The 214,915-nt window shown below is 41.8% G+C and overlaps 7 protein-coding genes across 28 annotated transcripts; 3 read left to right on the top strand and 4 right to left on the bottom strand.

Annotated features, from left to right (window-relative positions):
• Positions 1–1,958: 1,958 nt before the first annotated feature.
• On the bottom strand, positions 1,959–8,591 carry unc93a (unc-93 homolog A). Its single transcript, XM_072656491.1, has 8 exons — positions 8,502–8,591; positions 7,111–7,292; positions 5,561–5,790; positions 5,263–5,388; positions 4,833–5,050; positions 3,881–4,016; positions 2,646–2,777; positions 1,959–2,257 (listed from the first exon to the last, which is right to left on the bottom strand). The coding sequence occupies exons 1-8, from the start codon at positions 8,589–8,591 to the stop codon at positions 1,959–1,961; spliced, it is 1,413 nt and encodes a 470-aa protein (XP_072512592.1).
• A 28,890-nt stretch (positions 8,592–37,481) lies between these two features.
• Positions 37,482–147,561, top strand: afdna (afadin, adherens junction formation factor a). Of its 21 annotated transcripts, none has more exons than XM_072685930.1 (35): positions 37,482–37,737; positions 83,655–83,850; positions 84,278–84,387; positions 86,341–86,501; positions 86,723–86,883; positions 88,831–88,988; positions 90,585–90,678; positions 90,922–91,059; positions 92,571–92,615; positions 93,216–93,310; positions 94,437–94,690; positions 103,561–103,630; positions 103,722–103,828; positions 105,001–105,056; positions 108,037–108,242; positions 111,601–111,621; positions 113,835–113,980; positions 114,813–114,907; positions 115,836–116,101; positions 116,268–116,411; positions 116,750–116,948; positions 117,310–117,413; positions 119,455–119,535; positions 131,320–131,385; positions 131,592–131,665; positions 132,477–132,595; positions 132,787–132,978; positions 133,375–133,463; positions 134,031–134,222; positions 134,881–136,053; positions 137,807–137,842; positions 139,783–139,917; positions 141,858–142,416; positions 145,622–145,709; positions 145,919–147,561. In XM_072685930.1, the coding sequence occupies exons 1-35, from the start codon at positions 37,636–37,638 to the stop codon at positions 146,070–146,072; spliced, it is 5,886 nt and encodes a 1,961-aa protein (XP_072542031.1). In that variant the 5' UTR covers positions 37,482–37,635; the 3' UTR covers positions 146,073–147,561. The 21 variants fall into 21 exon arrangements, with proteins under 21 accessions (XP_072542031.1, XP_072542039.1, XP_072542131.1 ...); XM_072685938.1 differs by having other exon boundaries at positions 84,275–84,387; positions 137,810–137,842; XM_072686030.1 differs by having other exon boundaries at positions 84,275–84,387; positions 141,858–141,954.
• dusp23a (dual specificity phosphatase 23a) lies at positions 147,493–149,688 on the bottom strand. The gene is made up of 2 exons (XM_072686151.1): positions 149,263–149,688; positions 147,493–148,698 (listed from the first exon to the last, which is right to left on the bottom strand). The coding sequence occupies exons 1-2, from the start codon at positions 149,536–149,538 to the stop codon at positions 148,492–148,494; spliced, it is 483 nt and encodes a 160-aa protein (XP_072542252.1). The 5' UTR covers positions 149,539–149,688; the 3' UTR covers positions 147,493–148,491.
• A 586-nt stretch (positions 149,689–150,274) lies between these two features.
• moxd1l (monooxygenase, DBH-like 1, like) lies at positions 150,275–162,469 on the bottom strand. The gene is made up of 13 exons (XM_072686141.1): positions 162,197–162,469; positions 160,931–161,077; positions 157,779–157,931; positions 155,888–155,971; positions 155,595–155,750; positions 154,661–154,763; positions 154,207–154,373; positions 153,662–153,753; positions 152,919–153,015; positions 152,139–152,198; positions 151,895–152,025; positions 151,484–151,592; positions 150,275–150,424 (listed from the first exon to the last, which is right to left on the bottom strand). Exons 1-13 carry the CDS (start codon positions 162,467–162,469, stop codon positions 150,275–150,277), a joined length of 1,722 nt encoding a protein of 573 aa, XP_072542242.1.
• Positions 162,470–167,103: 4,634 nt separating this feature from the next.
• On the top strand, positions 167,104–193,610 carry snx9b (sorting nexin 9b). Of its 2 annotated transcripts, XM_072686121.1 has the most exons (19): positions 167,104–167,443; positions 170,095–170,181; positions 171,083–171,157; positions 175,329–175,433; positions 180,526–180,594; positions 182,640–182,802; positions 184,634–184,772; positions 184,913–184,994; positions 185,463–185,588; positions 185,673–185,790; positions 186,074–186,204; positions 186,300–186,406; positions 186,596–186,699; positions 186,900–186,977; positions 187,129–187,205; positions 190,628–190,717; positions 190,980–191,094; positions 191,890–191,981; positions 192,224–193,610. In XM_072686121.1, the coding sequence occupies exons 1-19, from the start codon at positions 167,432–167,434 to the stop codon at positions 192,269–192,271; spliced, it is 1,818 nt and encodes a 605-aa protein (XP_072542222.1). In that variant the 5' UTR covers positions 167,104–167,431; the 3' UTR covers positions 192,272–193,610. The 2 variants fall into 2 exon arrangements, with proteins under 2 accessions (XP_072542222.1, XP_072542230.1); XM_072686129.1 differs by lacking the exon at positions 180,526–180,594.
• A 578-nt stretch (positions 193,611–194,188) lies between these two features.
• Positions 194,189–201,669, bottom strand: LOC140534891 (angiopoietin-related protein 7). Its single transcript, XM_072656478.1, has 6 exons — positions 201,313–201,669; positions 199,906–200,140; positions 198,452–198,589; positions 197,391–197,607; positions 195,357–195,552; positions 194,189–194,335 (listed from the first exon to the last, which is right to left on the bottom strand). The coding sequence occupies exons 1-6, from the start codon at positions 201,667–201,669 to the stop codon at positions 194,189–194,191; spliced, it is 1,290 nt and encodes a 429-aa protein (XP_072512579.1).
• An 8,845-nt stretch (positions 201,670–210,514) lies between these two features.
• pomcb (proopiomelanocortin b) lies at positions 210,515–211,800 on the top strand. The gene is made up of 2 exons (XM_072656464.1): positions 210,515–210,634; positions 211,092–211,800. Exons 1-2 carry the CDS (start codon positions 210,515–210,517, stop codon positions 211,590–211,592), a joined length of 621 nt encoding a protein of 206 aa, XP_072512565.1. The 3' UTR covers positions 211,593–211,800.
• Positions 211,801–214,915: the final 3,115 nt, after the last annotated feature.

The raw sequence follows: 214,915 nt of genomic DNA, 5'->3' as shown, positions 1-214,915 counted from the left end.
CTGTGCAAATTTCACAATAGGCTAAACAGCGCCACCTGCCGGTTTAGAAATTCAGTTCCCCTGCAGAGCTGGTCTACTGATAAACCTGTGCACTGTGACTACACTTCATACGTTTCTGTGGGAGCTTCTAGAGGTTCCTCACATGGTTGATCACCCAGGTGTCCTCCGAGTGTACTTAGCAGCTGAAGAACACATGGCTCTGTCAGCTCCTCACAGTGGGAGAACAGCACAATGGGAAGCTCATCGCCACCAAAACATCAGACATGCTAAAAAGCACTGCAATCATATATATATATATATGAAGTAGCATATATATAAGTATTGGGACAGTAGCATATATATAAGTATTGGGACAGTAGCATATATATAAGTATTGGGACACGCCTCCTAATCATTTAATTCAGGTGTGTCATTCAGTCCCTTTGCCACAAGTGTATAAAATCAAGCACCCAGGAATGCAGTCTGCCTTTACACACATTAGTGAAATGAAAGGGGATTATAAAGAGTTCACTGAGTTCCAGCATGGTACTGTAACAAGACACCACCGTAGCAACAAGTCAGGTGCTGACATTTCTTCCCTCTTAGATATTCCACCATCAACTGTGAGTGCTATTATTGACAAGTAGAAGTGCTTAGGAACCACAGCAACGACATGTCAGACCATATACAGTTGCAGCACTGCATTGTTGATAAAGCACAAAAGTCACCAACTCAGTTCCTGCAGAGTTCCAAACCTCCTCTATCATTACCATTAGCACAAAGACTGCTCCAGGAGGCATGGGTTTCCATGGCCAAGCAAGTGCATTCAAGCCTTACATCATCAAGGACAATGCTACGCTTCTCTATCTAGGAGTCTGATGGACCAGTTTGGGTTTGGCGAATGCCAGGAGAGCGTTACCTGCATTGTTCCAACTGTAAAGTTTGGTGGAGGAGGGATAATGCTGTGGGGCTTTTTAAGGGGTTGGCTCATAGTTCCAGTGAAGGGAAATCATACAGTTGGAAATGTCCACTTTGTGGAAACAATTAAGGGGAGGACCTTTTCTGTTCCAGTATGACTGCATCCAGTGCACAAAGTAAAGTCCATAAAGAGATAGGTGGGTGAGTTTGGTGTGGAAGAACTTCACTGGCCTGCACAGAGCCCTGACCTCAAGCCCATCTGACACATTTGGGATAAACTAGAAAGCCCTCTCATCCGACGACAGTGTCTGATGTCACTTCCCACAGCCATACTCCAAAATCTTGTAGAAAGCCCTCCTAGAAGAGTGGAAGCTGCTCTAGCTGCAATGAAGGACCAACTCCATATGAATGTTTATGGATTCAGAATGGGATGTCATGTGTGTTTTACAGATTACAAATGAACAGTTTACAAAGCAGCATAACAGTTTCATTCATTTAACTACGCTTTAAATGAAAGTACAAACATGTAATATGTGCTTCACAAATTTCTGTACAGATACATCATATTTTGAATTATATAAACATTTCTTTACAAAAACAGGTTACAGATGGACACGACTACAAAAATAACATCAGTTAAAAAAAAAGCTAACAATTTTATGTAAAACAGGTCTGTCCAACCATGATATCCCTGCTAAAAAAATCCAGCTGACACGCTTTTATTGGTCTCAGATGGTGGTCTTTGATGGTATTGATGGTTGACTAGTTAGCCCTCCATCTGGACTAGACGAAGCCCACAACCCCTATGCAGGTCAGCTGGTTAAACTGGTCATGCTGTATGTTGGCAAGCTTTCTCAAAGATGATTTTGGAAAACCAGCAAAACCATCCAACTTTCTTTTCCAAAGAGCTGAGTTTTAATCTGAACACTAAACCTTTCTTGTGCTTTATATATATATATATATATATATATATATATATATATATATATATATATATATATATATATATATATATATATATATATATATATATATTTAGTCTTCTATTTAAGCTTTCTGGCTTACAAATTTGTCTGAGCAATAATCATATTCCCAAAATCAGGTATCTTATTGAGTCCTTTCTCCTCTGGGATGTCGTTGGTTAATTTCACTGCTGCAGTCGGATACTTGTACTCATTGTATTCAACCCAAAGGTAAGTTACCATGGTCAGTGCCAGCACTGCCATAAGAATGTAGAGTTTGGTGGACAGACAGATGAATGTGCTGTATGCAAAAGCTATCACAAAGCCCAGAGACTCCCACATGCGATAGTTGGCGAATGCTGCCTCCTTGTGGTGAGCAAAGAGAGTGCCATAGAGTGCTGCATGGAAACAAGTGGGTTTTTAGCTTGTCCCTTAACAACTCATTAATTTGTATGTAATACACAAAACATATGAAACAGCAGAGCCCTTTCAGCTCCAGGCCAACACATCCACAGTGTCGTAAATCCCATCTTTATACTTCCACGTTTATTACAGTGCCATTAGCCCCTTATAATGCTCCTTCATTTACTGGTCAGTGATTCATCTTATTCAAGCCGTCCAAGCTTTTAGTGCCTGACATCTCATTAACTGTATGCCTGTAAGTGTTCTTGTAATGTGTGTCGTATGTGCTGCTGCAGCAAAGGAGTTTCCTTCTAGGATCAGTACAGTGCAATCTAATCTGATCTTATCTAAAGGACAGGATTAGTTGGTAGTATATAGACTTACCATTGGTTTGAGTCTGCCATACAGCATCAGCCATGCCCCAAAGTGCAGGGAACACAAAGAAGACAGGCAGCTGGTCTGGATGAGGACTCCAGAACAGCAGGGCAATAGCACAGCTCAAATTGATCACCGCAGCTGTGAGGAGAAGAGGAGGTTTTGCTTTTCACCTGAACATTTCTTGCTTCAACCATGATTTGTCAGGTTTTTTGAATCCAGTCCTTGGGTGTCCCTGCCTGTCCACATTTTTTTTTTGTCTGTTCCACAGAGCCAATTAATGAAGGTCTGTAAAATGCTGACTGCCTGGCCTACGTGTGTGTGTGAGAGGTGCTACAGAATGTAATAAATGTCACGTTTTTATCTTTAAGGGATAAACAGTAAGCATGTAACTAACTTCAGATAGATTGAAAAATGCTCAGATGCCGTTTGACAAGCCTATCTATCTACAACCCCGATATTTGACCTCAGAATGAAACCCAAGAATTCTCCTGTTATGGAGCACTGCACAGTTTTAACACCGTAACACAAACCCTGTGTTATTCTTTGTCATAGAATTCCTGAGTCTTGCTGGAGACTGTTGCTATCCTCTCTGTCCTTGTAGTATGCAGCAAGCCAACTAGTCGAGTTTGCTTTTAGCAACCGCTTCACCAGGCTTCCCAGCATACCAGAAAAAAGTATGTGTTTAGCTCCAGTTTGGTAGTCAGCTGAGGTTTGTTTTTGAGGGAGTGAATGATGGAGAAAAGATTAAAGCTTAGCATGGATACTCACTCGCTACCCTGGCTTTTGCTTTGCTGCATGGTGAGTTTGTGCACACTGACATAAGGCAAGCTGTGGCGCATTTCAGATGTTCCAATCTGCAGTAACACCAAATTCTCCAAAAGTGGCTGTTGCTTTTAACTGCACTGCAGCTTTACCTGTGGAAAGGCCTTCGATAGTGGGATGAGTGTATGTAAATTTTGAGGGTATTCATATAATGAGTCAAAACTGTCACAGTTTTGTGACTTTGGAATTGGCTTGTTTAACAGCCCTGGTTTGGTTGTGTGGGATTTATTCTAGAAAAGGGCTCAACATGAGCCATACTCTCATTATTTAACTATGGGTATGGTTAAGAGTTTTATATTCAGGACATTTTTAAGATATGAAACACAACAAAAATGTGGACTGGCCGGGACTGAAACCCAGACCACTCAAGTCTAGACCATTCATTTATAGCCACTATGTCGAACCAGAGATGGCCTTACCCAGGCAAAAGAGGGCTATTCTTCCAGTGTATTGAGCTAGCCTCCCGAAGACATAGGAGCTCAGGGAATTCACAGCACCAAAGCAGATCATCGAGAATCCGACAAAATGGATTCCCAATGCACAGGTGACATAATTCTGCAGGGTAAGACAGTACAGTATTAGCACTTTCATGAGTTTTCAAGGTTTTTGGAAAGGCACTGATCGCTAGTAGTCTATGTTCTAATGAGGTCACTTCTTTAATAGTGACCCTTGCATAATAAAGGCATTGGCTGATAACAAGCTGACCTTTAGAATACATTCTGATGAGTTGTCAATTGATGTAAATTGAGACAGATTATATATATATATATATATATATATATATATATATATATATATATATATATATATATATATTCTAAAAGATGCTTGAGGAACTTGAGGTTCTTAAATGGTGTCTAAAAATGAGCACTGTTTTGAAGCTGATATCTGTCTTTCTGTGTATTTTTTTTCTCCGAATGACACAAATGCACAGCTTGTCTAGTCCCTGTATGGAAATACTGCTAATAGAAAAGGACTCTGGAGCAGATTAACATGAACCTATTGCCACCATGCATAATGCCAGGTGTGGGCTAGAGGGGTAAAAAGCCCCCAACATTGAGCTGTGGAGCAGTGGAAGAACTGTGTTCTCTGGAATGATGATACTTAATTGAATAATGTTGGGATGAACTGGGGAGCTGGGGTAGTGATCATCTAACATCTGACTAATGCTCTAGTCCTTAGAGTAGTGCTCCAAAATCTAGTAGAAAGCTTTCTCTGGACAGTGGAGACAGATACTCCAACAAAATTAGATGTATATTATATATGTATAATCCCAGATTGTCCCTTATATGGTAACATGCGTATTCACTCACAACTTCTTCTTAAAAAGTTTGTCTTTTACATGGTTAATTATGTCTCAGATGTACTTACCTTAGTGTATTCACCAGCAAGGAAGCTTTGTTCGAATCCACTGTACATGGTTAAAGGGATGAGCATTAACTGCCTTTTATCTCCTAAAAGCCTAAACGTGGCCAGAAAGGTACTGCAGAAGGACTGATTTCCCTTGGTCTTTCGAAACTCCCGGGCCACTTGTCCGTCAATGTTATCCAGGAAGATTGCAACAAGGAGCATGGCCAAAACCCCCACACCTACAGAGGTAAGATCAATTTAATCACTTTTACTTAAGCTAACATGGTCATGGAGGGCCCTTACCCTGCATATTTGTTTGTTTTCCCTCATTACCCAAACTAAAAATGTATAAAAATTTCAGTTAATTTCATTTAGAATTAATTCTGTGATTGTTGTGTGGACCCAGTAATGCAGAGCCATAGCTGGTGTGATGGCAGTTGTAACTACCTACCAATATAGCAGCCCATCAGTATGTTGCGCAGGTTTTGCTCTGGCTGGGTTACATTTCCTGTGCTTGTGAAGTTTTCGACACAGAGGGCTGCACCACAGTACTGTAGATTCTCCTCAGGGATTTCAGCTAGGAACAGAGAAAAACACACACATAACTAATTCTATCTAATTAAGTGCTTTGAACTAATTGAAGAACTAATGAACTAATCGATTAACTGTAGATGCAAGGTTAGTGTACCTAATAAAAGGTACATATACTCACAACTGGACAAAGAGCTCAAGCACTGAATGTGTTGTACCTATTTTGGAGTCCTGTCCAAATATAAGGGAGGACATGAGGTTTCCCCACACAGCAGAGGACTGGAAGATGAGGAAGAAGATGCCAAAGTACTGGTTTATGATGTCCTGGCCTTTCTTGTTGTCTTTTGCTGCCTGTGCGTTTCCACTTATGGTGAGGTAGGTGCATTTTGCAGACCAAAGTGGGGAGCCTCCTAAACCCAGAACAGCGGAGGTGGCGATCAGACTCGCCCTGTAAGTCAATAGAACACAGTAAGATACATGGTTTATAGTAATGCTTATTATATAAGATCAAAATATGAGACCAAAGATGCAAACCTACAACTGCAAACACACATGTGCTTATTTTTCACTCGTATAACTACATATCTTTCACCAATCTAATAATACTTTAGTAAAAGGACCTGTACACCAGCTCATTCATGCTGTTGTGTTATCAGCCGATCATGTGCAGAAAGTCAGGCAGATAGATACAAGACAGCAGCTTCAGGTAGTGTTCACATCCAACATTAGAATTAGGGAAAAACGTGATCAGTAATTTTGAGTATGGCCTGATTGTTGGTGCCAGACTGGATCCAGCCTTTCTAGATCTGCTGTACTTTGAATTCACCAAAAACACCCAGTGAGTGGCGGTTATGTGTGTGAAAACACATACAGAGCTTACTGGAGAATGACCAGACTGGTTTGAGCTACAATAACCACAGGTTTCACTTGTGTCAGTCAAGAACAGAAAGCTGAGCCTGCAGTTCCACAGGCTCGCCAAAACCTCTGGTCTGGTCTGATAAATCTTGATTTCTGCTAAGGCACATCGGTCACAGCTTGGCACCAACAACATGAATCCATAGATCCAACCTGCCTTGTGTCGACAGCCCAGGCTGATTGAGGTGGCGTAATGATGTAAGGAAGGTTTTCTTGGTAGACTTTTGGGCCTGATAAAACCAATCAGTCATCGCTTGAGGCCATAGACTGTTTGAGGATTGTTGCTGACCATGTGCATTCCTTCATGGCCAAACTTTACCCATCTTCTAACTGCTAACTACAACCAGCATGATAATGCACCAGGTCACAAAGCAAAAGCTGTCTCCAACTGGTTTCATGACCATTGTAGTGAGTTCAGTGTTCCCAGTCACCAGATCTGAATTCAGAAGGACATCATAGGGATGTGGTAGAAAGGAAGATGAGGAGTGCGTCTGAAAAATCTCAGGAATTGCAGGATGTAATAATTAGTATTAGTACTGTGCTACTAATAAAGTGCTCAATGTATGTATATTGTAATTGTTGTTAAATTACTTGTACTGGTTACTAAAAATGCTGTAAGAATGTAGGGATGTTCATTTACGTGAGTAGGGTTTATTATTGGGCTTCAATGTCTATAACAGTTACTGAATAATTAGTTAATAATGAATAATTACTCAAGTCCAAGAGGTTAACATGGGAAGTAACAATTACACATCACACACAAATTACAACTCATTTGTTCATGCAGCACTGATTTCAGTCCATTTGGCTTTGTAACATGAACATTTTCAGGAGCAGATCTGGTTATACTCACCATCCGGGGAAGAGATTGCCAAAAGAATAGGATATATAGCAGGCCATGGAGAGAAAGATGGTCCATTTGCAGCCCAGATTTTTGATCATAATGGGCGGCAGAAACATGGAAGATAGAATAATGGTTCCATAGATGACGCTCAGCGATATCACGCCCATTCCTTCTTCAACATTTAGACTGCTCTGTGATACATCATACACAACAGGTTTTCAACACCAAGGCACATACATTATTAAACATATTGGTTTCTTCATAACTGGTTTTATTTACATTATCTGTTTAATTTGTAGATCATCATAGTATTATATTTATTATAATAGTAGAATTATGCTCTTAATTTGGTGATTAAAAGTTCTGTCATTAAAATATCTAAAGAATAAATAATTTCTTTCTATATCTATACGCTGGCATTTAAAACACTTTATATGAAGGCAACCTATACTGGGATTTCCTAACACATGCAGAAGCACTGAACCTAAGTAAGTAAAAACAATTAAGGAAATTAAAAGTTTAGCTATTATTATTATTATTATTATTATTATTATTATTATTCATTTTTAAACTTTTATTATTACATTGCATTATTACACATTGTATTGACATAAAGGGCCTTAAAATTAACCAACTAATGGACCCTGTTTGGGTATATTTCAGTTGTAATGACTGTATTTCTTGTGTACAAAAGTGCACTTTCTGTTTAGGAGACTTGTAGTAATGAACAGCTAACTGTTCTGAACAGCTAAATGTCTGCAGTTACATAGTATCTCCTTATACCTTAAACTGTTCGTGGGAATATTCTAACAATGACTGTAATAACCCACAATATATTACTGAATAGCTTGAGTTGTTCAGGTTTTCACATATGTCTTTATAAATATGTTATTCAATGCTTACACATGTTTTGTGAAGCTCAAATGAACCGCTACCATTGATTTCAACTAATTTGTAGGAAGTCATAAAATTAATCAAGAATCAAGAAAAACACAGATCTGTATAGGATTCCATAATAATTCAGAAACAACAAATAACATTAAGAATGAAGCTTCCTTTCATGTGATTACAATAAACAGATCATTACATTTGTAATTAAAATTATTCTATTAAAATAATGTAATGATCTTTGTATTATTATTATTTTTTAATATTTTAAACAATATCTTCAAATATTTTCTGGTTTCTAGCTTACAGCACTTCAGTCTATACCATATATGTTATTACTGGATACAATATCCACAACCGCTTGTACAGTGGTGTATACACACACATACACACTGCATCTTATGCATCTGCATTTTTATGACCTGAGTTTTTATTTTCTTTTGCTTTGTATTTCTTTTTCAGATACATTGAACTGTCTAAGAGTTTAGAAACTGTGTGACTGGGTTTATTACCTGTAGACTCTGCAGTCCTCCATAGGCGGTGAACAAGAACAAAAATCCAAAAGACACCACAAGAACATTTTTGGTGTTTCGGCTTATCATGCTTGCAGATTAAAAGTCCTGTGGCACAGACAGAGGAAGGCTGCAATTATTGTACCTTCAGCTGGAGTGCCGGTGGCGTTACACTCCTGACAGGCTTCATATAGTTCCCTCAGGCACGCTGGAGGGCAAAGTTAAAATGGAGGCCATAAAAGTGTCAATAGAAAAAGTTTGCGTCTTATCAGTCCAGCTCATCTTTTAACAGCCGTGTGCCTCAGTCAGGGAGCAGGTTGTGACAATTTGCTTTATGGCAACAGTTATATTTCTGTATAATTATGTATGATTTTTATACAGCAAAAGACCAAGGTTCAATAAAACAGCAGTGTGATTGCTTTAGAGTATTGTTTAGAGTAACTGTGTGATTGCTGCACTTGTGTGTTTAACGTACCTCACATGCACTATACCATGTTTGAAATACAGGCCAAGTAGTGTTTGAGTAACTTTTCCAAGTGGAGAATATAAGAGTGTATTCAGTCTCTACGTTGCTCTGCACATATCATCCCTAGAGCACAGTGCAAAGGTTGGATGACGCACACTGGCAAATTTAACTAGGCAGTTGCCATTCACTTGGCTAGAGGACTAAAGGCAGAGGTTAATATGGGTTTTTGAGAATCGTATTGATTAACTGGTATTTTGTTTTGGCTTCTGAATGAACTGAAGTCAGATGTAACAGTTTACTAGAACACTGGGACAAAGATAAAATATCTTATTTAATCAGTGAAATTACATATTCCACAAAAATCTGATATTCTATGTAATTGGATTTATATAATAGAGCAAATCCAAAAAAAAAAAATTAGGTGAAGAAGGTAAATACTGAATGTAGTGGGAGAGCAGGTGCAGAGGTAAAATGTCCTTTACAGAAGCCAGAGGAATTCTGAACAACGCAGCAGTTCAGAACAGGGAGGACACCCGTCTTCAATGAGTTACTGTAGCTCCAGTCCCTCAACAAATGTAAACAACCCAGCCAACACACGCATATGTGGGGCTCACATGGGTGGAACGTGGGCAAGGTGGGTTCCAAGTGGTAATAGGCTCTGAACGGGATTGTCCAAGTGATTTTACTATGATCTAGTTGGGCTTCCAAAAATGGGCCCAATCGTTACACCTTAATCTCACATGGGTCCTATTTATGCTCCATGTTCCAGAGTACAACCCAAAAGGGGACCATGTTTACCCCCCTCCTGGTTCCTGGTAAATGTGTAATATTATATTTTAAACCTTTAGACCCCAGAACACTGTTATGGATCCCTAACCATGTTAGAGGCTAATTTTATCAAAGCTTTAAAAAATGTTTAATAATAAAAGCAGGCAAAAAGGTGCTAGTCCATGGTTGATTTGATCATTCAGAGTTAAAAGTTATATTGTAAAGAGGAATCTTAACCATATAAACTTTGTTTCAGAATGCAGTTTTAGGCAATGCCCTTTTCCATTGAAAATTAATTTTTGATAGCAGCATTTTTAAAAACTAGCAAAATTCTTAGATAGGCCCAAATTGGTCATTACTATATTTGTCAATATATTCAAACCACCGTTAATTAAAAAACAGCAGAAGGCCTGTAAATCTGAGCAGTATACAAAGCCTCATTGTCCCTGACTTTATTTGTAAAGGTCTATACGGATACATACACAAATACATTTTATACAAATGCATTTAATTGGAACGCATGAATTAAGTTCATTAAAATAAAACAACAATGTTGTGAAAAATTATCAATATCTAAACTAAAAAAGGCTTATATAAATATAATAGTTAGGAAAGTAAAATACAAAAAAATAATTTTCATTTTTTCCCCAATTTGGATTGCTAAGACTGACACACGCCACCTCCAACACTTGTGCAGCCAGCCAGTACCTCTTTTTCCCAAGTGCTGCCAATGCAACTTCATTGGACAACCAGCACACTCGAATGAAAGCGCCAGGACCCAGGTCTGATGCATCGACTAGCAGACGCCAGTGACGGCCATCACTGGAGTGATGAGGGAGAAAGTGGCATCTACCCACTCTGATGGGAGCAAGGCCAATTGTGCTCACCCGGGGGCCTGGCTGCCGATGGCTAAGACTAGCTAACTAGCGATCCTCTGGTCATGGTAACAGCTCCTTATTCTGCTGGACCACTCAGGTCCCCACAGAACACATTATTTCTAAAATAAACTCTTACCAGATGTAAATAAATATGAACTTTTCTCACAGCAAACTTAATGCCTCTAGCATTGTCCAAACTGATAATCTTCCAACAAAGTAGTGTCATTCAGGCACCAAGATAAACAAACCCAGATCTGCTTCAGTCAGCATTGGATGTCCAATATCTGGAATGCTTCTTCTGCCTCCTTATTGTCGACATATGTAGAATCAGAGGTGATGCAAAGTCGCCACAAAAAAAATTGTTGTCATTGCATCATCGGTGGGCTTCCAAACTGTCACAGAGTAATAATAATCAGTGGTCCTAGAATTTATGTAAAAAAACAACACAAAACAAAACACATTCTAGAGGTCTGTAAAGCAGTACCAGCTGCTTTCCTAAAGAAGATGATAATTCAGGGGTTCCACAGCGAAGACAATTGTTTTTAGAACTGTCAACACTCAAAGTGCTGCAGAGGTGAAGAGTGCAAGCGCTGAGGAGCTTGAGCTGTGCAGAGAGCATGAGCTGTGCTAAATGGAGGGGTTGCACTTGGTCAGTGGCCAGCTGAGCAAATGATGAGTCTCTGAAGCACTGTGAGGGCGAGCGGGGTGACCGAGTTACATCTTTCGGTGTGAGCAGAGCAAGTCTACGTTGCGCTGTGAGTGTTATCAATGTGGCTGAGACAGGCGGCATGGTTGTAAGCCCTGATATGATCTTCATTTGTTCACCTGATACTTCTGGGGAGACCAGAGAGGCGGCGCAATGGTCCACTGAAGACACGTAAATCAGTCCTAGGCAGGCAGCATCCTCCCTCTTATTCACGGCTCGCACACCTGAATTAAGACCTGATATCTCCCCAGCACCTCTTTCAGACCATGCCACCACTGATTTCATCATATCTAAAGAAAAATATATTTTTGCCCAAAACTAGTTTATTGGAAACAAATTACTTCTCTTTTACAACAATACTTTTATTGCTGAGGTATGAGAGATATAATTGATCAATTAAACTAGGAACTAATGGCTCTGCGATCTCCTTATGGAAACTGGTTGAGTAAATGTCAAAATAAATAATTTGGTGGAATTAAAGCTGCCCAAAATGTCAACATATTGAAAGAAAGTCAGATTCTGGCAATCCAACACCCAAGTGAAGAAGAGGCTTACAACAGTAAAACACAAAAGGATAAAAGGATAAAGGTAAAGGATAAAGGTGCACGTATTCGTCACTGTACAGTGTGGACTGTACAGCGAAATGTGTCCTCCGCATTTAACCCATCTGGTAGTGAACACACTCACACACACACACACGTGTTAGGGGCAGTGAGTACACACACCCAGAGCGGTGGGCAGCCAACTCCAGCGCCCGGGGAGCAGAGAGGGTAAAGGGCCTTGCTCAAGGGCCCAACAGTGGCAGCTTGCCGAGCCCGGGAATCGAACCCACAACCCTGTTATCGATATCCCGGCGCTCTAACCGCTCTAACCGCTGAGCCACCACTGCCCCAAATAAAAGTATGAGCTGTGTGTCAGTTTGGTTTTGGTGATGGATTTCTAAAGGTGTATGAGCTTTATGTGATATTTATAAAAATATCAACAGCAATGTTTCCTTGGCCACAGACGCTTCAAAAGAGCCGAGACGCGGCCACATTTTGCCCAATTGTTCCCAGCTAGCTGCTGAAACTCTAAATTTTTACATAGTTCCTAATCCAACATTAAAGGTGTTCAGACTGCAGAGCACATGATACTACATTGTTTTTGAAAGACAGATCAGACAAATCAGGTCACAGTAGTCCTGGATGCATTATTTTCAAGTGTATCTGTTTTCTCAGTGAATTAACATAAGAGTGACTTTAAATAATATATATGTGGCATAAAGGTCAAACAGACAGTCCGATGCCTTGGCATTCTGATATGCAAAACACCCTCTGAGAGGTTAACTGCTAATTTCTCTGATAAAATGCACAAATCTAAAAATATCTAATAATTGTTGGTCGATTTGCCAATTCAAGGGCATATCTTGCTTTTAAAGACTGAAGGCATTTCCAGGTTAGTGTATCCAGCCTTTGTGCTCTATATTTATAAAAGGGCATGTTTTGCCATATATAACATACATATAGTTTTGTTTTATTTTAACCAGGTTACATACTCATTTGTTGAGCTACTACATTCAGATATGATAGGGATACAAATTAACATTGGATTGATATCAGTAACTGCAGATAATTGCATAAAATAGTAGACATCGGACAGATGTTTAGATTTGGCAGATAATTCGATGTGATATTTGATGATGTGTTTATCGAATTCCAGAGGAGCAGAATGTCCTGGAGACACTGGATTACTGCACTACTGGACTATTCTCCAACATACGAGAGCAGTTCACTTGTTACCGTTAGGAAAACGATGAAGCTCACTGATAAAAGCAATCTGTTGATATGTCAACAATCATAGGGTTTGCACAGTAACTCTCTTATCTTAGTTAATGTCATTTACTGTCAATATGATTTCAAGAGAGTAGTTATTGCTTGTGGCCCCTAAAACAAAAGAAATGTAGAGCAGAACTGATATTTAACCCCATATGCATGCAGTTTTTTATCAGTGTCTTTACATAATGAACCCACAGTGTCTGTTTGCAGCTAGCTGAGCATCAGTAAAGACACGGAGACTAGGGGCACATTTTAAATAGCTTAACAGGTGTGTAGTAATTAATGACAAGTAAGAGCTACAAAGACTGAAGTGACAGTGAGGCACAGAATTTATTTGATTATTTAATATGAATTTCATCCACACAAAAGTATCATTTAGTCTTAAATATGCTGCATGCCTGATATATTTCATTATTGTGGGAAATAAATCTATACATTTAATTAAAGCAAATTCAGTACATTTAATACAGCAGAACCAATGTTTACTGAGTTACTCAAACACACTTGCTTAAACTCTACTGTTAACCAGGTTTATTAACCTATAGGTGTAAATAAGCAGGAAAACACAAATTTGAGAACGTTGGGTATAACACTCCAGTAAATGCCAACGTGATTTACCTGGGCTCAACAAGATTAGAGCTCTCATATAACTTTTACATAGAACTTTAGGTAGATTGTCAGGGCTATGGCTTATACATAGTTTTCATTAGGAAAGGCCAAGTGAGGTAAAACTTTGCAAGATAGAAGAAGCTCCCAGAACTAGATGAAGCTCACAGAATTAAAAGAAGCTCCCAGAACTAGATGAAGCTCACAAATTAGAAGAAGCTCCCAGAACTAGAAGAAGCTCACAAACTAGAAGAATCTCACAAACTAGAAAAAGCTCCCAGAACTGGAAGCTCACAGAACTAGAAGAAGCTCCCAGAACTGGAAGCTCACAGAACTAGAAGAAGCTCCCAGAACTGGAAGCTCACAGAACTAGAAGAAGCTCCCAGAACTAGAAGCTCACAAACTAGAAGAAGCTCCCAGAACTGGAAGCTCACAAACTAGAAGAAGCTCCCAGAACTAGAAGCTCACAAACTAGAAGAAGCTCCCAGAACTGGAAGCTCACAAACTAGAAGAAGCTCCCAGAACTGGAAGCTCACAAACTAGAAGAAGCTCCAAGAACTGGACTCACTACAAAAATGTTCCAAAAAAGCTGTAATACTTGGCAGCAAGGCTGTTACTAAGCATTGGCCACCCAGAGTACTTTGTATTTGGTCCATTTTCCTTTTGTTTTTATTTGGGGGAATTTTTAGGAATAGTTTAAGAAAATTAGCTTTAAATAATCTAATATTTAAATTCCAAATACTTTATATCTTTTGGACATCAGGTATTTTCTACTCACCTAACTATTCACAGTAAGAGAAATTTTAACCGGGGGTGCCCAACATTTTGTGTGACATTGTATCTGTATACACACACTTTGCCCTTTTAACCCTTAGTGAATCCTTAGTAACCGTTCTATACTGTAGTAAACTGGAGTTTTACATGCTTTGGTGATTTATATTTAGGGCTAATACGGTGCGTACACTCTCAGTAACAGGTATATTGTTGCTGTCATGCAAAAACATAATCTCTCCATTTTTGCCTTTTTGGGTGCAATCTGGCTGTTGTTCTTTATACTGTGTCTAAATTTAACAGTGAATGGAGTAATTAAAATGCTCCAAAATGAGCTGAAATCAACCCTATTTACATTGATGTCCACAGATTTTTTTCCTTCTCCTGTAAAGTTGTCCTCTTGGACATAAAAGGTTTTTGCATGACAGTGAGGGTATGCTCTGTGCAGGGATAGAGTGTAATAGATCTTTCAGGATGCACTCCTTACTGTAAACCCCCTCAAGCAATTTTCAGAGTACACCATAGTAGCAAGGTCCAGTCGTCCAAGACACCTTGATAAGATAAACGCTGTGGCTGCTGATTGTGAAAGTAGTTTATTGCTTTTACATCATCTGAACATTATGCACTGCAGCCACAGAGTAAACAGCTGCATCTCCACCCATCAATAAAGAGCTTATAAACATGACAGTCATCATGTCTATTTGTATGTGATGGCCCTGCTTTGACAACTTGGAAGTTCCATCGACTAGAAGAAACTAATTAGCTGCATTATGAACATGATAAGGTATGCTCACTGGCCACTTTTAGAAACTTATTAGAAACTAACATATTGAACTTCCTTAATCCCTGTAGTGAGTACACACACATATAGAGTATGATTTTTGCTGTTAGGGACTAGAACACCACCAAAACACCATTACCATTGAGCCATGAACGTAAGGAGGGCAGGTTGTTTACAAGACCTTTTATTGCCCCAAATGTCTAACTGATAGGACACAGGCGATAATGCCTTGAGCCGCATAGCAACCACATTCCTCATTTAAAAGCGGTCATAAAGCCCTCTTCTTGATTACTCAGTAATGGGAACAGTCCACATGGAGGAAATACTCATTTGCTTCAGTCCACCTGGAGGAAATGCACAATCACGGATGAGAAAGGGCAGCAGGCTCTTGTCCCAGACATCACTTAACCATGTATACCACAGCTGTACCTCAAGTAGGCCTATAATACCTGAATACCTAACTGTGTAAAGAACTCAGCATGGCTAACTTTCTGTATCCATACGATCTGTATATGGCAACTTAGTGGCAAAACAGCCTGTTTATGTTAAACAATTACACTGGTCTGTTTGCTACTAGGCTCCTAGGATTTTCTGGGATTTTCAGAACTTTCACTTGATAATTTACTAAGATAATTTGAAGACAATTTACCAATTCTTACATATTTATAACACCTTTAACACCAGAAATTGCCACCAAGCAGCTTTACAGAGATCAGGGTCTGAGTCTCTTTGTCTGAGCAAACCAGTTGAGACACTGGCAAAGAAACACTCCTTCAAAACAAGAGGAAGAAACTATTTGAGAAACCAAGATTTAAAGTGAAGTGAAGCCACCTTCATCTGGTCGACTCCACTCTGTCTCATTTATCTTTACCATACTAATTTCAGTGACTGAATTTTGATGCTTTCACAGCTATAACTATAACTCCAGTTTCTTAGAAGTTACTGTATAATCTACAATAGTAACTAAATCATTTAGTGTAGTTACTAATTACCTTATATTAGTTACTGAATCATTTGCAGTAGCTCTTAATTTGCAGTAGTTACGGGATCATTTATAGCAGTTACTAAATGATTTGGAGTAGGTAGGCCTCAGGTAGACCTATAATCCCTCAATACCTAAATGTGTAATAAACTCAGCATGGCAAACTTTCTGTATCCATACAGTCTGTATATGGCAACTAAGTTTTGAACATTTTGTGTGACATCAAAAAAAAAGAAAACTGTACATTAAAGCAGCATTAGGAATTGGTATGTTACTAACTTGACTCCCCCTAGAGTTATGGACTGTAATTTGTGTTTACACCACCGCTGTAAATACATATCTCGGTTTTCTCACTTTTGTTTCTTAGTGGTTGGTGTGGCACAACAGATAACACCACTGCCAGTATGCTACCACACCACGTGGAATACTGGGGTTCGATTCCCGGTCTGGGTGACTATCCTGCGCTACACCAATAAGAGTCCTTGGGCAAGACTCCTAACACTACACTGACCCACCTCTGTGATACGAGGAACCTTGTAAGTCGCTCTGGATAAGAGCGTCAGCTAAATGCCATAAATGTAAATGTTTAAACCCCCCCCCCTTTATAGACAGCTACAAATGTGCAGAACAACAAGCTAAAGCATGGTACACGCTCCACCACAATGATAAAGAACTGTGGCAGTATTTTTTTTTCCCTTTGATTTCTGATCCACCATTGTTGCTATAAGCTCAATCCAGCAATCATAAAAAATACTAAATGCTCTGCTGATCATGATTACATAATGAAAGAATTCTAATAAATGAAGATTATTAAACTCCCATTTAATACTGTTGAAATCTTCATCTGGGCGCATCCAAAGCTGCTTGATGTTGCTGTCGAGTTTCTAACTTTAGAAGTGAGCCGATTATCATAAGTCTGTGCAGAAAGTAATGAGGCACGTGTAGCAGTTTAATAGTGAGAGAAGGTAGGCGTTAAACCCTGCACTGTCTGATAGCGAGTGTAAAGGGGATTTAAATAATGGAGCTGTATCTCGTTCTATTCTGTGCTTCTTCGTTAAACAGCCGCAACACTGCAAGGCCCTGCAGGATCCTCCTGAGACCTTCCGACAGGACATTAAAGAAGAGCAGAAACTGAAGCTGCTTTTCAAATGCTGACACTAATGCAATCATGTACACGCAAGCATGTTTCCCAGGTGAACAGCAAGGGATTTCTGGGTAGAAGCCCTCAAGGCTAAATCCTCAGCAATGTTTCCACAGAACAATAACAGTCCTGTGACGCGATAAAAAGGATGAAGTCTGACTTGTTTTCTGTTTACCTCGAAATTCATGCTTGTGGAAGGAAAACAGCCCCTGGAGATCATCATGAACATTTAGATGAAGCCTCAACAGTTTTGTCCTCAGTTTTATTTTTTTTAACTGTTGAACTCAAAATTTCCTCATGTGAAATGTTCAATTTTCTTTGGAAGTGCACCAGAGAACAAATGTTTGTGTGAGTGTGAAGAAGTGGGAAGAGATCACCAGTTCAGGCACTGTCGCAAAGCAGCTTTACAGAGATCTATGTCTGAGTGTCTTTTGGGAACACCAGGGAAGACACTGCTGGTAAGGAAACACTCCTTCAAAACAAGAGGAAGAAACCATGAGAGAAACCATGACTCAAAAAAAGTGAATCCTGTCGATTCCATTCTGTCTCATTTTTCCTTATCATACTAAATTCAGTGGCTGGATTTTGATGCTTTCACAGGTATAACTATAACTCCAGTTTCTCTGAAGGTACTGTATAATCTACAATAGTCTAACTAAATCATTTAGTGTAGAGTAGTTACTGGATGATTGAATAAGTTAATAAATGAGTAGTTGTTGAATAATTATTTGTAAATTAATTTCTAAATGATTCATAATAGATATTGAATAATTGCTGAGTAATATATAGTAGTTACTGACTATTTTGTAGTAGATCTAGTTGCTGAATAAGTAATAGCAATTACTTTTACCGTTAAATTAGTTACTAAAGCAGTGGGCAGTGGTGGCTCAGTGGTTAAAGTGCTGGACTGTATATCACAGGGTTGAGGGTTTTAAGGCCTGGGTCTGCTTAAAAGATTGGTGTTAGGTCCTTGAACAAGGCAAACATGGTTGATGTGGCAAAACAGATAAAACCACTACCTGCCAGTGAGCTACCACACCATGCGAGAGACTAGGGATTGATTCTCTATTTAGATGACTGTGCTGCACTACCCCAGTAAGAGTTCTCGGGCTAGATTCCTAACATTACACTGGCCCACCTTTGTAATGTAATTAGCTATTGAATATTTTATAAGTTGCAGCACTGAATACTAAAAGCACCTGAAATATTACTGGTAGTATAGTTAATTAACTTTGTAGTAGTAACTGGGTAATTAGCTTTAACAGTAAAAGCTTAATAATACACCTGGTCACTCACAATTCTTTAACCATTACCATGTCTTTACAAATAACACTTTTTTATGTCTTATATATGTAAGGCAAGTGTAACAGCTACCTTATATATTAAAAGTTATATAAAAAACCTAGGAACATGGAACAAAGACTGATCACAGTCCACTTTCCTACTAAGACATTTTGAGAAGCTTTTGGAATTATTACAAGTATAAAACATTCATATGTCCCAATGTTTGTATTTTTCTACCTGGAGCTATGGCCATTATCCACATAAACAATTCTGAGACTTTACCACTCTGAGAAGAGGTTGTTAGAATATATAGGATGCAAGTGTGTCAAAAAGCCATTCAGAAATAGTGTTGATGTAACTTTTATTTTGTGTGCAACCACAGAACATTTGAATCCTGAATCATTTTTTCAGTGCACTCACTGACCCCTGGACTAGCGTGGGCTGCTGCTACTGTTTGCTCTGTGGCTGGTTGGGGCCCAAGAGCGTGGTGTCCAGCGTTTGTCTGGGGACTGAGTGTGTCTCTCTACACAGCGCAGCCTGCCAGTAAAAACACAGAGTGTCAGGCCTGGGGTCATCAGCCTCCAGCGTCTTCCAGCACTTCCTGTCGCTGTACGCCCCTTCTGAGGCCTGTTTATGTACACTGTTTACCCAGTGGCCTGAAGCCCAAGGGCCACTTGGTTCTAGAGACTCAAACACTTCATCAAAGTGGCCTCCAGGGGAACCTGTCTCAGAGACTTGTTTAAGAACGTGTTGTGACCAGGGCTGGGTGGAACGCTTTGATAAAGTATTAAAGTAGGACTAAGTAGCCCTATGTGTATTCAGTAATTCAGTGGGTTAAAGAACCTGGAAAGAAAACAAATTTAGAATACATTCTGAAAGCTTCTTAGAAAGGGCTGTCTCATCTCTGCTCAATGTTCCTTAAGTCAGTTTTTGTGTGTAATGCTTCTAGATGGTACACGTGTTGGTTCCTTTGTGTATAGCATGGTCAAGCATCAACATACCATCAATCAAGCCTATTCAAGTTGTTTAAATGACCTCTCTTTATACTGTACTACATTTACATTACATGTATGGCATTTAACAGATGTGACTTTTAGAAGCATTCACTCAGTAAATGAAAACCTACTGTTGATAAACCCCTAATACAAGATATGTTTAAGCCATGACCCTGCCAGAAATGAGTACCCAATAACCCTAATGCAACAGTTTGTAAGCAATACACAATTCCTAGGACCTCATGGAAAGAGGTACTATTATCATTTTATCATTTTTTCGTTATAAATTATGGGTGTGTTTATGGTTGGGTGTTGTGGGAAGCTTTAACACATATTTCCTCATATTACATAAGCCCAAGAGGCTACAAACTGAACTGCATTATATGACAGATTTGCACATATTGACATATGACATGTTGCCACAGGTAACCCTATATATGGCCATGCGGTGGATTGAGGGCCTAAAAATAAAGGAATGAATAAAGGTAGGTATTTGCACTTTACACTATACTTTACACTATACATGTGCTTTGTTACAAAAGTGCAATTTGTTTAGTAAAATTAAATTTATAAAAATGTATGTATAAAATATGTAGTTTTTTGCCCTCTTTTAGCCTACTTAGGCCTAGAGGCCACCCTGGCCAGCACTCCCCAGCTGGTCTGACCTTACACCCCTTACTCTAAACTTAAGAATAACTAAGTTTTGCGCTGCTTTCTGTGCAGTTACTAAAAGATCAGCCTTGGGATGTATTATTAGATTATATATGTAAATATTAGATTATGATCTCTTATTGTTTTATGCTAATGTATCTGAATACTGCTTTTTCAGAATATAGTGTGCACTAAATACTGACAGACATTACTTTGTTCTGAGTATGTGCTGCTGTTACACTAAAAAAATCTGCATTGGCTCAACTCTACCACTAGAGGTCCTTGTTGATCACAAAAAAAAACCCTGCAGAACCAGTACGATCATGTTTAAAGCAATGTGTGAAATTTGTTTTGAACTTGAGTTCAGGATTTAACCTTTGGACATTGACTCCGTCATCTCTCTATTTGGAGCTGTGTGTGTATGTGTGGGTGTGTGTTATATGGGTGGGTGTTGTGGGAAGCTTTATCACACATTTTCCTTATATTACATAAGCCCACACCCACAGGGTTAGAATAGAATAGAATAGAATAGAATTAAACAGAATAGAATGGAATAGAATAAAGTTGAATAAACTTTATTTTCCATCTAAGGTTGAATATTCAGTCGTACACAACCTAAACCCATGGTAATTTCACACGTAGGCCTCTAAAGTTCAATAATAAAAACAAGCAATCACACAAGCAGACATAATGAGACATCTGGTTTTGCACTCTTGTCTTCACAGAGGCTGCTACATTGTTCTTATTGTATGATCTACTTCATGATCATTTAAGCAGACTGGAACATGTAATTAAGTTGCCATTACCATGAATGAGTTTTTTTTTTTGGTTAATATACTCACTACATTCATGAAGCTGGCATGGGAACTAGTCTGGTTTCCTCCTGAAAGCCCCTGCTCTGCTCCTGCCCAAATCCTCTGTGGAATGCCAGGCACTCACGCACTGGAGCAGCAACCTAATCCTCTGGGAAGCAGAAACACTTTAAGAAAGATAACCAGCCAGAGTGACTTAAAACTTCTGAAACAGACCAAAATCCAGTGATTCAGGTCCTCTGCAAATCACTACGCCCATTATCTGACCTCAGTGGTGTCAGTTCTGGTTTTTCGGTGCTATTGCTAATGACTCATAGCCCAAGCACACAGTGAAGGCTATTAAAGGCATTCGATTGGTGATTTCAGTGTGGTCGTTAAACCCGTTTTCCACTTCATATTTCATAAATACCCTGTCCCCACCCCACAGGCAGCTAGCAGATAGCAGTGTAGTCTCTTTTAGCTTAGCAGAATGAGTGGAGGCCCATGGCTAGCTTCTTCCAACAGATAAGCAGCCCTGCACGCTTTACAGTGGGAGTTATGCAACTACACGACTACTTGAATAAACATCCTCAGTGAGATAAAGTTCATGTGATTCAGAGACATGTTACATTGACACCATTTCAGATGGCTCAGATTATGTCTAAAGGTAAGTGAATAAGGCATATAATATTTAACATAATGTTTATGAACAAATAAATCTATCACTGTAACAAAAAATAAAGTCAATCTAAAGGCTTCATTCAATATAGTTTAAGCAATATTTTCTCCCAGACCTCAAGATCTGGACAGCGAGTGCTGTGGTACCACCAGGATTCAAACCCAAAGGATCACCTCAGGATCATGTAGATTGACTGTTGTGGCATTTCTGTGTCCAAGGAAAGAGCGCAAATGTAAATTTACTTAATACAGACGTTTTTATTCCATATGCAGTCATTTTACAGCTTTAGAGGGGCACAACTGTCTAACTACCTCCTTTACAGTAGACAGGAGATCAGAACCTTGAATCTCATTAATGCCTCAGTGCTCCTTGGTCAAGAGTCCATCATGTGATGAGGGTGATAAGAGTTCTAACCTGTATTAGCAAACTGTCGCCATCCAATAAAAACATCTCCAAAAGAGTGACTTTACAGGAGAAGGCAAAAACGCTCTAAACTTTGAATGTAAGCCTATGTAAAAGCATTTAGAGCATTTCTATTGTTCCATTCATCCAGATTTACTGATACACTGTAAAGAGCAGCTACAGCTACATGGTTCAAACCAATGAGAAAACTTGAAAGCAGACAAAAATGGAGATACATGTTATTTTTCATTGGACAGCTACAAAATGCAGGTTATAGAGGAAGAGAACACAGTGTATAAACCACAGAAAGGGTTTTAGCTTTTTGAGTAATCCCCCTCTTTAACTGTACTGTTAACTCAGATTCAGAGCTAAAACATGCGAGTTAGGAGAACTTTAGACTAAGCTAAGTTGAGTTAACTCAAAAACCACAGTGTAATCAGTTAACGTTGTTACCATGTTACCCTGTTTTAATGCAGTTACTCAGCGTGTGAAGTAATGGGGTTTCTGAAAAGACAGCTGTTTTTGTTCTATGTCTATTGTGTTTTGTCAATTCAATCATTTAACAGTGGGTAAGTAAAATTATAAAGAAACTATTCCTTCTGCAGCCTCTTTATGTAAAGTAGTAAAGGGTTTGAACTCTGAATTTTGTATTAATATTTTCATGTGTTGTTAGAAGTCACATACACTGTAAATACATTAGTCACACCAACTTTAAATGATAAAGTGATAACTGATTGCAGAGCATTTTCAGAGTTTGAACAAGCTCAAAAATGCCATCAATGAGCTGCAGCTTAAATATTCCACCCCCTACATCTGTTTACATTTAGAACTTCCCCATCACATGATGTTTCCAGCTTGGGAGGCTTTTGACAGTGGCGCGCTGAGCTGTTGCTGGGATTTGAACTAACCTGATCACCTCCTGCTTGATGAGCAGGTAGTTAGATCACTGTGCTACTCTAGTGCTTCACATGAAAACACAGTTCTAAGGTTCATTTAATTTTTTTATTATAAATATGCACATGGCTTCACGGCTCTGGAGAGGTGCAACTGTCTAACTGCCTGCTTATCAAGAGAAAGGAAACCGTTCAAATTGTGCCAGCACCACAGTCCTCCATGGTTTTAGAGTCTGGGAACAGGAAGCCCTCCCTCCATGTGATGGAGGAGCAGACGGGAATAAACAGTAAACAAACTGAGCAGGAAGGACACAGATGAAAAATCATACAAAAATATTCCAGCAATTTTAGCTGCAGCACATTCACTAATGTTTTTGAAGCTCAACTCAATCTGCATTGTTGAGATGCAGAATGAAAAATATGAGTTCGGTGATTAAAGAAGTCATTTTATGTAGGCCTGCTTTACAGTGTGTTACAGTGTGTTTCTCCTACTGTGGGTGTCAGAAGAAATAACCTCTGAGAAATATATATATAGCATATATGTAGCATTCCCCACCTGCCTTGTAAAATATATTGCTGTAAATATTACAGTAAGTTTTAATAGAAAATGACATTTTAAGAGACTGCCACAGGGTTGACTAGGCCGAAGTGAGATCATGTGTTTTCTTTGCTTGTTTGTGTGGGTGTGTGAATGAGTAGGAGTTCTGTGCTGTGTGTGTGTGTGTGTGTGTGTGAGAGAGAGAGAGAGAGAGAGAGAGAGAGAGTGGTGAGGCAGGCGAGACGGGTTTTTCCTGCCTGCTGATAGCTCTTACTGACAGGCGTGAGTCACTCGCTGCCTACCCATTGTTAACTGTTTGCTGATGTGCATGGGGATCTGCTGGGCATTTTCTGCTGCCGCTCTGCAGCACAATGCACAATGGCACAGGGATGCTGACACCCTACAAAAATGTCTTTATTTAGCAAAATCCAAACGACTCGCACTGACACAGTAGAGGACCACACCGGACCTCCCCGCAGCTCCCGGAAAGAGAAATAATGCATGAACTTTTATCCCCTATTTTGGTGTTTGACTTTTTATAAAGACTTGAGGTTGTGAACCTTTTCTCCTTGAATCTATTCAAACATGATCCTTAATCAGTCACAGCAGTTTTGGGATGGAAGCAACAGTTCCTAGATACGGCTTGTTGTTAATGACGTCTTAAAAAAAGGATTCTTCAAGACTTCAAGTAAAGACAAAGATTATATATACAACTATGACCACTTTAAGGACAGTCTGGATGATGAAATGGTTGTTTGCATGGTTACAGGGGTCTCTGCAAATACATATGCCTAATAAATGAGAAACACCTCACCCACAAACTTTGATTTGAGCACATACATAAATGTTTGACAAAAACTTACAGATAAGGAATATACAGATTGTATGTAAAGAATGTAAAGCTAGCAATAGTTGCCCATCAACCCTTAAAAAGTCTATGCCCTGCCAGTGGGCAGAAAGTGTTATTATAAACTTCTATTACCAAAGAATAGCCCCACCAATTTGTACAGACATCCCTGTAGTTACTAAATAACACACCTTAGTGTGTAATAAAAGCCATCAGGTTACTGAACAAGCTGTGAACCTTTCACCAACACCACTGCACTTGGACACTTTATTATTAATACTCTATATATCACTGCTATGGACAACATCACTAAGTCACTTCATACAACAGGAATAGACATAAACATACATATTCATATTTAGCTCCACTCTCCCTCTGACTATACCTGTCTCATAAATGTACACATCAGAGAATTTCTACAGATCCCTCCTGTCTTTGTATATTCTGTATTTTGTGTATATTTTGTTTGTATTTTGTATTTATTTAATATCATTTTAATGACTTTATTTTAATATGTTTAGTATGTATATAGTATATAGAGTATTAACCCGAGCCTCACCACAAGCATTTCAATGCATAAATGTCCTGACATGATGTGCAAATGACAAATAAACCTGAAACTTGAACTTGAAAACTAATATGCCTTGGAGTGTTAAGGGGTTTAAGAATACACTTGTGTACATCCTCACCAGATGTGCTAAGGAATGATGTGGAGCAGTAGGGGAGAATGAGGCCAAAATCTAATCTGAGGTCAAATGTGACATGAATATTATAAATGACGATAAGTCAGTTTTAATATGTGTATAATCACATAATTTGAATGATCCTCTTGGTGGCTGTAATGAAGCACTGCTATGAAGCATGACATACTTCACTCTTTTAATATTTACACTGTCTATAGGGTAACCTTTTTCCCTTTTTCTCCTCAATTTAGTCATTCGTCGTTTCCAGTTCCCAGTTTCCAGTTGCCTAATCACGTCACCAGTGCTGGGAGGGTAAAGATTAGCATGTGCCTCCTCTGAAACACATGAAGCACCCTCGCATGTTTTAGAACGGCTGCTAACACAACATCCCTTGACAGCTGAACACGCTTGGAGGAGAACACTGACTGGCAGTTCCGTTACATCTGCTAACAGATGTCTGCACTGGCCAGCATCACTCGCAGTGGGAAGAAGGCCATCCTACCCTCCCAGAGAGCGAGGCTATTTGTGCTCTCTAGGGTTCTCGATCGCGCATGGCTTTGGCATCACATGGGGTTGATTATCATGGGCATTTCTCTGTGATAGGGCCAACATGTAGCTGACTGTGGGAGCCTTCAAATACAAACATACAGTCTCAGAAACTGTTAGCTCCTATGCTGATAGTTGCTGAAAGTACTGAGCTCTGCTTCTGTTCTACAGCTTGGTTGCTTTAGCTCGGCTTCTACTACTGGAGAGGACCTGGAGTTAAAGCCAGTGTGTGGGTTCCAATGATGGCTATTGTTTGATATACTGTACAGGTTTGTGTGTCTGCAGTATGCACCAAAAGGCAGGAAGAGGAGAGTCCTTCACAGTGAGAGTGAAGGGGGAAGGCGATGGCAGCCGTGTCTGGTGTGTTAACGACAGGATCTACTGGTTGATGCGAGGCAGAATTAGAGATGTCAAGGTCAGTAAGAAGAAGAGGGAGAGCGTTTTCCTATGCAAAAACTAGCATGAATTATTCAGCTCCCCCTTTGTCTCCTTGTCCTCTTCACCGAGCAGTGGAAGCAGCTTCTCTGACAGGTTTATTCCAGTCCCGTCTGAGGAGGAAAGAGCGTCACTCTCTTCGTCTTCTCACCGCCAAAAATGGCCTTTTAATTAGTCTGGCAAATTGCAGGCCGTGTTCTCTGTTTCTGAGGAAGGGGCCTGTGGGAAACGTGCGTTCACCCAGCATTCCTTTGTCTTCCGACTGTAAGGAGGAGCAGCTGAGATGGGACCCTATTATTTAGGAAAGTTTTTTAGAACAACACATTAGCATTTTATACAGAGCTTAGCTTATCTTCATCCTGAATATCTCCTGAGCAGCTTTTATATCCACATCAGATGAGTGTAGAGGGGCCCAAAGCCCTACACAGCTAAAACTATTGTTTCTATTGTTCCACTACATCGGCTACATTGTAGCCAGCTAGAATGTAGCCCACAGGTGCCCACAAGCACAGTCTACAATGCAGCTGAAAGTGGCAGGAATGCAAATGTTACAACGGTTAACGGCATCTGTGTCCACGTATGTGCCATCACGGCTTGTATGTCTTAACAGTTAACGTACATTTAGCCAAAATTACTTTCCCTATCTTTTTACATTGACTTTCACTGAAATTGAGGAAGTTTTTGGTAAAGTTGTATTTTTTGGGATATGAGGTTGTAATTCACCAGCAAAGGTATGATATTTGATATGTAAAAGGAGGCAGCTCCAAAATATGTTTCATTTACACTGAAATCTATACCGATTACATCACATCTACATGAATCTGTGCATAAATCCTTCCAAACATTTACTCTGCACTCAAATGGTTATTTGAGTGATGTCATTGAAGAACCATTTTTGTTCCTAAAAGAATCCAGTTTTGAGTGTGGAGAACATTTTATAAGTTCCCTCAATGTAAAGATTCTCCTTTAATTCAAAGGTCTTCCAGAATCTCTATGAGTGACACAGCAAGCATAACAGGAGGTTCTTCAGATATGAAGGCAATGGTTCCTAATACAACCATGACGATTTACAAGTTTATATATTTTAAAGTACATTTTTTTGGTTATATGGTTCTTTAAATACACAAAAAAACAGTTGTATTTGGTTCTTTATATAGTAAAGAATAGACTGTATTTAATATAGTCTGTTTATACAGACTTCTACTATATTACGCTTGTAGGGACTCTGTAAGGCAAAGGGGGTGATTGGGAAAAAGACAAAAAAGGAGGGAAAGTTAAATTTTCTGTACATTTCTGTGTAAAATGTTTTTGATGACTCATTCCTTTGAGAGGGGATTATTATACGGTTCTGGATAAAGACAATGCAGAAACACTAAAACCCTTTGATTTTACACGCCAACTCAAAACCAACAAACAATTGAAACATCATACTAGCAGCTTCTCCTTCCTTAAAACCATGCAATTTACTAAGCTGAGAAAAAACAAACATTTGCTTGTAATTGTCGTGTACATTTCTTAGCAGTGAAGAAAGTTGACAGAAGCTGCTGTGTTAAGAGTGCAGCTGAATGAAGGGAAGGCTGTGGCTAAGCAACTGTGGCATATTAGGATGGAGAGCAGCGCCCGCCCAAGCACATCCAGCCAGCCAGCCGTGGCCGGTGGAGGGTGGAATACAATGACCATGCACCAAGGTCTTGTCTTTGCGGTCACTGGGTTGTGAGATTGTGAGATCTGGCACACATTCCAGCAACTAACAGGACCCACACAGGCCACTTTAATCAAGCCGTTTAGTTCATCAGGCAACTCTGCTCCATTTGGAAAAAGCAAACACAGCATGCGGTGCTGTGGTCTTGTTGGCTGTCGCAACCATGACTATACAAGTAGTGCTTTTCACTGAAGGTGGATTCTTATATTAGCTTCTGTCTTTTATGTGAGTTTTCCAATTATGCACTGTACACACAACACTGGAGAATACATCTGAGAAATGAAACTTTGTGTCTGGGCAGTAATGGTTTATTTGTTTAGAAATAGGAACATTAGAAGAAATGCAAGTATAGAAATAAGCATTTCATCCAATCATCAATCAGTCCTTTAATAACAGTGAATCAGTGTTCTTCTAAACAACCAATATATTTTACTGCCAAAACACCATGTTCTGACCATTGTATTTATGTGTATGTGTATTTATTCTAATGTTATGTCTTTAACATGTCTTCTAATGTCTTTTTCAGGTAGAAACTTTCACACTTTCAGCTGTGAATGCTTACGGTCCTGCCAAACAACTGTGGCAGATAGTAGAGCAAATCTGGCTTGAATGGTGAAGCACAGCTCTGTGTAAGACGCTGATTTCATTTCAAAGTAACAGTTTCTACATCAGCTAGTCAGTGTGTGCATTTGTATGTATGTTCATGTAAATGTGTATCACGGTCTTTGCCGTAGTCAGGGATGACAAACGCTTCAGTAATTGTACGTTGTATTGGTGCTTAAATAATTCTACAATTTCACTTTAAGTAAATTAATGCGATGAGATTTTATTTCATGTCATTTTCAGATCCTTTCTATGTGATCTTTTGAAAGAATAAATAAATGTAAATAATAAAACGAATAATAATGAAATGAAAAAATCGAATTACTTACAAATGCTTATTAGATGTATGACATGTACATGGCCAATAAAGTGATTCTGATTGTGATTTTTATGGGCAGAAATAAGAACAAATAGAGTTTTGACTCAAGACCATCCAAAGGGTCCAAGCCTTTATAACTTAAGAAGAGCTCAGTCCGTTCACATTGTAGTCTATGTGGTAAATGAATACAAGCCCTAAGGATGTACTGATGCTGGAATTGTATGGGAACAATCACATTTGAGTCTATGGAACAAGCAGGGGGTTAAACCTTGCAGAGAAAGTGTCCTTAAGTGAAAGTTTGGGTTGTATTGTATCAAAAACTTTAATTTAACCTGAAAGTGTGGAGAAATATATTTTCAGCTATATTTCTGGCAGCACTGGTCCTTGCAAGAAAAAGTAGCACTTAGAGGGATTCAAAATGTAAGAAAAAGAAAGCATGTTTTTGCAAAATCACAAGGATTCAATGCAAGTCTTGACCAACTTCAAAAGAAATACTTAAATACAGTAGCAAAGTATTTTTTCACTCAAGTAGTTTCCACCCCGGTAATGAGTGTGTAAATTACAGTAGTCTGCCTCCTGGATTCCTCTCAGCCCAGTGCTCTGTGCGCGTGGGTGGCAACTCTCCTTCATCTCTGTCGCAGATGCAGAAGTTGCACCAATTGGAGATGGTTGCCATGGCAAATGCAATTAACAGGTGCCTTCTTAAAGCCTTTCTATTTCTATGAAGGACCCTACATCCTCCCTCTGCATGTTTACTGGCCTGTTTTTCTGTAAATTCTTCAGACGACTCTCACTCCCCCTCCCCGGATAATACAAGAAACAGACACTTATCGTTCACCCCATATAACCTGAGTCATGTCAGTGAGGGGCAGCTCCCCATACAGAGCATAATAGAGGCCTTCTCTGTGTGTGTAGACACCTAATGAGATGCAGACAGGGCTGCACTTGATAGGCTCTAAGACTGAATGAGGTGAAGCTGTGCCCCCCCCTGCCAAAGCCATTGCCACGGAAACCACATTCCGTGCCAGTGCACATCTCTTTGCCATTGCTTGGTGCAGAACTGAAGAGGAGCTGAGGACACACTCTCCTACTTCATCCACCTCTTCAAGACTTCCTCTGAGGGGTGGATCTGCTGCATCAGTTTGAAATCACGCTGCTATCAAACACAGCTGTGTTGGCACCTGGCAGAAGGCAGGCCACGGCCAAAAGCAGCCAGTGTGTGGAGTTGAAGGGAGGCTGCAGTTTGGTGGCTATTTGTTGACTTGCTTTATATTCAGTCACGCAGAGGCGCTGCATCACTCGCAAACACAGCGTTCTGAGACGAAGAGCTGTCAGCTTGGTAAGTCAGTTAAACAGCGGAAAAGGAAAGTCTTGCCCACTGCGTTTTTATTTGGCCAATAAACTTTCTTCACCCTAGGCGCCAGTGAAGTCAACTCTCTGCCTTCTTTATGGGATGTTAACAGGAAACAAGCAAGCAATGAATGTAGTGTTGAAGGTAGAAGATGTTTGACCAGCGATACAACGTGACAAAGAGACTACTGGCTAAGGTAAAGGCATCTAAATACTGAAAGCTAAAGTATTTGATAGTTACAAAATCTACACTTACAAACTTACATTTACATAATTTAGCATTTAGCAGATGCTCTTACCCAGAGTGACTTACAGAAGTGCTTTGTCAACCACTCAGAAGATATCCCTGACTATGGTAGAGTCCAAACCTCCCTCTAAGCTGGTATTGGTACAGTAACTTAGAAAGAAAGAAGTACAATACCCAGCAGTGGGGTACATACACTGCACTATGCCTGATTCCTAAGAAACATATCAATGTCAATCAAGACAATCACATGACAAGCAAGTGCAGGGGTCCTCGTCGGCATTTGGAGACAGCGAGTAACTCAGCTTCCTTTGCTATTTGGACACCAAGGGAAGTGGAATCAGGGCAGAGAAAAGTCTAGAGGCTTGTCTTCTATGCATGGTAAAGAATGGTGGGTCAAGCCGAACCATACTTGAAACTGTAACCACTCCAGGTATGGATTGGGTTTTGACCATTGCTATGAGGTAGGAAAGGGCTTGTCCATGTATGAGTTTGTAGGCCAATTCCTACATCCTCACACAAAGCTACCACACTACTCCAATGTGCTACCTCGCATTACCATTACATTTTTCGGGCAAAAATAACTGGACACCTTAACAAGAAGAATAACTTGCAAGTTCTGTTATAACAGCTTACTGACATCTGCACTGGCTAGGATAACACATGGGACAGCCAGTCAATAGTAAGATGGTTGTGCTCTCTATGGCTCTGGCTGCTGAAGGGCCAGGATCCTCAGGCCATAGTGTCAATGTCCACTCAGAGACCCATGATGTTTTCTTTGCTTATCTTCATTACTAAATTAAAATAGAAGCTTTGGCCCAAAAGATCAGCCTTCGTTGCTCTCCTGTAGAATCTCTGAATATGGGACTGCTCTGCAATAAAGATGTTCATCACCATTATGACATGTTTTTTTGCCAAACTTCGTATAGCAGCTGTACAAATCTTTCCAGCTGACACTGCTGAGGACCACACCTACAAGGGTACAGGGTTGTGTTCATTTTTGAGATGGGAGGGATGCATTTGTCAAGAGGTTATTCATTCAGACTTCAGATTCCAATCTGAATTTGGCCAGATGCTTTACCGCGGATTCCAGCAGAATGGGTACGGCATAATGTGTTTATGAATACTCTCAGAGCAGTCCATATTGAATGTGTGGAATGTATGGCTCCGTCTGAGTGTGGTCAAGGACCCCTACAGTGAACTGTAGTCTGCACTCAGCACCAGCTGTGTCTTCACTTCACTGCCACTTACTCTGAAGCGAAGCTTTATTCCAGATGACAGTTCACCCCCGATGCCCCACATGGTGCAAGTTCTAGCGTACCATCTGTGAGATCCAGCCTCATTCTCCTCAAAGAGAATGTGGAAGGAGTAAGCTGAAGAGAACATGGTGAGGAAGGCTTGTGGCTAATTAGTCTCTCTGGGTTTGTATCTGATGGTTTACAGATGGCTGGGTGGTTTTGCAAGACAAAACATTGATGTTCCACTTTGTTTCGTATTTTGTTTTGCGCTCTGTGTCTCGGCTGTGGGCAAGTCATTCACAACTCCCAAGATTGAATGGAATTTCCAGTATGGCACTCGTGGTCTTCACGCTGTGACCTGTTTCACTGATCAGCATGTTCCTGCATGCTCTTATAACATCTGCTTAAACATTACACGTGAAGCCTCAGTTCTCTGTTAAAGTCAGCTCTTTTCAAAGAAGCTCTTTTTTGAGGATTTACCAGCAGAGATGTGTCAGACATGTTGGTAGGAAAGGAAAAGTGGCAGTTATGTTTTCTGCTGAGCTCCAGAAACACTCGGCTTAAGAAGATGTGCAGTCCAACACACACAAAACCAAAAAGGACTAAGCTGTTTATTTAACATCAAAACTGAAATATGCTGACATTGATTGGGCTTGAATTTTATTTCGAAGGACCAAAGCCCATTTACACTAAAGGTGGATAATAACTAGTTGTATTTACACAGTTCCATGTACTTAAGTTGATAGATTATTACCAGTGGTGAATGATCAGGGCCATTTAGGCCTTCAGGTAAGGCTTTATGCTATTTAGAAATAGTAGTAAGGAACAACACCACCCTCCTCATATCAGATGTACACTAGTAAGTACACAAGTCCTTGGGCAAGACTCCTAACATCACATTGTTTTGACTGTGTAACATGATTCAAATGTAAGTCGCTCTGGATAAGAGCATCAGCCACATGGCACTAATGTAAATGTTGTAATTAAACTCTGCATGTCTTAACTGTAATAGTCTCTTCTTTCACTGGTATATTGGCAGATGCAGCTAAACAAGTGCCAACTGCCATTGGTTAGGACTTTATTGGAGTAACTGAAGGCATGTTGTGTCAGATTATTCGCCAATAGAAATAGGAACTGAGAGAGGAATTACACAGTCACACTCTGACAAAAATGCTAATAGCATCCAGATAAACAGACTTTCTAACAGTTGTAGGCCTAATAGTCATGGTTCACCACAGATGTGTACTGCCCTGAGTATTTTCCAATGTGATAATACTGTCCCTTCTACTCAAGACTTAAATCAAAAAGAGAAAAACTTTTGAACTGCTACTTTGGTTCTCTCTAAGCTGCTCTGTAAAAGATTTGATCACTTCTGCTTCAGACAGTATTCTTATTACTGGAGTATGGGTTGAGCCTACACACTTCTGGTTGGCAATCATTGTGACTAACACTGATCTGAGTTGAGCACATCAGAAGCCTGTAAATGCAAAGCACCACTTTTTTTGTTCCAGTGTTTACAAACTGTACTCTATTTCAACAAATGGAAATGGTGTGGCGTAATTAAATTATGTATGTGTACACAGTGAGAGCACCTGACCAACAGAAACCTTTGGCCAATGCCTGCTGATGTTTGTTCATACCTGTACACTAGTGCCATTCATTTTTTCAGACATCATCTGTTTTGTAATGATATGTGTAATAGAAAATACTGTGTGTTATAATGCAGCTTGTTTCAAATGACATTTTGCTATTTTCGGTGGCCTCTAACTGACCACATACCTAATTAAAGTAAAGGCCATTTCTCTGTATAAGGCCTTCCTGAGCTTCATCAATATGCAACCTCCTATCTGTCTTAATTAGAGGCCTGGAAGTCAGGGTTCAATGCTGACTGTGAGAGCTGTCCAGTAGTTTGCATAGATTGCAAAGAGGTAACTTAAAGAGAATTAAGCAAAAAGCAAGAACATGCCTGTTGCCATCCCACACTCTCCACCCTCGCCATGTCTGTAACCTAACTAGGTTTGTCTTGTAATGGAAGATGCTGTAAGGAAGCTTCTCTCTTAAGATGCATATTAGTGCTGTAAAGTGTGGTGATTCAGAGGCATCAGTTTTGCAGTTTGTCAATAATGCAGTGTTTGTAGCTAAAATTAAACAAAATTCATTTAAAATTCTATCAAATATTTTTGTATCATTTTATTGCTCATATTTAACAGTGACATGTAAATGCAGTGTACGTCCAATGCTATTTAGACACCCTGTCCAATACCTTTGGGATAAGGTTGAACTGACATTGGTGATCCAGAGCAGATCATCCAACATCAGTACTTGACCTCACTAATGGTGATGGAGTGCAATCAAATCCTTACAGCAGTCTTCCAACATCTATCCTAAAGCCTTCCCAAAAAGGCAGAGGCTGTTACTGTTGCAGCAAAGGGGATAAACTACTCACTAATACTCTTGATTTCAGAAGAATTGTTGGACATGCAGGTGTCAACAAACCTTTGGATGCAGCAACCTTTGTTTATTAGGCATATTCAAAAATATTCAGCCCAAATTGAAGTGAATCGTGGTGAAATGTGAGATTTCATGAAGCCAGAGATATACAGCTCTGATGTTATGCAATGTTTGCAACTTCATGCTGGGGAAGTAGGTTGCAGCTTTTCATGATCTCTGCTTCACGTGTTTATGATTATGTCACTAGAAATACGTTTCTCCTTGGTTCAAGGCTCATGGTGAAGCCAGAGCTTTACAGCGAGTGTGAGTGCGGGAGGGAGATAACATGAAACTCCGTTTAAACAGCACAAGCTCAGACCACAGCAGGAAACCATATTACCCTCAGCACTCCGCCACTTCCTGTTTCACACTGCCGCAGATATGGCCCAACTGAAACACTCGGATTAAATCACTGTTTCACTTCACCTCATCTCGTACTGTTCACCACAGACCTACAAACCCAATCTGGAAAGCAAAAGGGAACATTCTTCAGTCTCTTATTGGTTACACGCACCCACAGGTTAAGAAAGGCCTTCATTCAAAGCAATTCATCCTGCACTCTTCTCTCTCTTAATCACACACCTCTACATTTCTCCTCTTATATAGACTATAGCATATTATTCCTCTGGCTCAGGGGAGCTCAATCCTGGTCCTGGAGATCTACCATCCAGGAGAGATCAGTTCTAACACACCTGGCTTTAATAATTAGATGCCCCTGAAGGCCTTTGTTGCCCGAATCAGATGTGTTAAATTAGGGTTGGAGCTACACTCTGCAGGGTGGATCCAACACCAGGACTGGGCTCCACTGCCATCCATATATCTAAGTTACAGCAACACTTTATGTGATCTGGATTAAGATTTTAGCCACATGCATTTACACTCGGCAGTCCAATGTGTCTTCGGTTAGACTGAAATATGCAAATTCTCTCATGGCACTGCAATTATTACTGGTGTTTCGGTTGTACTGAGAGGGGTTTTGGTTGTTGAATGCACCTTGGAGAGACGAATGAGTTTACACTGCTATGACAATGGGGGTGTTTAGGCCTGCATTTCTATGTGGCTTAGCCGTATCCATATGAAGTCCTGATACTCAAGATGTATAAAGTGTTTACAAACAGATCACCTTCAGATTTCATCTGACCTTAAGAAAAGCCAGGTGGAAACATAATTTGTGAACCACATTCAGAGGTTGAACCACACTCAGAGGTCGAGATGTCTTGACAAACATTCAGTATAAAGGGAACACAGCTGCTACTGTATGAATTTCCACTAGATGTTGGAACATTGCTGTGAAGATCTGGCTGAATTCAGCCACAGACACATTAGTGAGATCAGGTGGATGACTGCTTCTGGATGAAAATGGCTGCATCAGCAGTAGTTGCAACTTTACCAGTTAGAAAGAAATGTCTAAATTCATATTTGCATGCAGTGTACAGTACATGGGCCTGGTCAGTCCCAGATGTTTCTCTTGAAGCATGCTGGTGCTTGGTGTGACCTGCAACAGAATGGATGGCTCACGGTGGATGCTGACACCTAAAACATCACCAGAACACCAGGTTGATTTATGGATTACCATTCAGCTCTAACCTTGAATTTGTCCTCAAACCGGATGGCCTGTGACTGGCCTTACAGGCTACTGAAATGCTGAGCAAGACATACATGTCCTACTGTACAGTGTATCTGTTTTAATGCTCTGCACAAATATCGGCTTAATCCTTATTTATTGGGTGTGTATATACACATATTTGTAAAGTGCAAATGTCTTAAGTAAACTTGGCAGCAACTAATGTTGACAGTGGACATTTATTTACTCAGATTAAATATCAAATAACATTAATGCATGTACTGATACATGTAGGTACCGCACACTGATACACTACTGGTTAGAATACATTGAATAAACCATGAATCCACTATGATTTAGACATTTTTAAGCATTTCTAATTCTCTCTTAGAAGCCCTGATATGTTTATTATTATTATTATTATTATCTAACACATGCTTTGGTTCATGATTGCATCATTAAGATGAATCAGGTGCTGCAGCTGCTGTTGCTGGATTTGAACAAATGTATGCTAAACTGGCTGGTATTTATACCCAGAAGTGAAGCATACAAGCCATAATACTAATCAGTTCTCTAATTCCAGGCATTAGAGGCAGAACCTGCAGATCTTCTGCAATTTAAAGAACAGAAAACCTGCAGCTAGATGTGATGCTATCCAATACTAGACTGGTCTGATTTACCTTTTGTAGTCTGATAAGCTTAGTTGGCCTTTTGTAAACCAGGCACTGCTAAATGCTAACAATGCAGACAATTGCCAAATGCAGACAAATGGCAAATGTCGTTCTTCTAATCCGATTTATACTGTTTATAAAGTGTATCAGTGAATGCGCATTTTTGCTGGGCTCACATTGGTTGCCATGGTAATGGCTTGGGCGTGGCTACACTGCCTAGCAACGTTTTTATATACTGACTTGATGAGTCGAAGTGAGAATTGAGGCTTTCAGACTGCAGCCGTTTCCAAACACTACTACATATTTATAAGTATCTAATTTTATGTGTTTTCTGTTTAATAAAATGTGTAAATAAATTAGATTTGAGCTCCGTGAATAAATAGCCTACAGTCTAAAAGTCCAGTTTAATCCAGTCCAAAGTCTTTCTTCATCTATAAAGATTGATAAGATATTTTAGTAATCCAGAACCTTCCACCGAGCACATAAATATCGTCGCATTCGTAGCTATGAATTGTTTCAGTAGATTCGGCTTTGAGCTCAAGTATTTCACATAAACGTGCGCGTGCCCGAGAAAATGTCCCGCGCGCACTCCAGGGAGGTACGATTCCTTCAACCGAGCCGACTCTTACGAAAGTGAATCTCATGCAATGAGTCATTGTCGTTTCATCGTGATGACTCAATACTCGGTTCAACTAGCTAGCTACTTGAAATTCACACAGTCACGCCAGTTCCTCATGCGACGACGTTCAGTTCAGAGAGGGATGCTGATGTTTGCTTGTTTGCTGTTTTAATAAACTGGATTTTCGACATGCACAAAGAACACACACATAGCAGAAAGGGGAAGCCAACTACAATTAACAAAGAGAGATAACATATCTAAAAGGTTGATCTTAATATATTAAAAGCAGATTTTATACCTTAATATTCTTTTTGCGTTATAATGTTAAATAGTAAAATGTTACGCATATTCTAATTATATAAAATAGTAGTAGCATAACATTAGTGTAAAAAAAAAAATGCCGACGCTACAGAAACCTACTGACTTGTGAGTCGGCTCGACGATTTATGAAAAAGAACCGGTTCTAAAGAACCGACACGTTCACGAGTCTGACGAGTCACAGCGCTTCACTACCGGCGGCGAAAGCAGTGCGAGAGAGGAGGAGGAGGAGAGCTGCGTCAACGGAGACACAACGATCGCTCAGCCCGCCAGCCACGGGTTTAAAGTTGTGGGATAAGAAACGGCATTTTCTGTTCGACGGCGGACCAAAAAGGGATTTTTGTTCCTCTCGTTCGACAATGTCGGGGAGCCGAGAGGAGGAGCGGCGCAAGCTGGCCGACATCATCAACCACTGGAACGCCAACCGGCTCGACCTGTTTGAGATCAGCCAGCCGACCGAGGTGAGCTCACAGGCCGGGTTCAAAAATGAAGCTTTCGGGGAGAAACCTGGGAGCAAATCGGTGTAACATGCAGCTACTTAACCCCATTATAACATCAGAAAGTACGACGAATAATACGACTCCATAAATCCAATCCTGACAATAAAGTTGAATTGAATTAAAACGCGTAAGTAGTGATTTAGCTGGAAGGGTTACAATGCAATCGATATTTCATTCGATAAATAAAAAACATGCTTTAAAAATCTCCATTTCTTGGCATAAATAATAATGAACTATGGGTTAGAAACGTGAATTAAGGGCATCTAACGTAGCAACAATCAACGAAATGGTTACCAACCATGCAGCTAGCTAATAAACACAGACAGCGCTCACACCAGAATGTGCACAAGTCGTGAAAACACGGGGATATGGTGGTGTAACTCATACTTACACTGACACAGAACATGTAGTTGGGTAAATAAGTGGCTGTAGGTTCATGAAATAAAGCTTTTTTGACACTATCAGTAAGCGATGAAGTCGAGCGCCGGTAGGTAATACAGCGTTAACGTTAGCGGCTTTACCGTTAGCGGGCGCAGCATGTTGTTAGCCTGGCTTGCGCCCTCACCACACAGGACCTTGTGGAAGAGCTGGATTCTAGCTCCGGGACGAGGCTTTGAGGAAAGCACGGTTAAAACGCTGTCTCTGTCGCTGCCTTCGTGCGCTGGCGAGCTAAATGCGGTCCAGGGCGCCGTGCTAAGGAGCTAACTTGCTGTACAAACCCACTCCCGGTGTGTTGTGGAGTGTCACCATTGAGTGAGCCGGGGTGTTTTGCGAGTATACCGAGCTTTTGTCGACAATTTTCGGGGAAATGGTCGCAGGGCCGATTTGGAGGGAAAGGTGTAGCGTAAACGGGGGCCGTGTTTTGGTAAAAGAGGGTGTCCGCGTTTGTGATAACTGGCTAATAACAGTAGCTTAGCTGGCTAGCCCTCTTAGCCACCGTTCAGCTGTAGGTAAACGTCGCAGGGGCTTAGCCAGCTAAATGAGGGTTATAAACAACCGTGGTTATCTGAACTAACTAGGTTCATTTTTTGTTGTTGTGCTTGAATAACATATGTATGATTTGTGTCCGATAAAGCTTTATAACGTGTCATTCATTGTAATAAATAGCGCAAAACGGCTAAAATAACGCAGTCGTTGCTAGCTATACCTAGGTTAGGTTGGTCAGTGTTGTTGCTCCTGACCGGCTCGAAAACTTGGTCTGTAAAAAATAAATAAATAAATAAAAACCATACAGCTGAGATGGGCAAAAACTGCCGCCTCAGGTGAACGTCATATCAGTTAGCTTGACCTTCTGGAAGACATTACGGTCACAACGCCGTTGTCTGACTTGTAATGTAGGCCTGATGTGCTCCCATCTCAGCGTTTCTCCCTCATGGCGCATGTTTTCAGTGCCTGACACCTGCAGCTGCACTGAACGGCTAGGTTGGCCTCATACACTTTCTGAATTGAGGTGGACAAGGGTGGGCATACTTGTGGCTTCTCTAGAAGATAAACTACATATCCAAAAGTATCCAGACACCCCTTGTAATTTGTAAGCAATGCCAATAGAACAGGAAGCCCGCGAGCTGCCGCAAAGGTCACCATGCCCAATGCTGAGTGCTGGATGGAGGGTTATTAAGCCTCCCAGCGTTTGACTGTGGAGTAGAGTAACAGCTTTCTCTGCAGTGATGGACCTCCAACCAGTACCATTAGGAAGAGCTGGAGTGGGGTCTGTGATCCAGAACTAATCATCCGACATCAGTACCTGACCTCACCGATGCCCTTTGGCTGAATGCAATCAAATCATGCACTCACAACAGTGTTCCCTAAATCTAGTGTTAAGCCTTTTTGGTTTTTGTTGTGTGATAAATGCCGGCACGGTGTTCCTGTGCATCTCCGATTTGGTTTGGAGCTGAACAGTGGAGTGACGTAGCTGGTGAGCAAGTGCCTGGCACGTCCTGAAACCTCCGCCGCAGACCTCACTCTCGAAGTCCATGAATTCCGGAGCTCAGCAGAAGTTTCACAAGTGGATGAGGTCACTGCCATGTTTTCACTCCACAGCTGTGTCTGACAGAAGCATTAGCTCTCCCATCCTGGTACGGGAAAAGCGGCCTTTGCCGAGGCTTAACAAGAAGTACTGTGCTGTCGTTAAGGACACCCTTTTCGTTTTGAAAGTACAGTAAGACGTTAAAGGAATACTAAATCGAGATGGTGTGTGGCAGTATGTGTATCATGAAATGTAAATCCGTCGTCTTTAGAGATAACACTGAACCACAACACACTGACCATGTTTAATGAAAGGGTTATTGGAACTCATTATTGTTATCGTATGTATTCAGTAGGACAGTGGTTGTATGTACAGTGTATAGTACTCTGTACCTCTGCCCATCTTTGCTTCTGAGGACTAGGCTTTTCCTAAATGCTGCTGTCACAAGTCATTGTAGTCACCTGTTGACATCACTTGTTTCAAATCACATTTCCCAACGTCTTTCTGATTTGATGTTATAGAGGCCTAAGAAATGTTATCTACAAGCCCTGCATTGCACCCCGGCTCTGATAAGAATGCTATTTGTACTGTGTATCGTTGGCAGCTGAGAGCTGAAAAACCACTGGGCGACAGTCCACCAGCCTTTTGAAGGCACCGTGGAAAGCACTTTGGGGTGCTAGAGGTGGCTTTTAAATGCTCTTCTGAAGAAATAGTCTGTGGAGACATTGTTTTGTGCATTTAGCAAAAGCTTGCTTTATCAACCTGAATATCTGAGTAATGCAAGCCATGGGGATTAGAAGATAATACAGTCCGGCGATGCAGGAGATGCATTATTGACTTAAATAATGCTTTATATTTTGTAGAACAATATAACACTAAAGCGATTCCTAATGTTCCTATTGTGTAGCATTTTTCACAGTAGATGTTGACAAAGGGCCTCCTTACAGAAGCTCTGCGATTTGTCAACAAGACAGCTATAGTTTTATGATGCATTTGATTAGGTTTCATTGATCTATTGGTTGATGAGCTAAACTGCTTTGTTATATTCAGTTAAAATAAGCTCTATGTGAAGACACATGCAGTTGTCCTGACCTATTTCTGTGCAGTGCCCCCTTTTTTATTTTTAAATGGGTATTATTAAAGCCTTTACAAGTGATTAACCTTCACTCCGAGCACCTATTGTGTTACATTGCGTGAACAAGAGCTCTACAATGTATTCAAGCTCAGCTGCTTTATATTGGTTTGAGTTAGTTAATGCTGGTTTTGTGCGTTTACAGGTGAGCTGTTTCTTGAGCTTTAGTAAAGCTGTGAGCCGAGGTGGATTTTAAGATCTTCCAGCTTGAACATGTTTTCCTATATATATATATAATTTTTTTTTATTTTTTTTATAGCAATTGTTAGAAGTTTTGTCTGAAAACAGACGTCTGCTGCAGGCTGTCCCCACCCAGTTTGGAGCGCAGCAGTCCGATTGTTCTGTGCTCGGAGCTGGATACTCGCTGAAGTTTAGCTACATCCGCTTTGGCTGCTGGTGTGTATCCAGTCTCTGGCTGAAGGAAATGAGATTGTGGAAATGGTCACCTGGGAAACATCGGGTTGTGTGTTGTTTGGGAGAGGTTGTGAGTGATTGGAAAGAAAATGCTTTTGCATGAGTAGTCTGTAGCTTGTAGAGTGAAGTGAGAAAAGATGGGCGGTTTAGCAGGAGAACAGCGTGATCATGGCTTGATACGGCACAATGCTGCTCGTTCTTTTAAGAGACTGAAATCTTGATTGTTGGCCTGTGTGATACTTTACTTGCAGCAATATGGGTTGTGTGCCAAGGCCTATATTTGATTTATTTATTTTTTTTCTTCATGTACATACCTGCCAATGCTGATACATGCAGATTTATCAGATGTAGAAATTGGATCTAAAATAATTATTTCTGTAGGGTTACAAATGCAGTGATGTATAAGTGCATATAGTGATGCATCACTATATGCAACATCACTGTAATGGTCATGGTTTGTGGTGAGTGAGTGTTTATTTTGAATTAAATGGTTCTTAATTAGTTGTTTGGCATAATGTTTTTTTTTACTGAGAAATTTCATTTTAATACATTGATTTTATAATACCTGTTGCTCTTGTGTTTACTGCTAATCCTTAAGCCATGATTTAACACAGCTCTTGCCAGTAGAGGGGCTAGTGGATTAGATAATATTTTCCCGCCTCTCTAAAATGGAAATCAAGGTTATTTGCAGACTTGGAACATGTTCTGCTCTTGTTTGAAGTTTTTGCACAAGGATGCCGCAAATATCCCCTTATATGAACCAGACTCGCAAGTGCCCGGGGGCATCAGATACTGCCTTGATGTCAGTAGGGAGTACATACTTGCACAGCTTTTCTGAGATTGTGTTCCAGGACTTCTCAAAAGCTCTGGAGAGATCCACATATCTCAAGCAGTAGTAATGATACACAATCTGAAAAGTACAGATTTTCAAAACAAAAGAGAGTTTGCAAAGTACCATGAGACTGACTGAGACAATGCAGTTGCAGGCATTTTTATACATTTCTCTTCTCTCCACCATGAGAAAAGGCCTAGGAAGGTAGTGATTTTGTACTCCAGCAGGTCTACGGATGTCTGTCTGAACGATAATCTGAGCTGTCACCAGTGGACCACTCCCAGGCAAACTATCTTCGTAGTCTTCTAAATGTGCTCTGCATGCATGCACACTTTCCTGAAGCATTTCTGGGTGTTTTGCACTGTAATTGTATGCAAGATAAAATAGATGAGGTTGTCTACAGCGCCCAAACAGCAGTAAACTGAGAGTGTAATCCACAGTTCTAATCTGCAGGGAGTTGGGAATGGGCTGGGATTAGCCTTCTCTCACCGTGCTTTGTACAACTATTTCAGGATGGAACTGCTGTGTCTTTAAAGATGGAACAGGAACTACAGCTCATGTTAGGCAACAGAGACTAAGCATCCAAACATCAGCAGTTAAATGTTGCCACGTCAGGTCAGTATTAGGGGTGTAATGGTACGTCTATCGTACCGAACCGCCGCAGTTTGGTACTTGTGCCACAAGTATGAGCCCCCGCTCCCTCCTCTGCCGCATGCATGGAGTGCGAGTCCCCTACTATCGGCCTTTTCTTTTGTAACGGTAGATCGGACAAGGGCGATATGTCAGTGTTGGACAGTTGCGTCAATGTGGGAGACCAAATCTACACTATTTACAAGCTCTGTTGTTTGTTGTGTTTGTAAATATCTCCGTCATGAGATTTAATGTGTCAAATATAGATGTGGGGGAAAAAAACTGGTGAAAACTATACTGCTTACCACAAATGCTTGGCTGTGCCATGTGACAGAAGGCAAAACAACAGTAATTTGCATGTTAAATCTCGCATATAAAATAATTGCGATATTCAATGCTATGAATTATTGTCCCGTTTCTGTTCGGCGGAGGTGGTTGTTTTCGTGCAGCCGCTGGCTTAGTGCTGAAGGATGACCTCCTGAAACCGTTTAAGGGTTGGGTTCTCCTCCCCTTCACATTCTTGATTCTTTTTTCACCACAGACCTGCTTTCGGCTCCTCAGCACACGTCGCCTTGTCTTTTTTTTCCCTGCCTTTGGGCGGTGTTTGGTTTTTTTTTTTTTTTTGTTTGTTTTTTTCTTCTCATGTCAAAGTTTAAATTTCCCTCTGCTTGACAGAGTAACAAGCAAGTCCATTATGAGTGTGGTTTATCACCAAGGTGTGTGTGTGTGTGTGTGTGTGTTTTTTTTTTTTTTTTTATAAAGAGAGCTTTCACATGCATAATGTGTCTAGTGTTCAGACTGCTCTGTCTTTATTACATTGCCACAGGTCAGACGGTCTCACAAGGCCATACCTGAAACCAGAGCTTCAGAGTTCATGCCATATTTTTGATCTGCATAAAAATAATGCATAGATACTGATGATTTGTGCTGGGTCACAGTTTAAACATGAGCGCTCATGAGCAACAAATGGAAGTAGCTGCTGATCTTTGTATTAAAAGTAGGGAAAAAGACGTGTGTGAGTTTTAATTCAACTGGTTGTTGTACTGATTTGTCCTATATCTGGATTGTGCAGCTCTGCGTGTGATCTGACAGCAGTGATTGCAATTTCCACCATTTAGTTTCAAATCACAGTGACTGACTTGAAGCCCTGCCCCACACTATTTTCTTTTGGCTGACATGGGTACATTGGGCTAATTTTGATAAGCTGCTGTTCTTCTAGAAGAACTCCTCCAAAATACACTGCTGTGAATGGGGCCTTCATCATACGCTTAATGACTGAATTTGAAAGGCCTAGTCAAGCGCAACTGGCAGTTTTGCATTACTCTGGGCCATTCCTCTTTATGTGGTGACATCAGTGACTGATTTGGGCACTAGCTACCAGTCAGTACCTGGAGGCAGGAGAAAGGACATGACTGTGCTACAGGAGATGGACATTGAACTGACTGACTGACTGGCTCTGGATGAGCCTAGAGGTCAACAGACAAAGCTCTCCACTGTCTACAGATGAAAGCACCTGTGTTGTACTCTTCCTCCTAGTCAGCTTTGATCCTTTTATTGGTGGGCTGGAGCTGCTGTCTCCACACATACAACCTAAACGTACACTTTAAGTGGTTCTTTGGCAATTATATACACACAGATGTTACGATATACAATAGGTAGATGCAGCACTATTTCATATGGGAATCGTGATGATCCACCAGTACTGTTGTACTGTGCTGAATGTTGAAAGCCTGTAAATGTGCTTCACATTGGACTCTCCTCTGCACTAAAGAAAGAACGAGCCCACACTGCTAACATGAGCTTGCACTGTGTATTTGTTTATATATATATATATATATATATATATATATATATATATATATATATATATATATATATATATATATTTTTTTTTTTTTATTTATTTATTTTTTTTTATTTATTTATTTTTTTTTGATAGAATTGTTTAAAAAGGTAACAAGTCATGCAGCCTTTACAACCTTCTCTATAGAGCTCTATTTTGCATAGAGTGAGGAAGCTGTGGTGCTGGATGGATGCTGTGTTATGAGAGAGGCCTGAGCCTGTCCCTGGCCTTGGCCTGTCAGCCTTCATTAATCTCCTGGGAGGCACTGATGGTCAGTCAGCCTGTGGGCCTCACAGCGTGCCAACCACCCCGCCCGGCCCACTTACTGCGCAGGCGCCAGGTGTGACCTCACAGGATCAGGCAGCTTTCAGAGTGGTTGATTTTGTTGGCTCTGTCCATTTGTTTGTTTCCCCACTCATCAAAATCAATAGCCAGCAGCTCTGTGTGGACCCATTTGTGGAGTCCGTAGAATGTCCAGGTTGTAAATGCTTGGTGTCTGATATCAGTTGTTGTTGTTTGCGTGAGGTTCACTGATCATACTGTTGATGTAATGTAACCTGACCCTTTTTTTCAGCCCTTATGCTTCGGCCTTATGCTTCTGCGAAGGACTTGCTCCATGTCTGCAAATGTCTTCATAGCCTGCCAAGTGTTTGTGGTGTCTCACGTTTTGGAATGCATCTTTGTGTGTGGTGTTTTTTGGGTCTCCTCCTACAACGAGGCGAGGCGCTCTCATTCAGTGGGCGAGTGAGGAATGGCTCCTTAGTAGTGTGAGTGCTCTGAAGTACCCTGCTTAGTTAGATCTTTGTTACTTGAAATGGAGGAGCCTCCGATTGAACTTTTAGGGCTGTTTTAGTGGGTAACTTTACATATTTTCTAATCAGGCATGACTGGGATCAAAAATTACTATTATATTGTCACAGTCCCACAAAAAAAAAACATTATCTCCATTTTTGCCATTTTTTCACTTTGACATGATTTAAATCTGGCCATTGTCTTCTACATTGTGTCATTATGGGCCAATAGAAATGCTGCCAAATGACTTTTTACATTGACTTTCATTAAAAGATCAAGTTCTATTCTCCTGTCTTTCAGTCATATTTTCTTCTAGGGGCTTCCAGAGGCAATGAGAGGTGAACGTTGTGTTGAGAGTCAAGCCAAAGGACTCTTGGTAGTACAAAAGGGGTCTTTCTGTCTGGACGACAAACTGAACTCTTACTATAATCCGTAGCAGTTGAAAGGAGTGGAAATGCCTTAGCTACAAAGTAATTGTGTATATATCATGACAGCATTTTTGGCCTATTTCTCACACCTACCACTCGTGTAGTAGTATTAGTAGGTGCACAAGATAAGAATGGTTTGCTGAATTATCTGCTGTATTGGCCTGTTATCACATTTATCATGGAAGCATGTACATCAATGCCATCAGTATATAATGCACCTTCATTCTGACTTACCATACGTACTATTTGGAGCCTTTTTCTCCTCCTCTAATACGTAGGAACCCTTTTCTCAGGCGTCCGCCTCAGTTACTCCCTTTATCTCTGCATGTTCCAGACCTCCAGCGTCAGGTGGGCACTGACTCTTCTCACGTCCCTATTTAGCCTTGTGCTCACGGGACACAAATCTCAAAGCTGATATCGCTAAATGTAGCAGTTAAGTAGGTGGAGGGGAATAAAGCCCATGACTCTTTCTCACGACTAGGGAGACAAAGCAGGATGGAAAATCTGGGGACTGGAACTCCATGTGTTGGAGACCTACGTGCACACATTGGCCTCTTTGCATTGTTAGTAAATGCTTCTCACTTCTGTCTTCTCCAGCAGAGGAGGAGTGTTTATGTGCAGTGTGGTCCCGCTCATTAGGTTTCAGTGACCTCACTTGCTTTGTACCCGTGCATTAGTTCACTGGCTTTGAGTTCGCTCATTGCGTTTCCCCACTGTGAACACTGATCATACATCAGTGTTTGTTGGCCTTGGTTGGATTCTCTGGTTGGATTGCATAGATGCTGATAGTGCTGTGGTTGCTGTGTGTGTAATTGGTGCACTACTTTCGTGTGTATTGTGCTTCATTTGTCACTGCAAATGTCAGAGCAGTTGTGAAATGCTTCAGCGCTTTAAAGATTGACGATGGCATTTTTGTGCCCTCCTGACTGTTTGTTTTTAATTAGTAAAAGAAATAAACAAATAAGAAATGCATCCTGCTCAGGGATTTATCAATACAATCCATGACATTTTTTATGTAGTGTTCATGTGATCTGCATTGTGGCTAGTTTATCTTATGGCTAACATATTAGCTTGTGATTTGGGACAGCATGGCCAGTCCTGTGTGCAATGACTGAGCGGATGTCCATGCTGTAGGTTTTTTCTTTTTCAGTGTTTAGATTGGGGGAGGGGAAAAGGGCAGGCTCTGCCCCATGGGGGAGCAGAGCAGAAAGACCCCACCGGCAGCCCCCGTTTGTGCTGGACAGAGGAGATAAGCCGAGTCATTGTGTGTGTGTGTGTGGTGGGGGTGCAGGATGAGGGACTAGTGGACAGGGAGCAAGCCTTAAGATAACAGCGGAATGAGTCTCTGGCTACACCGGAAAAAGCCCAGTGCTCTGGGAGGAAAAGCCTTGTGACCTGAAAGTGGACATGGCTCTGTGTGCTCTTCAGAACAGGATAAGGCTTTGCTAAATCACAGCAAGTGCTAGATATCTGGTTTAAACCAAATCTCAGTGGGCTTCTTTATTCGAATAAGCAAATGTCTAGACAGTCTCTTGAAGAGTAGGAGAGAATTTTTACTGAAAATCTGTTCATACTTTCATCACTGATGAAGATCTCACCCATTGCGCTTTTGGTACAAATACGTCCATTGCATTGCTGACTGCTTACATATGCGTTGCATGATTTAAAGCTAGGGAGTTTTCCTCTTGTCTTTTCTGTGGGAGGCTTGGGCTTAAGATTTGAATGGTTAAATATAAAAGGCCAAAGTGATACAAATTGAAACATATTACTGCTTAACAACGACAGGCTGTACAGCTATTTAAGAGGGGAGGGCACACGAAACTAGGTGTAACTTGCCTGACTATCTGTTCAAATATAAAAAATAAATAAATAAGATAAACCTAGTGTTATACACTTGGAGTGTTTATTTGTACCCCCTATTGTACCTACCTCCATCCAAACTGTGAAACTGGGATTCTGTACTGTTATACCCCTACCAATTAGTCTAATAGTCGGTTTAATAGACCAACCAGACATGTTCAATTTTTGTGGCCAATAAAATGCCCAGTGTGTGCGTGTTACTAATGGATTGGGATCCTGTGTGAAGATTTTCTTTGCAGGAATCCAATCCAGGTAACTCTAATGATGACTTGATCATTTAATTGTGCTGCACATATGATGGTATGCTAAATCCTCTGACAGAACAATGCCTGGAAAAGTCAAGTGAATAATGTTCATATATAATGAGTCATAGATTCTGTTTTGGTGCTTTTAAGGAGGTCAGAAGTATGAGTAACATCCCAGGCATTGTATTTTCATATAATTGTGTTGACCGTATCGCATGTTCATTCATATTCATGTCAGTAATGGGTAATGAACCTTTATTGAACTTTCATTTCTTCTATTCTTCTATTTCGTTCATGACTGGATAGCTCATATAACGTCCTGAAATTTGAACAAGGTCGTCTAGTTATTCTCTACTAGTCACAAAATAGTTCCACCAATATCCTTTTGTAATAATCTTATATTCTCATCTGCATTCTTGAGGTGGAATTTATTCCCTGGAATGAAGCTGTGCTGGAGCGAGCCTCGCCCTCCTAGGCCAAATTCAGAACATGTGCTGTTTCTCATTTCACTCCCCTACTGTTCCCTTCTGCTGCTTTTTAATCGGTGTGCCTCGAACCAATGTTCGAGCCCATTCCTCACCTGTTAGAGCTGCACAGGAGGTTGTTTTTCCATTTCCTGTTCCATCCCTCACTTCTAGGTTGTCTGACTGGATGACTTGACAGGTTGAATTTGAACGTTTAATGCAGTTAGCCAGCAGTCGCCGAAACTACATAGGAGCTGTCCCTGTTCTCCACGACTTGCAGAGCAATCAGCCTCTACCTGACAACGCTGTGTTTGCGGCTTTGGCCTGCAGGCTTTTGGGAGCTTTTCTTTTGTGATCTCCCCCAGTTTTCCATGGTCGGTGATGTGGGACATCACCAGCTGAGAGCAATAATATTGTAAGAAGGAGAAAATGCATGTCTGAGAGATGACCTCTGCAGGGGAGAGCTTCCAAGTACAACACCGCCCCTCAGATGTTTGTTGAACTAAAGTGTGAATCCAGCCCCGGAGAATGTCTTCAGTATGAAAGTCTGCTCCACCCAGCACAGATGGTGTAAGTGTGTTGCAGTTCAAAAATGTAATCATTTGGTTTGATAGTCTCAAAACAATAGCTGGGCTTTACAGCTCAGTTCAGTACTGTACGACATGTTGATTTGTATTGTTGTATTCCTACAAACCTGTACAGTCAGTGCAAATTACTGGAAAGTACTTCAATAAATATTGTATTATGCATACACTGACGTGCAACATGCAGTCTGATGTTATGATATGATGCATTTCAGGCCAATCATATTTTAAAGTAAGTATCTGCTGTTTTAACAGCCATCTAAATAAAAGCTCATGCAACAAAACTTTCCTCATAAAAAGAGATGCATGTGGACCATGGATTAATCACCAAAGTTTAACCAGAACAGTGTGAACAGTTTTACTGCTGCTGTTCATTTTTATCAATCTGGACGCAGAGCTGCAGTGAAAACATGAGCTGTCTGTCACATGAACAGAGCATAGGGATGAAGCCGTTACAGAGCCATAAGCCAACATGGCCACGCATCCCCAGAGACATCAGTCAGGTATGTCAGTGGATTGTGAGGTGTGGGTTTTGTGAGGCATATTGGTGCGAGAAATAGCAGTCTTTTATAGACATGAGCATGAGTGTAACAATCTGCAGAAATCTCCAGGGAGGTCAACCTCAAATGCTGGTGAAAGTGTGAAATGGGAGTTTTCGTAATTCTCAACACTGCGTCTGTGTCAGGGTGCAGAAGCAGTCCTTGGTGTTAGACGTCCGAGCAGATGCGCAATTTGGGACAAGACTGTGGTTAGCCCTGTGGCTTTGTGTGTGTGGACTGTGGTGGATAGATGCTGTAGGCGGGAGGATGTGGTCTGCTCTCAGTCTGCCTGAGCTGTGAGGGGCTCCTGCGTGCTGTCTGGCTCTGGTGGGTGGCTTTGGACTTGGCACGAGCCTGGGGGAAACCCTGCGCAGAAAAAAATGTCTTCCATATGTGACGAGCGGTCTGCTCCTGTGTGCAAGCAAGGCATTGCGCCGTTTGCTTTTGGCAGCACTCGGGCGTTGTGCAATGCTTTTACGTCGTTGTCGGATGACGGAGCCAGACATTTTAGAGTCAATTCAAACGTGAATGTTTTTTATTATTATTAATATTTTTCTCCTCCTTCTTTTGGCTTTAATTTTTGTTGTCTTTTTGCCTAATTTGGTTCCTCATTGGACTAACAAAGTGCACTTTGAGTGTAGACTGTCATGATTCTGTTGCAGTCAGAAATGAAGGAAATCCCACTTTATTGTATAATAAATTATATGTAATAGATTAAAGAAATAAATAAATCATAACACTTTCATCCCTCCAGCGTTGTGAAGCACAAATAGGCTTCTAGCAGAGGAAGTTTTTCACCAGCGTGCAGTTAAGGTACGCTGGCTAGTTTAGAAAGCTTCTTTGTGTGCTCGGCCCGGCTCGTTTCTACAGTACGCTCAAAAGCGCGCTTGTCCGAGCTCACTGTCCCTGCTACAGCTATTAGAGAAGGCTGAATGATGTCCCATGAAGAACAATTGGGGACCTGTGTTAGGCTTGCTTTTCTCGCTAGGCTCCATTGAGACAGACTGCAACTTTTCTTGGCACGGATTATGCTATAGTAATTCGGAAGGTGGGGGAATGAGCTAATCGTAATGTTATGATCTGCAGCGCTATTATTGTACATATTGTGGCTGTCAAACTTTTTTTTTTTTCATCTACGTTTTTGCTGTTTATTTTACTTTTTCATCAGGCATATAGATGCAGCTTAACCCTCATCTATAACCCACATAACTGCTCATGCATTCCTACCATGTGACACAAGATCTGTTGCTCTGCCACCTAGGCAGCCACCACCAGAAACGCAGACTAAGCACTTGCACCTTTTTTTTTTTTATTGCTACCCCTTTTCAGTTACAGCGGAGAAGCCTGTGATTTTTGCTATGGATATCGGACATGTAAATTGCTCTTTCCTCGGTACAGTCATAATTGATAGAAAACACATTAATGGCAAGAATTATTTCCTCAAGAACAAATCAATTCCACTGCTTGCAGAGTATTGATTTCTAGTTTTGCCATTAAACAGCCAAGACTTGGTGACTTAGTGCTCCTCTGTGACTGGCGAAGGCACCTAAATCTTAGACCCCTTAACCGGCAGGTTCTGTTTAACTGCTGGGCCCGGCTGTTTCTACGATTTACCGATCCAGAGTGCCTCTTGGCCTTGTATGAGATCCAGAGTAAATTACTCTTTCTAAGGACACAGCGTAGCACCGCCGACAGCCCCTGGTTACAATGCCATTGGTGTAACCCCATCTCTGAACCTTGATCCTACAACTTATCAGTCCCCTCCGTGTAACCTCACTTTAATGTTTGCTGTGTTGGATTTGTGATGTTGGTGAGCTTTAGGTAATAAATAATTCACTTCTGCTTCTTTGCTACTGTATTCTCTTGTACTGTTTGAGTGGAGGAAGCTGTTTATTTTATCCGCACTCTACATAAAGAATGCCAATGTAGCTGCTCAACGGGATCGACCAGCATGTTTTGGCACTCCCCCCCACGTCACCATTTAGTATCAGTAAATGAGTAAGCAACGAACGGAGTGGGAGTGCAGAGCGATGTCATTTTAAAAGGCTGTGTTTAAGAACAGGTTATTCATAGGTTAGCTGGGTGGTGTTGTGGGTTCTGTAGTGTCTAAAGCGGGTGAAGAGGAAATCGTATCATGCTCACTGGGAATACTGTGACATCAACCACCCTCCTCCCCTTGCCTGTGCAGTCACTCATAGATCACCCTCTGCAAATATTGACACAGAAAAGAGACCCTCTCCCTTCCCTGCATTACTCCCACTGTGCAGTCACGCCTTAAGAAGTTTTTAATAATGCACAGCGAATACATGACACTAGTCTGTGGGAGATGACGACATGCATCTGGAATCCGTTATCAATTCTGGTGCGGATCTGCACTTAATCAGATCAGCTGTCATCAACTACAAAGAACCTTCAAAGGCGAACGAAAAGAAAGCTCTATTGCAGTAAATAATGAGCCAGTGCGTTTCATGCTAATCACTAATTCTAATGAATGATGAAATCCAGTCTGTGCTCAGTTTATACCCAGTCAAACCCAAGACGTATTGAAGAACTCCCCCAACAGTTGGTGGATAAGACTGCCTAAATCCTTCACCAGACGTTTTCTTCTGACATGCATTGTTAATGGTACCGCATATGTTTTAGGCAACTGTTCAAGCCATTATAATAAGCTGCAGTCTTCTTAATGTCATGGCTTGATGGTAGGACGGGGGGCGATATGGTAAAAATACTATATCACGATATTGAAAGACTTTTTTCACGATATATGATATTTATCATGATACATGAGTAGTGACAGATCCTTATAAACCACTATTCAAAACCTGTAGCTGATCCGTGTTTATTATGCACTAACAGTATCCTCGATATGCTTAGAAAAGCATGTTATCACAAAAACAAAATGTGTCATGGTACGATAAAATATCGTCATATTCTTAATTAACTGGGATTCAATGCTTGGATGCAAGTCCTTTACACTCAGTGATTGCCTGGAGTCTAGAAGTTTAGAACCCGTGAATCTCACCAAATGAACCTCATTTGAGATGCTTTATCTTTACTGCATTGTTAGTAGGTCTTTCTGACGTCAGTTGTCTTCAGTAAGTAAAATGCATGATCAGTTGGGTTGAGCTCAGGTGTCTGTTTTACCTGCCACAGCTGGTATTCTACCATTGTGGTGATACTTGTAGATCCATGCACTCTGCAGAGCAAAACACTTTCTTTGAGTAACGAATCAAGATCATGAAATGAATGGGATTTCTAGTACTGTCCTTCTTGGTAGTGCTGAATGTATTGCTCCTAACTCTGAGAGTCATTTTTTTACTGTTTCATTCAAAACATAGTGGGATAAAAGGCAATGACAGAGATTTGACCTTTTTTTTTCTGTTAGTGCGCTGATCAGAGCACTGAACGCTAAACCACAGTAAGCGACTGCCTTTCCTATTTGTTCTGGAGCTAGAAAATGCAGATTTGCAGCTTAGGCAGGTGTGCTTGCCTCTGAAATTGTTCTCTTTTTCCATCTATTGCAAATCAGGATTGCATTCCCTCATGCTCTCTGTGGAAGGATTTGGGTTTTGGGGAGCCTAATCTGGCAGCATCAGTGGAGGTTTGATACTGACGCTTTAGCTCACTAGCCTTATTCCTCTGCCTGCCCCAGCTGAATGTTCTGGCAGGCGCCTAGTCCCTTTTGTGCCTTTTGTGCCAGACCCATATTGAAAGCCACAGCCCAGCACAGCTGTGAATTTTGGCCTTTTTATTACCCAAGGTAGGTTGTGTCCTTATTTAACTAAGCACTGTGTCCTAATAGCGCTTTTTTTTTTGGTAGTGGGGTCTGTTCTAACGGGCTAACTGCCCTTCCTTCAAACATGTGTCAATGAGGTTGAAGGTTAAGGAGGGGTGCACTGTCCTCCAATGAGGCTGTGTGGAATTTCTCTGCTTGACTTGGCTTGCGTCAGTTGGGTCTTTTAAAAACTACCACTTTGGTTTTCCATGTGCAAACCACACCAGCTGCCTTGGGCATAATTGATTGTGATCTGCGTCTGTCCCTAAACACAAAGCGACAATTGATGCGTTTTTGTAACGAATAGCAGATGTGTTTGGCGTGGAGATCTGTAAACTCTGTTTTGCTGTGCAGTGCCTGCTGCTAAAGAAAGGCCAAGGAGTGCGACAGGTCCATATGTTTCTCCGTTAGGCCGCAAAATACATGACACTTTTTTTTTTTTTTTGCTTTCGTTGGCTTGGCTTAGAAGTGCTCTGGTTCTTGTCACAGGCTTTCTCGGCGCCTGATAAAACATGATAGCAAACCACTCTGAGGAGTCATTGGATGTCATGCTAATCTGCCATAGATAAGTGGAGTTCACAAAGGTTGGGACTTATGGAGATGTCTCCTCTGGCTTAGCATCTGCGCTTCTCTCGTGGTTCTACTTCTTGTGATGCTGGAGCAGCGTGTCCAGAGTTATCAGGGCGATCCTTGCATTTTAGCATTAGGCACGACCAGTGAAAATCATTAGTCTGCACCAGAAGGACCTGTAGGTGCGCTGGCTCAGGCATGCTGCACTTGTGCTGGCCTTTTCTAAGCATTGCTAGAAGTGAGTGTTTATGAGTGAGTGATGTTTATCTGAGCTGCTCAGTAGAACACAGACACCAAACTCCCTCATCTTCATGAGTCTTGTCCTCAGGTAACCCTGCCTGAAACCGTGCTGCTTCGCTATGTCTCGTTCAGCAGAAGCCATGATGAAGTGTGTGTGTGTGTGTGTGATGTCGGCCACAGAAGTGCTTCTCCTCAGCAAAAGGACACTGACCAAGCAATCACTTCTAGACATATCTTTCCCTTCTCCTTCTCGGTTGCTCTGTTTTTTCTGCTGAGCTCTGCTTGCCCATCTCTCCAGCAGTTATTTGTTTACTGTGGTGTGAGTGATATGATGGGCACATTCCTTTTGGTTCCCTGCTCCCGTTCAGCCTTCTATGAGAGCAAGTCTGTTGGCGCACAAGGCGTGGGGTACACCTGATCCACGGTGGAAACAGCTTGGAGGTTCATTAAGAGAGAGAGCGAGCTTCATTTCTCCTGTTTTCGGAGCGTTCTCTATTCCTTTTGAAGGCAGAGCGTCCATTTTAATGCTTTGGGGTTTGGGTAGTCTAATGATGGAGGAGTTTTCTGTTACTTTTGCATTGCATCACCCTTGGAACGGGATTCTTTTCCTCCAGACGGTGATGAGAGCCCGACCAAAATCCCCTCATTCATGGCCGAAAGCAGACACGTAAAAGCGAAAGCCTGTCTTTTTGTCTTGGATGATTATTGCTCTGGGGAGCGCTAATTGACGCTCTCCCGTTGTGGTGACAGTGCAGTGGGAGTTGCTAGATTTCTGTATTGCAGGGTTTGATTTGTGTGCTCATCTCTCTGCCACCCTAATTCAGGGTAATGACGTTGTGCTCTTTAAACATAGACCGTATGGAGGCGGCTTCTTAAAGGTGCAATAGAATGGATTTATTTTTGATTTTATTAATGTGATTTATTTGAGGTATGAATGATAAGAGACTATTGCATCCCTTTCCTTTATGTGGACGCTGGCACAAAGAAGCCAGTCGGTTAGCAATTTAGCCTAACACGGACACACCTTCCCTTTCCCGGCTTAAGGTTCGTAATGCCCTGCTTCTGAGCTCCCCTTACTAAGCTTAGGTCGCAGTGTAGCAGTGCGTTTTCCAATATCTAGCATAGTTGGGTGTTCGCTAGTGGACTAGATGTTTTGGGGGGGTTTGGAATTGTCCTATTTTACCCCGCTTCTTTACAAGGAAGAAGCAACAGTGTTTGAGGTGTATAGTATGTCGATTTCATGTCTCGAACTCATTACTACTACTACTCCAAAACTGCATTTTTCATTCTAGGGCAACTTTGAAGTGATATGCATAGGAGACTAGGCATGTTTAACACGAAGGTTAGCAACAGAATCCTGTGTGTGTGCTGTTTCGCTGCATCCAAGCGTGAGCTAATCTGGTTTAGCAGATGATGAACTGATGAACTCAAGCTCACCCCTTCTCCATTAATCGTGAGGGCTCATACCACTCAGTCCTTTCAATCGCATACTGAGAATTTTTGGTGTCCAGGACATTGAAAGCAATCAGTTATTAATTATTTACGGACACAGGCGTGGCCAAGTAAATGTACACTGTGTTTGGGTTGCCCTGCCTAGGCTTTTGACACCGACGTTTTCTGAAGACCCAGTGACTTTAGTGGCAGATCAAAAAGATGCCTTAAATTAACTGTGATTTCTGTGAATTCTATATGACTGCTGGAGTCGTCCGTCACCGCTCCCCTCCCGTGTGAGCAGGGTGTTTATTACTGCGTGACTTCAGCTTGCACAGGGAGTATCCGCTGTGCTGTGCACTACCTGTGTCAAGTCTTCCGGAACCGGAGTCTCATTCGGAACGAATGTTTTTCCCTTTGCTAGGCTAAAGTTCAGCTCCACCTGGCTCTCTCAGGCTGTGGTGTAAACATGCTCCTCCCATGAGTTAATGTTCAAATGCTACGTTTTCATATTACTACTGTACCTGGGCCAAAGTCTCTGTACTGCGTTTGACTGTAAGTGCTGTACATGGCAAGTAAACACGTGGTGCCCTTGGTGCTGCCTTTGTGTGGAGTTGACTGGAAGTCAGTGAGTGCTGACTGCTTACACACCAGCTTTTAGTTCTATTAAAGATATGTGGGCAAATGTTGACTTGACCCAGCCTGATCTGCTGTGTCTGTAGCTACAGTAACGCACTGCCTCATGTAACTAGACAATCTGTGGCGTCCGAGATTGAGCTCAGCATGCAGGCACTGGGTTTTTATTTGTAATGTTGTTGCAGCATGTTCGGTCTGCAGGGGATCTGATTCAAGGCCTGAGGTACCAAAAATGTTTACTATGGTCAAGTACACATCATTACTGGCTGACCTGCCATTATAAAAAATAAAAACCAAGAGAACCGAGAACTAAACTGGACGACTTTCAACCCCAGAAAGGCCTTATAGCATTATACCTACTATTTGCACACTTTACTCTCTTGTGTTTGTCCATCTTTTCTCATCGGTCACTTTACTGCTGCTTTGATTTCGCTGAAGAGCACTAGTCAGGGTAATTAGGTGTGCGCTCATAAACTGCTATGAGGACAGTGGAGGCAGTCAGGTTCCTTGTAAATAACTTCATTAATATTCAGTGTTTTCCAACAAGCAACAAACACTTATGTTGTCCAGTTTATTGTGGAAGTGTCCACCTGCTGAGGAGTTCTAGCTCATGGCAACCTTCGTAAGCATCCGAACATTTGAACCAAGTATGCTGGTGGAACTAAACTCTTCAAGGCGGTAGATGCCCAGGCCAGACGTTTGGACAGTCCGGTTCATTGTATCCATTGCATTTAATCCTGCGGAACCTAACGCAGCCTGTTTTGAATAGGCAGGACCACTCAGTTGCTATTGCTCTCATTTCTCCTCAGCAGTCTGCTCCAGCACCTACCTCCAGTCCTTCCTTCACCTCATGCCCCCTGCCGCTAGAAGCTAGGTTGTGAAAATGTGGCTGGTAGCGGGGGTGGGCAGTCTTGGCAGACTAGGCTCCCTGATCTCCGGAGGCTCTGGCTGATGCTGCCACCTCTCTAATTAAAGCCATTACGGCTCAAAGGATGTTCACACTGACAAGGAAAGTTACAATCACTGCAGACCCCCAGCTGCTCATGCTGCAAGGAGGTATTAATGTCAGCTTGTGAACACAACACACGCAAGCGGTTGGGGAGGCTGGACTTATTTATCCTACGTTTATTTATTTATTTATTTATCCCAGACAGGACTTTAGATCATCATATAGACCATTTACATCCAGAGTAGGGAGTGCATTTATTTCCCTAATTGCCCTTATTTCTGGAACTCTGTAACCGTTTTCAGATGATGCTCATTACTGGGTCCAAGTAGAGCAAGGTTTGACTTAAACTGAAATAGGCATTAAGTTGAGCTAATCTGTCTGAACTTTTGAGTGACCAGAGACTTGAGTTTTGCTTTAGTTTTGGATGCATGCTTATTATTATTTTTTTCACCTTGGAGCTAACTTTGGTGTGTAAGTGTAACTTGCTCTGCACCCATCCTTCACTCAATGCCCTGGAATGCAGAGAGAGAGAGTTATTAGCCTGTGTCATTATTTGTCTATGTCGGGCACATCTTTAGTCACAGGCTGACCCCTTCTTGTCATGGGCAATAATTCTTCTGTTTTTTTTTTTTCTTCTCTCAAATGCAGATGTTCTTTCTGCCCCTCTGAGTTAAGATCAGGGATCATCTGCCCAGATGTTGGTGCTTTGTCCTTTTTACAGGCCTAGCAAATGTTTGACCTTTACCTTGAAAATGAAAGAAAATCCTGAGAAGGGGCATCAGCAGTTCTTATGGGGCAAGGAATTGGATTTTAAAGTTCTGTAAGGTGCCATCTTGGGCCCCGTCCACGTGAACGTCCTCATGAAAATGCGTCATGTCATCAGCTAGCACAAGGTCTTTCTCTGTTGCTTCAGGTTTCGGGTCTCCTGTGGATTGGTTTGAGTTTTTGGAAGTCTGTGTGGATGAAGCCCAAGTTTTAATGGGAAAAGAAAAGTGTGGCACTTCTTTACAACGAAGGCCCAAAGTGTGGAGGCCTGGATGTTTTGTGTAACCCCCCTTTAGAGTGGTATCAGATCTCTCAGAACACACTCTCACAATACAGCGAAACCAGAGAGTTGCCGCCCACAACCACACGGTCACACCCCAGCTCCAGAGCAGAAAGAACTGGGCTGGGAGAGAGAGAGAGAGAGAGGGAGAGACAAGGCGAGGTCATGTGTGGTAATTATTTCCACACTATCAAAACTCCAGCCATTGTAGGCCCCCACGCCCTCGGAGATTCCACACGGGTTACTTTTTGGCAGGTCTTCAGGGTCATTCGTGTCTGCTCTTTAGCTCTGCTTTACCATATAAAAATATTGTCCTTGCTATCCTCCCCCGCACTCGCTGTGGCGTCTCCCTGCCTCAGCATGTGGTCCTCTCTGGGAAAGCAATTGCCCGTTTGGGTTTCGTCAGGTCCGGCTTGCCACATTCCATCACCGCTCCCCTCGCTGCCTGGTACGAGGAGAGGATTATGGCTGGCTCCCCTCACCGCACATAGCTCCACACTTTGAGAAGATGCAGATATGAAGACATAAGGAATTTTGTGTGTGAGGGGATGGGGGGGGTAGGTGCTGGGGTTTGTTGGAGGAGTTTTTAGTGGGTTGAACAATTCCTTTGGTTCATTGAGCCTGTGTTTTTTGTAGCGGTTCTGCTGCCTGGTATTCCATTTGTCCCACATTTGTCATTTGAGCCAGTTCTGATTGTAGCCAAGGAGAGCTGATGGTCATTTAATCCCTGTGTTTATCAAGGGACAAATTATACACCCAATAATCTCAATGCACATAAACAATGGCTAATTCTGCTAAGTGTTACTGCGGATGAAAATAATGGGTTAGCAGTTTCTGAACCTGGTTCTCAGCTGCATTCCACGGTCTGATATCTACAGACATGCTAAGTTTTTGGATGTTTTTAGTTTGCCACCTGTTTTTGATTCCGATATCGGAATCACACAAGTTAAAGAGACAAGGCCTGCTGTTCCTTCATCCTTAATTTCCTAGAATTGCTAAGGCACTGTGAGGGCTCACTTAAAATTTCTCTGTGTAGCATTAAATGTCTGAGCACAGCTGGTGTCGACTCCTATCAAACGCTGCCCCAGAGGGGGGCGAGTGTCAGCACAGCTGAGCCTGGCCACGGCTTTCTGTCCTCTGAGCCCTCTCAGATTAGCAGCCCTGCAGGCCCAGTGCCTGAGACGTTGCTTTCCTGTTGATACTGCTGCAGCTGGGCCTGCTCTCTCCCTTCTTTCTTTAGTTCTTTTTCTTGGTTCTCGTGGTTTTTCTTTCTGTCCCAGTCAGTGAATAAAATCGGCACTGGTAGGATGTCTACATGTCTAATAAACACAGTGTCTGGCAATGCCTAAGTTGTCTAAGAGTGTGCCGGAGCTGCAGATGCACACAGTGTTGTGATATGGCATGAATGTCATGGGCATGTTCACATGTTACTTTTAAAAGCCTTGTCCGATGAATAGCTAGGAAGCACATGCCATTTCCTGTTCCTCTGTCTTGCTCGCAACACAGCGCTTGCTTTTCTGTGCTTGCATGAGCGAATATGAAAGCCCAGCCAGCTTTAATCACATCAGGTTGATTCATTATTTTGATTGAGGGTTAACAAATGATTTTCTGCCGCGATTAGCGCTGAGCTGACATGAGTGGATCATGTGCTCACCTTCCCAACAGTGCGACTGCAGCAGGAGGGGCTGTCTTGCACTGTCTCACACCCCGGAATATGGCACTGGGCTTGCTTCTGCCACACTCCTAATTAATTCTTAGTTAATTCTGTAGTTTTCCAAAAGGATTTCAGAGATATTTCAGAAGGGGATGGGAAAGAGAATAGCTTCTCTACACTACTCTTCTTCTTCTGGCTTGAAGCCAAGTGCTCCCAGGTGCTTACAGTGCAAAGGCTGAGCTAGTCTCCATCTGAGCCTGTTGACGACAGTGAGGATAGACATGGATAAGTCCAGGGGAAATGAGGTTCAGGACTATTCGATTTCTCTCTCTCTCTCTCTCTCTCTCTCTCTCTCTCTCTCTCTCTCTCTCTCTCTCTCTCTCTCTCTCTCTCTCTCTCTCTCTCTCTCTCTCTGTGCGCGCGCATGTATGGTTAGGCAGTCCCAGATTGCTGAAAGCATTAACCTCCTTTAGCGTCATGACTGGATGTCTGTGATGCTCAACCAAATGCTAATTAAATTTGTTAGCTGGAAAGATAAGTGTTGACTCACTTTAGATGTTAACAAGCTGAGAGAGAGAGTGTGTGTGTGTGTGTTCCTCATGTGAACGAGACGAGGGGAGTCTGAGAAAATGAAGGGTTTTATTCTTTCTTCTCCCTACTCCTGACTCTGTGCCGCACAGCCCCAGTTCAATAAAACATCAGCGGCACTGACGTTCTGCTGACTCACTTGAAAGCCTTCATCTCTCTCTCTCCTCAAAGCACGGTGTGCAGCGCTTAACTCTACAGACAGCCAGACATGACACCGACTGAAGAGTCAGCAAAGTGATTGATGTGTTGAATTTAAAAAGCCGCAGTGTTTTTATTTTTTTTGAGTTACCTGAAAGTAAAGGGGCTTGCCCAATGCTTCCTGCTAACATATGGCTAGCAGTAAAGGCCCGCTGTGCGTCTGGAAAGAATGTGCCAGCGAGGTTTTAGAACCCTGTGGGTTGGTGAATTATTTAGTGGCTTGGCTGCCACACTCTGTTGATCAGGTAACAGACACCGGACCAACAGGTAATTGTATTATTTAAAGGCGGGTGGAACTACATTAGGGCTTACTCGTGCAAGAGGGACAGCTTTTGCCGTGAGCGTGGTGAAACTGTACATCCAGTCTTGATGATGATGATGATGATGATGATTATGATTATTCCTTTCAGCAGGGACTGAATGTTGGTATTGCTCCCATGTTGACAAACTGGCTTGTCTTGCAGGGTTGGTTCCCACAGGGCACATGGCCAAGCTCCACGTTCCTGCCCATGTTGTAGCACTGAGAATCCTGTTCTCAGTGATTCTCCTTCTCCTTTCCTGCGGAGTCTCGTCAGTGTGTGGAACTTATTCATCTTTGTTTGTATTATTATTATTTTTTTATAGCTTTTGTAGAGCTTTAGCTTTTCCCTACCCCACCGGGCCTTGAAGGTATAACATGACTCTTTTTCAGACTGTGGGGCCGATGAATACTCGTATGTACTCTAGGTGGCCTAACGGCTTGTGCAATCCTTGGAACTCCTCCTGCCCGAAAAACAGCAAAGTCTAGTTCAGCGACTACCAGGAAACCTGCACGACCGCACCTGCTTCCAGCCGGTCATCCCTGGTCCCTTTCGGTGACCTAAAACAGGGAAACAAAAGCAGATGTAGTCCCACACGCTCGGTGGGAATTCGGTCTCAGTCTGCCTTCGTCTTGCCTTTTTTTTTTTTTTTTTCTTTCTTTCTTTCAGTGGTGGGTTCAAACAAAGTCTGGCCTGGTTTCAGCGAACAATGGCACTGCCAGGTTATAGTAGGGCTCCACAGTGCCAAGGCCGCGAAGTACTGTACGGTATGATGAGTGGTGTGCAAAAAAAAAAACCCAATCAGAATAGGGTTAAAAGAAACTGGATACTGCATGTTGAGGAACATCCAGGTGCTGGTTGAAGCTCTAGTTTCAGCTCCGAGTGTAGTTTACACTCTGCTGCCAGTTGCTTCTGAACAGACTGTCTACAATGTCCATGCGATCCAGGCTCGTATCTGCTTTTCCGCTGTGGAGGTAGAGTTGCACTGTAGAACTTTCACACAGTTCAAACTGTTGTCAGAACTGTGGGGGGAGAAAGTCAGCTTAAATAGATCCTAATTGATCAGATCAGACCTCTCTCTATATGGTGTTCAATAAATCTGATATGTTTTCATTGGATTGCATGTTCTTGATTGTGCAGCCTTCGAGATTTCCTTCCCGTTTGATACGAGCATAGCTATGTCTTCATCAAGTAATTCATAGGATGTACATGATTTAGCTGTCCTGCATAATTATTGCCCTGTTATGCTGTCAGTACTGGTTGTATTGGTAGATGAGGTCTATTGGTAGATGAGAGCTGACCTAGGTTAAAGCCTGAGATGGTTGTTGTTGGGGCTGATGGGAGACTGCCCTGGAATGACAGACCTCGGTACACCCTTACGTGTAGAGAGTGGCAGGAATGCTTCTGATTTGGCTCACTAACAGCTGCTCACCACATAATGCTTCTCCCCCCCCACCCACCCCGTTCCTGCAGTAACCAGAACCACCATTCCCATCCTCCACCACCCCAGGTACGGTTACACTTGCTGTGCACACGATGCGCGTTTCAGCATGATGAACAGCTCGATAAACACACGTGCACACACTCATGCAGTTTCCCTGGCGCACACTGTTATTGCTGGCTTGTTAACACGAAATATGATGAAGGCGCTCTACGCCGGGACTGTAGACTTAGCATTGCAAAACACACATCTGTGTTGGAAATGAAACGTCTGAGCTGCTCCGTGCAACTCCTTGTGGTGGCGACTCGACTCTCGTCTGGGCAGTGTGGGTATTAGCCTTGGGTTCCTTAGACTCGCAGCGTCCTGGCTTTTAAGATGCAGCGCAGGATGTTGCCACATGCCCAGAGGCTGTTGGTGGGGGATGCTGAGTCAGGTTTGTGTTTGTACAGCCTGAGGAGAGAGGGTCCGGAGAGAAGTGACGGATGAGGTAGGCTTTAGGGTAGGAGAGGTGAAAGCTCTCTGATGTCCCCACACTCTATCCCTCCTGTGGCCTCAAAGGAGCACAGAGGAAATTGAGGTTTCCTTTGGGTAGTCAAAAGGTTAAGAGCAGTTTCCTCAGTCTGCCCCCCCTCAACACACCTGTACGTGTTCCTGCCTGCATTCCAGTGCATTGATGGAAGCCAAATGGTATTCTGTGGCTTCCCGCGGAGGCTCAGCAGTATGCGTAACTTTATCTGGAAAGGGCTTTTGGAAACAAAACACAGAAACCCTTGACCTAAAAATATATGAATCATTTGTATTCAATGCTGGCTCTGATTAGCTTCACAAACATCCTGATTAGATGTAAGAATGTTGTGGTCATGCATACGCCGCAGCAGGTGTGCTCTCCATTTCAGTCTGACCAAGGACACTGTGATCCTGATCGTATTGTTGTTCCTCTTCAGCCTGGAAGGATGAACCTTTGTTGGATAGATGTGTGAGGAATGGCATGTGGGCCCGAAAGCTCAGCTGCTGTTTCTACTGTAGCAACACTGATGCTAGCGTCTCTCTACCAATCACGCCTCCCTGAGATGAGGCGATGAGGCGATGGAGAAAGACCTGCCCTGCCTCTGTCAGCCTCGTCCTTGATGTATGAGGCCTGCAGAGAGGTGCTGTTTGACAGGTAGTCCTACATTGTGGCCTTCAAATGTACAGCCTGGAAGCAGGCGTTAAATCTTGGCCCTTCTTTATGCGATATAGGTACCTGGTATCAGGAGGCATCCTCTGATTTGACTTTTGGGAATAGAGTTGACGCTACAGGTAGCATTCAATGAAAGCCATCACTTGCAGTGTAAAGGCCATTGTCCTACAGGTTGGGACTTCACTAATGGAACTGAAGGCATATTGCGGCACATACACTGCTGGGAAGTGACTGTAAAATCGACCGGTAATGTGCTATTTTTCAGTGGGTGGGACCAATTTCATTTGGGGCCTTCTGGAAATTTTGTCAGTAGCTGTGAATTTAATTCAGTGTTTGGGTTCAGCTTTTGGACAGTTTTTGGACAGTCCTATTTAAGTCTCACCTGTCTGTGTTGTTGTGTCTAGAATAGCAATAAATGTGTTAATGGGCATTTTCAGTAGCTTATTACAGTAGCCAATAGAGGGGCTAGCAAAAAAATACATCATACAGGTAGTGCTGGGTGATGTGGGAAAAATACTGTCACAATAGTTTTTTTTTTCTTTTTTCCACGATACACAATATTTATCACGATTCATGTAATCACAGACTAAAAACCTCAGTAGGGACGGATTCTTAAAAACTGCTATTCAGATACTCTACTGTACTGAATAGTTAGTGATTTTTATTCAACATTTGCTGCACTTCATCGATTATTAAATGTCTAATGACATTGTATGTAATGAAACCTGCAGCTGATCAGTGTTTATTAAGCACTAACAGTATCCTCCATATGCTTTACATACAGGGCTTAGTCGCAGTTCGTCACTGATATTGCCAGTTCAGGCCACTTTTGTCCCAATGTCTACGTTTTATAAATATTTCATGTATCTACATTTGCCGATAGGTAATAAGTAAGGATATTAGCCTCAGCCTAGACGTCATGTGTTGATGCTTTCCTAATATAACAGTTAAGCTGTGGTAAACTATTTATTTATTTATTTTTTGTGTAAGATTTTTTTCTTTTTTTTTTTCCCAGTAATACTGTCTGCGTTTGGTTTCATTTCATGGTGGAGTCTTGGAGTTCTAGTCCGAGTATTTAGTATTTAACCCCCCTTTCTCTGATGCTATGATGCTACAATCATAGCTTTGTCTGTCCAGACTATTTTTGTCGTCTGGAAATCGAAGATGCTCTCCTCCTGGCCCAGCACCACCACTGAGCTCCTGCTCTCACACATGCTTACAAGATAATGACTGTACGCCAGTGAGCGTCCGCTAATGCAGTCCCAGCCTTCTGTTGATACCTTGGAAACATAAGACGGACACATTCTGGTTTAATAAGACTGTAAGACTGCAGAATGGCCATATGTTTGGTCTAGCTCAACGTTTACAAACATTTCAACTGAAAGACAGATGTTTAGTTCAGCAGCTTAGCAAGATATTTAAACCCTAGAAGCCTGCTTTCATATTTAGCTCAATACTGGGATTCTAAATGCATTTAAATTGGCATCTAAATAATTCTTTTTTTTATTATTATTTATTTTTTAATTTATTATTATTTTGTTTTTTTACACTTTTTTTTCCTCTCTATTTGCTCACCTAAGTATACCCAACATCATTATTGCTTGGCCCTAGATTTCTAAGTGTATTATGATCTAGCTCTTCCCCTGGGCCTCTGAGGAAAAAGGAGAATCAGAGTGTGTCTCTCACTGCAGGTCAGAGAGCAGGAGATGAAGGGAGGATGAAAAGCGGAAATGTGTACGGGATGGCTGGAAATAAGGAGAAGAGGAAATGACCACAAATGTTTGTGAGGCTGGGTATCCTGTGTGTATGTGTGTGTGCACATGTCTCCTCAGTGGCCCTCGCTCATCAGCACTGTGGTGGTTTGTGAGGGAGTGGGCAGCTCAGGATGTGGCCATTCTCTGAACTTTCCTCCCTGTTTCCTGCTCTCACAGGGTAGAGTTTTCCTCCCTCTCTTAGTCTCCTACTCTCTTACGCACACGTCAGTGTCTATAAGTACTATGGCCCGTATAAACTGATTAGCCATAAGTGAAGTGAAAAACGCTGATTATATTCATCTATAGTGGGATCTGTCCAGGAGTCGATATATAGGTGATGTGTTAAAGGCAGGGGGGAAAAAAAGCTTAAGACTTGGCTAGACGACTGGGTCAGAACATCTCCAAAACATCAGGAAGATCTTGTGGGTTTTTTTTTCTGGTATGGCAGCACAAAAGGCCAAAAGGGGGGCCTATTCAGTATGGGGTATCGATCTATAACGCCAATCCTGCTCTCATCTTCCAAACTCTCAGAAGAGGTTTAGCTTTAAAAACAAAAGTTTACAGTCAGCAACATTCTGTTCGTTTCTACAAAGTCAGGATTTCTTTGTGCAGAAATGTGCGTACACACACAGACAGACAGGACTGGGGAGCTGTCCCATGGCTGGTGTAGGGCCCCTCTCTCTGTATGGCCGTGTGCTAACCCACACATAGCTGTGCCTGGTCTCCTAGGAGACGGAGTTGGTGTGGACTAGTCTGAGGGACAGCTCTTTCTGACCCACATTCCTGCAGTAAATGACTAACCCTGTAGTTTCACTCTCACTCGGCCCTACTCGCTCTCTCGTTTCTGTCTGAGAGAGAGGATGGAGTGTGGATGTTGGGGATCCACCTCCCTGTGCTGTATATGGATGTTAACAGGTTTTGTGTTGCAAACATTTCTCTGTCGCGCTCTCTCTCTCTCTCTCTCTCTCTCTCTCTCTCTCTCTCTCTCTCTCTCTCCCCCCCCCCCTCCCGGTTTGTGTGTGTAAAGGAGAGACCGAAACCACTCTCCAGCTCAGTGAGCAAGTGCAGGGTGACATAGACAGGCAACAAGTGTGTGTGTGGTTGAAAGGGCTTCATTGTTCCTCTCTGTGGAGAGACTGTCCCAAGGTCAGCAGCCGTCACCATTCCGCTGTCGAACAGGAAGAACCGTAAGCCTTGCGCCGGCTCCATGTTAGCCACTAAAACCAGCTGCTGAGCCCAGGCTGTAAAGAGAGCTGGTGTGCGGGGGCGGCCGCATTCAACGTGTCACACACTGCTATCTGTGTCACTGGGGTGTTTGTCAATGCTTCACACTGACGGGGCACATGTATGTGGTCCAGTTTGAGAATTAGGAGTCAAGTATGTGTGCTCCCTGTCCAGCTGAACTGCACTGAGTGTGTGGTGTGTGTGTGTGTGTTGAGTCCTCAAGGAGTGGAGTGTGTGTTGTATTTGATGATCAGTCGGAGCTCCTTGTGTTCATTGACCAGTTTGTTTTTAGACTTGTCTAGAGATGAAAAAATGATAGGCTGGGTGTCGATTGGTGATCAGATTGTTGAGCCAATCCTGAAAGCAGATCAGATCGTATTCGCAAGTTGAGGGTTTCAGCAGCTCTGTGAGGCTTCTTGGTGAAAGGACACTAGATGGAACTATGGCGCTCGTTCACCAGTTACACCAGAAACCAGCTACAGCCAGTGTTGTACTCCGCTCTTTGTGCTTAAACACAGTAGAGCTAACAAAGCCCAGTAAACGCACAGAAAAGCCAGTGCAGACCACACTTAACCACGACCAAAAGTACAGGAGCAACGTGCCCCACCCGTAGTGCCCCACCCTCGATTGGTGTCAGCGATTGTCTGGTCGAGATCAGCCCCCAGAAACACAGTTTGATCCAGTCTGTCTAAACAATATATGATTATGGATGTGTTCAGTTTGTTGACTTGATTTGCACATTTTATTTGCTTCAGTCGATTGAGAGAAAAATTATTATTATTATTATTATTATTATTATAAAACAGTTTTGCAGGATTATACATGACTCAAAATATCAAAAATCAACAGAGAAACACCCAGAAGTCACATCACATCTATTGCTAAAGGTCAGCAAGCTAGCATGGTGAGTAAAGCGGAGTGAAAACCGCAGTCAAAAGTCAAGAACAGTGTTTCTTTGTTTTCCCCTGTTTTAGTTTGGTAAACCTTCCCAAAAAAGCAGGCCTGGCTGAAGATCACCACTGATAAGAGATCTGTTATCAGATGCTGATACTAATCATAGACTCGGTTGGATGCCTTTTGGTCTCCAGTCTCCACTGAAATGGAGGGAAGGGTTAGCAAAGGGTTCTGACCTCGCACGACTGGTGATTGCTCTTTCACGTGTGGTGAGCTGCTTTACATGGCTGGTGAGCGCCCGTTTCAACGTGGCTCACTAATATCCGGTGCCATTATGAAGAACGCACAAGCTGTTCAGTTTATTGAGGCTTGAGATACGATAGGAAAAGATGTGTGAATTTCTGTTATTAGCTTCCTTTGTGTTTAAAAAGATTTAAGGCAAGGATGTGTTCTGTAAATGTTTATTGCAACTGTACTGTGCCTCTCGTGCAGGAATGCTAATGGAGTGAATTTTTGTGTGTGTGTGTGTGTGTGTGTGTGTGTGTGTGTGTGTGTGTGTGTGTGTGTGTGTGTGTGTGTGTGTGTGTGCGTGCGCACGAATATCTTGCTCTGCCTGCCGCCGCAAGAGGAAACCAGTCTTCCGCTCTGGTCTCTGCTTTTCCTGCTGGACAAATGCAGCTGCTCATATTTCTGCTGTTGTTTCTGAGTAATGTGTGTTATTCCATTACAGGGTATGTTTTCACTGTTCTCACTGTTCAGGCAGTGCGTGTGTGAGAGGAGTTCAGCCCTTCATCCATTTCATTGTCAGCTATTTGCTGTTCACAGCAGAGAGTGCTTTGAGTGTGTGCTAATATATCAGTCTTGTGTGAGTTTAAAGCTCAGAGTGTGTTTCTCCTCATTGTAGTTCTGCTTGAACAAGGGCATAGTTCTGGCTTTAGCAGTCGGGGGTCCTCTTTGATGTTGGAACGTGGCTATGGAAATAGGGCGTAGCCCGGTGACCCATGTTGGAGCGGTGTAGTTATACTTCAGAGAGTTTAATCAACTGTTCCAGTATCAGAATTCTGTATCAGCTGGATTAAACGGCAGACCGCCTGTTTTTAGAGTACCCTCACCAGAAAGAAAAAAAAACAAAAAAAAACATGCATGCCCCAGCATCCAGCGAGATTTCTTACATACTTATATATCTTATATACTCATGGTTATGAAACAACTGCATGTTTTATTACAGAAGCATGTAAAGGTTCATTGTATTTATAGTTAAATAGAGTTGGTTAATTAAATAGGGATCATATTGGTATTGGCAGATAATTTGAAAAATATATATATAAAAGTAATATTTAGAACTAATATTTGATGATTGTTTAGTAAACTAATAAAGCAGACTGTATTTAAAGTGTTATTACATATATAAAAAAAATAAGTAAAAAAAAAAAGGACATTGGTTTTGGAGCCCAATGCTGTTGGTCTGCCTGACCAATCTTACCATCATTGCTGAGCAAGCAGTGTGATTTTGTATTAAACAGGAATGCTTGGGGCAGTTATTGCATTCTTGTCATGAGGGGGCTGGCGCCCATTACAAAAATTGACCCCCTCAAAGCTAATCCCCATCTCACATACCCACTCCCCCCACCCCCAAAGCCGCAGATTAAACGATTGTTGCCTTTGCGTTTGAACACTTCTCTTTAAAGTAATTTTTTTATGAATCTCACACATTAGGAAGAACAATAACACGTTTGTGCCGTTGGTCGGCGTCTTTTACACTCTGTTCATCACTACAAGTTTACAGATCCGTGTTGACTGTTGGTGACAGATGTAACTTGTAAGTAGTTGGTGATTGGGACCATTTTCAGTGCGTCTTTCTGTTCTGTTTTGTCTCGAGGAGGGATGCAGTGGTGCGTGAGTTTGCACTAACGAGGCGTTACATACCTCCTGTCTTTTGCCCTCCACCCCACACACATACAGACGCACACATTCTAGACTGATTCCTGGTCAGGGTAGAGGAGTTGAAGGGGTGGGGAGGGGGGGGGGATTGGGTCTGGTCAGCAGTGCATTAGTAATGTGGTTAACCAGTCTTTCCCTGTGTACATGTTTTACACAGCTTTGGCAGGTCCAGACTCTAGGAACTGGTAATCTGGGTACACAAACAAGCTGCTAATCAGATTTAGCTCAGGCCGTGGTGGGGGTGTGGCCCTGCCCCGCACCCACGCAGGCCAGACCTGAGCCGAGGTGACTGCAGGGCTCGAACTCCGCAGGCTGAGCAGAGTCTCAGCTGATTGCATTGTTTGGCCAGCTGTGTTTGTGCTCGTTCCTGAGAGGAGGCACACGATAGCAGCAAGGACAGCACACAGGGTGAAGCCGAAGGAGCGCAAGAAAGTGTCTGGGGCTGCAGTGATTAGTCCACAGCATCGGTTTTGAGGAGTTGGGGATTTGAGAGTGTTGGCGGATAGTTGTTGAAATAAAATAAGCAGCATCGGACAAATGGATTCAAACCTTGTTCTACAGAAGAACGTAATGATTGGGCAATATTGAGGTTGCTAGCCTTTTTTTCCTTTGACGGTATAATAAAATAATAAAATTGGAATTGACCACATTTACAATGCTGTCAAACTCTGAGCACCAGCTGAGAGAAGGCTGTGAATTGCCATACAGAGCTGCACTGTAGAGTGCTTTTCTGATACTCACTGTACTGGGCTTAGTTATGTACCCTCAGAGATATCTGGCTAGTGGTGTTTAGTCTTCACTCTGCTTGGCCCACAAAGAACACCAGAAACGATAAAAAACATATACACTTGAATGGTGACAATCAATCAGATCATATTTTTCCACACTGGATTTAATGGGTTGCTGAAACCGTGCATACCTGTATCAATACACAAGGTATGATGTAACCAGCTCTCAGGATGGGCTAAATTATCGGCCACGTCACACATTTGGTCTGACAATTGACTGAGACCATCAATCTTTCCATCTCTAATATTTATGTATTGATGTCTGTATTTGAAAGAACGCATTAGTATTGACCATTGGCTCCAGCCCGAATTCCCATATTGGTGCTTTTGAGCCAGGTATGGGATGTAGCCAGTTTGGGACCCAGATGTGAAAACCTGACAGCTGACTGCATCTGGCCAGACAGAGCCTGCTGCAAGCTGTACATCAACACAGGGAGGGTCAGTGTTGGTGAAAGGAGGTCAAGCAGAGGAACAGGTGGTCTCTGGTGCAGGGTCAGTTCTGCGTTTGGTCAGGACAGGGGGAGGGCTGCCATTGATGGAGTGATTTAATAGATTAAGAGATTTGTTAGTTAATTAGTTAGCAAAGCGTTTCCATGCCCCAAGGGAGTAAAACTAATTATCTCAAAGGAAGACTGATGATTGCACAGAACATTTGTTCCAGATGTCTCAGCATGTTTACGACATTCTGCCTCAGCTACTGAAGTGTGTGTGTGTGTGTGTGTGTGTGTGTGTGTGTGTGTGTGTGTGTGTGTGTGTGTGTGTGTGTGTGTGTGTGTGTGCGTGTGCGCGTGTGCGTGCGTGGAGAGGAGGGTAAATGTTCTGTAAAGGTACACGGGAGTGGTCATTTTGTCTTGTCATAATACTGGAGCATTCAGAGAAACCCCTAAAGCTATATTGCAGTGTGTGTGTGACTGTGTGTAGATTTTTCTTTTCTGTAAGGTTGTCCATGCCCCCTCCTGTAAACTACAGCTCAGACAGTGTTAGGATTAGCCACAGTGTGGAGAGCGGCCCCGCCTGCGTCCGGCACCATGACGCTGCGACTGCGAGTGTGTTCACTGAGGCTGCAGTCAGCTGTAAGGACTGTGATTGCCCAGGACCAGTGAAGGCTTGGAGTGAGAGAGTACACCAGGGCTTTCTTGAAGCAAACTTCTGACCACTGTTTTCAGGAGGACCTGGACTTGTTCCTTGTTCCTCCATTAACTCTTATGACAAAAGGACCAGGGTAAAGCTGGGCAGTTAATCAAACTCTAATCCAAACTGACGCTCAGAACCTCTAATCAATGTAATCTTGCATATGTATTTAAAAAAAACTGGACAGACCTTTTATTTATTTTTTATTATTTATTTATTGATTTTATTGCTTTGTCTTTTTGGTCACATACATTGCACTTCGATTTCCCCCAATGCAAAATGTTTGTGCACCCCAGGCTTACAATTTTCCTATTTCTTGTCCCCACATATACTGCAGTTTTGCATAACATGTTTTTTTTTGTTTGCCCCTTCCCCCGAACTAGCCATATTTGAGTATCTGATTAAGTAAATGAATACAAAAAAAATGTTATCCATACATTTGAATGTCCGTGGCCGCCTCTAGCCTACTTCTGATAAGAGACAGCCTGCTCTGTTTCCGGTCATGAGATGAGCTGTGTCTAAGCTGTGTCAGGTGTGTTTGAGCAAGGACAGCATAAACATGCAGGTTGAGAACCACTGCCCTGGGATATGATGTTGCATAATGTGTTTTTTGGCAGGTTATGATTTTAAAACTTGTAGAGTGATTGTGAACATGCCAGTGTTTTGCTATCCATACATGACATGACGGGTCTTGTCGCAAATGCCTGTATTACCTCATATATACGGAGCTGGATGTGCTCCTGACCTTATGGTTTTATGCAAGGGCTGTGTCCTTCTCACCTAGTCCACTACTGGTGTGGGCAGTGGTGACTGAACACCAGCCCAGCGAGATGTGAACGTGGCAGTAGCCCTGGGTGCCGGCACGGTCTTCCCAGCATGCTTCTGGTCTGCTCTGACAGCTGTCAGCAGGGGCAAGGGGTGCAGATGCTGGCTGGCCATGCTATTTTAGGCGGCGGGCTGGGGAAGGCTGTTTTGAAGCTGAGTTTGCGTCTGCTTCCATCATCAGTACCAAGTGCTGTGTCTCTCTCTCTCTCTCGCGCGCGCACACACACACACACGTGTCCTCCATATCTTTGCACACTTGTGTTTAGATGTTGATTAGGATTCAGGCAGCTTGTGTGAAGGAACAGCTCAGCAGATCCCATACTTTCAGTGTGATCTCAGACTTCTGGACCCCACTGTACGTAAACACTAGACAATACAGTCTATATCGGGCCAAACTCTTGTTGTGCCTCTAAAATTGTATTTTCCTAAGGTGGAATGATCTAAGAAACTAAAACCTGACTGTTCTGTGAGTCACGTTCATGAATGAATCGGCCCCTGACTGTACACAGACTCTGACCTGGTCATCTAGCCATCACAGTGGACTTGTTTGGTTGCTGCCTATTATATACATCCCTTGACAGGAGCCACTGTAGATGAAGATAATCAATGTTTTTCCACTTTACCTGGCTGATTGATCTATGTATTATTAGTAGCTAGCCATAAATGCTAAAATGGCTAGCTAAAATGTATTGATTGATTTTTTATTGATATAACACATACTTTAATCTTCTGACGGCAGTGTGCATGCCCACTATTAATCCCAGTGTGGCAAGCTTTTCTGCACCCGCCTGGTACATCAGCATGTCCTCGCAGTTCCACATGGCGCAGAACCCCTCTCTCCCCCCAGGAGCCGCCCCCGCAGTTCCAAACTGCAACCACCTGGCACCTGACGAAAGCCGTGACCTCACTTTCTCTGGTTGCGCGTGTCTTTGCGGTGTCCCTGCTGAATCACTAAATTTGTCAGTACTTGTCAGGTACAGGAGTTTGTTTTGACTTGTTTGCAACTGCTGTGCATTTCTCACAGGAACACAAACCGAGCAACATTGGGTAAATTAATATACACAACACTGCAGGAAAACACAGCACCACAGATCACAACTGCGTGAGAACACTGGTGATAAATATGCAGGCCCTTGGTGCAAACACAACACATTTCACAATCTGGTTTGTGGTTGTTCAGCAGCGCTGAGCGTTCCGGCCATGGTTCTGTAATTGCATTCTTGAACCAGTTCTTCCATTACTTTCATCTGACATTGCAGCAATAACCCAAATGCAATATATCTTTGTTTACGAGGGATAGTTCAGACTCTGATATTAAATATCTAAGAATTCATGAGCACTTGTTTGAGAAAAAAGACTGGAAATGGTGTATAGGGCTGGGCAATATGACTATTTTATTGCATTGTGATCAATGTAGTTATCGTGATATACAGTATGCTTTTCAAGCTTTATCAAGTTCTATTGAGGATATTGTCAGTGCTTAATAAACACGGATCAACTGCAGGTTTCATTACCAACAGTGTAATTTTTTGCTTTAATTAGGTGAAGAGCTCAGATGTTGAATCAAAATCACTGTACTCAGTACAGGAGAGTCTCTGAATAGTAGTTTATAACAATACTTAATATTGTTATAGTATTTTTTTTTACCATATCGCCCAGCCCTAGGTTATACTGATGTGTTTAGTCTGTGGTTACATTTATCGTAATAAATATTGTGTAGTGTAATAAATGTTAATTTATAAAATATAAATATTGCGATATTATTTTTACCATATCGCCCACCTCTAATGGAGTATAATAATTCTTATTTATAGCAGGCCATTATAAACACAGCCTATCATGCTAAGTGAAATTAGGTGGTGCACTGGTACTGCTAAGGAAAATTAAGAAGTAATATTCAAAAACAGTCGCAGCAAGTTAAATCTGTCATCTAATTGTGCAGTTTATTCAGCTGTAATATTAGATCATTGCAAATACAATCAACATTGTCACTTTTTAGGGCCCTAAAAACACTGAGCTGTTGACCTATTCAGTTTTGGCTCACGGTTTCTATGATGCAGTTCAATAACAACGATGTTAGCTCTGTGTATTAGAATGGAGATGGAAGGACTCTCTGCCTTTCCTGGCGAGCGCTCTGAAGGGAAAAGCCTCGAGTTGTGCAGAGCCAGGTTCACTGAGAGTTAATCAGAGCAGTCCCACAGGCCCAGTCATGGTGAAGTTCAAAGAGTATGTGGGGAGGGGGGTGTTGACTGTGTGCCATCCACTGAAGTTAACATGTAAAAGGGCTCTTTGCATCTCCCCTCCGCTCATACTCCCTTTGAGACTGAATTCTCCACTAACCAGTGTGACCCCTCAGCTACAACCATCTTATGTACCGAATAGCTGCTGTGAAGGCACAGCCAAGGCCAGCCGACCGACTTTCTCACGCAGCAGAGCAGCTCTGTCTCTGACTGGCTGGGTGATTAAATGATTTAATCAAATGTAGAGTTCTTTTGAGGTATTTCTGAGGATGAAATGACTTAATTCAGTTTGGTATCAAAAGCTTAATCAGGAGCTGCGGAATATGGATGTATTTACAGTGACTGTAGATGAAGGAACCTAATGTTGATTTATCTATATTTCCATCCCTGAAAGACAAGCCCTGAAGTCTCCTGACTCCTTAGTACTCTCCCCCGGACACATGTGACTCTCCAGACACTGGGAGGGTTAGGACTGACACATGCCTCCTCCCAATGTTTGCAGTGCTGCCACCGATGCAGTGTCACGGAGCAAGCAACCCATGCAAGGCCAATTGTGCTCTCTCAGGCTCCGGCTGCTGATGGCAGGCAGCATGACATGGGATTCGAACCAGCGATTCTTGGGTCATAGTGGCAGCACCTTATTCCACCGGACCAAGTGGAGTCTCATACTTTGTGTGTTTTTATGCAAACACAGCATTATTTAGATAGTTAAACACAATCCCCCAACAGCCTTTTAGTCTGTTTAGGCTAATAGAAAGAAATATATGTTCAATGCCTTTCAGACCACCTTACGGTGCTAGCAGTTTGTTGTGGTAGTAGGCCTTACTGCTTTACACATTTCTGACACAAATGTGGGAGCGAGGATGATGATCATGTTGAGCGCAAGGATGGAGAAATTGTGCACATGTATATTTTTGTAATTGGCTGTTTAGCAGAGTTTGTCCAGTCAGTGTAAATGACATCGTACTGTCACAGTGCATGTGAGTTTGATCTTTCTGTTATATCAGCCTTTAACCATGTGCTTATCACAGAACCTCATCTGAGCAATCAGTAGAGATGGCTTTATCCTGTATAAGGATATTTAACTATCAGAGAAGGCTCGATCGTTTGTGATGCTACTTATTTTATTATGTTGTGTCTTCATGATATGTATTTTAGACAGAAATATAGTTTTAAAGGGTTTTTAATTCTTCAGTCTTAAACTGGAACATGATCAATAATGTGCCTTGTGGTTTTTGGCCGTAAAAACAACGCTGTAAAATCTTGGTGTGGACAGAATTGTAGGCTCCTCTTTCTGTTCTCTGTGGGCCTCATGTTACCATTCACGCAGTCACTGCTTACTCATTAACCTTTCTTTAGCCTTTGGAGGTGATGTGCAGTTTAATTATTATACTCCTCCTGCCAGACAGAGTAGTGAGCATTTTGGAAAACCTGAGCGTTTATGCTTGCCAGTTTGTTAAAGACATTACTTAATAATTTGTCATGATTGGTGCCGTGGTCATATTTCCTACCCTGTGGCACCTGACATCTCTTCCTACATGAGGTCATGTGTTTTGCATGTCTCATGTGCATATCTCATCTGTGTTTTGAAGCCTTTTGTCTCTGCGCTTTGAGTAATTCTGTGTTCATGACTGCTTACGTTTTACAGTCAGAGCTTCTTACTTCCCTCACACTGATCTGTGTAGATCTGTTTGGTTTTTTTTTTGTTTGTTTTTTACATAGATATTGACTTATCCTTGCAATTATACAAGTGCCCTCCTGTCCTCCTAAAAAGCTGGAAACTCCTTAATAGTTACCGTTTCAAAAAATGCTGTTTAAATGGCTCGAACCCTGTTCCCACTTGATCATGAGCGCACCACGATCCCTCCCACAACCTGTTAGAACATCCGCCACGTTAATGAGGGCTGTGAGAGCGGCACAAGAATCCCAGCTATTTTAATGAGTTTCATTATCGATGAGACGGTGAAGCGTACCGGGCTGGGACAGTGCAGCAGTGCGTGTTGACAGAACGAGAGCCTGTTCCAGTCAGCCTGTGAAGATCTACAGTGTAGTGCTAGAGTGGCCGTGGTCAGTGAGGGCCTGGTGGAGGCTGGTCAGCTGGAACAAAGAGAGGAAGACACGATGGAGAACAAATGAAAGAATAGCTGGACAGAATGTACCTATATTGATCAAAGCTATGCTATTGGCGAGAAATAGCCATATTTGTTTTGAACGGTTTTGGGTCTTGAGTTGTATCGGTAAACTAGGTGTTATGAAGGCAGTGTATTTGATGCCTTTGTTTTATTTTAGTCACGACTGGTCCTCAGGATATTCATCTAATATGTGGAGCGGTGGAGATGCTCTGGAATGCTCTGCCGCCACACACGGCTCTTTCGCTTCTTAAGAGCGCTGTTTATCTGTGCTCCTCTGTTATGTAAACTCAGCCGTAATTAGATTTTCAACTCCTCTCTTTTGCTCTGCTCTCACATCTGATTAAGGACACCTCGGAAATGCCTAATCTGGAGGAGCTCCCAGCGCACAGCGGAGAGATTCCTCCGCCACGCAGCCAAGCGGCTTTTTTATTTTATTTTTTTTATTTATTTTTTTTTTTAAAGCCTACACTTTCACCCTTTCCAGCTCTTCCTTATCTTTCTCTCATGCTTTGCCTCACATGCTCTCGCTCGCTCGCTCTCTCTCCTGAAGAAAAAGCTGCTTTAAATCCTGATCAGATTCTTAGCTTCTCGTCATTCACTGCTTCAGCCGCACAAGGTGGCTGCTGGGAGATGACGTAATGCTTAGTATTGTGGGTGGCTGGGTGACTAGGGGTGTGTGAGAGATCTAATGGTGACCCATTCCTCAGCCAACCCTTGTTTTTCTCTAGACGTGCTGACACACACTCGTCAGCTCTGTAGAGGCAGGGCTTTGTTCAGAGCTGTGTTAGCGCAGCTTTGAGCGGTGGGTTCCCTGCTCCCTGCATTACTCTGTAGGAAGGCTGCGCTCCATGATGATTGTTAATGCAGTTGAGGTCACAGAGCGCTGAAATATAATAATAATAATAATAATAATAATAATAAGGCTTTTAACTGATCAGTCTTACTGTGTTCTAAGCCGTTGGACCAATCACAGTTGCAGTGCTTTCAGTGAGTCTACCTGTGTGCAGTTATTACAACAGGCTCAAACTTTCCCAGTTACAGAATGTAGTGTTTGTCAGGTGTTACACCTGTTACGTAACTTTTCAGGTTAACATCTGCAGATATGAACTTGGACTTTCCAGATCTGGATTTGCCCCTGGTTATTTGTCTACCATATACTTTCAAATGCTGCAGTGAAATCACCCATGTACTCATGTGTTCATTTATTTATTTATTTATTTATTATTATCATTATTATGGGTATAATGATGCACATAATGAAACGTTGTGCAGCACTGCTACCAATGGAAAAAAGGGGGTTCCCATATAGTTTTGTTTTAATACCAGCTATACTATAAAACATATGCCGTATTAGTATTGGAAGGACGGTCAAAAGGCTGTATGCGTCTGTGACTGCAGTATAGAATAGACTAGAATTATCCATTACTGAAAGCTGGATCATCAGGAGGTACACTGCCGATATTTAAACTGGTCTGTAACCTAAAAAACTACACAGAAAATGTGTGGTACTGCGAGAAATAAGAAACAACGGATCTGAACTGATTGGGGTTAAACTAGCCAATGTCCCATCCATCCAAAGCAATGCACGGTTCGACCCCAGTCCAGTGGATCAGGCCATCTTTAATTAAGTTTAATTAAATTCTTGGATCAGCGAGCAAAGCAGCTGGATGGGGATGTTACTTGCAAGTGTATGTATATGCAAGAACACTATGTCCCATGTTTGTTCTAATTTACTGCAGGCTTGGGCAAGGTTGTTATCTTTATTATGATGCCTGTTGTTTTGATTGACCATGCTTTTCTGTTCTGACCTTATTAATTCCTTTATAAAAAATAAATAAAAAATCTGTGTTCTCCAGGCTTTTGACTGCAATGCACATCTTGGATCATGAACGTGTTGACGTATAGTATTTTTGCCATATTGCCCACCTCTTGAAAAATATATAAGCACTTTCAGAGTACATTTTATAAATGTCAGTAAAGTCAGTAGCCGTTTAGTACTCCTTTAGTTTTCATGACAATGGAGACATGACACCTTTTGTCTTGTAAATGTATAAAAGACAAACGCGTGCACGTTCACACATTTAGCCAGGTCATAGTCCTGTTAGCGGCATTTATTCCTCCCTAGACCACACTGTGATGGAGGTGAAAGGTGCGTCAGCAGGAATTTGCTTTCCCTGCCAAACCAAGAGGCCTAATCGACCTCTCTTAAAGCGATAGTTCAGCACAAAATGAAATGTGTGTGTGCTTTCCCGTAACCCTAATGTAGTTGATCTGCCAAGGCATGTCGGGTGTCTGATGTTTCTTGAGTTTTGTGCTAGAGCTACGAGGCTAATGTAGCTAACTGCTTACAGGTGAATTGAAAAACATTTTATTTTCAATATGAATATCATGAAATGATTATCTTCATATTCAGTAGCATCAGTCAAGGGGTAGATACATTGGGCAGCAAGTGTATAGTTAGTAAGCAAGTATACGAATCTGAGCCGCGTTGACGAGGGTCAAACTGTGGTGGCCAGACGACTGAAACGAAGCTTATATATCAGACCAGTCTTGTGGGGGTTTTCCTGTTATGCAGTGGTCAGTACCTACCAAAAGTGCTCCAAGAAAGGACAACCGATGAAACGGCAACAGGGTCATGGACACCTAAGGCTTCCATAAAAAGCTACTGTAGCACTGACTGCAGATGTTATATAGTATGCTAGCTATATCTATGTAGTCCTTCCATTGAGGGGTCAGAGATATTTTGGCAGCAAAATAAAAAATGTGTACATGCTTTCTAACACTGTACAGAACACCATTATCTGTAAGCGTGGAGTCAAGTGCAGACTGTAACTCTGCCTGCAGGATGGAGATGGCTGATACCACTGTGAATTAATTGATGCTGCTGCTCTACACCAGGTGTCTTGGCTTGGCTCTTGGCCTGCATCAGCCCAACAGACGTTTAATTGAATTCATAAGAATGGTGCCCCTCCTTGCCTTGGTCACGTGATCTGGGTGGGTGGGGAGGGTGGGTAAGGGGGGGGTATCTTCTGGCCATGAGGATTGATTGGCCGGTGGGTGTTTGCACATCGGTCAGTGTGACTGCCAGGCCTGATCACAGATTGCAGCACTTGGCCTATTAGTATGCTAATTGTAGTGGAGGGGGGAGATGAGCAGTGACCCAATCATGTGTTATTCCTTGTTCTGTATGATGTTCTGCCCCTCCTTTCTGTGCTTTCACTCTCTCTCTCTTTCTCTCTCTCTCTCTCTCTCTCACACACATGCACGCACACACACTGTTTATTGGTTCCTTTTTCTGTCCTCTAATTGTCTGAGTTATCAGTCTGACTCAATACAGTGTTCAGTCATTTGCAGTGTGTGTGTGTGGTGAGTAGATTACAATGGCACTTTTATTACAAGTCTGAAAGCAACAACCAGCCTACGTCTTTGGAAGAGCTCCTGCTATGACCAGCTGAAAACACATGATGCTACAGGTCACTGCTGCCGCTGCTGTTGTTGTTAGAATTAAGGAGGGACCGTGATGAGCCTCCTTACCTCTGAGTTTGTGTGAAATTCCCCCCATGCTTGTTAACTCCACCAGTAATAATGGCAACTCCCTCTCAAGCACATATTGGAGATTTGAGTCAAATGACTGACATGCAGTCGCCCCCTGCTGGTAGCCCTTCTTCACAGTCTACCCAGTAGTATTGCATATTGTTCACCTCCCGCAATGGGGTACAGAAGGGGGCTGACACATGGGCTTCAGTCAGCAACTGTAAACATACAAAGTGCACTTCTATGGTAGGTGTTTATTAGGTGATGCAGAATTTCTGCAGTTTACTGAAGCTCAGGCTTCTACCGTGTCTTTCAGCAGTGTGGGAATTTCATCCGAACTGTGGAGCTCTGCTGCAGCTGGACCCTAACCACCCTCTTAGGGACACTATGTCAACAGTGTTTTCAGTGTTTTCATGTAGAATAACTCTAACTGTCAGTATGCTGCGCATGACAGCTGAAATGTTTATTAGCCTCTGTGGGTGCAGGGGTGATTCTGCAGGTGTTGGGGCCATTGAGCGTCCACTCCGGTGTTTCGGAATTTTGGAAATGAAAATGGAAAGGCAATGAATAGACAGCGTTCAACCCATAACAGATTTACGCACTCCAGGATTCCAGCCAGATCTCATATCTCCAAAACTGCATGTTACATTTAATTGCAGTATTCCAGAACAGGAATACTGGAGCAGATCCATGTGAACCTATTGGCACCATGCCTAATGCCAGGTGTGGGATAGAGGGGTATTAAGCCCATCCAGCATTGAGCTGTGGAGCTGTGTTCTGTGAAAGGATGGTGCTCCATCCAATACTTTTGAGATTAAATGGGGATTTGGGGAGGGTGTGTGGTGGTGGTGACAATCACACATCATGACCTCACTAATTTTCCTTTTGCTGAATGCAATCAAATCCTCATAGCAATGCTCCAGAATGTAGTAGAAAGCCTTCCCTGGAGAGTAGTTATGATGTGTATGGGACATATGTATGACCTAATGTCCCAACGTAGCATAAAAAACAACTGTATTTGATGACTAAGCGGGGCTAGGCCTCAGGGAAGTAGTCTTGGTCAAAGGTAGGTATGTGTCTGACCTGTGAGCAAGCACTCAAACACTGTGTGTTCATGTCTTTTCCTGTCTAATATTTCTCTGTGGGTGCATACCTGCAACCCCCGCTTAGCTCCAGAGATTTGATGTGGACGTGTGTACGGTGGTCATGTATTACTAATGAACATGAACAAACTGACATGTCTGTGACACAGCACTGCAGCTGGATTCAGCCATGTTCTCTGACATTTACTCTGTGATTAGAGCTGCTGCCATCAGTGTTTGAAAACTGTTTTGTTCATATAAATCCCACTGCTCTCTCTCTCACACACACACACACTATACAATATAATCAGTGCAGGCAGGAAACGTCTCCGTGCACAGGGAGGAAACAGACGTTGACCCTTCTGACCTCCATTGTTCTTGTTGCCATGGAGGCGTGATGATGGTCAAAGTGGAAGTCCACCAAAATGCCTTGTTTTGAAGTGATAGTAAGCAGAACAGTTAAATTTTCCCCACTTTCCTCTTTTAAAAGATGTTTGATGTCAGAAGTCTTGTGGGGCTAATATAGCGCACAGAGGTGGGCAATATGATTTAGATTTTAATATTGTGATTAATTTTATTAAATGCTGTGGGTCAAAATATTGTGATACTTATTGTGTATCATTAAAATGTACTTCAGACTTTTCAGTTTGGTCTGAACCAAAGTAGCACATGTGAAAGGTACCCGGGACCACGGTCACGGTGAGGCAGGCTATCGTTAACTCTCTAGTGTCTTGATTGTTGCATATATTCATAAATTCACCTTCAAATCACTTGCATAAAAGAGAATTACCAATGTTTTACTTTAAAATGTTTAGGCCCCAGCACTCGCTGTAATGAGTGTGACCTAGAGCACTGTGTGAAGAGATACTGACTCAAAACCTGGAAAGTTTAAGTCCGATTTTAGTCATTTTTCATATTCATATATAGGTGGTTCATAGACAAAGACAAGAGGCTTGGTCAAAAAAAAATCAGAGACGAATGGACAAATCCACCAATTACAGATTAGAGGCAGAGGACAAACATACAAATCACATCGGTCAGTGTGACTGCCAGGCCTGATCACAGATTGCAGCACTTGGCCTATTAGTATGCTAATTGTAGTGGAGGGGGAGATGAGCAGTGACCCCACCATGTGTTATTCCTTGTTCTATATGATGTTCTGAACCAACTATCTTGACTCGTTTTCACAGCCTCATAACTCTGAATTTGAGTCACATAGAAATGCAGATGCAATGGAAGGGTGGGCTCTACATATTCAGGAAATGTTTGAGCTGTATATCTGCGCTGTATTATCACAGTTTGGTCTGAACCAAAGTAGCACATGTGAAAGGTACCCGGGACCACGGTCACGGTGAGGCAGGCTATCGTTAACTCTCTAGTGTCTTGATTGTTGCATATATTCATAAATTCACCTTCAAATCACTTGCATAAAAGAGAATTACCAATGTTTTACTTTAAAATGTTTAGGCCCCAGCACTCGCTGTAATGAGTGTGACCTAGAGCACTGTGTGAAGAGATACTGACTCAAAACCTGGAAAGTTTAAGTCCGATTTTAGTCATTTTTCATATTCATATATAGGTGGTTCATAGACAAAGACAAGAGGCTTGGTCAAAAAAAAATCATAGACGAATGGACAAATCCACCAATTACAGATTAGAGGCAGAGGACAAACATACAAATCACATCGGTCAGTGTGACTGCCAGGCCTGATCACAGATTGCAGCACTTGGCCTATTAGTATGCTAATTGTAGTGGAGGGGGAGATGAGCAGTGACCCCACCATGTGTTATTCCTTGTTCTATATGATGTTCTGAACCAACTATCTTGACTCGTTTTCACAGCCTCATAACTCTGAATTTGAGTCACATAGAAATGCAGATGCAATGGAAGGGTGGGCTCTACATATTCAGGAAATGTTTGAGCTGTATATCTGCGCTGTATTATCACAGAATTCTTGATAAAACATCACATCGAAACATTGAGAAATACTCCAGTTGACATGGTGGGGCATTCTTAGACTCCCAAACTCATTGTATTCTCAAAAGTGTGTGTGTGTGTGTGTGTGTGTGTGTGTGTGTGTGTGTGTGTGTGTGTGTGTGTGTGTGTGTGTGTGTGTGTGTAAATTGGAACTGACTTGAGAAAGTTGCGTCAGGTTTCATTTGGTTTGCGTAAGACAAAAGCTAGCACACACTAGGATGTGTGGGCAGGTATGATCGCCCTATATAGTAGCCCTATATAGGCCATTACACCTCAGATGATCAGTTAAAAGCTTACATTGCTCAAATAATATCTGAAATTACACGCCTGTGTTGAGAATGAAGAAACACCTGCTTGGCTATTGTAGTAAGTCAAAAGGTGCTCTGGGTGCGCAGTAACTGCTGAGAGTGGAGACAATAGCCCATGCCCTCAGGCCACTCTTGACTCAACTCATCCCCGTAAAGAGCCTCCTGCATGCCCTGCTCAGATATCAGCCTCTGCTCTGGGTTATGTGCATGTGTTGGTGTGCCACGGTGCCTCTCTCACGTTTATCACATGATTGAGAAGTTAAGTTAGTTTGTCTTATAAGTATATATTTTTCCCCTCATTTCTTTCTCCAGGAGTTGGAGTTCCATGGCGTGATGCGGTTCTATTTCCAGGACAGGGTGGCCGGGAACTTTGCCACCAAATGCATCCGAGTGTCCAGCACGGCCACCACGCAGGACGTGATCGAGACGCTGGCTGAGAAGTTCCGGCCTGACATGAGGATGCTCTCCTCACCCAAATACTCCCTGTATGAGGTCCACGTCAGTGGGGGTGAGTGAGTTGGTGGTCACTCCACTTTGGTTAAAATGAGTTTTATTGCCTTTGTTTTGGATAATAAGTAGTGGACAGAAGTACAGCAGTGGTCATTACATATCAGAAGTGCCCCAAAGAAGGAGAAGCGGTAAACTAGTAACAGTCATGGGCACACAAAGCTTGTTGATTCGCGTGAGGAGTGAAGGCTAGGCTAAAACAGTCCAGTCCTGAAGAAGTAAATGGCTGATTGACTCAGGTGAAAGCAGTTTATGGATCACATCAGCACGATCAGAAAAAAATCTGCTGATGGTTTCAGGCATCAGTAATCATCTGTGGCCTCTGCTGTCTTCTGTGAGAAGTGCTTGTATGAGAGTGTACGTGTGAGGCAGTAGCAGGGTGTTTAAGGTTGAAATATGACCGGTGCACTCCCCCTCTCTGGCAGAAGAACGGAAGCTGGACCTGGACGAGAAGCCTCTGGTGGTGCAGCTTAACTGGAACAAAGATGACCGAGAGGGCCGCTTCGTCCTCAAGAACGAGAATGACATCATTCCAAAGGTGAGCTGGAGTGAGATTTGACCTGAGCAGCACATTCATATCAGTAACTCTCTCAGTATGTGTCCACTGTACGGTTCGTAAACACTTGGGATTCATGGGTCCGAACTAAGCTAATGAAATTGCTGCAGAACGTGTTGGTGTGAGAGATCTGTTATAACAGCTGTTATGCATTACATTGTGAGTGGCAGTCCTCAGGGTCCAGGCGCTAAGCACCAGAATGGCGCTAGTAGAATGTCATGATGCTTTTAGAGGATTTTCAGCCTGTTTAATAGCAGGTGGAGTCTTCACTTTGTGTTTCAGTAATTGAGGTCAAAATACCTTTTTATATAAAAAAGCGCAGCATACTTTCCTGCACTTGTTGAATTGGATGGGTTTAATTATTCTGCTGCAGTTAGTATCTGAGTGCAGCAGAATGCACCAGAAGTGCCATGTTAAAATGTTAACGTGTGAACAATGCTCTCTGCCACAGGGGAGTGAAAAATCACACATTTTCATGACTGATTGATTGTGCAGTTGAAATATTGCTCATTTCTTTCTCATATGTTGTCTGTTAAGAACAGCATCTGACACACGTTCCCTTTTTACGTAGTCTGTTTTCAATATATGCTCAGCCATAAATCCAGAGATTAAATGCTTTAAAGCTACACTGTGCATCCAGTAACGGCTTGTGGATAGAGGATTGTGTCAGCTGTAGGGAATCTGGGGAGTTCCATTGTTGAATTCCGGGTCTTTAGTCCAGGTGGAACTATGTAGGCCTCTCACAGATAAACACATTTCAATGATTTGTCTCCTCTCTCCAGAGTGTTCAGTCAGCCCTGAGAGATTATAGAGTTATAGATTATTCAGAGTGTGAGTAGAATCTTCTATTTGGGAAATTTCTCTCTCTCTCTCTCTCTCTCTTGCTGCTAGAGCAATCCTTGCAGAAATCAGGCAGCAGGATAGAGAAACACACACATCTCCAAACAAATGCATAGACATGCAAGTACACAGATACACACACACACACACACACACTATGCTTATATTCTTGGTGGAAAACACGGATGTCAGCAAATACTTTATTACCCCACATGTAGTAGCTGTTTGCTTTTACGCTTGTCTTTTTTTGGGGTGGGTTTAGGGGGGGTCTCTCTTTCACTTTCTCTTGCACCATTTCTCATTTCTCTTACTCTTTCTTTATCTGCTCTCTCCCTCTCTCTCCAATTCCGTCTGCCCTTCCATAAACAGCAACTTCGGCAGGCATCTACACCCTCTGCTTCAGAAACTCTGCACAGTGTGCCATATTGTTGTAAAAGTCAGTGGAGGAATTCCTCGGATCTTAAGTGTGTGTGTGTGTGTGTGTGTGTGTGTGTGTGTGTGTGTGTGTGTGTGTGTGTGTGTGTGTGTGTACGCACTGAGAACTGCTGCATTGAGGAGCCCAGTTGCTTCTTTATTGTAAGATGTAAAGAAACAAGTCAGAATTCCTCAGCCACCGGATCAGACAGCTGTGGAATAATAGCTGTGAAGTTCTACCGCCTTTTGAGCTCCACATTTTGACACGCTGTGGTGAAACTTAGGGGAACTTTTTCTTTTTTTTGTGTGTAATCCACTGTGGGCCCATGTGTAAAGCTCAGGAATCTTTTCCTTGGATCTGATTTTGAACTCCTCAGCCATTAGAATATTTTGAAATCCCTCTGTTTAAAGAGAAAGCTGTGGTGCATTGTGTGAGCCGTTGTGAAATTTCAGCAGCGCTGTGGGATAGAGATAACTGCAGCTTAAGGCTCTGAGCTCGCTCACCTTTCCTTCCAGCTCCCTCTCTCTATCTCTGATGGAGCTCAATAGCGTGCTGGCTCCTGGGCCCTCTGCCTAATGTCCAATCCAGCAATGTGAAGCATGCAAAGTCTGCCATTACCTTACCAAGCACCTTCCAGGGGAAATCCACCTAACGCTCACTTCTTGTGTTTTCTTCTCCAGAAAACGCAGAGCAACGGCCCCGAGAAGGAGAAAGAGGGGGTGATCCAGAACTTCAAAAGGACGCTCTCCAAGAAGGAGAAAAAGAAAGAGAAAAAGAGAGATAAAGAGGCCTTCGCACGGATCCCTGATGGTGACGACAATGCGCTGAACAGAGAGGATGGGTGAGAATCTTCAGCTTTGTAACTTTGTCTACATTGTAATGATAGTCATTTGACTACCAACTTTTTTTTAAATATAAATATAAATTGCTACTGATATTAAGCTTAAGGTGCAGAAAAAAAAAATATTTGAAAAGCAAACTCCTGCAGTAGTATCTTTTATTCTAATGCTTACACATAGCAAAGCTATAATAAGGGATATCTGCATGCTCTCCTGCCTGTAGAGAGAACTCAAGACTGGCAGCAGAAGTGTATAAAGACATGCCCGAGACCAGCTTCACCCGCACCATCTCCAACCCTGAGGTGGTCATGAAGAGGAGGCGGCAGCAGAAGCTGGAAAAGAGGATGCAGGAGTTCCGCAGCGGCGATGGCCGGCCAGACTCCGGTAACAACATACACTTTTGTGCACTTGTTTTACTGGGAAAGAGGTCAATCAATGTTCATCATTAGGCCCATTCATTAGAACCAGGTGTTAGTAGTAGGTGTTAAATAGAATGTAAGCATAGTTAAACCCTCTAGTAGAAGGTAGGCAGATGGACAAAGTGATTTAGGTGGACTGGTAGAGCTTGATCCTAAGAAACTTGTTTATTTTATTTGTTTTTTTCTTTCTACAACTATCTGTGCCAGCATTGCTGTCACCATGTGGGAGATGTGAGTGATTGATTGTCCGCCTGCTGTATAAAAAGCTGTGCTGCATTTTGGCCTTTTATTCAGGAAGTGGAGATTTACTACTTATATTCCTCAGATTTTTGATTGTGTTTGTGTTCATATGTCAGCTGCCATTGTTGATAGGTCACTTAGCTTTGTCGGCTAATTTAGCTGTTTGGTTCGTTTGGGCCAGGTCAGGCTGTGTTCAGGTTCAAACCAAGATTGATGGTCCCGATTAAAGCCCCTCACACACAGGCATTTTTTTTTTTTTTTTACTCAAGCCTGGTTATCTGTAGCTCACCCTGTTTTTCACAGATCTGATGATGCTTATTGATGAACTCTTTCTTTGTGTTGGCCTACATTTCTGCATGAGTAGTTAAGTGGTTATGCCAGTGCTTTTGTTTGTGTGTGTTTGAGAAAGAGACAGACTAAATATGCAAAAATCAATCGCTATGTCCCAGTTTGTGCCACACTTCATCCCCTCAGCTGTAGTCGACTATGCTGTGTCCACGGCAGTTTGATTTCGTAATGACTGGTTTGGTCTAAGGGCTTTTGCTGTGCTTTAGCCAGAGGCGTCCACTCTAGCCAGAGACTGGCATCAGCTTGGCGGACATTTTGTTCTGTGCGGCCTGGGACCTGCTGCCAAAAACGGATGCTGGGGCACCAAAAACAAGCTTCCTGGAAATAGGTTTGGTCGTGCAGACCTTGAGATAAACACTACTTTTGCAGGGCAGTCAAATAAATTGGTGAGTTTGTTCTTGTAGGGTGCCCTGGCCGAAACGGATCCAGATTTGACTAATTATGTAATCTGGGGGATGACTCTGTGTGCAGCACAGAAGATTTCATTCCAGAGTCAAATCCCAGATCGGGATTGGACACGGATGTAAATTAGGGTTCTAGTTGGGTCCGGCTCTGCTGCAGGAAGGGAGTTGCCATGTGAGGTACATGGGTTTGAAAATGCATTGCTGGGGTGTTGAGTATGGAACTGATAGTGACGAGACAACTGCATCAGTTCTGGAATGTTAGAATGTCGTAATTGGTTATGCAGTCTTTCAAGTGCACATTTTTTAAAATGGAAAAATATTGCAGAGGTGTTTTTGGTGTTTGTAGTACTTCTGTAATATTAGCTATTGGTGTGTGTCTATATATAAATACAAAATAGTCCATGAATGTAGGTTTAGCTGCAAAACGGCAGCTTTTATTTAATGGCTTCTGCAGCCTGAAGTTTCATCTGTGCAGCCCAATAAATACATTCACATCTTACCAAATTCATTTTGAGTTGATTCTTTGAATCGTTCACATAATCATAACCAAATCCAGTTGTTGAGGGGAGAGAGGTGAGAAAGTTACACCACTAGGCACAGATCTGTGTGAAGCCACTGTGCTCTGAAGCCACTGTTGTCTGATGGCTGAGGGTGAAGGTGCTGAGTACAGGGAAACGTTACCACAGCATAGTCATTATCATGCAGAGCAGATGTAGTCCCTTAATAGAGAGAGAGAGAGAGAGAGAGTATGTGTGTGTGTGTGTGTGTGTGTGTGTGTGTGTGTGTGTGAGACAGAGAGTGGGAAAGAGAAGGTGGGGGTGTTTGCCTTGTGATAATGAATGTGTACAGTACAGAGACAACATTCCACCAGTCCATCTGTTTCTTCTGACACTTCTAATGCTATTTTGTGTTTCTCACAGGGGGGACACTGAGGATCTATGCAGACAGCCTGAAGCCCAACATCCCCTATAAGACCATCCTGCTTTCCACTACTGACACGGCTGACTTTGCAGTGGCCGAGGCTCTAGAGAAATACGGCTTGGAGAAGGAGAACCCCAGAGAGTACTGCATCGCCCGGGTAAAAGCCTAGAGCCTAGGACCCTCACACTACCCTTATCGTTTACTAGACTAGTAATGTGCTGAAGTGGCCGAATTACCATTCTTTGCGGAAACTGCTTTTCAAGACAGAAGTGAAAACTCAAACTGATAAAATAGATACATACTTGGAGACATACTTTTCCATAGCATGTTTGGCTTGTGCTCGGTTTTATATATTTATTTATTATCTATCTAAATGCATAAATAATGCATAGTAAAGGGGTGCATTTTCTTTGCCTGTCTATCTGAAGTGCAGGTATGTCAGCCCTTAGAAGATTTAAGGACGTTTCCATGAACTGACATGCCTAGTCAAACACACTGAGCAGACGCATCATCAGCCTCTCTTGGATTTTGCCTTGCATTCCTGTCTATTTACTCTCAAGTTCATGCTTAAAAATGTTGGTACGGCATTAATAGGCAGAGGCTCATTTTCAACAGTTTGCTTTAGCGCTTCTACAGCTTCTCCTACCTACTCTGCTGCACTTCATATTCCAGTCCATCCTTTTTAAACACGCTGGAATGTGTATGTGCTAAACTAAAGACCTTGTGTGATTAAGCTTATTAGTTTGGTGACGGACCAAATATGATTTATCACTTACTCCAGATGAGTCGATCAAGCAAGGCGTGTTAGCTGATATGATGTCTGAGGTATGCTGCTTTAGTTTAGAACAGGAGATGCTAGGCTTAACATCATGCCGAACAAACACCAGGCTCGGACGGTCACCAATCTAACGTTCATAAATACATGACCAAAACCACCTCTAAGGATGTATTTCATGCAGACAGATGGATGCCTAGGACACTGTATGGCTTGCTTTTGTCTGTAAACACAAAAATAAAAAAATAAACAGACAAGCAGCTCTTTTAAGGGACCGTACCAATTTCCGCCTAAATGCGTAAACACTGTGTATCCATGCCTTTTTATTGAAGTGAATTATTAATAGTAGACGTCTGTAGCAAATTAAGATTTGGTGTGTGCTTTGTTGTTGCAACTGATGCTGAAGCGCCCTTGGACTATTCATAGTTTAGTAGGGAGCATATCTACCACTGTGATTGTCTGTAGTACTGGCCCCATGGCTTATTGCTCACTGACATTGACAGCTCAGTATGGCAGCCTATAGATTGTCGAGCATGCCAGAGGAGATTGTCATGTCTAGTATTGAAATACTTTAAATACTATATATATTAATATTTTGAGGCAAATATTTTCTTCAGTTGTTTACGCAGTAACCTTGAATAGAAGCAAAACAAACTGGATCATGTTCAAATCAGAGTCGTTTTCCTAGAAATTGCCATCTAATCATTTAAGGTTAGACATTTCCATTTCCATAAAAAGAGACTGTTAATGGATTGGGAGATGGAGGGTGTGTGCAGAGTGAGCTGCAGCCTTAATGCTAGGTCACGTAAGAGATAGGTTTGGCCTCACTGCTCCTGACTCAGCGTTTTCTCTTGTTTGTGCTCAGAATGTGGAGAATGTGACCTGATTATGGTGGTAGCAGAAACATGACTGAGTGTAGTCCATGCTGATCTAGGCATGCTCCTCCTTATTGGGTTTGGTGTGCTTTGTGTTGCTCAGGTTGTGCACTCTGATGATAAGCCTGTAAAGGAGACCATACTGGATGATGCAGAGTGTCCTCTGCAGATCTTCAGAGACTGGACCAGCGATAAAGGTCTCTCTCTTGTTTTTCTCACTCCCAAGAATCCTGCTGTGATTTTATTTTTTCACATTGAAATATATATATATATATATATATATATATATATATATATATATATATATATATATATATATATATATATATATATAAAAAATGTTCATATTAAACTACTCAGTAAGACCTTGCAGCTAAGAGGAGCGCACTCTGCTGGAAGGGTTAAATGAGTAACAATCTTGCTGGTTTTGACTGTTACAGAGGCTTTAGTGTTCCAGCTGAAGAAGCGACCCCCGGACTACGTCCCTAAGAAGGGCCGTAAGGCAGATGACAGGATGGGGCCATTGCATGGATCTCTCCCTCCAGAGAAACTGCCCTACCTGGTAGAGCTGAGCCCAGGTGTGAAAGACACACACATTTTTAAAGACACACATTTTCCATTGGACAGCGACAGCATCCGTGTTCTAAAGACGTTGTTTTACCATCCTTTAAATGATCTATTTAGAAGCATTAATGCCAGCAAGGTACACTCACACAATTATAGAGGGAAGAAATATTTTATTTATTTATACTTTTATATTGATTTCTTTTTTCATTTTTAATTAATTTATGTATTAATTAATTTATTTATTTTATTGGTGAAATTCCCTGGGTAAGGTAGGGCAAACAATGTAACGGGGAAGGATCATTTCAGAAACCAAACCTAGTGTTTGATTGACTAATACAGTTGTTGGTTTGGTGGTTTGTTAATTTTATTGATTGATTGATTTATTTTTATTTATTTATTTATGTAAGCTCAGTGCAAGGTGTGAGGAGAGAGTGTATGACTTCTCAGCCTCTGTGTTGGTGGCAGGAGCACTGCTCCTGTGACTCATTTGCTAACTGACATTTACAGCTCAGGAGAGCTGCTTAGTCTAGTTAATTGAGGATGCAGGAGTTGGTACGCTCAAGTCTCTAATGTAATGTAGGATTAGCTGGATGAACAGCTATGTCACTGACCCCCACTCTTGCCTTTAGAGACCATCTGAAGCCTCAGAATATGCCCTACACGCTAAAGCTCTGTTGTCAGGCATACAGACGTTTTGTTCTCACTCCAACTCCAGAAGCTCTCCATGGCTTTGTAACTGCTGCTTGCACACTCACCATCTTCCTGCTGGTTTGACTGGCTTTAATTATCCAAATGCTGCACTAACCCTGTCTCTCTCCAACTGTGTGTCTGTGTGTAACCAGCTCTTATTAATACTCATGCTCTAATAATAAAAAAGAAGAAGAACTAGTGAAGGTTTAAGAGAAGGGGGTTTAGGTATGGAGTTGGGCCAGACAGGTATACAGGTGGACCAATAAAATGTGTTCAGTGGATTTAGAGCTACCAGCAGAAATCCTGCTGATAAAGCATTAACTGGTAACAGGTTAACAGGTAAATTGAATCTGGTGCACTTAAGCAGGAAAAGCGCAAAACTGCGCAGGAGTGTTATATTATAGAATATCAAAGAACGTGATGCATAACATCAACAAGCGGCATATTTCTATGTGTTTTCAATGCATATCTATCAATTAAAGTTCTATAATTAAGTTTACAGTAATAAGCAAATACAGTAAGGTTAGGGTACACCTGGTCAAATGAGTAAACTGTCATTTGTAGTTGGGCCTTATTATAGGTGAAGGGTTTACAGAAGAGTGTAGGGTTCTAGACAGAGGCATATTAGTTGTGGGCTTAGATGTGGGTGTGTTTGGTAGCAAGGGGGGCAAATTGCTTATGGTATTTTTCTTTTTTTATTTCTCCCGCCACATCTCTCTTGCTTTCTCTCTCTCTCTCTCTCTCTCTCTCTCTCTCTTTTTTGCATGGTGTGTGTGTGTGTATGTCTATTGCTCTGCGTGCTCCTGGCTCCTCTGCATGTGTCCTCTCCTAGGGCGGGGAAATCACTATGCCTACTACGGCTATCGGCAACATGAAGGTAACGCACCTCTCCTCACCTGCTGTCTGCTCTCTGCATCTGTCTCTCTCTCCTCCTCATCTGTTGCTCTCCAACTCCAGGGTCAAACGTGTTAGAAACTTAGAACTGGTTTTGGGTTGTGGTTTTGGGGCACATTGTTAATTTACATATTTTTCAGGCTTTTTCCTGTTTGTTTCCTGCTTTGCCTTTGGAGAACAGACATACTCCATCACCAGATCATCTCACTAATCAAACCTTACACATTTTACACCTGCCATTCATCGCACTCTAACACCTCTGTTGTGTTCTTTTGCCATCAACTGTCCAGAGCATGGGTTACATGGACACGTTTCAGAACGTTGTCCTCCACTGTGGAATGTTGTTTGTGTGTGTGTGTGTGTATATACATAGATGTGGATTTGCTTGGTTGAAGTGTGTGAATTACTGTGTTTATGTTGGATTTTGTGGATAGAAATTGTGAGTGGTAACTGCTTGGCTAGCTTAGTGCAAGTAATAGCCTGTCAGACAGGTTGTAATTGTGTATCTGTTTGCATATGAATTATTAAATGTACATTGTAGGATGTGGGTGAGTGGTGTCTCACTCGCTGTGTTTGTGTGTAGATGGTTCAGACTCCAGGGATAAGCCCAAACTGTATCGGCTACAACACAGCATGACTGAGGTCGGCTCAGACCGAAGCGAAGACGGCAACATCCAGGTGAGCTTTAAGTACTCCTGCAGGAAAGACCTACTGTAATTTCTGTACATGTAACGTATTTCTCAGGGCACAATTATGCTGTTGTGTTTCTGCACAGCATTACCGGCAAAGCCTTGAACTTGAACATTAGCAACATTAGGACACTCTGTGGCAAAATTACTTGCTAAATAGGAGAGAAGTCTAGCTGTTCTCTCACAACAGCACAAACCAGTGGGACAGGTAGCAGAGTTAGCTAGCGAACCAGTTTCAGTATTGAAATGATGGAGCATGAAAGGAGGAGCTCTAAATCAGATGTTTTGAGTCCGCTTCAGACCCTTGTCTACAGACAGACTCCTACAATACCTCCATCCCCCACTTTGGAGGAGGGGGACAGAATTGTCGTAGTACATGAGAAACAGGAGAGAAGGGGTGAGGGTACACAGTGACGTGAGTGTCAGAAGGCGTTTAGAGACAGGTAAAAGTAACTTCAAAGATGACCATATAATGGTTTGTGCCAAATATAATGAAGGACGTTTTTTTATATGCATTTATATAGCTCTTTTCACTTTTCACAACAAATGTGGTCACAAATCAACTTTACAGAGATCTTGGTCCATGCATCATCCGACAGATCTAGAGGAAGAAAGCGTCAGAGGAACCAAGACTCATAAGGGGAACGCATCCTCTTCTGGTCATCACCAGATAGCAAAGCAAAAAATAAATAAATAAATAATTTTAAAAAATAGACCAATAAATAAGAAAAAAAAAAAACAATAATCATTGAAATAAATAAATTATATTATAAAGAATGTCACATACAGTCAGCTAATATTGCAGAAACAAAGAATTTGCATGGATTTCTGTTATACATCCTTTTCCTAAATGGTGTAAGTAGTTCCAAAGCTGGTCTACTTAATAATACTTCTGCTACACAACACCACCGGAGGGACATGGTGACTCAGTAGTTTGAGCACTGGGTGATTGATCACTGTTGACCCCTTGAGCAAGGCCTTTACTTTCTCTTCTCCTGGGCCGCCATAGCATGACTGACCCTTAACTTTCCAAAGCTGTGATCTGCAAAGTGAATAAAGGTACTTATTAGTCTTTTATCTCAGCCCTTCTTAATGGCCTACCCTTCGTCTTTCAGCTGTTTGGACCTGGCATCCTGCCTCACCACTGTAACCTGATGCATGCCGATGGCCTGGTAACGGTCACTCCAGTCAGCCTGGACTCTGAGACCTTCGTGGACGGACAGCGGATTTCGGACACCACTGTGCTGCGCAGCGGCATGACCCTGCAGTTCGGCGCTGCCCACGTCTTCAAGTTTGTGGACCCCAGCTATGACCATGTCATGGCCAAGAGAGACCCGGGGCCCATGGTGAAGGGCAGACACAAGTCAGGGTGAGTAGGTGCTGTCAGTGTATGCTCTCTGAAGCGTAAGAATGTAAACTGTGAACCGGTCTCTCCTGAGTGGCTTCATTCTAGCTCTGCATAAGCCAAGAGAACAGAAAGCATAAACGAGGAGTGTACTCTCCTATGTTGACAGATATCCGTCAGTAGCTCATGTTACGATGTGACCTGTTGCTGTCTTACTGCCGCGAGGACATAATCGGGATGTTTGCTGAACTGATTTCATTTGTTCTGTATGGCGACTTAACACTTTATGAACAAAGAATTGATCTAGGCCAGAATGTCTTCATGTCAAAAGGTAACAGAACAACAGTTTTCTTATACATGTTATCTGCAAATATTGTGCAAACATCTCATCTGAAATGCACATAGGCACACAGTTTCTGATTATTATCTGGGCAATGAGGTTTTTGTCTGGAATCACTGGAATGTTAGAAGTAATACAAATAAACATAAATACATTAAAATGTACTAAGAATTTCTTGGCCAAAGTGCCTTTGCCGATTAGAACAAAAAAACCCTATATAACTCTGTGGAGTTGTATATATTATATAGAATTAGTGCAAATTAATGTAAATGCAGTAAAATGAGTTTCAAAACTGAATTTAAAAAGGTAGCTTAAATTCCTCATAACTATGTAGAAAAGTACTGCTTTGGTTTTCCAGGTTTCCTTGCATGGATTTGTTATAGTCCAGCACCAACAGCTCATCTGATTTGAACTAAATTAATGAAGCAGTGATTAGCCAGGTATTGGGTGGTATAAAACAGCTACTTTTCAAGTTTTTTATTTTTTTGTGTATTATAAATGCATTCAGCATCATTAATCAGTGTTAAGTTGATTCATGATTCTTAGGGAATAAACTGTTCAAGTGGTATTAGGTCTTACTTTATATATCTCTCAGTCTGCTGCCCAGCAGAGAGACACTGTGAGATCCCAGAATGAGAGTGAATATATGCATGTATTTCATGCTCTCCTTACTTCTCGTGATTTATATAAGGCTGAGCTGAGTATCCAGTGGCGGGCTTCCAGTATTGTTATCATTAATTAAAGTGGCTTTGTTTAAGATGGATCTGCTTTGTGTTCCCCTTGAAATCATGAGGAAAAAGATTTGTTCTAATGTACAGTCCATCAATCTCCAGAGGAGGGAGTCTTAACTGACATCTGGGCTGTTGAAAAGGTCATCGGCAGTATTGATTTGCACCCTATGATGATGGCAACAGGGCAGCGAGCAGTTCCTCATGATGGATAAGACCATCCTTATTGGATATCAAACAAGGCCCAAGTAATATGCATGTTTTGTGTTTGACAGAGACTGATTTAAAGAGGCTAAATATTCTGATAACCAATATTACAGCTGAAATCATTTTAGGTCAATATTTAAAAGTTATTATCCAATTGTTGTATTTTAAAGGTTGGGGTTGTTTTAGTGTTTTTGGTTTCTTTTATTTAACTCGTATTTGTGATTTGTGAACATCCTTTGAGTTAAGGGGAAATGCAGTTCAGTCCTAGACTTATTACTGAACTCTTAGCTGTGTAAGTAAACCGCAAAGCATTTAGAAAGACTTGTGTAGTAGTTTTGACATGAAACAAAAGACGTTTTCGTAATAACAGAAGTCCTCAGGAATAAAGTCAATTATAGAGGTGCTCCAACAGGACTGTGTGCAACTCCAGTGCAACTGGAGACTGAATGAAAGGCAAACTCTGAAGGTAAACAAAGAGGTTTGTAATTAGTGATAACTTTCGTCTTCATCAAAACAACTGAGGAGTTATGTACTACTGTTGCATTGAATTTACACAAAAAGCAAACACTCCTGCTTTGCTTGATGTATAATTTAGTCTGAAGGCGTATCCATCACACTGAAAATTATGAAAATAACAACTTGAAGAAATGTTCTCTATAGGAGATGTCACTCAAGCTTTTAATTTTTTAAGCTCTGAGGCTCCGTATGTGGGTCCACCCTTCACATCATCACTCATAGAAGTTACTGAATAATTCATAGTAATGTATGGAGTTATTTATTTAAAGATGGAACAAATGTTATGATTAGGCCTTAACTTTTTTGTCATTCTTGATATTCTTAATATTACAGTGTTCAGCAGCTACTATAAAACTGAACAGTAAATGTTATATTGGAAAGGAACTGAAATGTTTGCATTTTGAAAGGTTAATATTGATTTATTATAGTTAAATCAGAGACTTTGAACAGGGTAATGCTATTTTTAAAGTTTTTCTGCATTGCAGTATAGATAGATCAGCAGTAACAAGTGTAAGGATGCGAGCGACTTTGTGAAGGGCCAAATTGTGACTTGGTGGCTGGGTTAGAGCAACTTCTAAACTGTAGCTTCTGTGGTATGTTCCTGGTCTGCAGTGGTCTGTGTTGTCCGATTTAATAGAACAGCTACTGTAGCTGAAATTGTTGAAAATTTGCTGATGTCAGCACACAGTTTGTTGCAAATAGGGCTACATAGCTGCAGACAGGTCAGAATGCCCATACTGACCCTTGTAAACTGTCAAAAGCATTCACAGTGGGCACATGAGCAACAGAACTGTGCAATGGGGCAATGTGAGAAGGTGGTTTGGTCTTTTTACATAAAATGCGTCGCTTATGTGGGGATAACGTGGCACCGGGTTGCACTATGAGAAGATGGCAAGCCGGCGGAGACAGTGTGTTGAGCTGGGTAATGTTGTTCTGGGAATCCCTGGGTCCTGGCGTTTATGTGGCTAATACTTTTGATGTGTACCATCTACCTAAACGTTGTTGCTGACCAAGTACACCCTTTCAATGGTTCAAGGATGCTTTGATGACCACAAGTTTGAGGTGTTGACTTGGACTGCACATTTTTTCGGATCACAGTCCAGACAAGCATATACAGTGGGGAGAACAAGTATTTGATACACTGCTGATTTTTCAGGTTTTCCCACTTGCAAAGCATGTAGAAGACTGTGAGTGATGGGATCTAAAACAAAAATCCAGAAAAATACATTGTATGATTTTTAAATAATTAATTTCCATTTTATTGTGGGAAATAAGTATTTGATCATCCATCAACCAGTAAGAATTATGGCTCTCACAGACATGTTACTTCTTCTTTAAGAAGCCCTCCTGTTCTCCACTCATTACCTGTATTAACTGCACCTGTTTGAACTCGTTACCTGTATAAAAGACACCTGTCCACACACTCAATCAGTCAGACTCCAGCATCTCCACAATGCCCAAGACCAGAGAGCTTTGTAAGGACATCAGGGATAAAATTGTAGACCTGCACAAGGCTGGGATGGGCTACAGGACAATAGGCAAGCAGCTTGGTGAGAAGGAAAATGGAAGAAATGCAAAATAACGGATAATCTCCCTCGGTCTGGGGCGCCATGCAAGATCTCACCTCGTGGAGCATCAATGATCTTTAGGAAGGTGAGGAATGAGCCCAGAATTACACGGCAGGACCTGGTCAATGACCTGAATAGAGCTGGGACCACAGTCTCAAAGAAAACAATCAGTAACACTCTACGCCATCAAGGATTAAAATCCTGCAGTGCACGCAAGGTGCCCTTCCTCAAGCCAACGCATGTCAAAGCCCGTCTGAAGTTTGCAAATGACCATCTGAATGATCCAGAGGAGGAATGGGAGAAGGTCATGTGGTCTGATGAGACAAAAATAGAACTTTTTGGTTTAAACTCCACTCGTCATGTTTGGAGGAAGAAGAATGATGAGTACAACCCCAAGAACACCATCCCAACCGTGAAGCATGGCGGTGGAAACATCATTCTTTGGGGATGCTTTTCTGCAAAGGGGACAGGACGACTGCACCGTATTGTGGGAAGGATGGATGGGGCCGTGTATCGTGAGATTTTGGCCAACAACCTCCTTCCCTCAGTAAGAGCACTGAAGATGGGTCGTGGCTGGGTCTTCCAGCATGATAACGACCCAAAACACACAGCCAGGGCAACTAAAGAGTGGCTACGTAGGAAACATCTTAAGGTCCTGGAGTGGCCTAGCCAGTCTCCAGACCTGAATCCAATAGAAAATCTTTGGAGGGAGCTTAAAGTCCGTGTGGCCCAGCGACAGCCACGAAACCTGAAGGCTCTGGAGGAGATCTGTATGGAGGAGTGGGCCAAAATCCCTGCTGCAGTGTGTGCAAACCTTGTCAAGAACTACAGGAAACGTCTCATCTCTGTAATTGCAAACAAAGGTTTCTGTACCAAATATTAAGTTTCTTTTTCTGGTGTATCAAATACTTATTTCCCACAATAAAATGGAAATTAATTATTTAAAAATCATACAATGTATTTTTCTGGATTTTTGTTTTAGATTCCATCACTCACAGTTGAAGAGTACCTATGATAAAAATTACAGTCTTCTACATGCTTTGCAAGTGGGAAAACCTGAAAAATCAGCAGTGTATCAAATACTTGTTCTCCCCACTGTATAAGAGGTGCTGGACGAACAAGTCCGATCCATCCAGCATACCATCAAAAGCCTGGTGGAGTCAGTGTCTCAGTGGCTCACTGCTGTGAGGGGGGGCCTACTCAATATTAGGCAGGTGGTCATAATGTTATGGCTGATCTGTGTACGCTTGACGACTTAAACCTCAATGCAGTGTGTTTGTAAGTCCTGTTTGGTGTAATTTTATTGGACCGACCATACAATGAAAGAAACATAGTGACATATTCCACAAAATGGCCCCACTATGGAAAAACTACTCATTAAAATAATTTCCTGAATGGATACATAATCACAGATTTGTGGTCTGGTCTATTGGAAGACACACATCACACATGGAGTGAGTTCTCCTAATCTGTGAGAAACATGAAAGATGTCATGTTGATGGCAGCGTGATCAACCTCAAAAAGAGTCAAGTCCCAGAACTTGTGGAGCTGTGGGTTTCGGCAGAGCCAGCTGAGCACAGCTCCAGAAAGCTGAACTTTACTTCAGAACGTTCCACTCCTTCCCCTAGTTGCCCATAAGAGGGAGTTGTGATGCTGCCAGGCGTAGCCTGTAATCACATTAGTCTATTGCACATTCACTGCTGAAACTTCATGCTTTAGTTCACAGAGCAGGCTATTTCTGGTAGCCATTTTTTTTAATTGGTAGAGATGCAGATGTGTTGTGACTCTCGTATACTAATAATATATAGAAGTGGGCAACTGCATAAAGTGCTCATTCGGTGTAGCTTTGATAGTTTGTGCATGTCTTTGTAACAGTTGAATCCAGTTTAAGGGTCGGTTGGATGTCACTGCTTGTTCGAGTACAGGCTCCTCAGTCAAAGCTTTAGAAATTGAGATAAAGTAAGATATTAAGTAGCACCACGATTAGCACTGCACTATTCTGTTCTGCATATACAGAGTTAGACCCGTGTGTGTGTGTGTGTGTGAGAGAGAGCACGTATTGAACTTGCTTGTTTGCACGGGTGCTCAGTGTTTACATTGTCAGCAGTTGCCCATGTAGTTCTGCTGCTGTCACTCTGGACAACCTTGGTGAGTTTTGCTATGCTGCCTTGACAACAGTAGTGTAATAGTGTATACAATAGTGTGTGTGTGTGTGGGGGGGGGGGGGGTTGTAGCAGCAGGTGTATCTCTCTCTCTCTCTCTCTCTCTCTATATATATATATATATATATATATATATATATATATATATATATATATATATATATTGTGTATGTGTGTATATATATGTTCATCTGGCTCCTCAGGGCCCCCAGTGAAGATGTCTTATGAGTATCTTTCTAAAGTCTAAGAAAGGTGGGCTGTATTTTACCAGTGGTGTTGCTCTCCTCTCTATGTAGAATGGACAGTCCTAACTCTTTTTGAGTCTTTGCTGTACACTGAATTTCTCTAAAATTAATACCTCAATGTGTTCCCAGGGGCTTTAAATATTGATTGGGAACTTCATAAAGGATATAAATATGATTTAAAATGTATTATTATTACTTAGAAATGTATGATAAGTGTTATTATGCATAGCAGAGTTCTTTGGATTCTTCAATTCTGGGCCTGGTGGAGGACAAGTACCTAATACCGGTCAACTTGGCTTAGAAATGAAAGAGCCTTTTTTCATTTTTGCTCATGGGCTCCCCCTGCAGTTGGAAAGTGTCATTCACTTTTAGCCCACTGCAGTAAATACAAATCATGCACTGAGCTCATCCTCATGGACAGCAGTGCATGTACATTTGTTGATGGGCAGAGAGCTGCAGAACTGACATCTGAACTGAAAGTAGAGTAATATTACAGGAAATTACAGAAATGACCCTTGGGCTGCTCTACTACCTGCAGCAAGCATGTGGACATATGTGAGAACCATCTCTGACATCTCTGACTGGTTTTAAAACAGGCTGCGTGTGTGTGGGTGAGAGGCGGGACATGGCCTCTTTGCTGAAGGCTAACCATTTTGCTGTGCCTGTCCAGACTCTGCCAAGCTGTCTGTAATCACTGTATCAGCCACTGTTCACTACAGCAGATGAGAAGTAAGGGGAAGGGAGGGAAGGAGGGAGGCGGTACAAGGACAGTGACCTGGTAGGGGTTGCAGGGTATGAGATGGAAGAGAAGGACAGAAAAAGGGGAAAAGAGGAAAAGGGAGGGTGAGGTTATGGCAGGCTTCAGGCACACACAGACCCTATAATCTGATCAGTGTGGGTTTGGCTGGCTGGCTGGCTGGCTGGCTGGCTGAGCGGCCAGCTAGAGTGGAGTATGGTGGGTGTGGCGCTGTATTACTGCAGAGGGACACACTAGCAGAGTGCGTTCTGGAGGCAGGGCTGTCACACACACATGCGCACACTCTTCTCTGTAGTTACACATCGTGTCCTGGTCAAACTGGTTGCAGTGTACATTAGCCACAAGCTGACAGGAGTAGAGCGCAACACTGGTAGGTGGGTGTGTTATTTGTCTTAAGTTAGGGTAAAGTGCGTTTACTGGTGTACTGTAAAAGTAGGAAATGTCAGAGGAAATGTCGCCCTCATAGTTTTTAAGATCTCAGCATTTAAGACTGTATTAGACTGGATGGATTGCTCCTGAAAGCTGTAACATGGGTTTATGCATGTGTGAATGCTTTACACTTTGCATGTAAGAGGTTTCTGTGAGGAGTTGTGTTGGCATCATGTGTTCCAGATGTTAGGTGTTAATATAAATAGCGTTTCGCTGGTTTCAACAATATGTCCGTCGCCCTGTACGCTTCTGTGTGAGAAAGTAAGTGTTTCCATATGTCCTGTCTGAACGCACGTGGCTCTGCTATAATAAGCTCTTTATTAATACCCAGTTTCTGGCGGATTTGGCCCTAATGGCCTGATCCTGCTGAAAAGCCTCTGATTAGGTTCATTGAGCAGCACGTTGGTGTGATGGGAAACATCAAGCCGCGTGGTTAATTTCTTCATGACTGTGGAGTTGAAATCTCTAATCCGATGTAAATGCCCCAGTCTGATGTTGCAGAGGATTACAGCTGTGGGCAGGACAGGAAAGGACAGGACATGGCGTAAGAGAGCGAAGAGGCACAGTGCTGTTCTGTGAGATTCATGTTTTCGCCTAGATGTTTTTAGGCTTCTTTTGGTCATTATTCCCTTTCAAAATACACTATATGGACAAAAGTACACTTCTCTACAGGGACTAGACAAGCTGTGTGTGTGCGCGCGCGCGCATCGGTACATCTGTGTCAGCAAGGGGTGTCAGCAACTTTAAGTAATTGGGGTGTCCAGAAATATTTGGACATTTAGTGCCTCAAGATGCCCTGATAAACCAATTTCATGTTTTCTCTCCTGATACAAGTTTCCATGTGAACAGAGACAGTTCCCTATACTCGTGCTGTAGACTTTTGAACAGCAGTGTAGCAGATGCAGTTTTACTTATAAAATTACATTATGAAAATACATTGAGTATTTCTGTTTTACATACAGTTGAATTGAAATGAAGGCTAAAGATGTTTCATTTGTCATTTTAGTATTTTTTAAATTCTGTTAGTATCTGTTAGTGTTAGATTTCCTCCACTGTGTGTTCATGTACAGTCCTCTAAAAACAAACTACCGGGTGTGAAGTCACATGACTCCACCCTGTGGATATGGAAGCCACACAGAGGAAGCACCTTATGTAATGTGCATTAATCGTAAACGAGGTAAAATGTTCAATTAATTGTGATATTGATTTGCTGTTATATCACCCAGCACTAATCTCATGTAGTGACTTCAACGAAGCCATATATTAAACGTGTGTACTGACTGTGAGTGGTCTAGGCATTCACCTTGATGCTGCGGCTTCTCAAAAAGGAATGCGAGCATAATATGCGAGAATATGAGCATAATTGGTTGTCTCATTAGGCCGTCCAAACTGTTGAGGCAGTTTTGCTGTAGCATAATGTTCAGAAGTGTCTTAGTAACTGCATAACTGCATGCTGAATTGTTTGAGGGGTTTCCTGTGAAGTGGTCCTGGGTGAGTTGGAGCCTGCTCAGTAGGGTCCTGCTGTGTGTGTTCTGGTTGCGGAACTGCATGAGTGGAGAGTGGATGAGTGAGTGTGGCGTCTCCTCATACAGAGCAGCTTTTAATCACTGCTGCTTCATGCTTTAGAGCCTCTTATGTGGTTTACGAGGGTGAAATCAGATGCTGTTTGGGTGTATATTTAGATGGCAGGATTCCCACTCATTCATTTAGTCTGATAAGGCAGCCAAAGAATTCTTGCCATGGTGCTGAATGAAATGCAGGACTCCCAAATTAGGCATGTGTAAGTGCTCAACTTCTGTCTGTTCCTGCTTATTCTCAGGAGTGTGTGTATGTGTGTGTATGTGTGTGTTGATTGCAATGTGTTTGGTGAATTGTCATCTTTTCCAATAATGTATGCTGTTCTGTTCCCATTTTCATGTGTTGTCATCTTTATCTGTCCTAGGAGTGTCCCGGAGACGACCTTTGACCTGCACGGGGACATTCACAGTGGCACCGCTCTGCCCACCAGCAAGGTTTGTATGTTGTACATGTGTAACGACCACCTGTGTTTGTGTGTGTAAACATTGTGCTGTGTATCATGACATTGTGTGCGTGTGACTGCAGAGCTCAGGGAAGCTGGACATGGATCGTTCTGGTAACGGCAGTGAGCGAGGCATGGTGAAACCCATGATCCGTGGGGAGCAGCAGGATTTCAGCAAGCATGATGGAAGGTGAGCCGTTCAGTAGCTGTCTGCTAATATATTACCATAGCAGGCACCACACTAGCCCTTTACTGTCATGTCTTTATCTTTAACCAGGCGCTGACATCTCTGTGAAGTGTAAAATGCAAACGCTCTTTGGATTGGCAGTGCAGGGGCAAGTGTGTATAGACACAGTGATGTCAGTATAGGGGACAGATGTATACAGACAGATGTAAGGTTGAGAGTGTCTCTGTGTAGACTCTGCAAGGTCAGCATGCAGGAACAACTGTCTATAGACTCTAAGGTCAGTATAGACTCTGCCAGTATAGGGAGGCAAGTGTGTATAGACTCTGTGAGACACTACCTCCCTCCCCCATACTGTGAGGTACAAACATGTGAGGTCAGTGTAGGCTATGTGACCTAAGTATAGACTCTGAAGTCAATATGAGAGGTTTCAACATGTAAACACTCAGTGAAGTCAATGAGGGACGGTATAGGGGGTGGGGCAAGTGTCTATAGACTATGTGAGGTCAGTGTAGAGACAGGTCATTGTAGACTCTAAGGTCAGTATGGGGTGACGAGTGTGTATGGACTTTAGTCATAGGCTGTGACATGTAGTATGAGTTCTGAAGTCAGTATGGGAGGTGGGCAAGCATGTATAGAGTCTGAAGGCAATATGTGTGGCCAGGCTATATAGGGGACAAGTGTATATAGACTCAGTGAAGTCAATATGGCATAGATGACAAGGCTGCATCCAATCCAGAGTTTTTTTTTTTTCTTTTCCCCCTAACCGTAACTCCTTAACTGTGTGTTCCCCATGGTACGAGTGAAGTGTTTACACATATGGAAAACCAAACAAGGAAAGTTGAAAGCACCCTCAATCAAGTCCGTGGGGAGCAGGAGTGTATTGGCTTAGTGAAAGAGTGTAGGAACGTACATATGAAACCTGATCCACACGCGTGCCATCTAAACCTGGGTCACCTGAGCCCATACAGTCATGCACCCAATTCGCTCATTAATAATCCAGCACTGCTGGACCCATGCACACACACACAGCTACACTACGAAGACAGCTAGAACTGCTGAACAATGCTGTACGGCAGGAGTGGAGCAGGCGGACTGGAGCGGTGGGCGTCAGTGGACAGTGGCGTGAACATGTTTTACCTGAGCTGGTTTAATGAGCGCCTCTCTTCTCCCCACAGGCCTCACGATGGCCCCGAGCTCACACTGCCAGCCAGCATCGAGTTCAGGGAGAACTGTAAGTATCGTCCGTCCATTCATTCAGCCGCCCACACACCTCTACACACAAGTTATCCTCTGCAATTTACAGCAGCTGGTTTATTGCTTGTTTGTCTTTCCTGAGCAATTTATAATTGTGTTTGACTGTTGTCTGGGTCTAAAAGCTATTCAGTGGGCGTTGGTTGTATACTACCCTTTTTAATTCTGGACTGTAAGTAAGTGTACTCGTGTAAATGTTTCCATGCTGGCTCTACCGCTGTGCCAGTTACGAATGGGCTGCTTGACCCATCTCTGGGACATTTTGCATTCATGCTTTAGGGGCTGTTGCTGTTAAAAGGCTAATTGCTAATCTATTTCTACAAGAGCAGGGCAGTCCGGACGTCTCGGGCATCAATGCATGGAAAGTATTGATGACCCATCTACACAGGGGTGGTGCTGTTGTCTGGGACATTTGTTGTGGGGTGATTTTTGGTTTTGTTTGGTTTTAGCTGTTTGACCTCACAGTAGGGGAGCAGCTGGTCTACAGTGTTTGAGATTAGATCAATAGCATCAGTAATAGACATAGTTGGGAATGAATCTTATTGCTCAGCTAGCTTAACCAGGCTTACACTTTATTGATAGAGGCGTTTCTGGTAAATGTTCTTCATTGTTTAAAATGTTAAAACTCGCTGTCTTGCTGTAGGCTTCAGCACTCTGAGTGTTACTGTGTGGTCAGTAATATCAGGTTCGATTATGGTGTTGCCAGCCACACACATTCAGTCAGCTTTTCTTTATCATTAGAGGGAACATGATTTGACTTAAAAAACAAACTTCCTGCAGAATCAGTCTGCCCACGCAGCAATACTTGGACTGAAATGTAAAATTTGTTAGCAGTTTGTTTGTGCACATTGCTTACTGATTAAAGGCTTTACAGTAGCAGTGCACATGATCAGTTTCTATGCTATTGATGTTGGTATAATGTTTAACATTTCATACTAAACCAAAAAGAGCTGGTAATTACATTATGTAAAGAACTTTTATTTGGATAGTTATCTTTAGAAAAAGCCTTGCCCTGGTCCTAATCCTATCCCTAACACTACTGAGACCCTGTTCACCCCTGGTCTTGAGTATTAGGGTTATATTTGGTTAAAGCAAAGCCACATAAAAATGCAGGTGTAAACACCCCCCAAAATCACTTCTGGGGGGGGGGGGGGGGTATATTCTGTTTCTGTCTACGATACATTCTACAACCAAGCCCCCTCTCAGACCCCAGTAATTGCAGTGTAGTGAGTGAATTAGCATATTTCTGTCACACACAGCAATGAGACTCTAGTAAAAGCTGGGTTGGAAGTTCTTATTAATAATTAACCTGATGGCAAAGAGGAATACACATTTTTGCATGTATCCTGCACAGAACCACAGGACAGTGTTGCAGGACCTGCAGCTACTGACTATTTTGTCAACTTCCAAACAAGTGGAAATACTCGTTACCCCTGTTAACCAACATATAGTCTTGGTGCCTGAATGACGGTTTCAGTGAACATTACTGTTGGCAAGACCTTCACTTACTGATTAGTCTAGAGCTGACTGCTGTTGTCTGTGTGGAGACTTTCTGAGGTTACACAGTTTATTTCTTTTTAAAATGACCTTAAGGGAATAGCGCAAGTTGGCTCCAGGCAGGTAATGTAAATGTTTATTCAAGGTCAGACTTTGCTGCCAGTGGTTAGCAGATGTATTTATTCTTTTCTGAGACATAATGCAAGTGCCCAGAGCCTGTACCCTAATAGAATAGGATTAATTGCTTCTTACCACTTTGACCACTTACCACTAGGTGGCGAGGCTGAGAGTGAATGCCTCACAACAGTGCAAATACTTGATTTGTGTTGATTGCATAATGTTGATTAGCCCAGTGTACCTCCTGTCACATGACAGTTACACACACTGTGAGCTCACTGTACCACCTGTGTGTGTGTTTAAACCATTCTGAGTGGGGCGTCTTATTGGCTGTGTTGGTGCCAATTCAGTGGGGGGTGTGTTTTTGTGTTGAGTTCAGATTCTTTGATGCTAAGTGGAGAGTTCTCTTCACAATGCTTCTCCCAGGACCCCGCTGAGACACAGGAACAGTGTGTGTGTGAGGGACAATGTTATCACCCAGACATTTAAAGTTGCTCCTATGTTTGTCAAACAGGGTTCATAAGGGTCATGGAAAACCTGGAAAGTCATGGAAAACCAACATGCTAAAATACTGAAAAGTACTTCAAATTCATTAATATTATTGTAATGGGCTCCTGTCGTCATTTTATATAATAATATAAAACTCAAATTTTTATAGTAGCATAATTTTTCACATGACCAATCGCTGCCCATATTTTATATGACCAGGCACAGTTTTGGCCGTGGGATCATGAACGTGCATTTTGTTGTTAACTAGCTAGCCTGGACAGTCTTTCAGCTACTAGCGTGGACTAAACGTTCCCGTAAACAAATGAAAGGGAAAATTTTTGGTAATGGAATGTTTAGTTTTTTGGTACTTGAAAAGTCATGGAAAGTCCTTGAATTTAAAATTAAAGTGTATGAACCCCGGTCAGAGAACTATAATCTGCTGTGCTGCCCCAAGCTGATATTTATGCCAGTTTTAATGGTTTTAAAACAGTTCTTTTGAAACTATTTTGTGATCATGGGCTTGCAGACCCTCTCCCCCCCTATATACACACACACACACACTTACTTTACACCTGGTCATTACTTGCATGTTAGATTTGGTAATCATATTTGGTGTAGAATTACATACTGTTAGATTGTCTTTGTGTTTGAATCATTCATAATTGTTCTTCTTCCACTTTTGGATATCTGCATATTCTGCAGATCATCTTCTGATAGCAATATCCTCGAAATGCTGTATCTCCTGTGTGTTAAATTCGTATAACTTTTGAAATCCAGGTATTTGTTCTGTAGTTTCCTTTATCAGTAAGGAATCTCAGCTAAATCACTGTTTCTCTTTCCTGTTTTTGAACCTGCAGCCGAAGATGCCTTTCTGTCGGCCATCATCAACTACACCAACAGCTCCACTGTGCACTTCAAGCTGTCACCCACCTATGTGCTCTATATGACCTGCCGCTATGTTATGTCCAGCCACTACCGGCCGGACATCAGTCCGTCTGAGCGGACACACAAAGTCATCGCCATCGTGAACAAGATGGTGAGCATGATGGAAGGAGTAATTCAGGTAAGGGTCAAGCATCTTTCTTTCTTTTTTTTTTTCCAGTAAAACCGTCTAGTTCAGGATAGTTTCATGTAATCCTTACTTAAAATAACAGGAAAAAAATTTTAGTATAGGAATTTTGTTGAGCTCTATTAAAGACGTTTGCCAGACATTCAGCTGGCAAAATCTTCTCCAGAAAAGTTTGCCACCGCCTCTCTTTTGAAACTGTTGCTAGCTTTGTTTACTTCTCGCATTGTGTTGTTTTAGCTCTAGTCTAACACACCTGATTCACTAAATGAAGGTCTTGAGGGGCATATGAATATTAGAGACAGGTGTGGAAGATTAGGAGTGCATTAGATCAACATAAGCTGGACTTGCACTGCTGCTTTCCCCTATTACTGCTGTAATCGCAGTAGATGCTCTGTAGGTGTAGTGCTGGGGTGTGCAGTCTTGTTTACAAAGATGCGGTGTGGCCTTAGGTTTTCATACCAAGCAAACTGGAAGTGCAGGACCAATTGGCATGCCATTAGTTCTTCAAAGGTACGGTTGTGAGCGTTACCAAACTATTGAACCTAATGAGAAACTGTAGCACATATATGCATGCATGCATGTATAACCGGGTTATGGGGTGAAATATTGTAGGTGAGGGGTTGCAAAAGTTTTCGAAAGAGATTTGGAGCCAGATGATGCAAATGACAAAGCTTTGTATCTACTGTCTTCAAGTCTTGTCCTCTAAGCAGCTGCCTAGCTCTATGAGGAAATAAAATAATCGATGCCCACAAAGCTGCAGAAGTCTGTGAGAAGCTAGCAATGCATTTGGAATTGAAAAAGCAGTAAATCCTAGGAGGTCTGGAAACCAAGAACTTTGAGATATTTGTTCACAGGATTGAGAGTCAATCAGAAAACCTTTCCTGCGTCCTCACCACAGAATTCAGTTGATGCAAGTTCAAATAGATCCTTTACGTCCTAACATTAATGATAATGTGGATAAGACCTCAGGAGAGTAGTTCATGCAAGATGGTTCAATACTTTCCCAAACCTAGACGCTTTTTAAGAAAGCAGTTTTGGAAATGAAGCCACCTTATACTTACTTATTCACAGTGAGAGCAGTGTTGACCCACCCATTGTGCACAAACACTTGCTTGCCACTGTAGGTTGAATAGGGAGTTTTATCTGTCATCTGTAAAGTTTCCCTAACCTTACAGCAGTGGCTGTAAATGAACACATTTGTGGGCTGAGCATTGATGGATGAGCTGTTGAGTGGGCAACAACTAGCAGGTGTGCTATTGCAGCTTTGGTATGAAAGCCCGAAGCCACACGGACGCTTTGCAGATTAGGACTGCGCATCCCTGCTGTAGTGTTGTAGGCATGGCCGACATCACACTACCCATAGGAGCCCACGTCATTGCCTATGCATTTGTGACAGTGCTGGTTAGTGTTCCTCTCTTTGCTCTCTCTCTTGTTCTCTCTCTCTCTCTCTCTCTCTCTCTCTCTCTCTCTCTCTCTGTGTGTGTGTCCCTTTTTTTTGTGTGTGCATTTCCTCTGCCCTCTGTTTTACCTGATTCGTGCACCAAGTTAGCATTAAGAAGCCTGTGATTGTGTGCCAGGAGAATGAAATACACACTGTGGGTTTATTTGCTCCACTGGTTGTGGCTGGTGCTCAGCAGCCGGTGCTGTGGGTGGCCCATCCAGCTGTGTGTGATTGGGGGAAAAAAAAAAGAAAAAAAGAAAAAGTGTAGCTGACAAGCTAACAAAGAATGAAACAAATACAGCAAGGTGGAACAGATCTCCTCTGCCTCATCATCTCATGTACATCATAGATAAAGAACTTTGCTCTGCGGCTGACCCCTTCAGCCCACAGACTCCACTTACACATATGGAGTTAATGCTAATGGATCGTCATGGCTCTGTAACAGTGCTTATGATGAATGAATAGCCGCACGTGCGTGCAGCGGCCACATACTTGTGGCATCAGTGAAGTTCTGTTCGCGTTACACTCATTCAGGGCTTGTCTGTCCAGAACCAGGATTAAGGTCTTCAAATCCTTTTAAAAGTGGATTTTCATCTTCTATCTTTTTTTTTTTTTTTTTTTTTTTTTTTTTCTTTCCAAATCTTAAGCCCCACATTGAAGCTTTAATCCGTGACCCTAAGCAGATGAAGTGTGGTCAGTGGCTCGGCAGAGAGGCAGAGATAAACCTGCAGTCTTTTCGCTCACTGTAATCAGAGGTATAGTGGTCAGAATGACGCCAACATTGGGTTAGTTAACCGAAAACCTGATTTCACTCCAATTTCACTCTAATGCGTTAAGTGTATCCTATATGCTCTTGATTGTGTAAGCAGCTCTTAAAGAGGAATCCCTTGTTTTTGCTAATGTTCAAATTTCTTTGCATTATTCACTACAGAAAGGTATTCATATTGGTTGGTTTGGATTGTGAATCCGTGAGTGTGTGAGTCAGAGTCTGAGTTTTTAAAAGATTTCTCTAAAAGATGCCTCACAGAAAGCTGCAGACACTGCCTGATACGTCCGTGGTCGTTTCACAGACACACTGTGGTATAAATAATATTTCCCATCCATTTATTCTTTGGTCTTTATTTACGTTCGGGTTACCTCAAGGGGAATCAGGATTTTCTACAAAATTAGATTTTATTTTGTTGAGCTATATTAAAGACATTTGCCAGAAGTTCTGCTGAGTTACGAGCCTATTTAAAGAGCACGTAAACATTTTCACTCCTAACTTTTTGTTAAAATAAGTGCGTTATCAGGCAGTAACCATTTTAATGACGATAAATGACACTTTTGTAGGGCCAAACCTGGAATGCTCGCTTCCTGGAGGATAAATAATAGATAAATCATTTTTCTTTATTACGTAGCGTGGGCCAGCGACCAACCAACTGGTTGGCACAGCTACTGTGACGCAGGAAATGAAGCCCCTTTCTTGCTCCTCCCTAAGCCCCGCCTCCACATGCTTGTTATCGAACACAGGCTAGAGAGGAGATCCTCAGATATGAAGGCTAGATGTACTCGTTAAACATGGTTGGCTGTGGGGTGGAGATGCGTGGGTTGTCAAAATCAAGCTCACCAACTGTCCTAGAGAGGACACATTTCTGCCGGAGACCCACTCACAGCTGGTGTGACCACATTTCTGACACTGAAGAGCTAGACAGAAATTGAACATGCATTTGTTGTGTGTGCATCAAGGCAAGTGATTTGCAAGTGTGTGTGTGTGTGTGTGTGTGTGTTTGTGTGCGTGTCTGTGTCCGAGTGTGTTTACATGCTTGTAAAATCTCTGTCCATGCCATGGCTGTTGTTGACAGTCTCTCTTTCTGTCCTGTCGGATGTCTGCCCCCCTCCCCCCTCTTCCCACTCCTCCTATCTCTGCAGGAGATTGCTGAAGGTGACCAGGTAGGAGATTGTACTGCCAGGGAGAGCTCTCTCTTTCTCTTTATCCATCTCTCTCACTCTCTCTCTCTCTCTCTTTACCTCTCTCCCTCCTCAGTCAGCTTGGCTCGGTCTTCCATGCCTTTTTTTCTCCCCATAACAGAAACCAAACAACCCAACCAAACCCGCCAAATAATCCCTCCTCCAGCAGCTGGACTCTCTAAAAACGAAACATAACCCTCATTCAGCTCCAACCTGGACCATGTGATACTAAAACTACAATTAAAGACTCTGGCAACATTTTTTTTAATTCTGGCATCTCCATGTTACCTCTGCTTCCTGCACTTCAGTATGGATGAGAGACAACCCTGCGTTCGTTTGCTTTTTTTTTTTTTAACTTTTTGTTCCGTTTCTTTTAATCTATTAATTTATTTATCGTTCTTGTCTGTGGTTAACGTCATTGTACTTCTGGATGCCTTCTATGGCTGAAACCACAAGGGGGAGGGAGGGAGGTTGTGGGTGGGCCGTCGTCGTCAAGGGGGGGATAGACGCGTGCGGTATACACACGGTTCCAGTTCAGAAAGTGTGTGTGCGTGTCTGGGCTGTGTGTATCCCTCTCTGTGTACCAGGGACTTTTTTTTTTTTTTTTAATAATAATACTCCACAGCAACCAGACACTGCTTCACTGTGCTGCTTTCAGCACCTCATCAGTCTCCTGATGATCTCTAGTCAGAAATATCCAGAGTTGTTCAGTCGTTTGGTCCGAATCTAACTAAAGGCTGCTTTACTTATGACTGATGGAGCACAGTGGTCTGCACTGACTGCGGAAGCTTTAAAGCGGGGATTTGCCCAGAAATCCAATTTAATCCATCGGCCAAGATATGTTTGGTGCTGCAGCTACAGAGCTGATGTAGCAGTGGAGGCTTATACCCAAACGTTGGGCTTAATGCATGTCTAAGTCATCACACACTTGTTGAGCTGTTAAAAGAGAGAGAGGAGCTGAACAGGTAACCCAAGTCTTTCAGAGAGGTTTGATGTGAAATGGTGTGTTAGGTAACATACTGTAACCTACTGATTTCTTTACAGTAGTGGAGACTGGAACCGGGGTCATTTTATTTCATATCCATTTTGACCATTGAACCTGATCTTCATGCCTATATAGATTACCTCATACAAATTTATTACATGAAATGGCTACAAATTTGTTGACTGTTGCTTGAGACCTTTTTTTGGTGTTGTTTTTTTTGTTTTTGTTTTTTTGGCAGTTGTCCAAATATTTGGTCTGAAATGTATTTTTAAAATTCGTTCATGTGCAACTAAACAAAGAGAACCTCAAATAAAAACACTACTTATTAAGTTTTAATCACCATTTCACCACAATCAGCATGACCTCTGAACACTCAGAAGACATGTGTCTGCAACCACAAAAAAGGTCTCAAGCAACAGCTACCGAATTTGTAGCCATCGCATCTAATAACTTTGTATGAGTTAACCTATAGAAGCAAGAATATCTGATATCTGCTTCCATTCACCACCTGCGTGAACTTGTCATGGTTCACTTTAGATTTAAACCATTTTCTTTTTAGGTTATCCAGTGCTTATGTGGTTCTGACATGCTGTTAGCTATTAAAAATGGACTTGAAGGTCATATGATTATACATAAATATAGACTATATATCTTTGTGACTCATATTTGTATATTTTTATAGGCAACAGTGTGTCTAACAGCATCAGAAAGCATGTCCATTAGAGATCCCATAATGCAGATGTAGGCATATGTATGAGGATTTAGACATGTAGTTGGCACAGTAACAATCTGATGGCTGTAAACTAAACTTCCGTAACTTTGTCAGCTACATTAGCCTCGCAGCTCCAGTGCAAACCCTAAAAGACCGCAAACATGCCTTGCCTGATTGACTACACTTACGGGGGGTGGGGTGTAAATTAGATTTTTGGCTAAACCATCGCTTTAATGCAACAGATGAAACTGGTGGTGTTCACCTCTGAGTCGCCCGCCTTGCAGAGCGCTGTGCTTCTTCTGTGCAGTTTGAGAGCATCAAGGTCCTGGCCCATGGGGCCTCGGTGTCTGGTTGTGAGGGGAGTTGGGGTGGGTTGGACAGGGGCACGAGTCTATCCTGGGACTGCTGCTGCTGCTGCTGCTTCTTTGTGGCTGTGAGAAACCCTTCTCCTCGTCCGTGTCCTCCTTTAGCACTCTGTAACTCTACGCTCTCTTACAGAAGCAGAAGAACATTGCAGGGGCTCTGGCCTTCTGGATGGCCAATGCCTCCGAGCTGCTCAACTTCATCAAGCAGGACAAAGACCTGAGCCGCATCACACTGGACGCACAAGATGTCCTCGCACACCTCGTCCAGATGGCCTTCAAGTGAGTATGCAGGCATGAAATGGATAACCACACACACCTTCATGCTTTGCGGAAAGCACCCAGATCAGCGTTCTTTCCAATTAAGCATAATAAGGTGATGTTTGGTCTGGAGATGCGCAGACATAAGCCTTGTCAGGGACAACGCCTTGTTGGTTTTATCTCCACTACCCTGAGCGAATATTAAAGGATAGAAGTTCAGGTAATACATACCACATGTGGGAAGTGATCTGACCGCATAGATGGATGTTGGATGATTAGAAAATGGTTTATAAAATTGCTGAGTGAAATCTGAGCTCAGCCTGCCTGCCTCTGCATGAACAGGAACACAGACACGCTCAGTGCTAAACCCAGCGCAGACCGCCTTCAGTCTTTCTCTTTTAATGCTTTATGGGGTTCGGCAGTACCAGCCCTTTCCCAAATTTACCAAAATGTGACATCACGGTTCATTTAAGGAATGTTGCGTAACTTAATTGCTTTGTTTTTATTCTTTATGGCCATACAGCACTGCTGTTAAACTCCCTGTGCCCTTCACCAGTGTATATATGTGTGGAAGCAGTGTGTGAGGAATGTTCTGGGCCTGGCTTGTATTGGCTTGGTTTTATTCTGAGCAGGGCCTGTCTGCTGTCTTTTGGTACCTCTGTGATGGCCAGCTGAAATAACCTGCTCTTTGTGCTGCTGTGTGGTTTGGGAAATAGCTAGGATCTTTGTTTTCTGAGTGATTCTAAAGGAGGTTCTCCCCTTCTCCATCCCTATCCCCTGTTTGCTTGACTGTGTTTGTTTGATTCTCGATTATCCATATGTTCACACACCACCTGTATTTGTTTTCCTTCAGATACTTGGTACACTGTTTGCAGTCAGATCTGAATAACTACATGCCGGCGTTCCTGGACGACCCTGAGGAACAGAACCCACAGAGGCCTAAGATAGGTGAGCCGAGAGCCTTCCTTGTAAACTCCATACAGAGCTGTTTAAAACTTCCAGAAAAGAGGCACAGATTGTTGTCATTCAGAGTATGCCCTGACATTGCACATCAGTAGGAGCCCTCTTGTGGAGGTTGTGAGTCACAGCATCTCTGGGACTTCATAGCCTACTTTCAAGGCCATGTACTTTGAGATGTTGTACCATTGTGTTAAAGGAGTGTGAATGCTTTCAGAAAACAATTGCCATACGATCCATTTACATCTACACAATGAGATGAAATTCTCTTTTCTCCAGGTTCTTTTTCTCAGTGCAGCATACGTCTGGGCTGTCAGTTAAAGAAATTAGACCACAGATTAAACCATTACATGCAAGTATTTAACAGTGCACAGCAAAGCCCTCAACAGTAAATCTAATATAGACTAGAGATGCAATATCTGAACTGATGGGTTTCAGTATTGGGCATATGTCAGCAGAAAATGCTGGGTGGGAGATCGGAGGGTGGTATTTATTACAAGGCTGTAGTAAATCTAGTCTGAAATTGCACACAGTCATACTGTGTCATACAGTTCACCTTAAGTGAAGCGCTTCAAATAAAAATTGTTGTCCGACGATGCTTCAATACGTTGCTATATTAAAAAGGAAAAATAATTTAGTGTAGATTATAATATTGATAGTATGGGACAATGTAATGTATAATTAACACAAGCAGTGCAATATAGTACAGACCTGAGTAAGTTTAAGGGACAGTTCACTCCGAATGCTAACAGTAAATGAAACTGAGCAGCCACCAATATCATCCTTATGAAAACAGCATATTAATATGTGCTAACTTTCTGTAGTTGCTAGCTATGTTGGTGCATAAGGTCTAGGTGTTGTCTTTTTAATATAAAGATTCTATGTAAACTGGATTGTGTATTCTCCTTGTGCCCCTTAGAGGATGTGCTGCACACCCTGACCGGTGCTATGTCGTTGCTGCGCCGTTGCCGTGTCAACGCAGCCCTCACCATCCAGCTGTTCTCTCAGCTCTTCCACTTCATCAACATGTGGCTCTTCAACAAGCTGGTCACCGAGTCAGACTCAGGCCTGTGCTCACACTACTGGGGCGCCATCCTGCGCCAGCAGCTCAGCCACATAGAAGCCTGGGCTGAGAAACAAGGGCTGGAGCTGGCCGCAGACTGCCACCTCAGCCGCATAGTACAGGTACACACGCACACCCGCGATACATTCACCTACATTCACACCTACGATGTGTGCATTGTGTGTATTTCTGCTTCATATAATGGCATCACTGAGCGCTCTGTTCTGGCATGGGCATTGATTCGTTGTTCCAGTGTGAGCTGTTCTTGACTGTTATCTCACTGTTTAGGCAACAACTCTCCTCACCATGGACAAGTACTCTGTGCAAGATGTGCAGAACATCAACAACACATGCTTCAAACTCAACTCTTTGCAGCTTAATGCCCTTATGAGCAACTATCACTGCGCCCCAGATGAGCCCTACATCCCTCCTGTGAGTGCTTCCCTCCTTCCTCTTTCATGAGACAGGGGGGGAAATAAAGTCGTCATAGGAAGCTCTTAGACTTGAACTAATCCTTTGTTCTTTGTTCTCGCCAATCATAGCAATGTTTATTTTATATTATGTAGCTTATCACCGTTTCCATGAGCTGTAATTACATTTTTTGGGCTTCTTTAGGTCATTTAAATTTGTGAACAAACAGAATAGGAGGGTTCTCTGTGGAAGCTGGGGAAGTCCTCGTCTATCCCCATCAATTTGTCAGTCTTGCTATAGTCCTTTTGCCATCATATGACACTATTTAGTTGGGTTGGGTTTATTGTGCTTGTGTGTAGGAGCTGATTGACCACGTGGTAGCTGTGGCAGAGAACACGGCGGACGAACTGGCTCGAAGTGATGGGCGAGAGGTCCAGCTAGAGGAGGATCCTGACCTGCAACTGCCCTTCCTTCTGCCTGAGGACGGCTACTCCTGCGACGTCGTCCGCAACATTCCCAACGGCTTCCAGGAGTTTTTGGAGCCGCTTTGTCAGAGAGGTAGGGAGGATGCGCGCACACAGCATAAAAAAATTTCAGTCTTTGTGCGTTCTTGCCGTGTTTTGGTGACGAGCCAGTTGTGGTTGGTACCGGGTAAGGGGAAATCAGGTTGGTCTTGTTTATTTAAAGCTGATGTGTAGCCAGTGGAATGCAGTTAGTTAAGGTTTCACAGAAAGAACTGTTCTGTTTGCGCTCTCACTTATCTGTGTTTGGTTTTCGCTCGAGAGAGACGGTGGGAGTGAGTAAGTGCATGCGTGTGTGTTTGTGAGTGAGTAAGTGTCCATACATGTGGGGGAAAGAGTAAAGCAGGTGCTCTTCTGTTTAAAGGTGTATGCTGACCTGCCGCTTTTTCTTTCTCCAGGCTTCTGTCGTCTGACCCCTCACCCTCGTTCTCCGGGCACCTGGACCATCTACTTCGAAGGAGCTGACTGTGACAGCCACTTCTCCGCTGACAACTCAGACCTGGTATGTCACATGAGCCAAGAAGGTCAAAGACAGCAAAAGAACAAACCCTTTGATAGCGTGGTAGTGCTTAGTCATGCTGGGCAGCTTAGTGCATGTTACGTATTCCTTGAAACGAACAGTAAACAAAGTACACGGCTTACAAGGTCTCTCCAGTAAGCACAAGGCACTCTGTTCTAGATGCAGTACCTACGTTTTGTCATTACATTATGTTTCTGATTAGGTCATGTTGTGGTTATATGAGGTGGTTAAACCCTTGTGATTTCCATTTGTGATTTGTAAAATGCACCAGCTGTCTCTTGCATTTTGGGATCATTTCTTGATAAATTGACCAATAGAAATGACCAGTAACTACTTCAGACTCATAAACTTAGCAAGTTATCTTGGCTCTTGATGTCAGATGTTAGTTTTGTGACCGCAGTGGCAACATCCAGGCCAACTTTCGAAGACGAGACCGGAAATGTCGCATCGACTTTGTGATACAAGAAAGCATCTGTAGCCGGTGTTGTAGCAGACCTACCTCGGTGTTAGATTTCAGTCAACACCGGTTACACCGCAGGGGCTAATTAGTGACTTGGGTGCTTTGGGGACTGGCTGTAAATGATAGCCTTCACCTCACCCTAATCACACAAAGCCCCCAAATTGTACTGCTTTCCCCTGTAATTGCCCTGTTTTTCCTGACTCGGTTTTCATGCGTCGTGCCTGGACGGCCCCAGACTGAGCCAGAGCGGGAGCCAGCATCGAGTGTTGGAGCGCCGTGCTGCCTTTGATTAATGCAGCCTGGTCTCGTGCCAAGCGGACCCACCCCCGCACCTCCGATTTTCCTCCCTCATCTTCTCCATCATCTCATCCGTTCTATGGCAGGGCTCACTGCTCTCTAGGTTTATCAAAGGGCTGAAATACTGCTCTACGAACTGCAGCGACTCCCTACTGACCAGGGGTTACATGTGGCTTCCCTCAAAACCACACACTCGCGGAGTTTCATAAAAGCGGGTCATCGTGAGGCGAAGTGTAGAAAATATGCCTGTTATTGGAAGACTGCTTTGTACGTAATTATGTTTTCTAGTTATTGAGCTGCTTAATCCTGTCAAGCACCACTCTGCTCTATTACAAGTGCAAAAAATGGGAATTTGGATGTACTAATGCAGGGTATAGTACTGTCCACAATACTCCTGAATGCGCTAATGCAGAGTGCAGTGCTGTCTATACTAGTGGTGAATGCACTAATGCAGAAGCAGTACTGTCTGCACGAATGCGGACTACGCTATGATGGATGCACTAGTACTGGATGCATTCATAAGTGCAGAGCTGTCCACACTAGTCCTGGATGCACTAATGCAGAAGCAGTTCTGACTACCCTAGTGTTGAATATGCACTAATGCTGGATGCACTAATACCAAATACAGTGCTGACTACACTAGTGCAGAGTGCAGTGCTGTCTACACCAGTGCTGATTGCAGATTTGAAGTGCAGTGTGTGGTTCTGAATGCTACTGCAGTGTTGCATAGTTTCCAAGCCTGGTAGCCTCGAGTAGACCCGATCCAGTTAATCACCTAATTAATAAGCCCTTCCTCAAGTGAAGTGGATACATTCGAGAAAACGCTAGAATCTCCAGGAACAGGGCTGGGAAGCATTGCTTCAGTGCACTGGGGCTGTGGGTGGGAGCGGCTGCGGCACTTTGCCTCTCTGTGGGAAGCTGCCCCTTCTCTCTCTCTCCCAGGCTGTCCCGTGTGGAAAGGAGCCCGCCGAGGCCTCGGCGCGCTCTCTGGAGCCGACAGCATGTGGCTTTCATTCTTGACTCCTCTCCAGCGCCCACTGTTTCTCCCTGCGGTCGGCCCCGCTCTGAGAAGCAGCAATAAACCACCACTCTACGTTTTCCTCTGCTCCCTCCTTCATTCAGCCAGTCTGCTGCAGGGACACACACAATACGCAGCTCAGAGACCAGCCTTAGAACCATACTGCCTCATTGTTCTTTTCCTGTCCCAACCTTTTTTGATTTTTTTCCCCCCACCTGCTCTAACTGGCCTGTTCGTTCTCTCCATAGCCAATGAGGAAGGAACCAGAAGTTGTGACCGTGACGTTGAAGAAGCACAATGGCATGGGCCTCAGCATTGTGGCAGCCAAGGTAAGAGCAGCTCAGTGTGGGTGTACTAGTGATGCTTGTGAACTGCAAGTTCATGATGGCGAAATTGAAATACTTGGAATTTCAGGGAGGGTTTCACACATTGCGTAAAAGCTGTACTTTGCTGGTGAGGCTGGTACTAAACAACAAAAAAGGGTTCCATGTAATGCTGGCAAGGGGTACTTTGATTATTATCAGTAGGGGTTCTTTGCATGGTCATACTGTGATGGTTCTATGTAGAATCATTGCCTTTACCTAAGGACCCCTAAAGAGCCATGGTACGAGTGTAGTAAAGAGCATTCAGGAATGGAGACAGCATTGGTTAGAGTCGCCTCCCCCCTTTGTCTAATCGCTCATTCATTATCTTTGATGGTTTGATGGAGTGTTGTGGAAGCACTAATGTGTGACATGATGAAGGTGTGGCATTTGACACTCTTGACTCTTAAATCAGAGCTTGTTGGGACACGTGTTGTGTTCTCCCTCTCCACTTGTCCATGAACTCATGTCTGCATGTCTGCCGAACGCCACCGCGTGTTTGATGTGGAACACACTGTTTGTTTGGCAGTACCACCTCTGTCTGGATGGGACACATTCAAATTAGAATTCAAAACTGAGCCTTTAAGCAAATCACTCTTCCGTGATGGTATAGATCCTTATCGGTGTAAATAATGCACTTTTTTTTTTTTTTTTAAAGAGTTGCTTTTCCAACTTTAGTTCATGTGTTGTAAAATGCTCTCAACACAAAGGAGGGCTAGTAATTTCAGATGCGTCATCTTGCGTTTAAAGCTTTTTAAAGCGTAATTTGTCTGGTTTGGTTTCCTAAATTGCCACCTCTGTCTTGCTGAAGTGTAAACACACGGTCTTCCTCATACTCAGCTATTGTTTGCAGCTGGCTGGACTCCGCCGGGACTGTTTTTGGTAGTGTTTTAAACTGCGAATGTGCCGGAGCGCCTCGCTCCTTCCCCACGTGGGATAGGTTGCCTGAGGGAGAGCAGCAAAGCCTTCTGTTCATTCTCCAAGCAAACACTCTGTTTTTCAGAGGTGGGGCAATATATGTTTTAAAGCGATATGTGTGTCCATGTGCAAAAAGAAGGTGGCAGACAGCGGGAGAGGGGTGGAGAAGGGAGGGAACGAAGGGAGGCGGGGAGGAAAGAAAGGGGGGGGCAAAGGCAGCCTGAGTGAGGGAGGGAGGGAGGGAGTGGAGAGTAGGATCTGGAGAAGAGAGGAGGAGAGCAATGATAGACTTTTGCCCCGGTGTGTGTGTGTGTGTGGCACACACAGCTGGGAGAAGCTCTGAAAGTTCACTCAAACTGTGGCTGGAGCCGTTACGCAAGAGTCGGGATATGGCATTTCCTACACTGGACGCTGCTCTTTACCAGATGGTGCTTTAGCATGTAGGAGCCTCACCGCACCCCAGCCTTTATTTGCTTTCACCTGGGATCTCACTCATCTGCTGCTTTTGGACGTAGCTCATCCAGCGACAAGGTCCTGCTAACACCGACAGTTCTTCCAGAAAAGCAGCACCATGTGGTTCTCTGTGGTCGGGAGGAAGGACCAGTCGGTGAGGCACTGCTTGGGTTGGCGCATGGGTGGGTGTGTGTTTTGTGTGTGTGTGTGTGTGTGTGTGTGTGTGTGTGTGTGTTTTGAGTTGAATGTATAAGGAAACTCTGGCAGATGTTTGGGTGCTGGTGAACTGAAGGGGAAATGGGAGCACAGACGCCTATTCATTCCATCAGTCTGGCCCGAGTTTACTTCACAATTAGAATCGCTGGCTACTTTTCCTCTCCAGGTGTCTGGTGCATTATTGCTCAAGGTTTCTTGCTTCTGAACGTCCCAATAAAGATTCTGGCTCTCTTGTGTTAGTGCTGCTGTACGACATTGAGAGAGACGGTGTTTGTGTAAGAATTCTTAGACTAAACATGCTGGGGTTTTTTGGGGGGGGGGGTGGGTGGGTGTATGTTTATCTCATGGTCAGGGACGCAAGGTTAATGATTGTTTTTTGTTTGGTTTTTTTTTTGTGTGGATTTCCACTTTGACTGGCCATGTTGTCCTAGTGTAGCATACGTCTCCTGTTTCCTTAAGGATTACTAACACAGTCTAACATTAGAATATTAAAAAGGAATGCTGTAAAGAGTTATTTTTATAGTTAGTAATTAGTATAATTACTAATTTTCACAACCTGTAACTTGATTTACCTTAATATACCATAGATTAGCCAAACCCAGCATTGAATGATTCCTATGTATTAAATTTGTAATGGTGCGTAATGCTGGCATTGCCTAAAACTGGACTAAATCCACCTGAATTAGCATTACTGGCAAGTATATTACAATACGTGCGTCAGTTCATTTGATTACTGATGTTTTCATCATTTTCTGATGCTGTTATGAATCCATTAGCATTATACATCACTTGATGTAGCTAAAGCTAAAGGTGATGGAATGATTCTCTGGATCATAGAAACACAACTTCTGGTTCCATAAACAGGCACAAAAGCAGAGGGAAATCCTGAGACCTCATGCTCCTCTCAGAAGCCTGGGGAAGTAAGTGTGTCTGTGTGTGTGTGTGTGTGTGTGTGGTCTCGTCCGATGTTTCAGCCACCTTGCCAGAACTCCAGCTTTAAGATCCTTTTTTTTGTTGTTTTTATTGTTATTATTTTTTCCCCTCCTCCTGTCAAGTTATCACTTTATCTATCCTGTTGTCTCTCCCAGGCCAGTGCAGCTTTCGGTTTTGCCTGTTTGTTTGTCCACAGTGGAGCACAATGGTGTCCTGACTTCCCTCTCAGTAGGCTTCTCCATCTCCTGTCCTCTCCTGTGTACTGGACTAACAATGGGAGGATATGGCTTCACTGCAAAGGCCTAGACTTCCTGTTCACTGTGAGAAGGACTGTAGCGCAGAGAACGGCCTGAACTCACTTTGTTTCTCCTGCCCTTATGGGTCTGTTGACAGGAGGAGCTTTGCTGGACCGTAATTATCAACCTCCAGATGCTTGGTGTGCATAGCTTCATGATGAAGCACCAAAGCGGAAGTTTATTTTAGCTTCTCGTTGCCAGGCAAATGCAAGCAAGATGCATCTGGGATTAGTATTGTCCATCTTCTAAAGGAGTGGATATGAGCAGATTTACATAGTTCTCCCTTTGCTCTGAGCATAGCCTGAAGTTTGCTTCTGTTGTTTTGCACTGGAGCGAATGCTGGACTAATGTAGCTTAAATGGTGTGGAAGGGTTCTACTATATTAACTTTATTGCTCCAGTGTAAACCCAAAGAAATCAAGACACTAGATAAGCTTTGGCTTAATTTCAGTGTTTGGCATAAAAGTGAAAATTGTGCAATTAGGGTGCCCCCTCCCCTTTAAACCATAACTTGAACATTTTATTCAATCTTCAATCTGAATTGGACGGCGGCCCCTTTTTGGCCGTTTTGCACTTTTTGCTGTTGGCTGAAGATGGGATCTTTTGACAGCTGCAAGTGCGCCACCTCAGAAGAGCCAGTTCGCTACAGTCCTACAGCAGAATCGAAGCTGACAGCCCCTTCAATTGTCCAAAAAGAGTAGTTTCAAACTGTCGGCTTGCGTTTGTCAAGACAGTCACGTGTTTGCCATTGTGTTGGTTCCATATTTGACATACATGCCAAAAAACTGCCGTGGGGAATTATAATAAGAGTTGTAGTGCATTACAAAGTTAAAAAAAACTACTCAATACTGAAATGACTGCACTGCTTTTGAGCGCGCTCTGCACTTACTGCCCCAAAACCATGTTGAGTTTGCGTGATGAAGTTGATTTCAGACATGCTTGATGTATATATATGTATGTAGTGGGTGAGTTTGAAGTAGACATGGATAACAGAATGGCACATGCTCAGCTGTCGGAGCAGACACTGTTCGGTCTCAAGCAGTCAGGGGTTGTTACAGCCTCTTAGACGTGATGAATGCTCCCGCCTCAAGCAGCTCATTACTGAAGGCCTCTTGTTTTGGTGATGACATTTTGTGCCCGGCTTCAGTAGCTCACAGAAACCACTCCAACACACGGCCTGTCCTCACTTCATGATCTAGTTTGAGCTGAAAGACTCAATCAGCAGACACTGAGGTGTGGGCTGCCTCCTGGCAACTAGATCAAAGAGCATTATGCTTTGTGTTGAGAGTTGTAGTTCAGTGGATCTGGTCATTGGCTTTGTATTTGGTTAATTACTGACTTACAAAGTCTTATGGCATTTACTGCATTCTCCTTTAGCTGAATAGCCAGGGATACATACAGCATTATACAAGTCATTAACATCATTATCAGTAAGTCTTTAACATCATTAAGAAAACAAAAATGATACAGATCAGATGTTTCAGTATTAACTATGTCCAACCATTACCTTTATTACAGCTTCCATTTTTTTAGGGGTCTCATTTTTAGTGCAGAAATCTGTGGGGAGATTTCTCCCACCAAAATTCTGTCTTGAAGGTCCGGGCATTATCTGTTTCTCACAATCCAGGTCATCCTAAACACATTCAGTGATGATGTCTGGTCTCTGGAATGGTCAGTCTAGAGCACAACACCGGTCAAAAATGTTCTTCTTTTTACTCTGTTTACTTTTCTTGGTAAGAGCTTCTGTTTTCTTTTCTCAGCTCAGTGTTCTTTCAGACCCACAGTGTGAAATTGTCCTCTCACGCTGGAAGGATGGGCACCGGTGGATGTTCCTTGGGATGTTCCCAAGTGCCGTTAATCTTATGGGGGCAGTTGTGATGGTCTACCATGTCTTACTTGGTTCTCCTCGTTCTCTGTATCTTTCTATTTGGCATTGTGCAACACTTTTGTTGTGTGGGTGGTGATGTAATCAGTAGTCTGGATTTTGTAAACAAGAGTTTGTTATAATTATATTTAGATGTAGTGTCTGCACAGTTCTACGCGGTCCACAGGCTCATACTCACTGCTTTATCTTTCAGGACCAATAGCAAAATGCAGGCACAGTCAGTATAAACATTATGGCTCAGCAGTGTAGGTCCCTAAGGACTCTGTGCGTAATTCACCATTATCCACACCCGCCATACATCTCTTACAGGAAGCCGGAGGTATGGCGTACGAGAGCCTTTGTGTGTGTATGAGGGTGTCCGTTGGGCAGGAGGAGAATGGAGCCTTAGCGAGGACGGAGCTGCCAGCTTCCAATTCAGGTTTCCTGTATTTGCAGTGGCAGGTTGCAGAGATCTTCCGCCAACAGGAAGTGTCAGGGTGGGGTGTGGATGGCTCTGGATTTTGTTTGGTTGCTGGATGGAGTGTTAAGACTAAGCTGTTTGTGGTGGGTGTGGTGCATGTGTGTTTGAAAGCCCAAGGTATTTTTTTTGTTCCAGGCGTCTAGTCTGCCTCGCATGGCAATCCGACTGGCTTCACGGCCACGTCGGGCCGCCGCAGGTAGGTGTGATATGTGAGATGTTTGTGTTGCTGACGACTAATGAGCAGACACTTCCCAGCACTCTGTGGATGTTGTCCGGCTCCAGCAGCTGAGGACTGGTCTCAACCATATGGTTATGTAGCCAGTCTTTAATTAAAGCACAGCCTCTGGCTCCCCATACACTTTGTTTGCTGACCAGCGCTGCTGACCTACTGAAACATTTGTGTACTTGCCTAAGGGGGGAAAAAGGCTCAAATTAGCCCTCGGGGGCTGGCGCTAATGCTTATAAATTGTTCGTAAAACCTCCCTCCAATTTGCTGTTTAGGCACCGCATCCCATTCTGCTGTGTAAAGAATGAATTTATAGATTTTTAAGTGCATCCGCACATTTCTACACGTTTGGACTTGCCACAGCATGCATTAGCTTTTGTGCACTCTGTAATTGTCTCCTTTTGTGCTGCACATTTGCAGCTCCTGGCAGTCTGTCAGTAATCATAGGTGTGAAATTGTGCACACACACACTCATAAACTGCGATTTCTGTTGGGTGCGGTTTTGCTTTGTCTCCCGCAGTACCTGCTGTTCATTTGATGAGTAAAATGAACTGATTTACAGCATCTGCTCATTCTACCAAAGTCTTTTTCACTGCCACATGATAAAGCCTTGTTTCTGTAGCTAAAGGGTAGGAGTGGGAGAAAATAGATACAACATGATTGCAGGTGGACTGAAATGGAAAATTAAGCATTCCAGAGAAATGTGTTATTGAAAAGATTAGAAATATTGTATATATGTAATAAATTGTAAATATTGTAATAATGTGCAACAGCTGTCTCATAAAGCACAAGGCTTAGAATGGCTTAGCAGACTAAGATGCTGACATTACGGCCAGAGGGTCGTGAGTTGGAATCCCAGGCCATGCTGCGTTGCCATCAGCCGGCAGAGCCAGAGAAAGCTCAACTGGTCAGGCACACTCTGGGTGTGTAGATGGTGCTCTCTTTTCTCATCACTCCCATTGTGATGCTGGCCAGCGCAACCGTCTGTTGGCTGATGCATCAGAGCTGGGGATCCGGTGCCTTCCTCAGAGTGTGTTATCTGCCTAGTGATGCTGCATTTGCAGCAGTTAGAAAAGATATAGGCGGATATATATGCAAGTGATAGGCAGAATGTGAATGAGTGGGTGGGTTAGTTTGCTTGAGTAAAATTAAGGAGAAAATCATATAGAGATGTGAAAAAATAATTATCAGTCAAATGTAAAAAAATTTTTAGTTTAATGCTTTTTTCAATACTGCAATTCAGATCAAATCATTCGAACTCTATTTGTTCTTTAATTGACATCGTTGCCATAACATGATTTGACGTCAATTAATGTGACTCTACACTTTGTATCCGTATCAAAATCAAAATTCCTGTTCTGTGAAGACCTCATTTTATGTTCTCCCTGTTCAGAGCATTGGTTTCCACCAGTGGTGGTGTTGGTGGAAGGAACTAAGCTAAGTAACATAGCTTAGTTAACACAGTTTTTTGTCTTCGCAACAGATACCCTACAGGAAAGCAGATCACAAATCTTGCAAAGATGTAGAACATGCAGTAGAATCATACAGTAGCTCAAGTGTCGTGGTTATATATCATCTGGACTTGATTCTGCTTGAGGGATGCAGGCAGACCCAGCATGCGTTTGCTTTGTGTAAGCTGAGAAGAAAGGTGCATTAACAGCATTACAGAAGACTGATGGGAAGATTTCAGAAGGTTTTATGAGATTTGTAGCTGCCAAAGATCAGGTAGTTTTCAAATCAAACCATGATGCTTGTGCTTTGTACTGTCCTCTTAGAAATCAGCAGTGAGCCCTTTTTTCTGTCTGACCCTCACCTTATTCTCCTTTGAATAACTGAAGCTTTTCTCTATGTTAACGTGCATCTGACTTTTATTGCGACTGTAGCCGCCCTACCTCCCTGTTTTGCGGGTGCTGTGCTTCTCAGTGGCGATGTTCTGCGGCTTGCCTGTTGACAGGAGCAGCAGAATGCTTTCTGGGCTATGTGAGGCTTCTACATCCCAGGTGCCAAAGTGCCGCAAGCTGAGAGCTACTTTGTGTTTCCCACGCTGTGACTTTTCTCTTTAGTGTGGAGAAATATGTTATTGAGGTGTACCTGCCTGCATGGAAAATGTATGTCTACCTGTCAGCAAATTAGGAAAATAATTAAATGAAAATTCAATGATTTTCCTATTAAAATGTATACAAATTTCCTTTTTGCCTAAATGTAGATGATTAGGCAGGTTTACTCCTCTTTTTTTGCACAGGGGCCAAGCTAAGTAAGCTAGAGAACACATAGTGGAAGCTTGTTCCAACTGTATGCCTAAATAGTCACATACCTGCCCCAAACTACGTTGAGTTTTTAAAACGGTCATAGCAGCCGTTTTGTAACCTGAATGTTTAATTCCTACTCTGTTACAATGATGCCTTAATTTCAGGGTTAAGCTGAGCATAGTTGTTATTTCTTCTGGTGTGTCTTTTGAACCCAGGCTCAGAGACCTGCCTGTTGTTTGGCCATAGGTCTCAATGTGTTCAGAGTAACAGGATGTCGGGGAATTTCTGGCTGTCTTGTGTTGGTGTCATTGTGTCCATGCGCCTCAGGGGATGCTAACTGGTCCTTTGAGACTCTCGGAATCCCCCTCCTGCCACACAACCCCCCCCCCCTCCACCCCTTGTTTTAAACCCCTCCTTTTAAGGAGGAGACAGTCATGAAACTGTGATAGAGGGAGTGTATTACAGCCATTGATTCCCGTATCCGCAGCCAGTGAGCCACTGTTTGTTTTATTTCAGGACCGAGAACAGTGTAGTGGTAGGTTCTGTTACTGTACTTATTTTCCATAATGTGCTGCTTAATTTCTTTGTAGTATTTTGATTAATTTCAGATGCACACAGGGGGCGCGTATTCCTTCAAAAACAAAGCTGTAAACCAATCAATAGTTGGATTGTGTCCATTGTATTTCCACTGATCATTATTGTGTGGCAGGCCAACAAATACTGAAGTTTTTGTGTGTAGTTCTGGTTCTGCAGTTCTGATGTCATTCTAGACCATTGGGGTGCACTGAAACGTTTTAGGCTGTTAAATGGATTGCAGTAAATTTCCTGTGGCTTCGCTTGCCTAGATGCCCAGCCAAGGAGCTACCATTGGCCTCCCGCTTAAGTGTGTGCGTATGCATTTTTATGGTGTGTGTTCCAGGCTTGCACATGGACTCAAGCCATATATTCATGCTTGACTACTTATACACATATATATATATATATATATATATTATTTTATTTTTTTTATTTTTTTTTTGTGGTTGAGTCATGGGTGCTTGGGCCTGTGGTATGTGTGTGGTGTTCATGTGAAGTCTGTAAGTGAAGTGTGTTGTGGTGCCACGAGTGTGTATTCCAGTAATAGCGAGTGGTGTGGGTGGGCTTGTTGAAAGACGTTGCGTGAGTTTTCCAGGCAAATTCTGTTACAGCTTATCCCGCAATGTGCCGCTCCTTACCAACACGACCCGTCTTCGCTCGCAAATAACACAAACAACTTCACTCCCTCAGCCTTCTCAGCAATTGATGGACATTTATCTCCCCCCCCACCCCCCGCCACATCAGTGCTGTTTCCTACTTTGAACACAAACAGTCATTTCCCACTAAATTGCCATCCACTCACCTATTAAAACAGCTCTAGCATTGAAGCCTCCAGGCAGAAACTTGTTGACTAACCAGTCAGGCCGAACTCTTTATGTCCCAAAGTGCTTTTGAAACATCTCCAGATGGAAAGCATGTCCTGAATTTACCTGCTTTCTCAAGCTCTTCTTTTGCATGACGTAGGCTCCGGGGGCAGCTCCACCTCCACTCACTCACAGCAGCTGCAGGTGGTGCTGGCAGTGTGTGCGAGTGCGAGCCTCTGAGACTCAGTGTAGAGCAGGCTTTATCAGGAGCCACTACAGGTGTTGTGGATCAGGGGCTCTAAGAATATAATTCCTCTACGCCCGATGGAGGAATGTGTCTAATACAGAAAAGTGAGGCAGGGGTGAGGGGAAAAAAAAAATCTGTATAATTTAGTATTAGTAATTCTGTGCTTGTTTTGTGCTTGTTAGTGTAGTAGGGATGTAATGAGTATTGAAAAGTTTTAATACAAAACACCCAAAAGAAATCCTGTAATTCACTGTAGATATGCTCATTAATGTTTCAGTGTTTCCAATATTATCTTAAGGAAATAAAGTTAGTTTATTTAGAGCACATACAACATGATAGTTGTATGTGTATTATATCTATGTATTTTAGCCAAGATTATGCCTCAGTATTTTTTTACCAACTATATTTGTTAGCTTTAAATATTCCCATTTTATTCCTGTTCATTCCAGTGGTAAATTTATTTGTATTTATTTATGCCTTCATGTCTGCTGTAGACAAAAAAAAAAAGATACATGATAGTGTATGTATGATCTAGTTCCTCTAAATTATTCAATATTTCCTGTTAATTCCAATACATTTCCCAAATTTTAATAGAATAGAATATAATTTACATTTAGGAATATTTCCAAAGTTCCAGAGCTAAAGTTCCCATGGTAATTTACTGGAAATTTATTTTTTAAATTTTTCCACCCCTTTTCAACCCTATTTGCAACGGCTACACCGCTACAGCTTGTCTGTGATGTCTATTATACCTTTTTATGTGATTAAGCGAAGAAGCTTCTAAGATTCTGTTCAGAAACCCGTCAGCAGGTGGTTGTAAATGACAGGTGTGTGCTGTAGGTTACTCAGACCCCTGCTCTGGTACCGATGTTCCTGGCTGTGGTTGTGTCCTCCAGCCCTCCTCTGACCACAGACCTCCATTCAGTCAGACTCCCAGAAGAGCCTGTGAGATCACACTGTCTGTGGTGGAGTAATGAAGGATGCAGTGTGCAGCGGACTAGGGTGGGGTGTGTGACTCGCAGAGTGAGGTTTTGTTTTGACACTGAGCTGGGAACTATAGTTTTATCATAATCTAGAAGGCCCTGCCTGTGAAGATGAAACTGAACACCAAACTAAACACGTTTCATCTTATTATTGGTCACGCAGGTGAAAGGAGACGTATTTCCAACAAAACTGTGTGAACTGCTGCTGTTCCGGGGCTGTGTTTGTTCAGGTGTCCAGTTGGTCTGTTTGCTGTTATTCATCCAGAGTTGTTGGTTGAGGGCCTAAGCAGGTTTCACCTGAGTGGAGATGAGAGGGCGCAGGACACAAAGCTTTTTTTACACTGTGTTTGACTGATGCTCACCGTGGTTATAATAATAATAATAATAATAATGTATAATAATGTGAATTAAATCCATTGGACTTTTTGTTTCCCCTGAAAGCAGACATGGGATTTTGAATGCCCTCTCGCAAATCCTTGAAATGACAAATCTAGCCCGGTAGATGAAACACATGCAATGAAAGGAAGCTGAAACCACTCTCATAAAAAGCAAACTCCTACAAAGCACAGAGCTCCTGCACAGGATGTTACTGGCATTTAGACAAGACAAAGCTCAGAACAGTGTATTTGATTTAGTAAGTTGTAGCATGCTTTACATCTCCTCTTTTGGGCATGTGATGGTGGTGAGTGGTCGACGCCTCCATCAGTATTACCCTACTGTAGGCACAGCAGGAAGCAGATGCTAATCTGAGCACATGACGCTTCTCAAAGAGCACTTTGTTAGAAATGTGGTTGTGAATTGATGTGAGGATGGAAAACCCCTTTGTTGAAAACCTTTTTTTTTTTTTATTTGTGTGAGGCTACAGTGTCTGAATGACTGACCAGTTTGATAGAGGATGACCCAGAGCTGATTAAGGAGTTCAAGGAGATTGTGATGAGGGGTTGGTCATGGTCAGTGCAGCACAAAGCGTGATTTCTTTGGGTGTAAATAAATTAATGAATGGGTCTTTTTCAGATTTGACTTCATTGTAGATGATTTCACTGGTATGCTCTTAGGAATTGTCCACTGTGCTCTAGAATAGTGATTCCAAAAAAAAATTGGTCCTGGAGGACCCCCTGCCCTGCACGTTATTGATGTTTATTCTGCTCCTAACACACCAGGTCCAGCTAATCAAATAATGAACAAGCTTCCTGCATTTAAGGTAGTTTGTTAGAGGAGGGGACCACTACAATGTGCAGGGCAGAGAGTCTTCCAGGACCAGGAACCACTGCTCTAGGCTACTTTGTACTTTTCCAATACCAATATTGAAATATTAAGTATTCTGTTCTTAGATAATTAGGGTCAGATTTATTCCTTTCTGCACTAGCATTTTCTGCTGATATTGACCAAGTGCTGAAACCCGTTCCAGCCCATGCCAAAACCCATCTCGTCACTGAATGGTATTGTGAGGAAATCCTTCATTTTTTGAGTCATCATCATAATTGTTTTCCTCTCTGTGTTTCATCAGGGTGCTGGCCAGGAAAAGCTTGGGATTTACATCAAGTCTGTTGTGAAGGGAGGAGCTGCAGACATGGTGAGTGTCATTTGAGGGAAAGTGTTTTTAGGACATGAATACAAGGCATGACCTCATCTGCAGTGAGTAAGAGCTGGAATGATTTCACTGCAGAGATAATAGTGGGTTTATGTCATGTTAAAGAAAAATACTAGTTTGACTGAGCTGTTGTTTTGGTGTCTGTCTGTGCGCCCGCATGGTGTGTGCATGTGTTTTCCGTTTTTCAGGACGGACGCCTGGCTGCTGGAGACCAGTTGCTCAGTGTGGACGGGAGAAGTCTGGTTGGACTTTCTCAGGAAAGGTAATTTAAGCTCCACAAGCACTTCCCTAAAAGGGCTTTTTTGAGTGAGATGTCTGATGAAGTGGATTTAAAGGCTAAGCATGTAATATCCTGCTGCTCCAAGGTGGAACAGAAACGTAACAAACAGCGAAGGATTTCGTACAATGAGCCGTTCCAGTTGTCTGAAAACTTAATGTGATCAGTGAGGCTAGACAAGAACAAAGGCATAATACAGTGTAACTGTAATACAGTGCCTTTCTGTGACCTCGCTGTGGTTTGTCCTGACGGTCAGCGAATATCTTTCCTGGATTAAATGGTTTCTTGTTCTTGCGTCAAACATCCGTATCCCGTGGGCTCTGCTCGGCTGTGCTGTTTTTGTACAAGGGCCAGCGTCTTTTCGAAGTCAAAACAATTCCGTTTATTACATGCATGTTTATCTGTCAGTAAAATCTAGTTGTGTCATGTCAGGGGTGTAATTAGAATATGCCACTGATTTGATTAAGCCTTTAAATCGAGGACTCCTACTGAATTAAAAGCATATGGGCTTTGCTGTAATTGAAATGAGGAGTCATTGCAAATTGCAATGCAAACAGTTTTGTTGGTCGCTTTGAGACATTTCTTAGATATGGCCAATGGCAAACTACACGTTCATTATTGCCAAACATAGATTACCGCTATAGTGTAGTGAGGTTTGTTTGTTTTGAAATTATTCACTCCTGGGTTTGTGGAGGCCAATCAAAAGCCGTTTTTTTGTCCTTAGTCTTAATTGAAAGCTTGGACTCAAATTTTTTTGTTCCTCTTCTAAGATGTGTCTGTTTGGTTTGTGCTGCAGGGCAGCGGAGTTGATGACTCGAACAGGCTCAGTGGTGACTCTGGAAGTGGCTAAGCAGGGGGCTATTTACCATGGCCTGGCCACACTGCTCAACCAGCCCTCGCCCATGATGCCCCGCGGTAAGAACGTCTCTTTGTGTCTCTTGCATGTCACTGAGATGTATTCTAGCCGCATATACCAGTGACTGCCATGCGGCATGCTATTGATCATTTAAGTACGCTGATAGACTAATTGGTTATTATATAATGCAGGTATTTCAAATTTCTAATACAGCAATATGCTAATGTGCATCTCTCTCTGCTCCCCACAGCATCAGACCGGGGCCGTGGGGACAAGGGTAAGGCCAGACCGAAGAGTGAGGGCTTTGAGCTCTACAACAACTCTGTTCAGAACGGGTCTCCAGAGAGCCCTCAGGGGAACTGGGACACTTACCCCGAACCAAAGAGGGAGGACAGGCTCCTGAAGAACCGGGCCGACCATCGCTCCAGCCCTAACGTGGCCAGTGAGTGTTTCTAAAAGCGCATGGGGTGAAGGATATGCTAATATGTTATCGCTATCACACACATCACGCAAGAATAAGCTTTTCTATTTAACAGTATTTAACAGCCATATTGCCCGTACATAAACAATACAGACCATTTACTTGCTTCAATCAAACAAAGTTTAGAAGAGACTCAAACTGGGAGTTGTCGTCTAAGGTCCATTTAATGCTAAGAGATTATTAACTTAGTCCAGTTTTAGGGTCTGTGAAGTTGATGCTAATTGTGGCAGTAATGTAGTTGTAAGAGTGACCTGAATGTGGGCCTACACACAAAGTTTAATTAGTTAAATGACCCTGCTTAAATGATTGTAGTACAGCAGAGGGTGCTTAAAAAAACATTGTACATTTTTTACACAGATCAAGCTCAGAGTCCTGGGGGAAAGTCTGCCTACCCTGGAGCACCAGGAAAGATCACATCTGTCTCCACTGGCAACCTCTGCCCTGATGTAAGTATCTTTTAAGATGTAAGATCTGAGCTAATCTATTGTGCTACTGTTAGATGTATTGTGTACATGTCAGCAAATGCAACCAGTGTTGAAAAAGTGTTTTTACAGATGTGTGCTGCATGTCTAGTTTAGTGTCTGGGTTGTCTTCTGTTTTGTATTAAAGTAGCATGGAGTTAAAGTGTTTGTATTTTTCCCTCTCTGATGACACATTGGTTTTTTGGTTGAAAGTGAAGTAATTGAAACATGTTATCTACACGCTGTTTTCACATTGCAATTAATTCTAATCATTTTGCTAACCGCCGTCTCTGATTAGATAATCAGCTCTGGCTTTGTAGGCTTCCACGAGTCCCATACACATGCACTGCTTTCTGTGACCGCAGTGACATTTTGACCGATGCAGCCATTAGTAACACTCTTAACTGAAACATTATGAGGAGCCCAGTGGAGCCTGTTTTGTTTCTTTTTAACGAGGCTTTGTCAGTGGCTGGCAAATGGAGCTCTCAGGTTTGGAACAGCATCGTCAAAGCACAGCTTGTCATCAGCTGTTTAATCTGCTTTGCTTTACAGGAGGAGCCGTCCCCGCCCCGTCCAGAAGCCTACCCGATCCCCACCCAGACTTACCCTAGGGAATACTTCACCTTCCCTGCCTCTAAATCTCAGGACAGGATGGGCCCTGGACCCGGCCAGCCGTGGCAGAGCAACGAACCAGAGCCACTTCCTCCTATGGATGACCATCACCACAATAGCATGGCTATGCAGGTTAGTGTATCTGCATATTCAAGCAATTTCATGTCTCCTCACCTGTAGATATATATATATAATATAATGTTGTTTCACTTCCAAAAACGTCTTAGACAGGTAGTCAAAGGCTGTGTAATGCTGACTTGTCTGGGCCAGATGTGTTAGGAAACTGGGTTAGCAATTGTTTTGATCCCTTTAGGACTGGGCAGTGGTACATTTGTGTATCAGCTAGAAAGCCCAACACTGGTTCTGCACTTGCAATTGGGACAGTTGGGTAAAACTTGGCGACCAGATCTTTTTTGGGGTATTGTGTAGTATATGAGCAGTAAATGCTGTATCAATTTGTATTGGTATCAAAAAAGAAAAAGTAGTATTGTGCCATCTATATTATTTGGCTTGCATGTAGCCTAATGTTTGCTTTTGGTTTTATGGTAGATAAACTTTTCATTGTCTCCACTGTGGATTTCCCAGATTGCGATTAGATTCTGATTAGAATTTCGCATGAGTGATGTAATTGTTTTGTGTTTTTTAAGATCTTGCCTAACCCTAAGTCTCCATTAGGTCTGGTCTTTATTTCCCTTTTCTATATTTGTTTCTCTTTTGGGCATTGTAATGTATTGGGTGAGGTTATGATTGTATTTAATGTGTTGCTATGTCTGTGTGTATTTCATGCCAGCGGGTGGCACGCTCTCAGGAAGAGCTTTGTGACACTCCAGTGGGGTACCCAGCAGACCGTCTGCCTGAGCGTCTGCGACAAGAAGACCTGCGGCTATTGCAGCAACAGCGCGAGGCAGAGTATCAGCGGGACCGTGCGGCTGGAGACCACTGGAATCACCAGGTGTCTTCCTCAGTGGAGTCCAGCACCTCCAGTCAGGAGCACCTCAACTACTCCTCATCCTCATCCGGCACCAAGCCCCAGAACAACCACAAGAGTGGCGCCGGCCGATGGAAGACTCCCCTAGGGCCCCACTCTGGCCCCGTGGGGGTGTCCCAGCCATCCCGCACAGACCTGCCTCCTCCCCCTCCACCCCCACCTCCAGCGCACTATGACTACGAGCCTCAGACTGACCTGCCCCTGCCACCCCCGCCTGCCATCTCCCAGCAGCAACAGCAGGCCATGGCGGACCGCAAGAAGCGTGAGGAGCAGCAGCGCTGGTATGAAAAGGAGAAGGCACGACTGGAGGAGGAGAGGGAGAGGAAGAGGAGGGAGCAGGAGAGGAAACTTGGTCAGATCCGCAACCCCTTGGGCCCACCCCCTGTCCTCCATAACAATCAGCATGGCCCCACCCTGCCCCCAGCTCCCCAGCACCAGCAGATGCCCCCTCCACAGCCTCCAGTGTCCATGCAGCTGCCCCAGCCCTACCTGCCACAGCCTCAACAGCCACCGCAGGCCCAGCCAACCCGACCGGAGAAGCTATCCACCCTTCCTCGTGCCCCGCCACCACCTCCACAGCCCCAGGACACTGTGATTCGGGACCTGCAGCCCCAGCAGCAGCCACGTACCATCGAGCGACGTGACCTGCAGTACATCACCATCAGCAAAGAAGAGTTGTCAGCCAGTGACAGCCTCTCACCGGACCCCTGGAAGAGAGATGCCCGTGAGAAACTCGAGAAGCAGCAGCAGATGCATATCGTGGACTTGCTGGACAAGGAGATCCAGGAGCTGCAGGCCAAGCCAGAACGCACAGCTGAGGAGAGCGACCGCCTGCGCAAGCTCATGCTGGAGTGGCAGTTCCAGAAGAGGCTGCAAGAGTCCAAGCAGAGCGAGGAGGACGAGGAGGAGGAAGACGACGAGGATGTGGACACCATGCTGATCATGCAAAGGTTGGAAGCTGAGAAGAGAGCACGGGTGAGTCGCAGCAGGGTAGAGACACACAACAGCTAGCTAGATACAAGACACAAACACATAGTCAGCACTAGCAGACGTAGTAGTGAATATTATATATTCACTATATTTTTATAAGTGTGTGTGTGTGTGTGTGTATGTGTGTGTGTGTGTGTGTGTATGTGTGTGTGTGTGTGTGTATATATATATATATATTATATAATTCTAACATTTTAAAGCAAGATTTCAACACATTCTGAAAGCTTATACCCTTATTATGCATGTCTTATACATATCAGGAGACATAAAATATCATGTAGTAGTGATATATCAAGTAGTAGGTAGTTTTTTATGTTTTTAGACTAGACTGAGCTAACCTTTAACCATGTGAAATGTAAGTGCTTTTAGTAAGAACAACTGGTTGTGCCTGCAGGTTTTTCTCCTTTTATGTCCACATAACATGGCACCTAATTCAATCCAGACCAATGCAAGCATCAGGGAACCGTAGGAATTTGAGTCATAACAAGCTCCAGAATTCCTCTAGTGGAGCTTTGCGTTCCACTGGTAGAATGAATGTTTTGCAGTGTGCACCTGCAACATGCTTATGTCATTGCTTTGCCATGCTGAGCTGCTGATACCTGCTGCAGTAGTGATTGGGAGGGGCAGGGCTTCAGGATGCCAAGCACAGACCTTGTCGCCAGTGCTTGATCCATCTCAGCTTACCACGTCCAAATCAGCACATCTCATGAGGGTCTGGGTCTGATAATAAAGTCGATCATTTAGACCTGTAGGATCAGTGTCCCGTTATCGGAACCATACTGAATCTAACCTGTTACCATACTTCACTCGAGGTTAAACCGTTCCACCAGTGCAAACTCATGACCACTAACCAAGCATAATCTTTCACCCCTGACTTGGAACAAAAGGCTGCTAATTGTTATGGCTGAACTGACTAACAATGTCTCATCACCAATGCAGCTTTCAAAGTGCTAAAATGACAGTGCCTGATTGTTTGTTTGACTATATATAAATATATTCCAGTAGTTTTAACTGTATATTAACTGGATATTCACCAGTAAATGCAGTCAGTCTGTTTTTTCTGAAAGCTGGGGTGTGTGAAAGCGTTCATGAATGATTTCCAGTCAGCCTTAAAGTTAAGTAAAATTCTCCAACATAGTGAAGTGCAGTTATCACAAATGTCAGTTTCTCTCAGCCTTCCATAGTAACATACCCTTATAGTAGTTGCTGAGATGCTAGAAGCTCTCGGCAGAGTAGTGACATGCCTCATAAAGCGAGGCTACTGTAGTGCGCAGCGGGGAAATTACCTTTTACCTTTTATAGTGTTGAAAAGCTGGCAGGCCGAGCGCTTGGAGTGGAGGGTCAGCTCCTGTGCTTGATAGAAGGGAAACATTGCCTGAGCTGCAGCAGGGGGTGGTGGAATGATGGGGGAATTCCTTGCCGGCTCTTTTGCGAGCCAACCTTTCTCCAGTTCCATGCATGTGTTTGCGGAGGGGAAGTGGGCCACTGGCGCTAATCAGTCCCATACTGCCCTGGAATGCTGCTGGCAGCGCAACGCTACGTCCCAGCCCACTGCGCCAGCGTTTTCACTTTTATCTTCTTTTTTTCCGCCTTCTGTTTCTTTATTCCTTCTTTCCTTAATTTTTTGATCTCTCGCTCTCTCTCTCTTGCTCTCTCTCTCTTTTCCTTGCTCTCTCGCTCTCCCTCTCTCTCTTTCCCCTTCTACCTCTCTTTATACGCTGCCCCCCCCTCCCTGCAGCAGACTGCTGTCCCAGCAATCTCTGTTCTAGACTTGGTACGTTCTTTATGCTGTTTATGCTCTCTTCCTGTTTTTGACTCCACCTGTGTTTCTTCTCGCTCATTCTCCCCCCCTGCTCCTTCCTCATCTGGTCGTGGGGAATCCATCCTGGGATGTTTATTGTTGTCGATCTCTTGCTTCACTCAAAAACTGCTGCTTTGGAACAATGGCCTGGAATCAACTAACAATTACTGGACAAGAGCCAATTCAGCCATCCAGAATTTCAGAGAGCATATGATTGACCTTAGCACCTACCTTGCTGGTCATTTAATCAGTTACACCTGCTTAATTTGTTGGTTTACGTCGCTGACTGTAGCCCATCTGTTGCTGCACAGTTTACCCTCCCCACACACACACGCACACACACACACAATGGGATCACCACTGGCCAGAGATTATTTGGGTGGTGGACCATTCTCAGCACAGCACTGACAACAACATGATGCTGCCTATATGTTGGTTCTGGGTATAGAGGAGCCCTTAAAAACATCCAGCCCGCAGTGGTCCTGCAGTCAAACACTGATTACGGGTAAAGGACTGCAGGATGACTAACACAAATTGTGCCTGGGAAAATATGAGCTGCCGTCTCTAACTGTACAGTTATAAGGTGTACCAACAAGGCAGGTGAGTCTGATGAAGTAAGCCCAATTATAATAATATAATAAATTAATAATAAGCCCAAGTGCTTGATTGCTTGGAACCAAATTGGAGATATGCGCCTGGAGCTGCAGAGAGCTGATGGAGCTCTGCTGATTTCTGAAGCTGTCATTTGAATATAGTGAAAGTGAGAAGGGATGTCTGCTTTGTGCATGTTCTTCTGGCCCTCTCGCTCTCTTGCTGCAAGGGCTTGGCTGCATGCTTAAGCCTAAGCCATCAGCTGCTTTCTCCCCCACTTTGCTCTGCTCATCACAATCATGCGGTGTGTCCATGCCACTGTGCTCGGTTGCCTTTCATCCTCTGTGCTGTGTTCTCTTCCCTCCGGTTTTTGTCATGTTGGGATGCGGCGGTCATGCGTTACGTTCATGTCTGTTACAGCTGTGAAAAACGTTTTGTGTGGTTGTTTGTGTTTGTTTTTGGGTTGGGTTGTTTTTTTGAGAGCGTAATTTTTGGTTCATGTGTTTGTGCTCTCGGGATGGAGTCTAACAGCTCCTCTTTCAGGTTTGGTTGCATGGTGTTCATCTGCATGAGAGGCTGTCGCCTGTGTGCCTGGCTGCAGTGCACAATGCTGTGCCACAGGGTCCTAGTAGTGACTGAGATCACCCTAAAATTCCCAGGAATTCCTTTCCTCCCCAAAAGAAATAAAGCCACGCAGTCATTATATCACTTTCAGCTTGTGGATAGAATAGGACTGTCTAGAGCAGATAAACATATAAACACTTATTGGCATCATGTCTAATGCCAGGTGTGGACTAGAGGGGTAACCCCCCCCCCCCCCCCCCAAAAAAAATATGCATTGAGCTGTGGAGTCAGAATCAGAATCTCTTTATTTCACCAAGAGTCTCTGGAATGATGGTGCTCCATCCAATATTTTTAGGATAAGGTAGGGTGGTGATCATCCAACATCCTGACCTCACTAATGCTATTGTTGCTAAATGCAGTCACATCACAGCAATGCTCCAAGATCTAGTAAAAAGCCCTCCATGGACAGTAGAGACAGTTACTTCAACAAAATGAGTATAAACCCTGTTTTAATGCTGGCTGAGCAGGTGTCCCAATACTTTTGTCCATATAACGCATATAATTTTCCCATCTCTGTCCTTTAAAATCTCACTATTGTGTTAAACCTGATTACTTAAAAGTACAACAACAGTGTCAAATAAGTGTCATTTAGACCTGGTTCTGCTTCAGCGTGGAACTGGAGGCTGAGGCAGCATCACTGAGCTCTGGGTTTCTAATGTTTCTCTTCTGTGTGTGTGTGTGTGCACGCACCTCCTCAGCTGCAGGACGAGGAGCGGCGGCGGAAGCAGCAGCTTGAGGAGATCCGTAAGCGTGAAGCTGAGGAACGGGCCAAGCAGGAGGAGGAGAGACGCTGGAGAGAAGAGGAACGGGCTAGGCGAGAAGCCGAGGAGAAGGTACACCAGGCTGACTGGCACAGGAGCGGCCAGCACCCCTGTTGAGCGGTTATACACTCTAGATTTTGTTGGTAACAAACTGTGCTTTGTAACAGAGGCATTTTAGAGTAAAGGAAAGGAAATGAATCTTCTTTTTTTCCTCCATAATAAAGGAGTGGAATGGGTATTCAGAGAGATTTCCCTTACTTAGTTCTTTTTGTAGTGGGCAGGCTACATACTTGAACAGACTATAACTATTGCACTTTAACATTTACTTTAGTTCCATGTGGGAGGTAAATGTTTTTTTTTTCTATATAATTGTTCCACTTATATCCTATAGAGGCCCTTGACAGCGTAAACGTTCAGGTCATAATATTTGTACGTGTTAATTTCTCGGGCCTATAATTGAAGTGGATGTGTTGGTATATGCCAAGCTAATTGTAGTTTACCCCAGGGACCCATACGCACTAGTGACTTTCATATGGACAGACCCTTCAGCCCCAAAGGATCGGTCACGTTTCATGTTTTCCCTAGGCCTGGAGTGTTTGGCTTTGTGTGTTTGTGTTAACACTGACCTTTTTCGAGGTTTCAACTGCGTTCCATATGGACAATTCCTCCAGAATCTGTAAGTGGTTGTGACTGGGCACCCAGGGCTGCGGAGAACCGTCCACGTGCTATTTAAATCGAGATAGGGTTTCATTAGTGAGCCAGTTACGCAGGCCTGTTAAAGGTTTAGAATCTAGATGTGTGTTGCTAGCTCTGCAGAAGGTTAATTTAAGGCTGTGTAACACCCATGTGTTGCATATTCCCAGTCTCAGTTGCTTATGAAATGTTTCACGGGGCCATTGAATTACCAGTGGTCTGAATTTACATCACTCATCACAAGTGCTCAGTCAGAACATTGTCCCAGTGTGTGTTGGCCATTCAGTTCAGCGTTTATTGTGTCTGTGCGTCATCTTCAGACCACTGGAAATTTAAAGCCCAGTTGTGATGTCCAATTGCATGTCTTCACAGTGCTCCCTCTTCTGTGTTTGTGATGTACCCTCTCCCACCCCTCAAAAAAAAAGCATGTGAATCATTTGTCAGGTTTTATACAGAGTCCAACATTTGTTGGAAAGCCATTGTCATTCCACTTGACATTTGCTTGGGACCGCAGTTGGGAATGTCCCAGCCTGGTTTGTGGAGGCCATTCCAGCCCCCCCCACACACCATTCTCTCTCATCAGTGACATCCCCACCACACAATAACTCTGGGGATCCATGTACAGAGACCAGAACAGCCATTCCACTGAAAAAACACCAAATGCCAGCCAGACCTAGGACGTCTTAAACATCTTCCCACGCCAGTTAGAATCAGCCCCAGGTGTCTGTGCACTGTCTTTTCTTGTCGCTCTGGCGACACCTAGTGGACCCAAAAGGATAGAGTCTGATTATGAAATAGTGTAGGACGCTTTAGCGTGCCTCTAAAAGCATGTGACCGATTACCTTCTATGCAGAAGTTCAGTAATCAGGTAAAAGATGGAAGATGTTCTCCATGAAGCATGCTTTATAGTAAGACACCCATGTTTACCGGTCTATAAATTAGTACTTTTATGACTGCATTGTCACTGTAGCCTATTGGGACATCAGTAATAGCAGCTCTACAACTTTAAGGGTTCCTCACTAGCAACTAGAAAAATACAGACCAGCTCTAAATAAAAGATGATGCCTAAATTATTTAATAATTGTTAGGCTGCAGTGTTACTGTACCACATCGGTACATGACAGTTTTACCTCACAGGAGCGCTTCATTGAGTTAAAACCATCTTTTAAAAAAAAATAGTCTATAAATCTGCTCCCAGTAGTGATCCCAGTAGTAGCCATAACACTTGAACAGGTATCAGGACCTCACCGCAGGTAGAGGAGCACGCAGACGCTCGTCTAAAGCAGCTCTAACTGGCTCTCCCTCTATTCCCCCCTCAGAGGAGACAGGAGGAGGAATACTACACCCGCCTGGAGGCGGAGCGGCGCCGGCAGCACGACGAGGCCGAGCGCAAGCTGCTGACGCCTGATGAGCCTGGTCTGTACAGACCTCCTCTGCCCCGGGACTACCAGCCCCCCCCTCCCGCACCCGCCCCCGCCACTAACAACAACAACAGCAGCATCACCAACAGCAGCAACCCTCCTCCGACCCCGCCTCAGAGAAACACCTCCTACCTCAAAACCCAGGTCGTCTCCCCCGACACCTTGTACACTGCCAAGTTTGTCTCGTACAATGACGAGGAGGAGGAGGACGCAGGCTTAGCAGGTCAGGTTAAGCTCTCGGCCACCCGGAAGTCATATGGCGACTTGCCGGCCGCCCCAAAGCCCCAGCCGCCTCCTCCAGCCGCGCGCAAGCCCCGTCCGCTATCAGACGGCATCTTTCTGTCCGGCTCATTCCAGCTGCCTCCGGCGGCCAATGCCAACAGTACCGCACCCAAGGCAGGGCAAGCCCCTCCCCCTCCCGCCAAACCCAGCTTCATTCCATCAACCGCCCCAAAAGGTAGAGACGCCGAGGAGAGAGAGGAGGCCCCCTGTCTGCCCCGCTCCTCAGTTTTGCCTCATTTTTTTCATTCCTGTTTGGTTTCATTTAAGTGTTTTTTGGGTTGTTTGTTTTTCTGTTTCCATTTCCCCAGTGAGAGACAATTCTCTCCATTTTTTTCCTCCTCTCTCTGTATAAACGCCGTAGGGCTTTTACTGAAGTCACCTTCGTGATTCGTCCTTCCTTGTCTCCCGTCACTGTTATCTTCCCTCTTTTTGTCAATCAGATTTGTTTTTGTTTTATCGTTCACCTGTCCAGATTTCCTCTGTCTTCCCCACATCCACCAATTCCTCTTCCTCCAATCATCCTGACGGTGTAAAAAGCAATCGATTAGAGCCCGTGATTCGCTGTGCGCTCCAAATTCAGTCCGAGTACTGTTGGTTTCGCCGGCCGTCCCATCTGTGTGTGGTTTGCTTTGGGGTAGGCTCAGGCCTCCGCAGACGCTCGCTCGCTCACTCGCTCGTCCAGTATCAGCTCAGGGAACGAGACACTGGCTTCTTGTCACTGGCAAAGGGGAAAAGATCTGTCACATGAGGCACACACTTTTTTGTGCATGGCTGTTTAAAGAGGCATCTGAATTTAAATTACAGGGTTGATATTTTTTTGTTGTTCTTGTCTTTTTAAAAAGCCCCATGGGTTACAATATAAATCCAGCCTCGCTGAAATGTTGGTCACGAAATTCCCAGGTTCTTTTTTTATTTATTTATTTATTTATGTATTTTTTTATGCTATTTGTTTTATTAATTGGTAGAATTGTCCAAGTTCAGTTTATCTATAACCTTGTATTTAACTTCATTTTCCATAATTATAGATCATATATTCATAGTTGTATATTTCACCTCAGGTCAATATTTGTATTTAGAATTTACATTTAGACCAGAACATTTCCACAGGTGTTTAAACAGTCGTGCACAAAAAAAGCCTGTAATGCAACCCAGTCTAACAAAGATGCCCAGTGTATCTGACCTTGCATGTAACCTGCACACAGCTAGCTACTCCCCGCATCTTAACTGTTAATGAGGCCTGCTATGATTTTCAGTTGCATTTGTTCTAATCGAGGGACAATTCACTAACCTTGCTTTCCCACCTCAGTATATTAAACCAGTCCCGCTGGCAGCATCCCTCCCTGCTCAGACTGTTGATATGTCTGATCTGGCCGTGTATCCATTGCTGTTTACTGCCTGCGTTTTGTTCTGCTCTCAGTCTCCCATTTTCAGTGTACTCATTCTTCTTTTTCTGCAGCACTGCTGAAACCTGGTATGGACACATCGAAATGGTTTTCAAGTATTAAAGGAAACCTTTGCCATTTTTTTAGCCAATGTCTGGCTACATCTGTAGCAAACTAGATTACCACAGATCATTTCAAACTCTATTTAGTGGAAGAACGGAAAACTCATTGATCTCAAAACACATTTTTACTAGCCGTTAACGGGCTGCTGCTGCAGCCAAATTGGTGTAATGTGCTAGCCATGAAAGGGTGCATTTCACTACCACAGACAAATTTCTCTAGTTTCTACATTTCTTTGGTGTCCAGCCACATGGCTACAAATGTGCTGCAGCCTGCTGTCCTGCTCTTTTCTACACTGTCTGGCTGTCTTTTTTGGTGTGTGTGTGTGTGTGTGTGTGTGTGTGTGTGTGTGTGTGTGTGTGTATGTATGTATGTATGTATGTGTGTATATATATATATATATATATATATATATATATATATATATATATATATATATATATATATATATATATATATATAATGTATGTGTGCGTGTGTGTGTATAGTGTTGTCATTGGCTTTTTTTTGCACACCCTACCTCTCAGCCCCTTCACTGAAGCTTCAGGTAACCCCACTGAGGCGGGTCCTAATCACCTCCTCTCTCCATGGAGGTCCATCTCCCTCCGCTGGTGGAGCCAGGGCCACTGAGCTAAAGAGCTTTCTGGGCTGCATGTCTATTTGTATGGCATATCAAAAGGAAAAACATTACCCATGGCCCTTAAATACAAATGGAGCCTCCCGTAGCTCTGTTTATTTATTCATTTAGTACTAAATAATACACAGTATATATATTTATGACCAGCTTTAATTCTAAACTTGAAAGGGCCTTTTCTGCTTGCACTGTTTTGTTGCAGTGGTTTCTCAATTTGTGGTTTTAACTTTAGCAACGCCTTCTTGAGAAGGCCAAGCCCAGTTTTATCCAAGCTTGCTAGCTGGAAAGTCCTGGTCCTCTGCCAGCGGAATGGCTTTTTCGGTTCACACAAGTCAATGTGTTTGTGTCTGCACCCCTCACCCCCACTCCATTCCCCAGTTCATTTCATTATCCAAGAAATTCAAACATGCATTTGGATTGGGGTTGTGCCGAAACCACAACCGCCGTATGGAATGAGGTTTAGTTCCCAGGTTGTAGGAGCAGAACCACGTGGTTCCTTCACCCTGACAGACAGACACACACGGACACGTGAGCCTACTAGATGATTCCTGCTGCAGGTCAGAGGTGGAGGTCACTGCAAAGGCCAGCAGTGTCGAGTCTCGTTTACGCTTGCACTTCACAAGCACTAGAATAACACCAGAGCAACAGAAGGAATGTCAGAGAAACGCCAGACTCCCTCTTCCTGCACTAGTAAGCTTTTTAGTCTACTTCTAGGTGAGCTTCTGTATCTAGAAACCACCGCCACCACCCCAAAGTTGCTTGTTGCTGTAACAGTGTCATGCACACTGGCTGTTTGACCTCCACCTTAGCCTACTGAGCCACAGACCCTGCTTCAGATGTGCTTTGGAATGCTTCAAGACTAACCCAGTGAGCTTCTAGCCGTTCAGCTTTTTGGTCTGTGGTAAATGAAGCTCAATGTTGAGATGTTGAACCAGAAGTTGCTGGGTTAAGGTTAAGATTGTCTGGGGTGATGTTATTCAAGTTGATTTTATTTAGGCATGACGACTTATGTGATTTTATCATTTGTGTTTTCCCTATGAATGAATATTCAGGGTATCTACAGTAAAATACAGTACCAAAAAAAATCCCACCCTCCCAGCCAAACCACATCCTTTACCAACTTGAACCCAGCAGCTCTGTAACGCATTAAAGTGTTGGAATTGCCATTCGCTCGAGACAAAGTCAGATTTGCTGTGAAATTCACTGTATGTTCTATTTCTCACCATCTGCCCAAAACAAAACAGGATTTAATTCATACACTGGAAACACAACAACAGGAGTTGTAGGATCAGGAGAAGTTTACAAGGACCCACGAGAGAAATGGACAAAAGGGTGAGTAGCTTTGCGTGAACTGAGTGGGGTTTAAGACTGAAGCTCTCTAGATTTCTAGAGTAACCTCCTCAAACACAGCCCGTTAGCTTCATCTATTCCACGAATGCTGAAGGTGCTGCTTCCGGAAGCGCCTGAACCTGTTGCGTCCCATTTTCACAGACAGGTGAAACATTTCAGCTTGGTTGATGAAAGCATTTGTCTTGTTTCAGTGGTCAAGAGCAGGAGAATTCCATAGGTGGAGCGCCTGAGAACCTCACATTCAAGGAGCGCCAGAGACTCTTCTCACAGGGAAAGGAAGTTTCAAACAAAGTGAAGGCCTCTCGGAAGTTAATGGAGCTGGAGAACGAACTGAACACAAAATAGTAGCCAATGGCCTTAGACGGACTGAACTCCAATCCCTGACCCAGCACTGGAAAGAAAAGGAAAAAAAAAAAGTGAGAGAAAGAGAGATCTGGGCGGAGCTTCCCAATGTTTTTCCAAATTCCTTTTGATTTATATTGAATAACTGGACCAGGAAGTATAATTTAGAAGCACCGTTGCAATAAGAGCGACAGTACTGCATAATTTCCCTCTAAAGTATCAAAGATATATTATAATAAAGCACTGTAAAAATGTTTTAATTATATTAATGATAAATTTGAATATTTTTGTTTGTGATATGTTATTCTGAAAAATGACACGTTCTCTTCACGTTTTATTTTTATTTTTTAAATATCACTCAGTAATGTGGGACATTTTTATGGTGATGTTTTATGCTCTGTCTGCATACTTCCACACATTTATTAACCTTCTGCAAACGAGTGCTGATTTAGAACAGACCTGTGTCCTCTGTTTGCGTCTCCCAGTAGAGATATGTACAACATGAAGTTGGTCACACTAGATTATGGACCTGTAGCTCTTGGGGAAACGTGCGCGTCCACTCCAAACATAGAGCTGCTGGTTTACTTATGTATGTTCACTTACACTGTCGGACTTTTGTCACCTCTGGTGTGTCTACGTAAACACATTTGTATTCATTGGGCGGAGTTCGCGCAACCTCGTCAGCATGACCTGCAGATGTTGGTCTTCCTCTGGCTTTAGAATCTTTATTTTGACTGCTGGCACATTTTTCTCATTCCTAGAGGAGCAAAAGTTTCAGTTTTATAATATTCAGAGTTTTCTATTTTCCCAATTTTAAGTTTTGTATTATTACTAAACAGACTGGATTGAACTGAATGGACGTTTGCATAGTTGAGTGAGACGCTGACCAGCTGATGTAGTAATGACCAGTTTGACAGTAGCATATGTTTAAAAAAAAAAAAAAAAAAAAAAAGTGGTTTGAGTAAAGAGGTAAAAAGGAACTAAGACACGAACGCCTCGCTTTTGCTTAGCAGGTATTTATTTGAACCTTCTGACACAGTAATGCATTCTTTTCTATTTATAAAAGTCTGGACCGTCTCTGTGGGAAGTGAAAGTCATGAAAACATGAGCATTATTTTTGTTTTTGTTTTTTTTCTGAAAGATCACCCCTGATTTTTGAAGGTTCCATTTGAATTTAGCTAGATTCCCCTCGACTACAGTATTGGAGATTTATATTTGCATTGAGGATGTGGTTGTACATCTCCATTGACAGTCTAGACTTACTGGTGTATGTGTAAATAATTTTTCAGACTACACAAACTTTGTACATTTAAAACAATGCTTAAGGCCGTAGTGTCAATATCCTCTTTTTTTCTGCTTCAAAAATGTAAACTGACATGTATACACAGTCATGTTTTCCATTTTAGGTTAAAGAAGACTTTATTTGATTCATTTTAATGGTTGTTACATGTTAGGCTTTTGTAAATCATAAATAAATGCAGATTTTACAAAACTACTGTGTTTTTTCTTGCATTGAGGTGTTAAGTATACAGACTTTTACATATCTTGCAAGCCTTACTCATAACCTGCAGCTCTATACCATTGATAATATCAATTGCAGGAAAGTGTAGGACCAGCAGATGAGGACCACAAAATCAATGATGTACAATTAATGGAAATGTTAAATTCTGCATGTAAGTAGAAACTGCTCTAATGTTTTCTGTAGACAACTATACGTGTGTGTATATAGTTTTTATATATATATATATATATATATATATATATATATAAAAAACATCTGGCATAAAAAGCTCCACGTAACATGCAGGTGAAGAAAACACTGGACCCTGTTGAAGGGTTAAAGGTTAATATGGTAATGTTATGCTCTAGCGGAAGAGGCTGAATCATGTTTGAGTGAAATGTCCTGTTAAACTTGCGGTTTAAAGCGTACAGTATTTGTATGGTTTGTCCAACTTATTTTTATAGTTCTGGGACCCATAGGTTAAAATCAGAAGCAGCACATTTCTTCAAACCCTCAAATCCCCTTCAGATTTTATGCAGCTGTATTGAAGAATGACATGACAAACCGATAGAACATGAAAGCTTTGTATTTCCTCTCATTCAGCCCCAACAGAAACCACACCTACACAGCGCTTCAGCTCTGACAGAAATGCCAGTGGCTTACAGCGACTGATGTGCAGAGGTACATTTGAACAGGAATACCAAGACATCCTATACAAACACAGCCTTCCTTGCTTTCAGGTGTGGCCCCAATGTAATATGGGTGTGCGTCTCTAAAAGCTGGTACTGCTTGACTGTGCTTGTTTGAATAAGCATGCATTAGGACAGTGTTTCCCAACTTCAGGCCAGGTTTGCTTTGTCCTAATCCAGCCACTGGGAAGATAGAAGATAGATATTTATATAAACCGCTTAAAATAGTCACCTAAACCTTGTTTGTCGCCGCTTCATGGAGGTATTGTTGAAACTTTATCACTGCTAGCTCTTGGTCCTTTGTCTCTATTGACCCTGGTCGACGTTTCCGGATCTCTTTTATTGCCTCTGCTCCGGAGATGTTCTTGGTTTTGACCAGGTAACAGGCCAGCATGGACCCTGTCCTGCCATGCCCATGCATACAGTGAACACCAACACCCTGTAAAGTCAGGAAAGCAAAATGAGAGAAAACCAATGGTACAAACCTGGTAGAAATCCTGCTTTTATTGAGTAAGCCGTCTAGACACAGGGGGACATAGAGGGCCATCCCACCCACCCAAATAGGGCAAGGCCAGGACTGCTCTCTGCCACTTCATGCCACGCATATTCCAATAACAGGGTTAAAGGTTAAGAGCTGTGCTGCTCTTTCAAAACATGCTATTTTCCATTTATATATTTTTTTACATTATTGAATTGTTAATAATTTAATTACTCAGTCAAAAAGCACTTAAGTAATGTTTAAAACTTTAAATAAATAAGTAATAAATTTGTATTCCTTACTATTACTTATGTTAGCTAGCTAGCTACATTAGCCACATAGCTACAGTACAAAAACCAGCAAGCTTCAGACACCAGAGACACACGGGCTGATGCACTGGACCTGAGCAGTGAGCCGGACTGCACTTCAGTCCTTTAAGCTCGGTCTGAGACACCTGCAGACTACACAGCTCTACCGGCTCCCTGAACTCCGCTGTACTGCAGCGGCCCGGTGTTTCCTCCTTACCTCTCCTTTAGTACTGGAGTCTTCAACGATGGACAGAAAGCTCTGGATCTGAGCCAGACTAGGAGGAGTGAAGTCCACTATGGGTATATGATGGAGGCTCAGCGCCGGACAGGACTCGTAACACGGGGGTTTAGACTCACACAGGCACACGAGATGCTGGACTCCGTTCTGGAGCAAAAAGCGATAATGCGCTGGACTGGACGGCCGGGCCAGGCCGGCCAGCTTCTCAGCCTCTACCCAGGAGAAGTTGGGCGGAGGAGCGGAGCTGAGCGCCATGTCTCCTTTGGACCGGATTGACTGCAGGGCTTGACCACGCCGACAGCGGGGAGAGCTCCTCACACCCACAGGAGCGCCCAGGCGCCTTAAAGTAGCTAACTCAGATGAGCCATTTCCGGGCTGGAGATGAGCCAGAGTGCGCAGATGCGAGTTTATGCGAGTTTTACAAACACGGGCTGTGTCCTAAATCACGGTGTCCTACAGTGTAGTGCACTAAGTATTTTCTAGTGAACGTATTGTATAGTGAACCGATTCACACGCCCAACCGAATCTTTGTTCATATGCGGTTCTGCAGAGCTCGTGTATGAAGGCCCTCTGAGGACCCCTCAGCGTGGACGGGCTGTTGGCATGTCTGATCGCCGTACCTGAGGACACTCAAGCTCTGGCTGTGACCTCTAATCTCAGACAGAGACAACAAGACAACACAAACAGCAAGACAGGGATTTTCTTTTTAATTTTAATATTCTTGTCAGTGATCTGAGAAATATTTGACAGTGGAAATGAGTGTAAAATCAGTGTAACTTTAGTCTTCATCATCTCTTACAAAAAAATAATGAATTATGAACCAAACTGGAAGTAACTTAAAGCCACATCACGCAACCAGCCATGGTCACTTAATCCAGTCCTTCACAGCACTACTGCAGGCTGAGTGTAGGGGTAGGACTAATCAAGGATTCACTGGACGATCACTGGTCTCGTGGCTGGGTTTCCTCTCTTGCAGTGGTTGTGAAGAGTGTTATGACAGAGCCAGCGATGCTGTGAGCCAGAGGAGCAGCACTAAACCCACAGCAGGACTCGTGATGTCAGAGCTGTTTTTATCATTGCAGCTGACAGATGGAGCAGCTCTGAGCTCAGGAATCAGCCCTGTGTGGTACGACACGTTGTTCTGGGGAGGGGGAGAGAATGCTATTAAACCTGTTATTGGACATTCAGCATGTATGAAAGCTCTCTGATGGCTATGCTGGACTTTGCTAACATAGACAGGCCTGAAAAGCCATCGTTCTTTAGCTGCTGTTTGCAGTAACTCATTTTTGGGAAATTACTGATGTGGGTGAATGTGTTGAAAACTGAGTGACAGAATGTTGTGCTCATACTCTCTCTACAGTGGGAAATACACAGGTTTAGTTAGACGGAGAAGGAGGATGAGCTTGCTAAGCATCTTTGTAATAGTGATGTGAGTGTGAAGAACCTAAATATCAAGTAAAGGTTCTTTAAAAATGGTCTAATAGGGTCTTCCTTTAAAATCCTTTCAAAGAACCATCTGAAGAACCTTTATTTTGAGTGTACACAGAGTGTGGGCTGTATATTTCAAAAGTTTCAAATCCAAGACCCTGTGTAGTCAGTAGAGGTGTAAGAAAATATTGATTTATCAAAGTGTTGCGATATTACATTTAGCAATACAGTACTGATTCTCAAACATTCATTTTGGAGCAATTTATTTTTAATTTAAAAGTTTATATGTAAAGATTGGTGGTATTGGTGGTTCATTCTGTGTTGTGTTTAAACCTTGACTGCATGATAGCACTGTTGTAGTATTTTTTTGTATGTTTGTTTTTTTACTATGGCAGTTTTCATAAAATGTTATTTTTAAAAGTGCAGTGCATTGAATCATACCCCTCTATCATTATATCTATCATCCCACCAGCTTCTTGCCAATACACAGCCCAACACTGTTGGGTTTTGACCCCTGCCCTTCATTTGCACCATGGATGTGTGCATTTTAATGGAGGACTATGTGTAGACCTTACTGTTTACCCCTCAGTAAAGATATTCCTGGTGCAAACCTCTGCATTTTATGTCAGGCGCTTATTTCATAGAGGAGAATCTGCTAAAGGGCACTGCTGGACAGATTGCAAATGTAGGTCATGCACTCATGATGTTGAATGTCAAAAAGCCACCAGGAATCTCCTCGGGTAGGTGAATTCTTCCCGTCCCCTGAACTTACCGCTATGTTTCCAACTATCAGGTACTGCTGAATCCTGTTCAGTGTTTGCTGATACTCTCTGATTGCCTTTTCATCCCAGTGCTTTAACAACATCATTTTGTACCACTCTCTGCAAAGTAAGGAAATACACTTGGATTAGCTGCTTAGGAGAGTGCTCATGTTGCTAATACAGCTGCAGTCCTTACTCCTAAACATCTGCAGCATACAGTTAGTTACCATGGACTTACATGAGGCTGTAAAGCATTGGCTATAAACGCACTTACAGTAGAAGACATTGGGCGGATGCTTTCTGAGCACAGGGAAGTGTCCGCCCAATGTCTTCTACTGTAATTGTCGGTGGTAACAAACTGCATGCTGCACTAGACAGAGGCTAGGATGTAACATGCTGAAATATTCCTTAAATAGCGTTACACTTCATTAGCTGCACCCATCTCACGACTGAGGGCCTGTGGGTCTGGGAAACTAACACAGCTGCTCAGGCTCACTGCTGGGTAATAGAAAAGGAAGGCCAGACACATCTCATTGGCAGTGGAGAGCCCCCCCTGTTGGTAGAGAATAAAGACATCTTATGTTTTTGTGAATGATAACAGATAGGATTCATTCATGGTTTTTACTGAATCTGTTTAAAGCTGTCTTTAGATCTATATTGACCAACCAAAGTGGGTGTTGTTCGGTTCTCAGTGTCGTATGTGCATTCCACCAGGAGCTTGTCACCCTGTGAGAGAAAAACATGAAAAACATGAGTTAAATAACATACAAGCATTTGGTCACTCTGCAGTCTTTAAAAAAATATGTTTCTATGTATTCTATTATTGATTATTCTAAATTGTGAGAAATTATTTGACTTTATTTGAGGTCCAGTAATGACATTTCTCTGGGTTTATGTATCAGAAACAGTGCTAGTGTTTTTCACATGACCATCCTGTCTCCATCCCCTAGAGTCAAAACAGGCTGTTTGTATGACTCAAATAAACGATCTCTGTTCTGATTGGCTACCCTGTGTTGAGTCTAATTCAAATGTCAGGGCTGAAACACTCCTTATAACTTCAGTATGAGTGGGCGGGGCAGGGTGGATATGTGTGGATATACGTACAAAACTGAATTCAAAACCGGTGGTTTTTACAGTTTAGTTTTTTCTACATACCAAATAGAAAAACACTGAGAAACACACAGTGTTTCTTACATTATTTCTTCTTTTTGTTTCTGTCTTTTATTAATTACTGATTATGTAAAGCTGCTTTGTGATGACAACAGTTGTAAAAATCGCTATACAAATAAATCTGACTTGACTTGAATTGACAGTTGTCCGAGATAAGCCTTTACATAGCATTAGTAATGAACCTGTAGTTAACTTTTATCTACGTCCGCCTGTGTGAATTACTCTGAATTTAAAGGGTGAGGGTACAGCTGAGATTTATTCCAGTGGGACACCAACCAGCTGAACAGTCTTCGTTCTTCCCAGGTTCACCGCTTGCTGAAATTCAAAGTTGTAATGTTCATCCATAGCCAGAAAATCAATCTGTTCTCCATCCCTGAACAAGAGAAGAGCAGATAGCACGAAAAAGACATGATCACAATAAGCTGAATAAAAGCTGCCTCTGTCTGCTTTTGGCTTTGTTCGGTCTTTTGACGTCTCAAGTGTCCCAGAACTCACCTGGAGAATGGGAATTTTCAGACAAGCCCTCTGAACAATGTCCTCAGGTTTCTGTACTTAAAGCTGTTCGTGTTGGCTGGTTTCGGGTAACTCTCGGGTCCCTGCTCTCATGTTTCCACATCTCTTCCCTTATTTTCCCAAGGGCTACTCAATTCTCTTCTAAATAAGGCTAATCACACAGCTGACTAACAGGCTTTCAGAAGCCAGTTGCTGGTACTCCTAACATTCTGCATACCCTCTTGAGTCACTTTTATCTGCCATATATGTGCTCTTTGTAGTAGTATCATCATTGATTTAGTATATGGTCTTATGCAAAGGTTTAGGCACCCTGGGCAAAATGATTTTTTTTTAATTAAGAAGTTTCAGAAAGTTTCAGAAAGTGATAATCCGCTGGGTCTAGCAAATCTATTTACTACGGTTATTTTATGTACAGCTATAATTTACTACAAAATAAATGTGTATTATAACAGCTATAAACCTATAATAACCTATAATAACTCTGATTATAATAACTTTGATTTTACCTGAAATGGCCCACTCTCACTTTCCTCCCTGCCAGATGTGTGTGCAAGATGACTGAGAATACCTGCAGGTCAGGTTTCGAGTCAGATATGACCTGAAGAGAAAAACACAGACTTAGCCAGCAGGCTCCCTCGCAACCTCTCAGGAGAGCTGTACGTCAGTTTAGTGACAATTCAGCATAAGCCAAAGCTTAATTAACCTAATTCTGATGCTTGAGCGGAAATCTACTACTACTGAAGTCATGCCAATACTAAGATCTTGGGGTCTTAGCTGATTTTCTCTGTGACATGGTGAACAAATACACTGAACAAACCCATCACGCTTTGTTCATCTGCTCCTCAAAACTGGAAGTTATTAATGATTAGAATTACTGTTTCATCCCTGTTACTCTTACACTCTTGTGTACTGAACTGATGTCATATAAAAAGTAAGTGTAGTACTAAGCTTGAACACTATTATTTAACAATTTAATAGTTTTTAATAGTAATTTAATTTAATAACAATATAATAATTGTATAATGTCAGGTTAGTGTTAGGTTAGGGTTACCTGTGGAATATGGCTAGTGTCACATAAGCCATAAGAGAGGAAGTCAGTGGCGTTGGGTGGGATTACATAACCCGGAGCCACTGCTAGTCCTGTCATGAGAACAGCGGCATCATACTGCCGCAGCTGACTGGTGTAATAAAACCGCAAGCCTGAGTTATCTACACGACCTGCATTCACACACACATACGCACACATCAAAATAGGCATGATCTCGTTCATTTTGTATAAAACTATGTAAAGGTCTGCAAACTTACATTAGTGACAGTTAAACAGCATGCACATTGGTTCTAGTACTGACTGTGTAGTGAGAGGTTTCTATAAGCCATTGCTAAAGCTATTGGAACTAGCAAAAGTATAAGCTATCATCCACAAATGGAGGAAAAGGAAAACACTTGGAAAAATGGTGAGTCTTCCCAGCAGTGGCCGGCCTACCACAATTCCACCAAGACATTACCTGGAGTTTTATCTTGGTTATTATAGTGCACCTCAAGCCTGTAGAGGATTTTCCCATCATCGCCGCCTACAGGAATCCCAGCAACCTCAGGAAGCTCAAAGGCCTGATGATGTGAGGAAGAAAAAAAAACAGTGAATTAGAAGTTCAGTCAAAAATAGTGTGGTGTCTGAAATAAGCTTTTATTTTGTTTTACTGCAGCTAAAGCAGCTAATTCAGGCTTCAATATAGCCGCTACTGCTGTTAGTTAGTGATGTAGCGTGCTTTTGTAAGGCATTTAATTAATGGCTGTAAGTGTCATGGCTGTTGAATGCTAAATATTGCTAAACATATTAAAAGTAACAAGGCCATCTCAATGAGTCAAACATCCCAGCCCTTTCTCAGTCTACATTTAACAAAACCCAGGATTCAGAATCCAGTTTGATATAATGCTGTGACGTCTTGATTTGATAGAGTAAAAATAATGCTATACTTGGACAGCACCAGTACGTAACTATTCAGCACCCTCCTAAAAACATGAATTCTATGCTGATCTAAGCTGATTAATGCTGGTCTGATTGTGGTTGACCTGCACACCAGTATTTAAAACACAACACATGCTGGTGTTTGCTAGGGACCAGTGATGCTGGTCTGAACTGTTTTCTAGGAAGGCTCTCACGATGAACAAACGTTATTGCTTTGCATGGTCAATTCATGTTTACCCACCCAGACATTTTAGCAAACCAACAACGAGGGTGGTGCTTGATGTAGTCATCTGACCAATTAGAGAGTAGAAAATAGTAGCTGTTTCTACTGTGCGAATATCCTAAATGTTTCAAATTATGGTTTAGAAAAAAGTGGGAGGGCTGCCCCTTTGCCCCCTTTTTTGCCCCCCTGTGTTGCTGTGCCTGAGATCTGAGGCTTGAAGTCCAACCATAAAAAGCTGAGTTTCACTCACCCCTCCTCCCACCCCCCATGCAGCCACAGTCTGGAAACACTGAGTTTGGGCTTCCCCTGTGTAGCATGCCTCCTCTGTGGGTGAGGTCACAGTCTGTGGACAGCGGTACAGCAGGAGATGATGCACCAGGTCCACATTCTCTATCAGTGGCTCTATCTGTAAACAAAAAGCACAACAGACTTTTGGAATAGCTTCAGTTTGATGTCTCCAAAAGCTCCACAGGAACCTCACTTCTGTAGACACGCTGTGAGCTAGTTGAAATGCAGCTGTATTTTATAAGTGCAGCTTCTTACCCGATAGATGTGGTATTTCTGATCAAGGAGGGGGATGTTCATAACCTTGCAGTGGTAGTAAGTGTTTTCAGCTGGTACAGTAAACTGAAACAGAAGCATAAAGAAGAGACTTCAGTGACCGAAGCTGAACCTATAGCGTGTCACCTTCAGTAGAGACAGTTACAGTAAAAAAAGGAGGATAACACCCTGATTTCAGAACATACACTGAATGATCAAGGGTGTGTCCCAGTACTTTTGTCCACGTAGTGGCGCTCTGTGTTACATCACAGCAGAAAACGTGATCTGCTTGTGTTCAGTAGCTAGTAGTTCAGTGTTAGACAGTCGCTGGCCAATGAAAAACGTGCATCTCCAAAATGCCCCCCCCCCCCCTCCAAGTCATTTAGAGCATTTCTATTGGTCCATTCATCCAGAATTATTTAAACAGTGTACATAGCAGCTACAGGGTTCAAACCATGGAGAGATACAGAGATACATGTTTTTTTATTGGGCAGCAGTGATATACCTGAGTGTGTTTAACACTTTTTTTTTTTACTGTCATTCAAGCATGTTGTCGCTTTCACACAATAACCTTGTATCTCCATTTTTGTCAAGTTTCACTCTTTAACATTGCTTGACAATGAATAACCTCACAGTTGTTCTATTGTGTCAAATAAATGTCTGCCCACTGAAAGTGACGAAGCTTTTTCCTTCTCCTCTAAAGCTGCTCTTTAGTTTTTCTCTTTTTTGTCTCCATGCTGAGACTTTTAACTGTAGAACAATGACTCTGTTCTTTTCCCTTGTTTCCCTCGTAATTCCTGATATTACTCATTATGAGATTACTGTAAAAGCATTATAACATTATTCGTCCTCTTACGAGACATCCTTTAAATCATAGTCTCTACTCAAATGATCAGTTTAAAGCTTGTTTTTGTCTCTACTGTACTTCTACTGTACTTCTAGTATTAGAATAAAGCACATTGAGGCATTTCCTGCAGTCCTTCTGAAAACAATGCATCCTTAAATGCAGATAAAGTAATATTTTGAAAGTAAGTTCTGTGTATATGTTTTTTTTCCTCTTATGGTGAATTCAAACACACTTCAGCATTTGCTCTTGGTGATTTTCCACTATGTTTCTTAGTATCAGGTAACTGGCCGAACCAGTGGAGGAAAATACAAGGAAAATACAATAGGCCAAACATTTCTGTCTAACAGACACCTGTCTATTATAAACACACCTGTTAGTAGACAGTAGACCTTGGATCTAATAACAAAATACTGTGTTAGACTACTACTACTGTACTACTGTACCATCAACAAGATACTGTATGACTGATGCTGCTGTACATATGTTGTTACATTTAAGGAGGAACGGAACATTCCCGCAAAAAGCTGGAGAATAACTCCAGCCTCGTGAGTGCAGCTCGTCACATAACGTTAGTATAACATTTAAAACATCAAATTCAGCCATTTATGCCACTGTGAACAAACACGGCTGCACTTGCAAACCTTTCTGTTCCATCTTAAATGGTGCAGCAGCTAAAGCTTTCTGGATGTAACTGCGGCACTGTTTTAAGGCGGAATATAGATTGAATGGGGAAAGAAGTGCACAGCAAGTTTTTTTTATATTTTTAAGCAAAAGATCTGCTATAATATTAACAAATCCCACAGGAAGATTAATCTGACAACTCCCACTCTGCTCATACCAAAGGGACTCACTCTGTACGGACCATCGCAGACAGCAAGAACTCACTTGCGAAAGGGTTAAATTGCACTGGGTGACATACATCCAGGCAAGACTTAAAGAGCTGCAGTCAGAATGAGTGTGATGATTTATCTGAAATGATAATGATGGTAGAAGGAAACTAAACAAAAAGGGTAAAGGGTCAGATGTGTAAGGATAAATCAGTCTTACATTGGTCATGGTCAGGTCAAAGTAACTGCTGTCCGGCAGCCTGGCCTTAGGCATGAACTTCAGCAGATTCACTTCCTTAGTGCCTCGCTGGCTCGCGTGGTAGCTGATGTTATCCGTCTTACCATAGGCGTAAATCAGCTTAACTGGCACTTCCTTACAAGAGAGCAGGAGAGATTTGACTCATTTAGATTTTCATAACAAAAATTTACAAAAAAAATAATGTGAAAGTAAAAACAGTCTTCTATTAGGTAAATTAAATTAAATATATACTGTAAAATAAGGGAATGGCCAAATTAAACAGAGGTATTGGTGCTCATATTCTCAAAAGAGTTCTGTCACTGGTAAATCAGTATTCCTGTCTACAAATACACCATGAAGAAAAACGGACACTCCATGCAACTCAGAGACAAGGTTCTTGAAGAGTATAAGTCAGGGGATGTGGCACATTAAATCTGGTGGTGTAAATCTGCTTAGAGCAATCCGTCCTCATAAAGTGACCATGCAGGAAGGAGACTAGTGAGTGAGGCCACCAAGACACCTACTAACTTTTCTGAAGGAGTTAAAAGCTTAGGAGAGCTAATGAGAGCTGATGAGACTCTACTTGTGAAGGTAGAGGTTAAAATGGAAGCAGCAGAATACAGGGTAATCCTGGAGGACAAGTCAGTCTGCAAGAGAACGACTTGGAAGAAGATACAGTGAAAGCTACACAGAAATGGTTTGAGAACAGTAAGGAGACCAGAGTGGCTGAGTCAAATCCCAGACCTCAATCCATTTAACAATTTGTGGTGGAACTTTTTACTTCGACTTTGACATTTGAGCTTTTTTGTCAAATCTTGTCAAAAAGTCAAATTGACTATTATTCCATTTCTAAATGCAATCAAAGTACTATATAAGTTATGTACTTATAAAAGTGAAGACCCTTCCACCCAAAAGAATGACTGAAGCTTAAGTCAGGGAAATACTAGCAAACAATTAGATGATGTGCAGTACATTTGCTACATTTTTAACGGCTAATTATCATGGGATTTTCGTGGCTAATTTGAATGGGATTATCATTAAACTCATAATATATGTAAACATATGTATTTAAATGGACTTAAGAAAGACAGCACATCTATACCACATATTTGATTACCACAGCTGAAAACTTCACAACACATAGATAAGGCTTTTTATCTAATAATGCAGAAAGGATCAAAAGTCAAGGCGTTCCCAAGTCTCAGGTGTCATAAATACTCAATACGTATGAGTCTGTCAATCATTGATAGCTTAAACACTAAACCAAGCCACAAATCTATGTTGCTTGGTAAACCTGACCATTTAAGGGGGTTCATCTTTTCCCAAAGTGTGACCTGCTGTAACCTCTGCCAAAGTACAGAGACTGCATGTGTATGTAAATGCACACAAAGTGTCTGTGGCTATTTCAAAGTGAAAAGTACAATTTTTCGTGATGTATAATGCACCACACTTCTCTTGTGTTAAATGAAATGTAAAAATCATTCTTTAAATGTTGGCCTGCTTTGCAGAGTCACATAATGCATGGAAGGCATGATTTGTATCTGAACATTAAGTCCAGTTAATGTCAGACACATCAGTGGAAGAGCTCAGATTGGAATGCCACTCCAAACACCTTCCATCTTTAAAGAGAACCTAGGCATTAAGAAACAGGAGTGACAGCAAATTAGACACTCCCAATGTCCAAACCTTATACATCACATGACTTGCTGATTTTCCTTAAGGCCCTGATTGGAGGTCTCCAGACCACTGATCATCAGCTTCAGAATTCAGTGTCTTTACTCTCTACCTGATCTCACTTCACTCTCAGCTAGACTTTCATCTCAGTGAGGGAAACTCCGATGCAGCATGAGTAGAATCCTTTTCAGTGCCACCATAAGGCAGATGAATCTTTTGTAATTCTTATTTTACTCTGTTTCAGCTTTGCTTTTTATGTATGTGGTAACAAACTGCATGCTCTACCAATGTGTGTACCATGTGTGTCACATGCAGTTCTATAGCTAGGAGAAGAACAGGTCAAAATTCATGGTAAGTAAGTTTAAGGTGAACTGAAAGGCATAAAGGTAAAGACAAAAGCCGTTTGTCTTCATGTTTTAAAGCAAATTTAACAACATGCAAGTTTTGGCACCCCATGAGATTAGGACTAACTTTCTTTAAGGTCTCACAATGTAATTACCTTGGCCTGTTCGTTAGCTATGGCCTGTTTACAGTCTTTATAAGGAAAGGCCAGCTGATACAAATTTCTAGACTTTATAAGCCTTGTCCCAACTATCAACAGCAATCTCCTCTAAGCAGCTGCCTAGCACTCTGAAAATTAAAACAACTGATGTCCACAAAGCAGAAGAAGGCTTTATGAAGATAGCAACGTGTTTTCTAATTAAAGTGAAGGTCAAGTTGAGGTCTGGAAGACCAAGAAAACTGAGAATTGCTCTAAGAATTGCCAGAATGGCAAAAGACCTTCAGGAAGATTTAGCAGGAAGATTTAGCAGACTTAAAAGATGACTTCTTTAACTTTAATTTCATCATTATGAAATTACAGCTATCACTGTAACAGAAATTTTGACAAATGGTGAATATTTGGGTGTCCAAACTTTTGCATGCCACTGAATATAGTTGCTTGAGTTCTCCTCGGTGTTGGCCATTGTTAGCCAAGTGTAACTCTTTCTGATACTACTTATATAAAAATAATAATAATAATAATAATAATAATAATAATAATAATAAAACATAATTTGTTCAGATTTCTTACATATGTGGAAAGGTTCCATACATGTATTTGTTGCCTGCGTGTGGTCCAATACACATTTAAAGGTCACACTCAGGTCAACCTATCTATCTAGTGATCTGAGTATTAAATATAAGGGGAAAGTACAGTAATAAAATGCATGTACAATAATGAGCTGCTCCACTGCACCACTGGCAATCCCTGCAGAGACTAGGTGAAAAACAGGAGGTCTCCTGCTGTATAGGACCATTCTGCAGGAGTGAAAAGCACCTGAAAGACGACACCAACAAGCCCAACAGGGCTTAAATTCCTACTTTTGTCCTTTACTTCCACAATACAGTCTTCTTTGTTGGCTTTGAAAGTGACAAATAGACATAACATGTATTCTAAATGAAAGCTTCAGTGTGCTCACAGTGATTGAGTAGTCATCTTCATCACAGGCACTAATAGACCGCTCAAACTTCATCACAGTTTTTCCGTCAGCTTCTGTCAGAGAGAGCAGTTTGTAGTCCTGCTGCTCATCCAGAAGGGGCAGGAAGTTTGCCACTGCATGCCTGTCCTTAACAAAACACACATCACTCAGTCAGAGACATCTGCAATCCTCAAATACTGTATATTCAAATTGTGCTTTTCTTTAGCTGCACATCTCTATCTGTATACATGGGTTTGCATGCCATTGGCCAGTTGTAATGTGACTGTACCTACCAATACACATCATATTTGTAAACCTGCACATATTATTTATAGCCATACAGAACAGCCTGAACCCTAACCCTAGTAAAGGTATTGTAACTTCCACAGTTTAAACTGAATGTGTGCAGCACAATCCGAGTGAAAAGTCTTCTATTAACAACTAAAAAGGATTCTCTCAGGTATATGTCTACTGTTCTTGCAGGTTTGAAACATGTGCTACCTATTCTGCACAGGAGACGTAGCCTAACAGTGTTTTATTGTACTGTACATCCTCATATATAATGACTATAATGACTATAAGCAATTGAATTTAATTGAATAGAATAAAGAACTACATCATTATTCATTTCGCATCATAGAGAATAACTCTAAAAGAAATGATGGCAAACCGGAGGACCATTAATGCATTTCTAATAAATGACCATTAATGCATTTATCAAATGGCTCTTTGAGAGATGTTTCTATATAGAATTTGCCATTAAAGGCTGTTTTGACAGCTATTTAAATGAAGGCTGTTCTCTGGCTTTTGCACAGTGCTGTAGTGAGGTTATTCTTGAGTAAACAGTGAAGCACTTTTGTAAGTCGCTCTGCATAAGAGCATCTTTTAAATGCTGTAAATGTAAATATACATGAAATTGTTACCAATTTCATCTGGGTTTTGCCAAAGAATCGAGAGAAATCATCTTAAAAAATAAAACAACACATGTTTATGGTTTTGGTCTTATTTGGTTCACACTTATTTTGACAACCCCAATAGATTTAGAGAATCTGCACAAGTTCAAATTGTTAAGAAACTATTGGATGAAACTACTACATTTTTAACACCATATTCACTTGCATCCAGTAGTTTGTAGCTGCTCATTAAATGCAAGGTGAACGTCATCAAAATGAAGTGCTACCATTATGTTATGTAAAAAAAAAAACATATTAATTCATTTTCTTTGATAGTCAGATGTATGTATCTGTTTAAAGATCATTTCTTTACTGTAAAATATATGCCGTTGGGTCCGACTCCTCCAATAACAACGTCAGCTCCTGCCATTCCTCCATTGGGGCTGAAACCAAAGCCAACCCAGCCAGTGGTCTTCACACTCAGCTCGAACATGATGGAGTCCTTCACCAGATCGAATCCCCACCGGAGCAAGATGCTGCTGCCTGGGTCCAGGTAGTCAGAGAAAGGGAGCGTGGGGTCCACATCAGCCCCCTTAACACGGGCCATAAACAAGATCAAGTACATGAGGAGAAATAAAACACCCATTATGTCACCTAACTAACTCTCTCAGAGCAGACTTCAAGCAGCGTCTCTTCAATCAGGGTATCTCTCTCTCTCTCTCTCTCTCTCTCTCTCTCTCTCTCTCTCTCTCTCTGGAAACACTGTCATGCAAAGTTACACATAATGTCCTTTTGTAAGCTCTTCTTCTGTTTGTCCCCGTACTGGAGTCAAGTCACCTCCCACCCTCCACCCTACTCTCCTCTTACTCTCGTCTTAATCAGGATCCAGTCCACCAGGTCTTTAGTAGATTGCTGGGAATCACTGCACTAGTAAGTAATCTGAGAGAGATGTTTTGTGGCTGAAATAATGACTGGCACGCTGGGGTGCACAAGGCTTACTGGATTTGAATGCATAACACTTCCCAACAGCAACGAAGAAGTGCGGCTCTGTAAATGCAATGACTCAGGAGCTTTATCAGAATCACAACCCCTTTGTTAGCTCTGCTAGAAATCAGTGATTACAGTAATAACCAATACAGACCACATTGACACATAGTAAACCAAAAAATGTGTTGTGTATCCACCTCTTCTCGGTCAGGGTCGCGGTGGGTCTGGAGCCTACCCAGAAGCATTGAGCACAAGACAATAATACCCCCTGGACAAAACTATCGCAGGGTACTGCACACACACTTTGGCAAATTAGCATGGCCAATTCACCTACCCCACTGTGTATCACCTGCCAGGTGGGAAAGATCCAGAGCAAATCAACGTGTTAATGAACTCAAGACTAAGTTAAAAACTTACTTACAACTCCCAAGGCCAATAAGAATTACATTTTATTTTAGGAGCGTGCATGTATACTGTCTGCAGCTAGCTGGCAAAGTTGAGGGAACTTTCAAAATCACAACTGTACAAAATGCATTTGCCACTTCATCACCATAAATAATGTATTTTACTGTGTTGCATGTATTAGTTCCAACTTCATATGAGTTGCTGTTTTCTTTGTAGAGCACACAGACCTATTTGAATAGTGGGAGGGGGGAGTGCTCCCCCTTTGTTCTATCCAGCTCCTAAGACCCTGTGGTGATTAAGCAGTAGTACCAGACCTTGCACAAAGACAAATTCGTGCAGTTGTGGGCAGCATCATTTTACACTGGTGTGAATTTGAATGAATGCTTTCATAAAATCAATAAATGAAAGTACATACTGGTTTTATATTCTACTGAAAGGGGTTCTTGGACTCAGAAGATTACTTTTTGATGCTATATAGAACCATCTAAAAGAGGTTTTTCATGTATCTAAGGAATCCTTATAACCAGGCAGGGTTCTAAATGTATTCTGCCTTGACTATAAAATCACTGAAGACCCATTTTTATTTAAAAGAGACTGACTCAGAGAATATGGGGGAATAAAACATGTTTCTTTTCTTTTAATTCATAATCAATAAACAATAAACAAACTATTCCTGAAGTACAGTACTAAAGTACAGTTGTGCTTGTACATATTTCTATTTAGATTTTTTTTAATGGCTTTTAGAGATGAAGGGTTAATGGTATGGATTATTGCAATAAGCAAGTTAAAAACATTGGGCATTTTTAAATGACAGCAGTACAGATGAAGTGGGATTTGACTGTTACTGGTACAAATATGTAAAACAGGACATTGCAAATATGCCAGTATACAAACACAAACTACAAACTACATCTGACTGCAGAGAACCTCACACTTAGAGCTGTATCAATCAATTCCCACACTCTCACCACAGGTTTATATGCATTGAGACCTGTTTGAGAAAATGAACTTGTGCACAGTATTGAATTACATTGTCCGAGTCAGGTGTACAGTGTAACGGGTTCAGATCTGCTGTATTTTGTCCTGGTTTACTGAAGGAAAGCTGATGTATATGAAGTGCCTCCCACTTGATCAAATCTTGCTTTGTTAGGGGACAAACTATATGGGGTGTTTTGTTTCAGGGTAGAACTATACAGAGTAAATTGGTATGCTTGTAGTCCTCACTTTTCATGTGCATGCGAGGACTACAAGGTTGTAGAATGTGTCTCATTACTCGTGTTAATTTCACAGCCTGTGTGTTGGCTGTGTCTCTCCCAAATACATATTTTAAAATTCTAGACAACCCTGGACAACTCTTGTCCCAGGAGGACTGTAGATATACAGTAGGCACACTCAAGACATGGCAATTGTAGGCTTTCAATTATTTCTTTGAACTGTTCTTATTCTGGGGTAGAATAAGTGTACAATATACATCTATCATCAAACTAAAGAGGAATGTGGTGTACAGATTAATATTTTTGGTTTACTAAATCAACACAGGGTCACAATTATACATACAGTACATCTAATATTTGGTGAAAAGTACCTTGACTAGATTCTTTTGGTAGTCATTAACAAGCAGAATTATTTTTTTGGTAGAATTAGTAGTAATGCAACAGTTTCCTGAAAAAGACCCAGCTTTTAAGCACAGTCCACATATTTTAAATGGGGTTGAAGTCAGAACTTTAGAAAGGTCAGACCAAAAGCTGAATGTTAGCCTGCTTCATCTGTTCTACAACCACCTCAGGTGTGTGTTTGGGGTCATTGTGTTGTTGAAACACCCAATTGCACCTAAGTTTCTACCATCCTGCAGATGGTTTGGAGAGGTTATGTTAAATAATTCTGAGGTAGCCCTTCTTCTTTGCAGAGAACCAACCAGCTGACCTACCAACCTATGAGGCCTTGGCAAGAAAAAGACACTTTCAGCACCAGTAACTGAATAATAAAAATATGTGTATGTATCATTTTGACCCTGTGTTGATTTCAGAAATGGATAAAGACAGATTCAAAGAAATGATTGAATAACATAACATTCATATCCATGATGAATGTAAACACAAGAGAAATCAGACCACAGTGAGGCTGTTAGTTATGGTTTGAAAATGTGGAAGGCCTGCAACACTACACACACAAACACATACATTTACTAAAACAAGAGAATTCCTAGCTAGGCTGATATAGAAAAAGCCCCGTCATCTGCAATCTGAAACTTTTAATAAGATTTTGAGAAGCTAATAAACTAATGAAAAGTAACTAAACCTTTTAATTTAGTCCATAGCAATTAAACCTGGACTTTTTCATGAGTAATCATCAGTTACAACCTATTCCCTGACGGGGTCAGTCTAAAGTCCAAGGTTCTTGCTCGGTTGCTTGTTGTTTGGGTAAGAAGGCAGGTCTCACTGTCCGACCAGCATGCTGCGGAGGCCATACAGTACAATCCATGACCACTAGAGGAGTCCATCACACTAAAAATGAGAAAGAAGAAAGAGCTGACCATAGCAGCCACACACAGACCCCCAACCTTCACCACCACCAACACCACTAGACCACATCAACGCTATCACCTGAACACATCACACTCCAAACTGCCAAGACCACTGCGAACATCAGCTAAACACCTGTACACAATAGCGAGAAAAGGTTAGATCCAGGACTTCTAATACATGAGGTAAGACAGAAAAGTGTGTAATAAATATGATAAAAACATTTTCTTTTGTTCAGTTTCCCACTAAAATATATTTTTCTTACTCAGTCATAAAGAGTACACCAATCAATAAGTATAAGGATTTACTGACTGAAGTGAACTCTCAAACAAAAGATATATACAATGTTCCGTATTAATGACTGCCAGTAAAACTGTGATAATATCAAACTATATAACACTTACATATATGAAAATGCAAATAAATGCAAGATAATAATAATAATAAGTATTATTATTATCAGTAGTAGTAGTAGTATTTCTGCCATCTATTATAAATGATTATAAAATATAATAATACATAGAAAATAAATATAGTGATAAAATTACAGATAAAAATAATAATAGAACTAGTATCAGAATCAGAATCGGACTTTATTGGCCAAGTATGTTTACACATACAGGGAATTTGTTTTTGGTTACAGTAGCTCACAGTGCACAATAACTGACATTACAGAAGTAACAAACACACCCAACCTACACACACACACACACACACACACACACAGTGACAAATGCGCACAGAAACACCTGTAAACTTAACATGTGCAGAGTTGTATATTTAAAGTAAAGTGCTAAGTGCAGCAGTAAAGAACAGTGCAGACTGGATTAAATAGATATAAATATGGAGAACAGAGGAGTCACTGGTTGAGACGGTAGTACAGGTTGTTCTGAGACACTATCAGATCAATAAAGTGCAGTACAGAGAAAGAAGAGTGAGAGAACATCTGGATAGGATGTATGTATGTAGTAGACTGTATTCAGAATGTAGTGATTGTAATGTTCAGCTGTTCATGAATGTGATGGAGTGTGGGCAGAAGAAGCTAAATATATAAATATATAAAATAAATAAATGATTATGAAATATAATAATACATAGAAAATAAATATAGCAATAAAATTACAGATAATAAAAATAATAATAGAACTAGTATTATAATTAGTACCTACAAAGTGTTAATAATGAAATGTGTATTATTATTATTATTAATAATAATAATAATAATAATAATAGTAATAACAGCCTGTGTGGTTTAATAGTTTATGTGGTTTATTATTAATAATGTTAACCTTAAAACTTGTGTGTGGTGCGGGGCAGCAGGTCTAGCAGGGCGCAGCTGTGGTTTCCGGTTTGGGAGTGAGTAGCTGGCCGGAGCTGGAGAGTGTGGAGGGGAACGCTGATCGGATCAGTTCGGGGGTCTCCGCAGTGTTCATATCAGTACGGTATCGGGGAAGTCGCGGAACTGGGCTGTGTGTGGTGGGGGGGCTGTGGAGGATCTCTGTGTTAGACTCGCTCTCTCTGAAATGCGTTGAAGCCGCAGCAGCAGCAGCAGCAGCAGCAGCTTCTCAGGACGGGCTGTTTTCACCGAGTTCAGAGACAGAGACCGAGAGAGAGAGAGAAATGTGTGGATGAAGAGTCGATATCTGCCCCTCAGCGAGACAGCACTTCCCTGATGACTGATTAATGAGATCGTAATGGCAACACAGGTGAGCAGTAGTTAGTCTTTGGCTGTGTGAAACTTTGTTTTTGTTGACTGTTTCTCCTGGAAAACTCGACTCGCCTCTCGCTGGTCTGGCCAGGGGCTCCACGCAGGCGCCAACGTTCACTATCGAGTGTTTTAAATGGTTCACAAGTTTTAGATCTGACGGGTTAAACTTTCTTAAATGTGCTCGGCACGACCGTGTGGGGTGCTGACATTTCAAAGTTTAAAAAACGAGCTTTAGTCGCTTTCTGTAAACATGGAAAAAATGCATCATTAAGAGTCTTGTGACATTTCACTGCCTTCCAGTACGGGTCACAGCTTGCGCAATGCACCATGGGAGCTGTAGTTTTTGGGTCAAACTATTCGCTATCAGTACGCAATACTTATCATAAGCTACCACGTTTAAAGAACGTGGACAGCAGATGTTTGGTTAGGTTTCTGCACTAGCTAACTCGTGGGGATTCAGGTGGCGTTCATCATTGTAGTTGATGAATGTTTACCTAGTATCGCTAAACTCATGTTAGCATACTATCTTATTGGCTGACTTGGCTAGCCGCAGGCCCTGCTCCTATCCTGTGCTCTCTTATCAATGTTGAGTCTTTACTTTAAAACCCAGTGTTTTCTCTGAAGCTGCCTTTGTTTCATAGTATGTTTGTAGAAGCTAGCTAATATTTCCCTGATTAGTCAGCAGTCCTTGACTTACTTTTCTTATCTGTAAAGTCCATGTCAACACAGCTTCACTGAGGCTGACAGTTCAGTTCATTCAGGCCTGGTTCGTTTGATAGTTGGCTAGCATTAGCTCTCATTACCAGAAGTACTGTGACACATTCAAAGCTGAAATGCAGCTGACTAGTGTGCTTAATTTATGATATTATTGATATTTCTGCATATTTCAGTCATAGTTTGATTGAAAATTAGAAGCTTACTGACATAGAACTTACTGATGAGAATATGGCAAGCTGTTGTAGCCTAAAGTGCCACCAAGGATTTCTGTAAGGCAACCTTTCCTAGTAGAAATGTCAAATTTCAGAGATCAACAGGATGTATAAAACTGACAGACACATGACATTCTCACTGGGTTTTATTGCCAGGATGACACATCCTTAAAAGTTATTTGGACTAGTCACATGTTACCATTGATTGACATTTTACTAGTAAAACTCTGCCATTAAAGCCAGCTGCATATATCAACACTCTAATTCTGATTAGTACAGGCCTATATATTTGTATATTCATTTAGACTTGCGTACAAATGCTAATTCAAGACCTCCAATGTAGTTTTGAGTAGTTGTAATTTGCGTTTCAAATCTTAAAAAAAATATTACTATTGAAAATATATTTTAAATGGTAAAAATGACATTTTGACTAGTTTTAAATTGAGTTACGACTTGTATGGCTCATCGCATTTTAGGCTAAAATGGTTTTCCACATAGGAACTATGTCTACAATGCAAATGTAGCAGTTTTATTTATTATTGAAAATCACCATGTGCTGTCTAAAAGGATGAATTAAAACTGTGGTAAATCTGAAGATATTACTTTTCTTTGTTTGCCTAATCATGCCCTGCGTGTACCTCCCCACTGTAAATGGTTTAAGAAATACATTCAAAACCTTCAAACCTTTAGAAAAACATTGTAAAATCTTTGTAGCTTCTGGAAGCATTAAACACTTTGGGTATCTACTTTCTATGCTCACCAGTAGGTTTCTGTAGAACTGGGCATTTCACATGAAACCTCTTAAAATACCACTCTTACGTTTTATTGACTGAATTATGCACAGATTTAAAAAACACACCTGGAATTTCACTTTAAGGCGCTGAGAGACAAACCGCGTCACTTCTGCTGAAATGGTTCTCTTAGAGAAATGCCTGATGTATTCAGATCAAATAAGTTAAACACACACATACACTTTCTCACACACTCTCTCCCTGTGTGTATAAAGACGGGCCTGTAGCCTGAGGAGGCCTCCAGAATAGAGGAACCCTTCACAACCCTGCTAATACTGCCTACACTGTGGTGTGTGTGTGTGTGTGTGTGTGTTGGCATAATAAGAGCTTTGTAGTAAAATGAAATTAACATTTCCTTTCCCTCTGAACACTTGAACAGTATCCGTGTCATATGTATATGTATATATGTGTATAATTGTTTTTAGAAGTAATAAACCCCACTTCTCTAGATAATTCAACAATGGAACATAATGCATTTTCACTAAATAATGCCCATTTTCCGTCTTTTATAACATCCAAAAACACAAGAAATGTGATAAGGGCCCATTAAATTCTCTATATATTATATTTAGTCCTGACCGGGAGCTTAAAACAGTTCTTTTATTTGTATTAAATCACGTTTGTCATATTAGACATGCCAGACCAGTTTTTAATATTTGCCAACTTCTAGGATTGTGTTATTTGTGTTGCATGAACAGGAGTGAGAATCTCTGTTTATGTGGACATGCTCACACATGCTCCAGTGTTTTTCATTGTAGTCTCTGTCAGCTGCAAGTGTAGCATGCAGACAGTTACTACAGGCAGTCGTTTTTCTTGCATAATGTGCACATTATTGTCCATGGTTAGGATGAGGCTTACAGAACCTTTAGTATTCCATTAACTTCTGCCTTTCCTGTTGTTTTTTTTTTTTTTTTTCTTTCCCCATGCAGGCGCAGGTTTTATATGACTTCACAGCAGAGCCGGGGAATAACGAGCTTACAGTGAGAGAGGGAGAGACGGTCACAATCACTAACCAGGTAAACTGAATACTTTCCACAGCACATTACAGTTTCCTTACTTCTTATTATTGTGTGTGTTTGTGTTCCAAAAACACCCCGCAGAGATAAAATGCGGGGAGAGGAAAGGCCCTATAATGAAACCTAAACCTAAAACATTATGACCACTCCCAGACGAAGTGTGTAACACTGATTATATCATAACAACTTTGCATGTCAAGGTCTGATGTTATGTCATATGGTAACTAATCAGTTGGTACTAGTAGTGGGTGTGTTCAGTGCTTATGGGGTGAGTAACTGCCCAATCTGGAATGAAATATTTGAAATATTTGCACCCGAGGCTTATCAGTACAAGAGAGCAATGAAGTCTCGGACAAAGGGTCTGCTGCGGTGCGACTTGCAGGACTGTTTAATGATGGACAGGATTGTGTCACAACATACAGTGCATCACAGCCTGCTGTGCCCATGCCAACTCCTGTTCACTATTAAAGATGTCTACAGTGGACATGAAAGCATTGAAAGATAAACAAAATAAATGTGTGCAGGAGCCCAATGACACCTAAACATTCTGCTATTCTGGAGCTTTTGTATGAAATCTCACTCGGATCTAAACATCTCTGCAAAGCTGATTGTTATTTAGCTATGATCTGCCTATACAGATATGAATCTTGTATAATTGTCCCTAATTACAGTATATTGATTTAATTTCAATACACTGATTTATTAACAGGTTCCATGGTAATTGTCTTACCTTAGCTGCAATTGTATGATGTTATGCCTTTTTAAGGGGGCTGTATTGATAAAACAAATAACAGAAAAACCTGGAGTGCACGTGCATTTGCATGTGTGTGCTTGTGAGTAAAATCTGAAAGCGGTAACCATCTTTCCTGAAAAGCTGAATCCGTTTCTCTTGATTTGTCAGAGCATTGGAGGCGGCTGGATCGAGGCAAAGAACTCCAGAGGAGAAGTTGGCCTGGTGCCAGAGGACTATGTTGAGGTATGGATGACTGAATGGCCTGGGGGCACACTGGGTCATAAAGCTACACATTATGCACACACAGCACACAAACAGGCTGTGTGTGTGAGATGTTTCCTGGAAAGAACGGAAACTGCCATGGGGGGTGTTTGCCAAGTTCAGCAGGAAGCCCTTGTGGTCTCCTTGTGGCCCAGCTGACGTATTGATACCGATACTGACACAGGCAGAATCAATCAGAACTCGCTGGCCTTCTGAAACTGCGATGCATTTCAGAGTGAAGGGTGGTAAGAGGAAGGGTCTCTGGATTAAGCACCTATGCCGTTACTAGCTTGTTTGTTCAGTGCTTTCACTAAAAAGGAAATGGCACATTCAGTGCGAATGTAGGCAAAGTGAAACTATGCACAATATTTTGAGGCTAGTGAAATGAAATGTCTCACTTTGCTTTTGGGTGATTTTATTTTAGGTTTGTTACAGAATCGAATCACAGTGTTCTTTTCTGATATCTGATCCAGCATTTTCTGACTGAATCAGACAGGTATTGATATTGGGCTTCAGATCTGCAGCTTTTACAGTTGGCATGTGTTCTCAGCCTGGCTTCATAAGATCTATGTGAAGAAAAACTCAGTTTGTTTTTGACTCTGCAAAACTACAGTGGACCAGAATCTCATTCTGCATATACCAATGGGAAAGGGTCTAAAAATGACTTGGAATCAAATATTTTTACATTGATGTCCATTGAAAGTTGAGAGTTTTTTTCTTCTCCTCTACGGTGGTTGTTTTAGAGATACAGGTTTTAGCGTAACAACGATGAAACACTCACTGAGCACTGATTTAGACAGACCTGTACACCTCCTCATTTATTTAAATTATCTAATGAGCCAGTCGTTTGGCAGCAGTGCATGCCTTTTTCAGGCCACAATATAATTGAATGCTTCATACTGAAACTATGCCAGTGTCACGCATTAGCCAGCATTGCTAACATTCGGTACGTACCATCATACAACTCAGGTGTCCTTAATCTAATATTCTTCTCTTCACCTCACACCGAGATCTAAACAGAAGATAAAGTCGCATTGAAACTTGTTCTGCAGGATCACCACAGTGATGAAGTAGCAACAGAGCTATGCTAGTGCAGTACAGTGAGGAAGGGAAAAGATTTAGGATGGTGTGTTTTTGAAAGCTTGTATGAAACGTTGTGTCAGACATGATTAAAGTACACATTTCAGAAAGGGCTGAACTTTAATTGAAAAATATTTGCATACATTTATATTTCATTGTTGAAATGACAACATAAATGTACAGATTTACACAGTCCCCAGCAATGCTTTGTGCAGCACAGCAGTCATGTTTAGTACTTTGTTGTGTATTTCTTGCGTGCAACGACTGCGTGAAGTCTGAGATTGATAGACATCAGCAGGTTCTGAATATCTTCTCTGGTAATGCTTTACCTCTACTGCAGCCATTTTCAGCTTTTGCTTGTTTTGGGGTCATGTCCCTTTAGTTGACTATAAATCGGATGACTGGTAAGACTTTGAAAAAGAAAAACCTACGTTTGTGATCATTATCTTTACGATGAAGCGCCGCCCAATGGGTTTGGAGATGTTTAACTGCAATTGGAGCTGATAAGATGTTTCTATACACCTCAGAATTCATTGTGCTGCTGCCTTCAGCTGTTACATCATCAATAAAGATAAGCTCACCAGTATCTGTGACAGCCATACGTGCCCAAGCCATGACACCTCACCACCATGTTTCACAGATGAGGTAGAATGCTCAGGATCGTGGGCTGTTCCTTTTACTTTTTTCTTTACACTGTTTTTGGTCTGCCATCACCAGGGGAGGTCTTCCTTGGCCTACCAGTCCCATTGAGATTAATGAGCTCACAAGCTCATTCTTTCCTACCAGTGATCTTCCACACAGTTGATTTTAGTAATCCAAAGACTTGACCGGCATCTCTGCAGGTTTTACTCGTTTTTCAGCCTCATAATAGCTTCTTTGACTCTAATTGGCACAGCTCTTTTCCTCCTGTTGAACAATGGCAACTACAGACTCCAAAAGTATTTGAAAGGTATCTTATGCCTGCACTAATGGAGCAATGGAACACACCCGCGCAATCATCATATGTCCCATGTGCCCTAAATTTCATACCGAATCTATTTTAACACTGCCAAAAAGTAGTTCCACAACTAATGGGTTATTCCTACTCTACGCTAGCAATTCCAAAACACCAGGACTGACTAAGTGGAGGTTGGTTGCAGTACCTGTTAAGCCCTGAAGACACTCCTAGAAGATAGCTGCTGATAATAGTATATAGATAGAGCCATAACTGTCAAAGGATGAAGTTCAGTCATAGACGTTATAAATGAGACCAGCAAGTGGTTGAGATATGAATGGGAGCTCTTGTAACGCTCAACATGGTGTCTGATTATGGATGAAGTCTCACCCTTCAACAAAAACATCAGCTGGGTGGTTACCTCACGAGCGGAGAAAGGCTTGACATGCTAGTGGGGATAACCCCCCTCCCCCCAGTGTGGAGATCTTCCTGTTTGATGAAGAACATAGCGAAAATAGCGTTTTTGTAAATCAGCAGAGATGTACGTTGAAAAATATTCATCCATAAATTCCCATACTGGTGCAGTCCTAATGACTAGTTTCAAAGGTAGAATAAAGTGAAGTCCTGCAGTGAAGGCTGAGGTCCGCATCTGCTCGTTCTCACTCAGATACACTTGATAAACAGCTCAGTCTCTGTGTAAACACACAGTGAAGCCATGAAGGCTGTTTGTACTCAATGCTAGCTGTGAAAGCTTGGCTTCTGCTTACTATGTCTCACAGCTGCACACGCATGCCCACAAACACACACACACACACACACACATACACACACACACACACACACACAAGCTTTCTTCACCACACTCTATGAGCCAAACAATGACTACATGTGTACACTGCTGTACAAATATGTTCTACGGTCAGCTGTTTTGCTGCAGTGTCCTTACATAAATCAGCTCTGTGGAAATGACTGGATTTGAGAAAACATCTGTAATAGGGTGCTACAGTTTTTCATGTGGTTATTCCATTTAAATAGAATTAAACACCGTGGGTTTAGTTTCAGACACTTTGTGTAAATTAGGACTTGACTTTTATGGATGTTTCACCACTAATGATTTTAAAGCACTAAAATGAGGAGAATCTATAATGAAAGCCAATCTATGTTAATGCAGTCTAAAAGTAAACAGCATATAGTAAACAATTCCTAACAGACTTTTAGGATACAAATAATTAATAATGTTATGATCTAATAAAATAAATATAATAGTGTGGGGTCAGGGCTGCTCTGTTTTTTTGGCTGTTTAGAAACTTGGAGTCTCTTTTAACACACTAACACTTTCTCCCTCATCAGTGTCCTGCACTGTATGTATGAGAAGATTGGGACACACCTCGTAATCTTTGAATTCAGGTGTTCCAGTCAGGCCCATTACTGCAAGTGTAAAAAAAAAAAATAAAAAAAAACTAGCCATGCAGTCTGCCTTTACACACATTTGTGAAAGGATTTGATTGTGGTACAATAATAGGACGTCACCGTTCTTTTTCCCCTCCTCGATATTTCACCATCAACTGTGAGCGCTATTATTGAAAAGTGGAAGCGTTCAGAACCCACAGCCACTCAGTCATAAAGTGACAGGCCACATAAAGTTACAGAACAGGGTCGCAAGACGCTGAGGAGCCTAGCGCATGCAAGTCTCCAACTCTGCTGACTCAATAACTGAGTTCCAAACCTGCGGTTAGAGCTGCAAAGGAGAAACCAACTCCATAGTAATGCCTATGAATTTGTAGGTGTCCCAATATTTTTTGACCATATAGTGTAACAGTAGTATCTGTCAAACTAGCGGTTATTTTTGGCAGCTTAGCTGACTGTAAAGATTGTTATAAGAACATTACTCTATTGTTCTTATACTCATTTCATAATTTTTATTTTGACATAATTTGAATCTGCTTGTTCTTTACATTGTTGTTTACTAAACCTGATGATTAACGGACCAATCTAAATAATCTAAAATGACTTGGAATAAACCTTTTTAGATTTAAGTTAAGATGTGTTATGTTTTTACATATTAAATACCTGCTCATGTATATTTGTATATAGAAAAGTCAGACTTTATTGAACATCTCACTATTTGTCTGTTCACAGCTTAATAAGCCTCAGCCTTTTGCAGCAGGAGGAAGTACGGCCCCACTTGACCTGTCCTTCTTTGACAGTCAAACCCCGGCCCCAGCCACTGCCACACAAAGTCAGGTAACCCCTCGCACGCCTCTTCCTTCCCTCTTTTTCCTCTGCTTTTCAAAAACAGCCCTCTGTGTTTTAACTCGGTTCTTCTCAAGCGGAAGATGAAACCAGAACTATCTTTCTGGGTAGGGTCTCAGAACAAGTTCATGTTCTGGTTTCTGCTCATTTTTCTCCGTGTCTGAGCAGCTCCAGGGCCATCTCTCTCCCACTCAGCCGCTGTTCACTGTTCAGCTTTCTGCAGGAAGTGAGTCAGCAGAAGAGGAAGGGAGATTCCAGATCCAGTCTGTAAAACTCCTGACTCTGAAACATGCAAAAATGTGCTAGCTGTGGGACTGCAGGCACTTTTTAAATTAAACAGCCTGTCCATGATAGAGCAGAGCTTTGCTTTGCCAGGTATACAGTATGCAGTGGGGGGAAAAAAGTATTTCGTCAGTCATCAATTGTGCAAGTTCTCCCACTTAAAAAGATGAGAGAGGCCTGTAATTGACATCATATATAGACCTCAACTATGAGAGACAAAATGAGAAAATCTGAAAATCACATTGTCTGATTTTTAAAGAATTTATTAGCAAATAATGATGGAAAATAAGTATTTGGTCAATAACAAAAGTTCATCTCAATACTTTGTTATATATCCTTTGTTGGCAATGACCGAGGTCAAACGTTTTCTGTAAGTCTTCACAAGGTTGGAACACACTGTTGCTGGTATGTTGGCCCATTCCTCCATGCAGATCTCCTCCAGAGCAGTGATGTTTTGGGGCTGTCGGCGGGCAACACAGACTTTCAACTCCCTCCGAAGGTTTTCTATGGGGTTGAGATCTGGAGCCTGGCTAGGCCACTCCAGGACCTTAAAATGCTTCTTACGAAGCCACTCCTTTGTTTCCCTGGCAGTGTGCTTGGGATCATTGTCATGCTGAAAGACCCAGCCACGTTTCATATTCAATGCCCTTGATGATGGAAGGAGGTTTGTACTCAAAATCTCACAATACATGGCCCCATTCATTCTTTCATGTACACGGACCAGTCGTCCTAGTCCCTTTGCAGAGAAACAGCCCCAAAGAATGATGTTGCCACCCCCATGCTTCACATTTTGACCCTACGGGCTGAGATCTTGCATGGAGCCCCTGATCGAGGGAGATTAGCAGTGGGAGAACTTGCACAATTGGTGATTGACTAAATACTTTTTTCCCCACTGTATATGTATAGGTGCTGTGTGCACCACAATAAAAGGGTTCCTATCATGGAAAAACAGCTTTATCTTTTCTGAGTTTTATTTTTATTTTATTATGTAGTATAACCAGTGTTCATTGTAAACATACTGTTCACTCTGTGGTCCATATAATCTATATTTGTTATGAATTTATTGTATTTACATATATCCACTTATTCAGCCTACTGCCATTTAGCCCCACCCAATTTGCACTGAAGTTATAAAGATAGTGCTTTTTGAATATGGCACAATACAGAGCAGCCAATCAGAACAACGCGGCCATTTACAAGCTTCAGTTTAAAACGTACAGTAACAAAAAGAGCCTGTTTAATTCTATCGGATAGTGAGGAAATTAGTTGTTGCGTTTTCTTTATAGTGAATCATGCATTTGGTCAGTATAGACAACATTCATGATCGGGCTGGGTGGTGTAATACATTGGTGTATTTACTGACCACAACGCAGTGCAGACTAAGCACTGGCTTTAGTACTTAACATGCAACAGTATGTCATTTAGACTAATCAGCTAATCAGCAGTCTAGATTTTTTGAAAAAAAGCCTGCCTATTGCCATATGAATGTTGTTTAGACTAGCATGGACATTTGATGTATGAAAATTCTTATCATTAAATAATTATTTGAACATTTTGTATAAATAAAATAATAAATGAATAAAATGATGATATAAATAAATAATATGGTTAAAATAAAATGGTTTTCTATTCCCAGACCTAATTCATGATCTGCTCAGGAAAGTACATTTATCATGATGGCAGTACAGTATTGTTGTAATGCCCATCCTTAGGTGTATTTTTTGCTCCCATTGCTTCTTACAGAGGATTAGACTGGGCTGTAATTGTTACACAGCTTTGAGTGAGTTGGAGTTGCCTTGCCCTTGGTCTAATATTGTGAGAGGCTTTTTTCAGTAGGCTGTCTGTTTTTCAGTAAACAAGGAGCTTGATTTGACTTGCAGAACTTGCTGGAAGAAGCAGTGTGTTGGCTTTGAAATGGGACATGCAGGATAGATCTGAATGACACATCAGTTGTCAGCATGTCGTCATTTCCAACAATGTCCTCGTTCTCTGTTGCAATCCATTTTCCTGAGATGTTCCTGACAGATGTTTCATAAGTGGGACTGGAAACGGGTCTTTCATCAACCGATCAGGCCATTTACTTTTATATTTACCATTATTAAAACTTTGACACACCGTAAACCTTAATATTGGAGCTTGAGGTTAGGTTTTAGGTTGGGGTTTACAAACACTCAAATTAAGTAGTTTTAATTACAGATAATAACTCACAAGCTGAAGTTTTCCTTACTCCAATTGGTCACTAAACTGTAAGAATTATGACTGACAACAGTGTTAGTACAGTGTCTAAGTGGGAGCTGGTGATGGAGGGCATTTTTTATTTTAGCTTAAGCTTCTCTGGTGATCATTTAGCTGCTCTGAAAATTTGCCCAACCAAATTCCAACCAAATATTTACATTTATATTTAATTCAGTTTAGCTTAGAATCCTTGTGAAGTAAAAATTCTTCAGCTAGATCCGCTCTGTTGGTACAAAAAAATTACAACACAGGCATTGACGTTTGGCTACAACACTTGTTTTATTATATATTTTTTTTATAACAAAGTGTTTGGCCCACAAGAAAAATACCTGTGGGTTCGTCTTTGTTGAATTCAACTCGCACCTTTCTCATTGGTTTCTGACCTTATGGCATGTCTCCTCTCCTACCCCCAACCATCAGTGTATTCCCATTCCCGCAAGGTTACCTTTCCTTGAGTGTCCACCTGTATTTTGAGTTTTAGTTACCTGTCTGACCTTTGTAGGCTGTAAAGAAAATAGTCTGGTTCTAAACTAGCTGGATTCTACAGTGGCCACTCATGCACAAGAGCAGGGTTATACCCTCAGCATTTGGCTAATGTTCTGTTAGTACTGTTACTTACTTTACTTACATATATGATCAATTTCATAGAATGCAGAGACTACAGCATTGTAACTTAACAAAATGCTTTGAGAGATGCCATCAAACATTGGGCAGCAAGTTACCTCCTATTTTTTGAGGTATTTGAACCTTTTAGTGCCCTAAAATGCATATAGTTGTGTCATAATACAAATGGCATATGAATGTGCTGCCTCATTAAATTCAGAAACATCTTGCTGGGAGGAGGTCTTCTAAAGAAACTATGCGTCAGTGCAAGGTTGTTTCCTCATTGACTGTTGAAATAGCTTAGAATTAAAGGGAATCAATCATGTTCTTCATTCCATTAGACTTAAAAGTCTCAGTCTAATGTCCCAGTTCCTACTGTTTATGAGGTTAGGTTCATAAAGGTTTGATTCTCACAGCGAATGTGTAAAAAAAAATACAGAACTGTTTTTGGCTTTTTACTGGAATAGTAGACTGTAGTTTTTTTTTTTTTTTAAATAAAAGTTAAAACAAGCTTTGAAACATCTCAAACTCCAACATCACAAGCTTGGCACATAATCAAGCTTGGCAATAAAATCCCCTGGCCAATATGTAACTGTTATAGCATTACAGTCATTTTCTTTCAAAGTTCAAACCAGAAAATCATACAGAAGAATGGCAGTGCAGACAGACTGTGGGCTACTCTTCCACATTTTTCAAAGACATATTTTAGTGCATGGTAGAAATGTTGCATTGGTTTTGAAACATATTTAATTAAATCATCACCTAGACATGAATTAGAATCCAAAGTATTCTTTTACAAAACCGTTAACTATTGTGTATGAATGTGCTGAAGAGGACTCTTCAATTTAATAGAGGAATTATTCATGTGAAGGACCCAAATTCCATGTTATTTTTGTATTATTTTTCCAGGCCCACTTGTGACATTTGTGTGAGTTTATGCACCAAAAACAGGCATAATTAATCTTACTTGACCATTTACAACCCCTCTGTATCCCTTAGAAATAAAAAGGCTGTTTCTATTACTGTGTCTTTTAGACTTTCTACAAAACGTCTGTTCCGGCTTCTCTGTATTGTGCCTCATTCAGACAGCGGTCCAAGCTAAAATCATTCTTATAGCTTTAATTTTTATAACTTGAATAAGAAGAGCTAAAAAAACACAGCTTCCATGAAATCACGTATTGACAATTTGTTTTTTTAAAAAGCAAGAAACAGAAATGGACACCCCTGGGGCTTAGTTTATGCTTCGTTGTTATAATAGGAAATAGTCTAGAGGTGAAGTTTGCATGGGTAAAAGGAGGGTGGAACTTGAGATCATAGCAGAAGTTGTTAACCATATCTTCTCTGAGGTTCTCTGTCTGATACAGAAGTGAAAGCAGTGTGTGTGTGACATTTTCACACAATGTGCAGGAGCTTCAGTTTAATGTAGCGGGCTTGAAATTTGTCTTGTATAGCTGCTTAAAGTGTCTTCAAACCAAGTGACCAAAACATGCATTGGTGTCTTAGCTTCTCACAGACTTTAAAAGAGGCTTTAAAGTCTGTGTAATATGAAGTGCCAAAGGAACGTTTCCCCAGCCCTTGTTCCCAGTCAAACCCAGGGGACATTTTGCAGCAAGCAACGGATGTAGTAAATCTGAGCAGTGCCTTCCATTTCAATCCCAAAATTGAGTCCCAAATGGTCACTAGAGGCACATTTTTGAGGCGTATAGAAATGCCAGGTGTAAACAGCTGTACAGTCGAAGGGCATGTGTCTAAATCTGTGTCTAAACCACAGTATCCTCACTCAAAACTAAACTTGATAGAGTCGATTGGATCACTTCTCACCATATTGGCCCTACAGAACTTCAGGGTGGACCACTGCTGAGCAGTACTGCCACTCTCTGGAAGACCATTCCTGTAGGCGGCTATTTAGGGTTAACTCTTTTCTTGCAGGCCCGTTATGATGATATTAACTCTTTCCTTTAAGGTGGATGTAGTTCAGGTGGAAAGCCCAGACACCCCCCTCACCCCTGTCTCCCCGACTTCCCCTGATGAGGTAACCAGAGAAGCCCTGCAGGACGGGCCCCGGGCCCATGCATGAAGGCCCAGTGTTCCGTCCCGCCATTGCTCCGTCCATAGCCCCCTTTTTTTTTCCTTTCCCTTTATCTTCTCTACCTGCACATACTGACACGAGAGCAGACTGAATGAAGTGCACACACCCCCATGCACACATCACCTGTAATCAAACTGATCGGCAATGTTTATGTAATGTGATACTATCACTGTTCACACCAATCTCTTGCTCATCTTTTTTTGTATGAAATAATGAACTATGGCCAGTTATTGTATGTTGATATGATTTAGACCAGCTTGTTCTGATTTATTGCAATAATGACTTATGATTTTTGTTTTGAATTTAAAGTGTGACCTGCTATGCTAAAATAACCTGCAACCATCACCCAACTGACTTCTCAGTGGTGCTGATCCAGTTAGATGTATCCCACTGTATCAGTTTTGTTACGTCTGTAAATGCCAAATATTTAATATCAGCTTCAGCCCACAATTCCAGTACACACACACACACACACACACACACACACACACACACACACACACACACACACACACACACATTCTGTACCAGCATGGTCAAGATCTGTTCCCAGTGCATGGCATGTAGTTTAACAAGAAGCACAGAAAAAGCAAGCAAGCTACTCTTGTATTTTGCATGCCATTTGTATTTACCTTTAACTTGCATTGTGTTGAAACTGGACTTTACCCATTGTGCTGTCGGGGCCAAAATCCACTGAGGTTTCCAGCCCATAGCAGTAGGTCATCACTCACACTAATACATAGACTAGAGGAAGTGTGTATCCATTCACAATCTAGATAATGGAAGGAATTAGCCTTGCTCTAATTAAAGTGCCATTGAGGTCATTTCTCTTTTATATGTTGAAGTGGATTCTATTCGACCTTTTTTTTTTTTTTTAAAGTCACATATTGATGTAAGTGGGACGTCTTCTGAATGCCTCACAGGAAGCTCAGCAATCACTTACTGAACTGAAGGCAATGTTGCAAACGTCAATTCTGCCCATTTGGAGAATCTCGCTTCAGCTCTATTTTCTATCAACCTCTTTCAGTGCGTTTCAGTGAAAGGCTGTGTGTAATCCCTGCCCCCAGATGCACTTAGTGATGCTGCTAGCTGCTACCCAAAGAACACACAAGGACAGATGTTTGAGATTATTGGAAAATTAAAACTACAGGTCTTTTTGGGATAACTCATGCTCATAACGGTTTCACTTAATTTGGCATGAAACTGCTCTGATTCAGTGTAATTATTCAGCATTTGCAACCATGGTCTGAACTCACACATCAGGCAAAAACACATTTGCAGAATTTCCACATTTTCAAATGTAGTTGATCAACATGTATAAGACATGTTTTATGTTTTTAAGACATGTCAGATTTGCACTGCTACAAGCTACGAGGCTAATGTAGCTAACAAGTAATTCAGCATCACTACGTGTGATGTTGGCTAAGGCCGGGGGGGGGGGTCTTTTGGCTGACAACTAGCATTCTCCTCCAAGCGTGCTGAGCTGTCCTACCAAGTTTTGTTTGCATCAGGAAAGAGACAGTTGGATGGTTTCAAGTGTCTTGAAAGAAGCATGTGCTAGCTGTCACCCTCCCAGCTCTGGTAGCATTATGTGATGGGTCATCGTAACTGGTGGGTTGGAATTGGTAATGATTGTTGGGAAAATTGAGTGAAGAAAATGAGTCATACTGTGTCATAAACCACGTAAGCAAATCTGCTTTACAACTGATTGGTTTGAGGCAAGTGTGTGACTTGCAGTTTGCACAGTCCTAGTGGGTGTTAAAAATTTGCATTACTTGTTAGCTTGTTCTCCTTGTGGCTTCCATGCAGAACTAAAAATACAAGCTTTAGTTACAGTTAGGCTAAGAGGGGAAAACTGTAACTTAGATTATTGTAAAAAAAACTTGTCTTTGACTGGTGAATTCCTGTTTGTTGGTTGAGTAACAGTTGGAAGAACTTTCTGATTTTCCCACTGCTGGTCCCTCAACATTTGCCGCTCTTTCTGACAGACAAGTAATGGTAACGACCCTTGGGCAGTGTTCGACTCTAATGCCTCCGGAGGCTTCTCCAACAACTGGGCGGCACAGCCAGAGGGCACAGAGACTGGCAAGAACAGCAATAATGCATGGGGTTCCTCCTCATATGGCCACCCTCAGGCCTACCAGGGCCCAGGTAACTATCCATGCTCTTTCCTCTGCAGTTCTTGAGTTCAATCACGTGTAAGCAAAATGACAGGAGAACAGTTGAAGCAGTCATTTGCTTAGATCAATTTGTACAATTTTTCAAAAAAAAGTTGATCAGCCATGATATGTTTAAACTCTACACTACAGTTGTTTTCATCACACTGTTGCTTTAGAACTGCAAAAAATATTATAGAATATTTAAGAATAGAATATATATATATATATATATATATATATATATATATCTCATTCAAATAACGTAATTTTATATTCAGCCAAATCCTAGTCAAGCCAAGTCATAACTGCATAGTACTGTGCAAAGCTTTTAGGTACCTAAGCACATTATTAATTTTAAAAAATTATCTCAGCAATAAGAAAGTTGTTGCCTCCAAAATGCCACATAATATTAGAACAGATGCAGGTAAACATAAAAGGCAGGAAAAAGAAAGAAGAAAGAATTTCTCATTTAAAAAAAAGTAGTTGATATCCTGTCAAGATTCCTCCTAATTTTTAAATGAATTGTATGTATATAAAATAAGATGCTTTTTTATTCTAATTATCATATCTTCCTAAAACCTTTGCATATAAAGTATACTGTATCCATTCTGTGTCAAAGATTCTATCAAACTCTGCCCTGGCCGATATTCTGTGTTCAATTTAGTAATAATATTCAGGATTAAGGTAAAAAAAGGTATTTTCATAGTGTCAGAAAAATGATGTGCACCTGTGACAGAATAACGTAAAAGGTTTAGTATCTTTGTTGAATAACGTCATGTGTGTACGATTTTGTCCTTAATTATTACATGTGGTTTTATAATGTGTCATTCGTGAGTAGGGAAACGCTCATTTGCGGAATGATGTCAACTTTAAACAACTGCCCTTTTCTGCTGTTTGAACAGATACATACTGTTCAGGCTTGTGAGGGTGTTAATATTATTAATGCTTATGTTTATATGTTAGGGATGCAAGGCAATACACACTGAGCTGAATACAGTTTAATTTATGCTGAAATAAATTATTTTTTTATATCAAACATACTGATGTAAATTGGAGTGGTTTTCACTGCTGTATTAAAAAACCCTCAGTGGTATTCCTTAAACAAGCAATCGTGAAAGTAACAAATCAGAAAGTAAGAATTTACACTTTGCGTTTCAATTTGTTGTGTGGAAACACAGTTCTAGGCAGTTTTTTTTTTGCTTCTGTATCCAGACTGTGTTGTGTAGTTGTGCAAAATCCACAGTGTCCATCTTTTCGCCCATTGTGGGTTGAATATTAAATTTGGTGTACATAGACAATCCTGTGGAGTTCTGTTAAATAATAAGTAACTTCTCTTCTCTCTTCTTAAAGACATTTATCCATATCCATACTTAATCGATTATACAGGTATACCGTTCCTCCTGGAGTGTACATAACATGTTGCATGGATTGATCTCTTGTACAAACTCACAAGCATGTGGTTTTCTAGACTCTTTGAGTAAATGACGTTTAACGGTTGCAGTCGTGTTGTGTTTTTAAGTGATATGATATTTGTAGATTAGCGTTGACTGAAGATTCAATAATTAATAAAATAATGAGCAAAGCACCACTGAGCATGCAAATTAAGCTCTCAAAGTTCAAAACTTGCGTGTTACTGGGCTTTTGTATCATAATATGCAAAGAAAAGGCTCTGTTTGTGATTTATCTTCAGTGTTCTTCACTAACATAGGCCCTGTTTAATAAAAGCCAGGTTTGTATATAGTTGTGTGTGTGTGTGTAATAAAGGTCTAATTGGTGTATATTCTGCATCTAATGAGTGTGTGTGTATGATGTGTTTGCGTAAGGTGCTGAAGATGATGAATGGGATGACGAGTGGGATGACAGGAAGTCGTCAGGTGGCTATGCTGAAGGAGACACTGGGGAGGGAGGGGCAATCAACAGAGGAGGAGTACATGGGTCCTCCATGAAAATCGCCCTCAACAAGTAAGGCAGCCATTTTAACCTATGATTCTTGCTCTGATCATGGAGTTTGGATTAGGTCCGATCAGTTATGAGCTTTCAAGCAGCTGGAGATGATCAACATTCACAGTCTTTTCTACCTTACCTTCATGTTCTGTTTGCAGATTCCCTGGCTTCTCCAAATCAGGCCCGGAGCTGTACCTCCTATCCAAACAGACTGCCAAAGGAAACAAATTATGTGTCTATGTAAGAGACTTGTCCACTTTACTTTAAGTGTTGGCATGTGGAAGTTAATAATAATAATAATAATTGCATGATTGAACTTGGATGATTTGCATGATTATGATGATGCATATTTAAAAAAAATTATTAAATCTGCCAATTATTCTTTACATATTGTCAATATTTCATGATGAATGAGACTGTAGAAATGCTCCAGAATTAGAAACAAAAATATATCTAAATACATTTGAAAGGTTTCATTCATCTTTGTTCAGTGGAAAAGCTAGGTGTACTTTCAGTGCACTGCCAAAATAATGCAAATAACTAATTACTAATTATAATCAGTAATATCTGTCTATTCAGTAATGCTAGCATATGTACAAATCTTCTGGATTTTGTAACTTAATTTCTTGCTTTATATGCATCTGTTAGGAATGTTGGAATGACAGTAATGTACACTGTGTATACCTATTGTGTGTTTTTCATCTTTAGACAGGGGAGGTTGGGCCAGTGTGGGAATATCCTGAGACCCAGCTGGACTGCGTTGTAGCAGACCCCAAAAAGGGCTCCAAAATGTATGGCCTCAAGAGCTACATTGAGTATCAAGTCACACCCAATGTAAGTATAGCAGCCTATACACACAAAAGATTAAATGCAACAAATCTGCCTAATTGCTAAACTTTATGTTGTTATTTTTTGCAGACCACCAACAAACCAGTCAACCATAGATACAAGCACTTTGACTGGCTGTATGAGAGACTTTTGGATAAATTTGGTTCCGCTATTCCAATCCCCTGCTTACCTGACAAGCAGGTGACTGGTAAGGATATTTCAGTAACAGGCTTGGGCTGTTTACATAAAAAATTTACAAATAGCGTGTTTAAGAAGCTTAAACACAAGACTTTACAAGCTATGCAACCTAAACAACTTTTTGAATAAAATGTAATCAATCTCAAATTCCCAAAGATCAGAATGATCCCAAAGAAATTTCACAACAGTACTCCCTAAAAATGACATCCGGAGCAAGTGGTAGTCCTAGAGGTATTTCTAGTCATGTGCTTGATGCTTTTCCTGCTCAAATACAATTACTGTTTTTGCATTAGGGCGCTTTGAAGAGGAGTTCATTAAGATGCGGATGGAGAGGCTCCAGGCCTGGATGACAAGAATGTGTCGGCACCCTGTCGTCTCCAACAGTGAAGTCTTCCAGCTCTTCCTTACCTACAAGGATGAGAAGGTATAGAGAATAAATGGCTGATGCTTCTTCCTTTTGAGTTTCTTTTTTATTTGTTTTTGTTGATACACACTCATGTTTTTTTATGTGATTTGCAGGACTGGAAAATGGGGAAGAGAAAAGCAGAGAAGGATGAAACGATCGGGGTAATGATCTTCTCCACGATCGAACCGGAGGGTCTGCCTGATCTGGACCTTCTTGAAGTGTGAGGAAAGATTGACTACTCAATCTTTATAATGTTTTAAAAATTGCTCAGTAATAATCTGTTGAATATATATATATATATATATATAATGTAAAAATCGAATGTGGTTGTTTTATAGAGACTTGCAGGAAGAGCGTTGCGGTGACTGTTGTAAAAAATTGCTTAGGTGAAATTTTTCTGTGTTTGTAGGGAACAGAAGTGTGAGCAGTTCAGTCGTTTCACCAAAGCAATGGATGATGGCGTGAAAGACCTGTTAACAGTAGGAAATGAGCACTGGAAACGCTGCACGGGCCGTGAGTGACCTCTCCAAGGCCTTCAAACTAACCGTCATGTCTTGCTAAGGATACACTGATGTGGACTGAATGAGCAGTTAATGAATACTGAGAATGAACGCCATTTAACCTAGTTAAATGTGTACTTCTGTAATTTTCTCAGACTCAAAGAAATCATTTCCAATCTGGTTAGAAAAGCGTGACCATATTTTATCTCACAGCTCTCCCGAAGGAGTACCAGCGGATCGGCAAAGCCTTCCAGAACCTGTCATCCGTGTTCAACAGCAGTGGATATGAAGGTACAAGACGCTGTCTGGTTATTCCCACTGAAAGTTATGTATGTTATGATAAACGTTTGATGTTTGGTCGACCATAATTAGAGGTATAGCTGTGCTTGTTTTTAGTATGTGGTTCCTGATTGTAAGTGTGTGGTTGTGGGGTTTCCTGCAGGAGAGGCCACACTAACTGATGCTCTGACAGCAGCTGGGAAGACCTATGAGGAAATCGCTCAGATGGTGGCAGAACAGGTACATTGAGAGGCATTGCCAAATGGCTTTTGGTTCCCTGTAGACCTCTTTAGTGCTTTTAGTGGCTGAATTGTTTTGCGAAGTCAGTACGCAAGAAAGATACACACAGTCCACACAATTGTTGATGAGTTGGTCACTGCACGCACAGCACTCTTTTCCCACACGATAGATGTTGCTGTTTGCTCATAGACTCGAGCTTGCCTCAGACAGAGGGCGGACAGGAGAACAGAATGGCGTTATTGGCTAAAATACATGCAACTATGGGCGAGATCAAGGTCAAAAGGTCAGCAAAAATGAGACTGATCACTGCTTGATTCTGAGAGGTCTGTACTTTATAGCATAATAGAGAGCCATTTTAGCTATACCTTAAGTCCTCTATGAACTGAATTTTTCCATTCTGTTGAACTCTGATCTTTTTGCAGCCCCTCTTTGTGTCTTATCATTCAAACTGTTGCCGGTTTCCGGCTTCTTTTTACAGCTTATACTTCCAGGAAGTGTCCTTGATCCTTTTGTTCTGTCCTGTTAAAAATGTGAGGCCGTTTATTAGGGCTGCGCAGTATATTGTTTGTTCATCGTTCAGCTGTCTTTCGCAATACTAATTTCACAGACTGTACTGCAGTGTACAATTAAGCCTTTTTAATTAACCGCAAACATGTTCATTTGTTGTGTGCTGTGAGCATCATCAGCAATGTCTGTTGTTCCAGATCTTTGTCTGTGGGTGTTTTGATTGCTTTGGGAATTCCTGTGATTCAATAGTGATGAATCATTTGGTCAGAATCGTGCAGGCATGTCTGTAACCTTGTTACATCATTGTATTTTCAGTACATTTCATGGTAGTATGCAGTTATATAAAACTGCACTATGACATCTTGCTCATATGGTGCAGCTCTATGGTACTATGAAAAAAGCATAAGCATTCATTTAAAGTCCAGTCAAAGCTGTCATTATGTTCAGGTTCTTCATTTTTCAGTAGATCTATTGAAAGAGATTAGATATAAGACTGAGGTTTCCTTAATAACCTCAGGCAAATAATAAATTAAAGATACGAGGGAAAAAAAACACATGTGCACCTGCCCCAACAGATAAACTGCACTTGAAGTTTTCATTTTTGTCTGTCCTTCCACTGTGAGAAGATGACTCAATAATGTGGGTCTGTGACTCAAAAGATGTGAGGCTGGTCTAGAAGCTCTTACTGAGGGAAAAATTAAAGAACATGCAATTAAATCGAACAAAGAAGCTGCTGCTTTCAGGACAATGGACTACCCCCATTGGGAAGACTGGAATTTCAATGAGCAGAAAGTACTTCCACTTCTAAGATTAAACTTTGGAGGTGTGGAAACATTTCCCTTCAGATTTCTTTCAAAACTGAAAGTAAGTCTTCTGACAAAAATGAAAGCTGTAATAAAGATAAAGGCTGACTCACTAAACAGTGAAGCATCTGATATTGGATTTAGTTGTTCAAGCATATTTAACTGAAAGGTCCCTCAGAAGCCTTAGCTGAAAACTCAGAACTCAGTGACTGTAATGAATAGTTATTTGACTGGAAATGAAATGAATAATGGGTGGTCTCTGACTTTTCCCATAGTACATCTTCTAAACCCATGCTTGTTTTCAGTACTATTACTCTGCTCATGTTGACGTACTTACAGACTGATGCTCAGGGCCAGGCCAGATCCTGCCTGGTAACAAGGGAACAGGCTTGGCTCTGTTTTTCCCCTCCTTCTCAGCCATCCTTTCCATTCATGCTTAGAAGAAACTCTCACTCAGTTGTTAGCCTTCTGCCTTGTTCATTAGCATCACATTCATTTAAGCTGTGATCGCTGTAACATGCACTTTACAGAAACTCGGTTGTTGTTTGATGTGTACGCAGCATCCACACGGAGGACTTGTCTGGTAAGCATCCATGGCTTCAGATGCCTCTTGCGGACCACACAGTTCTGGACCTCCTATACTTAGTAGTGTCTTCTTCTTTCCCTCTGTTATGTAGCGATGACTCATCTCTGTACATTGATTCAATCTAAAAATGCACAAAGCCGATATGAAGAACATACAAGGGGGGTTAGATGGTTTTAGTCATGGCTCTGTTGTGAGTTATAAAAGTGTTTCTCAGCATGGAGAGTTTCATTGATGGGGTTATGTAAGACTTTCAGGGACTCTCTTCCCATCACCCTCTCGGCCTTTCTTTCGGCTGCCAGGGTGAAGCCAAAATAGACTGAGGTTTTTTGTTGTTGTTTTGTTTGTTTGTTTTTTGGGGTTTTTTTGTTTTGTTTTTTGTTTTTGTTTTTTTAATAATTTAGGGAAGAACAGAGGCCTTGCGTTGACCTTGTCCTGTAACTGCACTTTTAGATTGAATCTATGGGCTAGGAATAAACTGCAGTCTGACTTTAAATAAACTTTCCATGCTCCATCCACAAATGCTTTCTTCTATAGCAATTGTTGCTAGGTTGGACAAGCTTTACAGTATGTTTAACATTATGAGACACTGGAGCCATCTTTGTTTAGAGTCGCTACCAGGGCTATTTTTATGTGGTTTCAGTAAATACATTTTTAAAAAACTTGTTTATGTCGAATTTGGAGTGAAACAGATTTTCAAGAAGCAGATTAATTAAGATTTTTGCTTGTATTTATGCAATTTGTGGCCGTGAAGCGTTTATTTGCATAGCTAACAGTGTTGGCCCAGTATCTCTGGTTTTGTGCTAAAGATATACCACTTATGTCTTGGCTGAAAAACATTCATTTTAATGCAATGAATTCTTTTATGCTTAATATTTTAGGTTCTAGGCAGTACTGTGGTGTTTTAGCTAATGTAAGCCAGCTAGCAAGTTAGAAGTTAAAACCGACTTGCCACCATGCTAACATTAGCTTGGCTACAGAAAATGTGTGACTTTTCTCACACACACATGCAAATGAATCAACACCTTTGAAATTTGGATAAAACAAACCGAATGTTAGGTTGAGTGAGGTCTTCATCAGCGTTCGGTAAAGCTTGTTCAGTAGCTACAAAGACTGCATTTGTGTGTGGAGCATAGAGAGGTCATTAAGGACCACAATAAGCATGTCCTTATTAAACACACTGTTAGTAAGGGCTTTTGCTTATTTAACGGTGCAGTCCGTAATCAGACACATTCATTAGTGAGGATTGTTCCTTTTGAAAGGTACGTGTTGGTCTTCAGTTGCCCACATAGATTGTAGCTAGTGAAGTTAGCATTTCATTTTCAAAGCTCTCCCTAAAATTCAGACTACTTTCACTCCCGAAATCCTCTTGCCGTTGTTTAAACCAGTGGTGTATTTAACTTCCCACAACAGTTTACTGTGGGGGAAGACAAAGGTGTGTGTAAGTGTGTATGTGAGTAATTGCATTAAAGTAAGGGGGTTTGCATGTGTGTATAATTATCCTGCATGTGTCTGCTTTCTCTCTTCAGCCCAGGAAGGATCTTCACTTTCTCATGGAGACCAACAACGAGTACAAAGGGCTTCTTGGATGCTTCCCTGACACCATCGGGGTTCACAAGGTGCTAAATATAGGAAAACGCTCCACAGACAGTACACAGTGTAGATTGGAGGAAACAGCTGTGAACCGTTGACGAAGCCACATAAGAAATGAAAACAGGAATCAAAATAAGCACTACAGAGTAGTCATTTGAATCACAGAGGTTAAGCGGCACCTCCTGGTGGAGTGTTAAAGTACATTACATTTAGAATACATACTGAATATTTGTATTTGGAAAAAAATATTGAAAACAGTTTTAACAAGTTTCATGTTGATCGTCCTAGGCTGCTATTGAGAAAGTGAAAGAGGCTGACAAACTGGTGGCCACCAGTAAGATAACCCCTGCAGATAAGGTCACCATGGGCAAGCGAGCCAGCTCTATGTCATATGCATTACAAGGTACTGTACAACACTCTGAACTCAGTCTAAAGTATTCTTTAGGTATAGTATTTCTAGTATTGCTAGGAATAAGTGTAAGGGATGAGTGTAATTTTCACACTTTACTCAATACTTGCTTGGTGTTCTAGGGTTGTTTATTGGATGAAAATGGACAATAGGGCACCATGTGGTTAAAAAATAAAAATTAAAAAAGTAGGAACAGTCATTTTGATGCTTGAAATATGCCTTACCTTTTGTTCATATTTATAGGTAACAGTGTGCAGAAAGCACATAAGCAAGTGCATTAGAGATTACTTATCAACAGTTTCAGGAAAGTGTGTGATTTGCATGATCGCAGTTGCTAAAATTAGCTTTCATTACATGCTAGCTATATTAGGCTCGCAGCTCCAGTGCTAAAGAACTAAAGAGCCAAACCAACCATGTCTTGGCTGAACAGTGGCAGCAGGGGTAAAGAGAAACTTGTGCAGATTTATTTTTTGCTTTACTCTTCTTTTAATATGTACATGTCACTCAAGTTCATATGAAACAGCACACACTTGCACTGTGAGATGTGATGATGTCAGCTGTGTGTTTCTTCCTGTGGGCTTGTTGAGGGTGGCTAGTTTAAGCATCATAGCCTAGTTTCAGATGCTCATCTTATATGAAGAGCTTCAATTATATCTTGTTCGGGTATCAGTCAAGAAAAAGTGTCCCTGTTGCATCTGTAATACAGCAGAAAAGTACTGTGTAGTTGATGGTTGGACCCCAGCCTATTGAGGACTGTAACCTCATACCTGCCTGATGATGTCCCTACAGCGGAGATGAACCACTTCCATAGCAACCGCATCTATGACTACAATAGAGTGATGCAGCAGTATCTGGAGGAGCAAGTGAAGTTCTATGAGACGGTGAGCTGTTTTTTGTTTGTTTTTTTTTATAACTTTTAGAAGTCCATCCATTTACAGAAACTTTGCAAGAACACACAGGCCTGCAAATACATTTATAGCTTCGGTACAGCATCGGATTGGTCCTTCAACTTTTTTTTTTTTTTTTTTTTTGAGATGAGTAATGCACAGGAATGAATGAATGAATGGAGGTGTGTATATATAACAGGAAGGTCGGGAAAGTGAATGCTGTTTTGTACCTACAGATTGCTGAGAAGCTGAGACACGCTCACAGTCAGTTCACAACCATGTAAAGAAGAGGACTGCACTGATCCGGGCACAGCTGCACATACGAGGCCCCCTCGAATTTCTGCCTTCTTTCTCTCGCTCTCTTTCTCACACACTTGCTCTTGTTTTCTTTTCAGTTCCTCTTTACTTTCCAGCTCTATGTTTGTCTATGACCTCACTGCCATTAAAAGCTTCTGTTGATCTCAGGCCAAAGGCAGATAAATACCACAAGACATCTTACACACACACGCTCTCAGCACCCCCAGCAGTTTCCATTTTTAATTAAAGAGGCACTACTGCTTTTTCAGCTTAATCTCCGTCTTTCACACCTGTAAGTCCAATTACTACGGACAGTCATTTCAGCATCTGATTCAGTCTCCCTGATTAGACTTAAAACAGAGTTGGAATACAAGTCAGTAGAAGTGAAAGCTCCCGTCCATTGGCTGGTATTGTAAGTGAGCTGTACGGCAATAGTTTTTCTTTTCTTTGCTAAGTTCAGAGAAGTCACTGGCCATGGTAAATGACTGCAATATAGATGCAGCAGAGACAGATGAGGTTGAATAACACCGCTGTATGTTCCTTCAAACAGAACAGCAGCCACAGCCAGTGACAAGGCTGCTAGAGGCTGGGTTGATAACACAGCACCGCTAAATGTATGTGTCCATCATTTGTTGTGTATTAGTTTGAATCGGTTTCACACAGAGCCACTTCTAGCCAATTCTAGCCAACCTCATTTGTGATATCCAGTTTCTTCACTGCGGGTCTCCAGTGGGACTTGGTGATGAAAGAAAAGGATGTGCTAGACAGGAAGAGGAGGGAGAAGTGAGTGTCTTACAATGCTAACTACTGTGCCATTTTTGTCTGTGCACTAATTTGCAATAGCAGAGGCATGGCCTCCCCCACTGTGCCTTTTTGTGTGTGCTGTGAGTTCAGCACACTCTGTACGCTGCGCACTTTAAATTCAGAAAATGCAGTGCTGCATCAGATACCTTTATGCATATCACTTAACAAATGTCTCTGGACTATATATAGGAGGGCTGGTCCTTTTTTCTTTTTTTTCTTTTTTTTTTTTTTTGCACCATTAATTGCATCCAAGTATCATTTCTTTGTTTGTTTTCTTTTCTCCAAAGCCGATCAGCTTTGCTTCTTTCGCCTGTCGCTAAGCAATGCTCTTCAATGCAATCTTCCTTTCTCACGCACTTCTTTCCCTTTCACATTGAGCATATATTCTTTATCCGATGCATGTGCTTCACTTCTTGATGTATCGTTTCATGTATAGCAATGTTTGCGAGTCATTTGCACCAAGAATGATGAAAACACAAAGGTAATTCTGATATGATTTAATAAACTCTGATTTGTACTCTCTCCTTTTGGGATTATTTTGTTCTGCTGTTTTATTTGGCATGTGAAGTCTGTGTTTGGGAGCACAGCGGTCCCCTCGGTTCTCCCGGGCAGCTGTGTGAGCTTTGAGGAGAATGTGAATGAGGGGGGGGGGGGGGGGAAACAGTGTGGTGTTTTTATAGGCGAACGAGCTTAAACCGTCAGAAGAACAAAATGTAATCTTCAAGTGTTTGACGTTGTGATCATTAGCTCTTCATTTTAGCTAAAGACCAAATCCCATAATATACATTTCAAATAGTTTTAACCAATAAAAGTCAACTAACAAAAAAAAAATACAGAAAATATAGGCATGGAACTTGATACAAGTATGGCTTACTCGATGGCAATGTTCTACTAGTCGACTGATTTCCCGATTCTGTTTTCAGCCTAAAAAAATAAATAAAAAATCCTTATTGAATGTAGGTATACAGTCACTATACCCCAGGAACCCCTCAGACGTCCACTTAGCAGAAAGTACCATCAGCATTCAGTTCTTTTGTGCTCCTCCAATCATCTCCTGCCACAGCGCTTCTGGGACTTCTGATTGGGCAATTACAGGTTGCTCAGGGGGACAGATGTGGGCGGAATGTTCGTGGGCGGATCATCATGCTCACTTTGCGTAAGGAGTAATAGTCTGAGTCCTTCCAGGTGAACCACACAATTCCATTGGGCCCTAGAGCACTTTTCCCTTTCGGAGAGTAGCGACCACCCTGTAGATCAGAAAAACTATGCTTAGTGACCGTTTGGGGACACCTGGTTTTCAAAACAGGCTTGTTTGGTCTGTCACTATGCAGCCAACTTACATATTCTACTGAAAGCTGTTTAGATCTTGCTAAAAAAAAAACTAAAGGCAAACACAGACAAAAGATCAACCTCCCTGGAGATCTAGCCAAAGCCCATACATTTTATCCTCTTGTTGGGATGTCATCACTCATTTGCTTCAAAATATGACAGGTAAAGCTGTTCATACCGTGAAAAACACAGATGAACATAAAGCATTAATGTACAGATGTTCCTTTTTTTCATTTGTTTTTAGAATCTTCCCTTTTCTCAGAATTCAGAACTGCAAATTAACCCAACTTTTCGTAGCTCACCCTAGCACTAGCAAAGCTCCCAACACTCAGTAAGGGTAAGTAATGGCTCCACCAGGCCGCCAGAAAAAGAGCCAGGTCCCCAGCTTTACCACACCAGGTAACACACCTGTGCAGGCCAACATCACTTCAAAAGTTATAAGGGGAGTGAGCATGGCATGGCTTGGGATTCGAGCTCATGACCTCTCAAGCCATAGTGGCAGAGTTTTGATGTTATTTTATTTTAACATTAATGGTCCAAACTGACAGGCTAGCTCTGATGGTCCCAGTTTACCCAGCATACTGGGTAACACCATCATCCTCCTCATGGCAGACTGGAGTTCAACACCCTACCTGAGCAAACATACATTACACTACACGCAGTAGTTTATTTGGGAAGAACTACCTACCTACCTGTGACAATTTTGAAAGAAGGCAGTGTCCCCAAACTTTTGATAATTTACGAGAGCACAGACTAGCAAGACTTCAGTCATATCTGATCGCTTATTCTTATCCAAAAAGAAAGATGCAATGTGTTTTCCTAAGAAATTAAAGGTCATAATCAATGATTTGGTAATTGGTCACTTTTTATGGTCATTGGTCACAAACAAAATCGACCCACTGCCTGCTATGCTACACTCGAATACATAAGGACATGTACCTTGTGGTAAATGCCATTTAAGTTGGCATAGAAGCACTGGTTGTACCACCAGCCAGCATGAGAGATTTCAGCACAGATGTTGCCCGTGTCCGGGGTGCTGAAGCTCTGTTTGTCATGATACCAGCTGAAAGAGTCCTCCACTGTTCCACTGAAGCCAGTGACATGAAGCCTGTACTGGGTCGCCTCATCTTCCACACTGCCAACACACAAAGACAGTACAACGTATATCAAAAAATAGACAAAACTCATACACCATATGTCCAAATGTTTGTGGACACCACTTCTAAAGCTTTCTAGTGTAAAAGTACTGGTTTCTAAACGACTTCAAGTATAAAAGTAAAAGTAATGTAAGGAAAACAAAGACCAAAAGCTAAGGCTGCACCACAGGGGTCAATATGGCACTACCCCACTGTAATAAACTGAGGACACACACAGATGCTTCTTTTAAAACTTTATGTAAGTTTCTCTCAAAGGGAAGACAACTGTCTGCTCTATCTCATGGGCTCTCAGGTTTTTCCCCCGCCCCCACTCACCTACGGCAACACAAACACCTAGTTCACAAAACACTTACAAGCTTTGTCTTAATAATACCTTCTATGACACCCATCTCCCCAAAAACACATTTTTCTAAAAGCCATAATGACAATAATGTTTCTATTAAAATGTAGGAATAATGACATAGAACATAGAAATAATGTTCTATTAAAATGTTCATGTTGAAAAATGTTGGGCTGCACTAGGCTGCCTGTTTCAGCTGCATATCTGCCCACTGAAAATGATATGAATTTTAGTAATATCAAATATATTAAAGGAGCATCTATATGCACTACTGAGCATTAACATGTGTTTCATGGAGCAGAAAATATGATGAGCAGTTGCCTATAAGTATTGTAACGGTGCAAAAAGTTAAACTTCAGAGGCATGTGATCAATAATTTTTACAGGAAGGTAAATGTGGGGCTTAGTTGGGACATTTCACTCGAGTTCTCTTGAGTCTCTGCCACAGACATCTTCATACTAGACTACACACGTCTGCTGTGTCCTTGCTGGAGTGTGACGCGACGTGTGCAGGTGCGATTGACCGCTTACAAACCAATAGGGTGTGAGAATGGTATGAATGGTAGGTTTTCGGTTGGCGTGGTTTATGTGATTTTTTTTTTCCAATGACGAGCCAGAATGAAAACAAACGGAAATGAAATAGGAGTAAAGAGGCTATTTTTTAAATGTGAGGAGTAGAAAGTACAGATAACTGTGTGAAAATGTAAGGAGTAGAAAGTCGGCTCAAAAAGAATTACTCCAGTAAAGTATAGATCACCAAAATGTCTACTTAAGTAAGGTACAAAATAATTGTACACCTGATCATGAACATATTGGCACCATGCCTAATGCCAGGTGTGGCCTACAAAGGTATAATGCCCCCATCATTGAGCTGTGGAGGAGATGGAGTTGGGGATGAGTTGGGGAGTTGGGGATAAGTTGGGGAGTTGGGGATAAGTTGGGGATAAGTTGGGGAGTTGGGCGTGAGGTGAGGATGAGTTGGGGAGTTGGGGGTAAGGTGGGGAGTTGGGGGTGAGTTGGGGGTAAGGTGGGGGTAAGTTGGGGAGTTGGGGGTAAGGTGGGGAGTTGGGGAGTTAGGGATGAGTTGGGGAGTTAGGGATGAGGTAGGGAGTTGGGGATGAGTTGGGGATTTGGGGGTGAGGTAGGGAGTTGGGGGTGAGTTGGGGATTTGGGGGTGAGGTAGGGTGGTGATCATCCAAAATCCTGACCTCACTAATTCTTTTTAATACCCCCTTAATTTTAGAAGAAACAATGAATGAAAAGGTGTCAAGACTATTTGAGATTGCAATTCAGTGTGATTTGAGGCAGGTGGAGAATAATAGGTGGAGAATAAGCTTTAGTTGTTACTAGTTGCAGTTACCCCAAAGCGCCAGTACAAAACAAAAGACAAACACTGCAGACACCAAACATCTTGGCCAATTTGTGTAAATTCACCAAGGCATTGCTTCAAAAGATGGTAAGAGATGGTAAGTGTCACCTGAAGCTCTGATAAAGAGCGTATTTGTGTTTGCCACTCCAGTCCTCCAGGTCTATGCGTAATACGTAGTCCCCCTGGCTGGACAGATCATGAATGTGCTCGTTTCCCAGCCAGTACTCAGTGTGCAGGTCTCCAAAGCCATCCTTATATTCTTTCCAGCTGCGGTCAAAGTTCACTGAGCCGTCCTGACGACGCTGAATCATGGTCCAACCACCACCTGCGAGAACCACCACACCATACTTCAGTACCAATTACACTTCTGTCCTTATATTCATGAAGCTGCAGAGAGTAGATCTGCTGATTTTGGATTTGCTCCTGTAAATAAGGTCATTTGAATCCTACACAACATAGACAAAAGTATTGGGACACCTGCTCTTTCGTTGTTTCTTCTGGAATCAAGGGTATTGAAGAGTTTATCCTGCTTTGGTTGGAGTAACTTCATCCACTGTCCAGGGTAGGCGTTTTACTAGATTTTGGAACATTGCTGTGAGGAGTTGATTGATTGCATTCAGCAACAACAGCATTACTGAGGTCAGGATGTTGGATGATCACCGCCCCACGTCATGCCCAACTCCCCAAAGCATCCCAAAAGTATTGGATGGAGCACCATCATTCCAGAGAACGCAGTTCCACTGCTCCACAGCTCAATGCTGGGGGGGCTTTATAGCTCATGCGTGGCATTAGGCATGATGCCAATAGGTTCATGTTTATCTGCTCCAGACAGTCATATTCTACTGGTAATTCTCTAGAGGCATTAGACAAACTCTATGTGTGCATTTGTGTCAGCAATGGGTCACTAACATCAGCCTGCTAATTTATGTTGTTTTCCAGCCTAGCCTACACATGTGGACATGTGTAATGAACGCTCAGAAAAGGATCACACTGTAAACGGTTAATGGATTAACTGTAATGGATTAACTTTTAAGTTCACCCTCTCCTAAGCATGGTGTTTCGCTCCAATGGCAATGAGTAGGCAAAGACCTTTTTGGAAAGCGTCCCTTAGAAAGTCGTGCTTACAACCCTGCAGACTCAGAGAAATCCTTCAGTAAGCCATTGCTTACCGTCAGTGTCCATGTCACAGTAGACCTCCACAGGCATGGCCCCCAAGGATGGCACCACAGTGTAAATCCCAGAGCGCCGCACACCGTTGTAGTAGATAGAGGCACAGTCAATGGGACAGTTTCGAACGTGCTGCACCTCTGGAATTACACAGACACATGTTTCTAATCGTTTCTTGTGATTGTCTAGTTTGATTTGTTGTTTTGGATTAGTAACTTTTACCCCACTGATTAGAACCGTCCATTTAGACCTGCATGTCTAATTCACCACACACTTTACTAAAAGAATTTATTATTTATTATTTTTATGAACGAGTATTTAAACAGCAGTATACTGATGGACTGTTTTTAGGGTAAGGGAACATTTGAGTATATAATTTTTTTTAAACTATTGCTTTAATATTAACCTTCATTTTCAACAAAGCTCGGAAGAAGGGGATTTAAGACTATGATGCTGTGTGGAATCACTGCTGGGTTTAAGTGGCTTTTTCCTGACAGAAGGCAGTACAAAAAAAAGAAGGACATGAGCATGGGAACCTGCAGTTCTTTGCTACTAAGCCAATGGGATTTGCGCCAGCAACCTTTTACACTGCTCTATTGTATCGATATGAAGAACTGCTGTAACTATTAACTATTGCTCACATTTTTGTGCATAAGAGAAATAATTATTGCATACAGATTACAGGAAATGTTGGGACCAGTGCCATATATGTTCATGTTAACATTTTGGCAGACAGTACTGTGTACAATTTAGAGACTGCTCTATACTTCTCAAATTGCAAATAAGGTATATTATTTTTCGTCTATTAGTTTTGACCACAAAAACAGCCCTTTCAGGCAGTATGTCAAGTAGACCGCTTAGGAGCTTTGAAAGAGAGAAGAAAATCTAGCTCTCCACTCACACTTCAGCTCTGAGACCGTAAACAGGTGTTCTACTGTGAAAAAGTAAATCAACACTGTAGGTTTGAAAAGCTCAAGATCAAGAAGCTCTTACTGAGAAAAACATTAGACCAAATCAAGCTGCTGCTTTTCTCAGAACAATGCACTGCCATGACAGAGTCTGCAGAAAAACGGATGGGGGAACAGACACACTAAACACTGACAATCTGATCTTATTTCCAGTTGTTTTCTGTTAAATACACGTTTTTTTCTATGCTGGATGAATTATGTACAGAATAGCTATTTTCACTAGAGACTAAATAAATGAAGGGTGGTCTCTAGCCTGCTATTGTATTCTACTGAGGTTCTAATTTATATACTTTTAGATACTGGATGTTTGAGCAGAGAATTTCATCACAGAATTGTTAGGTCTTTTTAGACCTTTTTCAGGTATCTTAGTAAAGTGGTTTAATAAGCATAAGATTCTAGTGTTTTAAAGTTTTGCAGTATGATGGCTAAACATGAGGAGGCAAAGGAGAATGTTTAAAAAAAAAAAGAAAAAGCCTGATGAAGTCTACCCGGGTGCAGGGCTTGCTGTGCGCTCAACAGGGGACTGGTGCGGACGATGTTGATCATGCAGCCAGGGTTGCGGCGGACCTTCTCCACCAGCATTGAGAGGTTCTGGATCTGAGCCTGAAGGTCATAAACAAGAGAGCCCTGGATGTGGAGCAAAGTGGTGGCCTCTGCATAGTGCTCCTCCAGTTCATGGAAGCGCTGCTCCAGAGACGAGTTTAGGCGCGATTTCTCTTCACTCTGAAACAAGAACAGCACATGCACAATCCCCTCGCATACATCATAGACTATGGGTGCCAACTCCAAAAGACATGATAAGCCTTATTATAATTACCATCTGGGTACAACAGCACATCTGTAATTATGTATCATGCACAATAGCATTTTACTGTGATTTCATTTTCTTTAAAAAGATAAAATCACAATCATTGCAGAGCCTCGGCCAACTCCTTGAGTCTTAAGTACAATCGTTCAGGGTTGGCAAGCCTTAAACAAAAGCAAGGATTACACCCCTAGTATAGGCAACAGGCTTAGACATTCAGCAGTGCTGCGGTGCTAAACTGTATACTTCTTGACAGAAAGAGAGACAGCTAAGTGATTTAGCCATGTGGCCGTGAGCTGTGATTCAGCTCCCTGCTCTAGCCATTATAGCGCAGTGTGAAGAGCTTACAAGCACACACACATACAGCCAAGCACGTGGAGAGGGGTCAGGGCCTCCATGCTAATCCTGTAATCGCTCAGGGTCAAGGAGACTTCAGGAAGAAAATTGCAGACCTGAGCTAGCCAAAGCAAAGAGGAACCTCCATGATAATGCAAATATGCAAGTGCAGTTTTTTACACATTTCAGCTGATGCACTCTGCCAGTGTGGTCAGTCTTAGGAAAATGTTGGTTATGTTTTAAATCACTTGCAATCATCTGCAGGCCATACTGAGCAAGGGAGAACTTTATATGAATTGTGTGGCTGTCAGCAATTTCAATTTAGTAACCAAAGCTTTTAAAATGGCTGAGGGTGAATTTCTTAAAAGAAATCCCACAGCTAACTAGCATGAGATTCAGAGCCTGGGTTTGTAGTTCCCACCAGTGTGTTTGTTCTCTGTGAATACTGAGCCATGCTGTTTTCCATTTAACCCTCTCTCTTTCTTTTACACACTTACATATACTATAGGTATCAGAGTGAGGAACTGATGTGAAGATACAGGCCCTTATGGTTCAGTGGGTTAGGGCTTCATTATAGATTAGCTGTCCCAAAAAGATAGGAGTCCAGTTTAGTGAGTTCCCTGCCTAAATACACAGATTCAACCTGGTAGTTGAATCAGGCCTACCAAACTGAACCCAAGACCAGACGCTTTATTATTAGACCATTATTAGACCAAGACCATTACATTACTATTATTAACATGACCATACAGACCTGTAACTCAAGGACTTTGACCCGATGGCGGTGGTTGCGAAGCTCCTCCTGCAGCTCAGACACAGTTTCTTGCAGAGCTAGAATCTGCTGCTTCCGCTCCTCGTTCTCATGGAGCCAGTAAGACACCTCGTCTGTGCAGCGGAACATGTCTGGGCACCGCTGGTCATCCAGCTGTGGTAGAGTGGCAACCAGCCTACACATTCCATCCTCCATCACCTGGTTACTGTACTCGCCACACTGAGACGTGCTGACCTGGTGGGTGTGCTCAGAGCGGTCATCATCTACAGCTTCGGTTACCGCAAATAATCTCACACCCAATATGACAACCAGGATGGGCAAGAGAGTCCCAGCCTCCATTTGCCAACCTCAGCTAACCCCTGGCCCGCCTCTCTGAAAAGATCCTTGGGGATTAGGCCAGCATGCTGTCTCCCTAAACTCCAGTCTCAGTGGAGGGAGGGAAGAAGAGGCATCTTCTTCCACAATATCCAGAACTCTACTGCTCCTGTTCCCATTGCACCCTTTTCTGAACGGTTAGATGAAGCTGAAGTAGAAAACAAGAAACGAGAAAAGGGACGTTAGGTCAATGTATATCCAAAAACACTCTCATACAAGATTTATTTAAAGTTTGGCCAGAACATCTTGGGTTCTGCTAGTAGCCCTGAGATGGTCATATCTACTATATCCTGAGCGCCTCTATTTGGAAAGATACTTTCTTTCTGCCAGCCCCCCTACAACACTAAAGGTGTATGTGGCCACCTTGGCTAGCCACCTGGCCCTGACCAGAAGGATCTCATTGAGACTGTACAAGCTAAGAGTCTCATTCTTGAAAGAGGCTAAATGATTTTCCCATCTCAACTATTTATGCCCACAGGGATCTCCCCACAGTCTAGGGTGCCTTGTGTTCCTGTAGCTACTTTGTTTGCCATAGCCACAGTAAAATGTCTACATAGTTCATGTGTTTTGTTGAGACCTAACCAAACTTTCTTACCCAAGGTGCCTGTCCCGGCATTTCCTGAGCAGTGCCTGCCAACATATACTAACCAGTCACACCCCAAGCAACACATGCCTGTGTCCTGTATGGACAGTAAAGGAGATATGTTTGGCCTAGACTGAGGGTGGAAAAACGAAGAGCTGTTTGTATGGTTTTCTATTGCGAAGCTGGGCTAACTACTGCCAACAGTTAGCTGGTGGAAGTGATTCGGTGGGCACAACCAAAAACATTTAAAAGGCGATATAGTGGTGGACATCTGTGCAACTGTCATATGGTCATCACCATGAACCTTCTTCCGCTTTTTTTTGCCTCAGCCTGGCCCCAGCTGTTTTGTTGTTTTTGTTGCCACTTTGTTGTCAGTATCAGCCCATTATTTCATATCTCTGCATCCATATGCAAAATAACAGCTGTAATTACATCTCTAAATGTCACCCACATCCTTGAGCTATATTTAATGCTCTGATTAGACTTCAGGTCAGCCTACATGTCCCAAACAACATCTAATGGTGCTTTAGTCACTGGTGCATTTTGCCTCTCAGTGGCAGGAGATCAAGAGCACAGGAACAGTGAAAGTTGATCTACTCAGACAGTGAGAATAAATACAGTCTTGCTGACTTGCATTCAGCATTCTGCCCTTGCTTTCATATATAGTATGAATTACACATTTTGTCTTTTTATTTTTACAGTAGTAGACTGCCCCTGTTGTTAATCAAACTTAAAACACAATGTTCCCTACAAATGAAAATCCTAAATGTGGCCTGCAGAAAAGTTAGTACCTAAGAGAACACCCCCTTTGGCAGAAATCACTGCTTTCCTATTCAAATGACATATTTACATGTGAAAATAGGTTTTATAATGTAAGTATTATTTGTTGACTTAAGAAAATAGTTGGTAATTATGCAGAATTTGGGAAAACGGTGCACAAACCTTTGAATTAGACCATATCTAGATCGCCTCTGTGTTGTCTTATCATTTATTTGATTTCTTACACTACTTAAAAAACACAAGCACTACCTTTCACATAATTAAGAACTCAATTATTAATGGACCAACAAATGGCCAATTAAATATATCTTATCTTAATATCTTCATATTAACAGGTGTCTCAGTGGTTAGAGCTCTGGGCTATTGAGGGTTCAATACCTGAGTTCTGCTGGGCCTTTGTGCAAGGCTCCAGGCTTTCATTCTACTGTGCACTTATGACAGCACTTAACATACATTTTCTCTTTTTTTTTTCCTTTTTAGAGATACAAGGTTGTGCTCAGACAGTGACAATTGTGATAATTCTGATAATTGTGATGTGCTACATGCATGTGATTTTCTAATGGACAGCTGCTGGGTGTTGCAGACACTTAAAAGAAAACAACTGGCATGTTCACCTGAATCTAGAGCCAAGCTGACCATCCTCATACAGCAGCACATATCCACACTGAAGAGCAATGACCCCATCATTCTTTCTGCACGTCCGGAAGCCAAGGCAGAAGGTCCAGCAGGGTATAGGTGTGCTTCAGCTTACAAGGTTAAAGAGCAGTTCCCATGTCCCTCTACATTCATTTCCTGACTGATATTCCCTGCCATTCTATTAACAGTCAACACTAAGAATGAGTCACAGTGATAGAGGCTGGCCTGAGTGCCTTCAGGTGTCGCTGTGACACTTTTATTAGACAGACCTGCACAGAGAGCATACTTCCTTTTGTTTGGAGGGCATTTCATTGTCTGTATGTAATACAAAACGTGCCCTCAGAGACAGCAATGTGACAAAGCCATCAAACACGGTTCACTTAAGTGAGTTAGTGAAGTGAAGCGTACTTACTAACTGCACAGCCCTGATAGGGAGAACCTGGTTGGTGTTTCCACCTTAGCAAATTGACTGCAAGACACTGAAGACAAATGATGCATTACGTTTACATGATTCCACTTCAATAAAGCATCTAATACCAGTACAATTATCACAAACATTAATAATAGCACTTCCAAAAAGGTTGATGTAATGCATTTCACACACGTCTTCAGTGAATATCCTTAAAGATGAAAGGGAAGTGCTGTAAAAAGTGCAATAAATGGGTAATGATTACCTGGAACTGAGAGCCATCTTCCCTTGTGAGGAGAGTAGAAAATAAAAGTGAAAGGTTTCCAGCATGTTTGTCACCATCCTCTCTCTCTCTCACTCTCTCTCTCTCTCTCTCTCTCTGTGTGTGTGTGTGTGTGTGTTATGTGGAGCAGTGAGACTGACAGTGGACATCCCATCCCAGTAATCCATGGTAATAGGATTCTTCATTAGGGGACAAAGACGAGAGACAATCCATACATTGGATTACATGAACTCAGACCAACTATGCGCTGCACACTTCTGGCCAATTAATGAAAATCATGCAGCTAATCAATGAATTAAACAAGGTGTTCATGTATTCATTTGGTGTTTCAGGACCTAACTGGACTCTTTTTGCAAGCAGGCAAATTTTGTAAAAGCTAAAATCAAGCTGAAACAAAGCTGAAATTGTATTGAATTTGAAGCAACTCACTTCCAACAAGCATATAAACCACTCCAGCCCTCCACTACTCCATAGTAGGAAACACACAGCTAAAATCACATCACTCAGTGCAAGTGTGTGCTGTTTCGGAATAGATCTGTTACAGGATCGGATCAGATTCTGTTTACTCTGATACTGTAATGACAGCATGTGTAATGACAGTCCACCGACAAAGACGGTAAAGAATGTACCCGCAGTGTGTTACATGTATACTGTCCCTTTTAAGGCCACATTTTAATAATTAGATTTCAGACAGGGCAAAGCCACATACACACTATATTGGAAAACGTATATGGGCTTGATGAGCATCTCATTTCAAAACCATGAGCATTAATATGCAGTTGGTCCCCATGTTTGCTCTTTCCCTGTTCTGGGAAAAAAAATCCATGATATTGTGGTACTTGGCCACCAACACAATTATGTAGTGACAGTGAAATAAACCAATCACATTTGGTTTTCTAGTGAGTTAATGAGTGGAACTAATTGTGCGAGAACAAAAAGAAAAGGTAACTCTGGGTCTTCTGGAAGGCTGAGATATGCCACTGACTGTAAAACTGAACTGTAGCCTAACTAGATTTTATGTTGTTGTTCTGCAGGGTTCTTTTACAGCAAACACATGTGCATGGTTAATCTAGTACTGTCAGACATGTTTCACTTGTAGCATTTGTTTAAATGTTACTCGTTTGGTATGAGTAATATACTATTCTAACATCATATTTAATGTTTGCTGTACCTTTCTAAGACCGCACCAAAGGAAAGAATTACATTTCCACCACACAACAACGGACATTAGCCTCAATTGAAATGGATACACACCATCAAATGTACAGAGTGTTGGACTATGTAATCAGTCCTACCATCTTCGAGTTCATCAATGGTCAGTTTTTGACCACAAGATCATTGTCATCGGGATATTTTCCTATTGCAGGCTGTGCTGAATTAGTTTAATATTTAGAATATTAAGCTCCCTAGACAAAAAGAAATGTCACCTTGCGTGTTCAAGGTGGTAGTAACTTGCAGGTGGTGCTGCATGAGGCTAATTAAGCTATAAACACCTGCGGGGTGTGTGACGGGATTCATAGTGGTACGGTGCAGTGAATGTCTCGTTGGATGTGTGGAAAATGGGTCCTAAAGCAGATGTTAATGATTGGCTAAAAGGGAGGGATTGAATTTTGGTGTGTCAAAGGCCGTAGTGTGAAGGAAGTAGCCGATTCTGCAGTGTATCGAAGCGTGCGGTCATACGGGTCTACCAGCAGTGGCAGAAATCTCAGCCTACAGGAAATTCTGAAAACATACCTCTTCTAAATACTGTTTTTGGGCATTGTCTTGAAACATATCAGCTCTAATTTTTAGATATTTTATGATTGCACAAACCCACCGGCTAATTTTGAAATTGATGTATTTGTTTTATTGGATTTCAAATGGCCTGTGATGTTACCACTGGGACTGAAATGCATGCAATTTTAGAAGAGCATGGAAGAGCCTTTTGCCATTAGGCAAGTGAGTGAGTGAGTGAGTTGAAAAGTGCTTGCACGAGGAAGCAATCTGGCCAGTGGGCATCTCTCTACCTGTCACAGATAATCATTGACTGCAGAGACGAGAGCACAGACATCCAGCGATTTCTGAAAAGGAGAGGTAACATTAACAGAAGCTGTGATGTTTTATGCATTTCCTTGTTTTAAATATTATTATAATTAAGCTTGTCACGTATACATAATTGCATGATCACAATATTGCAATTATTTTCCACAGAGCTTTAATTCAAATCAAACAGACAAACAGAACAGATGTGCATTTTCATCACAACGACAAAAGAGTGATGAATAAGCTGACTGAGTGCAAGCTTTCTTTCTTCTTATCTCTGACAGTGTGCGTTCGTACTGCCGCACTGTTAGACTAGCCTACTAAAACAGCGGAGGAGGAAACATTATAAAATCGTTAATGCCAAGTATCTATATCTGTACAATCATCTGTACAGTTTCTTGTCAGCTGAGATTGTCATGATCACGGCAGCACTACTGTTAACCTAGCGGTTTAAGTTCTAAACTAAATCTGGACTCACACTAATTCACTGTCTTCACTAATCCACTGCATCTGATTTTTATTTCTACTTCTGATAGCTCGGCCCTGCTCTGTGCTGCTCCACAATTTCAGATAATAGAAAGTGTTTAAAAAAGGACACCATATTTGTTGGGAACTGTATTTAAATCAATGGTCTACATTTTCAAGCTCAGAGAGCAGCATGAAACATTATAAAGAGCACATTTTACACCATTTTATCAAAACACAGGAAATTACCCATGATGCTAAACTGCCTCCTCCTCCAATTGCTTTGCAGTTGATGATGTTCCAGCAAATGTAGACTTACCTGGGCTTATTCAACAGATGATTTCACGATTCAGGCTTTTAGATATCAGAAGCAAAAAACGGCCATAATATCTTATTATGTGCCATACGGTTCCACTGTCTTTCTTAATGAATTAAGGACTTAATGAGGAAAAAACGAAAAACTATAAACGTTATATATTTAAATTAATTTAAGAACGGGTGTCTGTGCTTTCAGTGGGTTTCAGTGTTTTGCTAGCTGACCCTCTCACCAACATTTTACAACAAGATGTATCAGCAAATCCTGTGTTCTCTTACCAGCACTGTCTGAAGTGCAGATCTATTGTCACAAGCTGTTGTCATATGGCAACAATTCTTATCATTTTAGGTGAAATCCAGAATATTTGAACTGGTTTTATTATAAAATGTATTATATTTATTTATGTTTTATACATTTGCATAATTTGGCTTACACAGGAGGACCAATATAGTGTTAGGAATCTTGCCCAAGGACTCTCATTGGTTCTGTGAGGTGTGCCTTTCTGGTCAGGGACTTGAACCCACTGTGCTACACCTTTAGAACTACTAATTTACATATTAAGCTTTCAGGTTCCCAAAGTAATTGAAAAAGACTATACTGAAGTTAGGCAAACAATGAATAATCAATATAAAACACATTGGATCAGTATATATATATATATATATATATATATATATATATATATATATATATATATATATATATATATATTCTTTTTCATGTTCCAGATAAAAACACTGTCAATAAACCTTAATCAAAGAATTTAGTGAAACTGTTTGTGAAGCATCATTAAGAAACACATTAATAAAAAGCTAATTCTGCTCATTCTGGAGTGACCATGTTAAGCCAGTGTGACTGATGTGAACGCTTTTCACGCCTTGGAAGACGAAGGAAGGAAACACTGATTCCCTAAATGTCATTCCCTACTTCCTAATTAAATGCAAGAACTCTGAGTCAGTTCAGGTGCACATTCAGTAATGACTATATCCTACATGAGGAGCTCAACATTCAACAGGTGCTCGGATAGCTGCAGCACCTACTTCTTAATCCATCCGGTCATTTCTGCTGACGTCTTTGACTGATTTGCCATGAGGTGTGAATATTCGTGTGGGTGGGGGTTATATCTGTCTCACAAAGCAAGTCTTACAAAGTAGCCCCCCCCTCCTCCTGTCCTCCCCCCAATCAAGACACAACACACAACATCCGCTTCACTATCGCCTGGCCTTGAGGGGCTGTCATGCACCTGAGAGTGTATATAAGAAAGCAGACCCCATTCAGAAAAACAGAGAAGCAGAGGGAGCCAATCACAGGCTACTGAGATCCTGATCAGGAAAAAAGAAACTACTAAGCGGAGGAACAAGAGTAAAGCGCTCATCTCGGAAAAGAAGTCAGGAGGACATTAACAGAAATCATATTAATAAAGGTAAGAAAATCTATTTGTTCATTGGTAATATTGTTTTATTGGTCATTTTAAGATTTAAAATGCAGCCAAAACTGCTAATGAAAGCAACAGGATAAGCAAGTGTATATACTCAGTACTTATATATATATATATATATATATATATATATATATATATATATATATATATATATGTGTGTGTTTATATTTACAAATCAATCAAAAAGTGTTCTCTAGTAAATTTCTTTCTTTCTACACTTGGTTTAAAATAATGGAAAACCTTAAAAATCAAGTTTCAGATTTACACTGTGTGACGTAGCACTTAGCCGACTAAGCTGAGTAATACATAATGTAACATGGCCATACTTATGTTATTTTTATATTTATATTACATTTCAAATGTCTTCAAAAGAAACGTTGGTCTATCAGTTTTATATAATACTGCACAATGCTGAGAAGAAACAAACACCTTATCATAGTTCACTGCTATTTTCAACCCATTACATGATGATCCACTTGAATTTATTCAGTTCATTAAATCAGTTTACACATGGCATAAAGATTCTTTTAGGATGACCAGGTTCTACATATAGACATATACTGATATATTAATACAGAAATACAGAGTTTATTTCAAATCATTTTGGAGCGTTTCTTTTGGTCAATTTCAATTAGTCCATACAATTTGGACGCAAAGTAAAAAACAACTGCCCACTAACTCAAATTATGTCCCAAAAAAAAGAGAGAAAATGACAATATATAAAACTTGTCTCTTCATTGTTGACATTTTTTACTTTTTGAATCTGGCAACTGGCCTTTGTTATGTGTCCAAAATGGTCCAATTGAAATTACCATTACTAAAATAAAATCTTTTTACATTTACTTCCACTGTATACTTCACTACATACATATAGTTGTTTAGTTAACAAATATTTTTCACTACGTTTTTATTGTTGCAGTGTTTGACTAAACAGATTGCTTATTTTATTAGAATGTATAGCTTAGATTTTTAGTCTTTTTTTGGCACAATTCTTTTTTTTTGCTATGTTTTTTAATGTTTATTTGTTGCAGTGTTCAACTAAACAGCTTCTTTTATTAGAATTCATAGCTTTGTTTTTTTTTAACACACAACCAGGTGCTGGTAATTAATGTTATAACATGTTATACATGTTATAATACAGGTTCCCAACATTTCTGCTTTTTTAGTGTTCTTCAATTCAAAAAGGGCTTATTATTTGCTGGGTGGTCCTGGTTTGCTCCAGGTTTGGAAAACACACAGTTACATTAGATTTTTAAAGTTGTTTTTCATGTAAGGGAATGGATAGGATATCATTCACAGCATTCATGATATCTGCAAAAAGTATAAGAAACACACAGTGGGGACCATACAGTTTCCTCACTGTATGATAGGCAGGAGATCATGTACGAATATTCTGTCACAGTGTATGTCACTGCTCCAAGGCTGCTGAGAACTTCATCAGAAAAGTTCCTCTCTACATTAGCTGTGAAGGTAGCTGGTCAATGACAAGGAATGATGTAAAAGGCAGTATGCAGATGCCTTAGGAATGAATAGCAGCAGAGGAGTACTATTCAAAAAACCTTCGTACTGCAATAATTGCCAGTGTGATTCACCAACGGACACTAATATAGCCGACCAATTATAGCACCATTTTAAAGAAAGACATTCAATAGCTGTAGCTCTTTTGAAAAGAATTCCGCTTCCACTTCAGCACACACTTCATTGAGCTACGCAAAACAAAAGCTGCTCTGCCGGTGACTCATAAACTATCAGACTGGCTCAGTCTCTCTTAGTTCTCTCTTCAGTTTTTTCAGATTTGGCTCACCTGGATGTTGGTTCAGAGGTTTCAACTGATTGTCACATCTCTCTTTCTTTTCATTACTCATTGGCTGAAGATGCAAGGTCTCTCCTGGTTATTGGCTGTGGTCATCCTATGCGCATGTGGACCAGAAGTGGATGGCCAGTGCCGGGACATCGCTGACTGTGCAGACCTTGGTTCTAAAGAGAAAATAATGGTAAAACACTTTAGATATGATAAAAAAAATATATATGCATTTAATTTCCATATGAAAGAAGTGCATTATGATATAGGAATCCCATCGGTATCAACAGATAACTACCTACAAATAATCAATATTAGACCGATATTTAAATATATTAATTATTGGACTCCAGAAGAGTAGAATGAGTAGAATGAGCTACTGTCTACTGACTCTTTTGAATGCATTTATAACCATCTACAAAAAAAAGGATACATTCCTTCATATTGCTCATCCAGGTAGAGCTAGGCCAAATTCTGTAAATGTTAAAATTGTCCCAGAATTCCCATATTGATGCATTGAATGCATGGGAATGATGCACATACTTGCATCAGGTAACCTGTAGAAAAAACAACCCATACTAACTAATAATAACTGTAGTGTTTTGTACACATTATTTATGTCCGCTTGGCCTTTGTGCTCCTTCTGCTAGGAGTGTATCTGCGTTCTTCCGAATCAGCAGCAGAGCACAGCAGAAGAGGAGGAGAAAGAAAGCCTGAGTCTGGGTGTACTGCTGTCCTCTTTGGCTCAGGATGATGGCCTACAGGCCAAGAGGTCCAACCTAGGTCCTTTGCGCACAGACGACAGGCGCTCCTACTCCATGGAGCATTTCCGATGGGGTAAACCAATGGGCCGCAAGCGCCGACCTGTCAAAGTCTACACCGGTGGTTCCGAGGAGGGAAGCCCTGAGGATCAGTCTGTGGAGGCCCACCTACCTCTACAGAACAGACGGCAACTGGACAGCCGTGAGGACGGGGCTCCAACACAGAAGAAAAACGCGAAGAACACTGAGAAGTATCGCATGACACACTTCCGCTGGAACGCCCCACCTGCAGCCAAACGCTATGGTGGCTTCATGAAGCCCTGGTCAGAGAAGTCCAACAAGCCCTTCCTCACACTGCTCCGCAACATCATCATTAAAGATGGACAATAGGACAGGAAGAGAAAGGGCAAAAAAAAAGGGACAAAAAGGAAACAGGCCACAGAGAATATTGGTGTTCTATGGAGCCGTAACATGTCAAAGCATTCCCCATATTATGCCTAGCTGTAGCTTCTCCATACCCCTCTGGCTAAATCACCAGGACTCCATAAAATATCAATATGACATAAAACAGTGCAGGGGGGTGATGACGTTTCTAATAGTGACCACTGGGCCACAAGTCACTTGTCAGTCAGCTTCCAACTTACAGCACAATATTACCAATAAAACAATAGGTATATGACAATAATGACAATGAATGTACTTTCTGTCCTTCTCAGACTCTGTCTGTGCAATTTTACGTTCCATCATAATATTCCGTAATGGGGTTGTCTTTGAACCTGTTGCTCCAGGCATTCCTAATTCCTAGTGGGAGAGATTCAATTATTATATTATTATTTATTTTAGGGTCTAACAGTGTGATGTTCTTTAACTCACACCACTGGGGATCACAGCGACTAACTATTTTTTGTAGAATGCTTGATGTCCTATTGAACAGCACCTGTCAATGTTCTTCAGATCTATGAACAATACTGTATGTAAATGAATGTTATATTAAAATGAGTTCAAATGCAAAGTTCCAAGCAGTGAAACCAAAATGCTGATTGCTGGGGCTGCACTCCAATTGTCTCTAAATGCATACTGTATACAGAATTGCTTACCACTTATTGTCTTTGTAAAGTAAGATAACCTCCATTATTACACTGATTACAGATGATAACATCAGAGGTTTACTTATAAGACCTTCCTGTGATTTGCCAAAGACCAAACCTCATGCTATTTGATTTGCTTTCCCACAGAATTAAACTAAACACCTACTTCAGGGGATCTTTAAAACTAGCTGCTTGTAATTCTACCAAAACAGTAGCGATTAACCAGTAGCGATTACAGGTTCCAAACATTTAGGATATGAAGTCTACATAGTTTTGCGCACGAGACACTATTGATTAAGATCTCATTAGCAAGTGCCAGAGTTATACTTCATCAAACACTTTTAGAATGTAATTCTAAGCCAAACACATAATAATACTGTCACACATTTGTGGCCAAGTTGTGCCACCAACATTACAAGTTACTGTACCACATTTGGAACAAAATAATACACAAACAATGCAATGTGTTCAAATGTATTTCTGAAGCCTGACTGCAGACTAAAACGAGGGGGTTGTTCACACATATCCTTCTAATCTGCTGTTTTAGTTGTTTTGGGTCTGTTTACTGTGACACCTTCGTTTTATTAGCACGGTCTGATTCACAGTTATCCCTCCAACAGTAGACGAAGTGTTTCCAGACAGAAGATCCCTTGTTTTAAGAAGCATGTGAAGATCAGTACTGTCCATAAACCAATTAAGACTGAATTTAATCTGAGAGGTAGATGGAGGGGCGAGTCTTACAAAGTCAGCTGAAAGTCAATCTCTAGTTGTTTTAGTAGATTAAATAAAAGCGGGGTACAAATCCTCTAAAATGGAAAAATCTTGACACCTACTTAAAGCTTATTGGGAATCAGTGAAATTGTTGTGAAACTGCTGTCTAACCTAAAGCCAATGGCTCAACAGCCAATACAACAGAACACTGAGTACCCCTCTGTAGATCTCCGTAATCTGAGAGGCCTGGAGGTAGATGGAGCGGTGAGTCTTACAAAGTCAGCTGGAAGTGATAGGTAACTATCTCTATCTCTAGTTGTTTTAGTAGATTAAATAAAAGGGGGTTACAGGTCCTCTAAAATGGAATAATCTTGACACCTACTTAAAGCTTATTGGGAATCAGTGAAATTGTTGTAAAACTGCTGTCTAACCTAAAGCCAATGGCTCAACAGCCAATACAACAGAACACTGAGTACCCCTCTGTAGATCTCTGTCTAAGTAAATACAAAATTAAAAAAGATAAAATTAGCAATCACATTAGTGTTCACAGACACTTCATAAAGTATTTACCCAAAACAGACACTTTGGCAAAGAGAAAGATAACTGAGAAGGACTGATCGCACACATTCCAAGCTTAACATAGGAGCTACAGCCACCATTTTGCCCTCAACCTGTGTCAACACTGCAGACAGATATTACTTAAAGCTTTGTCAATCCTTTCAGTCCAGAAAAGTTCCAAGTCCCCACACACACTGCTACAACCTGTAGACAGTGCGCTTACAACGTCAACCTATAATTTAAAATGCATGTTAGCATTAGTTAATTATCAAAATTGTGAAATTTGTTGAACATCAAACAAAATTATTTTAGCAAGGACATCATGACGTAGATGCCCGAGCACACCCAAGAAAGACAGACTGATCACACTCAGATGCTGGTCATGCTCAGAATGCATTTTACTGATTCCATTTAAGCTCAGCGAGAGCAACAAAGAGAGAGACCGATTACTACTGAGACCATGACTGGAATGTCTTTCCTGAACAAGAGTGTCCTTGTCATTACAAGGAACATTTTAGTCTGTGTCGTTTGAGGAATGTGTACAATGTGTGTTATATGCATTCTGCTCTTGAGGTCTACGGAAGTGGGGGCAGAACAAGCACACTGTTTGTCAGTAGGTTTCTGATGCATTACTGGGCAACTTTGTGTGGTTCTTGACTTGAGGCCTGAAAGTAAAGGCAAACCAGAGTCTCTTTCTAAGACGTCACGCTACAGTCCAAGTTTCACAATATAACAATGATTACAAAACATAACAATCTTTAAGGTGTAGTCCAGACGTGAAGTCAACAATTCTAAAAAACCTGCAACTGAATATTATTTTTGTTATTAAGTAATTATGTTCACTAACTAAGGCAACGCTACTGAAGACACACCATCAAGGTTACCACCACAGTGACGGTTTAGCTTTTAAGACTGTAGAGCAGCAAAAGCCTCTTTCAATACTTTTGACATACTCACCACTGCCTGTTCTTTTAGGACAGAAAAGCCTCAGGAACATGATCAGGACTTCTCAAGCTTGACCAAGCTTATTTAGACTATTAATTATCTAGCTTTGGTCATTTTTTTCCATGGACTACAACTATAAAGAGCAAAATCTCTAGCCAGCTAACATTAACTAACACCGAGCTAGTTAATGTTCACAAACGTTAGCAAGAGGTGCAAGTTTATGGCATTGTAGAGAATCCAGCTCTAGAAAAGGTTTTTCTTTCCTGACTGCCTGGGCGGCTCTGCTGCAGCTTATCTTGAATTGAATGAAAGTGTTTCTGGCCAAAATTATGTTTATGCTGTTTATTATATATAATTATAATTGTATTCGAGTGATCGTCATCTTGAACTTCGACAAGGTGATATTAAACA

This window comes from Salminus brasiliensis, chromosome 1 (assembly GCF_030463535.1).
Source record: "Salminus brasiliensis chromosome 1, fSalBra1.hap2, whole genome shotgun sequence".
Taxonomy (NCBI): Eukaryota; Metazoa; Chordata; class Actinopteri; order Characiformes; family Bryconidae; genus Salminus; species Salminus brasiliensis.
Note: the sequence above shows the minus strand (reverse complement) of the source record. Positions and strands in the feature narration are given on the sequence as shown.

Excerpts from the sequence above, each read along its gene's own strand:
- unc93a (XM_072656491.1), bottom strand. The coding sequence starts at position 8,591 with ATGATAAGCCGAAACACCAAAAATGTTCTTGTGGTGTCTTTTGGATTT. Across the intron at positions 7,293-8,501 it reads GAGGACTGCAGAGTCTACAG|AGCAGTCTAAATGTTGAAGA; the intron begins GTAATAAACCCA and ends GATGTATCACAG. Across the intron at positions 4,017-4,832 it reads TTGCTGGTGAATACACTAAG|AATTATGTCACCTGTGCATT; the intron begins GTAAGTACATCT and ends CTTACCCTGCAG.
- afdna (XM_072685921.1), top strand. The coding sequence starts at position 37,636 with ATGTCGGGGAGCCGAGAGGAGGAGCGGCGCAAGCTGGCCGACATCATC. Across the intron at positions 105,057-108,036 it reads CATCGAGTTCAGGGAGAACT|CCGAAGATGCCTTTCTGTCG; the intron begins GTAAGTATCGTC and ends TTGAACCTGCAG. Across the intron at positions 133,464-134,030 it reads CTGGCAACCTCTGCCCTGAT|GAGGAGCCGTCCCCGCCCCG; the intron begins GTAAGTATCTTT and ends TTTGCTTTACAG.
- dusp23a (XM_072686151.1), bottom strand. The coding sequence starts at position 149,538 with ATGGCGCTCAGCTCCGCTCCTCCGCCCAACTTCTCCTGGGTAGAGGCT. Across the intron at positions 148,699-149,262 it reads ACTCCAGTACTAAAGGAGAG|GGTGTTGGTGTTCACTGTAT; the intron begins GTAAGGAGGAAA and ends CTGACTTTACAG.
- moxd1l (XM_072686141.1), bottom strand. The coding sequence starts at position 162,469 with ATGGGTGTTTTATTTCTCCTCATGTACTTGATCTTGTTTATGGCCCGT. Across the intron at positions 154,374-154,660 it reads TAACCAAGATAAAACTCCAG|GTCGTGTAGATAACTCAGGC; the intron begins GTAATGTCTTGG and ends GTGTGAATGCAG. Across the intron at positions 152,026-152,138 it reads ACCGAACAACACCCACTTTG|GGGGGGCTCTCCACTGCCAA; the intron begins GTTGGTCAATAT and ends CTCTACCAACAG.
- snx9b (XM_072686121.1), top strand. Across the intron at positions 191,095-191,889 it reads TATGTCATATGCATTACAAG|CGGAGATGAACCACTTCCAT; the intron begins GTACTGTACAAC and ends ATGTCCCTACAG. Across the intron at positions 191,982-192,223 it reads AAGTGAAGTTCTATGAGACG|ATTGCTGAGAAGCTGAGACA; the intron begins GTGAGCTGTTTT and ends TTGTACCTACAG.
- LOC140534891 (XM_072656478.1), bottom strand. The coding sequence starts at position 201,669 with ATGGAGGCTGGGACTCTCTTGCCCATCCTGGTTGTCATATTGGGTGTG. Across the intron at positions 197,608-198,451 it reads CTGTGACATGGACACTGACG|GTGGTGGTTGGACCATGATT; the intron begins GTAAGCAATGGC and ends TGGTTCTCGCAG. Across the intron at positions 195,553-197,390 it reads GCTCTTTATCAGAGCTTCAG|TGTGGAAGATGAGGCGACCC; the intron begins GTGACACTTACC and ends GTGTGTTGGCAG.
- pomcb (XM_072656464.1), top strand. The coding sequence starts at position 210,515 with ATGCAAGGTCTCTCCTGGTTATTGGCTGTGGTCATCCTATGCGCATGT. Across the intron at positions 210,635-211,091 it reads GTTCTAAAGAGAAAATAATG|GAGTGTATCTGCGTTCTTCC; the intron begins GTAAAACACTTT and ends TCCTTCTGCTAG.